The sequence below is a fragment of the Sus scrofa genome, chromosome 6 (assembly GCF_054392235.1).
Source record: "Sus scrofa isolate SSC_HxYL_T2T_F1_AM1 chromosome 6, Sscrofa_HxYL_maternal_Yorkshire_Landrace_v2.0, whole genome shotgun sequence".
Classification (NCBI taxonomy): domain Eukaryota; kingdom Metazoa; phylum Chordata; class Mammalia; order Artiodactyla; family Suidae; genus Sus; species Sus scrofa.
In genome coordinates this window covers 103,420,085-103,668,008 of record NC_139388.1, presented here as the reverse complement: position 1 = coordinate 103,668,008, position 247,924 = coordinate 103,420,085, and the positions used below count along the sequence as shown (strand labels likewise).

Genomic DNA, 247,924 nt, shown 5'->3' with positions numbered 1-247,924 from the left:
TGTTTGGCAAAAATTTTTTTTTGTCTTTTTGTCCTTTTTAGGGCCGTACCCATGGCACATGAAGGTTCCCAGGCTAGGGGTCTAATTGGAGCTGTGGCCACCAGCCTACACCACAGCTCACAGCAATGCCGGCTCCTTAACCCACTGAGCAAGGCCAGGGATCGAACCCACAACCTCATGGTTCCTAGTCGGATTCATTTCCGCTGTGCCATGATAGGAACTCCAAGTGATGGCAAAATTGATTTGCTGGATGAATGTGCCTTAACTAGGGCTGATTCACATGTCTGGCTGGAAACATGGAGTCAACCGGCAGGTCCCAAGACCTGTTCCAGCAAAGCGTCCTGACTACACAGATTCCTGTTGCAATAAGCACACGTGTGTACATATGCACACACCCACGTCCACTTTTTTCCTTTTTTTTTATGGAAGTATGGTTGATTTATAATGTTCTGTTAGCTTCAAGTATACAGCAAAGTGATTCATGTGTATTCTTTTTCAGATCTTCTCTATTGTATTGAAGAGACTGTGCTATACAGTAGGTCCTTGTTATCTAATATATAGTGGTATCTACATTAATCTCATGTTCCTAATTTATCCCTCCTTCGCCTTCCCCAGTGGTAACCATATGTTTGTTTTCTATGTCTGTGAGTCTGTTGCTGTTTTGTAAATACGTTCATTTGTATCCTTTTTTTAGATACATAAGTGGTATTATATGGTATTCATCTTTCTGTCTCTGATTTACTTCACTTACTATAATAATCTCTAGGTCCATCCATGTTGCTGCAAATGACATCATTTCATTCTTTATGTGGCTGAGTAGTATTCCACTGTGTATATGTTCCACATCTTCTTTTTCCATGCATCTGCTGGTGGACACTTAAGTTGCTTCTATGTCTTGGCTATTGTGAATAGTGCTGCAGTGAACCCTGGGATGCATGTATCTTTTTGAATTCGTTTTTGCCTTTTCAGGATATATGCCCAGGAGTGGGATTGATGGATCATATGGCAACTCTGTTTTTAGTTTTTTAAGGAACCTCCATATTTTTCTCCTTAGTGCCTGCACCACCTTACATTCCTACCAACAAGCATACACATCTTTTTTTTTTTTTTTTTTTTTTTTTTTTTTTTTCTGTTAGGGCTGCACCCGCAGCATATGGGCATATGGAGGTCCCCAGGCTAGGGGTTGAATCTGAGCTGTAGCCACAGTCACAGCCACAGCAACGAAGGATCTGAGCCGTGTCTGCGACCTACACCACCACTCACAGCAACACCAGATCCTTAACCCCTTAACCCACTGAGCGAGGCCAGGGACTGAACATGTGTCCTCATGGATGCTAGTCAGATTTGTTTCCACTGAGCCAAGACAGAAACTCCACAACATGCAAACCTTGATGGTAATTTCAGGTCAGTTAAAAGCTTCCAGAGGCCGACATTGCAAATTGCTACACACTGCATCTGAGCACCCTTAGCCTCACCACCTTCCCTCCCGCCACAGATGGATACTGTTCACATGTGGGGTCATTTCTGTTCCCATCACTGAACCAAAGAGAAATATGGAGAACTCAGATTGCATTTTGGCAATCTGGTTAGTTCCTTAGGGGCTGGTCAGACGTGGCCTGTTGCATTCCCAGTGAAGCGGGCTTGCTAAGGAAGGGAGGATAGTCAAGAAGATGGGCCACTCCCTCCTGGGTTTGAGTCCCTCAGGCAAGACCCCGGGACTGGCAGTGCCATTTATATATAAGCAGTGTAATTGCAGCCAGAGCAGCAGCAGATTTAGGCTGGTGTGGATATGCTAATTACAATTCTCTCTAATCTCTGCAGACTAAGTTTGCAAAGAGAATTTAGAATTGGCGAGAATAGAAGCTGGGTGAGGTTGACTTGCCCCGAAGGTCACAGGGCTAATGAATTGGAAATTTTCTGTGTTTCGGATGTGCCAAAGGTCTTAGCTATAATATCTCATTTAATCCTTGCAGTGACTCTTGGCCGAGTATTTCATGACTATTAGCATCATGCTCTTGGTGGAGAAAGGAAGCCCAGGAGTGAGTGGGGATCCCCTGGGGGCAGCCAGAATTTCAGCTGAGGTCAGTCTGGTCCCAAAGCCAGGCCTTTGCAGGTCATTCTTTGCTTGCAGGGCAGAGCTAGGCCTGGGTGTCCCAATCGTTAAACCAGCAAAGAGTGTATGCTGCCTAGTTCTCTTATTTGTATGCATTCAAGCTGACTTCTTCAGTCAGAAGAAAAAAAAATCTATAAATTTTCTATCCATTCCAGTTAGCCTTCTAGTTAGTTCCTGACCAAATTTACTACTACCGAGATATTTGTTTTTTAAAAGAATTTCTATTTCCTTCTATTCATAACCTAACAAAGGTTTTATTAATATTGCAAATCAGGACCAGAAAATGTATAAGTACGTTTGTTCCATTTCCCTTCTCATTTGAGATTTGCAGGGTATGCAGCAGCGATTGATGGGCTATATTTTCTGTCCTTTCTTTTTTTTTTTTTGGCCTTTTTAGGGCCACACCCTTGGCATATGGAAGTTCCCAGGCTGGGGGTCAAATTGGAGCTACAGCCGCCAGCCTACACCACAGCTACAGCAACACAGGATACAATCCACATCTGCAACCTACACCACAGCTCATGGCAATGCCAGATCCTTAATCCACTGAGCAAGGCCAGAGATAGAAACCACATCCTCATGGATACTAGTCGGATTCGTTTCTGCTGAGTCACAACAGGAACTTTCTGTCCTTACTTTTTTTTTTTTTTTTTTTAATGCATATGGAAGTTCCCTGGGCCAGAGATCAAATCTGAGCTTCAGTTGCAAACCTACACCACAGCTGTGGCAAAGTGGATCCTTAACCCACTGCACCACAGTGGGAACTCCCTCTATCTTACTTTTAAAAATTAAAAAAGCAAACATTGGAGTTCCCGTTGTGGCGCAGTGGTTAACGAATCCGACTAGGAACCATGAGGTTGCAGGTTCGGTCCCTGCCCTTGCTCAGTGGGTTAATGATCCGACGTTGCCGTGAGCTGTGGTGTAGGTTGCAGACGCAGCTTGGATCCCGCGTTGCTGTGGCTCTGGCGTAGGCCAGTGGCTACAGCTCCGATTGGACCCCTAGCCTGGGAACCTCCATATGCCGTGGGAGCGGCCCAAGAAATAGCAAAAAGACAAAAAAAAAAAAAAAAAAGCAAATATTTACATCTTCATGTTTGGAGAGAAGTATGTATACCTTTGGACAGCAAAAGTAATAAATAAATAAATAAATGCATGAATAAACATATTTCCTTTTTTTTTTTTTTTTGTCTTTTTGCCTTTTCTAGGGCTGCTCCCGTGGCATATGGAGGTTCCCAGGCTAGGGGTCTAATCGGAGCTGTAGCCGCCAGCCTATGCCAGAGCCACAGCAACGCGGGATCTGAGCCGCATCTGCAACCTACACCACAGCTCACAGCAACGCCGGATGGTTAACCCGCTGAGCAAGGCCAGGGATGGAACCCGAAACCTCATTGTTCCTAGTTGGATCCATTTCCGTTGTTTCATGACGGGAACTCCAACACATTTCTCCTTTAATCAAGACATTTTTTGGGAGTTCCCATTGTGGCTCAGCAGGTTAAGGACCCAACTAGTATCCATGAGGATACAGGTTCGATCCTGGCCTCGCTCAGTAGGTTAAGGATCCAGTGTTGCTGCGAGCTGCAGTGTAGATCACAGATGCAGCTCGGATCCTGCATTGCTGTGGCTGTGGCATAGGCCAGAAGCTGCAGCTCTGATTCGACCCCTAGCCTGGGAACTTCCATATGCTGCAGGTGCGGCCCTAAAAGACAATAAAAAAAAGAGACATTTTTTAGCAACTAGCAGGGCATCTCTCAGACTCATCCTGAAACTGGTACACATGCTGGTCCTGGTTGTTCATGCAGGATAAATATGGGAATAAAGTCTGGTCGGGCACTCCCCCTGACCAGCTGGTGGACTTTCTAAGGACTTAAACCTGGTCACAGCATCTCAGACAACTCTGAAGTGCTGCTCTGAAGAGGTAAGCGGGGAGCCAGGATGTACAGGAGTTTTTGCAACAAAGACATAGTGGGAACATCAAAAGATTACTGGTAATTAAAGAAAACCAGATATCTCAAGGAATTTAGTGCTTTTCTATATATGGAAAGATTCAAAGTCTGGGCTCACTGAAATCGTTTCTGTGATGTGCACCTTAACTCTCCGGGGCCAGCGTCCTGTGTGTTCCCATCCTGAGTTCCCTGGGGCTCCCCATCAGGGCAGCTGTCCTGGAGTGGCTTGATGGCTGCAGCATCCTTTGTTTCCTGATATGGCAGCAACACTTCTCATTCATAGGGTGCAGGTTGCAGCCGAGGGGCTGACAGAAGAGAGGTGTTATCTGTGCCTGGCACACAAAAAACCCTCATTGACATTTTGGAGGAGCAGAAAGGTGAACCCTGGGGACCCGTACCAGCTTGAGGCAGGAAGGTGGCTCCAGAAAGGGCTTTTCTCTCCAGCATCTGCCCGCCGCTCTGATTTCTGGAAGGGTCTTCCTACCAGATTTGTGGGGTCACGTGCCTGGATATCTTTTTCCTTCCTCCTTCGATCAATCCTCAGTGAGCCTCAGTGTTCCCAAATCAGAAAGAGGAAGAATGGGATTGTGGCAGATCCCTCCCTAACCTTTTTTGGGGGTTTACATGCTTTTAAATTTTTATTGGACGTTTCCTGGTGGCTTAGTGGTTAAGGATCTGGTGTTGTCATTTCTGTGGTGTGGGTTCAATCCTCCCTGGCCTGGGTACTTCTGCATGCTGTGGGTTCGGGCAATGAATAAATAAATACATAAATAAAATTTTATTTAAGTAGAGTTGATTTGCCTCTCCCTAATCTTTATTTTTATTATTTATTTATTTATTTTTGCTTTTTACGGCCGCACCCACGGCATGTGGAGATTCCCAGGCTAGGGGTCGAATCAGAGCTACAGCTGCTGGCCTACGCCACAGCCACAGCAACTCTGGATCCAAGCAGAGTCCGCAACCTACACCACAGCTCATGGCAATGCTAGATCAGATCCTTAACCCACTGAGCGAGGCCAGGGGTCGAACCCACAACCTCATGGTTCCTAGTCGGATTCGTTTCTGCTGCACCACGACGGGAAGTCCATGCATCTCCCTAATCTTCAAATGCAGAAAAACTGCTGGGAGACATGTCACACCTGTGACCTAATCAGCTACATCAGTTACACACACACACACACACACACACACAAGCATCAATAATATCATGCACCCTAACGGCAGGATTTTTGCGTCTGTGATGCTGTTACTATTCTCAAGGGCTTTCCTGAAACATCTGCCTAAATCAGCATTTGATCCGAGCTCACCATCTCTGTGCTCAGGTAACATCTGGGATTGAGAAACTCAGCTTTTGAAGGCGTGGGTCAGAGTCCTGCTTCTTCTCACCCTACAGCATGTTGTGAAACCTAAGAGCACCCACTGTCCATTTCATCCTGCAGCACAAAGGGAAACTGGTCCAAACATGGCAGTGTCCTTGAACGGATAACCTACGGAAAGTAGGTTCCCTTGTGCCTTAATGGTCTGTTTCAAAGTCTCAAAGATTCTAATCAAGTCTTCTTTTGACCTCTCAAATGACATTCTCCAGGAACATGTAAAATTCTGGAGGGATCTGAAGACCAAGAGTTATTCCACAGCTTGAGGCCCAGCTTCCTTGGATCACATGGGGGGTTGAGATGCCCCATAGTGAACAAGCACATTCAAATTAAAAAGAAAAAATTTTTTTTTTCTTTTTACAGCCGCACCTGTGGCATATCAAAGTTCCCAAGCTAGGGATCGAATCAGAGCTGCAGCTGCTGGCCTACACCACCGCCACAGCAACACGGGATCTGAGCTGCATCTGCAACCTACACAGCAGCTTGCTGGAATTCCAGATCTTTAACTCAATGAATGAGGCCAGGGATCACACCTGCATCCTCACAGACACTAGTTGGGTTCTTAACCTGATGAGCCACAATGGGAACACCTTAAATTTTTTTTTTTTTTTGTCTTTTTAGGGCTGCATCTACGTCCTATGTGTCATATGGAAGTTCTCAGGCTAGGGGTCTAATTGGAGCTGCAGCTGCCAGTCTACACCACAGCCACAGCAACTCAGATCCCTAACCCAACTGAGCAGAGCCAGGGATCGAACCTGAGTCCTCATGGATACTAATCAGGTTCATTACCACTGAGCCACAATGAGAACTCCTCTTCTTACCTTTCTTAATTATACTATTCTTATGTGAAAATTAGTCCATATTCTTTGAATATATTTTGTCAAGAATGAACAGAGGAGACCTAGAGTTTACTATGGATAATCCCGTGCTGATAATTTAAGTAGCACTGACACATTTACCTCAACCCTCAGCTACATTAAGATGAGACATAACGGAGTTCCCGTCGTGGCGCAGTGGTTAACGAATCTGACTAGGAACCATGAGCTTGCGGGTTCGGTCCCTGCCCTTGCTCAGTGGGTTAATGATCCGGCGTTGCCGTGAGCTGTGGTGTAGGTTGCAGACGCGGCTCGGATCCCTCGTTGCTGTGGCTCTGGCGTAGGCCAGTGGCTACAGCTCCGATTCAACCCCTAGCCTGGGAACCTCCATATGCCGCGGGAGCGGCCCAAGAAATAGCAACAACAACAACAACAACAACAACAAAAAGACCAAAAAAAAAGATGAGACATAACATTAAAGCTTAAGTTCACCTCCCTCATTTTATAGATTTGGCCTCAAAGGCCCCGAAGACTGACTATTTTGTCCGAGGTAACTGAACAAATCCCTGTAACCAGGCACAGAACCCACATTGTTCTGGCTCCTCATTCCTAAGGTTTGCTTGGCTGTAATTCTACGTAGAGTTAATTAAAAGGTATTGTGTGTGTGATCTTAGACTGTGTCCCATCTTCTGAGTCAATCAGGAAACGTGTTTCATTAAGTCCTATCTGCATCGAAGCCTCTAAGTGCCTGTTCCATTGCCACTTTCCATGTAAACCTCATCTTATTTTGTATGTAAGGTTGATCAGGGAAGCCAGAGTCAGTGGGAGGAAGCAGTTACTGGCATCATATCTCCATTTCTGTTCTGAAGAGTCAGAACTCTGTAGGTAGAGACATAAATCCCGGGGGTGTTCCCGTTGTGACACATGGAAACAAATCTGACTAGGAACCATGAGGTGGTGGGTTTGATCCCTGGCCTCACTCAGTGGGTTAAGGATCCAGCGTTGCTGTGAGCTGTGGTGTAGGTCACAGATGTGGCTTGGATCTGGTGTTGCTGTGGCTCTGGGGTAGGCTGGCGGCTACAGCTCCGATTTGATCCCTAGCCTGGGAACCTACATATGCTGTGGGTGTAGCCCTAAATAGACAAAAAGACCAAAAAAAGAGAGAAATAAATCATGGTGAATCACCGTAAGACATGCCACACCCTTCAGAATCTGCATGAAGAAATGAGTAACGTTCTAAATTAAAGGGATGCCAAAAAGAGCCTATTAATTTCCCTCATTTTTTTCGGAGTCCACATGCTGCCAACCGGGAAAGATAGAGGACTCTGATGGTTTTCTCTCTCTCTCTCTCTCTCTCTCTCTTTTTTTTTTTTTTTAGTTTTATGGCCACATCCGAGGCATATGAAAGTTCCTTGGCCAAGAATTGAATCCCGAATGTTGCAGTTCAGCCGGATCCTTTAACCTACTGCACTGGTGGGGAATCCAACCCATACCTCTGCAGCAACCTGAGCTGCTGCAGTTGGAGTCTTGACGCACTGCACCACGATGGGAACTCCATGTTTATCTTTTCGTTTGGTCTTTTTTAGGGCTGTGCCCTCAGCACGTGGAGATTCCCAGGCCAGGAAGTGGAATAGGAACTGCAGCTGCCGGCCTACAGCACAACCACAGCAACACCAGATCCAAGCGGTGTCTGCAACTTATGCTACAGCTCACTGCAACACCAGATCCTTAACCCACTGAGCGAGGCCGGGGATCGAACCTGCATCCTCATGGATGCTAGTCGGATTTGTTTCTGCTGCGCCAAGACGGGAAAGCCAAGTTTTCCTTTTTTTTAACAAGATATTTTCCAGTGCCTCTAGCTGAGAATCCCACAAATCTTTTTAAAAATAATTTAAAAAATTTTAGCAGTTCTCTTGTGGCACAGTGAGTTTAAGGATCTGATGGTGTCACTGCAGCAGCTTGGGTCACTGCTGTGGCTTGGGTTCTACCCTGGCTGGGGAACTTCTGCATTCGGTGGGCATGGCCAAAGAAATTTTTTTTTTTTTTTTTTTTTTTTTGTCTTTTTAGGGCTGTACCCACGGCATATGGAAGTTCCCAGGGTAGGCGTCAAATTGAGGCTGTAGCTGCCGGCCTACGCCACAGCCACTGCAGGATCCACTCACATCTGCAAACAACACCACGGTTTACGGCAACACTGGATCCTTAACCCACTGAGCAAGGCCAGGGATCAAACCTGCCTCCTCATGGATGCCAGGCAGATTCATTTCCGTTGAGCCAGGACTGGACTCCTAGTAGTTCTGTTGTAAGAAGAAAGGAGCCAGAATTTTTAATTTCAAGTTTAGCAAACATCCCAAATGCTTGAATCAGGGAACACTGCTTCCTTTAATGAAAGAACATATCTGAGAATCACCACCCTCCAGTGTCCCACCGACCCCCAGATTCTGCTGTTTTCTTAAGTGGGGGAAAGGGATACCATCCCAAAACACACCACTAGAGGGCACCCTCCACAACAGCTCAGCTCTTTCTCCACAGGAGCCGGGCGGGGTGGGGGTGGGGTGTTTCCCAGCAAGTGCAGAGCCACGCCTTTTTTCTTTTTACAAATGCCCTTTCCTTTCCTGAAATGAGAATCAGTGTGTGAATCTCTCACCAACACATGTGCTTCTTTTTTTTTTTTTTGGTCTTAAAACATGTATTTTTAAAAATCATTACAATTCTCTAATAGTAACATAAAAGAGAAGTAATAAGGAAGTAATTTATAACAAAGTAATATGTATTTCAACATATAAAGCTTAGGTACAGATATACTAGAAAATACATATAGTGAAGTGCTCCGAGCCTATTCATAGAGACAACTGCTAAAATGCGACAAATGCAGGTGTGTGTGGTTTTGTTTTTTTTTTTTTTTTTTTTTTTTTTGGCTTTTTGGCTTTTTGGCTTTTCTAGGGCTGCTCCCGCGGCATATGGAGGTTCCCAGGCTAGGGGTCGAATCGGAGCTGTAGCCACCAGCCTATGCCAGAGCCACAGCAACTCTGGATCCGAGCGGCGTCTGCCACCTACACCACAGCTCACGGATCCTCAACCCACTGAGCAAGGGCAGGGGCTGAACCCGAAACCTCATGGTTCCTAGTCGGATTTGTTAACCACTGAACCACAACGGGAACTCCACAGGTGTGTTATGTTGATGACAAATACTTTTACTGACACTGCCATCTGATTAAAGATGACATTGTAAATCTCTATGCAAAATAAGTCCAGTCGATTTCTATTGCAGCTGCATTCCTTTAAAAAAAAAAAAAAGGACTGAAAATACTGCTTTATATGTGAAAGTGTTGTGTTTATGTGTGAAACTACGCTATGGACTGAATGTTAAAATTTGTGTTAAATCCTAATGCCCCATGTGATGGCATTAGGGGCTTTTGGGGAGTGATTAACTCCTGACGGGGAAGCTTTATGGCTGGGATTAGGCTCTACAGAGATCCCTTGTCCCTTTCCCCATCCCCCAGAACTTGACCTTGCTGGCACCTTGAGCTCAGACTTCTGGCTTCCAGGACTGTGAGAAATAAATGTCTATTTTTTTGGCCACGCCCACCGCATGAGGAAGTTCCTGGGGCTGGGATCCAACCTATGCATCTGCAGTAACAACAGGGCTTAAGGGCTAAGGCCAGCAGGGAACTCCAAGATCTCTGCATTTCTTACCATCCAGAATCTCACAACAGCATTGGAAGGACTTTCACAGACCCAGGACAAAATGCAAATGACAAGCTTGTGACACTTGGAGCTGTGTTAGAAGACTATCTCAGGGCTTCTTAGGGTCTGGTCGAGGGTTGTAGGCATCACAAGTCTTTGTTACAACCTCAGATTCGGGGCTGCATGCCACGCCTTGGAAATCAGGTCTCTGGGGCACGTGGTGGTAGCGTCTGCATCTTTAATAAGCTCACCAGGGATTCTGATGCGCTCAAGGTTTAAGAGTCTCTGAAGCCAGCATCATTTTCACTACCGTGCTACCCCTGAGAAGGGGTCTGTAGGTCCTTGTGAGACGGGTTTGCGTCAGGCCCACGTGGCATTTGGCAGTAACCGTGCAGGGCATCTCAGAGGCACTTTCCCCCAGGAGGGCCCCCTGATGTCACGTCGTCCCTCTTCAACCCCACCTTTCCACCAAAAAATAGTCCACTCTGTTAAAAAAATCTCTTCTTCCCACTCTTCTCGAAGAGGATGACTTCTGTCTCAGAGCAGGAATGAGTTCATATTCTAAATGTGCCTTTGTGTTAAAATAACGGGAAAACACTGGCAGGTAGTTAAGCGCTTGCGGACAAGGTTTTGCGGGTGCGGGGTTTCTGCAGACAACTCTACCTGAATCCAGGGGACCAGGGGAAGTGCCGCCCTCAGGCAGTCATATTTTTCCCCTGATGAGTCAAAGAAAAATACTCATTTCTCTTTATGTAACTGTAGGAGTTCCCATTGTGGCTCAGTGGTTAACGAATCCAACTAGGAACCATGAGGTTGACGGTTCGATCCCTGGCCTCCCTCAGTGGGTTAAGGATCCAGCGTTGCCGTGAGCTGTGGTGTAGGTCGCCGATGCGGCTTGGATCCCATGTTGCTGTGGCTCTGGCGTAGGCCGGCGGCTACAACTCCGATTGGACCCCTAGCCTGGGAACCTCCATATGCCGCGGGAGCGGCCCAAAGAAATAGCAAAAAGACAAAAAAAAAACAAAAAACAAAACAAAACTGTAAAGACCTGATAGGGATGGTGTAGACACAGGTGATTGTAGAAGTCCCAATAAAGGACCACAGATAATGAGGGAATAAGTAATAATAAAGTAATAATAAGTAAATAAGTAGCTCAAAAAAGCCATCAGAACAAGGCAGGCTTGCTGGACTGCTGGAAGTGCGAGAATTGCCTCAAGGCGTTAGGGGATGGGATGAGGTCCGCATTCAGATTCAGACCAAGGGCAGAAGTTTGAGGACCCACCTTTTGCTGATTTGAATACACACCATACCAGATACCTAGGCGGAGCTGCTACTCCCAGAAAGGAAGAGGTGGGCCCTTCTGACCCCCACTCCCCTTGGAGGATAAAACCTTGGCCCACTGGATCCTTGGAGTAGTACTTCTGTGCCTGCCCACCTGCGTCTCTCACAAGCATCCTATCTTAAATCTATTTCTTGCCTATCACTTTGTCTCTCACTGAATTCCTTCTTAGTGAATCCAGACACAGGGTGAGTGACTCTAATTTAAAACCATGGGTTTAAGTCCCAATCTGGGTTTAGGCTGGGTTTGAGTCCCAGCACATGAGTTCAAGTCCCAGTCTGGGTTCTGGATAGGTTTAGGCCGCCGTTAGTGCTGTCAGTTTCAGACCCAGACTAGATTTCTTTTTTTCTTTTCTCTTTTTTCCTTTGTATGGCCGCACTCATGACATGTGGAAGTTCCCAGGCCAGGGACTGAATCCTAGCCACAGATGCGACCTACACCACAACTGTGACAAAGCTAGATCCTTCGACCCACTGTGCCAGGCCAGGATCAAACCCAGCCTGTGCATTGACCCGAGCCGTTGCAGTCAGCTCTTAACCCACTGTGCCACAGCAGGAACTCTGACCCAGACTAGATTTCTAACTCAATCCAAGTTTGCTTTGCTCACATTCTAAAGTAATAGAGATGATTCCACTGGTGTTAAATAGTAGTGATGAAGATAACATTGATAACAATACTTTACCCAAGGCCACGCAGAGTGTAAGTGACTTGGGCAGCATTTGCCCCAGATCTACTTGGTGCCAAAGCCTCAGCTCTTGTCAGCATAGTGGGGCTGGTCGTCGACAAGGCCATGGATGCAGTCATAGGAAACTCCCCTACACCAGTGCTGCATGCAGGCCCTAGACCTGTGCTTCGCCCCTGCAGGAGGAGGGGGAAATCAGAACCTTGGAGCCCAGTGCAGGCAGCTGCCACACAGGTATTACAGTGCTTGCAGGGACTGTGAGTTAAGGGCCAAACAGGGGCAGTGAAACCACCCACAGACTTGCAACCCCAGGAAGCCACCACCATCCTTGACTGAGAGGCTTGGGAGGAGGTGACATTACCGGTGGGAGCAGTCATCTGGGGAAAGCCACACCCCAACAGGTCAGCCCACAGAGGAGACCAAGCTAATGAGAAGCCACTAGAGGGTAAGAGAGTCTCCCTTGCTCCTTAGAGCGCCTCCTGATGGCCAAACACAGTCAGCACACCCAGGAGCCCAGCAAGCCAATCCTTGTGGGTTGCTCCCCTTCTGCGCAGAGTAGAAGCAGGGAAGGGCAGGGAACCAGACCTAAACAGGCACCCCCCTCCACAGCAGTCTGTTGTTTTCCAGAACAAAACACTTTGTCTCCTTTAAATAGTAAATCCCTAATGCCTTTAGACTAATTCAATTTTTTTTTTTCAGCTGTCTTTTGTTTGTTTGTTTTTTCACTTTTGGTTGCCCTGAGGCACATGGAGTACCTGGGCCAGGGATCAGAACCAAGCCGAAGTTGAGACCTAAGGCACAGCTGAGGCAACACCAGATCCTTAACCCGCTATGCCAGGTGGGGGAATCGAACCTGCATCCCAGCACTCCCATGATGCCGCTGATCCTGTTGTGCCACAGTGGGAACTTCCATCATTTTTTTAAAAACAAATTTTATTGAAATATAGTTGACTTACAATGTTGTGTTAGTTTCAGGTGTACAGCAAAGTGAATCAGTTTTATAAATATAAATATAAATATAAATAAATATTCTACATCCATTGTTTTTCAGGTTCTTTACTCGTATAGGCTATCAGAGTACTGAATAGATTTCCCCGGGCTATGTGGTCAGGTCCTTATCAATTCTGTGTACAGGAGTGTGTATATGCCAATCCCAACCTCCCAATTTATCCCTCCTCCCAGACTAACTTGATTTAACAAGAGCGAAACATTATTTTAAACTCACCTGTGACTGTACAAACATCTATGGTGCAAGCAGTTATCTGTGTATTAATTCACAGACTTCCAGGAACAAAGCAGGGCTGAACAAACGCCTCCTTGCCTGGGGCCACGGGAAACAATTGCCGGGCTAATCATTCAGGGCACTGGCTTTGACTTTGACCTGAGGGAAAGGAAGCTGCCTATAAGTTATGGTCACTTGGCTAATATTGTAGGGAGACTAGCTTACTGAAACATTTGAGCTGGTCTTTTGCATGATTATATGTGGTGTGAGGAGCTTGTTCTGGACATAATTCTTGAAAAATGTGAGCGTGTTGAAGACGTCTGGGTCCCTGGAGGTATGTGGAGGAGAGGGTCCTAGAGTTTGCAGGCAGCACAACGCCGCTTTCTGATCAATCTGCTGCTGGACAGGAGCGTCCGAGCGCCCTCTAGGGGCAGATGGCTGGACGGGGCTGGGGGCAGGGCACCTGTCAGCCTTTCTGCAGGGTTGTCACCACCAATGCCATTTTCCTCCAAATACCCCATGAGAAATGGCTGTGGTCTTATTAAATGTTGTGTCAATGATGACTTTATCCTGCATTTTTTGAAGGAGGTGGGCAAGTAAGGTGATTTAAGGTTAAGATCCCAGAATTTGGAGTCTATTTTTCCATGTTTTATATTTTATTTTAATGTGTATATTTATTGATTGACAGTCTTGTGTTGGTTTCAGGTATACAGCACAGGGATTCTGTTACACATATATATTCTTTTTCAGATTTTTTTTCCCCTTATAGGTTCTATTTTTCTTTTATCTTCAAAAGTTTGTCCCCTTTTCCCTACTACTACCACTGCTCTCATCTTTGTGTATGGCCCCAACCACTAACTGCCCCCTGTCACCAGCTCCGTCTTCTTAGGGATCTTTCTAAGCAGGAAAGATCAGTCTTGCTTAGCATTCCCCAAAGGCTCCCCCAGCCTCTAGGACAGTGTCCAAATTACCCTCAGGATTTGGAGTCCTCTCACCTGTAGCCTCTGTCCTAGCAGGTCCTGGGCATGGACCCAAAAGACCAGTCTGTCCTTCTGGGCTCAGGGTCCGAGCCCACTCCAGCAACTTATAAGCACAGCCTGCCTCTGCCTCCCAGCAAAGCCAAGTCTAGAAGGCAGCCTGGCCCTTCTCCTCTGAGTATTGCCCACCATCCTGTTAAGAGGTCCAAGCTCATAATGCTTAAGCACGGCAGGCCCATGAAACAAGACGTTCGTTATTGGGGCAGGGAACAGCGACTTTACTGGGAAAACTGGCAGACCGAGAAGACAGTGGCCTAATGCCCCCAAGAACAATCTTCCCCAAGGAGCATTCAGGCTTCTTTTACACCGAAGGGGGGAGGGGTAGAGTCCTGGTTCAGGAGGGGATGTGTTAACTTCTTCCTTCCCGAGGCCATTCACAGGTGGGCCTGGTCAGGATGTGCCTTTGCAGTGTTTTAGCTTAAAGCACATCCCCTGGGAAGCAGTGTTCCCAGGATGGGCCATTAGGTATAATTTAAGCTTTTAGACAACCTCTCTTTAGTGATTACTATACAAAGGTTCTTCCCTGTTATACTCCAACACCTGGGACAAAAACTGCACTCAATGATATTGAAAAGCACTTTACAGTTTATAGCGTTTTCTCATACTACTGAGGCCGCACAAAACTCAGGTGGAAGTATTTTCTAATTATACAGGGCGGGAACAGAGGCTTGAAAAGCCCGTGGCTCATATTATAGCCTCTCCGGCAGCAGGATGGGCATTCAAGCTCCGGTTTCTCAGCGTGTGGGGATGGGGCCTGTGACGCCGCCAGCACACAGGGCTACAACCACTGTCTTCACCTCCCTCACCCACATCCTCATCCTCAAAGAAGACAGTAGTAATTCCGAGTTGGACTTGTTACGCTGATTAAATGAAACCGGGCCTGGGGAGTGTCTAAGAGGGCCTGACTCGCAGCCCACGCTGTAAACGTGAGTTCCCTTTCTGACCCTAAGCTTACACTATTCCGACAGCAGCTCCTCCTCTGAGCTCCAGAGGCCACTGGGGGTGCCAACTGTGGAGCACTGTGAGTCTTTGCACGCGACAGACAGCTGCGCTGGGAACCAGCAGTCCTTAAAGGAGTGTGGCTACCACTGCACAGCTGGAGAGGCCGGCAGGACAAAACTAAGGGGGCCCTGGAGGCAGGGCTGGAACAAGGCCCATGTGGGTCCTTGTTCAACCCAGCGAACGCGGGCGCCCCAAGGCGCGCCCCGCCGAGGGGCCCGCCCAGCCTTGCGGTCTATTCCCACCCCAGAGGGCAGTGCCCGCCCCCGGGCCCCACTTTACCTCAGCCCCTCCCCCTCCCTCCCCTGGGTCCTGCACTGTCTCCTTGGGCCTCCGAAAGGAAGAGGGTCCCGGGGCGGAGAGAGCTGGAGCCGCAACCCCGCCCCCACCGCGGCGCCGGCTGACGGGAGGCGGAACATGCGCACCCGGCGGCGGGCCGGAGCGAGAAGGGGGGGCGCAGGCCCGAGCGGGCGGCGCTGCGGGGAGCCGGCCGGCCGTGGGCGGGGAGCCGGGCGCAGGAGCTGGGAGCGCGCCGCCAGCGCCGCCGCCGGACGGGAGAGGGTGTGCGAGCCCGGCGCGCCGCGCGCAGGGGATGCGAGCGGCAGGGAGCCGCCGCGCCGCCGCGCCGGGAGAACGCGAGCGGCAGTGACCTCAGCCGGGGGAGACAGCCAGGCGACGGCGGCTGCGAGCCCGTGGGGATCCTCGGGGCCCGGGTGCGGGGGACGGCGGCGGCGCGGGAGCGCCGGGCGCAGACCGGGCGGGGCTGGCGGACAGTGATGAGCGGGCGCGCGGGGAGGCTGCACGCCGCTGCCGCCGCCGCCGCCTGGAGCATCAGCCGCCCGAGCTGCTGCTCGCCGCCGGGGCCCCGGCCATGGAGACGCTGAACGGCCCCGCGGGCGGCGGCGCCCCAGACGCTAAGCCGCAGCCGCCCAGCCAGCACCACCGCCACCACCACCTCCACCCGCTGGCCGAGCGGAGGCGGCTGCACCGCGCGCCCTCGCCTGCCAGACCCTTTCTCAAGGACCTGCACGGGCGGCCTGCGGCCCCCAGCCCGGTCGCCCCCTCTTCGGGCCGAGCCGCGGCGCCCGCCGCCCCGCGCTCGCCCAGCCTCGCGGGCAAGGCGCCGCCCTCGCCGGGGCCCTTGGCCGCGCCCGGCCGCCTCTCCCGGCGCAGCGGCGGCGCCCCTAGCGCGAAGGACAAGCCGCCGCCGGGCGCCGGGGCCAGGGCAGCGGGCGGCGCCAAGGCCGCTCCGGGCCCCAGGAGGGCGGCGCGCGCGGTGCCCGCCGAGCCGCTGCCCCGGGTAGGGAAGCCGCCTCCCGGGGCCGAGCCGCCGTCCGCCGCTGCCAAGAGCCGAAAAGCCAAACGCGGCTCCGGGGCGGCTCCCGCCCGCACCACCGGGCCCCTGGTCCCCGCCGTCCCGGTCCCGGCCGTGATCCTCGCCGTGACCTCCGTGGCCGGCTCGCCGGCCCCCGGCTCGCGCATCAGCCACACCGACAGCAGCTCCGACCTCTCCGACTGCCCATCCGACCCCCTGTCAGACGAGCAGCGCCTACTCCCTGCCGCCAGCAGCGACGCCGAGTCCGGCACAGGCTCCAGCGACCGGGAACCCCTGCGAGGAGCTCCCGCAACAAGCCGCGCAGCTCGGGGGGCGCCGCCGGGCAGCCCGGAGCCCCCTGCCCTTCTCGCCGCGCCCACCGCCGCCAGCGCCTGCCTTGCGGGACGGAGCAGCCCGAGTGGGGTCCTTGTGGAGGATGCCGGGGGGCGCGCGCCGCTGGAGCGAATGGTCCCTGGGACCCCCAAGGAGCGCGGCCAGGGCGAGCAGCCCCGGCTGGTGCAGGCGGCGGAGGAGGAGGAGCTGCTGCGGGAGATGGAGGAGCTGCGCTCGGAGAACGACTATCTCAAGGTGCGCAGTTCGCCCGCCGCAGGTGTCCCGGAGGCGACCCCGGGGTCGGGTGCGGGCGGGGACTCACGCTCGCCTCCTTCCGGGTCCCTAAAGCGCTTTTTTTCCTACTGCTTTTCACTTTCCTGTCCCTGCACACCCCAGGTCTTGGGAACTTGAGCCAAAACTTCTGGAAGGAGCAGCGAGACTCGTGGGTCCGGGCAGCTTCTCAACCCACTTAGCTTGTTTCTACAAGTCTCGCTTCTTTCCTCTGGTCTATTTGCCCCGTTGATGGGCCGCGTGGATTAGAGAGGCGGCTATAGTCCTTTGGGATTCACAGTGGACCTCCCCACCCCACCCTCACCTGTGGGAGCGGGTTGTCCCGGGCAGAAGAGCTTTGGTCCCGGCCCGATGGGCTGACTGTGGGTTCCGGAGGGTGCGGGGGGCCCAGGCCGCAGACCTGCAGGCCACTTCTCCCGCAGTTGCAGAAAGCCAGGCCCCTGCGTGTCTTCCCTGGGACCTCAGACCTCACAGCACAGACAGCGAGGCCTCGCCCTTTTCAGGGGTAACCTACGGTTCAGAAGCCCCTAGAGTACGGCCTGGGCGGAGGGACCACGGTGTTGTGCTGGCCAGTCCTTTGTGAGCGTCCATCAGCCTGTTTTTCCATGTTAGAAGAGGCCACTTGGTTCCCTCCTCACGCCGGCACTTTCGAGGGAATCGCAGCCTCTGCGTCCTATCTGCGTGCTTCCTGGGGCCTGCTCTAAGTGGCTTCTTGGTCCTGTTAGCTTTGGGGCACAAGGCTGGCTGGCTCCATCTTTTCTCCCAGGAAAAGGCAGCGCTGCAGAAGGAAGGATTTGGACAGTGTTGGGGGGAGGTTGGGGCAAGCCTGGTAACTAGGAAGTGAGGGTAGTGCTGAAAGCAGCTGTTTTAATTTACTGTGATACTCAGGTTAGGTACTAGCTAATAGTGTATGTCTACCCCCATTTCTATTATGGCTAGATAGCTGTCTCCTCCCGAACCTCCTCCCTCAGTGGCTTTTTGTTTTCTCTGCAAATGCTGACCCTCTCTGATGGAGGCCCATTGGGCCAAAGGGACTAAAGATGTGGGTTTTTTTTTTTTTTTTTTTGGATGCACCTCGGCAGAGCTTCCGAGACCAGAGATTGAGCCTGAGGCACACCTGGGTCAACACCAGGTCCTTAACCTGCTAGGCCATCAGGGAACTCCCAAGAGGTGGGCTTTAAAGGGGCATGATGGTGAAGTCTGCAGTTCAGACTAGGATCAGAGCTGTGAACTGCCGAGTATTCCTAAACCCAGGCCACAGAAACTACTCTCACTGAGCCCAGTAGTTATCTTATCCTGATCAAAGAGGCAGCGAAGGAGAGAGATGGGAAGAGAGCAGATGGGGACTTGGCGTGAGATATTTCAAGTAGTACATTTACTTTTGTCACTGACTCTTATGTAATAGACTACAGAGTAAATTCAAAGGTGTCGAAGAGAAAGGGCCACTGTGCTGTGTGTGTGTATTGTGAAATCAGCCCTTTTGTAAATCCTGCATGGTCAGAAGCTCCCCGAGGGTGAGAAAGATCATCTTGTTGAGCCACGGAGCTTCAGCTCTTAGCCTAACCTCTGACTTTTGGCACTTCTCTGATTGAATGATGCTTACCCAGATCATGACAGCCGACCAACAGAAAATTGAGGTGTTTTATTTATTTTTTTAAAGCAAAGCTGTATCTCATTACATCTTTGATCTTCAGGTAGGCAGTCTGATGTTTCAGGGGCCATTCCTAGGTTGCTGGTCGATGGCTTTACTTTTTTTCTGTAGTTATCTTCTCAGTCAGGGAAACAGTGGCTGAGCCTGGAGTCTCGTCTGGTGTTACTTGATATTTCGGTGAATCTCACAACCATGTAGGGGATGATTGATTGTTGCTGTAGTTTCCACAACCCCAGTTTTCCAGATAAGAATGCTGGGAACCAAGAAGATGTAATGACTTGCCCAAGGTCATCCAGCTAGTAAGCCCTGCAGCGTGCACCCCCCCACCCCCTCCGCCCCAGGCAGACTCCCTGCTTCCATCAAGCCTGCTTTTCTCGGAGCCCACGCTTGCCTTAGAGTTGTTTTATTAGCTCAAAATGTTCCCAGTGTTTAGCTTTCCTAGGGGACCTCTTTTTAGGTGAAAGAGCCGCGACGAACACCCCTCCACCAGTCTGTGGACAAACAGTCCCATAAACCCCACTGGCAGTGTTTAATTTGTGGGAAATGTCAGCTGCCATTTCCTGTGGAGAAAGCCTCGTGGCCTAGGGCTTAGCACGCCTGGATCCACCTCCTAGCCTTTCCTCTGGAAGCAGGAGAGCGAAGTGAAGGCTAGGAAGTCAAAAGAATGGGTAGTTCCCATGGTGGCTCAGTAGTTAATGAATCTGACTGGGAACCATGAGGTTGCAGGTTTGATCCCTGCCCTTGCTCAGTGGGTTAACGATCCGGTGTTGCCGTGAGCTATGGATGCGGCTCAGATCCTGCACTGCTGTGGTTCTGGTGTAGGCTAGCGGCTGTAGCTGCGATTTGACTCCTAGCCTGGGAACCTCCATATGCCGCAGGAGCGGCCCAAGAAAAGGCAAAAAGACAAAAAAAAAAAAAAAAAAAAAAAAAGAATGATCACAAGTACATGTGTGGGAGTTCCCGTTGTGGCGCAGTGAAAACGAATCCGACTGGGAACCATGAGGTTGCAGGTTTGATCCCTGGCCTGGATCAGCGTTGCTGTGAGCTGTGTGTAGGTCGCAGACACGGCTCAGATCTGGTGTGGCTTTGGTGTAGGCTGGGGGCTACAGCTTGGATTCAGCCCCTAGCCTGGGAACTTCCATATGCCACAGGTGCGGCCCTAAAAAGCAGACCCCCCCCCCCCCGCAAAAAAAAAACCAAGTACATGTGTGACTTTTGGCTCTTCAAAAGCTTCAGTGACTGTAGTTGGATTTGGGAAAGACAAGAATCCTGGCAGACCTCTCTAAGAGTCAGTGAGCCTGCCCGCTTGTGCAGAATCCAGGGTTGAGGGCACTGGTGATCTGGGGGGGCAGGGGCAGTGACTTTTGCTGAAGGCCTGCCTTTGCACGTGGGGTTTAGAGCGTGCACGTTAAAAGCCAAAAGTTCTCTTTGTTGCTTCTGTTCTCAGTAGTACTTTTATTTTTTCTTTCTTTTTTTTTTTTTTCTAGTGGTACTTTTTTAGCCGGTAGCTAGAAGGGAGTCCTTGACCCATGGCTTTTTAAAGGAACGTTGCACAGAACTCTAGCAATTAGAAAGCATTCCTTGATTCACATGGTACCTGACAAGAGGAGACTCTATGCAGAAATTCTAGTTTCATCTCTTCTGGAGGCTAGTGAGCATATTACGTGTGACAAGCTTTTCCTGAGTCAGTTCTGTCACCGTTATGGTACAAGTCTCACAGTTTCAGAGCTCGAATGGCCTAGGAGTAACCACCTCCTCAAAACCTTAGGAGGTATTATCGAATGGGAAATTCAAGTGAAATTTTCTTGGGTTTTAGCCAGACTGCTGTATTAAAAAAAAAAAAAAAAATCAACTGTCAACAGAAGTGCCCCACCCCCCTCCCCATTCTCTTGTGCAGTGTGGAGCTGTACGGGGCCACCCTGACCCTGCTCCCTACTGTGTCACAGGCACCAAGGTGACCAGATGAAAAATGCATAAGTACTTGATCCAGGTAGCTGGCCCTTTGCATGAAAGCACACTCAGGAGAGTGCTCTTGACCCTTGACCTCGAGGAACGCACATGTAAGGGGAAGTTTTCAGGAACTAGGGCTCGAGATTGAGGTCAGTCATCCACAGGCCTTTGCTTCTTTCCCAGACCAAATCCTGTATGTTCTGAGTGATGAGTGCGTCCCCCTCCCCGCCCGCTCGCCCCCTTGGTGTTTTGCTCCAAGACAATCAGACCAGCCCTCGTGCTCTTTGTGAACAGTCAAATTACGTTCTGTTTCCATAGGCTTTTCAGGAGGGTTTCAGCACTTCGAGTTTATTGGCCTCTTTTGAAAATGCTTTTCTCCTTGTTGGGGATGCCACCCCCAAATAGTGCACTCCCAAGTGCTCATATTAGCGTGGGAACAGCTGCCTAGTTTGCGCTGCCTTTTCAGTTATTTCATGAGACTTCTTAAAGAAGTCGGTACTAGCTAAAGAGCAGGTACTGTTGGAGTTCCCGTCATGGCTCAGTGGCTAACGAATCCAACTAGGAACCATGAGGTTGTGGGTTCGATCCCTGGCCTTGCTCAGTGGGTTAAGGATCTGGTGTTGCCTTGAGCTGTGGTTTAGGTTGCAGACATGGCTCGGATCACGCGTTGCTGTGGCTCTGATTAGACTCTTAGCCTGGGAACCTCCCTATGCCTTGGGAGCGGCCCTAGAAAAGGCAAAAAGACCAAAAAAAAAAAAAAAAAAAAAAAAAAGCAGGTACTGTTGGGTTCCTGGGGAGGAATCACTGGTGAGGCCCTCTGGGGATTAGAAGCCATCCTGCTTCTCACTTGGAGAGGCTGAGCTTCAGGGTCTGAGATGATTTGGTTAAACTTGGTGGCCTGGATTCCAGGAGCTCAGCGTGGCCTGGAAGGGGGAGGGGGACAGTCCCAAGCAAGGCTAAACAGTTCTGAGCCTGAAGTGCTTCAGCCCCCGCCCCGCCCCCTGGCACCTCCTCCCTGCTTGGGGGGCTGGGGTTAAAAGTAGACAGGGTCCCTCTTCTTTCCTGATGGTCTGCTTTCCACACCCCTGTATCCAGTCTGTGAGAAAAAGCGGTTGTAACAATCTTAGGTGACAAGATGATGTCGACCAGTGCCCAGGGGACCATCAGCTGCTGGAGGCACTGTCACTTGGTAAACAATGGGAGCCGTTCCAGGGCCTGCTTAGCCTCAGCTGGGACCCTGTGGAGAACATTTCCATTGTCCAGAGGGAAATGAGGTGGATTATTTGTATATTACAGCGGACAATAGTTTCTGTCTGTAACTCCCAGAAGATGGAATTATCGCAGCAGAGGCAGATGCCTGCTCCCACTGTCCAAATTTGGTCTATTTAAAGAGAGGTTATTAAAATAGGACTAGTTATTGATTTCAGGTTGTTTAAGAGAGATTAAGATTTGATAAGGTTATCGGTACCATCAAGGGTTTTCCTCACTTTCACTGTATAAAACCGTGCATTTTAGATTTGTGGATAAAACTATCTTCACAGGTTTTCATTGATGTTTTAATCTTGTTTTATTCTAGTGCGCACATGGTACCTCATTGTTTCTCTAATTTGATTTTATTTATCTATCTATATTTATATGAATATATATATATAGCCCATTTTGTTATCTGCAGGAAAAGGGGAATAGTTGAGATTTACTCTAAGATTTCATTTTATATACAAAATTTGAAAAGTATATTTATTAAAACTAAGTTAGCTTTTCAATGAGATCATGATCTAACATTTGAGTATCTGACAGACCTGATGTTAATTCAATATAAAGCTTGATAAGGGCGGTTTTTTCTTGTTAATATCTGTGTATTAAAAAGCAACAACAGGAGTTCCTGTTGTGCCTCAGCGGAAACGATTCTGACTAGCATCCATGAAGACAAGTTCGATCTCTGGCCTCGTTCAGTGAGTTAAGGATCTGGGTTGCCATGAGCTGTGGTGTAGGCCAGCAGGAACAGCTTCGATTTGACCCCTATCCTGGGAACCTCCATATGCCGCTGATGTGGCCCTAAACATACAAAAAAAAAAAAAAAAAAAAAGGGAGCAACAGGAGTTCATGGGTGGTTCGGCCAGTTTAGGATCTGGTGTTGTCACTGGCCATGGCTCAGGTTGCTGTGGTGTCAAGGGTTCAATTCCTGGCCTGGGAACTTGAAAAAGAAAAAACACTGTAAACCAATAATGGAGAAAAATAAAAATCATTTAAAAAAAAGGCAACAACAATTTTCCGCTTTTACTTACTGTGTCTAAATTATGCCTACCAGAAACATTGTATGTTCTGCTTGATTTGGTTTTCTTAAACATTTAACTGGCAGACATCTTTAAGGTTCTCTAATGTTTTCTAAATTAGAGCATGCTGTCAGAAAATTAATGTAATGTTAGTTTGAAAATCACTCTCCCGTCATGACCCTAATCTGAATAATCACAGTTTTTGCTTTTCAAACATCTGCTGCCAGCTTACATGGTTTATAATTTGCTGTTCTTGTAACTTCTTTTCACTGAACCTGAAAATTGCTTTTTTCAAGTCTCCATGAAAAGAGTTGAAACACTGCCTTCGTCCCATCTCTGGGACAGACTAGTCTTGGGAAGCCCTTTCAACATTCATTCTTGCAACATCTTCGTTTTAAAAATGGGACTATTGAGAGCTTTTCTGCACATTGCAGTGCCTTTGCGAGAACAGGTACATTTGTACATTGACAGCGTCAAGTTCTAAACATTAGCCTGCTTTTATTATTTTACACAGGTGGTGGGCTTTTAAAAGTATGATTTAAGGCTTCTTATTGTTTCATTTGTCCTGGTGGTGGCAGATAATTTCTAGCATTTACGGGAAAGAGCCTGTGTTTATAGTTGGGCTGGGTTACAGTTGGGCTTCCATTTATTGGCTGCGGGGCCCTGGGCATGTTCAGTGTGGGTTTGGCCTCCCTGTCCATCAGATAGGGATAGTGTTATTGGAGGCTTAGTAATGAAGGCAAAGTGCTTAATCAAGGATGTCGCCTACAAATTTAGATAAAATATGAATTATAAAAGCAGTGATTTGAAGACTTGCAATTATGGTCTCCCTAATTTTCTTTTCAGTGCAGCTAATGTTAGTGATTATTTATACTAAAAAACTCGAGCTGTTTACATCTGGCCTGCTCAGTGATCTGGCTGTGTGGGTTCATCTAGCCCTTGAACAGGGCTTTTTTTTAAGCCAGCAGTGGGGTAGGCGTCTGCATAAGGTACCCCACCTTTAATGTTGGGGTCCATGAGGGGCTCCCTGTTACAACAAAGTCTGAAAACCAGAGAACATTTTTTACCTGGAAGTCATATCGTATGTCTTTTCATGGCTGTGTCACATTTTGAAACTCATGTTTGAGTGATAGGTAATTTCAGGCATCAATGACTTGATAGGCTTTCTAGAAGGAAGAGCAATCACAAACAGTTCCTTCCATAAATAGAATGCCTGACGCCCCTGTGTATCTGTATCTATGCATATGCATACAGTGATTATTGCTTGTATTGAACTATTTTTTATTAGTCACTCAATGACTTATTAGTTACCCAATTGCTTATTAGTTACCCAGTTAACGCATTCAGGCATAAATGCAGAGATTGTTAGGCTTTTTCTCAAAGTCAGATCAGATTCACAGGTGGGACCTGGGTGAATCTTGACCTTGATTTTAAAGGTTCAGGACTAACTCTCTGGGAAGCTGGCACACACAGGAGCATTTTAAAGCTTGCAGTATGTGCTTGGTCTCCTCCAGGGTGGGTGGGGCCCGGGGCACAGCTCCTGGGTTGCAGGGTCAATGGCTCAGTGCAGGGATCTGGCCTCAGTAACGACTTATGTGCTGCAAGTTGGCAAGGACTTTGCAGAAAGAGCTGTGTTATCCAGGCTCCTGAAGAGCCCAGCCTGTCCATTCCGTTCATGTGTGTTCAACTGACCAGCTTCTGTGCTCCGACCAGCAAGTTTTTCTCCCAGGAGCAAGATTTATAGGAAGAGATCTCTGTAAAGAAAAAAAGAAAGCAATGAAACTTGCTTATACTTCACAACATTTTCAATGTTAAGATTTATCTTTCTTGGAGTTTCCTGGTGGCTCAGTGGTTTAGGGATCTGGCATTGTCACTGCTGTGGCATGGATCCCATACCTGGTCTGGGAACTTCTACATGCCATGGGCATGGCCAAAAAAAAAAAAAAAAAAAAAGATTTAGTTTCCTTAAGACAAATTAGAACTTCTTATTTATTTATTTATTTTTGCTTTTTAGAGCTGCACCTGCGGCATATGGAGGTTCCCAGGCTAGGGGTCTAATTGGAGCTGTAGCTGCTGGCCTACACCACAGCCACAGCAGCGCCAGATCCGAGCCGCATCTGCGACCTACACCACAGCTCACGGCAGTGCCAGATCCTTAACCCCTCATCGTTCCTAGTCGGATTTGTTTCCCCTGTGCCACGACGGCAACTCCCAGAACTTCTTATATTTTTAATGAGGTTGTCATTGCTGGTACAGAAGTTCTGTGAGAACACTTAGCAGAAGAAAAAAAACCATTTTAGTTCTTTGACCACCAGGAAGGTGGTACAGCTTTCCTCTTTGTCATCTGTTCTCCTTGGTGGTCCACTGAAACAGGCTCCAGTTGGAGTCATGGTCAACAGCTTGGGTAATTCTCTTGGTCGGGTGGTGTGGATAGAGTGGGAGAACCCCTAGGCCAGGGTTTGGGGGAATGAGATACCTCAGCTATGCTCTTTTTCATATAGGTGATTGCCACGTATAGGCGGGGATGACTGGACAATTGTCTTCACCTTGTTTGTGTCATAAGGATTTTCATTTGTTATACTTCTTGCGGGTAATGTTACCCAGGATAAAATACTCTTTGGTAGATTTCCTGTTTTTTTTTTTTCCCTTGTTGGGGCTGCAGCATATGGATGTTCCCAGGATAAGGGTTGAATCGGAGCTGCAGCTGCCAGCCTGACACCACAGCCACAGCAGCTCGGGATCCTAGCCACATCTGCTTGGCCTACACCAGACTTCATGGCAACACCGGGTCCTGACTCCACTGATCGAGGCCAGGGCTCTAACTGTTATCCTCATAGATGCTAGTTGAGTTGTTACTGCTGAGCCACAAAGGGAACTCCCTCGGTAGATTTCTTTCTAGTCAGTTTCTTGCCTGAGGCGCTGAGGTTGGGAAACTCTTGTTCTTTATGGTAACTAAATCCCTGGTTTTAGGAATAAATTTAGGATTAGTGAGAATGGTGAGACTTGAGGAACAAACTGAACAGGCCAGGAGGGGACAGGTTGGGATTTCCACATTTGGGAGAGTTTTTTTCCTTGAGCCTCAGTACTAATTGAATGAAACAAATGAGAGTGACCGAGCGTATCCTAGTCTGGAGGCATTTATACCATCAGTTATTAAACTAATACAGAAAATTCTTTTTTTTTTTTTTTTTTTTTTTTTTGCCATTTTCTTGGGCCACTCCCGCGGCATATGGAGGTTCCCAGGCTAGGGGTCGAATCTGAGCAGTGTCTGCAACCTACACCACAGCTCACAGCAACGCCGGCTCCTTAACCCACTGAGCAAGGCCAGGGATCGAACCCGCAACCTCATGGTTCCTAGTTGGATTCGTTAACCACTGAGCCGCAACGGGAACTCTTAATGCAGAAAATTCTTAGAATGCCTTCTTTAATCTTCTGTGTGCCACACTGCTCCTAGTTAACACCTTTACAATAGAATAATATCCGCATGCTGTAGCCCTGTCTGGGTTTAGGGGGAACGTTTCATGATGAGGCCACAAAGCTGGAAGGAGGCACAGTGTGGTGAAGTACAGGTCGGGCCATGTTCACGATTTGGTCTCTAGGTATTGAGCGATGTTCATGTGTATTCATTCCACAGGTGTTTATTGGGGGCCTGACACTGCCCTGGGCGCTGGAAGATGCCAGGTGCCTTCCCTTCTGGAGCTTTCCTTTCCGTGTGGGCCACAGACCATGAGTGGGAAAAAACAGATGACATTAGATAGCAGTGGGAGGTGGCAGGGAGACAGCAGGATGTGGGACTAGTGACAGTGGGGTTGAGGTGCAGGGAGGTATTGGGTGCCTTCCATACTGTGTGACCAGGGGCTCTGAGAGGAGCTGGGGAGGAGAGGCCATAGCAGGTGGCAGGCCTCCAGCAGCCTGGGACCCTGTGAGACCCCAGGGGGAGGACTTGGAAGGGCTTTCTCTGTGTGATGGGAAGCCCCTGGAAGATTGGGCTTATCTGTGTTTGCTGCTCCCTGGAGGGTGGATGGAGGAGGCAGGGACTGGTGGGGCTTGTGGAGCTGCTGGGGGGAGAGCCCCTCAGATGTTTGATGCTGAGCTGACAGCACTGCAGTGACTGTGCCAGGAGGAGAGGAGGAGCCGGGAATGACCCCGAGGTTTCTCCCATATCCCAGTACCTCCATGTTGACGCCAGAGTTGAATGGAGATGGGATTGAAGGGCTGGTAAATGGAAAAAACCAAACCCGATGTGTATCTGAAATAGCGCACAAGGTTTTATCTTTAGAATCATGAGTCACGTAGCGCTGAGATTGGTAACGCGCTAGGGAATTTTAGGGACATTGGCAGGTATGTGATAATTCCTGGGCAATTCACAATTATGAGCCCACTGAGGTTTATGTTCTTTGAAGGTACTGTCTGTCTGACTCATCCTGCTGCTTAGATTGTGTCTTAAGAGATACAGGTTTAGGTCCATGTTTGAATCTAAAGGTTTAATTATCTGCAGATCTGACATCATTTATGATTATGGAAGGATATAGCGGGACTGGGGTAAATGCTGAGAGGTTGCAATGAATAATCCATGCTAGTTTCTGGCTTCCGGATGCATCAGATATGAACAGACACCTGGTGATACTGTCCTGGGTGAGAATTGCCAGAGGTGCTGCATAGCACAGGTGTGGCCGGAAACGCACAGGTGACAGTGCAGAAACTCAAGGTGTTGCAAGGCAAGGCTGGGCGCGGGATACCGGGCTTTCTGATGGACTGGGCTTAGCAGTGTCCTCTGTCTGGCTTGTGTAGGATGAGTTGGATGAACTCCGTGCTGAAATGGAAGAGATGAGGGACAGTTACTTGGAAGAAGATGTTTACCAGCTGCAGGAGCTGCGGCGGGAGTTGGACCGTGCCAATAAAAACTGCCGAATCCTGCAGTACCGCCTCAGGAAAGCAGAGCAGAAGAGTCTGAAAGTGGCTGAGACTGGGCAGGTGGATGGCGAGCTCATCCGAAGTCTGGAGCAGGACTTAAAGGTGAGTGAGTGGGCTGATGGGATGTGCCTTCCCAAGAAGAGATGCTGGAGCAGGATGATTGCAGACCCGGGATGCAGCCCTTGGGACCCATGTGGATGAGGAGTTCCCTGGTGGCCTAGCAGTTAAGGATCCGACATTGTCCCCACTGTGGCTCAGGTTACTGCTGTGGCTCAGGGTTCTACCTCCAGCCCAGGAACTTCTGCCTGTGGTGGGTATGGCCATGAGTAAATAAGTAAACAAATCCGTCATATGAACTGGGCTCTTAAAACCCCCTAAAAAAGAAAGAAAAGAAATCATAGTAATGGATCCTCAATAAAGAATTTTTTTTTTTTTTTTTTTTTTTTTTTAGTACAAAACCCTTGGCATGTGGAAGTTCTCAGTCTATGGGTTGAATTGGAGCTACAGCTGCCAGTCTGCATCACAGCCACAGCAATGCCACATCCGAGCCATGTCTGTAACCTATACCATAGGTCACCGCAACACCAGATCCTTAACCCACTGAGCGAGGTCAGGGATCGAACCTGCAATCTCATAGTTCCTAGTCAGATTCATTTCTGCTGTGCCATGACGGGAACTCCCTGCAATAAAGGATTACTGCCCGTGCATTGGTCTGACACTGTGTAGAAATTGTACAGAAACTCCCAAAGAGCTAAAATCTTTAAAAAAATCAATTGATTATTAATTCCAGGAGTTTCCATCGTGGTACAGCAGAAACAAATCCGACTAGGAACTATGAGGTTGTGGGTTCGATCCCTGGCTTCGCTCAGTGGGTTGTGGATCTGGCGTTGCTGTAGCTATAGTGTAGGCTGGCAGCTGTGGCTCGGATTCCACCCCTAGCCTGGGAATTACCATATGCCACAGGTTCGGCCCTAAAAAGCAAAAAAGAAAACAAACCAATTGATTATTAATTCCATGATAGTCAAAGACCACTTTTAAAAGTTGGTCCTAATCACTTAACATTTTTTTAGTTTCTGGGATGCAGAAAATCTGAAATGATCATGACCCAAGTAAAACTTGTCATGGTGATCTAACTGAAAGAGAAATAGGATCGTACCTAACTGTCTACAGTGTCTTTGAGAATCGTTGGCAGAAGTGGAAAAAGGGTCACGCCACCCCAGACTTTATTCCATTTGTTCTCTCCGCCATAGCTGCTCTTGTGCCCCAATTATCAAATCATTTATCTAGAGATGAATTATGTATGATGTCCTTGTGGCAGTCCCTGTGAAATCTCACTTGGCCTTTCATCACGATAGCAGGGAAAGAATCGCTGTGATGCTAGCATTCCATGGCAGATATCGTTCAGTGCAGCGTGCAGGTGGTTTACGTTTCTCACAAAATCCCCTTCCTCATTTCCTTTTAGAAAGTGAAAAATGTTGACCGGTCTTTAACATTCGACTATTTTACCACGGTAGACAATTGAAAGTTTGACTACATTAAACATCTGCTGCATTTAGAATTATTTTCTCTTTTGTGGGTTTTTTTTTTGTTTGTTTGTTTGTTTTTTTGTTTTTTTTTTTTTGCCTTTTAGGGCCGCACCTGCAGCATATGGACATTCCCAGGCTAGGGGTTGAATCAGAGCTACAACTGCCAGCCTGCGCCACAGCCACTCAGGTTCCAAGCTGCATCTGTGACCTGTGCCACAGCTGACAGCAATGCCAGATCCTTAACTCACTGAGCAAGGCCAGGGACGGAACCTGTAACCTCATGGTTCTTGGTCAGATTCGTTTCCGCTGCACCACGACAGGAATTCCTATTTTGTTTTTTCTTAAGCAGGTAGGTTTAGTATTATTTGGGGAAACAGAAATGCTTATTTGATGATGATGATGGTTTTTAATTTATCATTTAAAGCACGTGCGCCTGGGCAGAGTGGCATCCTTAGTGAAATTCTAGGAGGAGTAGGGCTGTGCAAAGTGGCCTTTGACCCAGATGGAAGCCATGACTTCCCTTAATGTGGATTTTATGGTGCTGTGTTTTGTGCCCCTGTCGACAGGGGCTCGACAGGGGCACAGGCTCTACCCATGGCATATGGAAGTTCCCAGCTGGGGGTCCAATCCGAGCTGCAGCTGCCGGCCTACACCACAGCCACAGCAACAAGGGATCCAAGCTGCATCTGCGATTTATACCACAGCTCATGGCAACACTGGGTCCGTAACCCATTGAGCAAGGCTAGGGATCGAACCCACATCCTCATGGATACGAGTCAGGTTTGTTACCGCAAAGCTACGACGGGAACTCCTGCTGGAGCTGCAGCCGTCAGCCTGCGCCAGAGCCACAGCAATGTGGGACCCGAGCCGCATCTGCGACCTACACCACAGCCCATGGCAATGCCAGATCCTTAACCCTTTGAGCAAGACCGGGGATCAAACCTGCATCCCCATGGTTCCTAGTTGAATTCACTAGCCACTGAGCCACGACGGGAACTCCTGGATTTCATGTTTGAAACAAACACCCTCCTCCTTTAACACTGGACTTGTGATATAGCCAGAGTCTGTGCTCTTTGATGTAATGGTTCCGCCTCTGCTGTTGATGGAAGGCACCTTAGCACACGGAAGGCTTCCCTTCTGATGGCTGTCTCTCCGGGTCGGTGCAGGTCGCCAAAGATGTGTCCGTCAGACTGCACCATGAGCTTGAAACTGTGGAGGAAAAGAGAGCGAAAGTGGAAGATGAGAATGAAACTCTCCGACAGCAGATGATTGAAGTGGAAATCTCCAAACAGGCCCTTCAGAACGAGCTGGAGAGGCTGAAGGAGGTAATCTGGAAAGGCTCGGGAACTTGCGCCTTGGGCTAAATCGTAAGGACTTGGAATTCCAAGTGTTTCCTTCTTATCGGTGTCTAACGCTCGGTTGGCAGCTCAGGTTTGTATGGCCTGGGCACTAAAAATGGTTTTTATAGCATTGTTTTTTTTTTTTTTTTTTTTGAAAAAAAACAAACTCATACAACATAAACCTAAAAAGAGCAAAGAAGAGAATGTAATAGAAACGTGTGTGTTGTTTGCAAAGCCTGAAATACTTGCTCTCCTTCACAGAAAGGTCTGGTCAAACCTTGTTCTAAAGCTATTTTTAATAATTTCCATTCCGATGAGCTGGCCATTAATTCCCTTTATGGGCCCCAATGGAGTACATGATCACCAGAAAACAATTAGGCAGTGGCTGTTTGCTCAAGAGTCTTCCAGCAGTGAGCTGGAAGGTGTGTTAGGATTGTCCAGGACCTGTGTCAACAGACGGTGTGTGTGTGTGTCCAGCCTCTATCTGTTAGGCAGCCCATATAATTTAAATATAGATTGCTTTTAAATTTTAGGGAGCAAATGGGTTCTAGCAAAGTGGTCCAGACACGGCATATGTATTTTTTTTTCATTTGCACCAGTAATACAGAACCTGTTTTGTTGTTGGCTTCCATCCCAAGATGAAAGCTGAATGTTTTCTTGGAAAATTTCCTGCACATTGATGAAGCTGAAAACTGGTGGTGAGGGTGTAAGCTGAGGGTGATAGCCAGCTCTGACCGCCAGCAGCCTCATTTGGGGGTTTGTGTTTCTTTGGGATTCCTTTCCTGAGGAGTTTCTGATCTGTGGTCCTTCTTCCCCTGGCCCTCCACCCCCACTTCTTCCAGGCCCTGGCTGGCCCCTGAGGAGGCTGATGCGATAGGGCAGCAGGACCATGCCCTTGAGGTGCTAACCCATCAGAGGTGTGGATTTGGGTAAATTCTGTGTCACCACTTCCACGAAGATGCTGTGTATCCTCCCTTGTCTCTGGTCAATGCCCCCCCTTCTTGAATACCCCCTAGGACTCAGCCCCGAGGAGCAGGGCTCTGTCTGTCCAGGTCACTGTTGGGGGTGTCTGCAGCAGTGCCTGGCCCTTGAGGGGGGTCACTGGGACTCACAGGGTGTGTGTGTAGTGGGGGGAACGAAGGTGAGAGCATGGGGCAGGGATGGACCTCCATGGGGGAGGAGGGGAGCCTGGGAATGTGCTGTTCTCGCGGGTGACCCTGGTCGTGACCCCTCACCTCTACACTTAAGTGTCCTGTTTATTTACAACCAAGCCCCTGCGCCCCCACTCTGGTCTGAGCTTGCTGGAAGGTGGGCCGTAATGGTTTCTTTTCTCAAAATTCGAGCCTGACCTTGAGGGCACAGAAAACAATTTTGAAGAATAACTTTGAAGTATGGTTTATCAATTTTGTCTGTGTGTGTATTTGTATATAAGTGTCTCAGTTATACATACATAGCAGGACTCTTGTGCACATACTTAAATGGATCTGTGAGGGACCTGGCTTTGGGTCAGCAACAGCTCTTTGGGGAGAGAAGTGATCACTGACGTCGAGGCTGTGATGTGGGCTCAGGCTGGAGGAGGGGCCTGGGCCCGGCACCTCCCTTTTACACTCCGTGGGATTGCTTGGTTGGGATGCAGTCGTCGTCTTTGCACCTCTAGAGTTGCAGTCAGACTGGTGAGGCTGCATATTCACACCAGGCTTCCCAAGCAGTCATGAAACAAGAGCCTGAGGAGGGCTGCTCGCTGGTGGAATGTTCTGGAGGCAGAGGAGGATGAATGAGCCATGCGTGGTTCAGAGGTGGCAGAGGAGATGCTTAATGGCGTTTTTTTTTACCAAAGCCCGAGGAGCCTCGCTTATGGGTTTCACTCTAGGGCGAGGATGGTGTTCTGTCTGTCCTGAGCCAGGCTGGCTATCAGAGCTCTCTCAGGGGACCAGGCCACATCCTGAGAGGTCAGGGCAGTTGTCGTCCTGCGTCTCCACGACAGGCATGGTTCCCCTCCGCCTTGAGCCTCGGATGACACTGAGACGGGGCAGCTCTGTTGCCGCGCCTGGGCTTCTCTCCGAGGCTGCAGACTGTGTTTTCAGCTGCCTTCTCCAGGCTGGATTTCTCCTCCCTCTTCACACTCAGTCTCTCCCGGGACAGACTTGTCACCTTGGTCCCCACCTGCACCTCTGCTGTCTTTTCTGGTTGTGTTAATGGTGCCACTGTCCCTTTTAGTGCCCCAGGCATAAGTGATGGCCACTCTCTGTACCCTTCCTGCTCCCCACCCTCAACACCTGCTGTGCTGCTTTCTCTCAGGAATTCCTTCTCACCGGTTCGTGCTACAATGTGGATGAACCTTGAAAATGTACCATGTGAAAGAGCCCAGACATACTGTATGAGTCTATTTATAGAAAATGTTCAAATAGGTAAATCCAGGAGTTCCCTGATGGCTCAGCAGGTTAAGGATCAGGCATTGCTGCTGCTGTGGCGCTGGTTACAGCTGTGCCGGTCGAGTTTGATCCCTGGCCCAGGAACTTCCTCAGAAAAGAGATGAGTGGTTTCCAGGGGCTGAGGAGAAGGGAGACTGCTGGGGGTTTCCTTTTGGGGTAATAACTGTTTTGGAACTGAATGGAGGTGATGGTTGCATGTGTTGTAGATGTGCTTAATGCCACTGAATTGTATGCTTGTAAAGGGTTCATTTTAACCTCAACTAAATTTTTCGACTTTCTCTGTTCTATCCTTACTTTTCTCATCTCCTCTCAACTGAATATTTGTCGGCTGACACCAGGCGGTCACCACATTAAAGGCAGGCACTACTTCTAGTCTCTCCCTTGTCTTTGTTATCTTCCAAAGCTGATGGTGTTGCTCTCTGCTGAAACAGATTTGTATGGGCCCTGGATTGTCCAGCTCTTTAGTGTGACAGAAAGGTCCTTTCCTGCCTCACCTATGTTCCATCTCCCAGCTGGGATCCCCCCGCCCCCCCTGGGCCGCGGCATTAAACCCTGCAGTAACCTCAAGGCAGTTGAGAAGGATGACAAGGGCTTGTGCCCTCTGGTCCTCCTTAGCTCACAGAGCTGTGTCTTGGAAAAGTCACCTTCTCCATCTATAGATGGTTAAAGAGGGCTGGCGAGATTAACCCTCTGGAATGGTCCCTCCTGGCTAGTCAGCTTGCTTGCTTCCTGTACCTGTTCATGCCATGTCCACACACCCAAACACCCAGATACCCCTTCACTTATGCAAAGCTCACTTGTGCAAGGAGGCAAACATTTTTTGCCCCCTTTTTCTTTTTGGTATGTTTCTTCTAGTCCTCTCTGGTGGACTGTCTCAAAAGGTTAAAAATGGTTAACCCTGGTTTAGTTTCCACTTCAACTTATGAAAGAGTGGCCAAGCACTTTGGCTCCACGGCATTTCATTCTACCGAAAAGCTTTTTGAGTACATGCTAGACACAAATAATAACTCACCAAGTTAGTTGGCACTTGCAAGGGACAGAGGCATGTTTTAGATCACTCCAGGTAGTTAGGGTTGGTGAATGGAGCCACAGGGAGCCAACTAGCTGTCACATAGCTATTGTGAGACATTTTTCATCACCATTCAGGGTATCCTGTTGACTCTGGGTTTGATTGAGACTTCTTTTGGGCCAAGTAAATGGTCAGGTTTAGTAACTATTCCTTGAGTGCTTGAGACAAATGTGTATGCTCCAGTTTCGAGGTGAAGACTTTAAATCCATTAGCTTGGAGACTTCCAAACTTGAACTATAACCCACAGCAGGAAGAACATTTTATATCATGACTCAAAATACAAATGTAAAGGTTTCACAAAATAATGCTTATTTTTGGCCATATGGGATACATTTTAATATTTTTGATTGTATCAGTTCTATTTTTTTGATAGTGTTTATAGATTTGATTAGTCCTTTGGTGGATTACCACAATTTGTATCAGATCATTTAATTGTGTTGTTCAAATTTTCTGTGTCCTTTATAGTTTTGTCTGCTAAATATCTCTTTTTTCTTCTTGTAGTCTGTCAGACTTTGCTTTATAGATTTTGAATATGAATGCATAAAGATTTAGAGCTTTTTTAGTGATAAATTGTTTCTTTTTTTTTTTTTTTTTTTTTTTTTTTTTTGTCTTTTGTTGTTGTTGTTGTTGCTATCTCTTGGGCCGCTCCCGCGGCATATGGAGGTTCCCAGGCTAGGGGTTGAATCGGAGCTGTAGCCACCGGCCTACGCCAGAGCCACAGCAACGCGGGATCCGAGCCGCGTCTGCAACCTACACCACAGCTCACAGCAACGCCGGATCATTAACCCACTGAGCAAGGGCAGGGACCGAACCCGCGACCTCATGGTTCCTAGTCGGATTCGTTAACCACTGCGCCACGACGGGAACTCCAAATTGTTTCTTTTATCATTTAATAATGGCCTCTGTATTCTAATGTCTTGCTTTTTTGCTGTAAAGCTACTGTTTGCTTTTATAATCTATGCCATGTTTCTTTTAGCTTTATGTTAAGTTAGTATGTGACTAGTATAACACTTTATGTGATTCTATTCTATGTTTTTTCCACACTACTATGTTTTAGGGGTATTTTTATGAATGGACCATAGCTACATTTTATTTTTTATCTTTTATTTTTTTTTGTCTTTTTTGCCATTTCTTGGGCTGCTCCCTCAGCATATGGAGGTTCCCAGGCTAGGGGTCTAATTGGAGCTATAGCCACCAGCCTACACCACAGCCACAGCCACGCCAGATCCGAACTGCGTCTGTGACCTACACCACAGCTCACAGCAATGCCGGATCCTTAACGCACTGAGCAAGGCCAGGGATTGAACCTGTAACCTCATGGTTCCTAGTCAGATTCATTAACCACTGAGCCACGATGGGAACTCCTATAGCTACATTTTAAAAAATGGAATCCAAGAAGCCCTTTTGTAAACTTGTGAATTTAGTCTGTTTATATTTATTATGGTTATTAGTGTGTTTGAATTTATTTATGTCCTTGTATTTTATGCTCTCTGTGTTCCATGCCTTTGCATTGTTTCTTTTTAATTTCTTTTGTTTGTTTTTTTAGGGCCACACCCACAGCATCTGGAAGTTCCCAGGCTAGGGGTCGAATCAGAGCTGCAGCTGCCATCCTGCAACTGCAGCTCACAGCAACACCAGACCTTGAATTCACTGAGGGAGTCCTGGGATTGAACACATCCTTATGGATCCTGGTTGGGTTCCTTGCCACTGAGCCACAATGGAAACTCCTTAAATTTTTTAGTGTTGATTTCTCTGAGTTTTTATTTTTATTTATTTATTTTTTTGTCTTTTTGCCTTTTCCAGGGCCACTCCCACGGCATATGGAGTTTCCCAGGCTAGGGGTCGAATTGGAGCTGTAGCCACTGGCCTACGTCAGAGCCACAGCAATGTGGGATCTGAGCCTCGTCTGCAACCTATATCACAGCTCACGGCAACGCTGGATCCTTAACCCAATGAGCAAGGCCAGGGATCGAATCCGCAACCTCATGGTTCCTAGTGGATTTGTTAACTACTGTGCCACGGCGGGAACTCCTCTGAGTTTTTAATTGTTATGTTTTCTCTCTTGATTTGGATGTTATACATTCTATTGCTATTATTTTAATCATTACTCTTACATTTTTAACATGCCTGTTTCCCTTAATGTCTAGAACTAATTGCTCTTTATGTTCTTATCCTTAATAATACAGGCATCTTAGAAAGCTTCAACGCCAGTGAACTCCTGTCTTTCATACTGTTGTTATTTGGTGTCATTTCAGTTTGATCTTTTTATTTATTTATTTATTTTGTCTTTTTGCTATTTCTTGGGCCGCTCCCATGGCATATGGAGGTTCCCAGGCTAGGGGTTGAATGGGAGCTGTAGCCGCCAGTCTACGCCAGAGCCACAGCAACGCGGGATCCTAGCCGAGTCTGCAACCTACACCACAGCTCACGGCAACGCCGGATCATTAACCCACTGAGCAAGGGCAGGGATCGAACCCGCAACCTCATGGTTCCCAGTCGGATTCGTTAACCACTGTGCCACGACGGGAACTCCCAGTTTGATCTTTTTAAAATCACCCCCTACCCAGTTGGCAAATTTAATCGCTAATGCTTATTTAGGTTCATTTGCACATTTTCCAACCTGTCGTCATTGCTTCTTTAGTGCTCTTCCATCCTTTAGAGTTCAGTTTCCTTCTCACTGATCTATTAATATGTTTTAGTAGTTTTTTTCAGTAAATGGTACTGTCTAAAATGCTTTTATTTCATATTTGTTCTTTTTTTTTTTTTTTTTTTGTCTTTTTGCCACTTCTTGGGCCACTCCAGCGGCAATGGAGGTTCCCAGGCTAGGGGTCTAATCGGAGCTGTAGCCGCCGGCCTACGCCAGAGCCACAGCAACGCAGGATCGTTAACCCACTGAGCAAGGGCAGGGATCGAACCCGCAACCTCATGGTTCCTAGTCGGATTCGTTAACCACTCTGCCACGACGGGAACTCCTCATATTCTTGAAAGATATTTAGTTGGTCATAGAATTCTAACATTGTAAAGATATTTTATTTCCCTTTGGCTCTATTTTGTGATCAAGAAATCTGTCATCAGATAATTCTCATTTTTGTAGAATCTGTTTTTACTTCCTGGTTATTTTTATGCTTTTCTCTTTATGTTTGGTATTCTGTAGTATCTGGGTTTATTTTTATTTGGCTCAACAGTCATTGTCAATCTGGAATGTCTCTGTCTTTCATAAAATATGGAAAATTCTCACTCTTTGAATAGTGTTTTCTATTCTCTGTATTTCTTCTGGAATTCCCATTAGTCTTATGTGAAACTTTCTCATGTTGGCCATTCTTTAGGCCATCTTCCATCTTACCTACCTTTTTTTTTTTTTTTAAAGATATTTTTATCTCTTTCTGCTACAATTCCCTTTTTTCTTTTTTTTAAATTAAATTATAGTTGATTACTAATTCTTTTCTTTACGAAAGAATTACAGTTTTATTCATCCACTAACTTTTCAATGAGTTTAACCTTCATTTCTAGAAATTTTTTTACTCCTTTCATAATTCTTATTTTAAACCTTTAAACACTTGAAAGTCATAATCAGTTTGTTACCTTGAGTTCGTGGTGTTACTAAGACTTTTGTTGGTCAGCTCTGACTCTTCCTCAGTGGATTTATCATGAGCCCTTCTTAGTGGGGAGCCCATGAGGTTTGTTGAGCTTGTGCGTTTGTTGGTCTTTCTGGAGACCTTGGTGGTATTGTTGGTCCAAATACAATTCTTTTTTTTTTTGTTTATTTGTTTGTCTTTCTAGGGCTGCACTTGCAGCATATGGAGGTTCCCAGGCTAGCAGTCCAGTCGGAGCTGTAGCTGCTGGCCTATGCCACAGCCACAGCAACACCAGATCCAAGCCACATCTTCGACCTACACCACAGCTCACGGCCACTCTGGATCCTTAACCCAGTGGGTGAGTCCAGGAATCGAACCTGCAACCTCATGGTTCCTAGTCAGATTCGTTTCCACTGTGCCATGACAGGAACTCCCCAAATGTAATTCTTAATTTTGGGCTAGTGGAATTGTGTACCAAGCGGGCATGTCAGTTGGACATTGAACTTGCATGTGGCATAAGCCTAGGACATTTTCATATTTCAAAGGCGATTTTTTTCCACCACCCACTGGCCTGAGCAGAAGCGCTCTCTCCCCTCCCAAGTGACATTTGTTTACCATCAGTGGGGGTGCGTCTCTTCAGTGGGCAGCCTGGGTGTGCTCATCAAAGCCTCTCCCCAGACTCCTGGCTGCCAGCCTATTTCTGGTAACTCCCTCTGTTCCCTCTGCGCCCGTAGCACAGACCCGTGTGCTCATGCCTCTGGTTTCCAATCCCTTAGGCGTGTTGGATGCTAGGTAAGTTTCCTTCTTTGTGCGTGTGAGTTCAGCTGTGTGTAAACTTTCACTTGTTATATTTTCTCTAGCATTCCTGGCTGTTGATGGAGGGCAGGACTCTTGATAGCTCGGGGTGCTGTGTTGCCCAAACAGGACGTGACTCTTCAGGGTTCCGCGGAAGCCCCAGGGCCCAGGGTAACCCTGTGTCTTGCATCTCCTGACCCGCTCTTGCACCCCTGCCTCTTTCTGCTGCTCCTGGCCCCACTGGTCCTGGAGTCTTTCCTTCTGCTGGCTTGTCCACACTGTGCCTCCTCCTCACTGCCCTCTCTTGGGGTGTCTGCTGGGGGCCAAAGGGCTGTGCCTCCCCCCCCCCCCCAGATTCATGTGAAATCCTAATTCCCAATTAAATGCTATGAGGCGGCGAGTCCTGTGGGGGATGACGAGGTCATAAGGGTGGAGTTGCACCCACTTTACAAGGATTAGTGTCCTTATCAGAAGGACCCCAGACAAGCCCTCCTGTCCTGCCCATCACATGAGGACACAGGGAGATGGCCGTCTGTGAACTAGGAAAGGCAGATCTTTGCCAGACACCAAATCTGCTGGCACCTTGATGTTATGTTTCCCAGCTTCCGGGGCAATAAGGACAAAGAATGTCTGTTCTTTGAGTTCCCAGCCTGTGGTATGTCGTTAAGGCAGCCGGAATGGGCACGGACAGTCTTCTTTCTTACCCAGTGGGCGAGGACTTTTCTCTGTGTGTCATATTTCAAACTCTCAGGCAGCTGCGGAGTCTGGAAACAAAGGTGTACAAACATAATACATGGGTTTTATTGCTCTTACGCTACACTTTGAGAAGATAGCATTGTCCGGGGTTTCAGAGTCGATGGTCCCCCTCATAAGAAAAAGATTTGCGTGGGAGCCTCTGTGCAGCATCTCTGGGCAGAGTCCTGATGCCAGGGCGCCTCCCGGGTACTGACCTGGTGGGTTGTCATCGGCCACCGTTGGGTCAGGGCCTCATCCCTGGCCGTTCAGCAGTGGATGGAAGGACTGGCAGACCGTGTGGACGAGTGTGCCATCCTGAGTGACAGCCAATGGGCTCTGGGCGCCTTGGGGACCGTGCAGCACCTGCTCTCTTTTGTTGTCCTGAGTTTTAGGAGTGAAGAGTGACACGCTGGAGAGCAGGACAGGGAGAGAAAGCTGTGTCCTAAATGACATGCCAGTTAGGGGCCTCCTGACTTAATAATGAGGTGACGTGGGACAAGCATGGGAGCAGGAAGAGTCAAGGGTGTCCCTTAAAGTCTTTGTCAAGTGCTGACACGTGAGGAGAGTCTGGGGTGTGTGCGTGTGTGTACATGTGTGTGCAGTGTCTGCGCAGGGATCTGGAGGGAAACGGCCTTTGTGCGTCCTGCCCGTACCCTGGGGGAGAGAGGAGAATTAGACTAGAGCCACATCAACCAAGGGCATGAACCCCGGGCTGGGAAGTGCAGAGGTCAGGGCTGGGGGCCAGGAGGCCTGGGCAGGCCTAGTCAAAGTGCTTCAGCTGGAAGGGCACCGTTTTGGTGTTTGGGAAAAAACACAACCATAAAGAGCGCTAATGGCTCATTCACTCTTGCTGGGAGGGATGGGAGAGAGCCTGGCACAGTCTAGTCTGGTCCCCAAAAGCCAGCCTGGGAGCCATTTCTTGAGAAAATCAAGAATCACATCAAAGTTTTCTACGAGGCTAGTCAAGGTCGGATGGTCTCCTCACCCCCAGTGCTGGCTGAGCTGGTCTGACCGGGGCTCTGACCTTGGACCTTATCCTGAGCCCTGCCTCCTCCTCCTCGTCAAACCTGGAAGGAGGCCGGTGGTCGGGGGGACCCAGAGGGGGCCTCTGTGCAGCCCTCTGGACGAAGAGGAAGCTGCCAGGGAGCCAGAGCTCTGTGAGGAAGGGCATCTGCATCTTTCTTTGACCTATTAATCTTCTCTATAAAGTTAATTTCTACTTTGAGAAGTATTTATTAAGCTGCTTCTTTCATGTCTACTGAGACAATTATAGGAAGAAGGAGGGCAGACTTACTTTGAAGGGTGAGCCTGGCCCTGCCAGCCTGCCTCACCCCTGCTCGCAGGATTGTACCTAGAGTCCCACCCCTGCCTCATGGCTATTGCCCATCCTTGAAGATTCTCCTGGAAAGGCCACCTCCCCCTGGAAGCCCTTGCCAGTGCTCTTTGAGCTCTTTCATGAGACATGTGTAGGTTCTCAGGCAGTTATAAGAAGTAATACAGGAAGGTCCCATGTACCTTTTACCCAGTTTTATAAGATGTTACCTTACAAGACTCTGGTATCCTATAACCAGAATATCCCATTGATTCAGTCAAGCTACAGAGTGGCTCCATCACCAGAAGGTTTCTTCCAGTGGACCTTTTATGGCTGCAGCCACTCCCCCTCCTGTCCCCACCCCCATCTACACCCCTGGCACCCACCCCTGAGGTCTTCCTTTCCATAAATGTGTCATTTCAAGAATGTGATGTAGGAGTTCCCACTGTGGCTCAGCAGGTTAAGAACCTGACATAGTCTCTGTGAGGATGCGGGTTCATTCCCTGGCCTAGCTCAGTGGGTTAGGGATCCAGTGTTGCTGCAAGTTGTGGTGTAGATCTCAGATGCGGCTCGGATCCCATGTTGCTGTGGCTGTGGGGTAGGCCTGCGGTTGCAGTTTCAGTTTGACCCCTAGCCTGGGAATTTCCTTATGCTGCAGGTGTGGCCGTAAAAAGAAAAAAATAAAAAGGGTATGACATAAGTGGCATCACAGAGATGTGTAAGCTTTGGGGACTGGCTTTTTCACTCAGCATCACCCCCTGCAGGTTCGCCTAGGTGGTTGCACACGTCCACGGTTTGCGCATTTTTATTGCTGAGGAGTGGTTTGCAGGGACGGAGCAGCACAGAGCCTTAACCAGTTGCTGGTTAAAGGACACCTGGGTCATTTCCAGGTTGGAGCTGTTAGAAATCAAGTTCCAATGAACTTTTGGGTGAAGGCTTTTGTGAAAATGTCAGCCTCCGTGTCTCTGGGATAAATGCGCAGCTCCTGGGTCATGCAGTAGTTGCAAATTTCATTATTTTAAGAAAGTGACCAACTGTTTTCCAGAGTGGCTGTACCATGTAACGCGCACACCGGATGTATGTGAATGCTCTGTTGCTCTGCATCCTCACTGCATTTTGGATTGTCACTGTTTTTTATTTCAGCCATTCCCATAGGTGACATTTACTGTGTTTGGGTTTTTTGGCCACACCCACAGCGTGTGGGAATTCCTAGGCCAGGGGTTGAATCTGAGCCACAGTAGTGACCCAAGCAGCTGCAGTGACAACACCAGATCCTTAACCCAGGAACTCCCTCACTGTGGTTTTAATGGGTGCTTCCTTGATGGCTAACGATGTTGGACATCTCTTCATGTGATATTTGCCATCTGTATGTTCCCTCTGGTCTCTTCATGTCTTTTGCCCATTTTCTTTTTCTTTCTTTCTTTTTTTTTTTTTTTTGTCTTTTTGCTATTTCTTGGGCCGCTCCCTCGGCATATGGAGGTTCCCAGGCTAGGGGTCGAATCAGAGCTGTAGCCACCAGCCTATGCCAGAGCCACAGCAATGCGGGATCCAAGCTGTGTCTGCGACCTACACCACAGCTCACGGCAACGCCGGATCGTTAACCCACTGAGCAAGGCCAGGGACCGAACCCGCAACCTCATGGTTCCTAGTCAGATTCGTTAACCACTGTGCTACTATGGGAACTCCCTCTTTTGCCCATTTTCTGATTAGATTGCTAGCTTCTTTTTCTGTGTGTGTGTAACTGGAGCGTTGAGAGCTCTGTATTCTAGATACCAGCTCTTGGTTGGATGTATGGTTCGCACATATTTTCTCCCACTCTGTTTGTTTTGTCTTTCATCCTTTCAGCAGGGTCTTTCTCAGGGCAAATGTTTTTAATTTTTATGAACATCAGTTTATAAATATTTCCTTTTACGGTATTGATTCTCAGAGCTCTTTGCCTTGCCTTTGATTGTATTTTCTCCTGGGGTTTATTTTTTGTTGTTGTTTTTTTGGGGTTTTTTGGAAAGTTCTACCATTTTACGCTTTTCATTTCAATCCATGGTGTTCATTTTAAGTTCATTTTTGTATAAGGCATGAGGCTCAGGTCAAGGTTATTATTATTTTTTTTCTTTTATGGCCACACCTATGGCATATGGAAGTTCCTGGGCCAGGGATCTAATCCTAGCTATGGCAATGCCAGGTCCTTAACTCATCATGCCACAGTGGGAACTCCAAGGTTCATTTCTGGCCTGTGATGTCCAGTTGTTTCAGCACCACTTTTTTTTTTTTTTTTTTTTTGGTCTTTTTGAAGGCCACATGTGGAGGTTCCCAGGCTAGGGGTCCAGACTGTGGCCTACGCCACAGTCATAGCAATGCTGAATCCTTAACCCACTGAGCAAGGCCAGGGATCAAACCCACAACCTCATGGTTCCTCGTCAGATTCGTTAACCACTGAGCCACAATGGGAACTCCAGCACCACTTCTTTATTTCTTTACTTATTTGCGTTTTAGGGCCACATCTGCAACCTACACTGCAGCTTACAGCAACACCAAATCCTTAACCTACTGAGCGAGGCCAGGGACTGAATCCAGATCCTCATGGATACTAGTTGGGTTTGTTAGTGCTGAGTCATGACGGGAATCCCCAGCACCACTCTTTGAAAAGGCCGTCTTTTCTCTTAACTTACTTGTGTACCTTTGTCAGGAGTCAGGTGGTCACATGTGTGCAGGTCTCTTTCTGGGTTTGGTTCTGCCCTGTTGATCTCTGCCTACACAGCCCTGATCACTCAGCTCTGTACATCTTGAAGGGACGGCAGTTGAGAGCCTCATAGGATCCCTCGGTGACGTTTCGGAACTCAGTCTCTGACCTAGAGAATGTGTATATGCATCTGCACATCCCTGCCCTTGTCAAGCGCTCAGTAAATAATTGTTGAATGAGTGTAGGTTTTATCATCTTTCTTTTTTCTTGAGAAACAGTGGTAACATTATCCTAAAATCTCTTGGTGAGGAATTTCTAACTGTAAAATGATCCCCTCAGGACAGTTCATTACAGACCCAAGATTCCACTCAAGGTCAAGTGTTTTTTGACGATGACTGTGGGCAACTCACCCTGTGTGTTTAGCGATGGGGAGGGAACCTTCGGCCAGGCTCAGGGATTCTCCTTCTACCTGGGGTGGCCTTTTAGGCAGAGGTGGTTCAGGGGCAGTGATACTGTGTGAGCGGCCATCAGCTGCTGGCCACACTCACTCCCCCAGAGAATCAAGATTCATCTCTTGGAGTTCCCGTCGTGGCGCAGTGGTTAATGAATCCAACTAGGAACCATGAGGTTGCGGGTTCGGTCCCTGCCCTTGCTCAGTGGGTTAATGATCCGGCGTTGCCGTGAGCTGTGGTGTAGGTTGCAGACGTGGCTTGGATCCCTCGTTGCTGTGGCTCTGGCGTAGGCTGGCAGCTACAGCTCCGATTCGACCCCTAGCCTGGGAACCTCCATATGCCGCGGGAGCAGCCCAAAGAAATAGCAAAAAAAAAAAAAAAAAAAAAAAAAAAGATTCATCTCTTCCTCTTCTGCCCTCAGCACAGCTTTCCTGGCACATGGTCACCTTTCCTAAGGTGGACGGCAGCCCCTCATCCTGTGATCTGCTGTTGAAGTCTTAGGAGGAGCTGGTGAATTTCATTGAAACTGACAAAAGTCACATTGCTTTCATTTAAAAAATAATTAAGGACTTCCTTTTGTGGCTCAAACCCAACTAAGGTCCATGGGGTTGTGGGTTTGATCCCTGGCCTCCTTCAGTGGGTTAAGGATATGGTGTTGCTGTGAGCTCTGGTGTAGGCTGGCAGCTGCAGCTCCAATTTGACCTCTAGCCTGGGAACCTCCATATGCCGTGGGTGCAGCCCTAAAAAGCTTAAAAAAAAAAAAAGATTAAAATGAGGCCAGAACATGTATTTATGGATAATTTTGACTCCACTGGACAGTTAACTGCATCCCAGTTTGTGCTGAGGGAATTAAAAAAAAAGGTCTTCTCTTTTCAAAATTTACATTTGATGTCAGATTTATATGCCCTCCGTGGTATTGGTGAGGTTGTATGCTTTAGGTGGCTTTTATCCAAGTGCGGAATCAAGAGTCAGAGGAATAGAAATGCTTAGAACTTGCTACTTGGTGTGACTGTTTCCTGGGTGCACTTTCTGGATATTTCTGACTCCAGTGAGAACCATCAAACATTGAGTGGTGTGATTATGAACCACATAAGCATTTTCATTTTTTCCCTTTAGTAGCAAAAATTATTCAGCACTGAAAAGGCGCCCAGTTTTATACACACACACACACGTGTCTGTGCAGAGCGTTTTACTGTTGAGCAGTTCATCATCGCCAGTGTTTGAATCCCTGACTTCAGGCTGAGCCTCAAAGAAAGGCTGGAGACACTGAGCCGCAGGTGCCCTCCCGCAGATTGGTCAGTTCTTGGGCTAAAAGGAGGCTTGTGTGGGAGGGTCGTGTTCCCTGTCCCCCAGGATTGCAGAGGCTTTTCTTTGTGACCCACAGCAGTTTGACTGGGACAAGGGAACGTCCAAAACGTGGGAGCACTCATTGGATGCTTGGCACTGGAGTATAGACACTGTTCATCTTTGGCTGCTGGGAGCTGGTCGCCCAGGCAAAGCCATATTTGTTTATCAGGCTCGTCCTTGTGTTGATGATTTCATTCTGAAGAGTTGGAGTAGTGCCCTGTCAGTTGTTTTCCTGGCACACATGGCTTTGCCTCTTCCGGCTAGAGGGCTGGCTGGGGTCTGAGTAGGGCTGGGAGCTGCAGGGCTGTTTCGGGGAGCAGGGGTGTGTTGTCAGGGTACCTGGGCACCCCATGCAGGACTATGGGATGATGTGCTGGAGTGGGGCTGCAAAGAGGCTTGCGAATGTTTGATCATCTGTGTTTATTCACAGGTTTTAGCAACAATTTTTTTCATGCATGAAACAAAATCACTTCTGAAAAATTCTCCACTTATTTATTTATTATTATTTTTTATTTGTAGTTACATTTCTTTTTTTTTTTTTGGCTTTTTTTGCTATTTCTTTGGGCCGCTCCCACGGCATATGGAGGTTCCCAGGCTAGGGGTCTAATCAGAGCTGTAGCCGCCAACCTACGCCAGAGCCACAGCAACGCGGGATCCGAGCCGCGTCTGCAACCTACACCACAGCTCACGGCAACGCCGGATGGTTAACCCACTGAGCAAGGGCAGGGACCGAACCCGCAACCTCATGGTTCCTAGTCGGATTTGTTAACCACTGCGCCACGACAGGAGCTCCTCCACTTATTATTTTTGTGAATCCCAGGAAACGGTTTCAAGATGATATGATTTTATGCAACATGTGCCTGTCTGTTTTGGTCTAACGCGTGTGTTTAAGATGCTTTAGATGATGGAGAGCTTTCCACGTTGCTCCTAGTGGCGAGCTGTATGAACTTTACTGGGTGAAACCAAGACACCCTCCAGGCAGCTAAGTCTGTGTCGGGCGTGGCCAGGCCGCCCTCTTCCTTTCCAACTTTGAAGGGTTACTGGGAATTTCTTGCTTCCAAGGGTTTTCTTGTGTACAGTTTGGATTTATTTATTAATTTTTGTCTTTTTGTCTTTTTAGGGCCACACCCATGGCATATGGAGGTTCCCAGGCTAGGGGTCCAATCAGAGCTGTAGCCGCTGGCCTACACCACAGCCACAGCAATGCAGGATCCTAGCCGTGTCTGCGACCTACACCACAGCTCACAGCAACACTGGATCCTTAACCCACTGAGTGAGGCCAGGGATCAAACCTGCATCCTCATGGATGTTAGTCAGGTTCGTTAACTGCTGAGCCAGGATGGGAACTCCCTGGATTTATTACTTATTTATTTATTTTTAAATTTTAAAAATTAAAGTGTAGTGATTTACAGTGTTGTGACTCTTCCTAGCCTTTCCTTTTTTTTTTTTTTTTTTTTTGCTTTTTAGGGCTGTACCTGCAGCATAGGAGCTATGGCTGCTGGCCTATGCCACAGGCACACTGGATTTGAGCCATGTCTGTGACCTATACCGTCGGTCACGGGGCCAGGGCTCAAACCCACAGCCTCATGGTTCCTAGTCAGATTCTTTTCCGCTGCGCCATGATGGGAACGCTTGGATTTATTTTTAAACAAAGTTACTCCCAGGGTCACTAAGTGATGGGGTCCACATGTCGTGTACCCTTCATGGGAACATCTCGAGTTGGGGTTGCCTGACAGGCGCTGTTGTGTAACCTGCTCAGAGAGGGTTTCCCAGCCTCAGCTCTGGACGTGTCCTGGACTGGGTAGCTCTTTGCGGCAGGGGCTGCCCTGTTCACTGAGGATGCCTAGCAGCATCCCTGGCCTCCACCCACTGAATCGAGGCACAACCCCCCACTTGTGACAGCGTCTGTGAGCAATGCCAAGTGTCTCTGAGGAGGGCCAAGTCACACCATTTGAGCACCACCAGCCTGGAGAGACACCAGCAGTGTAAGCTGGCCAGACGTTTCTCCGTCCAGCCCCCCCTGGAGCTTCAGAAGGAAGCGTCCAGGCTGCTCAGATGGCCGTGTGGTGTTGGGCTGTGTACCTATCTGACGGCAGTGGAGTCTGGCTCTTCCTCCTGAGGGAGAGGTGGTTTGGCATGATCGTGAGGGGCTGCCCAGGTTGTTCTGCTGCCTTAGGACCCCCACCCATCTCCCTTCTCACACCCCACTCGTGTGCCACCCCAACCACATCTGGAACTTGGCTCGCTGTTTGATTTTTCCCAGACGTGGGCTGGCTGTCACTCACTGCACAGTCGCCTCTGCTCTCAATCTCGTTGCAGCACGTCCTTGGAGGTGCCCTTTGAACTAGGGGAGCAGATGGCTGGGTCTGTCTTTGCAGGATTAGAGACTAGCGGTGCTCAGAGCAGGGCTGGCAAGGCGCGTCCTGCCTCGGCTTCTATTAGGCAGAGAAAGGGCTCGTATAAACGCGTGCCAAGGAACCAGCCTTTTACCCTGTGATGCTCCACCCTGCTGACTGCCCGGGGAGCTTTCCTGAACCCTGATGCCCAGGCCACACCCTGGCCGGTGACATCAGAACCTTTGGGTGTGGGACCCAGGCCTGGTGGGGGGTGGTGCAGGGGAGTTGTTCTGTTTTGATTCTCAGGCATTTGTGTTTTGTAAAACTTCTGGTGCTTTTAGACCAGCTTCGGCCACTGTTCTGAGATGACAGTGTGTCTGGAGCAGTAATTGTAGCTAAATAGTTCATGCACCCAGGGGTGGTGCTGCGGGTTGCTGAGGTTAACGAAGGGTGAAAGAAGAGTTTGCAGGCCGGGCGTTTGGGGAAGATGAGGCCTCGGAGTGACCTTTTTCCAGCAAAGCAGAGGCCCCAGACTGAGTGGCAGCATGTAATTACCCCGTGAGCAGTCGGCTCCCAGCCTCAGGTCATCTGTTTATGACCACAGCCATCGTAAAGGGTGGTGGCTTTGGCTTCCTGTCCATTAATTAGCGTTTTCCTAAAGCCCATCCGAGGCGGGATGCTAGCGTGCCCATGCCAGTGGCGTTCATCTGCCTCAGGTTCATCGGGACCTGCCACTCATCAAACCCCCCGCCCAACCCCTCTGCCCCAGTAGTCTTCTCTCTCCTCCTCACTCCTTTGCCTCTTGGGGTCACCTGCAGAGCGTATGCTTCTGGCCACTGTGGATTGTGCTGTTTGCCTGTGACTCCTGTATTCCAGGGACCAGCGGGACAGGAACCTGCGTTAAGAGAGCCTGTTTGTCCTGTCCTCCCGTCGGCCTGTGATGGGCCTTTGAAACCACCCCCTCAGGTGCTGGGTTTTGTTTTATTCAAATGAACACATTGGCAGTGGAAGGCGGGAAGGGCAGAGGGTGGTGTGCTGGCCTGCAGAGGGTAGGCCAGAAGGGGCAGTGGGTGACAGGAGAAATGGGAAGGGAGCCCCCTACACAGAGGAAGCGAGGGTCCCCCCCAGCCTTGACTCAGATCCCTCGAGGACCAGTCACGGTGCTCAGTGCCAGGAGGTGGCGGGGGCAGCCCCATTTACAGTGGAGCCTCAGTGACGGAAAGTGACGTGCCCCAGGTCACACACCTTGAACATGGCAGTGGGTAACACTGACTCTGAGGGACTCTGAGGGACCAAGCAGACGCTTGATTCTTTTCAAATCCAAATGTTCCCTTTCCTCAAGAGACGTTGAAGGAGAGAAGTTTGGGGCCTTATGTGAAATGTATAAGCGTGTCTCCTGTTATCTGTGGAGGCAGCGTGCATGCACAGGTGTGCTGCATGCATCCTGGCTGTGGTGGCTGTGGTGGGCATTTGCAGAATGCTCTTTACAACCTTATGACCACAGTGAAAGGAGCTGAAACCACTGGCGACACCAGGCAGGTGACTAGGTGAGGCCAGGGCTTCTGGGGAGAAGACCTCGGCCTCTTCAGAGCTGGGAGGACCAGGGGATTCTCACACTTACACATGATTCGGGTTAAACACTGGGCATTGGATTTGAGCTCTGGGACACATGTGGAGGAGGAAGCAGCCTTTGCCTATGAATGGGGACCAGGTCCTTTACCAGCTGTAGGACAGAAACGGCCACTCCACTCAAGACCATGTTATGTCCCTCCAGTGGGCCTGTCTGATAGGTGGCTGGCTCTCTTGTCTGTTGCTTTTGGGGGCTGTTTCAGCAAAATAAAGAAAGTGAATTTGGTTTGGGGAAAGTGTTTGCTGCCTTATTACTGGGTGCATAGAAATTCCTGATTGTCATATCTTGGTAGGTAGTTTTTCTATTAAGTGAACTGTCCCTGTTAGTGCTTCTGCCTGGTATTCCAACGTGTCTGATGCTTTGTTCACTATATATATATGATATATATGTCACTATATCATACCGATAACTGCTACATCACTTTCGCTGCAATATTTTTTGCTGGAATAATTTTTCTGCTTTTTGTTTTCGGCTTTTCTATGTCACGTTGTAAGCAGTTTAAGGCTGAGTGTGCTAGAGAGATAATCCATATTTTATCGTAATTAGTGAGTTTGTTCCATTTAGCGTTATTATGATTGCACTTAGAGTTGAACTTGTTCTGCTATCTTATTTGGCTTTTCCCACTACCATGTTTTGGTTTTGTTTTGCTTTTAAATTTCCTGCCTTCCATGAAAAATACTAGGCCTGTTTTTAAATCCCTCTATGGGTTTAGGATTTATATCTCTGTTCTTTCATGGATTGCCTTTGCTAATTTTGACCAACATACTTAAAAGTGTATTTACCATTCTGCTAAAGAACTTGAGCTCCTTCTGACACCTTGACTTGCTGACAGTCTTTTAGGGTCAAATCACCCCCCGTCCCTCTGCTGCCACTCCACTTTAAGCTTCCATGTTATTTCTTTTTTTTTTTTAATTGTAAGTACTTATGCTGATCCACCATTTAGGTCTGAATTTACCAACTTTGGTTAACTGCTTTTCTTCCTGGATTCTGTTTCTTCTTGCTGGGGTGCATTTAGTGTTATTTCAGTAAGCATAGCTAGAACATCTCTGCACAGAGGCTTTGCATATATGAAAAATGACACTCTCAAATGGTAATTTAATTGGATGGAGAATTTTAGGTTAACAGTTGTTTTCCTCAGTACTTCTCAAGATACAATTCCAGGAGTTCCCATCGTGGCTCAGTGGTTAACAAATCGGACTAGGAACCATGAGGTTGCGGGTTTGATCCCTGGCCTTGCTCGTGGGTTAAGGATCCAGCATTGCCGTGAGCTGTGATGTAGGTTGCAGACGTGGCTTGGATCCTGTGTTGTTGTGGCTCTGGTGTAGGCCGGTGGTTACAGCTCCGATTAGACCCCTAGCCTGGGAACCTCCATATGCTGCGGGTGCGGCCCTAAAAAAAAAAAAAAAAAAAAAAAAAAGATACAATTCCATTATTTTTTTGGTATCTGTTATCATTATAGCATTTGTCAGCCTAATTATTCTTTTTTAGTAATCTGATTTTCTCTGTGGTTCATTTTTTTTTTTTTTTTTTTTTTGGTCTTTTTGTCTTTACAGGGCCGCACCCAGGGCATATGGAGGTTCCCAGGCTAGGGGTCAAATCAGAGCTGCAGCTTCTGGCCTACACCACAGCCACAGCAACACTAGATCCGAGCCGTGTCTGTGACTTACACCACAGCTCACGGCAACACCAAATCCTTAACCCACTGAACGAGGCCAGGGATCGAACCTGCAACCTCATGGGTCCTAGTCAGATTCAGTTAACCACTGTGCCACGATGGGAACTCCCAATTATTCTTTTCCAGTAATCTGATTTTCTCTGTGGTTCATTTTAAGATTTTCTTGTTACCATTGCAGTTTCATTATAATTTGTCTTGATGTATTATTTTTTTTTGGGGGGGGGGAGGGTAACTCATTTCAGTTTGTGTGGGATGTAATTGACATATTGCACTAAGGTGTACAGCATAATGATTTGACTTACCTGTATCATTAAATGATTTTGTTACAGTAAGTTAAATAAACATCCATAACCTCATATAGTTACAAAATTAAAGAAATTGAAAAACTATTTTTTCCCCGTGATGGGAACTCTTGACAAATTTCATGAGATTTGGATTTATTTTTATTTATCCCCGCTTGGGATAAATAAAAGACTTTTGAAGTGCGTTTTCCTCATCTCTTACGGAGACCCAGCCTGTCTAGCTCAGGGAAGTTTGCTGATGTCTGGGTCCAGTTGCCGGGCAGTGTCTGGCAGGCTTAGCTGATGATGCAGAGGCTGGTAGCAAAGATCTCAGAGCTTCTAGAAGTTAAGCTTTGTGTCTGTGAAATATAGGCTCTCTGAGGTGGCTGCCTCATAAATCTTAACAGGTGTGTACTGGTCTAAAAGAATAAACATTTTTCGCTTTTCTTATTTCACCTTTAATGCTCTTCAAGAAATAACAGTTTAATCAATAATTTCGTCGTCAACAACCTTTTCCTCCACCGTTTTGCTTAGTCTCCCATTTTCATATTGAAGGACTTTCCTTTCTCTCTGTAGCTATTCAGCAGAGTCACAGCCCTATCACCGAAAAGCTCGGGAATCCATTTTCCACCTCTTCTTTGAGTTTACCATTGTGGTTTTTTTAAAAAAAATTTTTTTTGTCTTTTTAGGGCTGCACCCACGGCATATGGAGGTTCCCAGGCTAGGGATCTAATCGGCCTGGGGACACCACAGCCACAGTAACGCCAGAACTGAGCCACTCACGTCTGTGATCTACACCACAGCTCATGGCAATGCCAGATCCTTAATCCACTGATCGAGGCCAGGGATAGAATCCACAGCCTCATGGTTCCTAGTCAGATTTGTTTCCGCCGAGCCACAAGGGGATCTCCTGCAAAATTAATTTTTACAGGCACTTTTACCATGAAACCCTTGAATTTACAGAGTGGTTTTTGGATTTACAGAGTCTTTTATGTTTTGAGATGTATTTGCCAATAAACATAGATAACTAGAAAACTACCTCGAGGGAGATTCTGGAAATCAAGTTGACCCTGTGTCATTTGCAGAAAAGGAAGGCATGGCTTTTTGTCTGCTTTCAGGATGGGAAACAGAGCTGTCTCTGTTGGTTTTGCCCTCCTCCCACCACATGGGGCGCAGTTTTGCCCCATAGCTGCCTTTTCAAGTCTGGTTGGACTGACCTGGCCTGTGTGACAGCTGTGTGGCCTGTCCTTTGAGAGTCAGGAGAAAGGCTCCCAGAGTCCTTCTTAGCCACCTTCCCCCTTGAGTGGCCCTGTAGCAGTTGCAGCGCATCCACAGGCCAGGCTGGGGTGGGGGGTGCAGGGGGAGACTCACAGATACAATCTCAGCAGCGGCCCTGTGTTGGAAGAGAGTCCCCTTAACTCGTTGAAGACACCACAGAAACCTGGGACTGGTGGGATTTAGTGCATGTCATGCTCCTCTAAAAGCCCATCCCTGGAAAGTGGGCACTAAGGGGAAGGCCAGGGCTGCTCCCCCCGCCCCCCGGAAGCAGACCCTCTGGCAGGACTGGGGCATGTCCAAAGTGCGAAGAAGCAGTGACAGAGCTGATCTGCCAGAAGTGAGAGTGCCCCTGCCCGTATCCACGCACTTAGAAGAGATCTTACGCTGCCTGGGATGTTTTTTCCCTTGTTATTAAGGATACATTTTCCACCGATCAACGCCAGCATCTGTCAGAGATCAGAGTAATTCAGGAGCGGACAAGGTCAGGAGAATGTCAGCTTGGTGCGGCAGCACCGTCTGGTCCCCGTCTCTGGTCGGGAAGGGCTGTATGTGTGTGTGCTGGACAGGTCGCCTTGAAGCTGGTGATGATAAAGAGGAGGGGAGTCATGGGGCTTGTCTGGGGGTCATGAAAGTAACTGCTCTCTCCTCGGAAAACATTCGAGTGTCTCCCGAAGCCCTCTTCTGATAAGCAGGCTTGGAGGAGAATGTGTCCTAGTAATTGCTTCCGTAAAGGAATAGTCTGTCGTTCTTTGGACTCATTTTCCTTCGTCTGGCTTGTCCTTCCATTAACCAAGATCCAGTTGCTAGAGCTCTGTCATTGCCTTCAGGGAAGGAGAATCCTGCTCAAGTTCGAGAGATGCTTGAGAAGCAAGCTAATGGCCCTTGGAGAGGGTGCTTCGTGCTTTGGGTTTACGCCAACCTTGACCTTTGGTATCTTCCTACAGATCGTTGTTGGTATCAACCTACAGAACGTTGTTCTCGTGGGTTGGTAAGGGTTAGGCGAGTTGTAAGATGGTAAATCCACATGCAAATACGTAACATATGTAAACGAAGTGATAGATGGAATCGCGTGTTATGTCACCGGTGTGTTGGTGTTTCAGAGTGATTTTTCTTCTCCTTTTTTGCTGGGTTTTCCCTCCCCAGCGCAGTGTAAGTCCATCCTAAGCATAGAGCTCTCAGCACTGCGGAAGGGGTACATTAGTTCCCTAGTGCTGCTGTAGCAAATGACCACAGGCTTAGGGGCTTAAAACAATGCAGACTTACCATCTCACAGAGCAGTAGTTCAGAAGTCTGAGCTGGGCCTCACTGGCCAACATGAAGGTTCTGCAGGGCTGTGTTTCTTTCTAGGGGCTCTCAGGGAGGGTCTGTTTCTTTGCCCTTTCCAGGCTCTAGATGCGCCCACATTTCTGGGCTCAAGCCCTCTTCTTCCATCTTTAAATCCAACCATGGCAGGCTGGGGTCATCTGATACTTTCTCCTGCCTCCTGCTTCCATTTCCAAGGACCTCGATTACATGGGACCTGCTGGCCAACTCAGGGAGATCTCCCTATTTTTTTTTTTTTTTGGTCTTTTGTCTTTTTAGGGCCTCACGTGTGGCATATGGAGGTTCCCAGGCTAGGGGTCTAATCGGAGTTGTAGCTGCCGACCTACTCCAGAGCCACAGCAACACCAGATCCAAGCTGTGTCTGTGGCCTACACCATAGCTCATGGCAACGCCGGATCCTGAACCCACTGAGCGAGGCCAGGGATCAAACCCGCAACCTCATGGTTCCTAGTCAGATTAGTTTCCTGTGCACCACAGTGGGAACTCCCAATGTTCCCATTTTAATGATAAGAAAACTGAAGCTTGCAGCTCACCAGCCTGCCCTGTGTCATGTGGCTGGTAAGCAGCAGAGCTGAGAATCTCAGCCTGAGGTGTCAGAGGCCATAGCCCGTCTGTCCGTTTGCCACCATGTCCTGGTGGGTGTGTGGTTACCTAACAGAACTCCAGTTTCCTGTCTGGTGTTCTTTTTCCATTATACCATTCTGCCAGCTCACATTTTCCTCCAGCGACGTGAGCAATAACACATTTTCCAGAATTTCCTTTTCGAAGGATGGTTTCAGAATCATCTGTATTTTCAAGCCTTTTAAACTTGTAACTCCCAATTGCCTTCTCTAAGGACACCAGGTTTTTTGCCCCTTGGAGCATGTTTTTTTTTATTGTAAACTGCCCAGTTCAAACACAGTGCAAGATTGATGTGGAAATTCTAAGATGAAATCTTCACCTGCTCCCCACCCCTCTCTCCCTGCTTCCTGCTGCTGCTTAGGACTCAATTCTGTATTTTTCTTCTTTTTTTTAGGGCTGCGCTTGTGGCATATGGAGGTTCCCAGGCTAGGGGTGTAATCAGAGCTGTAGCCGCTGGCCAACACCACAGCCACAGCAACACCAGAGCCAAGCCACATCTGCGACCTACACCACAGCTCATGGCAACGCCAGATCCTTAACCAACTGAGTGAGGCCAGGGATCGAACCCGCAACCTCATGGTTCCTAGTCGGATTCATTTCCACTGCGCCAAAGCAGGAACTCTGTGAATCCTATATTTCACAGAGGATGGGACGAGAGGGACAAAGTCACCTCCTGCTTCCTGACATTTGAGAGGGTTTGAGCTTTGGAGCTTCTAAGTAACGAGCCAAGCTCATTATTTTTTTAAAAGCTATTAAAAATTTTTTTTATCAACTATATTCTATATAAAAATAATGTATTTAAAGTGTATACATATATGTATACATATACATACGTGTGTGTGTGTATAAAGATATACTTTAAAGAAAAATAGTAAAAGAACACCCATCTTAGGAAGTAGACTGTTACCAGTTGATCTGAAACATCCATGGAGGAGTTTCTGTTGTGACTCAGTGGATGAAGAACTGACATTGTGACTGTGAAGATGCAGGTTCAATCCTTGGCCTCACTCAGTGGGTGAAGGACCCTGTGTTGTCACAAGCTGTGGTGTAGGCCGGCAGCTGCAGCTCTAATTCCACCCCTAGCCCAGGAACTTCCATATGCTGCAGGTGCAGCTGTAGAAAGAAAAAAGAAAAATCCATGTATGACTGTCTCCCACCCTCAAATCAACATTATGTCGAATTCTATTAATTTTTCTTTCTTTTTTTTTTGGCCACGCCCATGGTATGCAGAAGTTCCTGAGTCAGGAATCAAATCCTTGCTACAGCAGCAACCCAAGCTGCTACAAATGACAATACTAGATCTTTAATCTGCTGTACCACTACAGAACTCCATTCTGACCCTTTTTTTGGTGTACAGTTTAGTGGCATTTAGTATATTCACACTGTTGGGCTGCCATCGCCACCATCCATCTCCAGAACATTTTTTTTCCATCTTAAAAACAAACTCTATCTATTAGACAATAATTCGCTCTTCTCCCTCCTTTTAGCCCCTGGCAGCCACCATTCTACCCTCTGTCTCTATGAATTCGATTATTCTAGGTCTCTCATGTATATGGCATCATACAATACTTTGTCATTATGTGATTGGCTTACTTAGCATAATACCTTCAAGGTCGATGCGTGTTGTAACTCTGTGTGTCAGAATTCCCTTCCTTGTTAAAGCTGAATAGTGTTCCATTGCGTTTGTTGCAGCGTTCACCCAGATGCTTGGGTTGCATTTACTTCTTGGCTCTTATGAATAATGCTGTGAACATAGGTGTACAAATATCTCTTCAAGTTCCATTTTCATTTCTTTTGGGGTATATTCCCAGAAGTAGAATTGCTGGATCATATGGTAATTCTCTTTTTTTATGGTTTGGTTTTTTTTTTTTTTTTTTGGCTTTTTAGGGCCTCACCTGCAGCATAAAGCAGTTCCTAGGCTAGGGGTCAGATCAGAGCTGCAGCTGCTGGCCTATGCCACAGCAACAAGGGATCTGAACCGTTCTGCAACCTACACCACAGCCCACAACAATACCAGATCCTTAACCCACTGAGTAAGGCCGGGGATCGAACCTCCATCCTCATGGATATTAGTCAGGTAGTTTCTGCTGAGCCACAGCAGGAATTCCAGTAATTCTATTTTGAATGTTTTGAGGAACCTGTGTTCTTTCCCACAATGGCTGTACTCTTACATTCTAGCAACTATGCACTAGGAGTTCCAGTTTCTCCACAGCCTTACCAACACTTGTTGTTTTCTAATTTTTCACAGCATCCTTCCTGATGGATGAGAAAAGATAGCTCACAGTGATTTTGACATGCATCTGCCTAGTGACTAGTGATGTTGAGCATCTTTTCATGTGCCTATTGGTCATCTCTATGTCTTCTTAGGACAGAGGTCTATTTAAGTCCTTTGTATATGTTCTGTTTTACTAAATAATGCCAAACGGTTTATCAAACTAGTTTTAAGAGCATATATGTAACCAGCAATTTATGAAAATTTCATTCATTTCATATCTGTGCCAACTCTTGTGTGATCAAACTGTGAATTTTTTGCCAACCTGCTGAATGAAGTGCTATATCCTTATGGTTATAGTTTGCAGATGCAGTAAAGTATCATCTCTGGTTTGTGATGTAACTTTCTCATTTGTTTTGGTAATATCTTTTGATGAATAGAAATTTAAATTTTGGAGATCCAGTTGTGGTTCATCAGTTAATAAACCCGACTAGTATCCACAAGGACTCGAGTTTGATCCCTGGCCTTGCTCAGTGGGTTAAGGATCCCACATTGCCGTGAGCTGTGGTGTAGGTTACAGACATGGCATGGATCCTGCATTGCTGTGGCTGTGGCATAGGCCAATGGCTTCAGCTCTGATTGGACCCTTAGACTGGGAACCTCCATATGTCATGGGTGTAGCCCTAAAAAAAAAAAAGACGAAAAAATAAATTTTATTGTGGTTGTACTTACCAGTCTTTTCCTTTTGGTACATGTCCCAAGCTCATGAACATATTTTCCTAGTTTTATAAGTTTGCCAACTTTGACAACTAGGTTCTCAATCCCAGTGGGGTTTATCTGTGAGGTAGGGTGTGAGTAGAGCTTTATTCATTTCCACATGTGGACGACCCAGCGAATCGTTTCTTAGAGTGGTTCCCCTCAGCTTGATCGGGATGTGTCTCCAAATTATCAGGGTGCTTTTGCAAACTGCACATCCCTGTCTCCTTGTTCCGACAAGTAAATCCTGAATTGTGTGTGTGCGCGCGCACGTGTGTGTGTGCATGTGTGTTCTTCTCTGAGAACCACTGCATAAGGGAACTATTTCACCTGCTTAGGGCTGCAGAGTATTAGTATATGGTTCCATGCGTCAAGTGTCTTCAGTTCTGTTGAGAGCTAACCAGCCCCCCTCTCTGGGTGTGACTTACAGCCTTGTCTGGAACTATATACTTTGACATGTCTGTGTTCTGAAGATCTGAGAGTTGGTTGGCAAGTTTATCACAGGTAATATGAGCTGGGTGTGAGGAAGCTGCACACTGTGCATAATTAAGGGGGTAATGCGCACTGGTTTTCCCACTTGGCAGGTGTTTTCTTGACCTGTTCTCCTGCTCCCCTGTCCTCTCTTGAGACGATGTTTTCTGGGGCGGGGGCAGCATTTTCTTTTCTAATTGGGGTCATTCCTGCCTCCCTCCCTGGGGTGGTGGTTATGATGACTTGGGAGGCATGTCTCGGTCGCCTAGCGTACAGCCACAGCTGTCACTCCTGTTATCAGTGCCATTATTCTGGGCAGGAGGTGAGGGGCATGATGGAGGTTCCGATGCAATTCCAATCCGGAAAACTTGGAGATGTTTAAGTGGGTGCTTAGCCATCTGATTCCTTGTCCTCTTTGGAGGAAGAATAAGGTAGGGGGTGAATCAGTGGGCTTTATTTTCATGAGGAAGCCTCTCTCCCCAGGTATGTTCAGGGGCTGCAGACACCAATGGCAGCCAACCTGCACTGGCTTACTCCCCTGAGAGTTGAGTCAGGCTGTGGCTGAACCTGGAGCCCCTGGAAAGTTGGGCGTGCGTTTTTGATGCGCAATGATTAAACAGATAATTGCCACATTATATTTAGCAGTGATGAAATACCCGAGAATCAGGTGTACCTACAGTGGAATTTTTTTTTTTTTCTTTTTGTCTTCTGTCTTTTTAGGGCCGCACCTGCGGCATATGGAAGTTCCCAGGCTAGGGGTCTAATCAGAGCTACAGCTGCCGGTCTTTGCCAGAGCCACAGCAATGCCAGATCCAAGCCACCTCTGAGACCTACACTACAGCTCATGGCAATGTTGGATCCTTAACGCACCTAGTGAGGCCAGGGATCGAACCCACAACCTCATCGATCCTAGTCGGATTCGTTTCCGCTGCGCCATGGCAGGAACTCCATTTTTTTTTTTTTTTTTGGTTTTTTTTAATTGGGCTGACTTTTCTGGGCTTCCCATGGGAAGACTCTGCCCTTAAGAGACTTAAAATACCATGTTCACTGTAAATGCAAAAAGTCGTGGGTTTTGTTTTTGTTTTTGTTTTGTGGTTGTTCTCAGAGAAAGTGGACCAGCTGAATGGACAGGGAGCCAGCTGCAGGTTTAGCTTGGGAATCTGGACTTGCTGGTTCCACCTTCTCTCCATGCACAACTGGGCCTTGTTTCCTGGGGTCTGTTGATAATCACAGTGGTCATTCTTCCCGAGTGTCCTGCATTGGCCTGGTTCTTTGCAGTGGAAATCTGAGAGGATGGTCAGCTTTGTGGAGTGACTAGGGCCACAGCCCTAGATCTCCCCTGGTGAGATTCCCCAGTGCTGCCATCACAAAGTGCCACAGACTGGGTGTTGGCTTAAAAACCAGACATTTGTTTTCTCACAGCTCTGAAGTCTAGGATCAAGGTGTCACAGGGCTGTCAGGCTCTGGGGGGTTCAGGTGCCTCTCCCCACTTCAGGTGTTCCCCGGGCTGCCAGGCTGCAGCTGCCTAACTGCAGTCTCTCCCTCCGTCCTCACAGAGAATCCTCCCCTGTGCATGCGTGTGTCCCACACCCTGTCTCTGTCCTCTGAGGAGGACACGGGTCCCCCACCCTCCTCTGGATGACACATCTTACCTCAGTGATATGGACAGAACTCTATTTACAAATAAGAGCACGTACACAGGTATAGGGTTTGGGTCAGAAAGATCTTTCTGTGGACACAATTGAGCCCACAGCACTGGGGCACCCACGAAGCTGAAGAAAAAGCCCCAGGAAAGTCTTGGAGGGATGTGACAGCCTGCACAGGGTCGGGGGCTTGCATGGTCTATTTCTTTTCTTGGTAATTCATTTTTTTGTGCTTCTCTTAAACTGGAGGGGTGGTATGGGCAGTGCTGCCTGGGCCCGGTCCTCTAGGCTGCCTGCCCCCAGGTGCCTCGTGCTGGGGCGGTGCCGAGAGGCCTCCCATGGGGACCAGGGAAGCTGGCTGGGCGTCATTCCAGCTCCCATTCCTCGCTTCCATGTGCGTGCGTCCACAGGTCTTCAGTTCCCAAAGCAAAACCCAGAGCACTGCCCTTGCTGCTCCCTCTGTGGGTCTGCACGGCCCATTGGCTTCCACCGCAGGGTCTCTTGGCCCCATGGCTTCTGATCCAGCCTCTGAGACTTGCGCAGGTGGGACTGTTATCAGGACCCCGGCCCCGCCCTTCGTTGCCCCGCCTCCTGGCCAGGTCCGCACAGAGAGGCCTAAGGACTCAGCCATCACTGAGGACTGGCCTTCTGGTGGATGAAGTAAACTTCTTAACCTGGCATTAGGCCGCCTCTGCCCAAGCCCCCTCCACCCAGTCCTGAGGAGCCCTGGTGACCACCTTGGGTCCTGTGCCACACCCCCTCCTGCTCCTGCCTCAGGGCTGCGGCTCCCTGATCGGCTGCCTCTGAGAGCTCTCTCCCCTCCAGTCCCTATGAGCTGAGGCTCCCAGATCCCCCGAAGAACCCCCTGGAAGTGAGTGCTCCACCCCCACCCCCCTTAGCCCCAGCAGCATCGCACCCTACCCTGTTTTGCCCTTACTTGCATATGGGTCTCAGCATCTCTGCCTAAACTCCTTGGAGGTGGGCACTGTCTTACTCATTTTGATCTCTATCCCAGTGGAGTTTTATTTATTTATCATATAAAACTAATGACTGCTTTGCTGAGTGAGTCAGTGAAAGAATATCTGCACTCACCGAAGGTGAACAGCTGAGGCCACTCAGCAGGAAGGGGAGGGCCCTTGGCAGGCAGGCCTGTCAGGGACCCTCCCTCCCCCACTGAGAATGCAGGGCCCTCATGCCACTACCACTACATTAGCTGTTGGCTCCAACACACTAAGTTAATAAAAAGTAATTTTTTTAAACTAGACATCTCTACTCGAGTCTTTTAAAACGCTTTTTTATTGATAGTGAAATGTTTTATGACTTTGGTGCAGTCCATATAATGAGCAAGGTAAATTCCCATTTGGAGAAAATGTTAAAAATTTCAACAAGCTTAATGAAACCAAACATTTTTTTTTTTCTTTTGTCCTTTCAGGGCTGCACCAGCGGCATACGGAGATTCCCAGGCTAGGGGTCTAATTGGAGCTGTAGCCACCAGCCTACACCACAGCTCACAGCAACGCCGGATCCTTAATCCACTGAGCAAGACCAGGGATTGAACCCACAACCTCATGGTTCCTAGTCAGATTTGTTTCGGCTGGGCCACAACGGAAACTCCGAAACATTTATAACCAAGAGAAAGTAAACTAAAATAGTCGATGGAAACTTTTTATTTCTTTTTAGATGTATAGGTGGTTATATTAGTTTCAGGTGTATAAGCAAAGTGATTCAATCATACATATATATGTATTTTACATATATATTATCTTTCAGATTCTTTTCTATTATAGGTTATTACAAAATATTGAATATAATTCCGTGCTATACAGTAAGTCCCTGTTTATCTATTTTATATATAATAGTGTGTGTATGTTAATCTCAAACGCCCATTTTATTCCTCCCCTGCCCCATGGAAACTTATAACTAGAGATGAAGGAAAATTCAGAGCTACAGGCATTGCTGTGGCTATGAGGCGTTGCTATGGCATAGGCCGGCGGCTACATCTCCTATTAGACCCCTAGCCTGGAACGTCCATATGCTGTGGGAGCGGCCCTAGAAAAGACAAAAAGACAAAAAAAAAAAAAAAAAAAAAATTCAGAGCTACAGAAAAACGCACTGATTCACATTTTCAGATGTTAGGGTATGAGATATAAGTTATACATATTATATCTTATGTATGTGGATATGTCTCTGTTAGAACTATGGAAATCGATGTCTTAGCAAAGCTTCTTCAGAATTATTTTATATTAGTTGAGGGTCAGCCACTTCCGTCTCGGGATGGAAGCACTGGATTGAGTGTGAGACTTTGGTGAGGGAACCGCATGGTTTGTAAACCAGGACCAACACCAGATCTTGCATCTTACGGCAAAGGTCATAGGAGATCATACCTGCTTCTGAGAGGCTGTCAGTCACCTAAGAGGTTCTGTCCCTTCGAAGCGCTTTCTCGTGCACAAGAACAAATGAAGTATGCTCTGGTACATCAGTAGCATGTTACGTCACCCTCACAATGTCATGTCAGGCTTCGTCTCTACTTTTAGTTCCGTTATAAATGGAGACCTGGGCTTGCCTTGGGTGACCTTAAGAGATATTTGGCCACTTATTTGGCAGCAGTAAAAGGTGGGGCTTTTGATCAACCAGCTGCATTTTCACTTTGTGGTACTGTTCCCTGTGCTATATGTCCAAATTCATTTCATAAAGGCATCAAAGAGCCATTAGAAAATGACAACTGCTCAGGGCACGCCCAGCTGCTGTTGTCCAGCCTTGGGCTGTGGCAGTAAGGGATTGTTCAGAATGGGATGCTCTCGAGTGAGAGGAGGATCAGACTGCTTGGGTGGGACCTCAGGCCATGCAACGTGACTGCCACAAGGGGCCCAGGGAGTGGTCGGTCAAGCTGACCAAGGACAGGCCACATGAATCGCGTGCCTGGGCTCGGAGGGTTGGATGTTGTTCAGGAGGCAGTGGGGCACCACGGGAGGGCTTTAAAGGGGGATGACATGATCAGTGTTGCATCTCTGGAGGATAACTGGCAGGAGAGCAAGCTGATGGGGATGTGCCCGTCCCAAGGCTGGTGCAACAATCTAAATGGGAAGCCACAACCTGGACCAAGGCAGGTGTGGCTGCGATGTGTGTGAGCTGAGCTTGTAAAGGGTGTGCCATCCACTAAAACCCGTGAGAAGAATACCTCCCACCTAGTAGCGGCTCCAGGTCTAGGGTACAGTGCTGTGGAGCCAAAGTTGGGTGCTGTCCCTCTGTCACTTCCTAATGATGTGTGTGTCTCTGGCAGGTTGCTTAATTGTTAGAACAGCAGGTGCAGCTGTAAAATAGACATAGTACCTGCCTCATAAATTTGTTCTGACAGGGAGGTACAGGCTAACATAAAATTATATTTTGAATTTGTTAATTCGTAGGAATATTAAAGTTGTTGGTCAGCAGCTTGGCCATGTGTGACTGCTAAGGCCAAGCCAGCCCAGACCCAGAGGGTGCTCTCCTCGGGGACAGGGCCACACCAGTTGTGCCCACAGGGGCGGGCACCAGGACTGAGGGCAGCATGTGCTGTGGCCTGGCTGGCTGGAAGAGGAAGAAATTTCTTCTGATGGGGTAGAAGGCTGCGGGGGGTGGAGAGGGGGGGAACTATGGAATGCCACCAGCTCTAACTTGGAGTTATGAACTTGAGCTTCAGATGCATATATCCAGAGGAACACTGCTTTGCCAAAGGCTTGAGAACAACTTTTCTCAGAGCGGGAGGACTTGCAACAAGATGATTAATGTGCGTTTTTAATGCACTGCAATTATGATCAGATTATCTTTCTGACTTGAGGGGGTTCTTGGTTTATTAGAGTGCTTTTCCTTCATTACAGTGAAGCAACTTGCCATTAAAACTTAATTTAGTTCAGAGAGTCACCAGATAGGCACCTTTGGCTTTGCAGGGGTGGAGGCCCGCGGAGCTGCCTTCTGTTTGCCTGTTGATGTATTAGATGGGCAGCGGGAGGGAGGTCTCTGGGAGGGTGCGGGAGCAGCTGCCGGGAGGGGAGCAGCTGCCGGGAGGGGCGCTGCATCACCACGCATGCGCAAGGCACTTTGGTGCAGGACAAATATGTATGGACACGTGACTGCATGTTCATCCTCCCTGTGCGCCCTTCTCGGACCTAGAATTGTGTGTGTCTGGACTCTGTTGAGAAAGAAATATTTGTGCAAAGGAGAGATTTGTAAGGCTCGCACTGCCGCTGACTTTGTACTTTGACTTGAATGTTTATAAGAGATTTTGAACATGTTTGGGCATAGCTTGTGTGTGTTCTGTCAAAAGAAGCCTCCAGAGGAACATTCTACCAGGCTGCTTGGTTCTCTCTTTTAGGTTTCGTGTGCAGAGACATTAAACACGTCTCTTTCAGCGACCACCCAGGAGTGCAATGTGATATGTCATTTGTGCTCCTGGGGGGTTTGAGCGATGCCAATACTACTGTTCTGGGCTGTGGCTCTGTCCTTCCAGAGTGGGTTGGTTGGTGGTGTTTTGGAAGAAGATCGTTTAAATTTAGTGCAGTGATTTCTCACGGGGGTGCTATTTTTGACACGCATTTCCTGTATATGGACACTGACGAGTGCTTTTAGTTGCTGAGGGATTTTGCTCCATGACCTTGAAGAGAGAGGCAGCAAATTTTCTCATTGTTCTGAATCCCACAGACCCAGTGCATGAAGGGCAGGTGTTGTGGGGGGGCATACATGGTGGGGGGCTGCTCCAAGAGAGACACTGCTGCTACTGCCTTTTTTTGGCTTTGCCCAGGGCATGAAGTTCCCGGTCCAGTGATCAAACCTGTGCTGCAGCAGTGACCTGAGCCACTGCAGTGACAATGCCTGATCCTTAACCCACTATGCCAAAGGGAACTCTCGAGACACTGCTTTTTGAGAGGGGCCATTGCAATAAAAAATAGTCCTTTTTTGGTTGTTATGTTGAAGACTAGATTGGGCAGACAGAGTCGATGCTATTATCTTTGGAAAGTTGTTCCGTTAATCTGGGCATAAGGTGTTGACTTAGGGTAGTGAGGCTGGAAATGAGGGGCAATGAAGGTGTCTTGAAGGAGGTTTATTGATGAATTGATAAGACGGGAAGGAATGGAAGAGATTGTGAGCACTCCTGTGCTTGGAATCTGGGCCTCTTGGTGACGGAAGGGGAGAGGGCGGATTTGGGGAGAAGAGGTTGAGGTCAGGCTTGACTTACAGAATGAGAAAAGCAAACAGCATCTGATGTGTTAAGTGAGAACATCCACATGATGTGAGTAAGGTGTGTAAATGTCATGGCTCTGTAGGAATCAGCTGCGTATTAGAAGTACTGAGTACGAGTTCTGTAGATTTTGTTAAACTTCACTTTTTGGCTGCACCTGCGGCAGGCAGAGGTTCCCGGGCCAGGTATCGAACCTGTGCCACAGCAGTGGCAATGCCAGATCCTTAACCGGCTGAGTCACCAGGGAACCCCCATACTTTTGAAATACTTCAGCTTCACATGCTAGTTGCATAATAACTGAAAGAGAGCTGACCATTGATAAACAGAAAAAACAAATTTTGAAAAAGTTTTAGGGAGCTGTGACCTGTTTTTCCAGGCTTATTTGGAAGAAAGTTTAAGAAAGGCCTGGTCTAGCTCTTTGACTCAGAGAAAACCACATGGCAGGGCAGATGAAATAAAGAGTGAGAATATGTCCAGTCTCACGTGCGCTGGAGGGTTTATGCCAGACGCAGAGTGCTTCTAAGGTTCTTGGGGTAACTTTTAAAAATCTTAATGGCAACTTTCCCACTTTTTTTTTTAAATGGCTGCATAGTTTCCTGGCCTGGGATTGAATCTGAGCCACAGCTACTGCAGTGCCTTTAACCCACTGCCCCTGCTGGGAATCCAACCCGCACCTCCCAAGTGACTGGAGTCGCTGCAGTCAGGTTCTTAATTCACTGTGCAACAGTGGGAACTCCATACTTTCCCACTTTCCAGACTCAATAGGTCACTGAAAAATGTAGTCACAGATAGGTTCTAGAAGTGATGACAATTGCTTGAGACACTGATCAGGTATTCTGGAGCCACTTCTGGGTGCAGGAGCCCTCTGACCAGGCACACAGGCTATTCCAGGAACTACCTGGCCCCTGTCCTCCAGGAGGGATGAGTCAGGACCTCTGGGCTTTGCACAAAGCACAGTTTGCTGTCGGAGAGGCAGAAGCACTGGGCTGTAGACAGCTGGGGCGTGAGAAGCCTCAGAGGGTGGGCAGGGCCTGCAGCCATACTCAGGCACCACTGCCGTATTTAACACGGCCCTTCTGACCTATTTCTGCAGGCAGAGGGGGTGGAGCTGAGCCAAGGCAGAGGCTGGCTGCACTTGGCGTTTTTATTCTTGGGCCCTAGGCCAGAATCCCGCGGCTTGCAGCAGAGTGAGTAGGAACAACGAGGCCGATGGTTATAGACGGGAGCCCTTGTGCCCACCCTGAGCTGCAGGTGGAAGAGCCCAGGGTGGGCAAGGCAGTTTTTGCAGTAGTTCAAATCACTTTTTAAAGTATCAAATGTTCAATTCTGTTGTTGTAGGTGTGACCTTTGAATTGAGTTGGTTTCCTTTCACTCCAGTATAAAGTCCATTAGAGACACTCAGCCCTTCATTATTTGAAGTAAAGATATTGACAGATGCAGAGCTTGGTTTTTACCCACTTACAAGCTGGGGAGCTAGCCGATTACTGGCCAGGGATGGCAACGTAGACCCCAGGGTCAGAGGACTTCATTTCTCAGGGCACAGCAGGCTCTCTCAGAGGTCAGCTCCCTTGTCCCCAGGTCCTGGAGCAGGAACTGGTGGGTTTGAGTGGGGCACCCCCTTTTTCCTAGCATGTGGGAGGCAGACCTGCTCTTTGTTGCAGAGGGAGATGTTCACTCATCCCTCAGGCTGCTCCCTGCAGACACAGGCCTGAGAAGTGGTCCAGGTAAAGACCATGGTCCCAGCCTTGCATCCTTGGCACACCCAGCAAGAGAGACAGGTGTGAGAGACCCACGGGGATGGTCTCCTAGTGATCTAAAAATACCAAAATCATGATGTTACAGGTGAAAATCTAGGAGGAGTGTTGAAATGTGTGTCTTATAAAGGAACATTTCATAGCACATCATTTAGTTGTATATTTCAAAATTTTTAACATGTACTCTTATTTCAAACTATTGTTTTTCCGGAGTTCCCGTCGTGGAGCAGTGGTTAACGAATCCGACCAGGAACCTTGAGGTTGCGGGTTCGCTCCCTGCCCTTGCTCAGTGGGTTAACGATCCGGCGTTGCCGTGAGCTGTGGTGTAGGTTGCAGACGCGGCTCGGATCCCGCGTTGCTGTGGCTCTGGCGTAGGCCAGTGGCTGCGGCTCCGATTCGACCCCTAGCCTGGGAACCTCCATATGCCGCGGGAGCGGCCCAAAGAAATAGCAAAAAGACAAAAAAAAAAAAAAAAAAAAATCAAACTATTGTTTTTCCTACAGACTGATAAACAGCGGCTTGAAAAATGTTCTCCTCTCCTTACTCTCACCCTTATTTTTTTTTTTTTTGTCTTTTGTCTTTTGTTGTTGTTGTTGTTGCTATTTCTTGGGCCGCTCCCGCGGCATATGGAGGTTCCCAGGCTAGGGGTTGAATCGGAGCTGTAGCCACCGGCCTACGCCAGAGCCACAGCAACGCGGGATCCGAGCCGCGTCTGCAACCTACACCACAGCTCACGGCAACGCCGGATCGTTAACCCACTGAGCAAGGGCAGGGACCGAACCCGCAACCTCGTGGTTCCTAGTCGGATTCGTTAACCACTGCGCCACGACGGGAACTCCTCTCACCCTTATTTTTAAACAACTGTGTATGAAACATCGCCTGGAGTTCCCATTGTGGTGCAGCAGAAACAAATCCATCTAGTATCCCCAAGGATGTGGGTTTGATTCCTGGCCTCGCTCACTTGCCATGAGCTATGGTATAGGTTGCAGATGCGGCTCAGATCTTGCGTGGCTGTGGTCTAAGCTGGCAGCTGTAGCTCCAATTTGACCCCTAGCCTGGGAACTGCCTATGCCTCGGGTATGGCCCTAAAAAGCAAAATAAAGAAACATCCCCTGTGTGCCCAGCATTCTACAGGGACTGTTTGACATGTGGAGGAAGGAGGTGATTCAGTCCTAGCCCTGGGTTTTCTAACACTATTAGGATAACGAGACAGGCTTCCATGATGCAACCAAAGTAAAGCTGCTTAAGAACAAATACCAGTGATGTCAGGGGGAAAAGTAAATCAAATCATTTTGTAAGATTTCTAGCAATAGTGGTTCCAGAAGTTCCCTGGTGGCTCAGTGGGTTAAGGATGTGGCACTGTTACTGCTACGGTTCAGGTTCAATCCCTGGCCCAGGAATTTCAAAATGCTGTGGGCATGGCCCCCCAAAAAAGGTGTGGTTCTGTACATTTTGATTGGTCTCTGTTCCCCCAGCTGTAGCCACCCTGGTTCTTAATAGCCCTAATGCAGGTGCATGCCGTTCTGCAAGATGTCCGCCACCTCCTGTCTCTGTCTGGTATGCCCTCTGTCCTCCATCTGTCTCTCTGATGCATGCAGCCTCCGGGTACTATGGGAAGGGGGTTTCATTCCTCAGGCTTTCTGGTGGAAGGACAACTGCTTGCCGGTAGGGCTCACACATTGGAAAGTCTCTCCTAGGCTATACTAGCTCTTAGGTCCTTTCCACACAACAAGTGTCAGAGCTCCCTGCTGTGAGCTGCTGGCTTGACCAGCTCCTATCCCTTCCAGGAGGGTGTTGGAGGGCACTAAAGCCCAAATCACTGAAAGCATTACTTCAGAGTCTCTGGGTAACTGACTTCGACAAGGCTGTGTGATGACGTAGCACGTTTGAGTCGTGCCCGGGGCATCTGTGCCACAGTCTCACTCCTTGCTTCCGCGCTGGAGTGAAGAGGTAACTGGTCTACCCACAAAGAAGGTGTGGCCCAGAGACTTGCCTGAGTGGGACATGGTCTAGGACTCAGGCCAGCTAATGGTAAAGTCCCAAGTGCCTTGGGGGTTTTGGGTTATTGTTGTTTGCAGACCAGGATTTATCTGAGATGAAAACTGCCATCTCAACACAAAAAACTGGTCTTAGTCCTTGACTGTCTCCCTGCACTAGTTGGTGGTGGGGGACAGTGGGGACATGCACAGCATGCGTGGCCATTGTGCTCTGTGAGGACGTGCCAACCCAGCAAGGCCTCTTTCTGCCAGGGACACTCCAAGGGTGACACAAGCTGTCTCCTCACCTTCCCGGGACCGCTCAGTCCCAGAAAATCCCCCTGAAGCCAGTGCAGCTTCCTGGGACTCCAGGACATCGCTCCAGGGCCCCAAGATAACCTGCCCTATTTTGTGGTGGTCACGACTATGTTTAGCCTCCCAGCCCCCTCTGAAGGACACACACGGTCCCATGAGGTCACAGGGAGCTGTGTGTGGAGCAGGCTGGTAGGGGCTGGCACAGCAAGCTGTGACACATGGCACAGGTATGATTGTCCTCATCTGTGTTATGGGCTTGCGGTCAGAGTTAGAACTCACAGGCATGGAGTGAGGGTGGTGGGCTCTGTCCTGGGAATGGGCCGCCTCAGCTGCAGGACGCAAGCGCTGGAATCTCTTTTGTAGGGTCCCATACCTTGCTAGAGGGCATGAGGCAGTTTGGTGGCTCGGACCTCAAAGTGTTTCCTTTATAGAACAAGGTGAGAATTTGCACCTGTGCCAGCCACGGAGCTGAGCTGAATACCGCGAAGGCAAGAGGTTCAGGTTCTCACCTGGACAGAGTTTCAGGAATGTTGAAGGTTAGAGGCAAACTTTGTGGAGAAAAGAGAAATTTAGAGACTTTCCAAGGGAGAGAGAAAGAGAGGATGGAGTGGGGAGGAGTAGAGAGCATCGGTGACTGGAATTCAGGTGTCGTCAGCTCTAAGCATCTAGAATGTGGTCACCCACCCAAGTGCTTAAAAAAAATTTCTGAAGCCCCAAAGGCACTGCTGTGAGTGCCAAGTGACATTTTGCAGGCGAGGTCCCCTCCTAGTGCCCTTTCTCCCTGATATTAGCAGGATTTCACCTGCTCATTCCCATCTAGTCCTCTAGCCTCTAATTAATGGATACCAGCCTGGCAGAGGTCCCCTGATGTTCTGACGACCAGTGAGGGGTCAATGCTGGTCCCAGAGTCTGAGGCAGAGCCCCTGAAGGCTAGTAATGGAGCCCCAGATAGGAGGGCAGGTTGAACCCTGTTTAACAAGGCTGGGAGCAGGGGCAGCTGTGTCCAGGTGAAGTTCAAGTGTTCCTGCCACTGGGGATCAGTCAGAAGCCATAAGGAGGGTCTGGAAGGTCACAGTGGCTCCATAACAGGTAGGGTTATGCCTCCCCATCCTAACCCACATCCCCCAGAAGCACCTCTGTGGCGAATACAAAGGTGTGTTTGGAGATGGGCATATAGAAAAAGGAGGTCAGAGTTCCCATCGTGGCTCAGGGGGTTAAGAACCTGACATAGTATCCATGAGGATGCGGGTTCAATCCCTGGCCTTGCCTGTGGGTTAAAGATCCAGTGTTGCCATGAGTTATAGTGTAGGTCAAAGACTTGGCTTGGATCTCACGTGGCTGTGGCTGTGGTGTAGGCCAGCACTTGCAGCTCTGATTTGACCCCTAGCTTGGGAACCTCCATATGCTGCAGGTGTGGCCCTGAAAAACAAACAAACAACAACAACAACAAAAAAAGGAGGTCATTGGCATTTTCGAAATGGTTTATGAGGATCTGGTTCTGACACCAGTTCCAGCGTGTGATTTTCCCCACACCACTAGCAGTTATCTCAGTTCTGGCTGCTTGGAGGTGGGGTCAGATCTCATAGGTTAGGGCTCAGTCCTCCAAAACTGCACCCCCCTGCCCCCATTTCAGATGCCAGTCACATAGCCAGGTTGTCCCCTGTGCTTCTGACCCACCTGCAGTACATGGAGGTCCCCATGACCTTTGCCTTTGGTTTGATTAATTTGCTAGAGAGGCTCACGGAACTCAGGGAAACATCTAACTCGCTAGATCGGCAGTTTACGATGATGCACAAGGTGGTGCATGGGAAAGGGAGTCGGGGCTCCCTCACTCTGTCCACACGCCCTGGATCTCCAGGGGTTCACCAACCCGGAAGCTTCCCAAATGCCATCGTTTTGGGCTTTTTATGGAGGCTTCATTGCACAGGCGCGAATGAGTAAATCACTGGCATTTGACACAGGCATGGTTGATTAAATTATTGACATGGGTGGTGGTTCATTGTCCAGCCTCTCTCCTCTCCCCAGAGGTCAGAGAATTGGGACTGAGAGTTCCAACCCTCTAATCACAGAAATGATTCCTCTGGTAGCCAGGCCCCATCCTCAGGTGATGTCCGGAAGTCACCGCATTAGCATAAACTCAGGTGGGGTTGACAGGAGTTTATTATGACGCCCAAGACACCTTTATTGCCATCATCACTTAGGAAGTTCCAAGGGTTTGTGGAGCTTTGTGCCAGAAAGAGAAGACCAAATATATATATTCTTTATTATACATCACAGTATCACAGTGGACTCTTTTCTTCTACTGAAGGTGCTTTGGTGAAGTGTCATAGTTATTTAAAATCAATATATTTTTGGTGTTCCCTGGGGGCATAGTGGTTAAGATTGGCATTGTCACTGCCGTGGCTTGGGTTTGGTCCTTGGCCCCAGAACCTGCATGTGCTATGGGTACAGCCAAAAAAAACCCAAACAATGTCGGTTTTTTTTGTTGTTGTCTTTTTGCCATTTCTTGGGCTGCTCCCGAGGCATATGGAGGTTCCCAGGCTAGAGGTCGAATCGGAGCTGTAGCCAGAGCCACAGCAACGCTGGATCCGAGCCGCGTCTGCGTCCTACACCACAGCTCACGGCAACGCCGGATCCTTAACCCACTGAGCAAGGCCAGGGTCAAACCCACAACCTCATGGTTCCTAGTTGGATTCGTTAAGCACTGAGCCATGATGGGAACTCCAGCAATGTGTTTTTATTGTATTAGGAACCATGGTTGTCTTTACTGTTACTGGTATCATGAATAAAAAGTCCATGTTCTTTTGACAAAGACTTTCTTCCTTCAGCTATGGATTTGGTTAAGCAAGGTTTTCAAAGACTGGTTTGTCAGCTTTTTATCCAAGAAAGAAAAAAAGCATTTTCAAAAATGACTCATAGGGAGTTCCCATTGTGGCTCAGTGGGAACAAATGCAGCTAGTATCTTTGAGAATGTGGGTTCGATCCCTAGCCTTGCTCAGTGGGTTAAGGATTGGGCATTGCTGTGAACTGTGGGTGTGGGTCGCAGAGTCGCCTCACATCTGGTCTTGCTGTGGCTGTGGTGTAGGTCAGCAGCTGTAGCTCTGACTCAGCCCCTAGCCTGCGAACTTTCACATGCCACTGGTGTGGCCCTAAAAAGCAGAAGAAGAAAAAAAGACTCAAACTAGATGGTAGTCTTCACTCTGCTCATCCTCCCTCTAGAATTAGGACCGACAACTCGGAAAGATTTACCGTTTCTCTAACGGTGGCTCACTTTACATTTCCTAGGTAGAGCTGGTTTCGTGTGACCCTCTTCTGCTAGAGATCACAGCGGGGCTGTCACCTGGGTTTTCCTAAATCCTTAGGATTTGGGGCCAAAGACTGTGGATACATTTTTCAGGGTGATTAATCTCATCTGTGATAAGCTTGGCATTTCTGCCTCAGGTACTAGTTAGGCAGGCTCATAGCACTTGATGCATCTATAAAAGTCTGGTCTTGCATGAGCTATGTCTGGACACTTTATCTCTCAGGAGCCAGGCTCCTCAGCAAATGGTACGTTCTTGGTGTCAGGTGTCCGCAGTCAGATAGTAGATGATCGTAAGTGGCATGGGAAACAAAACCCTATTGCTGCAAATACCTGTGATGAAGCTGGGGGAGCCAATGCAGGACTTTCAGAGTAGGGATGGGAGGGGAGCTGAATACACCAGCATTGTGGGTTTCTCTCACAGATGATTCCTTTTTCTCCTCTCACTGCAGTTGGTGAAATATGGTAAAATACCAGGAGTGATTGGGATTGTGTTGAGGGGGTTAGTGGTGTTTATTCTGCATTTTTTTTTTTTGGTCTTTTTAGGGCTGAACCTGCGGTATATGGAGGTTCCCAGGCTAGGGGTCTAATTGGAGCTGTTGGCTGCTGGCCTACACCAGAGCCGCAGCAACACCAGATCCGAGCCACATCTGCAGACTACACCATACCTCACGGCAACGCTAGATCCTTAACCCACTGTGCGAGGCCAGGGATCGAACCCACAACCTCATGATTCCTAGTCAGATTTGTTTCCTCTGCACCATGACAGGAACTCCCGATTTTTTTTTTTTTTTTTTTGTCATGCCCATAGCAAATGGAAGTACTGGGGCCAGGAATTGAACCTGGGCCATGGCAGTGACCCAAGCCGCTGCAGTGACAATGCCCAGGTCTTAGCCTGCTGCACCACGAGAGAATTAAAAAAAAAAAAAAAAGATTTTTTTTTCTAAAACTAAAGTATAATTGATTTAGAGTGTTGTGTTAATTTTTTCTGTAAAGTAACTGAGTTATATATGTATGTATTCTTTTTCATATTCTTTCCCACTATGGTTTATCCTAGGATATTGAATATAGTTCCCTGAGCTATAAATAGGACTTTGTCATTTTTCTATTCTTTATGTAATAGTTTGGGTCGGCTAATCCCAAACTCCCAGTCCATCCCTCCCCTACTCACCTTCCCCCTTGGCAGCTGCAAGTCTGTTCTCTATGTCAGTGAGTCAGTTTCTGTTTCATAGATAAGTGCATTTATGTCATAGTTAGATTCCACATATAAGTGATATCATATGGTATTTATCTTTCTGACTTCACTTATGTATGATAATCTCTAGGTCCATCCATGTTGCTGTAAATGGCATTATTTCATCCTTTTTTATGGCTGAGTGGTATTCCATGGTGTATATGTACCACATCTTCTTAATCCATTCATCTCTAGTTGGACACTTAGGTTGTCTTCATGTCTCGACTATTGGGAATAGTGCTACTGTGAACACAGTGGTGCAGATACTTTTTCAGATTATATTTCTGTCTGGATATATGCCCAGGAGTGGGATTGCTGCATTGCTTCTACTGAGTTTTAAAATTTTTAGCTCCTTTTTAGGAAAAAAGTCAAAATTTCTCCCATTAGTGTTTTCCAGTAAAATTTAGATATATTTTTCTATAAATAATCACTGAGAGAAAGTATTTTCTTATGAAAAAAAAAAGACATGTAATAGTAACAGTTGATTTAAATGTGGTGACTTGAAACATCCATAGAGGAGAAACTATCTTTTGAGGTATAATAAAATGAAAAGAATTGTAACGTATGTCCTTGTTTAAAGAAAAAAAAAGTAAGACCCTTGGAGAAAAAACTTATGAAGGCTTTGGTCATAGTTTAAAAGCTGCCTTTAAAACATTTATAAACAGTTTGAATGTATATTTTTATAGGTTGAAACCAGTACTGGCTAATCTTAGCTTCTTGGCCATAAAAGGAGAGAAAGCATGTATTGAATTGGACACATGGAAAGTGAAATCAATCAAGGGATCTTGCAGGACACTCAAAAGGGAGGCTATAGTGCCCCACAGCGTTTTGTTTGGGGTGCTTTGTCATAACTCTTCAAATAGACTGATGGACATAAGAAGTATTTTTTTATTGTGGTAAATACACGTAACATCAGATTTATAGATTTAATCCTTTTTAAGTGTATAATCAGTGTCATTAGATACAGTCACAGTGTTGTACAACCATCACCACTGTCTCCAGAACTTTTTCATCACCCCAGCAGAAGCTCTGTACCCATTAAATGATAACTGCCCAGCCCCTGGCCCCATACACGAGTCTTGTGGTCCATCCTGGCACAATGCTATACACCTGTGCAGGCCCCAGCCCAGTCTGCTTTGGGAGGGAATGGTTTTGCTGAACAGTCGAATCAGAGGGTCGAGAGTCTGGGAGGACCTGGCACACCTGCTCTCATCCTTGGACAGATGATGGTGCAGGTCAGGTGTGAGACTGGTCGGGGACAGGCGGCCTGCCCTGGCAGGAACTGCCACTGGAGCTGCGTCCGGGAGGAGGCAGGATGAAGCTTCCAGGCAGACAGTGCTCCTTGATGAAACCCTTTCCTCTGTCAACTCAGAAACCACTAGAATGGTGGGTTTCCACACAGCCCAGGGAGGGGCGCCCCAATTTTGATAGCTTGCACAGAAGCATCCAAACCCATCTGGATTTTCTCAGACTGGCATTACACGGCAGAAGCCAGGTATAGATTCGGTGTCGTTTAGCAGATAGACAACTAGACTGCAGTGGTTATCACAGCAGGAAGCAGGCCCTATACACATGATCGGTGCAAAGCACAAGCACAGCAGCCCTGCTTGTCCTCAGGGCCGCCCGACTGGCCACTTCCATCGTTCTTCACATGGTTCTGTCTCAGCAAGGGCTGAGCTGTTGGAGCTCTTTGGAGGGAGGGGCAGCTCCCAGGCTCTGTGACGTTGTCACTGTCTGAGTCAGAGCCTGGGGCCTGGCGGGCTGAGTGGGGACCTGCCGACGATGGTGGCTCTGACCATGGCCACCCTGCTCTGGCTGCTAGGGGAGCCATGGAAACCCCTGGTCTGGCAGCTGGTTGTGCTTATAAAAACTGTCTGGGAAGTTCTGTCCTGTGATCTGCCAGCAGAAATATGTGTGGTTTGGGGCAGCCAGCTTCTTAGCCCTGTGTTCACAAAAGACATACCACATAGACAGTAAAACTGGCTTATTTGCTTCTAATCACCTGGACTGAGATGTTTTCATTCTTCCACAGAAGGCGGACTCCCAGCCCCAGCCCGGCCCAGGGCCTTCCAGGGGCCAGGCTGGGTGGGGAGGAGCAGGGCTACCTCACCCTCTGCTGCTCCTGCCCATCCTGAGCCCAGGGCTATGTTCTGCTGGAAGCACCTTGCTCCCCCACCCCCTGCTGCTCACAGCTGGCCGCCCTCAGCCGGCAGCTCCTGGGCTTTCAGGGCTGGGTCTCACTTTGTAGGAGCAAGTAGCATCCTGCCCATCCTCTGGCAGCTCAGCCACTGGTCCTGGCTGATGGAATCATCTGCGTTCCCGAAGGCACTGGAAGCCAAAGGAGAAGACAGAGATTTTGCTTTATGAGAATCATGAACCAGGACTCAGGCCCTGCCCTTAAATCGCTTGGAGGGTAGGGTGTGCCTTAGTGTGGGGGGGGATCCAAGTAGCTTTGGCTTGGAGGTGAGAACTTATCCAAGGTGTGCTGGCAGGTTTCAGACCTTTGGGTGGGCAATGCACGGAGCTGAGAGGTGGAGGGCTTCCAGGCACTTGGGAAGGTGTGGTCAGCTTGTCAGCCTCCGCCTGCCAAGGAGCCCCTAGGAGAGGGAGCTATCAGCCCAGGAGGGTGGTTAGGATCTCAGAGCCATTTGCTGTCCCCAGATGTCCATTAGGCCCGTCCTTATCCTCTGTCGGAAGATGTTTGATAATCCACAGCAGCACAGAGTGATCCCTGCCTGGAGGCTAATCCTCCTGTGTCATTTCCTGTTCATTTCTCTCTCTCTGGCTCCAGGGCCCTCCATCCATCAGCCTGTCCACTGTACTAGGTGGGGTTGTCGGCACTGTGAGTCAGTTCTGTTGTTGTCAAAATATAACATCTTTTCTGATTTGAAAAACTAATGTATGTATATGAATTGACTCAGAAATTTTTTAAGTCTATAAAGCAAAACATGAAGTCGCCCATAATTCCACCGCCTATTGATAAGACCTGTCAGCATTTTATTTGCTTCCAAACATTTCAAAGACAAAGAATATTTAATCTTATTGAGATTATATTACATTTATGTTTTTCATCCTGCATTTCAAACATTGGCATTTTGGGGAAAATTTCGCATGTCATTAAAAAATTTTTTTTTTTTTTTGTATTTTTGTCCTTTTAGGGCTGCACCTGTGGCATATGGAGGTTCCCAGGCTAGGGTCTACCGGCCTATGCCAGATCTGAGCCGTGTCTGCGACCTGCACCACAGCTCACGGCAACGCCAGATCCTTAACCCACTGACTGAGGCCATGGATTGACTGTCAACCTCATGGTTCCTAGTCAGATTCATTTCTGCTGCGCCATGACAGGAACTTCTAAAATTTTAGTAATCTTTTTTTTTTTTTTTTTTGGTCTTTTTGCTTTTTTTAGGGCCATTCCCTTGGCATATAGATGTTCCCAGGCTAGGGGTCTAATCAGAGCTGTAGCCACCGGCCTATGTCAGAGCCACAGCAATGTGGGATCTGAGCCGTGTCTGTGACCTACACCACAGCTCACAGCAACGCCGGATCCTTAACCCACTGAACAAGGCCAGGGATTGAACCCGCAACCTCATGGTTCCTAGTCGGATTCGTTAACCACTGAGCACATGCACAACAGGAACTCCCAGTAATCATTTTTAATAGTGATAAAAGATTAATTATTTTCAGTGCAGTTGAAAATACGTACAGTTTTACTTCTGAACATGATGAAAAATTTCAAACATAAGCAAAGCTTAAAGAATTTTCTAGTGAGAACCTGTAGAGTTGCCTACAGTCTATGTAAACATTTCTATATATGTGTGTGTGTGTGTGTATATATATACATATAAATTTTTTTTTTGGTCTTTTTTAGGGCCGCGCCTGTGGCATATGGAGGTTCCCAGACTAGGGGTCGAATCGGAGCTATAGCTGCCAGCCTACGCCACAGCCACAGCAATGGCAGATCTGAGCCGCATCTTCAGCTTACACCACAGCTCATGGCAATGTTGGATCCTTAACCAGCTGAATGAGGCCGGGGATCAAACCTTCATCCTCATGGATGCTAGTCAGGTTTGTTAACCACTGAGCCACAACTGGAACTCCTTACTATATTTTATTTGTTTATCACACTTGGCTTGATCTATTCATCCATTAATTCATCTTAGTTTTTGAAACATTTGAAAATAAATTGTAGACACCAATTCACTTTTGCCTAAATATACATTGCTACCTACAGCTTAATTTTTGTTGACACTTTTTTGAGTTAATTTACATGTACTGAAATGCACAGATTTTACGTTTATATTACCTGAGTTTTGACAAATGTGTTCACAAATTTTAATAGTGTAACAGTGAAGTCTATTATTTAGTACAACACTCAAGGCACATTAGAAGGTTCAAAGGGTATGATGACAGATTATTATGAAATAGTGTCACGAGTAAATCAGAACTGTTCCGTATGCACTTTGTTTGAATGTAAGTATTTTCTCGTGTTACACGCACCTGAAAAAAAAAAAAGTGATGAACTTTCTCTGAAAAGGAGGCAATGTTTTAATATATCATTTGTATTTTTGTGTTTTGTTTTTCAGAGTACTTCTAACTCTTCTATATTATTTCTCTCTCTCTCTCTTTTTTTTTTTTTTTTGGTCTTTTGTCTTTTTAGGGTTGCACCTGTGGCATATGGAGGTTCCCAGGCTAAGATGTTGCTGCCAGTCTACACCAGAGCCACAGGAATGCCAGATCCGAGCTGTGTCTGTGACCTACACTACAGCTCATGGCAATACCGATCCGTAACTTACTGATTGAGGCCAGGGATTGAACCCGCAACCTCATGGTTCCTAGTTGGATTTGTTTCCACTGCGCCAAGACAGGAACTCCAATATTATTTCATTTGAGTATGGAATCATTTGCTTCTCTTGAAGGATGAACAGATAAATTTCTTTCCAGTAGACCAGTGAGAGCCAGGAATAGGGGTTGGTTTTTGTTTTTGTTTTTTTGTCTTTTAGGGCTGTGTCCATGGCATATGGAGGCTCCCAGGCTAGGGGTCTAATCGGAGCTACAGCTGCCAGCCTACGTCACAGCCACGGCGATGCCAGATCCGAGCTGCCTCTGTGAGCTACTCCACAGCTCATGGCAACCCCAGATCCTTAACCCACTGAGCAAGGCCAGGAATCGAACCCACATCCTCATGGTTACTGGTTGGGTTCGTTACCACTGAGCCACAAGGGGAACTCCATTTTTTTATTTTTTTAATTAAAAAAATAATAATTTTTTTTGGCTGCATCTGCAGCATGCAGAAGTTCCCAGGCCAGGAATCAAACCTGTGCCGTAGCAGTGACAAAGCTGTATGTTTAACCCTCTGATCCACTAGGGAACTCCAGGAATGGATTATTTTTTTAAAGACCTGCTTTCTCTTTAGTTCTGACAGGCAAATGGCATACATTTCTATAGCTTTTCAACCTTCGGGTATGCCCAAGGGCATTATCGATCACCCACTAGGTCAGTAAAGGCTTCTGAAATGTGGACTCTAATTCAGTATTTCCTGTAGTGCTCCGTGTGTGAGTGGGGGCCTACATGTGCACACTGAGAATGAGGATGCCTGCGGTTTGAGGAATAGACACATTGTTTTTGGCGTATTCATCACTTTGCTCTTGCAGTGGTTAGGATTTTTCATTTTTCTCTTTGCACATTAATGAGACTTCACAGTCTTACTTAATCATCTTTATTTTGTAACAACTGTGCTCTGACGTGTTTTAACTAGCAAATTTCTGATTCCTAGGTCTCAAGACACGTGTCTCCAAGGTGTAAAATGAATCCACCAGCCCCTATTGCAAAGCACGTGTGGGCCCCAGTCCCCAAATTTGCACACGCAGCAACCTGCCATTTTTATCATCGTGTTCTTTTCCCGGAAGACAACAGCATCTGCCAGGCTCGGTGTGCTGGGGTCCCTGTCCGTCCCAGAAGGGCCTGGTGGCCCTGGACGATTTGCCATGTGGCCGGGCTTTTTCTCTGCCCCCAGCCCTGACTTTGACGGCTGTACCTTTCTTCTGCCAAAGTGTCTCAATATAACTTTCCTCCTCTCCTCCTCATTTTCTTTGTGGTATTTTGTCCTCTGATAATAGTTTTCTCGTCTTTTCCAAATAAGGGCTTTTGCTGTCTGCAGCCTCAGATCCTTCGGAAAGCATCAGAGCCCCCACAAACATTTTCACTGCTGTGAGCTACCTCGTGAGTGTGGCAGTGCACAACCATTCCTGCGACAGTTCTTTGTCCTCTTTGGCTAAAGAAAGGAAAGACTCTTTGGTTGAAAAAACAAAATAAAACAAAACCCAGCAACCTGGGGCTCAGAAACCTCGAGAAAAACAAAAAGAAAACCAGCCCCACTCGGGAGATGGGGCTGCCGGGGCTTGGCAGGCAGCTCTGGGTTGAGAGGCCTGTGACTGTGAGTGAGGGCTTGGCATCAGGGTCACGTTGGTGCCCCACCTCCAAGATTGGGGGACCCTGAAGCATGACCTGACCCTTTTCTTGTCTGTTACCCAGTGATTAGAATATATCATCTATGTCCTCTGTCTCAGGCTCCCTGGAGAAGTTAGGTTAGATGTGTCATGAAGGTTTAACACTGTGCCTGGACCAGGAAGTGTCCAACCAAAGGCAGGGTTTTTTTGTTTCTTTGTTCTTGTGGCCACACCTGTAGTATATGGAAGCTCTTGGGTTAGGGGTCAAATTGGAGCTGCGGCTGAGGCCTACGTCACAGCCACACCAAATCTGAGCTGCCTCTGCGTGCTGTGTCGCAGCTTGCGGCAACACAGCAACCTTAACTCACTGAATGAGGCCAGGGATCGCACCTCCATCCTCATGGACACTATGTAGGGTTCTTAACCGTCTGAGCCACAGTGGGAACTCCCAAATGGGCGTTAACGTCATCGTGGTCTTTCCAGGCTGGCCCAGGAAAAAGGAGCCCTTCCCTTTTTGGCCGTGGAGGGTTTTCCACCAAGTCCCAGGGGCCAAGTGCGTTGGACCCAGCAGTGTATTGGTGGTGCAGCTGACTTCAGAATGGAGGGAACCCGTCTCCCTGGGAGACCTTTAGGGGTAAGTGGAGGGGAGGCATCGTCCCGCCATAACCTGGTGCTTCTGGCTGAAGAAGCTGATCATTCCCATTCTTCACATCTGGTCACACTGAAAAGAGAACCACAGTGTGGGTCAGAGAAGCTCGACATCATCCTGCTAACCGGACAGAGACCTGGGCCCCTTCGTTGTCTCATTCTGATGGTATAACTGCGTGCTACCAGTCAGCCCCAAAGTCCAAATGACTTTCTAAATAATAGGAATCTGTAAGAATTCAGAAACTCTTTTGCCTACATCTGTACCCACTTTCCCTCAGGACTCACAGTGTGAGAGCATCCTAATTTTCATTTGCCTCCTTTTATTCCCAATCTAAATTTTAAGCCCAACGTCTGTCTCTGAACCTTTTTAGCAATTGAGAGCTTGATAGTTTCTCTGAAATTGCTTGGAGGACACTGGCTCATTTAAATTAAGAAACATCAAGAATTGATGTGAAAGTCCAAATAATTGCCTAACTTCAGATTGTATTGAATCATATTCATTCATTACTCAGCAAATGCGTCAGCCTTAGGTGGATTCAGTTGGGATTCAAGCTGAATTCTTTTCCTTTTCAATAGGACTTGAGAGTTGATGTGCTGGCAGTTGGCCAGATTTGAAAAGGAAGTGGGCTTGAGTCACAGGCCAGTCCCCCTTCTGGGTTCTTGACATTGACCCCTTTCCTTACTGTTTCTTGGAAGAGACTGTCCGCTGGCTCTGAGTCATCAGACGGGTGAACAGGCATGATGCTCGTAAAATATCCCTGTACGCAGGGTGGCTGGCAGGTACAGCCAGGGGAGGGGGGGGAGTATGCAGGGGCCCCGCCATGCTGAGGGAGTGTGTGCAGAGGACCTGTGGTGCTGTGGGGAACCCTCGGGGGCTCCCTGGTCTTCTTCACCAAGGGTATCTGGATCAGTTACCCTTCAAGGACCAGACCTAGAAAAACAACATCGCCTTGTGGGAGGAGACCCAGAAGTTGGCGTGGATAACTTCCGGTGAAGTGCGCTGTGATTCTGCATGGGGTGTCGGTGACAGCCTCTTGTCTCTGACCTCTTTACAGATTTTAGTTTCCTGTTTTTGTGTTAATTGCAAAGGAAATTGTATTCACTATAGATAATTTAGAAACTTGGAAAAGCCACAGATAAGAAAATTAGAATCACCCATAATTCCATCATCTGAACAGGATCACTATTAACTTTTTTTTTTTTTTTTGGCTTTTTAGGGCCGCAAGTGCGGCACATGGAAGTTTCCAGCGTAGGGGTCTAATCGGAGCTACAGTTGCCGGCCTACACCACAGCCACAGCAACGCCAGATCCTCAACCCACTGAGCAAGGCCAGGGATGGAACCCACAACCTCATGGTTCCTCGTTGGATTCATTTCTGCTGCGCTATGATGGGAACTCCCCACTATTAACATTTTAATGCACATTTCTCTAGTCCTGCTTTTCTCACATACACATGTAATACATATGTATACTGGTAATTTTTTAGATATAAATTGAAATTACAAAATGCATGCTGTGGAGTTCCCGTCGTGGCGCAGTGGTTAACGAATCCGACTAGGAACCATGAGGTTTCGGGTTCGGTCCCTGGCCTTGCTCAGTGGGTTAACGATCCGGCGTTGCCGTGAGCTGTGGTGTGGGTTGCAGACGCGGCTCGGATCCCACGTTGCTGTGGCTCTGGCGTAGGCCGGTGGCTACAGCTCCGATTCAACCCCTAGGCTGGGAATCTCCATATGCCACAGGAGCGGACCTAGAGAAAGGCAAAAAAAAAAAAAGGGAAGAAATAGCAACAACAACAACAACAACAAAAAGACAAAAGACAAAAAAAAAAAAAAAAATGCATGCTGTTTGTCACCTTCACTTTCCTTTCCATTTCCTGAATCTTAACGTATTCTTCAGAAACATCATTTTAATAACCCTGTGCAGTATTCACTTACTGTTATAAAAGGTACTGTGATCAGCATTCTTGATTCATTCATAAATCTTCAAACATTGCTGTGTTTATCCATAGGGGACATTCCCAGGTGTGGGATTCCTGTGTGTACTTGTCTGAAGTTCAGTGGGACCCCTTACTGTTACTGATCAGTGCAGGGGGGGGTGCTGCCTCTGTGGCAGACACTTGCTAATGCTGTGTCAAACTTCTTTTAGTCCAAAAATCTCTAAGTGAGAACTGATACCTTGTTGTTTTAATTACTAGTTATCGTGTTCATGGCCATTTGTTTATTCTCTTAGTAAAATGATTTTCCTGTTACCTGCAAAATATTATAATTTTTTTGTCTGTCTTGTGTTCAAAAAACCTTTTTATCTCCCATTTTATACTTTGCTTTTTTAATACTATAAGTGGTTTATTTATTATTATTTTTAATGGTCATACCTGCAGCACATGAAAGTTCCCAAGCCAAGGGTTGAATCTGAACTGCAGCTGTTGCAATGCTGGATCCTTTAACCCACTGCTCTGGACCGGGGATTGAACCCTTGCCTCCACAGCAACTAAAGCCGGTGTAATCCAATTCTTAACCCACTGTGCTCCACAAGTGGTTTAGTTTGATAATATAAAGATTTAAAATCTTACCAATCCACTCTGTCTTTTCCTTGTTGGATGTTTCAGCTTTTGTTTTTTGTGTTTATAAAATTCATGCCCCAGAGATATTTAAAGTGCTAAAAGGAAAAAATATGCAACCTAGGAGTTCCCGTCGTGGCGCAGTGGTTAATGAATCTGACTAGGAACCATGAGGTTGCGGGTTCGATCCCTGTCCTTGCTCAGTGGGTTAAGGACCCGGCGTTACCGTGACCTGTGGTGTAGGTTGCAGACGCGGCTCGGATCCTGCGTTGCTGTGGCTCTGGCGTAGGATGGTGGCTACAGCTCCGATTCGACCCCTAGCCTGGGAACCTCCATATGCCGCGGGAGCGGCCCAAGAAATGGCAAAAAGACAAAAAAAAAAAAAAAAATGCAACCTAGAATACTCTATCCAGCAAGAATATCATTTAAAATAGAAGGGGAAATAAAAATTTTTTCCAACAAACAAAAACTTAAAGAATACAGCAACACAAAACCCAGGTTAAAGGAAATATTGAAAGGGCTTCTCCAAACCAAAAAGAAAGGAAGGAAAGGGAAGAAAAAAGAAAAGAAAAAAAAAATTCATGCCCCAAGAACAAACAGAAATTCATCTCTTTCTTTCTAAAGTGTTTGGGTTTGTGTGTGTGTGTGATTTCTACTTTTAGACCTTTAATTTATCTGAAAAAAAAATTTTGGGGGGAGGCCATGGCGTGCAAACAGCTTAACATGGGATCTCAGTTCCCAGACTGAGGATTGAACCCTGGCCACAGTGATGAAAGCACTGAGTCCCAACCACTAGACACCAGGGAACTCCCTCTGAAATTGTTTTAATTTGTGGTGTGGATCTATTTTTTTTTTTTTTTTCTGATCCACAGACAAGGATGCTCTCAGTAAAACTTACTCACAAAACAGGCTGTGGGTTGGTTGGACCTGACTGTCATAATTTGCCAATCTCTGCCTTAGCTGAATTTTTGAATCATTTTGTCAAGTCATTCCATCCTCTTACTTCTGTTTACAAATACACAAAAAGCCTTGTTTGATATGTACATATACTCACACACACACTTTTTGTGTTTATTTGTATGTGTAATACACTATGTATATTACACTATATGGAAATAGAGAGGAATTTGGCTAAAATGACATCATGCTTATGAAGTGATTTGGGAGACATGACGTCTTTATGACATAGGGTCTTCCCGTCAGACAGCACCCAGCATGCATGTCCATCGCCAGAGTTTTATGTCTCCTATTGCTGGTTAATTTCAATCCTTTCAATGATTTTCATCGTCGTTGCCATCAGGCATGGGATCTGAGTCAGGGATCCCACAGCCCCCCGCCTGTCCTGTGATTCGCTAGGAGGATCGCAGGGCTCAGTTCTGTTCAGGGCTGGGCAAGGCGGAAAGCGCCCAGGGCAGGTCAGAGGCATCTGTGCCTGGCCCCCTCCCCGCAGAGGGGCCTCCCCCAGGAAGTGTCCCATGACTCTGCCTAGATTTCCAGAAACTTCTGTCTCTGTTTCTAGTTTACTCTGGCTTCTAGAGAGATGGCTTTTGGCAAGTGCAGAGACTGTTTTCTGTTCCTTGGAGAGTGTGTGCGGGGCTGGCGGCTGGCGGCTTGTGGAAGGCAGGCTCTGCACATGCCTTGCTCTCATGCAGGTGCTGGTGGCCACCCCGTTCCAGAGCTCAGTTGCTCAGGGTAAAGCCTGGGGCACAGTCTCTCTCCATCCCTTTTGCTTCCTGGTAACTCCTCTATGCAGGGAACCCTCAGACGTGTTCATCTCACTGGCTCACTCAAATCAAAGCCCTTCACTGCCGCATGAAGAATCCTGGAAAACCCAGGCTCTTGAGACAGCCTCACCTTCCCCTGTTGGAGGAGGCGGTGCTTCTCTTTGTAGTTTGATCTTGCTTTTTTTTTTTTTTTGCCAAGTCTGTGGCAGATGGAAGTTCCAGGACCAGGGATCGAACCTGCACCATAGCAGTGACCCAAGCCACTGCAGTGACAATCCAGGTCTGTAACCTGCTGAGCTAAAGGAAAGAGAATCACTTCTGCACCTGGGGTTTAGCAATAAGCTTCCACCCCTCGGCTGGCCAGGGAGCGCCCACACCCATGCTGACTGCGTAACTTCTGTTCCTCTCTCAATTTCCTTTCTCCCCAGGCCTCCAGCCTCCTTGAAGCTTGGGCAGCTAGAATTGTAATTGTTTCTGGGAGCTCCCTTGTGGTTCAGTGGGTTAAGGCTCAGTGGGTTCAGGAACCTGCTGCTTTGCAAGCTGCAGTGTAGGTTACAGATATGGCTTGGATGCCACGTTGCTGTGGCTGCAGTTCCAATTCAACCCCTAGTCTGGGAACTTCCGTATGCTCCAGGTACAGCCCTTTAAAAAAAAAAAAAAATCAGGATTTGAAGATCTCCCCTAGCTTATGCAGCTGCCTTTACATCTTGACTCAAGTTTCTTTCTTGAATCCAGTGACAAAAAGAGCCACTGTCCACTGTGTACATCCCCTCCTAGAGGGGATGTGCCATCTACTGCTGGCTCCCAGGTGTCACCCCTCTGTAACAGAATGTCACTTGGCTCTATTTCAGAGTTCCCTGAAGAGAAGAGGTAGCCGGGAAACATACAAAGAAAAGAAGGCCTTCACCCAGGTAAGCAGTGCTCCATTCTTATGTCACATTCCCGCAAGACGCAGTTTGGAATTTTCTCCAAAGGTATTAGCATCACCTTTAACATAGTCAAGGGAGCATGACCTGCCCAAACATCTGGACTCATTTGAAGCCTTGTGGAGTGAAAATTGTCTTCCCAGACTAAGAGCTCTTTTCTGCATCCGTCTGCTGGTGACGTCTTTAAGAATTCAATGTACAGGAGTTCCAATCGTGGCACAGTGGTTAACGAATCCGACTAGTAACCATGAGGTTGCGGGTTCGATCCCTGCCCTTGCTCAGTGGGTTAAGGATCCGGCATTGCCGTGAGCTGTGGTGTTGGTCACAGATGCGGCTCGGATCCCGAGTTGCTGTGGCTGTGGTATAGGCTGGTGGCTACAGATCTGATTCGACCCCTAGCCAGGGAACCTCTATATGCCACAGGAGTGGCCCTAGGAAAGGCAAAAAGAAAAAAAAGATATCAACGAATGCAATGGCTTCCTAGGTGGCATAGTTTGTTGCTGCCCAGGGCTCTGCTGTGCTCACAACTGGTGACAGGCATTTTGGCCTTTGAGGTCATTCACGACAACAGCTGTTGTCATGTCCATAAAGCATGGTGTTGGGTTTTAAAAAATGCACAAGCTTGGGAGTTCCCTAGTGGCCTAGTGGTTAAGCATTTAGCATTGTCACTGTGGTGGCTCGGGTTCGATCCCTGGCCCAAGAACTTCTGCATGTCCTGGGCAAGGCCCCCCAAAAAAGGGCGCAAGCTGACCAGTATCTTAAACTGTCCTCACTGAAAGTGAGATGTTCTCTCCAATGACGGTAAGAGTGTAGCATGTGTCCTTCAGGCCTTCCTTAGCTTTTCTGAACACTTGCTTTTCTGGATTCCTTTATTCTGTTTTTTTGTTTGTTTGTTTTGTTTTTTATTTTTTAATTAATTAATTTATTTATTTTTTCGCTTTTTAGGGCCACATCCACGGCATATGAAAGTTCCCAGGCCAGGGATCCAGTTGGAGCTATAGCTGCCGGCCTATGCCACAGCCACAGCAGCTCAGGATCTGAGCCGCACCTGTGACCTACACCTCGGCTCATGGCAACGCTGGATCTTTAACCCACTGAGCGAGGCCAGGGATCGAACCCGCATCCTCATGGTTCCTAGTGGGATTTGTTTCCGCTGCGCCACGATGGGAACTCCTGGATTCCTTTATTCTTAATATTTCAAATTGCTGCTAGTATGAGGTGTTGGAGAGACCAAGGCACCACTGGGGGGTCAGCACCCTGAGCTCTCAGCAAGCAGTAATCATAGGCAGCAAGTCCCATGCCTGACTCCCTTGGCTTTGTCCCTTCTCCAGAGTCCCTGCCCCCAGAGCATCGTTCAAGGGGGGTCCAGGCTACATGAGCAGCACGAGGGCTGACGGTTGACTGTTCTCTGTGCCCCCCACATCTCACTTTGGAATCCACTGATGGGGCACCAGAATCTCCCCACTGCTGGGTGCTTCCACCCCCCTGGGCTTCGAGCCTGTTTCAGGTCCCGGGTCCTGAAGAGGGTCTCTCGTGTCTGCCCCGGGGCGGGGCGGAGAGCCCGAGGTGCGCTCGCCTGGGGGAATCAGGCTTGGAGGGTGGCCGCTGCCCCACAGGAGAGGGGAGAGACCCTGAGCAAGGAGTTTCTGTCCAGCAGAGCGGTGGATCGGAGCGCCTTGGGAACTGCAGGTCTGCAACCAAAACTCAAAGGAAACTGGCGCCCCGGCGCAAGGTAGGAGCACGAGCTGCCAGCGTGTGGGTGCTGGCTTACCGCAGGCTTGCAAGCCCAAGAATATATACCCGCCGCGATATATTTCTGTTGCTTGACAAGGCCTTTCCTCTGGTGGCGGTGGCAGTGGCCCTGTGTGTGTCCCCCTCCGTGGTGCGCTTGCCTTCTCTGCCTGCAGCGGAAAGTGTCACGGGGGAAGGTTACTGGACTTGCTTTTGTTCTGTGTTTCTGGAGCCATCTGACCATCTCCTGAAACCAGAACCTGACGTTGGCTTGGACCCCTCCCCCGGAGTCTTGGCAGAGTTCTAGAAAGTCTACGGTTACCACATAAGATGGCTTTCCAGCCCCCTCTGCCTCAGCCGAGGCTGTGATTCCTCATCTTATTAGGAGTCAGCTTCCCACCCCCAAAATGGGCTGAGCCAGCCCCGCTCCCCCAGAAGGCTGGCTCCAGCAACCTCTACCGAGTGATGAAGTCTGGGCCCTTGGTTAAACCCACATGCCCCCTTGGCTCAAGGATTGCCTTTCTTGCAAAAGTTGCCCTAGCGTTGGTGGCAGGACTTGGGGTGCATGGGTGTGGAGTGGAAGTGAAGCATGCTTTCATCAGTCACACAATAGAATTCCTGGTGTGGGGATAGTTTCTTTCTTGTTTTTTAAGTTTTATTGATGTACGATTTACAAGGTTGTGATGATTTCTGCTGTACAAGGAAGGGAGTCAGTTATGCATATGCAGGTAGTTTCTTTCTTTAAGGAGCAGGAAGGATTGGGGGATATTTGATCTGCCCCCAAGTAAGCTACGGATTGGACACTCCATAGGGCATCACGGCCTCCTGCCGCTGTAGCTGACTTGGGAGACGGGAGGATGGTCTGGTTTGTCACCAGACTCAGATCCGTGGGAGACGGCAGCGGGGGGTGCAGGGTTTCCAGAAGTCAAAGCAATTCGAGGGCTCCTGGGGAATTTCTTCCTGTAGAAGGTAGTGCAGATAAATACTTAAAGCTCAGGCTGTGGATGGAGGGGCAGGACCAGTTGGTCCTCTGCTGAGAGGTGCCGGTGAGAGCCTGTCCCTCAGAGGGTGCACAGGCAGCACCATGGCCACCATCAGTGTGGCTCTGACCTTAGGTTTTTCCTTGGATCTTCCCTGTCGCTCCATTTTTCCTTCCTTCCGTGGGTTCGTGGTGTGGGCAGGGGGTCTTTGGGTGGGGTGGACGGAGGGAAGTTGGGGGCATCCAGGAGGCCTCTGTGTCTTTCTGTTCTGTGGGGAGCACACGCCAGAAGCACATGGAAACCATGGTAGAGGATGAGCCATGATCTCTAGGGGTGAGCACCGCTGGCGCACCAGGGTGATCTGGCAGGGTCTCCCCGCGGCTGACCTGCTGGGGAGATCGGTTTGATGACTCCCTTCCCCTGGGCTGATGGGGCCTGACCACTACCCGCCTGGTGCTGAGTCTGTGTGATGGGGGAGCTTTTGCCAAAGTCTTTGTCCCCATGACAGCCTGTTAAGCTTGATAGCCAATCACAGAGCAAGGAATCGTGAAATTTCAACAGTGGTCACTGTCGCCAGCCACTGAAGGTGACTAGTAAGACACTGGTGCCAGCCCTAGTCCAGAGTTCATGTGGTGTCAGGGTGTCAAGACCAACCCTGGGACAGCTGAGTCCTCTTGACAGTTGGTCCAGAAAGTGCCTTCCTGACCTCAGCCAGGCAGTGTGAGCTTTTAGGAGCAGAGAACCTGCTCCAGTGGCCCTCAAGGGTCCTCCCCTGTCCGTGAGCACCGTGTCTCACATTTTAACTATTTAACACCTTGCCTGGGGTTTCTGAATTTAATTTCCTTGTGTGTTACAGCCATTAAAGGGAGTGCAGGTAACAAAGGCTCTGAAGGCACGTTTGCACGGGGAGAGGGTATGAGTCGCCCGGGTCTTAGGTTTGCAGTAACCAGTTCATAGTAACCAGTGGAGCCTGGTACTCACTCTGCAACTCGGCTTCCCAAGTACCCCATGCTGACCCTCTCCTGATCTGCCCTCATGTCATCACTGTGATATGCAGGGGGAAGGATGGCCACTGTGTGCAGCTTCTCAGCAAGTCCGCAGAAAGCCAGGCTCTGACTGGGGGTCACCTGGCCTCCCCATGCTGGTAATTCCTGTGTGATGCTGGCCCCTCTGATGAGGGAGGAAGTGAGTGGCCCAAGGAGACGTGGCCACAGAGGCCTGTCGACCTGCCCTGGCCTTGGAGAGGGGTCTGGGGCGTCTTACCAGTTGGGTTGGCCCCACAGAGTAAGGGGGTGTCGCCGGGTTGCTGATGGTGATGGGTTTCATTGCATTTATTCATCACCTGGGTGATGGTTTTCACGTGCACGCTTTTCCAAACTAATGGTTTGGTTTCCCTTGTTTCTGTGACAAAGCCACAGACGGCAGGCCTTTGTCCCCCAGTGAAGGCCACTGGCTGGGTCTTGGCCCCTCTCTGCGTGACTCCTTGCACTAATGGAGAGATCGGTGTTTTGTGTTTGCGTGTGTTGGGGACGAGGCGCAAGGAAACGTGTCGAAAACAGGAACATTTGGTATTTTCAAATAACCCTTCTCCCGGCACTCTCTCCTGGCAGGATGACAGTGCCGACCTGAAATGCCAGCTCCAGTTTGCCAAGGAGGAGGGCTCGCTGATGCTCAGGAAGATGGCTAGGCTGGGACGGGAGAAGGACGGGCTGGAGCAGGAGCTGCAGAGGTACAAGGCCCTCTACGGGGAGGTGGACAGCCCCCTCCCCACAGGGGAGGCCGGTGGGCCACCCAGCACCCGGGAGGCGGAGCTGAAGCTGCGGCTGAAGCTGGTGGAGGAGGAGGCCAACATCTTGGGCCGCAAGATCGTGGAGCTGGAGGTGGAGAACCGGGGCCTCAAAGCGGAGATGGAAGACCTGCGGGGCCAGCACGAGCGTGAGGCTGTGGGCCGGGACCCCCTCCCCGGCCTTCCTACCTCCCCCTTCGGTGACTCCCTGGAGTCTTGCACTGAGCTGCGCAGACACCTGCAGTTCGTGGAGGAGGAGGCGGAACTGCTGCGGAGGTCCATCTCCGAGATCGAGGACCACAACCGGCAGCTGACGCACGAGCTGAGCAAGTTCAAGTTCGACCCGCGGCCAGAGCCTGGCTGGCTGGCTGAGGGCGCCAGGGGGTTGCCCCTGCAGGACGAGCTGCAGGCGGCGCGGCTGCAGATCAGTGAGCTGAGCGGGAAGGTGCTGACGCTGCAGCATGAGAACCGTGTGCTGCTGTCCGCCCAGCGCTGCGCCCCAAGCCCCCGTGACAGCGATGCTGACAGCGATGCGGGCAAGAAGGAGAGCGATGGGGAGGATGGCCGGCCACCTCAGCCCCGGCGGGAGGGCCCCATTGGCGGTGAGAGCGACTCGGAAGAGACCTTTGAGAAAACATCGGGCTTCAGCAGTGGGAAGCCATCGGAGGCCAGTGAGTGCCCGGCAGAGCTGCTGAGGGCCCGAGAGGACTCAGAACGCCTGGCGAGCATCAGGCATGAGGCCGAGCGGCTGGAGCGGACGGTGGAGCGCATCATCGCTGACACCGATGGCTTCGAGGACACGGTGCTGCAGGGCAGCGAGACCTCGCCCGGGGCCGGGGAGAGGGGAGCGGGGGCGGACAAGGCGCCCCAGCTGCTGGGGACCCTGAACACGAGGATGAAGGCTTTCAGGACAGAGCTCCAGGCCTTCCTGGAGCAGGTGGAACGGCTGGGGGATGGCCTGAGGGAGCGGCTGGAGGGCCTGTCCCCGCTGCCCCACCTCACCGAGTCGTCCAGCTTCCTGTCCACTGTGACCTCCGTATCCCGGGACTCCCCAGTCGGGAACCTGGGGAAGGAGCTGGGCCCGGACCTGCAGGTAAGGGGGCTTCAGGCTCGGCCTCCCTGCTCCCTCCTGCTCCTCCTCCTCCTGGCTGGCCTTGCTCTCCAGCTCATCCTGCTCACGGCTGCTTGGTTATGATTGCAAACCTGCATTGTACTCAAGCCTCAAGTTTCAACCAAAACCTTTCTCTTGGTTGGGTTTCTCCTTTGGTTTGGTTTGGTTTGGTTTGGTTTGGTTAGTTCTCTTTTGTTTCCTTGTTTCTCTCCCCCTCCCCTCTTACTTTTAACTGCGCCGATGCTTTTGGCTCAGAGGGCCTCCCTCTTGACACAAGGCTAATCCCGCTGGAAGCGCTAGGGCTCGGCACAGCCCATCCCTGCTCCTTTTCTGGGCATCCCAATCGACCAGCCATCCTGATGAAGAAGCAAAGAGGAGTTTAAAACAGTTCAAACAACAATTAGCAGACTTGCCAGGAGCGCGTCCCTCCCTGGGTTTGCCGGCCCGGGACGGTTCAGCCCTGATGGCCTAGGCTGCCCACCGCTCCCTCTGCGATGCAGCCCGGCTGGCGAGGAGGGCAGCGGAGAGAAGGATGGTTTGGATGGCATCTCCGGAGCCCAGGGCGCGAGTGGAGTAGCCCCGGGACTGCGCTCCCCTGCGCTGCCCTTGGCCGTGACCCAGCTGCCACCCTGGACTGTGGTTTCTGCTGCCTGACCACTGCGAGGAAGCAGCAGCCTTGTTTCTGTATCCTTCGTGGGTGGCGCTTACGGGCCAGCCCTATCCCGCATCCCCAGTGCATGCACCCCATCACCAGCGTGTCGCATTCTTCCCCCTCTTTCTCTTTTTGCTTTTCAGATCTTTCAGCCCGCAGTTTTGCTCATCTTCATCTTGGCTCTGTTCTCTTCTCTCTCTCATGCCACTGTGTTTCCGTTGGTTTCTCTGGTCATGCTTTTCTTCGTCCCGTAGTTTTCCAGCCGTCTACCCACCCCCCCCACCCTCTTGTCCTTTGTGTTTTGTTTAAAATTTTAAAAGACAAAACAAAAGACAAAACAAATCCCTCCCATGCACCTAACAGTCCAAACTGAGAGATCAGATGGAGTGGCAGGAACGAGGGGAGGAGCGAGGGCGCCCGCATCTCCGAGCCGCACGGGAACTGCACCGCCGAGCCGACGGGGACGCTGGGAGCTGCCGGCCTGGAGCCCAGAGCTGCTTCAACCTGGAGGTCAGCAGGGGCCAGTCACGCCCTCCCACCCTTCCTTGGTTGTGGGTCTGACTGTGATGCTTCCTCCCTGAGAACAGGGAGGAGGGTGGTAGTGGGGTGATGTGGAACCAGGAATCAGAATCCATTGCCTGCAGTTGGACTGGAGGGTCCACCCAGGGTGAGGGCAGGGGGACTGGAAATGGTGCAAAGCACATGAGATCGATGCGTGAGCGCTCTGTGGCTTCTTGTCAGACACTAAGGAGCAGGACTGAAAGCCACGTATATCCCCCTGTGTCATGAGCCGGCCCTATATTTTGTCTTGATGGTCCTCCAGCTGTCAGGCAGATTCCGGTTGCTGCCCTGACCCGGGGCTCTTCAGGCGACTCTGTTTCCATAGCAACCCATGTCCACAAAGCCTGCGGCCACCACAGATCCTCCATTGTATGAAATAGTTGTCCCATCAGGGAAGGCTCTTTCATGCAAGTAATTCCACCCAGGACTGGACAGGTGGCTGAGGATGAGTCCCTGCCTCTCTCCGGTCCTGCCAGTCAGGCAGGTTCCTCCAGGGTTGGAGCAGCCTGTTCTGCACTGGGGAAGGTTGGGTCCTCGTTCATCAACTCCTGAGGGGGTGTTATCTTCAGCTCTGAGGCGTCACAGCAGATCCCAGAAGTCAGGGGAGAGGAAGCACGGGGAGGCTCTCACACCTGAAAGTCGACGAAAGCTCACTTGGCAAAAAGTCAGGCGTTTGACCACAAAACGTGGTGCACAGAGGGCCTTGGGCTCAGCTTGCAGCCAGCACCCTGATGAGGCCATGGGTCCCCAGTCAGGACACGCACCCTGGTGTGGGCCTCGGAGCCCGGACTCCAGCCAGCTGAGCCCATTTCTAGCTCTGTTTCTCAGGCAAGTCTCTGAGCCTCTGCTTTCTCGGCTGTAAAATGGGAGTCAAAGTACTGCCCTGCTGGCCTCACTTGGTTGTATGCAGTTGATTTTCTAGTGAGTTGTTGACTGAGAAAGTACCTAAAACAGCTAAGTGCTGTGTAAACATAAAGTACAACTGAAATAAGGAGCGGGAAATAGGTCCTGCCAGCAGAGACGCCAGGCCGCAAGGGGTATCACAGCCCCTGTCGTTAGGCTCTTATAGGGGTCTGGGTCTCAGGGGAGACCCACAGATTTCTCAAGGTCCGTATATGAAACGGAACGTCTGTGTTTGCCTTACAGATGTGCATGTTTAGGGAAAGGGGAAAGAAGATAAGCACTTATTTGGGAAGATTTGGGTGTTTGGCCGGGTTTAACTGAGGTCAGGTGTTGACCAGTATTAGTAATACTGGCGGCAGCAGTGATGATAACAACAAGGTGAAAAATTATACTACTTTCTTACACTGAAGCGTGTTAGCAGGTGACGGATCTGTGCGGTGGCTCACACTGAGCCTGGGAGGGGATGGTATCTCCATGCCCCGCCTGGCAGAGCTGTCACAGCCCCCGGGCTCTCACTAACCCATGCATGCAACCACACACCAGTTAGTCGCTCAAAGACAGCAGCCAGACTTAAGAAGGACCCGTGTTCCTGTTGCCTGCTCATCTCCGTAGATGCTCTCCGGTGGCACCGGCCCCCTCCCTGCCTTTGTTCCCCGTGGCTCCCGGCAGATCTGCCCAGAGAGTCCCACTTGTTAAGAGAGCAGGGTGTGGCATATGTGGTTTGGAATGTGTAGGGTGCCTTAAAAATAGTTCTGAATGAGGAGCAGCCGAGCCTGGGCACCGGTCAGATTTCACACGTAAGTGATGCCGAGCCTGTGCCCGGAGGATGGGTCAGAAATCTCAGCGTTCTTCCCTTGAGCTCCTCCTCTCATCCTTCAGTCAGCGAGCACAGGAAGCTGGTGCAGTCCCTGCCGCCTCAGCTGTGACATACCAGCCTCGATCAAATGATGTGGGCTCGATGCCAAGTATGTGTGCACAGGTGTTGACCCGATAAACCGCTTTTGAAAGAAGTGGTGGCCAAGCTGGCCAGGCAAAATGAACTCACGGGACGTGAGGTCACGGGGATGGCAGTAGGATGGAGTCGTAGCAAGTAAGCAGTGTGGCTGCTCTCTAGGCAGGGGCTGCAGTGAAAAGCCTTGTTTATTTTTGTTTATTTTTTTATTTTTTGGTTATGTGGAGATAGTGATGTTGTCTTAAAGTGTGGAATGTAATTTATAAGCCACCTTCACTGCAGAGGTCCAAGAAATTAGCAGAGTAAATGGACGTGGGACACGCCCCTCCGGGGAAGGGTGGGCTGTGGGTCCCCAGCAAAAACACAGGGAAGGTGGTTGTGTTGACAGGATGAACAGGTGTCCACAGCCTGGGAGCCACGGAGGGGGTGTGTTTACATAAACCGCCTTCATGGACAGGATGCGATGAGTGTGTTTGATGCATCATTGAAACTTAGGCGAGTGGGCCAAGGATGCTTTATTGTCTGATCTTTTGGGAACTTGGTGATGAAGGGAAGTATTTGTTTTCCAGAGGAAGTCTGTGTGCTGTGTGACAACTTTCTGCAGATGTGCGTGAGTGGATGCACTTGTGTGGCAGTGGACTGACTCTGGATAGAAACTTCTGCTGAAGCCTCTCTGTGTTTTTGTGACACTGGAGGGAGTACAGCATCCTAACTAGGAGCCACTAGTTGTCCATATAAGTTTTAGTGTTCCGTTAGCGAAAATGGACGGGAAAAGAATAAACTTCTTGTAGATCAAGAGGATCCAGAAGGTTCTGTTATTGACTAGCCCCCACAGATGACATGGGAGCCACTATAGAGCAATCAAACGCCACCAATGGGTATCCTCATAGGATTTCAGGGTCCTTTTCTCTGGCCCTTCACTAATGAGATTCAAATAGAGGGATTGTTTTTTTGATTGAAGTATAGTTGATTTACAGTATTGTGTGTTTCGGGTGTATAGCACACCAATTCAGTAATGCATATATATATGTATGTGACATACATATAAATATATATGTACTACTGAAACATACAACACTGTAAATATGCACATACATATAAGTATATATGTATATGCTTTTTCAGATTCTTTCCCGTTATAGGTTATTACAAAATGTTGAGTATAGTTCCTGTGCTATATAATAGGTCCTTGTTGGTTATCTATTTTATTTTATTTTTTATTTTATTTTATTTTATTGTAACTTAATTTTGTTTTATTGTTTTTTAGGGCCTCACCTGCAGCGTATGGAGGTTCCCAGGCTAGGGGTTGAGTTGGAGCTGTAGCCACTGGCCTGTGCCACAGCCACAGCAATGTCAGATCCGAGCCGTGTCTGCAACCTACACCACAGCTCATGGCAACACCGGGTCCTTAACCCACTGAGTGAGGCCAGGAATCAAACCTGTGTCCTCATGGATCCTAGTCAGATTCATTTCTGCTCAGCCACGTTGGGAACTCCCTCTGTTTTATATATAGTAGGTGTATCTATTATTCAGAGAAACACATTTTTAATCAAATAATGCAAAAGTAAGGAAGCTCTTACATTTGTTAAAGTAAAAATTGTTTAGGAGTTCCTGTTGTGGCTCAGTGGTTTAAGAATCTGGTTAGTATCCATGAGGATTTGGGTTTGATCCCTGGCCCTGCTAAGTGGGTTAACGATCCAGCATTGCCATGAGCCGTGATGCAGTTCGAAGACGTAGCTTGGATCTGATGTGGCTGTGGTGTAGGCCAGCAGCTGCAGCTCTGATTCGACCCCTAGCCTGGGAACTTCCCTATGCCACACCTGCAACCCTGGAAAAAACAACAAAAAAGACCTTTAAGAAATGAGTCATTGGGAGTTCTCGTCGTGGTGCAGTGGTTAACGAATCCGACTAGGAACCATGAGGTTGCGGGTTCGGTCCCTGGCCTTGCTCAGTGGGTTAACGATCCGGCGTTGCCGTGAGCTGTGGTGTAGGTTGCAGATGTGGATCGGATCCCGCGTTGCTGTGGCTCTGGCGTAGGCCAGTGGCTACAGCTCCGATTCGACCCCTAGCCTGGGAACCTCCATATGCCGAGGGAGCGGCCCAAGAAATGGCAAAAAGACACACACACACAAAAGAAATGAGTCATTGGAGTAAAGTTGATGTGTGGCTGAGTGCCCTTCTTCAAGGAGAACCCCAGGCTCTGCCTCGCGGATACTAAAGGCTGCGGCCGTCTTCTGCAGAACCAGCAGAGTGAGGAGAGTTCATGTTCTCATTGGTTCTTGAGAATAGGATGAGCTGAAATCGCTAGCTTTCAAAACTTTTATCCTGAAGTGGAGGCTCCCTGGCGTCTCTGATTTTCCATCTCTATCCCATGTCCCTCTCAGTCTCCCCTCCCCCCATGCTAAGGCTAGTGCTCTTTTCTCGTATTTTCTGTGTTTCCTGCCCTTGGGATATGATTCTCACTCATGACACTCCAGGTAACATCAGATGTCATCAGAGGAAAACGGGTGTTCTCAGTGAGAACTAACAAATGAAGGTAATCAGAATGAACTGGTGAAATGATAGCTGTTCTTATTGCAGCAACCCATTCAAATGCCCAGCTTTATAAGTCATGTAACTTCAGGGAGCACAAACCATTGGGTAGCAGTCACGTTTCAATTTTAATGATGCCTGAGTTTTGGTGGTGGTGGTTTGGCTGCGCCTGTGGTACATGAAAGTTCCCGGGCCAGGGATTGGACCTGAGAAACAGGAGCAGCCTATGCCACAGCAGTGACAATGCTGGATCGTGAACGCCCAGGCCACCAGGGAAGTCCGATGCCCAAGATTTTTAATCTGACAGTGTTGCCATCTCTAAAAACTATTTCAGAGACAGCTCAGCCTCCTCTGTCATTGTCATTTGGACATAAAAGGCCTACAAGATGAATTTCAGCAATAAAATTTTTAAGATTCCTTAAAGTATTTGAACCTAAACTGTAATTAGCAGATCGTGGCAGGGTCTCCGAGGCACCATGCGCAGGGGAGAGACTCCAAACCAGGTGTCTGTTAACTGAAGGAGCTCAGGCTGGTTACCCTGAGCATCCCGTCCTGGCTGGGACTGTGCAGGCGGGAGAGGGGAGGCCCCCCAGTGGGGCAGGAGAAACTCTAATAAGAAAGCATAGGGACTTTTGGAATTCCCATCATGGCTCAGTGGTTAATGAATACGACTAGGAACCATAGGGTTGCAGGTTCTATCCCTGGCCTTGCTCAGTGGGTTAAGGACCCAGCGTTGCCATAAGCTGCGGTGTAGGTTACAGATGTGCCTCAGATCCCAAGTTGCTGTGGCTCTGGTGTAGGCCAGTGGCTACGGCTCTGATTAGACCCTTAGCCTGTGAACCTCCATATGCTGCAGGAGTGGCCCTAGAAAAGGCAAAAAGACCAAAAAAAGAAAAAAAAAAGAAAGCATAGGGACTTTAGCAACTGAGGGAGACATATTTGGACTTGCACCGTGAATCTAAGAGGCTGACTGTGTGCGGTGGTGATCCTTGACCGTCATGATTGCCAGCTCGGGCCACCCCTGGCGTTCGAAAAGCCGTCTGGGGAGTTCCCACCATGGCTCAGAGGAAACGAACCTGACTAGTATCCACAAGGATGCAGATTCGATCCCTGGCCTCGTTCAGTGGGTTAAGGATCAGCGTTGCCATGAGCTGTGGTGTAGGTCACAGATGCGGCTTGGATCTGGCGTTCCTTGGCTGTGGTGTAGGCCGGCAGCTATAGCTCCAATTAGGCCCCTAGCCTGGGAATTTCCATATACTGCAGGTGAGGCCCTAAAAAGACAAAAAAAGAAAAAAGAAAAAAACCGTCTGGAGGCTGCTACTGGGGCTCCCTCCTGGTTTGTGGTTACTCTGGTGGCCAGAGCTCAGGTGATGGGTACCACTCATCCCTGTCTGCTGGGTAAGAGGTGGGGTGGGGGTCTGGGGCAGCTGCCACCACAGCTCCATGTGTGTCACTGCCTCGTGCATGTGTCTGTCTTCAGCTCAGGCAAAGTTCTCTTGTCCCACCCATCCGCTCAGGGGCTCCCCCGTTTTACCTGAACAGAGTGTACAGGTAAAGCTGTGGGTCCACTTGCACAGGTGACCAGACCACATCAAGCGGAGACAGATTTACAAAGATGATCCAGAAGGAAAACATGGACTGTATTTCAGCACAGCCTTCTCTGTCTGCAGGGCAGAGAGACACAGAGGGAGAGAGGACAGGGGGTATTTTAAAAGGACACTGTCGGAGTTCCCTGGTGACTCAGTGGCTTAAGGATCCTGTGTTGTTGCTGCTGTGGCGTGGGTTTGATCCGTGGCCTGGGAATTAATGCATGCTGCAGGTGCAGTAGAAAAAAATAAAAGAACCCTCTTACGCACAGGCTGGGCAGCTGCAGGGTGTGTGGAAAGTCATCCAGTCGAGCTGCCCCTCCCCTCGGGTGTCTCAGAAACATAACTGTCCCCTTTCCTGCTCGAAAACCTGTGTTTCCATACTTAAATTGTGGCCTCAGGAAGGTCTTCCTAATAAATAATCTGAATTTTCCTGCAGCCAGAACCAGTGGAGTGAAAGAAAATAAGGGCCCTAAATGCCTCTGGGCATGAAAGTAAGTCCGTGACTTTCATTGTCTGGCAGATGTGTACGTTTTGTCAGTACTAGGTCAATTTTCTGACAGAAGCATCAGCAGTTCACCGTCTTGAGCAGACCGCCGTTCATCTCGCTGTGGCCTTACCAGCCCTTAACTCCTGCAGAATAATGGGTTTCTGCACAATGGCCCCTCATCCACATCACCTTCCCCAGAGTCTCCAAGACATGGGGTCCTGCCAGCCTCCCTGGACTGTCCCATCCCTGCCACCAGCTTCTAATGAAGTTGTAAGCATCAGAACTGCCACTTCAGCTTTCCCCTTTTGTGTTTGTTCTCGAAAGATAACCTGTATCTTTACAAACAAAAACTAGGAGTTCCCTGGTGGCCTAGAGGTTAAGGACCCAGTGTTGTCACTGCAGCAGCTTGGGTCACTGCTGTGGCGCGGGTTCCATCCCTGGCCTGGGAAATTTTTTGTGCTGCAGGCGTCGCCGAAGTAATAATAATAGTAATAAAACAAAAAACAGAAATGCATTAACCTTAAATAGGGCACCACAGTGTTTTCTATGCATGTCTTGTGGAGAATGAGATGCCTGTTACACCTCAGCCCCGTGCTGTCCATGGTCACGCTCATCTAAATGGGTCAAAAACGGATGAAGGGCGTGGCTTTTGCACAACACCACTTGGGGAGACCACAGCTGTGTGCCATCCTTTACCCCTGGATGTGCACCCCCTTTTAAAACTTACCTTTATAGGTCAAGTTTCACTTTGTTACAAAAGGGGAACAATTTCATGTTACCTAAAGGGTAAATCGCTGGGTGATTTTTGCTTTTTAGGGCCGCATCTACAGCATATGGAGGTTCTCAGGCTAGGGGTACAATTGGAGCTACAGCTGCCAGCCTACACCACAGACAGCAATGCAGGAGCTGAGCCGCATCTGCAACCTAGACCACAGCTCACGGCCATGCTGGATCCTTAACCCACTGAGCAAGGCCAGGGATCGAATCCCCAACCTCCTGGTTCCTAGTCAGATTCACTTCTGCTGCGCCACGATGAGAACTCCATAGGTAATTTAACTTTATATATTTTTGTATTACACCAAAAATCATGTTTGAATGTGAGTTTACCCCTGTGGCTGCTGAGAGCAAAACGGCAAGGTCCTGGGCATGTGTTGAAAAGTCTCCCCAGCCTTGGTTGGAGGCAGGGAGGTGTTCCCTGGGCTTGTTCAGAGGGCACAGGATGCTGTGCCCTCACCTTCCCTGAGGGCCGGGGACCAGGACTTCGAGATGTGGGCAGTACTGCCCAGCATGCGTTATCTTCACTCCGCCGCTGGAACTTTACCAGGTCACCCCACAGCTCAAGGTCACACACAGAAAGGTTGGAAACACTGCGTTTGCAGCAGCTGGGCCGCCCCCTTCCCTGCCCTGTCCTGTTCTGCATCCACAGGGGAGAGAGCGTGGGCCCCAGCACTGCTGAGTAAAATCGCACTATCGTGCTGTTCCCAGAGTGAAGTGCAAACGCCTGGCATCACAACAGTAGCCAATCGAGTGCCCGAGGCAGTCACTGCCTTTAGCAGGGCAGTCGGATGCGTGTCAGCCTCTGGCAGCCACAGTCATGGTCCCATCCGTGGTTCCTAGGCTGTAATCTAGCACTTTCGGAAAACCAAACCAAACCCCCCTACTGGTTTTTGGCACAAGAGGGGGTGTAGGGGAGGGGAGAAGAGAGCCGATAACTGTAAGACTGAATTCTAACCCTTTGCAAACAGAAACTTTCATCCCACCTAGCGCCTTAGCTACTGTGATATTATTCCCATGCCTTATCTGTAAGTTTTTATCTACACCTTTCAATTAGTCATCGACATGCAACACTTGTTTCTCGCTTGGATGAGCGCCCGTGTGAGTGTTGAAAGGCAGGAACTTAGCGGAGTGATGGAGAGCGTTTCCTTTTCAGCAATGCTTTTATTTCCCTGAGAGCCTCACCCCGCCTCCCGCACCTCAGAGGATGCCGAGGTCTGGGGTGTGGAAGTGGGTGGTAGGTCTTCTCTCCTGGTGCTCACCCTGGGGGCAGGCTAGCTCGTCCTCTTGCTGTTGGGGTGGTGGTGGCCCAGAAAGTCAAGGGGAAGGAGTCCCCCTTATTCTGCCCACACCATTGCCATGCAGAGGGCAAGCCGGGTCTGCGTCAAAGACGGCTGTAAGCCCTGTATCCCACAGACAGCTTTCCTGGTCCTGAAGGAGTCTGGGAACCTCTGAGAACACCACGAGAGACCCCGTAATGAAAAATGATGCTGGCAGACACTCTCCCTTGAACTAGCACTTGCTTCTGAATCAGAAGCAACCCCCTCAAGGAGGTCACTAAACTGTGCGGGGGCTTTTAAGTTTCCTGGGCTGGGTGCAGAGTGGCACGGGTAACCGGTGGTTTGCTGAGATTGCTTGGTTTGGCCTGGGTGGCAGGTGGGGACAGCTGCTCATCACACTATCTCTTGTTCCAGATGGCAGAGGAGCACCTCTGTGCCCTGAGGTGGAAGGAGCGAGAGATGCAGGAGCGAACCTGGGCCGACGAGAGGCCTCTGGTACAGCAGGAGCTGCGGGCCCTGAAGCAGCATGTCTTCCTCTTCTACGTCAAGCTCAGGTGGCTGCTGAGACGCTGGCGGCAGGGGAAGCAGCTGGAGGAGGAGGCGGACGACTCCACCGAGGTAGCGCCGCCTGGAGTCCATTTCTTGACAGTTTTGTTGTCCACCCCTGGCCCCTGCCAGCCCCCTCCCCTTATACACAAAGTCAAGTTCTGACATTTCAGATGACTTCGTCAAGTCCAGCCCAGGCAGCAGAAATGCAGTGCTGCCCTCTAACCTCGTTTTAAGAGCTTCCTGGTGTGTAGCTCCATCCCGCAGCCAGGGGTTGGTGCCAGGCCTTTTGCTGCTGATCAGTGCATTTGATACAGTTATCAGACCAAGGCCCTTCACCCCTCACTCCACCTTCCTGATTTGTAAAACCTAGTTCTAAATTGTCTTCTCTGTCGATTTCAGCTTCTGTTCCTAAATCTCAGAGCCCATTCTGCCAAAGCAATTCTAGCAGGGTCTCTCCTGAGTCCCCCAGGGGCACTTTCTTGCCACCTCTGAACTTTGTATTCCTCTCCTTGTTGGGCCTTGATTCTCAGCTTCAGAACAGATCTGGGTCAGTTATTGGCTTTCTGATTGATTTTGATTGATTAAAGCTGTGTGACCTCCAGCTCTGCAGGCTCCTTCCTGACCTTGCTCTCTGGTGAGGGCAGGGCTGGAGCTGCCCGTGTCTGCCTGTTCTGGACACCCACGGCCTTGGCGACCTTGTCCAATGCTTCCAGGCACTGGGACTGTTGGTTCCTTTTAGCCCTCAAAGACTATTGGTGTGTTTCCCACTCTCACGAGCAGTGTACGTAACGTTAAGTCATCCTAGGAGTGGAAAGATCCAGTGATTCTCTCCTCGGGGTGAAGAAAGTCTCCAAAACTTAATTCAATCTGCTTCCAGCTATCCATGACCTAGAAAACCATCGTTAAGCACACAAAGCTCAGAGATACTGGTCAAGTTTTCTGTTGATCAGGACTTTGGCGTTCGTCTTTCTCTGATTTCTAAAACCATATCTGTGAGCAGTGATAACTTATAAAGGGTAAAAATTTTCATTATCAAAATAGTTGATAAGTAGTAAAACTTCTAATCTTTTCTAATAAATTTCCATGCAATTTAAATGGAGAAAGGGGCCAGTAAGTGAAATGACCACAGTGAGCCTGTGAGGGGAAAGGGCTGGGAAGCGAAGACTTGACCTCTGAAATGGGTAATTTCCCCATCGCTGAAAATCCAGCTGCAGGGTAACAGGATTGGGGTGGAGCTGTGATCATCCTCTCTTTCAGTTTCAGAGCGAGCTTCCAGAGACCTTTCCCAGGCTCGGGGAGCTTGGGGTCCAGGGGGACCCCAAGCTGGATGGTCCAGACCAAGATGATGACGGGCCAGGCTGTGGCTTCTCGCTGGGGGAGCAGATTGCTGAGCATGGATCATGGCTGCAGCCCACAGACGGGGGACAGCCACACAGGCAGGTGGGTATCGAGGTCACGGCCCCTTGACTGGCCCCCACCCTGGAGAGGAGACCCCTGGTCTGCTTATGTCACCAGGTCACCTGCTGGTATCCCAGGGAGCAGGAGATTGGTTTGCTTGGCTATACACATAACTAAGGACACAGTAAGATCACATCAAGAGGGTCCCCTCAAGGCCAGTGAGTGTCCCTCTAAAGGAGGAAAAAAAAGGTGTTGAAGAGAGTGGCCTGTGCCTTATGAAGTTTGACCATCCTTCTGAGAAGGCAGCGCCGTGACCACGGCCTGGGAAAGAACTTAGGGCTTTTTTTTGTGGTTTACTGAGTGGACATTAGCAGCCTCTCTAAATTGGCAAAATGCAGAGCACAGGAGGGAAGACCCAGCATTGTATTTATTCCCCAAAAGTACATATAGAGCATTCCAAGCTTTTTTTTTTTTTCTCTTGCTTTGTAGGGCCGCACCCACGGCATATGGAGGTTCCTAGGCTAGGGGTCAAAACTGGAGCTACAGCTGCCGGCCTACACCACAGCCACAGCAATGTGGGATCCAAGCTGCGTCTGCAACCTACACCACAGCTCATGGCAACGCTGGATCCCCAGCCCACTGAGGGAGGCCAGGGATTGAACTCAAATCCTCATGGATTCCGGCCAGATTGTTTCCGCTGTGCCACAGTGGGAACTCCATGTTCCAGGTTCTTTTTAAGCCACATAACACATAATGTCCCAACCAAAAGTATTTAACGACACTTCAGAAAACCTTAAAGCGCATATAGAGAGAGATGGGGTTTCAGTGTAGAAACCAGTAATTGTTCGTGTTGTCGAAGGTCTCATTTATTATAGGCAGGCAGGCCCTGCCGAGTGATGATGCCACTCGGATCTTTTGCGCTGCTGCACAAAATGGCAGCTGGGTTTGGGGCGTGGAGACCCCGAGAGGCTAGAGCTTTGCTGCTTCTGAACTTCCCGGTCTGAGTCCCTACACACCCTCTCTGCTTCTCTGTGGGTCCCTCGGCAGAGCCTAGCCCTGGGGCGAGGCGCGGGCGGGGTGGACCCCGGGCGCAGCTGCAGCCCCTCAGCCAGCAGCACCCTGGGGCCTCCCCCCACACTGGCCTCCACAGCTGCGGCCCCTCCCTCGGCCCGGAGCCTCAGAGCGCCGCCAGCAGACGAGTGTCAGCAGGACCCAGGCTCAGGTCCAAGTGACGAAAGTGGCGCCGCCTGAGCTCAGGGCTTTGGGAAGTGTGTGTCTGCTCCAGGGCTTCTCTCTGTGTGCACCCAGGTCTTCATGGGCACAGACCCATTTTCTCCTCATATGCACCCACGCGTCACTTTCCCCAAGTCATAGGACTCCAGAAAGAGGTTACTTTCAAGGGGCCTTTTAATGACAGTGATTAGGATGTTTGTGGTGATGCCAGTGTCCAAGGGGAGATTTTAGCTCATGGGACGAGTTTCCAGCGCAAATCAAGTTAGAAAATAAAGTGCAACTTTGCAAACAATCCTTTCAAATCTACCAGTTTTTTAATTAATTATTTACTTATTTATTTTGCTTTTTAGGGCTGCACCTGCGGCATATGGAGGTTCCCAGGCTAGTAGGGATCCAATCGGAGCTGAAGCCACCGGCCTACACCACAGCCACAGCAACACCAGATCTGAGCCGTGTCTGCGACCTACACCACAGCTCACGGCCACATGGGATCCTTAACCCACTGAGCAAAGCCAGGGATTGAACTCGCAACCTCATGGCTCCTAGTCGTATTGGTTTCCACTGAGCCACGACGGGAACTCCCAGTTTTTTTATTTTTAAAAGAGACGTTGTCAATCAGTCCTACTAAGTGTCTGTGATTAACTCAGACAGTATCCCTTAGTTGCCACTGTGCCAAGAACCCACTGTCCCTGAGACCGTGTGCTGGGTGTTTCCCACGCATGCATCCAAATCATTTGGAAAAGAGGGAAAAAATGTAACACATCTGGTTTCTCAAACAATAGTCATGGAAAATTTTACCCCGTGAGATGAAAAATAATGTGAAGTCACTCAGCTGGACTCTCACGTGCCGCGTACTTTAATGTCATCTCTCTTTTCTGCCTCCTCCTGCCATTGCTAACTTCTCAGCTCTTCCCCTTGAAGGCGCAGATGGACCCGCGAGTTTCTACTTTGTGCCATATGAGCGGGAGGCACGTGGATGGGCCAACAGGGTTAGAATCCAGACAAGCAGAATCAGATGTGCCTTTACTGGCCCCCTCTCTCCATGGCAGTCAGGAGCCACCCGTCCGAGGACAAGATTAATGAGCTCTACTGTACTCGACAGCTGGCTCCTGGGAGAGCTCTTCTGGGGGAGGAGGTCTCTGCCCTGAGGCCGTGTGGGTGCCAGCCAGTGGCCTGGACGAAAGAGCCGAGCACGTGTCTTGGGGGCTGCCCAGCAGAGCCGCACCTTCTCGGAAACTCCCGAGAACCTCCCGCGAACCTCCCAAGATGATAAACAGAATGGGAAACGTGGCCTGACTTCTTTCCCAAGGATAAATTCACAAGTAACAAAATTTCCCAGGCCTTCTTTGTGTCACATGGAACAGTTTCACAGTTGAACACAGTGGATGGCAACATTTATCACATCAAAAGAGGTTAGAAAAAAAATTACACCTGGCTAGGTTTTTTTTTTTTTCTTTTTAGGGTCACACCTGCAGCCTATGGAGGTTCCCAGGCGAGAGGTCGAATCAGAGCCGCAGTTGCAGGCCTACGCCACAGCCATACCAACGCCAGATCCTTTAACCCACGGAGCAAGGCCAGGGCTCAAACCCACATCCTCATGGATACTGGTGGGGTTCTTAGCTTGCCGAGCCACAACAGGAACTCTCTGGTTAGTGGTTTTGATCACCAGTGATTGGCACCTAGACCAGGTTTAGCATCACGTAGGAGTTTAATATTTGCTAAATTAAAAAAGTTATATATATCAGGTTGACCATGGAAGTAGTTCAGAAGAAAACCTCAGGTTAGAAAATGTTTGGTTCTGTGAATGTACTTCATTGGCTGACGGGCGGCAGGGAGCGACTGTCCTGGGAATCGAAAGTGCTTTCAGCTCACGCAGCCGCCTCGAAGAGCCCGCCACAGTGCGAAGGTGAGGCCAGCATTCCTGTGGCCATGGACGTGTTTTCTACTCATTCCAATTCCTGAAATCAGGTTTTTAAACACAGATGGCTATAGTGCCGAAAGTATGACCCTGTGGTTCCATCAGCCAGTCTTCCCAGAATTGGACTACTTTATTAAAAGAGAAGCAACTTTCCACTCAGGGATGTGATGCAATACTTTTTATTAAAGTATGTAAATGCGAAGAACCAAATATAATTTCCAGAGTGAGATCCTTGCAGTTACATTTCATGTTTGTCTGCCACGGCCACCGGTCACCGAGGAATCCCTCAGGATGCAGCCCCAGGACCAGTAGACTCTGCTCCCTCAACCTCTGTGGCTAACTCAGGGCCCATCAAAGTCAAAGTCAGCCTTTCCCCTATGGACAGAGTGCCTTGGCTCCTTGGACTTGCCTGGTACCGAGCAGCCCCTCTATTCTGCTCTGCCCAAAATGCAGAAACTTCTAGAAGGGGCACTTCTCACATCAGAGCTGTGATGTGCCCTCCTCCTGCTCCTCCTGAGCCTAGGTGGCGTTGACATACGTCACACTTTCATATGTTGCACTTTTGTATGTCGTACCATGATTTATCCTTCAGACTCTGCAGCTTTACAGCCTGCCTGGGAGACGTGCAGCTCTGTATGAAAGGAACCAGACCAGAGCTCATGATTAGGAAACGTTTGATTTCTGCTGTGTATTTTTGTTTGTTTCTGTTACTGTGAAAATAGCACGTGTAGAAGGTGGAAAGTCACAGGTACTGAAAGGAACCTGAGGAAATATTCTCGCAGCCCCGAGCTAACAGTTTGCACCATACCTTTCAGAGTGTGGCGTGTGATCTAAATAAGCTGATAAATTTGCTAATAAGCTCACTCTTCCCATCCAGTTACTGTCATCAGACCTGCTCTAACTTTCCTGGAAGCCTTTGGCTGACGACTCTGGGTTTGTACTTCACTCAACATACATCATTTGCCCTTTAACACACCCACACCTCCTGGTCTTGGGAGCTCTCGGTGAAAGTTGTGGTGACCTGCAGGCCCTGAGCCTATGGGGCCCAGGTCACCTGACGTATTCCCAGACAGGGACAGATGAATCCTCTGCATAGTGTCTATCATCTCTGTAAACTTTCACACTGGGTATGTTTTCAGGGCCAGCCCTCACTGGCTCCTCTTTTATCTGTGAGGGGATAACGGTTTTAGAAAAGAAATCTCTAAATTGATCTGAATGTAACAATGAAGCTAAGAGGGACAGATGGCTTATTTATGAAAATGTTGCTGGATGTGCAAATGTATCCTTTCTGGCTAATCTCAGTAAAGTCTTAGGGCTTCTGCTGGTGGAGGAGTTACTTTTATTGAGCTTACAGGAGGCCCCCTCTTTGTCAACTCGGAACTCTACATGCTGGGGGTAGCTACCCCAGCATTCTAGAACTCTCTGCCTAAGTGACAAGGCAGTGGAGGCCACATCACCTCTATTCTGTGACTGCTTTTTGTGAGTCACCCCGTAGCAGCAGGTCAGTGCATCTGTTTCAACTTTAGATTAAACCCATCTCCAAGATAAATGGCTCTGATGCAAGCAAAGTAGTTGATGGTAGTTTAGCTCTGATGCGCATGTCAGAAATTTTTGATTTTGTAAAATAGCTGATGTTGCATCACAAAGAGGTACCTCTCTATAAGTTTCCTTTTCTCTATTAATATTTGTCCTATACTTGGATAGCAGTCCTGTTGGCTGAAGCCCAACCTTGAACCTGTTATAAGTTTAACACTTTATAGCACAGTCAAACTTCTGATGTCAATTGTGGGATCATTTTAAGCCTTGCCCAAGAGAGATGAGCTTGGAAGAGCTAAAATGCCCTTAAAAGGAGGAAAAGGAGGCGTTCCCGCCATGGCACAGTAGGTTAAGAATCGGACTACAGGAGCTTTGGCCACTGTGGAGGCTTGTGTTTGATCCCAGACCCAGTGCAGTGGGTTAAAGGATTTGGTGTTGCTGCAGCTTGGCCTGGGAACTTCCACATGCCGAAAGTGTGGTCACAACATTAAAAAAAAAAGAGAGAGAGAGAAAGAGAAATAGTGGAACCATTTCACTCTGCTCCTTTGCAAGAAAACTAACCAGCTGATCCTAAAGAGATTGAAAAGTTGGATTTTTTTTAATTGAAATTGATCATACTTAGCAGATACATGAGCTAAAAGGTTGCAGGGCTAGGCCCTGGCACAGAAGGTTCAAAAAGCTCTGTATCCAAGAAGACTTTGACCTGAAGGCCTCTAAATGGAAGAGAGTCCTGATTCCATTCTTGAGTTGATTTGGGCCTTTTTACCCAGAACATAGCCGAGCAAGGGCCACACCGGCAAGGAAAAGCCTGGGAAGGCTATGATGCCAGGATTCTCGAGTGCTGGCACACAGTTTGTCCAGCCTTAGGTGGCACAGACCTGGCTTGCAATCGGGCTCTGCACTTGCTCTCAACCTGAGCTCAGCAGGTCCCATCACCGCATGCCGTGGTTCCTCCCCAGTCATGCGGAGATGTGCCAATGTGCCCTCAGGACCGATGTGAGATGCAAGCGATATCCTGAAGGTGAATGAATATCACTCCCCACCCACTGGAAACTGAGTGTCCATTACCATTACTGGGTTTTTATATGTGTCACAATCATTTGGAAGGTTTGTGCCCATCTGTAGTTCATTCTGGGTCTTGAGAAAATCTCCCTTGGCTGTCAGTTGTTGCTGCTGTTCTCCAGCGGCAGGGCTCAGCTGGCTGCCTGCCCTGTTCTGTTCTTGGGTGACTGTGGTAACGGGCACCAATAGCATCAATAGTCTGGGCTCTTGCTTCTTTTGGCCACCTTCACATTGAAGCAATTTTGAGCTCATTCCATGATGATTAAATATAATACCAGCACAGTACGACATTATGTTGATTATTCTGACCCAAATGTGCACGAAAACATAAAAGCTTTTATTTAATCTGATATCTGCTAATGCCAAAAGGTACTTATTTCCAGAGGAACCGAGTTTTCAATCTGCAAAGGGACTGTCCTGTGAACCCTGCTTTCAAAGACCACAAAGTTATGGTACTGATGTTGTTGTTGTGGTGGTTTGTTATTCAGCTGAGAATCCCACAGCTGATCACATATATGACTTGGGGTTCATATGGAGGTTTTGATCACAGATCAGAATTTATCACTGGGTTTTCTGCTTTTTCTTCAATGAAAATGAAATGACTGCTCCAAAGACTGGATCAAAATTAGTACTGTTATTTTATGCTAAAATACTTTGACTTAAAAAGTAGTGATTTTTAAAAGTTTTAAAGCCAAAGATGAAAATACCAAACAAATCTACCACAACATATATATTATTTTTCAGCAAATTCTATACCTAGGAAGATGTGTATGTGTGAAAAGATTGTTGATTACCGCTTCTCACTCACTTGCACATGTATGATGTTTAAATACTTTCGGTGTGGGGTTTAAAGAAACGTATGCGTTTATAACAATTTCACACATTTTTATGAGCATCTTGTTGAGAATGATGGTAGTTCATTTACATTCAGATGGTTGGAAAGAACGCCTAAGATTTTTAGATGGCTCTCTATCTTCTGAATTTTGCCAGTGTTAACTGAGTTGTACTCCTAGTACCTTTCATCTCAGAGCTATTGAAGTAAAAGGAGGTATTCAAACTCAAGGAACAGTAAAAGCCAGCAGACATTTCCACTCAATTGAAAGTCTACTGTGTGTAATATTACAACTCTTCAGACGAATGATGGGAAAACTATGGAGTTTTCAGTGACATATCTGTTCATGTTAAGGAATTTCTCTTCTCTTTTCTTTCTTTGGCCTCAGTGTGCAGTTGCATGACGTGGGGGTCTCAGTTCCCAGATCAGGGATTGACCCCAGGCTGCTATAGCAAGAGTGCTGAGTCCTGACCACTAGGCCACTGGTGAACTCCCCTCTTTTCTAATTCACTTGTCTTTAAATCCAAACATATATTCAGAGTATCGTAAATTCTTCCCAAAAGCAGTTAAGCATTTTTGTGTATGTGCATATGTGTTTCGAGGATTGATTCAGAGGTGACCATCCATAGCCATGTTTGTCATATATATGACCTCTTAGTAACTACAAATCAAGGGTCTGCCCACTGTGTTGATAAGAGGCATGAGCCCTTTATTAATTTCCTTCTGGTTCAACAGCTGGCACTGAGCTGACAGCATACATAGGTAAGAATGTATATGTCCTTACATTTGCTGGCAACTCTGGCAGTGCTCCTGAGCCAGAGAGATCTCAGCTCCAGGGGCCCCCAGGAGCCCACCTCCTAAAACACCAGCCCTTAGCAGCGTTGGCCCCCTGAGTCTGGGGGTCGCCAAGGGCACCAGCCCTCCCATTGGCTGTGTAGACTCCCATTCATCCGAGAGACCGCCTGGTACCCTCCCCGCCTTGACTGCCAGGCTCCTGTCCCCTTCCTTACTTACATGCGATGTCCCCGCAGATGGCGGAGAACCAGCCGCTGTTCTGTGCGCTCAAGGCGCTGCTGGAGGACCTGCGCTCAGAGCTGCGGGAGGATGTGCGTGCGCGGCGGCGGCTGCAGCAGCAATACGCCGGCGACAAGGCTGCCTGGGACGTGGAGTGGGCCGCGCTCACGTGCCGCCTGGAGCAGGTACCACTGCGGGGCCTCCCGCTCAGTAGGGAGGGGCCCAGGTCACAAGGCCCAGCCTGTGGGAGACAGGGCCAGGGCCCGAGGAGAGACCAAAAGCCCCCCCTTCCTGTAGGGCCGCGTTTTCCCTCCTGTTCCCTCTCCCAGGGGTGCGGCCCACGCCCCCCTCCACACCCACCCAGCAGCATTTCAGAAGTAGCGTTTATTTTCTCATTCTGCCTTGGGTGAGGTGGTCTCTTGATTATTAGTTTACTCAAGCTAAAAACAGAGCTCATCCATCCCCCACCCCTTTTCCCTAGCAACTACTAATCTATCTGAGCTTGGTTTCATCTATTTATTTTTCCACATGTTCATCAAATCATACAGTATTTGACTTTCTCTGACTTCACCTAGCATAATGCCATTGACATTCATCCTCATTGTCACAAATGGCGAGATTTCAGTCTTTTTTATAGCTGAGTAATATTGGGTGTGTGTGTATACACACCACATCTTTATCTGTTCATCTGTTGATGGACACTTACTGTTGCTTCTCTTTCTTGGCTTGACTGTTGTAAATAACGTTGCTGACAACATGGGAGTGCAGATATGTTTTCAAGTAGTGTTTTCATTTTTTCAGATAACAGGTACTTGAAAAGATCCTCTGTTAATCAGGGAAATGCAAATCAAAACCACAATGAGATGTCACCTCACACTGTTGGAATGGCTCTTATCAGAAAGACTAGAAATGGCAAGTGTTGGGGAGGTTGTGGGGAGGCGGGGGACAAGGCTGTCTTTAGCTCCACTGAAGCTTGGTCAGTGTGAGTAGTGATCAGAGAGCATGATGACATAATTCAGACCAAAGCCAAGGAAAAGCAGATTGTGGTTCCCTATCTCTGAAAAAAGTAAACAAATGCTTCCCACTGTATTTCTTCCAGTACTGGAAAGAGCTTGTAGACCTCCCACTACAGCGCCTTGGAGTCTATAATCAATTGTGAGGTCCTTTACACGGAAGGAAACCGAGGCCCTGAGGAAATGTGTTGTCTCTGATCACAGAGCCTTTAGTGTGAGTGGAGATGAGAACAGGCTCCTGCCTCCACCACCTGCAACAGAGCAGAGCCTCTCAGACATTCTAGACCATAGCTCTGTCGTTAAGATCAGGCTGAGCCAGAAATGCTCTTGTCTAAGTGCTTTCTCCCTGCAAAACTTTGAAAGTGGTGTTACTTCCTGCCTAGCATCCACTCACTCAGATTGCTTCTCCAGGTTTCTTCCAGTCCCATGATCATAATGAGCCAGGGACAGTCTGTGCATCTTTGATAATCTATTTTCTAGGCCCTGTTTTGAGGCAAAGCATAAAGTAATTAAAATTTTATATGCATTAGCTTGGTCATAAAAAAAAAAAAACAAAAACTTGCCTGGAAAGGAGATTATCTCCCAAATGCCATTGATAAAAGATGAAAGGGCCAGTAATGTCAAAAGAAGACAGGTGTTTCCGTTGTGGTTCAGCGGTAGCAAACCCAACTAGTATCCATGAGGATGCAGGTTCCATCCCTGGCCTTGCTCAGTGGGTTAAGGATCCAGCATTGCCGTGAGCTGTGGTATAGGTCACAGACTCAGCTCGCATCCTTGCTCAGTTGGTTAAGGATCCCACATGCTGTGGCTGTGGTGTAGGCCAAATGCTGCAGCTCCAGTTCACCCACTGGCCTGGGAACTTCTCTATACTTCAGGTGCGGCCCTAAAAAGCAAAAAAGAAAAAAGACAGCTTCCCAGTGCCCACAGGTTCTCCTACATTGCCACCCAGTCTCAGAGGGCAGTGGTGTCAGACTCACAGCCCTGAGCCAAGCAGAGGCAGCAGATGATGCAGTCGCTGAGTCCTCATTCTGCCAGCCTCCTGGCAGGAGGGTCTTGCTAAATGCTCTGTTTATCTTCGTTCACAGCCCAAGGAGCCAGCAGTGGAGGAAAAATGAGTAAGGACTCTCTAACTAAAAAATATGTTTATGGGGGGAAAGCAAAATATTTTCAGAGATGTAAGCATAGCTAAAGAAAAGAAGCATAATCTTTGACACAAGCCGGTTTCAAAACATTTCATTTTTGTTTTAGAGGAACCTGGTATCATCCACCCACACATTTGCTACAAATAAAGCCTCGGGGAGAATTGCTAAACATCAGGAAATGAAGCTAGGACTTAAAACCCAGAAGCCAGGTAGTAATAGGTAAAGAGTTCATCTTCCCAAATTGTTTAAGAGTCTCTCAAACATTTGCAGCTCCAGAAACAATGGATGTGGGCTGCTGCTAGTTCATTTGGAATAGTCCCATCTTTACTCTTTTCTCCTTAGATGCAAAACAGTTGAATTCTGTCAAAGGTGAAGTGTGTTCTCTTGGTGAAGACCATGCTGTGTCAGTTCCCAAATCTGTGATTCCTTCAGCTGACTCCTGAATCAGACCTTGTTCTAACCACCAGGGATCCCCCAGCAAAAGAGATGGATCGTGAAGGGGTGCAGTGTAGTGGGTGACCAGGCAAGGGCAACCATTTGTAATAGTGTGATAAGTGCCCACCAGGCTCATACATGGGCTCTTGGGGATGGAGACCTGCAGGGCACACACCTCAGCTTGAGGGTTCAGGGAAGGGTTGTTTGTGAATGTCCTGCTTAGAGTGAATCTCAGAGGACTAGGAGTGGGAAGATGGAAATGGAGAGAAAGGGTGTTTCAGACAGTAAAGGACTATCATGAAGAAAGGAGCACCACTCGTCTGAGGAGCTGCACCTTGTCACTGATGAGGAGGAAGAACATCCAAAGAATTGAAACATTAATCCTGATTTTATCATGGAGTAAAGCATTTTGATTTGTGTGTTTAAGTTATTCTGGCATCACGGCAGAGAATGGATTAGCATTAGAAGGGAATGGATTAACACGGGCCCATGGGTAGACTTTGAGCATCTGCTGAACTATAATAGGAAAAAAAGATACATCTTTATGTTCACAAATCTTTCACTAAAATTTGTTTGCCAACAGCAGTATACTCCCAGTTCCCTCCTCCTGTTCTCTGTGCTGTCATACTTCTCCGTGTTCTAAAAACTATTTTTACTCTAAAGACACTCGGTAATATTTTAAAGCAATTAAAAATGGGAGAAAATGAGTTTTATATTTGCATTTATTTATTCAGGCCGTTTCCAGTATTCTTCTTTGTTTGTCAGATCACAGTGTTTGTTGGTATCATATTCCTTCTGCCTGACAACTTCCCCTATCATTTCTTGAAGTGCAAGTCCTCTGGCAATTTTTTTCTTAAGTTTCTATTTGTTGGGAAGTATTTTTCCCTTTATTTTTGAAAGATGTTGCTGAGCATAGCATAGAGTTCTGTTGACATTTTCCCCTTTCAAGATGTCACTCCATTGTGCCCTGACTTACATGGTTTCTGAGGAGACGTCTGCCGTCATTCTCACCTGTGTGCCTTGGTGTGTGCTCTTCTGTGCCATATATTTTTTTCTCTGTCTGCTTCTAAGGTTTCTAGTTTGATTTTCATCACTTTGCATGTGATGTCTAGGTAGGAGAGGTGTTGTGCTTGTTTTTGTTTTTGTTTTGCTCTTTAACCTCCTGGAGGTTTGACATGTGTGTCATAGACTGTTAGGCTCCATATGGGGGCTAAAGATACAGGGACAGACATACGCCTGCCCTCAAGGAGCTATTCAGCAGGACAGGGGAGAGATGGTGGTGACTTAATAGTAGGGGAGGGAGTGAGGAGCAGACTGGGAAGCAGGGCGGATTCACTGCTTTACCTTTTGGATGACTCTGTCAGATGATTAGAATTAGGACTTTGAAGATGAAAACTGTTTCTTCCATGAGATTGCTCAAATCTTGGTTTAAACATGTGTCCAGGGATAATACATGAATATGCTGAGGTTTTCTTCACTTAGAAATGCCACAATGTGAGGGACTCAGTCCTTAGGTCTGTTCTCCTTGACAGCTGGAAGCAAAGACGGAGAAGAGCTTGGGAGACATGGGCTCCAACGCCGACAGCAAAGGGGCGTTCAGGAAGGAGAGGGAGGCACACCAGAAGCTCCTGGCAGATAGTCACGGGCTGGTCATGGACCTGCGCTGGCAGATCCACCACAATGAGAAGAACTGGAACCGGGAGAAGGTGGAGCTCCTGGACCGCCTAGACCGGGAGCGGCGGGAGTGGGGGCGGCAGGAGAAGGAACTGCTGTGGAGGATCGAACAGGTGAGGATGGCCCGGGAGGAGGGGACACCTCACCTGACCTGGAAACCACTTGGCAGGAAAAATGGAGGGCTTTGCCACATCAGGCTGATCTGGGAGCGTCCACAGGAAGGACAAGAAATCCTCGGACTTCTAGCTTCAGAGACAGGCTCAGCCCTTCCATGACACAGCACTTTTCTTTACAAATTCTGTAGGCAACTTCCCTGTGTGTGTGGTGTGTGTAAGGGTGGGGGCGGGGGATAACTTTTTAAAGGTACTTAAAGACTAAACATGAAAGGTGAGGTTATTTCCAGTCTCTGAAAGTGATTTCTGCTAAAAAGCAAACTAACTTGTAAGTTTGCCACTAAAGATGTGGTCACAGTGACTGCTCCAACTTCAATGGAATTGTTCACTAGTAAAGAAATTGCTGAATTAAGTTGGAAGTCAGGCTGTTCGCACCTGCTCTGGGTCTTGCTGAGCTGTGACTGGAGAGGACACAGCCAGGGGAGGTAACTGGTGGTTCATCATCTCCAGCGAAACAAACAATTCAAAAATGCAGATGCGTTCAGGGGAGAGGGGAGTTGTTCTTCTATGAAGGATCATTCTCGGCATTGCGCCAGACTCAGGGCGGCTTGCGTAGCTGTGGTCTTGCCTGAGAGCTGCACGAGTTACACTTCCACATTAAATTGATGAAGGAGTGGGATTCCTCCCTAGCTGGGTTTTTGCATAGCATGTGTTTGATGTATTTCAGCCTGTTACACTTGTCAATTCACACGGCCTCTAGGAAGTATCTTAATAAGAAAGTGCAATCAGGAAGGATACCCTCATTCCTCTATCGCAAACACCCATACTTCCTGCAGTTCCCTGGGAGCCTTTTGGAAAATGTGCTGCATTAGACCCAGACATGGTCCCTGGGTTCTGCAGGTGCCGTGGCAAAGGTTAGTTTCTCTGTCTGTTTTCGGGGGGCGGGTGGGGGGAGAAAACTGAAAAGACCAGGAGCCCTTTGGCTCTGAAACTCCTGAGAAGCAGCAAGCACAGCACAGATGAAAAGGCGCTGATGTCTTTCCTGGGTTCAGTTACTCACACAGCTGAGTCACTGGACTGTAGGTGACAGGGCTCCTTTCAGAATTCCTCAAATTCTATGGAAGGAGCAGTTAGCCACTTCCTGTTTGGCCTAGAAGCGTGGCACTTGAGAGGAATTGTCTGTCTTAAATCCTCTGGGATCAGTTGTCGAGTGGAAATCACAGGGACTGAAGCAACACGTTCGCTGACAAAATGGTCAGGTTGAGCCAGCCTTAGCTAACCAGAGTCGTGGTTACTCCAGGCACCCCTTATCAGGGAGGTCCCCTCCTGGCCTCCCCCAGGACCACTGGCTGTCCCTCCCACAGGACATCCTCACCCACCCCTTCGCTTGTTCACTGTTGGCTTGTTGGTCTGGGCATGGCTTCATTCTGGAAGTCACACCTTGGGTGTAAGTTAAGCAAGTCTTTTAGGATTTTATTTTACTTTGGGGAATGAGGTATTTCTAGTGAAGGAAAATTGAGTAAGACATTGATGAACAATTTTCTAGGAGTTAATGCCCTGGGGACAGCAGCCACCTCCTTTGAAGACTGTATTTGAAAGATAAGAGTAGGCAGGCACGGAAGCCCATTTCTAGGTTGTCATTACTGCCTTGGTCCTACCATGGTGACAGCTGCAGAACCTCAGTCCTAAAGGTTAACAGCTTTGAGCAAAATGTACTTGAGACATGTGGGTTCTGGGCGTCCATCTGTTCCCGAAGTCTGTGTGGCAGATCCCACAGGCTTTGCACAGTGATTTCACGACTGTTTTTAGAAGAGGGTTTGTGCCAGTGATGCACCAGATATGCAATTGTGGCTTTCAAAAATAATCAGCCTTTTCCCCAAGTAGTTGACATTTTAGAAATCACAGTATCCAATCCTGAAAATTAGAAAAAGTGGTTATAGGCAGTCTGTAAAAGAGGAAATTGGCTAAAGTGTGTATGTGGTGTATATTTTACCAGTTTTTGAGTTCATTCATTTAACTGTTAGCTGCACGTTCTATAGATAAACAGGAAACATGGGCAGACATTCTTCATGATGTATGGCGTTGATATTTGACTACGTGGTGGGCTTGTAACCTTGTGTGTGATAACCTAATACAGATGGTGAAAGAAGTAACAGTAAATCCATTTTCCATTCTCAGGACACATGCCTCACACTTGTCCAGTGTCATTAAATTCCTGCATAATTTCTGTGCTGTTTTATGTGATGAATGACTGTGGGAATGTGGTTACGGTCCTGTAACACACACCATCTATCTTATCACCGTGTCTTGTCTCAGCCCAGATCTGATGGATGAGAGTTAACTTTCTTGGAGTCGCACTGTGTTTTCCTTTGAGTCGTTAGGTTCCCCAGTAACCTGCAGAGGCTCCAGGACTTGGTATTAAAGAATTAAAGGGAAGCTCTGCTATCATTCCATTCTTCTTCCAGTGACTTCCTCAAATCAGTTACCTCTACAACATGACAGGCTGTTCTTTTAAAACCTGTGTACAAAGTAACCTTCTTTTCTCATGACCAATTCAAGTAAGGCATACTCTGAGTTGTTTATCGTCTCCTGTGTTATCTGAAATGCAAATCTTTTAAATTAGGTATTTGCATTAAAAGTTGTTCTGCTGCAGGGTTTTCAGTGCTGTAGGTGCTGATGCCTGGTTTGAAATGACCCTCCTGAGAAACCCTATCCTTTTAGGGGCCCCATATTCTATTACTCACTGTAGAGGCATCTTAGCAGCAGATACCTCCAGCTAAACCACTCGGGTTCGTTCTTAGGGCGCCTGCCAAGTGCCAGCTTTGGCACGCATTGCTCAGGCTGCCCGGGTTTATTTTTTCAGCCCTGCCTTGCTGAGTGAGAATGTGCTTGCTCACCGCTCTCCTCTGCTCTCATTCCTCCCCTCTTCACACGCACCCTCCCTGCACATCTCCAAATGTGATTCTTGCATTTTAATTCTGTGCCCAGAATAGCTCAGAGATGATCATATGGTGAAACTAAATTGCACTAACATGCATTAGATGAACATAATAAAAAGCTTTCCTTTTTTTAAAATTTTATTGGAGTATAGATGATTTACAATATTGTGTTCATTTCTGCTGTACAACAGAGTGACTCAGTTTTACACATATATATTCTTTTGCATTATGGTTTATCACAGGATATTGAATAGAGTGCCCTGTGCTATCCAGTAGGATTTTTTTTTTTTTTTTTTTTTTTTTTTTAAAGAGCTCAGATCCCGCATTGCTATGGCTGTGGCATAGGCCGGTAGCTGTAGCTCTGATTTAACCCCTAGCTTGGGAACTTCCATATGCCACAGGTGTGGCCCTAAAAAGCAAAAAAAGAAACAAACAAACAAACAAAAAGAAAGTATTTTGCATCTGTAAGAGAACTCGAAAAACCGTATCACCAGGGTTGGGGGGCGGTGGTGAAGAGCCAAAGGGGGCTAAGCTGAAACCCAGGGTGATGCTTGTTCGATGATTCAACTGTGATCCTGCCTCAGACTCAAACATTTAAGCTCTGGCTGCTTGAATCACCATCTTTCTTCTAGAATGATGACAATATTCTGGGACTTTGGTTCCACCACCTCAGAAATTAATAGAAATGAGTAAAAATCTGTTGTCCCCATCACTCCACATGGCTTTGTTCTCGATGACACACAGGCCTCACTTATCCAGCCTGTGGGTGAAGGCTCCAGTTGGGACAGAAAGGTGTAGCTTGTGAAAGATGCTTTGTTAAAACACAAATTGGCATGCTTCCAAGGGAGGCTTAGAGCTTCCTGGCACCATCTCAGCATTCCCGCCACCCCTTCAGACAAGTGCAAAGGTCCCTTGAGTCACTCAGAGATTCACTTACTCCAAAGAGTGGCCAGCGTGGTGCAGCTGTGAGCATGGCACCAGAACAGACCATTAACCATCCAGCTCTCAGCTCTGCCTCTGTGCCCATTTTGGAGGGAGGTGGGAGGGGAGCCCAGGAGGGGGTGAAAGCACACATATGTCCCTGTGGTTCCCCATGGCTCCCTCCTAAAGCCCCCGACCCTGTGCTGTGAAGGGAGAGGCGTCTATCAGGGCACCTCAGGCCCAAGGAATCATGCAGACCTGAGCAGAGTCAACAGTGGCCCCACTGACACACCCTGAGCTCCACAGGGCACCCCTACAGCCTCAGGAGGAGGTGCACCCATTTTACAGGTGGCGAAATTGAGCAAAGAGTTGGGTACCTGAAACCTCCCAGCAGAGCAGCCACATGCAGTGCTTTGCACTCAGGACCCTGAAATTCGGGTGGCCTGGGGTTCCCCACTGCTGTTCCTCGAGTTTACTGAGTCAGGGGAAAGATGACTGATGAACTACGTAGTTTATGTCTTTTTCCAGTCATCCCACATCTTGAATTATCTCTGTAGCTAAATTTTTATCCTCTGGAGCCATGTGTAAGTTATTGTCAACATCCAGTAGTTATAACCCAGGATCTGTACAGGACCCTTTCGAAATGACTGGAAACCCTGCTCATAAGGAAAACCTAATTCACCCTCAGCAGTCTGCTATCACTGATAGTTTTCCAGAGTGTGCCTTGAGTTCTGAAGGTAATTATAAAAAGGGAGTTCTGAATACATCATTTGGCAGTCTTAGATTTTAAAAGATAAATGTGTAGTTTCCTGGGAGCACAGTTCTGGATTATATGCAATCACATATGTCCTCATGAGAAGGACGTGGCTTGCGTGTAGTTAACGCAGACATTTCTAGCCCAGAAAAAAAATGTGACTTTTAAAAAAACATTCGCACCATGTTATTTTTGAAATTAAGGTCAGAACTTGAAGAACACCAACTTCTCACCGTCTTTCAGATGGACCACAGTTGTGAAGAAACCATGATGAAGGAGGCACAGAAAACGAGGCTTAATTGTTTTTTGTTTTTTGGGGTTTTTTTTGTTTTTTTTTTTTTGTCTTTTGTCTTTTAGGTCCACGCTCATGGCATATGGAAGTTCCCAGGCTAGGGGTTGAATCAGAGCTGCAGCTGCTGACCTACACCACAGCCATAGCAATGTCAGATCCGAGCCACATCTGTGACCTATACCACAGCTATGGCAATGCCAGATCCTCAACCCACCAAGCAAGGCCAGGGATCAAACCTTCATCCTCATGGATACTATTCAGATTCGTTTCCACTAAGCCACGACAGGAACTCCTAATTGTTTTCGTTTTTAAAACCCTCAAGCTGCAGAAAGAACACAGTCCCCGGAGAGGTGGCAGCTTCCTCCGTGATCAAAACGAAGGTGACGACCACTCCTGTGCCCACGCAGGGATGTGGCCATGCTCGGATGCCGACTCCACTGCCTTTGAGGACCGGCCGCTGTCCAAGCTGAAGGAGTCCGACAGGTGCTCGGCCCGGGAGAACCTCTACTTGGATGCCCTGTCTCTGGATGATGAGCCCGAGGAGCCCCTGGCCCATGGGCCACAGAGGGAGTTCAGGAACTGCTTCCCTGAGGTTGGCCTGGGTTTGGGGGCCAGTTTCTTGCTGTGGGGCTGAGGGTGGGGCTCTGGAAGCTGGTCAGGGGGCTGGCACACCTGGGTTTTGCATACCGTGGCCTCTGGGGTCAGTAAAAACCAACCCTTCATGACACAGGAGCCTAGCTTGAGGGTCCTGACCCCAGAGTTCTGCTTTACTTTGCCACTTGTCTTGGGTTTGGAAATTTAGCAGCTGTGTCCTGTGTGAATGGGGGTGTTTGGTGAAACACAGGAGGAAGTAGGTCATTCCGGGAAGTAGAGAGCTTCAACTTTTCCTTCAATGAAAGCACAGTCTTTTGATTCCAGAATATGTATGGATAATGTAAAAAGGCCTGTTTTAAAGGAAACTCATCTCTTTGTGGCTCAGTGAGTTAAGGATCCAGCTTTGTCATTGCAGCAGCTCAGGTTGCCACCATGGCCCAGGTTCCCTGGCCCAAGATTCCAGAATATGTATGGATAATGTAAAAAGGCCTGTTTTAAAAGAAACTCATCTCTTTGTGGCTCAGTGAGTTAAGGATCTAGCGTTGTCATTGCAGCAGCTCAGGTTGCCACCTTGGCCCAAGTTCCCTGGCCTGGGCATGGCCACACAAAAAAAGAAAGTGCCTCACACTGGAAGTAGCAGGTGTCACTAACCAATGTGATGCAATAAATATCTTAGTACAAAAGGAAAAAAAAATCCAACACTAGAAACCTATATAACTTAGATCAGCAAACGGGAAAGCTTATCCCTGTGCAGAAATCTCCATGGCACAACATTGGATTTTTCTGGTTAGGAGTTTTTAAAAACCAGCTTTTAAAAACTGATTTTGGGAATCTTTACCTGTGAGCCAACTTCACGGTGGCTACACCTGTCATGTGACCTGCTCCATGCGCTTAGCAGACAGGAGTGCCCATCAGGCAGCGCTGTTGGAAGCAGGGACCCCTCAGTCAGGGGGTCAGCGAGGTCTGGTGCCCTCTCCTCCTGCACCTGTACCCAGCAGAGGTGACATCACCAGTGTGCCACCCCAGATAGCCACTGGCAACCTCCCAGGTGCCACCCACAGAGACGAACTGTCTGGGTGGGGACAGCCAGGCCCCAAAGTGGTGGGACCACGCTGACCTGCAGGTAGGGGCCAGGGCTCCCTGAGGTTTGCTGTGCAGCAGTCAGTCCCGCCACCCCGGAGGCTCACTGGGGCCTTCAGTCCCCGGGACTGGGTCCCCAGAGAGGTTTCCTTAGGAGAACTGTGTGCACGCTTTACACTAGACCTTCCTGGATTCCAAATGGTGGCACTTCAGACCAAGTGCTCTGACTCTAATATGTCATACCGCCTTCTTTTCTGTATTGAAGTACAGTCCCTGGACCTTGTCAGTTACAGGTGTACAGTACATGATCCACAATGTTTAAAGATTATGGTCTACTTATAGTTATTATAAAATACTCACGTTATCCACTGTGCTATACAGTATGTCCTTGTAGCTTATTTATTTTATACATAGTGGGCTGTACCTCTCACAGCCACGTCTGTGGCCAGGCTGAGGCCAAGGGATGTCTGTCCCCTAACTTACTTTGGCCTCATCTTCCTCTTCGCTCTTCCCCCTCCCTCCCTCTCTCTCTCTCTCTCTCTCTCTCTCTCTCTCTCTCTCTCTCTCTCTCTCTCTCTCTCTCTCTCTCTCTCACACACACACACACACACACACACACACTGATGTATTCCTTCAGTCATTTCAAGAGCCAACTTTGAAGTACTTAGCAACGCCCTTTGAGGAAGATCATACTTTTTTTAAAAATTCTTTTTATAGTCCACACCAGTGGCATATGGGAATTCAACAGGCTAGGGGTCGAATTGGAGCTGCAGCTGCCAGCCTATGCCACAGCCATTTCTGAGAAACAGGATCAAAGTCCAGCTTCCCCAGTGTGCTGGATCCAAGCCTCATCTGCCACCTACACCACAGCTCACAGCAATGCTGGATCCTTAACCCACTGAGTGAGGCCAGGGATGGAACGTGTGTCCTCATGGATACTAGTTGGGTTCCTTACTGCTGCACCATAATGGGAACTCCATGACACCCTTTGAGGAGCACAGGACAAACACCTCCGAGACAAAATTCACAGACCATTTTTTTCCCACTCATGTGCGCCCTCCTGGACTCAAACTCCTCATTACCCCATGGATTCTGGTTTCATCTCTGTACTTTAAAGGGCTGAGGGGCAGAGGCACTCCTGACCCAAACTTGGCTTCCATGTACATTTTAAATGGTATTTTCCTAAGAGCAAAACAAATCACTTAGAAACCCAAAGGCTCTGGGGCCACCAATATTAACTGATTCAGACAAATTTACTTCTTTATAGGAAGAAGAAAATCACAAGGGAAATCTTCAAAGGTAAGTAAGATTGGTGAGAACCACAGTAGGCTACTACTGTGAGAAACCTCCTGGTCTTAAAATTCCCTCTTGACGCTGCAATCTACTGTGACACTCTCTTCAAAAATGACTTAGACTAAGACTTCTGGATAAGTAGTTGCTTTATTATCAATTTGATAAATACAGTGTTTTAAATTACTAGCAGTGAAAAGGCCAGCATTTTGCCACCTTCATGTGTATAAGTGTCGTGGTAAGAGCCTTGTGTTTACAGTTGTGTGTTGTGAATATAGATGGATGATTGTGTTACCTGGTTTTTTGAAATCCCTTCTAGTTTAAAGTCTGGAGAAACTCCCTCTTGACCTGATGTGAGACACTGTATACACTAACTATTTAAAAGCTCTCCCAGGAGAACTTGGTACAGTAGTTCTCTGGCAGTCATCCCTGAAGGAAATACAAAGTAGCTGCTGTGAGTAATCATCTGTTCTAATAACCCATATATGTAAGGTGGGACTCCTCTGAAAAGGCACATGTACACTAACTCCTTTAATTTGAAACATTAAAATGATACAACCCAGGGGAAAGCAGAGTTTTCCCATAACCCCCCTCCCTGCCCTGACCACGCACATACATGCCCACAACTTTTCTTTACAGATCTTTATGTACTATTTTATTTTCAGATCACCCTGTCCCTGATTTTCCTGTGAACCACTGTCTCCTTCCCATTTTGCTTTTTGCTGGATCCATCTAAACGCTAGAGTTGCCACTGCATGTCTGTCCCCAGGCTATGTCTTGTTTGGTCTCAGGCAGTGCCTGGGACAGAATCATCAGCACACCACATTTAGTCATCATTTCATTGCCTACTGTTCTTCCTCCCTACACTATAGCTAGTTGTTTTTATCTGAATTGCTTCTATTAATTTCAAAAGGATGCCATGCCTGTAAAATCTGAACATTATCAGTGTCCTGAGAATGTGTCCGCGTCCCCATGTCCCCTAAAACTCTTGCTTCCTGCAGTTTTGCTTGTTCCTCTTTCTCCTGTGCATATTCCTATGCCTGCACGTGTTTCGCATGCATCCTGGTTTTTGCCATTCGTTTTGTTTGGCCTCCACTCCTCTGAGCTTGATGAGTCTCCTTTCTTCACCCACAATATTCAACACAAGCTCTAGAGGCAGAAAATCTCTGCACAGATGCCACTGACTTAACTCAGAAGTTCCTCTGAGGACAGACACAAGGGCCAGATGAGTGAGCTACATGCAGGAAATGTGGGAAGGGTCAGGGTTTCGGTTTCTGAAGAGCATCGTGGACCCCAGGGAACAGTGTTCTGAGGCTCACTGCGGATTCAGCATCTCCTGGGCTGGACCAGAGGCAAGAAGAGGACAGTCCTGCTTACCCAGAAAGTTTAAGACCTTGTGGCAGACTTCCCCCCTCTCCATTTCGTTATTTTTGGTGCTGGTTACAGCCAGCTTCGTTATTCACAGACCCATGGGACAGGGTGTACAGTGTTTCTAAAAATTGCAAAAACCTGTACTTGCCTCTGGTAAGAAATAACAAGATGCACTGCCTAAGGATATCAGAGGTAGCTGCTTTTTACTCTGTAGTGACGACCACAGAGCGTTTGCCCCGAGGATGCCAAAGCCACCCAGAGCTTGGCCAGCTCTGCAGGCCAGCCTGTGTGGCACCCCCCACCCCAGTCCTGCCTCCCCTCAGTAATGGCACTCCGTCCGAGAGCCTTCAGCAAGGCCTGGGCTGCCTAGAACTGCAGGTATTTAAACCTCTGCTCTGGAGATGGGTGGATATGAGTGTGTCCTGTGAGAGTGCGGTCAAGTTCAGAAAGTGAGTCTGCAGACACCTCCCATCCCACCACCCCATCAGGAGGGATTCCAGGCCAGAGGGCCCAGAGCTTCAGTGACAGGCATGGCCCCAACCCCAGCCACCTTCCCAGCCACCACTGAGACTCTGCAACTCCCCCCACCCTTGAGATGTTAGAATCCCCAGGACATCATGCAGCGCCTCCGGGCCCTATAGGAGGCAGCCAGTAAATTCATGTCAAATAGAAATATAAGGACAAAAGTGCTAAAATGTTGAGGAATCTTCCTCCCCCTCCACGTCTGTCAGCAGCAGCTCGCCCATCTGCATCCCGCCCTTGTTTGGCTGGCCAGCTGATCTCTTCCCCGTCTCCCCTCCCCAGGGCTGTGTCCGTGTCGTCCATGTCAGAGTTCCAGCGCCTGATGGATGGCTCGCCCTTCCTGCCAGAGAAGGGCCTGCCAGCGGCCAGCAACAAGGAGGATATCACCCCACCCCTCTCCCCTGACGACCTCAAGTACATCGAGGAGTTCAACACCAAGAGCTGGGACGATGGGCCCCCAGACCCCTGGGCAGACAGGACTGAGGGGGTGCGAGAGGGGCCCGAGTTTGGTGCCGAGCCTTTCCCTGAATCTTCTTGGTACCTCACCACGAGTGTCACCCTGACCACGGACACCATGACCAGCCCGGAGCACTGCCAGAAGCAGCCCCTGAGGAGCCTGGTCTGCACCGAGCAGGCCGGGGTGAGGGTGCTGCACAGCCCACCTGCCGTGCGCAGGCTGGATGGGATCATGGCGGCAGGTGGCGAGGGCAGGGTCCGCGGGAGCCCAGGGGACACCAAGGGGGGCCTCTCAGAACAAGTGCTTAGCAGGTGGCCTTGTGCCGCCTCCAGGCACCCCCGGGACTACACGGAGGGGGGGCTTCAGCCCCTTGACAGTGCCCTGGGCAACCCCCTAGGTTTCTCCTCCTCTCTGCACAGCCTGGAGATGTCCAAGAACATGAGTGACGACATGAAGGAGGTGGCCTTCTCCGTCAGGAACACCGTCTGCTCTGGCCCAGGTGAGCCTCCAGTCAAGGACATAGCCTGTCAGACCAACGGGTCCCGGACGACGGGGACACAGACTGTTCAGACCATCAGCATCGGCCTGCAGACCGAGGCCCTGCGGGGCAGCGCCATCACCAGCAGCCCCCACAAGTGTCTCACGCCCAAGGCAGGCAGTGGTGCCACCCCCGCATCCTCTCCATCACGCGGCCTCAGGAGCAGGCAGGTGGCCCCAGCCATCGAGAAGGTGCAGGCCAAGTTTGAACGCACGTGCTGCTCCCCCAAGTATGGGTCTCCCAAGCTGCAGAGGAAGCCCCTCCCTAAAGCTGAGCAGCCAAATAGGACTTCCCCAGGGCTGGGGCAGAAGGGGTGCAGTGAGTCAGCCTGGGCCCGCTCCACCACCACGCGGGAGAGCCCTGTGCACACCGCCATCAACGATGGCCTCTCCAGCCTCTTCAACATCATCGACCACAGCCCTGTGGTGCAGGACCCCTTCCAGAAGGGGCTGCGGGCTGCCAGTCGGTCTCGCTCAGCAGAGCCCCGGCCAGAACTGGGCCCAGGCCAGGAAACCAGCCCCAGCTCCCGGGGACGGTCACCCAGCCCCATCGGGGGCGGCTCTGAGACGTGCAGGGAGGAAGGGGGCGAGAGCACGCCTGTGAGGCAGGACCTGTCTGCTCCCCCCGGCTATACACTCACTGAGAACGTCGCCCGGATCCTCAACAGGAAGCTGTTGGAACACGCCTTAAAGGAGGAGCGGAGGCAGGCTGCCCACGGCACCCCCAGTCTCAGCGGAGACAGCCATGGGGGAGAAGCGGTCAGAGCCGAGCCAGTGTCCATCGAGGTAATGGATGCTAGTGCCCCCTACCTGCCCCACTGCTGTCCTTTTCAATGTCGGGCACAGCCAAACCTGGGCTGCTTCAGGTCGTTGGATTTCAGGAAGCCTTGTCCACTAAGGGGTTCCTGTGAGCTGGGAAGATGCGGGGTTTATGGGAGCCTGGGGTGAGCAGAAACTTGAGCCCTGAGCTGCTCTTAAAGAGAACTGCTGAGCAAGGTAGGTAGGGGTGGTTTGAAGTAACTCAGGAGTCAACTCAGGTCGTCTGCTTGGGCCTCAGTGATGGAAGCTCATTTGCTTATCTGGCCTTTTCACTTGGGGTCACATCTACCCTCTTCCTGGGGGAGTCTGTGTCCTGGGAGCGTGTGTGTGATGCTAGGCTTTCTGCTCCAGCTCTTTGTGTGACGACATGAGAAGGCTTTGACAAGGTAGATGGAGACACCTTGGACAGGGTGGACAGAATGTCCAAGTGGATATCTGGAGTCCAGTGCTGGCTTCTGTGCAGACAGCAGTTTCCATCTCTCGAGTCCCAAACCTCTGAGTCCTCAGCAGTAAAACCAGGTCAGACAAATGCACTGGTCAAAGTCCTGCCTTCATACAGGGAGATTCGATCCCTGTACACATGACCCATTACGAGCACATTACCTGTGACCACACATGTTATCACATGAGATTATATCTCCCTTAAGGTTTCTTGCTATTCAGTCGACCTTGACTTCTGCTCTGAGTATATTCACATGTGGTATAATTGTACCGCTTTATAAAAAAAACAATTCCCATTTTCACTTCAGGTATGAGCAGAATAAACTACAGCCAAATGCTAATGCACTGTGTAAACACAGTGATGTTGGCCTCACAGTATGCAGTGCTGGGAGTCACACACCCCCATGTGCAGACCTGGGGTTGAGGCCTGACCACCCACCCCAGGAACCCAGATGCACAACCCACAGAAGTGGAATCCATACCCTGGTAAGCATTCTCCAGGCAGGGCAGACAGCAGAGGTCTGAGAAGTAAAGAGCGGGGGCGCAGGAGAGAGGGAGACACCCATTCCCTGGACTGCAGTGCCCCCTGCACAGGTGAGGTGGTGTTTCCAGTGTCACCTGACCCACCCTCTGCTCCAAGTTTCCCACAGTGGAAAAAGGAATGTTCAGCTTCCTGGTACCAGCCAGCATTTAACTCAGAATACATATTCTAAGCATGAAAAGGACTGAACCATGTGAAACTGCCAGAGACCTACAGAAAGGGCGGTGCCATGTGCTTTAACCTCACTCATAGTGACGGGTCTGTGGCATGCGCCTGCCAAAGCTTGGCGTGTCTGTGATAAAGCTGTTTACATACTCTTAAGAAGGCGCTTGTATTCTCATGTGACACCCAGTGCCCTCTGTGGACTTGTCACCTCATCCCTCCGGACCCCTCAGGTAAGTGGTTTGCTGTTGCGGGTGTGTGTGTGTGTGTGTTGCGGGGGTGCCCCCACCTTCTTAGGGACCTGGAGTTGGAATGAGAGCTTTATCCCCAAGCATTAACTGACCTGTCTGTGGCGTCTGTTTGTATTAGAGACTAAATAGAAGTTAATTTTAGGGACTAAAAAATGCTTTGAGTCACTAGCAGTGAATGCTGCGGGCAATCTGTGATAATATAAAGGAAATGGTTTCATGACTGAATCATATAGCACTAAGGCATGAAAATACTATCTGTACAAAGTTGTGTGCTACCCCTCTGGTCCTCTGTAAAGTGTTCAGATTTTCTTCTCACTTGGTGTGTTTGCTACCAGAAGAGGTGATGGCCAGTTTAAAGGGGTTCAGAACCTCATGGAGCTCTCACGCAGTGTTAAAGTGTCATGGGCTCTTTTTTCTCCTTTCTCTTGGAATTGTGCTTATTCTAGATTCCAGTGGAATTGGCCCTGACCTGAATTCCCATCACTCCATAAGTTAAGTGCTAGTTCTGGGTTTTCATTTCAAAGTCACCAGGATGAATTCTGATGTCCACCCTCCTATGAGCCCCTGCTGGGGACTCTTTCCTAGAGTGTTCACAGGGGCATCTAGACACAGGTGACCAAGGTGCCCCCTTTCTCCCCTCACCCAACAAACTACTACTTCCTCTTTCTCTTGAAATTGTAGCACTGATAGCACCAATGCATGATATGGAGAGAAGCTATGAGCAGGAGGGCTGGTGTGGAGGGGGTATAATTTGGAAAATGCAGTGCTTCCTTCCCCCCATATCTTGGTGGAAAATGCAAAGGCAAAGTTTTATTCTGGGCAGCAGCCACTTGATCATTGTCTCTGAAACAATCTGGCTTTTTCATGGGCTGTTTCAGAAAGAGCAGTCGTAGGTGTTAGAAATGTTAAATGCCAATGCTCGGGAAGGGAGAATGGCCAGGGGAAGGGAGTTGCTGCGGTTCTGTGCTAAGGGTTCCACCTGCTCTGGCCTGTGTGCCCGCTTCTGCCAGACCTCGCATCTCCGAAGGGCTGACCCTGAACCTGTTGATTTTAAACCTTTACTGTTCTTCTCTTTTAAAAAGTGCCTTCCAACCTACTTGCTTTTCTTTTGTCTGTCTGTTCTGTCCAGAACCAAACTGTCTTACTAACTGCCCCCTGGGGACTCTAGCCCTGCTGCCTCAAGCCGTAAGTGCTTTCTTCCTTCTTTCCACACTGTCTGTAGCTCAGGGCTGGCATCTGACTCACAGGATGAGGCCCAGCCACCTGGGGAGATCTGTAGGGAGAGGACGGCAGGTCTGGCCATGCCCACTTGCTCCCCCCCGACTGCTGACTGCTCAGTGCAGAGGTCCTACCCAGATTTCTCCTCTTGGGTGCAGTTTGCAGCTCAGATGCTCCCAGATCAGTACAGGAACATTGGCCGGAGAGGGGACTGTCCAGCCTGCGGAGTCTCTGCTCCACTCAGTATTTGGTGACGGTGTACACAGCCATGCGCTGTAATGAGGTGTGACCATGATGCACGAGGCTTTTTTTTTCCAACAACTACACTAGAGAGAACAACTGCAAATGTCTTGTCCTTCCTCTTGGTCACCATAGGTGACATAGTAAGTGCTCAGTGAATATGCATTAATTGAATAAACAAAATTATCCCTGCTCCAAAAATTGCAGATTTGCCTTCAGGGCCAGAATCGAGGCTTGTGAGAAAACACCAACCTTGTCTCTGATCAAAGATACAGTCACCAACCCACCTTATGTAGCTTTCAAAGGCTAAGCTTGTGCCCCATGAAAAATGACAATGAATGGATCCAGAGGCCATTTCCATGCGAGGTGCTGTTAGGAGAGGATGCCTGCAGGGGGCTACTGAGGAAAAGACAGCAGCATTTGCTCTTGTATGCGGTGTGTTAGTAGAGAACTTCGTCCCCTTGAACTCATGGTCTCACATTTCTTCCTGTAGGAGTGCAACAGATGCCAGTAAAGAAGTGGCACAAACTAACAGAAGCCCATGTCACTCAGCCTCGGTGACATGGAAACAGGCTGCAGTGGTGCAGTAAAGCTCCCAGCCACACAAACTGCACACAGCAGATCCTGCACACACTGATACACAACAGACCGCACTCTTACATACACAACACACACACCTACCTCTCTTGCAACACCCAGAGACACAAAGCAGCACCAGGTTCCGCAGCCACCATCCCATGCTCTGGGCTGGGGTGAGGAGAGGACTTGTAGTTTAATTTTGGCTGTTTCAGGGCTGACTTGTTTTCACAGACGAGGTGTCTCTGGTTGTCATGGTTTCCGTTAGCATAAGTGCTTTACTGAGGCGGCCTCCCTGGAGTCACCTAGAATGCCACCAGCAGAGGCAGAGATGTCTGCGTCATCATGTGTCAGTGCTCCTTTGCTGCTGCCCTGGTGGCAGCCCCTCCCCCATCTGTCCTGTGCTCTACATCATCTTCACCCAGCTCGTCTCTTCCTGTCGCTCCCCTTCTCTGCTGACCACCCGCCCCTCATTCTGGGTTGCCTGCGGCTGTAAGGGCTCTGAGGGGCCTCACTCCATGTTCTTCAGTGCAGTGGGCCCCATCACAGCTTCTCAGGGTCTTCTGGGCAGACAGCTCGACCCTGCAGCGCTCACCGTCTCCTCATGCTGCAGCTTCCCACATCTCTCTGCCCACCAATTCCACATCTTGGTGTCCTCTCTCCTGTCCAGACTAAGGACAGGTAGCTCGACAGTCCCTAGAATGAAAAGGGGACAGGCCATGGGCTGGAGAGGAAGTGCGTTGGTGCTTTGCACGGGGCTGCACTTGACTTGCATCATTTTTCCTCAGAATGTGCTAGAAGCCTGCGGCTCAAGCACACTCGGTCTCCAGTTTTTAAATATGCCGCTGGCAGGCGTCGTGCAATGAAACCACCTAAATTACAGTTTCTGCCTGCAGCACTACTTCCATGATTTGGGAGTTTGTTTAACCCAGTGCCAGTCAGGCTGGAGTAAACAGCAGCAGCGTTGGCTTTAGGGTGAGTCTCTGTGGATGCAGCTGGATGCAATCATAGAGCCCTTCGCAGACCTGCGCAGACCCAGGCAGGGTGGCCTCTTAAGACCCGGCCACCAGAGCAAGATGGATGTTCAGGAGGGTCGGAACACGCCCAGGTGGCCATGCAGACCTCTCATGCCTCTGCTCCCCTGTCCATTTGCTTCAGCCCAATTCAAAGCCGCTTCCTCTACACCCATCTCATACCACGTTTTGATCATGATTTGTCATCTTCCCATTATCGCTATCGCTGCTGTCACTGGTCATTTGTGTCGAATTCTTTACTTCCCATTTTTACTCTCCCTGAGCAACATGTAAGTGAGTATTCAAAAGGTGCAGATGTCCTGTCTTTTGCACTTGAGCCAGCTGAAACATATGTTTGGGGACAACCCTCCCTGGGGACCTGTCTGAGTAACTGTGTCTCCTCTTCGGCTTTGAAGGAACTACCTTGTTCTGCACTAGCTCCATCCCTAGAACCCTGCTTCTCCAGGCCCGAGAGACCAGCAAACCGTCGCCCTCCGTCCCGTTGGGCCCCACATTCCCCCACTGCCTCACCAGTTCCGTCACCCGGGGACCCGACCTCCTTGGAGGAGCTAGGCGATGAGGAGCCACCCGGGGAGAAGCCACACCTGTGATGCAGGTTCTCATGGATAATCCGGAATAATTCACTGTAATTTGCAACACCATGCCGTCATCAACCGAACTCTGCCCCCAAAAGGAGAGATCTGGTTTTCTCAAGGTCAAAGAATGTTTTTTTTAAAAAATTACACAGCTGCTGAATGTTCAACCTGTGAACCTGAGATGTTTCTAGAATGAAACAGTCAATGTGCCTGTAAGAACTTAATTTTTTTCATAGCTCAGAAAACTATTTTTGTCTCCATCTTTTTTTACACACAGTATATTAAAGGTAAATAAGATATAAATAAATTTAAAAAAGGAGTAAGTTTTAAAGATGTACATTTTACGAGATTCTGAATACCCTCACTCTCGGTACCGACTGCCTCTCTGTTAAATTTGCACTGTTAACATTCTGGTTTGGTTTATTTCCACATTGTTTTAAGTTAATTTCATTTTGTCAATTGTTCTTGTTTAAGAATTTCTGAAATGCTTCAGACTGTCTGATTCAGTGGACTTTTTGTAATGAAAAAACCGTCTGACACCGGCAGACAGGGCAGATCTCCTGTAGCCTGAAGGATGGAAGGCAGCATCCTGGAAGAGGCACTGAGGCCTCTGCTGGGCTCCCACACTCGCTGTGCAATCCACATGTTCTTCTCTGCCTGCACGTCTTGGGGCTCAAAGCACTGGGTGCATGTACATACCGCCACGGGGTCCCCCCACCGCCTCCGTGAGTCCTGTCCCACGTGACACGCCGTCAGCTCCCTTCTGCACTGTCACTGTTGTCCTCGTGCACCAATGATACAACAGCAAGGCATTTTTTTACTTATTGTTAAAAGATTAACTGGCATTATACAGTGTTTACTCAAAATTTTTCTTGTTTAAGGAAAAACACTACAAAAAGTCATGAGGAAGCCAAATGGAAAGAGAGGGTGGTGCCTCAGAGTCTGTATGAGACAATGATGAAGAAATAAAGCCTTTCCAAGTCGGTGCCTGTAGGACCTTTTGTCTCACTTTGCAGTTTCTTGTAAGAGCATCCTGGGATAGATTAAAAGGCAACTCATTTTTGCCAAAAAAAGCCAAAATGAGTGGGTGAGGAAACCAGCTACCCACAGTCAGCACATGCCCGGCCTCCTCCTCCCATCTTCTGAAGGTAGAGAGGCCATTTCCATCCCTGGACTGGGACGCAGCCCAGGCGGTCAGTGCGGATGGAGTAGGAGCTTGAGGAAGTGTTGCTGACAAAAGAACAGGAGCTGAAGGCTGAAGCTGCCAGCCTGAATGTTTCAGGAGCAAACAGGCTGGTGGAGTAAGTTCTCTTCCCAGCAGTACCATGGTTTCATCTTTAAATCTTTTCAAAAACAACAAGTACCAACTCTTGGGCACTGGAACCTGCTTTAGCTGCTGAGGGAGACAGCATGACAGTTCCTTAAGATTAAGCAGTTACGAGATGATGCTGTAAATCACTTGTGGGGTAAGCCCAGAAGAATGGAAAGCTGAGGTTTGAACAGATATTTACACACCTGTGTTAAGTAGCAGCTTTAGTCACAGTAGCCAAAAGGTGGACACTGCCAAAGTGTCCCTCAATGGAACGAACATGTGGTCTTCAATAGAACCTACTCAGCCTTAGGAAAGAGGGCAATTCTGGCACCTGCTGTAGCAGGGATGAGCCATGAGGATGTCACCATAAGTGAAATAAGCCAACCACAAAATATAACATGCTGTGTAATTCCAATTCACACGAGGGACCTAGAATACCTCCAAATTCGTAGATACAAAATAATGGTTAGCAGAAGCTGGGGAAAGGAAAGACTGAGGATAGTGTTTAATGAGTACAGTTTGGGAAGATGAAGTTCCGGAAATGGATGGTGGTGATGGCTGCACAATATGAATGTACTTATTGCCATTGAACTCTACGCTTAAACATGAGTAAAAGGGTGAATATTATGTCTGTTTTACCATGATAAAAATGTTTCATGCAAAAAGTAAATATTCTACTTAACTCCCTGACACAGCTTCAAACAAGCTATCAGCAAGCTGACAGATACTTCCATGCCCAGCCTCTGCCTACAGTGGCAGGAGGTGCATTAGCACCCCTTCTGTTGGAAGCAAGCAGGGAGGTCATTGGTGGTCATAACTGGAGAAGCACCAGCATCCAGCCCAGTGACAGCCTGGACTCACATCACCATGCCCTCAGGACCTGCCCTGACTGCTGGCCCAGCTCTGGCTCTGTGTGGCTTCATTCTCAGACAAGCATCCCCAGAGTCAGCAATGCTGGTTCCATGTTGGGGCTCTTACTAGTTTAGCAACTCCCAGGGGAAGAGGACCTCTTAGAAGTAGCATGAGCAAAAGCCCCAGGACTGTGGAATCTCAAGGCTCTGCTTTCATTCATAGGTCCCACCTGGAGCCCATCTCTGCCAGACAGGCCAGATGGTTTCCCATCAAAGGAAAACCACCAGAGCTGTTCGAACAGAGGGCAAAGGGTGCCTGGAAAGCAGGGAAGCTGAATGTGGTGGTGGGGCGCCCCTGAATTTACATGGAGAGGTTCTGGTCATCACGGAGAACCTGCTTTCTGGCTGTAGGAGATGAATCCCAGGCACAAAAGCAAAAGGCAGGAATGGAATGGGCTAAATCCTGAATCAGGCAGGGCTTGAACTAAACTTGGAGGAAGAGCAGGATTGAACTGTGAAGGCAGGAGGGGTGGTCAGGTTGAGGGGAGTAGGAGCAGAGACATGAGGGTGGTGGTGACAAAGACCTCCAACCAGGGCAGTGGTGTGGTCACTGTGGTGGCAGAGCCTGCAGAGACAGGGTCACATGGACGACACCAGTGCCTTGAAAGTGGTTTGGAACCTCTCCCACCATCCAGTCCTCTACACGTTGGGCATATGCATTCTCGAGTCCACTTATTGGGGAATCACTCCAGCTTTTGCAGAGGCAAGACTGGAGGATGAAATCACTTTCTGAACTCCTATCCAAATGGACAGCAAGGCACTAAGTGAGTAGAGCAGCTGCTTGTCTGTTCATGTCTCCACCCGCCATCCTTAATGTGCAATTTGCTTTTAAGACCTAAAGAAGGAGCAGGAGCAGATTCCTGACACTCAGCTAACAGCCCTCACATGCAGCCTGCCTGCCCTGCCCAGTGGTCACAGCCAGCCCCAGCCTGACATTTCCCATCAAACTGCAGCCAGTCTGGGTGGGAGTGGCCACAGGGCACCTTTCCTTTTCTCACCCGATGAAAAAGTAAATTATTACATTAAGGTCTTCAGTATTATGTCTTTTTAAAAAAATATGTCTCTGCGTATCATAATTCTATTTCTCTTTGGTATATCTGTGTTTCACTCACTTTTTAAATTAAGCTTGCCAGAGTTATGAATATTTATTTTGTTCCAAAAATAGCCGAGATGTACAACTGTCATTTTCTAATTCATTGATTTAAATTGTAGTAAAATACATGTAAAACTTAGCATTTTAACCATCTTAAAGGACACAGTTCAGCGGCATTTAGAGCATTCAGACTGTTGTGCAATCACCATCATGTCTAGTCCCAGAACACTTTCATCACCCTACAAGGAAATGCACATTAAGCAGCCCCACCCCACTGCCCCTGGCACCCACAGCATCTGCTTTCTGTCTCTCTGTTTGCCTATTCAGGACTTTTCATATAAATGGAATCACACAAGACCTGGCCTTCTGTGTCTGGCGTTTCACCTAACATGAGGTTTTCAAGGTTCACTCATGTCACAGTCTGGGTCAGTACTTCCCTTTCAGAGCTGAGTAATAGTCCATTGTATGGATGACTACATTTTGTTTATCCATTTTCCAAACAAAAGAAAATGGTCTGTTTACTTTAAACAGCCTTCACCATTCCCCCAAAGGAAGCAAGTCATAATGAATAGTCAGAACACTACTCAGCAATTAGTTTGCAAAATTTAAGCACTTTGGTGTCTAACTCAAACACAGACATCTTGAGGGGCCATCAGGATAGATTATACTTAAACTTTCCTTTGCATTTAATACTTTCAGCCTTGTTCTTTGATGCAGTGTGCACTGGAAACCAGTACAGCAGGAAATCAGGCTGAGTCATAAGCAAGTTGGCTGTGTGAGCGAACTTGAGGACATGGGGTTGCTAGCACACCCTGGATCACCCAGAATGAAGAAATCTGGATTTGAATCCCAGTCTGAACACTTAAAGAGATGGCCCCAGGTTGCATTACTTTATCTAATTTGAAAACAACAATGATAGCTACTTCTGAGGCACATAAGGATTAAGCAACACCAACCAGACATGAACAGAAAAGACAGGCGCCTGCTCTCCCACAGCTTCTGCTGTGCTGATGAGAAACGCATAGTGAACAGGTGGAGTAACTCACTCAAAGGCTTCCCTGGGGAGAGAGCCTCATGCTGAGGCCTGGACACCAAGCAGCTGTCAACCGGACAGAGGGTATAGCTGGTGCAAAGTTGAGATGAGGAGGTAGGTCTGTGGAGGGGGAGGGAGAGGACCTGGAAGCTTGGGAGAGGCCCTATGATGCAGAAGAAAGAGTTTGAATTTTATGCTAGGTGGGTTGCAGGAAGATAAGGACTTCTTAGAGGACCACTTAGAGGACTCCTGTGATGTAAGGATAAAGAAGAGCAGGAACAGAGAGCTCCCCAATGAAAGGCTGTTGTGTTGACCCAGAGAAGCCTGGCTGGGGATTCCTACCATTTCTGCTCCTGTTATTATTAGCATCTCACCACCAGGCTTACTGTGTGCTGCTCATTGAGAACTGGGCTTTAAGATCTGCTGCCGAGGATTCCTTGGGCCCCACTGTCAGAACCCATGCAGTTGTTCAGATAAAAGCTGAACAAAACCCTTGCTTATTCTTCTGCTGCCTCTCAGGCAGAGGCAGCATCCTTGTCAGTGGCCCTGGGCCAAGAACCCCCTTCCCTTTAGGACACAAGATCACACAGTAAGCTGCTCATTCCTGCTTTGTTTTTAAGGTCTGATCCTTCTGCAAAAGGAGAATAACTTCTATTTTCAGTCATTTGTGCTTTAGTGAAAGTGGGTTCCCACTCTTTAAAGTGGTCGTTATAAGGGGAGCAGCTGAGGGCTCTGTGTGTGGGGTGGGGGAGCACTGTCTCAGGTACTATACAACATACTAAAGGAGAGGAACACAGAGGTAGCTGACTTTGTTTATTCAAGCTTTGTATTACCAGATTAAGTGAACCCAGTCCAAAGACAAAAGCTTCTGTACCTTCCCAGTGAGCTCTAGGAATCCAAACCTCCTAATCCCCATGGTAATCCTGGAATCAATTCATCACTCAGTACTCACCAACCCCAGGCTCCCCTGTACATGTGACTTTAACTGATTAAAAACAAAGCACTGGAAACACTGTAAATCCACTATACTTCAATAAAACTTTTAAAAATTAAAAAAAAAAAAAGGACTGAAGAAACTGATGAAATAGGTGCACCTAAAAATAGCTGGTGGAATTATACATTCTAAATTCCAAATTTCTAGAGATTGGCTAAGCAATAAGCAATTAACTATAAGAGTGTTCATACTAATTGAGTCATTTCACTTAGGGGAATTTACCTCAAATAACTCCAATAAAATCAATATAATTAGTAGATTCATAACAGCAAAAATCATAGATCAAGATTTGAAAACAGACTAAACAAGTTCTGGTCTATCCACAGGTTCAAATACTGTGATCCACTTAGAAAACCAAGTGACCAGGGACTGGGTATCCCAGGGGGACACAAATAGATGTGAGGCACCTGCCCCCATGAGGCTCCTCACCTGGTAAAGGACATCCAACCACCTCTGCTCAAATCCTGCTCCACCACTTTCTGCCCAAACAACCTTGGGATAGTTACCTCTGTCCTCTGGATTTCAGTTTTTTGCTAAGCAAAAGAATTTACCTGTTAGCAATCACCTGTTTGGTAAGTGAGGAGGATGAGATAAGCTAATAATACTTGTTAAGCAGTCAGAATAGTTATCTGGCACTAACTTTTGTTAAATAAAATGATTATATAAATGTCCCATTATAAAATGATATTATATGTGCCATAACTGTATGTATAAGTGCAGAGTAAGCACAGAAATGTTACTGATTCCGCCTGAGGTTGAGGCATAGCGGGTGGGAGGGTAGGGGAGAGGATGGTATAGGAAAACCTCATGCTGATCTCTGTGGTAAGAGTCTAGGAGGAAATGAAAGGAAGAATGAGAAAGAACTTCCAGTACTGTCTAGGTTATGCATGGGATACTTCTTTGGGTTTTGTTTTGTTGTTGTTGGTATTTTTTGTCTTTTTAGGGCCGCATCCGCAGCACATGGAGGTTCCCAGGCTAGGGGTCGAATCGGAGCTACAGCTGCCAGCCTATGCCACAGCCATGCCAGATCCAAGCCACATCTGCGACCTACACCACAAGTCTTGGCAACGCCAGATCCTTAACCCACTGAGTGAGGCCAGGGATTGAACCCACAACCTCATGGTTCCTAGTCAGATTCGCTTCCACTGCGCCACGATGGGAACTCCCCTTTGGGATTTTTGAAGAGATTCGAATACTGGACTGGTTTTTTGTTTGTTTGTTTGTTTTTTAACAAATGTGACACCAAGCTGAGCTTTATTGGAAAGAAAACCACAGGGGAAAAGCAGCTAGTCCATCCTGACCCCAGGACCCAGCCATCCATCCCAATATAGTAATCCCATAATCAGGGCTGCCCAGGCCAGAACGTCAGTTACTCCTTCATGGGCAACCCATCTGCTGTGGCAGTTCATAGGGAAAGTTACTGTTATCTGCTAAAAGACTCACTGCTTAAGTGTTCCTAGTGACACTGGCAGCCACATCTGCACTATCTTCTTGTGGTTCACGACTGTTTGTTAGACTCTAGTCAGGTGCCGGCATTCTCAAGGTACTGCTGGTAAATGAGATACATGTGGATTTTGTTGTGAAGGCATTAGAGCTGTTCAGGATGTTCTATCTACTCCTGGACATATTATAAAATCACACTTTCCTACTGCCCCTTGAAGTTGGGTGTAGCTCCTTGCCAATGGAGTGTGAACAAGAGTCACACTTCCAGCAAGACGTGACATACGTAAGAGCCAATATGCCACTTGCCATGTTCCTTTTTAGCCTCAGCCATCCAGGGAGCATATGTTGTTCCATCTGGGCCCTAAGTGGCATCATACACAGAGCCCCTTTAAATAAGTACTATGAGGGACAAATAGGTCTGTGTGTGTTAAGCCACTGAGAGTTGGGAACCGTTAATTAAAGCAGCACAACTTAGCACATGCTGGAATAACTGTCAAAAAATGGAAATGCATATATAGATAACATGAAAAAACAAAACCCCATGATCACCTCAATAGACGCAGAAAAAGCATTTGATAAAATTCGACATCTATTTATGACAAAAACTCTCACCAAAGTGGGTATAGCGGGACCATCTCAACATAATAAAAGCTATTTATGACAAACCCATAGCCAACACAATACACAATGGTGAAAAGATGAAAGCCTTCCTGATAAATTCTGGAATAAGACAAGAATGCCCACTCACCATTTTTATTCAGCATAGTATTGGAAGTCCTAGCCACAGCAATCAGAGAAGAAATAATAAAAAAAGGTACCCAAATCAAGGGAAAGGTAAAACTGTCATTATATGCAGATGACTAGGTATTCTAAAGTTATGTAGAAAATCCTAAAGACTCCACACAAAGATATTGGAACCCATAAATTCAGCAAGATAGCAGCAGGATATAAGGTATAATATAGATTTTTTTTTTTTTTTTTGGTCTTTTGTCTTTTTGTTGTTGTTGTTGTTGCTATTTCTTGGGCCGCTCCCGCGGCATATGGAGGTTCCCAGGCTAGGGGTTGAATCGGAGCGGTAGCCACCAGCCTACACCAGAGCCACAGCAACGCGGGATCCGAGCCACATCTGCAACCTACACCACAGCTCACGGCAACGCTGGATCGTTAACCCACTGAGCAAGTGCAGGGACCGAACCCGTAACCTCATGGTTCCTAGTCGGATTCATAACCACTGCGCCACGACGGGAACTCCTAATATAGATATTGATTGCATTTCTTTTCTTTTTTTTTTTTTTTTTGGTCTTTTTAGGGCCATACCTGTGACACATGGAAGTTCCCAGGCTAGGGGTCAAATCAGAGCTGCAGCTGCCAGCTTACACCACAGTATCAGCAACACCAGATTCGAACTGCATCTACAGCCTGCACCACAGTAGGCCAAAAGATGTAGCTCTGATTCAACCCCTAGCCTGGGAATTTCATATCCCATGGGTGCAGCCCTAAAAAAGCAAATAAATAAATAAATAAATAAAAGTGAAAGACTTGTATGTTGGGATCTATAAAACATTGGTAAAGGATACTGAAGAAGATTCAAAGAAATGAGAGCTACCCATGCTCTTGGGTTGGAAAAATATTGTTAAAATGCCCATAATACCCAAAGCAATGTGTAGATTTCATGTGATCCCTATCAAATTATGATATTTTTCAGAGAACTAAAATAATCCTAAAATTTACAATGGAACCATCAGATTGGCAATTCAAGCCCTGAGAAAAAAGAACAAAACTAGAGGTATAACCCTCCCAGACTTCAAACAATTCTACAAAGCTACAATAATGAAAACAGTGTGGTGCTGGCATAAAAATAAACATATAGATCAATGGAACAGAGAGCCCAGAAATAAACCCACATACCTATTGTAATTAATCTTTGACATAAAAGGCAAAAATATACAATGGAGAAAAAAACAGTCCTTTCAGCAGGTGGTGCTGGGAAAGCTGAACAGCTACAAACAAATCAATGAAATTAGAACACTCCCTCATACCATGCACAAATAAAATCAAAATGCCTTAAAGACTTAAGACATGACACCATAAAACTCCTAGAAGAGAACATAGGCAAAACATTCTCTGACATAAATCATAGGAATGTTTCATTAGGAAACAGAAACAGAAATGACAACCTACTGAACGTGAGAAAATATTTGGAAACAATGCATCCGAGTGCTTAATTTACAAAATGCGCAAACAGCTTATATAACTCAATATCAAAAAAAAAGACAAACCAATCAAAAAAAAAAAAAAAATGAGCAGACCTAAATAGACATTTCTCCGAAGACAAGACAAAAGGCCAACAGGCACATGAAAAGATGCTCATTATCACTAATAATTAGAGAAATGCAAATCAAAACTACAATGAGGTACCACCCCACACTGGTCAGAATGGCCATAATTAACAAGTCAAATAACAAATGCCAGAGAGGGTGTTGAAAAAAGGATACCCTCCTTCACTGTTGGTGGGAATGTGAATTGGTGCAACCACTGTGGAGAACAGTATGGAACTTCCTTTAAAAACTACAATTAGAACTACCTCCAGCAATCTCACTCCTGGGCATATATCCAGAAAAGAGGAAAACTCATTCAAAAAGAAACATGCACCCCAGTGTTCACTGCAGCACTGTTTACAAGAACCAAGACATGGAAGCAACCAAAATGTCCATCAACAGGAATGGATAAAGAAGATGTACATATACACAACAGAATATTACCCATAAAAAAGAATGAAATAATGCCATTTGCAGCAACATAAATGAACCTAGAAATTATACTAAGTGAAGTAAATCAAAGACAGATATATGATGTCACTTATATGTGGAATCTTTTTTAAAAAAATGATACAAATGAACTTATTTACAAAACAGAAACAGAGCTGGAGTTCCCGTCGTGGCGCAGTGGTTAACGAATCCGACTAGGAACCATGAGGTTGTGGGTTCGGTCCCTGCCCTTGCTCAGTGGGTTAATGATCCGGCGTTGCCATGAGCTGTGGTGTAGGTCGTAGATGTGGCTCAGATCCCGCGTTGCTGTGGCTCTGGTGTAGGCCGGTGGCTACAGCTCCGATTCGACCCCTAGCCTGGGAACCTCCATATGCCGCAGGAGCGGCCCAAGACAACAACAACAACAAAAAAAACAGAAACAGACCCACAGACATAAGACAAACTTATGGTTACCAAAGGGGAAAATTGGGGAGGGATAAATTAGGAGTTCCAATTAACAGGTACACACTACTGTATATAATGTGTATACACACACACACACACACACTACTTGGATGTGGCAACATCACCATACCGCCGTGAGCACAGTCCTCACCCTGTTTGGAGTTCCATTTTCTCATCCTATAAAGTGGGAATCACAGCAGCTACCTTGCATGGTGACTCAAGGACTGGGGGAAAACAGTGAATTGGCACAGGGTCTGTTAGGTGACATTTGCTTAGGAAACTCAGCATCATCTCATATAGGTCCCTTAACAGTCCTGGAAACCAAGATGATTGTCCTAGTCTGATAGCTAAAGATCAGAAAGGTCACTGGCTGCCTCAGGATTACCTAATAATTAGAAAGCAGGACTCAGCCCAGGGCTTCACTGAGCAGAGGCTGCAGGGCCCCATGCCTTGCCCAGTACCAAACTGGTCCCACTGTGGGACACGCTTAGGCTCTCAGGAGGACCCTGCCCATCTCAGCTGACCCGCTTTTGTCCTGGAGCTTAATAGACTAAATCATGTCTTGAATTTCATTGATTTCATGCTTTCTGAAGATTGTAAAATAGCCTCAACTGACTTATTGGACCAAAATCCTTTTCTCAATGTGTTCTCGAAAAGCAGTGGTTACTACCACTGTTTCTTCTGTTCTCATGCTGCCCTTACTAATGTAGCTGACACAGAAAGGTGGACTTAGGCACATCTGCGGCATGGATCATGGAGAAGGTGTGGAAGCTGCCTGACGGAAGCACTGCTCCAAATTGAAAGGTAATGAATACCTTGATCCAAGCAAAGAAAAACAGAACTTCAGGATTGGAAGGGACACACAGCCACCACAGGAGTGACCACCAGGGCACTTTCTTTACTTAAAATGTACGTTCATGCCTAAGGAGGGGTTGTCCTAGCACTGTCCCAGTCCCCTACTCCCATAAGCAAGAGCAGAAACTCAGCTTTGTTGGAGGCAGCACTGGGCTTGGCTGGAGGGGATGGGGTAGGAGGGAAACAGGCATGTACTACCTCCCCTCACACTTGACTTAGATGTGAATAACTAACTCCTCACTGCTACATGGAAAGTGTTTCAGGGACATTCCACTGCTTTGTCCCCTAAATAGCTCCTATATGGGAATCCTGGAACAGCCACGCCCTGGCTAAGACTGAAGGCTGTGGGCTACAGGGTGTGGGATGACCTGTGCTAGTGATTTTCACACCCCTGGAAAGCAGAAGGGATTTTTTTGGTGTGAAAAGCCACCATCCTCTGGCCACAGAGGGGACTTCTCCAGTCATCTCTTGCCCTGTTGGCTCAACCTCAGTCCTGAAGGCGTTGAAGGAGGTCACACCCAGACCATACTGGGTAAAGCAGAGGCTCAAATAAGGCAGGAACATCTCCCCCCTCCCCACCCCCGAGAACTCTGTGTCCTCAAAAGTCAAGCCCAAATTGAATTGAAATCTCAGAGCTATTAAAGATCTTGTCTAAATTTACCCTGACCCACTTAGGGGAGGAGCCAGAACAAAGACGACCTTTTTAAAACAACATTTGGGACACTGAACTCAAGGCATAGCTCAATAAAGCAGCCAGTGACCAGTTTGGAGGTTCAATCCAGTATTAAGTCACCACCAGGGAGATGGGCCATGAATTACTTCTATGACATCAGGCCTGGCTGGGTCAGCACCCATGTGTAGCCCCGCCCAAGGGTAGGGGTTGGAGGGGCTGCAGCTTGTTGCCTAGCAACATCACACAGCCATCACTCAGGAACATCAGCATCATATCTGGTAAGCACATCTCTCTGGCACTAAAACGAAACATACAGTGGGTTGAATCACTACTCCAAGTGGGAAATATAGCTGATGGGGCCTAGGCATTGGAGGTGGGAACCCTATCTCTTCCTCTGAATTTAGAATGGCCTGACCTCCCCTCCCATAGACAGGAGCACATGTTCCAGCAGGAGGCAGGCCTGCCAGGTTGCTGTGCACTTGCCCAGGAAGAGTGGTTTTTATTTCTAACTTCCTCCATCCCACATCTGCTCTGCCACCTGCAGTGAGATGAAAGCTAACAGGACTTCTTCCTGGCCTTGATGGAACCCTGAATTAATGCTTTATGACTTCCTAGGTACAGTGGGTTGTCAGCCCCATACATGCAGAGTTCTCTTCCTCACAACCTCACAGTGCCCTGCACAGCTAAGTAGACCCCCCCAAAAAATGCTTGTGGGATTTAAACCCTTATTTCCAATTTTATTTAGAAGAAGTGCATTAAAATTTAAGGAATATAGCCAACCCGCAACAAATATGATGTTTAATGGAGAAAAGCTGAAGGCCTTTCCAATAAAATCTGGAACAAGATAATGATGCCCACTCTCTTTTATTCAACATAGTATTGGAAGTCCTAGCCACAGCAATCAGACAAACAAGAGAAATAAAAGCCGTCCATGGGAGGAGAAAAGGCAAAACTGTCATTATATGCAGATGACATGATACTACATATAGAAAACCCTAAGGACTCCACACAAAAACTACTAGATCTGATAAATGAATTCAGCAAAGTAGCAGGATACAAGATTTACACTCAGAAATTGGTTGCATTTCTATATACTAACAATGAAATATCAGGGAATGTAGAAAAACAATACCTTTTACGATCACTTAAAAAAAGCACTTAGGAATAAACCTCACCAAAGGGGTGAAAAACTTATATGCTGAGAACTATCAAACACTAATAAAGGAAATTAAAGAGGATTCAAAGAAATGGAAAGATATCCCATTCTCTTGGATTAGAAGAATATTGTTAAAATGTCCACATTACCCAAAGGAATCTATAGATTTCATGTGATCCTTATCAAATTACCCATGACATTTTTCACAGAACTAGAATAATCCAGAAATTTATATTGAACCATAAAGGCCCAGAGGGAATAGAAGGACTAGAGCTCAATTTCTCCCCTAAAATCAACAAAATTCACAACTAAAGGCTGAGCAATCTTCAACCAAATGGACCGGAAACCTTAAAAAAGATATCCTACTCCAGAAGACAAAGAGGAGGCCACATCAAGAGGTAGGAGGGGTGATTATGCCATATAAGCAACCCCATACCTCCCAGGTAAGAAGCCCCACAGACTGGAAATTAACTGGTTCACAGAGACTCACCTACAGGAGTAAGAGTTCTGAGCCCCACATCAAACTCCCATGTGTGGGGATCTGGCACTGGGAGAAAGAGGCCCTGGAGCATCTCCCATTGAAGGCCAGTGGGGCTTGGGCACAGGAGCTCCACGGAATTGGGGGAAACGGAGACACCATTCTTAAAAGGTGCACACAGACTTTCACGTGCACTGGGTCCCAGGGCAAAGCAAAGTCTCCATAGGAATCTGGCTCAAACCTGACTGCAGTTCTTGGAGGACCTCCTGGGAAAACAGGGGTGAAATGTGGCTTGTTGTGAAGGAAGGACATTGGAAGCAAAGCTCTTGGGAATATTCAGCAGTGTGCATTTCTCTGGAGGTGGCCATTTTGGGAAAAATCTGGCCCCACCCATCAGTGCTGAGAAGCCCCAGGGCAAACAACAATCCAGGTGGCACCTCTAATCCCATCCAGAGACAAAGCCCCACCCACCAGAGGATAAGAATCAGCTCCACCTACCAGTGGGCGGGATCAGTCCCTCCCATCAGGAAGCCTACAGCAAGCCCCCCTACCAACTTCAGCCACAAGGGGGGCAAACACCAGAAGTAAGAGAGGCTACAACTCTATTATCTGTAAAAAGATCACCACACCAAAAACCTATAAAAGTGAAAAGACAGAGAACTATAACTCAGATGAGGGAAAAAGAAAACCCCCCAGAAAATCAGCTAAGTGATCAGGAGATTCTCAGCCTCCAGGAAAAAGACTTTAGATTGTTGGTGCTGATGATGATGCAAGACATTGGAAATACACTGGAGGCAAAGATGGATAACTTACAGGAAACACTGAGCAAAGAGATACAAGATATAAAACTTAAACAAGAAGAGATGCAAAATACAATAACAAATAAAAAATTCATAAAGGCCCAGAATTGCCAAAGCAATCTTAAGGAAAAATAAAAATAAAAAAGCAGGAGACATAACTCTCCCAGGCTTCAGACAATACGACAAAGCTACAAAAATCAAAACAGTCTGAAAATGGTACAAAAACAGACACACAGATCAAGAAAACGAGAGCGAGCCCAAAAATAAAACCTGCACCCCATGTTCAACCTTCAACAATGAAAGCAAGACTATAAAATGAGAAAAACATTCTCTTCAGCAAGTGGCGCTGGGAAAATTAGACAGCTGCATGTAAATCAATGAAACTAAAATACGACCTCACACCATGCACAAAAATAAACTCAAGATAGCTTAAAGACTTAAGACATGACACCATAAAATGCCTAGAAGAGAATATAAGCAAAATATTTTATGCCATAAATTGTACAAATGTTCCCTTAGGTCAGTCTCCCAAGGCAATAGAAATAAAAATAAACAAATAGGACCTAATCAAACTTACAGAAAAGGAAACCATAAAAAAAAAAAAAAAAGCAAAAACCACCTACAGAACGGGAGAAAATATCTGCAAATGATGCAACCAACAAGGATTTAATCTCCAATTTTGGAGATTACAAAGGTTTTGGAGATTCCAAGGTACAAACAACTTGTACAATTCAACAACAACAAAACAAACATGCCAATTGAAAAATGGGCAAACAGACACTTCTCCAAAGAAGACATATGGATGGCCAGGATATACATGAAAAGATGCTCAACAACACTAATTATTAGGGAAACACAAATCGAAACTACAATGAGGTACCATCTTATACTGGTCAGAATGGCCATTAAAAAGTCTACAAATAACAAATACTAGAGAGGGTATGGAGAAAAGGGAGCCCTCCTACACTGTTGGTGGGAATGTAAATTGGTACAACCACTATGGAAAGCAGTATGGAGGTTCCTCAGAAAACTAGATGTAAAACTACCATGTGATCCAGCAATCCCATTCCTGGGCATATATCCAGACAAAACTATAATTCAAAAAGATACATGCAGAGTTCCCACTGGGTATCAAGGGGTTAAGAACCCAAAAGTGTCCATGAGGATGCAGATTTGATTCCTGGCCTGCCTCAGTGGGTTAAAGATCCAGCATTGCTTCAAGCTGTGGCATAGGTCTCAGATGCAGCTCCAGTTTGACCCCAAGCACAGCAACTTCCATGTGCCATAAGAGCAGTGGTAAAAAGCAAAAGGAAAAAAAAAAGATACATTCACCCCCATGTTCAAAGCAACACTATTCACAATAGCCAAGACATGGAAACAACCTAAATGTCCATCAACAGATGAATGGATTAAGATACCGTACATATATACAATGGAATACTACTTAGACATTAAAAAGAATAAATAATGCCATTTGCAGCAACATGAATGCAACTAGATTATCATACTGAATGAAGTCAGTAAGAAAGAGAAAGTCAAATACCGTATGATATCACTTATATGTAGAATCTAAAATATGGCAGAAATGAACCTATCTACAGAATAGAAATAGAATCCCAGATATAGAGAACAGACTTGCAGTTGCCAAGGAAGACGAGGGGAAAAGGAGGGAGTGGGATAGACTGGGAGTTTGGAGTTAGTAGATGCAAATTACTACATTTAGAATGGATAAACAACAAGGTCCTACTGTATAGCACAGGGAACTATATCCAGTTTCCTGGGATAGGCCATAATGGAAGGTAATATGAGAAAGGGAATGTATATATATGCATAACTGAGTCACTTTTCTGTACAGTAGAAATAGGCACGAAATTGTAAACCAGCTATACTTTAATAAAAAAATTTTTTAATTAAAAAAAAAAGAAAAGAAAGTTAGCCAAACCTAAAAGACTGGATACCTAACCTCAACACCCACCTAGCATAAAGGCCCCTAACAGGAGGATAAGCACATTGTAATGCTGATGGCTAGTCTGCATACACATTCACAGTTTCACAAAGTGCTTTCTCACACTCTTTAGTGCAGTCACAGTCTGGGCGCCTTGTCAGTGCTTGCTGCCTTCAGTCACTTCCCCAGCCCTTTCTACACCTCCCTTGCTCAGGTCACGTGGCCGCCTCCCAGCCATGATCTGCTCTCCTGGGGAGCCTGAGGCCCAGCCCACCTGTCCCCAGAGATGCAGAAGCCGACCCTGAGCTACTTCAGGGGAAGAAAAGCCCAGAAAAGGGAGGTGTCAGAAATCTCAGGTCTCCCCTCTGTCTCAATTTGTAATCCCCCTCCACCTTGACCCCACGATTACAGCTGGACCTCTTATGCCCAGGAATTTTATTGAATAAACATGATAACAATCACTTACTGAGGCCTTAACTGTGTCCCAGGTACTGTCTCCTTTAATACAGCAACCCCAGGCATTTTGGGTGAGGAAACAAGCTGAGAGTTTAGGTCATCCACAGAGAATAAGAGCAGAACCAGCTCCTAGATCACCTGGCCCAAGGCCACGCTCACAGCACACTCACTTCCAGCACTGTCCGTCCCCGGCCCTGGCTCAGTGCAAACTATCTCCAGAAACACACCAGTGGTAAACTCTTCCCTATTCAGGCACCATCTGGGGGTCATGGTGAGGCTTTGCGTCTGTCCATTCACTCAGCAAACACACGTGGAGTCTCACCCTTACAGGCCCTTCTGCTCAGGACTTAGGACAGGAGTCACATAAGATCTGGTGCCTGCCCCCGGGAGGAGACCCAGACACAAGAAAATTTGTTCAGAACAGCATCTAGACAGGACAGAATAGGCTGAGTGCCACAGGGCCTAAGAAAGGCATAGCTGCTTGGCTGGTGGTCAGCAGTGATGTCACAGAGCTGAGATTGACCCTCTGATGAAGCCACACAGATGGGATGCAAGGGGCTCATACCCAAAGACTCCACGGCAGACAGCTCCCCCCCCTTTTTTTTTTGTCTTTTTGCCATTTCTTGGGCCGCTCCCTCAGCATATGGAGGTTCCCAGGCAAGGAGTCTAATCGGAGCTGCAGCTGCCAGCCTAAGCCAAAGCCACAGCAACGCGGGATCCGAGCCGCGTCTGTGACCTACACCACAGCTCACAGCAATGCCGGATCGTTAACCCACTGAGCAAGGGCAGGGATTGAACCTGTAACCTCGTGGTTCCTAGTTGGATTCGTTAACCACTGCGCCACAACGGGAATTCCCCTTTGTCTTGAATAGACAAGAACATCCCCTTGGTCTCCCCACAGTGGTCCCTTTCATTTAGCCCTTCAGCAAACAGTTGACCTCTCCCACATGCTGGGCATGCTACTAGGGGCTGGCCTATGGCAGGAGAACAGACCCGGCTCTTGCCCTCACAGAGTGGACAGCTCTGTCACCAGACTCATCACAGAGAAGCTGCCCAGGCAGCACTTGCTAAGGCATCAACACACATGGAGATCCATTGCAGTACAGTCTGCAAATGCTGGCCCATGTAAGCAGACAAAGCTGCTTCAAACCAGAGCTGCTGCACGGGATGCCAAGGATGACTGAGGACAGAGATGCCAGTGTCTGTAATGGCCTGGGGCCAAGAGCACTAATGTGCTGACATTTGTCAAGTAGTGTGCTTCTGGTAAGGTGACATTCTGTCAAAAATAGGTGATCCAGGAGTTCCCATCGTGACTCAGCAGTAATGAACCTGATTAGTATCCATGATGTTTCCGGTTTGATCCCTGGCCATGTTGCTGTGGCTGTGGTGTAGGCTGGCAGCTGTAGCTCTGATTCGCGCCCTAGTCTGAGAACTTCCATATGCCACACCTGCGGCCCTAAAAAGAAAAAAAAAAAAAAAAAAAAAAAAAGGTGATCCACTCAAATAAGCCCTTTTCTCAGAATCTTCCAGGAAACATATATTTCTTCCTGTCTTGATCACTGCCCTGCAACGTCCATTCTTCTACTAATTATGTGGGTTAGGCCACACTGAAGAGCTTGTAATTACTGTATAACAAGTGAGAAGGGCTTGGACTAGGCCATGCTTCAAATCTGACTGTGTTTTAAGCTGCTGCTGGGCTCTGATAACTCGGTGCCTGTCCTGCCAACCAGGCCACATGATGAGGAGATGGAGATGTCTTTGCCGCAATTCCTGATTTAACGATCGTTGTCATCATCTCCTCCTGTTTATCCATTCTCTACCAGTCCATCTGCCCATCCTCTGTGCATTTCACCCTCTGGTTCACACCAGGCCTCTGGCTGGAGGCTCCCCAGTGCATCCTCCCAGCTCAGAGTAAGAGAAGGAGGGTTGTAGCGGAGAAGCTTGTACAAGTTAGTAAACGATCTTGGACATGGCTTGTGAGAAAATGTTTTCTGGAAAACCCTAATGATGGATCCATGGCCACTATAAGGAAGACCCACCCGGATGCCTTCCAGAGACCATGCCACCCCAAAGCCACACCTTCCTCTTCAGTGGGCTGTCCCCTTTCTCAGGGGGTCATGGTTCTGAACCAGGTAACCCCCTCGCACTGAGCAGCTGGGGCAAACCTTTCCCCTCCCCTCCCAGGCATCCCCTGTTTCTGGGCTTTACCCCAGGGTCTTCTGGGGCCAGGAGCTGTGCTGTTTGTACCACATGCTCTTTCTCACACACACACACGCAGTACAGAGGAGAGAGCCGTGAATACTGCTCACATGGGCCCCTCATCTACTCTCCATCGTAACACCATTTGACAGGGAACACCAGTCCAACAGTAATCCCACTTTCCTCCCAACTTCTGATCACGTGCTCTTCCTAAATTACCCAGGAATTGCACTCTGCATCCACCTGACAGTGCGTGTGTGGAGTCCCCGTTCAGTCAATCCAGTCAGCTAAATTATTATTACGTGATTATGTTTTTAGTGTAAAGTCTAATTACATATCCATACTGTTGCCAAGATTCTGTCAGTCAGTCAGTCAGTCAACGAACATTTACTAACCATACCTCAGTCTTGGTTCCAGGGTCATGGAGATGAGTCAATGGAGACCCTGATCCAAGGAGGCCCCTGAGTCCAGGGGAAGAGAAAGGCATGAGTGCACCTCACTAAACCGTAGGTAGCACAGAGGAGGTGGGCATAGTTCTACCTCAGGGGCAGCAAATTTGGACAAAGTAAAGCCTGCTAAGGCATCACGTCTCAGTTTAGTCCACTATGGGGCTGAGACTCTTGGCTCAGTGGGGGCCCTTCTAATTCATTTTTTTTTTCTAGATACTGTTAGAAATGTCCAGCTAGATTCTTTATTTCAGAACTTTATGAAGACGGCACCAAGACTGAGACTGACTGAAATCATACCTAAGTTATGAAGTGTTACAGCATAGCATCCACATTAGAGACCATGAGTGAGTCAGAACACCACTAAGGGTCGTGGCCTCCTCCTTCCTCATCCAGGAGGTGGTGACATGCCCAGTGTGGGGGCAAGGCTGAGGCCACCTGGATTCTGCAATGTCCTCTGCCTGGGCTGCCAGTTCTGATTCCTCAGGACCTTCTGCTGAGGCCACTGCTTAAGGAACATCTTTATCCACTGGTCTCCTTGATCCAGTTTATGTCCCTTCATAAGGGCTCTCTTTCATGCTATCAATGCAGCTGCACAACTATCCCCCCACCCCACCACCCCCTGGCTGCTTGGTGTTACTGCTCCCTCAGCAGGGCCAGTGGTCCTGGTGAAACTGCTGTCCTCTGGGCTGGAGATGCAGCCATAGGAGAAGCAGTGTTTCCCTTTAGAATCTGCTCTGCAGACAGATCCTCTATTGCACAGACACAAGGACAGCAAAACATTGTCTGTGCCCCTGCAGTCATAGGTCACCGTGCAACTCTGAGTCACCTCCTGATGTATGTTGCACGGGCTACAGAGGCTAGGAAGAAATAATACTGAGGGAGAATCTGGAAGAAGCAAGACTGAGGTCTTGATAAGGTTGAGATATAAACATACTGAAGAAAAGAGAGCTCTCAAAAACAGCAATAAGAAAACCCAATCAAAAAAGGGCAGAAGACCTAAATAGACATTTCTACCAAGAAGACAAGTGGATGGCCAGGAGGTACATGAAAAGATGCTCAACAACACTAATTATTAGGGAAACACAAATTGAAACTACAATGAGGTACCACCTCACACTGGTCAGAATGGCCATCATTAATAAGTTTACAAATAACAAACGCTGTAGAGGGTGTGGAGAAAAGGGAACCCTCTAACACTGTTGGTGGGACTGTAAGTTGGTATGACCACTATGGAAAACTGTATGGAGGTTCCTCAGAAAACTAAAAATAGAATTACCATATGATCCAGCAGTCCACTCCTGGGCATATATCCAGAAAAAACTATAATTCAAAAAGATAGATGCAGCCCTACATTCACTGCAGCATTATTCACAATAGCCAAGACATGGAAACAATCTAAATGTCCACTGACAGATGAATGGATTAAGATGTGGTACATATACACAATGGAATACTATTCAGCCATAAAAAGAAGGGAATAATGCCATTTGCAGCAACATGGATGCAACTAGAGCATATCATACTATGTGAAGTCAGAAACAGAAGGACAAATACCATATATCATCATGCATATATAGAATCTAAAGTATGGTACAAATGAACGTATCTACAGAACAAACAGACTTACAGACATGGAGAATTAGATTTGTGGTTGCCAAGGGAGAGGAGGGAGGGAGTGGGATGGACTGGGAAATTGGGGTTAGTAGATGCAAACTATTACATTTAGAATGGATAAACAATGAGGTCCTACTATATACAGCACAGAGAACTCTATTCAAACTCCTTGGATAGACATGATGAAAAGAATACTAAAAAATGAATGTATATATGTATAAGTGAGTCACTTTGCTATACAGCAGAGAATGGCACACTGTAAATCTACTGCACTTTAATAAATTTTTAAAAGAAAAAAGAGCTCTAAATATTAGGATGAAGCTGGTTGTGAGGGATAGAAAATCCATAAAATAGTGCCTTAAACAAGATAGAGGCTTATTTTTCCCCCACAGAAACATAGGCAATGCAGGGCTGGTATGGGGCATACAATCACCAGGAACCCAGGTTCCTTCCATAGTGTAGTTCTGTCATCCTCAACATGCTCTAACTCATGCTCCAAAATAGCTTCTCAGGCCCCAGTCATCATAGCCTTATTCCATCCAGCAGGCAGGAGGAAGGAGTAAAGAATGGATTGCCCCTTTTGTACAAGGACAGTTTTCAGAAGTTGCATCTACTGCTTCTGCCAACATCCCATTCAGGTAGTACATAACCACAGTGCCACACCTAGATGGGAGGGAGACCAGAACACACAGGCTTTCTTCCGAACAGCTTGTGCCTTCTGTGTTAAGTTAGGGCTTTCTAGCAGTCTCCACAATTGGCCTCAAACATTCAAGTTTAAGATCTCAGAGATGGAACACTTCTGGGTACTAACACAAAGAAAAATATGACCCTAGAAGTAGGCAGCTGATAGGCAGTCATAGTGAAAGTCATGGACATACTGAATGAAGTTCCAGACAGTGATGCTGATTTGCTGGGTGGATCATCAACAGTGTAGAAGATGAAGCCACATGAGCTGGCTGAAATAATCAGGGTAGAGAGGATGACTCTGAGGCCACTGATGAAATCCTGGCTGCAAGGCAGACCTCGCAACCATGTGACCACGGGTTATGTTGATCCTAGAATTACCTCATCTAATTGTGCCACTCGATGCAGATGCACCTGAAAGGACCTTCTCTGCTGTCTCCCCTTTGATCCTGCATCCTCAAGCTGTGACACACAGTACACACAGCTGAGCTGATGAACCCCACACACTCCTGGGTCCCAGCAGATACCTTCCATGTCCTCTTTCCTACAACACTCTAAACTCAGCATTTGAAACATGACCAACTCTTTCTGTGTGATGCCAGCAATTTGGTAAACTGCCCAGCTTAACAGACTATCCATTTGTTCTTTAAAGACTGAAAATAGTCTAGAGGAAAAGAAAGAAAACAAGGAAAAAATAAGGAAGTTTTCTGAATGTTGTGTTGCTATAATGGACTGAGAACAGGCCCATGAGTCACAGGGCAGCATCTGTTGCCAAAACGGCCAAACAGAAGGGGATTCACTTCCTATATTCTTTACAAAATAATAGAGCCACTGATTTGGGAAGAGAAAGAGCAACTTCTTCCGAAGATGATAAGCAAATCTATTGGCTTCTGTGACTCAAAAGGTAGCCATCTAAGCAGCTCAGAGGCAGAGGGACCAGTTTCCAGGACTGGCCACCCCTGACCTCACAGACCTCACCCTGGACGGTGCCCAGGCTAGGCCTCCTCTGACTGGCTTCTCTCTTTCCCCTCCTCTGGCAAGTGAACACCTTCACCTTCAGGCCAACAGGCTCCATCTGTTCCTGAAACATCCTCATGCAAGTGGGGTCCAAGTCTAATTTGAGATTCACACGGAGAGTGAAGAGCCTTTTGTGGTCTCTGTGCTGAAGATCTCCATAGCAGCCTTGTCCCTGGAAACCCCCAATTAGGAATTAGGAAGACCCCATCCCTCCCTCTCCTTTTTTTTTTTTTTTAAGTGTGAGAATTCTAAGGGTATTTGTCAAGCTAATATTGGGAATAGGGAAGAAAAAAAATTCCTTCATCATTCTGTACTTACACTCCAAAGCAGACTGTTTCTCTTTTTTTGAGCAACAAAACAGAGATAACAAAGAATGACATAACAATATTCCTGTATCCACTATTCAAAATGAATAGCTAACTTTGTTAACATTTACATATTACACAAATTACAGTTGATTCTTGTTTTCCACAGGAGGAATGCTCTACAAACTTACTGGGAACCCCTAATTAACAAGTACTAAACTACTTTTAGGGGGGATAAGGTTTTCCTAGAAAAAACACAGGCTCCTGGGAGCCGCTGGTATATGTACCCATAAACAGGATGTGGTATGGTTTTGTAGGTTAATACATTTTTTACATAAATGATATATTGTTCCAATGTTCTGCAACTTGCTTTATCCAATAACTTGTCTTTTCAAGATCTATCTATATGGACACATGTAGGTCTAATCTATTAACTGAAACTTCAGTATAGTAATTCTAGACTTAGTAATTAGATGATGTCAGATATCAATGGTTTCAGGCACTTCCAACATAAAGTGATTATTCACCTTCCTCTAACAGAGTTGTCTTACAAAACAGATCTGGTCATTTTATTTATTTATTTATTTTTGTCTTTTTAAGGCCACACCTGTGACATTTGGAGGTTTCCAGGATAGGGGCTGAATCAGAGCTGTAGCTTCTGGCCTACACCACAGCCACTACAATGCAGGATCCGAGCCGCATCTTCAACCTGCACCACAGTTTATGGCAACACCAGATCCTTAACCCACTGAGCGAGGCCAGGGATCGAACCTGCATCCTCATGGATGCTAGTCAGATTCATTTCTGCTGAGTCATGATGGGAACATCTTTTTTTAATTAAAAAAAATTTTTTTTAGGGCCACACCTGAAGCACGTGTAAGTTCCCAGGCTGGGGGCTGAATCAGAGCTGCAGCTTTTGGCAACAAAGATAGAGATCCTTAACCCTCCGAGTGAGGCCAGGGATCAAACCCACATCCTCATGGATACTAATCAGGTTCGCAACCCACTGAGCCACAAAGGGAAGTTCTGGTCATATTATTACTGTGTGTAAAACTCACTAAGCATGTGACACAGGCTGTAAACAAAGCTCCTCGGTACATCAAGGTCATGGTCAATCTGACCCCAGGACGTTTGATGTCATTTCCCATCACTCAATCCCATGCAGTCAACACAGATACACGTCATTTTCACTTCTTTGGCCCTTGCAAATACTAATAGTTTGCCGTTGGCGGGGGGTGGTGGTGGTGGTTATTCCCTCGTCTGGCAAACTCCTAGACAACCTTCAAAATCCAACTGTCATCTCCAGAGGCAGATTTACTATGAAGCCAAGGAAATTTAAGACCCAGGACTTCCATTTCCAATGGCCTCTACTGAGACCAAGGGAGGGGTTCTAACCATGTGTTCACATGGGCATTTGTTTATGTAAAATTAAAGGATTATAATTTTTTTAATGTATATGTATTTTATTGAAGTATACTTGACTTACAATATTGCCTTGGTTTCTGGTGTAGAGCAAGTGATTAAGCTATTTTTTGTTGTAGGGCCTGAGCCTGGATCTGCTCTGATCACTATTTATGAAGTTTTTCATGACCCCCCTGGGGCACCCAAGCACTTTATTCTTATGTCCACTAGCTCAAATGTTGTGATGAGGCTTATCAGTTCACCTCTGATTTGATAAGACAAACAAGGAACTCTATTTTTACCTCAGTCTCAATAGCAGCTATTCAACAAACATTTGTTAACTGTATGTTAGGAAAAGAAATATAGACAGGTCTGTGCATTTGTTTGCTGAGTGTTCCACCATTATCAGCTTTGGCTACTTTCAACTTCAGAAGGAGCTCCAACTGCGGGCTCCCAGCACCAGCAGATGGGGGCCCCAAAGCAGCAGAAAGGCAAAGAGGATTTCAGGGGCATATGGGGCCATGTGAAAGTCAATCCCAACAGGAATGGGAGTCAAACAGAAAGGAGGTGGGGAGTTTAGACAGGGAAGGAGACAATAACGTGCAACTATAATCAGGAAAGAGTTCGTGTTGTAGGTGGTGGGGGTGGTTTCATTTAAAAACAGGGGACATAAAATGGGAAATATAAAGAAAATGGGCATTTAGCTACAATTGAGTGGATTAAATTTGGAAGATTGTATGAAGGAAAAGAATGTATATATATGTGTGACTAGGTCACTTTGCTATATAGCAGAAATTGAAGGAACATTGTAAATCGACTATATTCCAATAAAAAATTTTTAAAAATTTATCCCATAAGGCCAAAAAAAAAAAAAGATCATTCATCATGATCTTGTTGGAATTATTCCAAGGTCATGGGGATGGTATGTAAATCTTATCTCAATAAAGCAGGAAAAAAATTTAGAAAAGTAAAAAAAAATTTTTTTGAGACAGTTGCTGATGCGACATCCTTAGCACCTGCTGTTTAGAAGGCCACTCAGTTCTCACTCTGCCTCCAAAAAAGGACTCAGCCTGTCGTGTCTCTGGAGCCATTTCTGGGTGTTCCTATCCTACTGGCCCAGATTTCCTTTCTCCTTCAGCTCTGCAACCAAAACTATGGATATAAGTATCACTATAAACGTGTGTTGTCAAATATATTTTAAACATCTGAAGAATTACTAAGCTGTGCATATATAAGCTATTCTTTATATTTTATTTGATAACCTAAACTTTTCCATAATTTACTGCTAGAAAATTGTAGTGTTTTCTATTTCAAGTTATCCTTTTCTCCCATGTACCCAAGAGTGGGCTACATTCTGGAAAAATACGACATTGTTCTGCTGGTAAGAGGCAAGGAGGCAAGAGAAAGAGAAAAGCAGAAACAAACACATTTGAGAACATTTCCCATGGGAAAGAATGTCACATTTGAAAACAGATGCCTCTGTTGTTTCTTGGGTTTAAGTGTAAGTTACTTGCTCTGTAAAATCACAGCTGAAATCCATGCTGCAGAGCCAGCAACTTCTTAGCCTCCTATGTCGAGACGCAAACAGAATCTGAGATCATTCCGGATTTACCCAGTGAGTGATGGCACTGGGCTAGGGGAATGAATGAATAATTTAGCTCACTAACAGTTAACATTTATCAAAGACCAGACCTCACCTTCCAGGAGGGCAGGAGAGCCTGGAATAAGATGATCCCCTCTTCAATTAAAAACAAACTGACCCCAGAATCTGTATGTTAATTCACTTTTTCAGCAGAAGCACCGTTCAGACCAGAGAGATGGAAAGAACATGTACCCTGACAGCATGTACAGGAAGGTTTTTGATTTCAGTTCATCCAGCAATTTCTGGGCTCATATCAAGGCAGGTACTAGCTGGGTGCTGTGGATGCAGAGATAGGAAAACCCTCACTGCCCGTGAGGGGCACATGGTGTGGTGGAGTTGATGAGAAGGACAGGGGAGTGTGACCAGGGCTATGATGAGGACAGTGCGAGCCTGAGCTTGTGTGTGTGTTTCAGGGGGAGGTGTTTGGTAGAAAAAAGAGGTAGCTGGCTGGTATCTAAGAGAGGCCTGTGCTCTGAGGCAGTGACTGTCAGGAAGGTCCAGCAGCAAACCTGGGGGTCAGGGCCAGGACCTCACAAGGACAGCCATGCTCCTACAGCCTCCAGTGACTGCAGGTGTGGTGCTTCTCTGCCCAGGATGTGCTCACCCCCTTTGCCCTCCTGGAAACCACAGCTCCTGCAGGAGATAAGACACTGACATGGCACCCCCACACCATGCTGTTTCCTTTCCAGGGATGATATGCACACCACCAGTGAGCACATCCTGCTGTGACTGCCACTGGCCCTATGCACCAGATGCTCAGGGAGCAGACAGCAAAAACCATGTTTTTTCTCCTCTGCCTGTGCACAGCCCAGCAAACAAGGCTCTCAACAAGTATCTGTTAGAATGAGTGAGGCGGGGCTCCACTTTGCTCAATGAGAGCTCAGCTTCCACCCTAACAACAGGAAAAAGCCAGATACTCGAAAATATGATAGCTTTTCTTGAGCCCATCAGGGAGGTGAACATAATTCCAGGGTGACAAGCCCCTGAGGAAAGACAGAGTGCTGACTCACCTTTGGCGGAGGCAGAGGGAGGCACAGCTGCCACCGGAAGTAGTGTGGGGAGAAAACAGCTAAATGTGGACAATTCTCAAGTGTGGCCTCATTATGACAACTTAGAATAACTAGGTACCCGGCACAAGGATGGTGATCTGTACTTGCAAAAAAACCTCTTTTCTGTAGCCTCCGCCAAGCATCGTGAGAAAGATGGGAGCCATGAGGACACCCTGCCCAAGGCTGAAGAAGGACCAGAGGGATGGAGAGCCCCCTGCCCCACAAGCCTCACAGAGCGAGGAGCTGCCACAGGCTCAGAGAGAGGCCTCAAGATGGGTGTGTGGGGCCAGATAGGACCAGTGGGGGAGGGGCACCGAGGAAACCCCTGACACCCTGGACCCCAGACCCCACAGAAGGTACACTCCCCAGCAGCCCAGCGCTGGAGGGAAGGACAAAGCAGCAGTGCCCTGAGGGCAGCTAGGGAACTGGAAACCCAAACCCAACCATGCTGACTGCGTGGACTGGCCCTTCCTCACACACAGCCCCACCTCTGGGTCCACTGAGCTCTCCAGAGCCCCTCTCCCCCTCTCCCTTCCATGGCTCTGCCTCAGAAATGCTACCTGCCTTCCCCTCCCCTCTGCTTCCCTGGCTCCTCAACTCAAGGGGCCTACCAGGCCCCATTGGCCCTCCCTGGGCCGCAGCTTGGAGACCCTCCAGGTGGTCAATGGAAGCCACCCTGGGCTCCCATCACTCACCTCCCCTCATTCAGGGCCGACGTTCCTGTGCTGCCGCTTTTTTTTTTTTTTTTTTTTTTTTTTTGTCTTTTTGCCATTTCTTGGGCCACACCCGCAGCATATGGAGGTTCCCAGGCTAGGGGTCCAATCAGAGCTGCAACCCCTGGCCTACACCAGAGCCACAGCAACTCGGGATCTGAGCCGAGTCTGTGACCTACACCACAGCTCACAGCAACGCCAGATCCTTAAGCCACTGAGCGATGCCATGGATCGGACCCACAACCTCATGGTTCCCAGTCAGATTCGTTAACCATTGCGCCATGACGGGAACTCCTCTGTGCTGCCTCTTGTCCAATGTCCAAATTGCATGGATTTGTCCAGGTGTCTGGGTTTTACGTCCCAGTGGTAAAGCTGGTGCCTGTTACACTTCTTGGGCAGAAGCAAGAGTTCATTTGATTTTTGACAAAGGTACCAAATCAATGCAATAGAGAAAGGAAAGCCTTTGCCACAAATGGTGAAGAAACAACTGGATACTCACTGGAAAAAAACAAACTTCAAAACCTGCCTTGCACTATACAGAAATGTCCACATAAACGTAATAAAGGAAGAACATATGTCTTTAGAGTAGGGAAACATTTTTAAGGGAGAATATGTGTCTTTAGACTAGGGAAGCTTTTTTAAAAAACATTTCTTAGGAAACAGAAAATAGTTATCTTAAAAAGAAAAAAAGGATAAATTTGACTTCATCAAAATTAAAAAAACTTGCTCATCAAGTGACTGTTATGAAAACAAATAGGCCAGCCACGGACTCAGATAAAACGGTCATGAAACTGAAAACTAGAACCTAGGATAAATAAGAAATCCTATAACTTGATAATAAAAAGACAATCCAATTTAAAATGGTCAAAGAATTGATCAGCTACAAGGAAGGCAATAAGCACATTAAAAAAACTGCTCAATACCACTGGTTGTCAGGGAGGTGCAAATAATTTTTTTGGTTTGTTTTGTTTTTTGTTTTTGCTATTTCTAGGGACGTTCCTGGGGCATATGGAGGTTCCCAGGCTAGGGGTCAAATCGGAGCTGTAGCGGCTGGCCTACGCCTGAGCCACAGCAATGCCAGATCCAAGCCACGTCTGCAACCTACACCACAGCTCATGGCAACACCGGATCCTTAACCCAACGAGCGAGGCCAGGGATCAAACCCAAAACCTCATGGTTCCTAGTTGGATTCGTTAACCACTGAGCCATGACGGGAACTCCAGGGAGGTGCAAATAATTAAAACCACAAGAGATACTACTACACAGACATCGGAATGGCTAAAATCAAAATCACCAACACCAAACAGTGAGGAAATGAAACAACTACATCTCATATATTGTTAGTGAGTGTATACCAGTAGCTGGCATTTTCTTGTCAGACTAAACACACACCTACCCTAAGGCCCAGCAATTCCATTCTAGGCATTTATCCAAGTGAATTGCAACATATGTCCACAAAAGACTTAGGAAAGACTGCTCATATTTATAACATCCCAAACTGGAAACTCCCAGGTGTCCATCAACAGGAAAAAGGATACACAAACTGCAATATGTTCATACAATGTGACAGTTGTCAGCAAGGAAAAAAAAACAAATTAGTGATACACAAAACCACATGGATGACTCTCAAAAATATCATGGTGAGTGAAAGAAGCCAGACTAAAAAGAGCATGTGCTACCACTCCACATACAGTTTGATTCCATTTATTTTAAATTCTAGAAGACACAAAACTCCTGCATGAAAAGAAAAGTGTCTATCAAAAAAAAAAAAAAAGAAAAGAAAGAAGAAAACTATTGTATGAGAGCAATAGATCAGTGGTTCCTCTGGGGAGGGAGGAGCTAGGAATGGTGGGAAAGGATGTGAGGGGACTTTCTGGGGTATGTGACTGTCCTATACCTTGATAGGCTGGAGTCTGGGTTACACAGACTTAGGCAGTTATCAAACTCAACAAAGAAAAACCTCAAAGATAAGAATATCATCTTTACTATAATTTTACCTCAAAAGAAAAAACATAAATGCATCCAAATATGTAAATGTATTGCAGAAGATAAAGGACGCTATTTAAGATAAAAGGATCAATTCAAAAAGAGGCTATTATACTCACCAATATATATGCCCCTGATATAGGAGCACCCAAATACATACAACAAATACTAACAGACATAAAAGGAGAAATAGATGGTAATGCAATAATAGTAGCTTTTAGCCCTCCACTCATATCAATGGACAAATCTTCTAGATAGAAAATCAATAAGGCAACAGAGATCCCAAATGACACAACAGAACAGTTAGACTTGATATTTTCAGGATATTACATTAAAAAAAATCCCATAATATACATTCTTTGCAAGTGCTCATGGAGTATTCTCTAGGACTGACAACATACTAGAGCACAAGACTAATCAAATTTAAGAGCATAGAAATTATTTCAAGCATCTTCTCTGACCACAACTATAAAACTAGAAAGCAACCACAGGAAAAGCAATGAGGAAAAAAAAACTGAATACATGGAGACTAAACAGCATGCTCCCAAAAAAACCAATGGGACAATGAGGAAATCAAAAGGAAAATTAAAAAATACCTTGAGACAAATGACAATGAAAAACAACCATACAAAATCTATGCAATGCCACAAAAGCAGTTCTTAGAGGGAAGTTCATAGCAATCCAGGCCTCAAAAAAACAAGAAAAATCTCAAATAAACAAACTAACCTATTGCCTAAAAGAATTAGAAAAGGAAAAAGAGAACCTAAAGTCAAAAGGAAATAATAAAGATCAGAGAAGAAATAAATAAAACAGAGATTTAAAAAAATAGAAAAAAATCAATACTACCAAGAGCTAGTTCTTTGAAAGGGTAGACAAAATTGACAAGCCTCTAGCCAGGCTCATCAAGAAGAGATCGAACCCAAATAAAATAAATGAAAAAGGAAAAATCACAACTGATGATGCAGAAACAACCCCTGGTAAGAGGATAATAAGAACAATTATATGCCAACAATTGACAACCTAGAAGAAATGGACAACTTTCTAGAAACATACAACCCGCCAAAACTGAATAAAGAAGAAATAGATAATTTGAACAGACCAGTTACTAAAAGTGAAACAGAATGTGTAATAAAAACACTCCTACAAACGAAAGTCCAGGACCAGATGGCTTCACAGGTAAATTCTACCAAACATATAAAAAAGAACTTGTACCCATCCTTCTTACAATTGTCAGAGAGGTTAAAGAAGTATTATACTCCCAAAGACATTCTATGAAGCCACTACCAACCTAATACCAAAACCGGACAAAGACACTACCGAAAAAGACAATTACTGGTCAATATCTTTGATGAACACAGATGCAAACATTCTCAGCAAAATTTTAGCCAATTGTATCCATTAACACATAAAAAAAAAATTATACCATGAACAAGTAGGATTTATCCTAAGTTCACAAGGATGGTTCAACATACACAGATCAAGCAACCTCATACACATTAACAAAACCACATGATCATCTCAATAGATGCAGAAAAAGGATTTGACAAAATCCAACACCATTCATGATACAAACTCTTACCAAAGCGGGTATAGAGGGAACATATCTTAACACAATAAAAGCCATTCATGACAAACAGCCAATATAATACACAACGGAGGAAAGCTGAAAGCCATCCTGCTAAAATCTGGAACAAGATAAGGATGAGCACTCTCACCACTTTTATTCAACACAGTACTGGAAGTCCTAGCCACAGCAGTCAAAGAAGGAGGAGGAGGAGGAATAAAAGTTATCCAAATTGGAAGAGGTAAAACTGTCACTATATGCAGATGACATGATACCATATATAGAAAACCCTAAAGACTACACAAAAACTATTAGATCTGATAAACAAATTCAGCAAAGTAGCAGGAGACAAGACTAACATGCAGAATTAGTTGTATTCCTGAATACTAACAATGAAATATCAGAAAGGGAATGTAAAAAAACAATACTTTTTAAAACCAAACAACAACAAAAAAACCCAAGGAGGTGAAAAACTTAAATGCTGAGAACTATAAAACATTAATAAAGGAAATTAAAGAGGATTCAAAGAAATGGAAAGAATATCCCATGCTCTTGGATTTTACCCAAAGTAATCTATAGATTTAATGTCATCCCTGTCAAATTACCCATATTCTTCACAGAACTAGAATAATCCAAAAACTTATATGGAACCCCAAAGATCCAGAATTGCCAAAGCAATCCCGGGGCGGGGTGGGGGGGGGGAACCAAAGTAGGAGGCATAACTCTCTCACACTTCAAACAATACTACTAAGCTACAGTAACCAAAACAGTGGAACTGGCACAAAAACAGACATATAGATCAATGGAACAGAATAGGGAGCCCAGAAATAAACTGACACACCTATAGTCAGTTAATCTTTGACAAAGGAGGCAAGAATATAAAATGGGAAAAAGAGAGTTTCTTTAGCAAGTGGTGCTGGGAAAACTGGACAGCTACGTGTAAATCAATGAAACTACAACATACTCTCACACCATGTACAAAGATAAACCCAAAATGGCTTAAATACTTAAACATAAGCCATGACACCATAAACTCCTAGAAGAGAACATAGGAGTCTTCTTTATGTGACTAAATAGCAGCCATCTTTTCTTAGGTGTCTCCCAAGGCAATATAAATTAAAATAAAAATAAGTCAATGGAACCCATCAAACTTACAAGCTTTTGCACAGAAAAGGAAACTATATATATACATATATATATACATATATATATATACATATATATGTATACATATATATATACATATATATATACATATATATGTATACATATATATATATACACACACACACACACACACACACACACACACACATATATGAAAAAAGGCAACCTACAGAATGGGAGAAAATATTTGCCAACAATGTATCCAATAAGGGTTTAATCTCCAAAATATACAAAAAGCTCATACAAAAACAACAACAACAAATAGCCCAATCAAAAAATGGGCAAAAGACCTAAATAGACATTTATACAAAGAAGACATACAGATAGCCAGGAGGCACATGAAAAGATGCTCAACATCACTAATTATTAGAGAAATGGAAATCAAAACTACAATGAGAAAAATAATATACAGCAGAAATTCTCACATCCTTGTAAATCAACTATACTTCAATAAAACTAAAAAATTTTTTTAAAATGAGGTACCACCTCACACTGGTCAGAATGGCCATCATTAATAAGTCTACAAATAACAAATGCTGGAAAGGGTGAGGAGAAAAGGGAACCTTCCTACATTGTTGGTGGGAATGAAAATTAATACAACCGCTATGGAAAAACAGAAAACTAAAAATAGAATTACCATATGATCCAGCAGTCCATTCCTGGGCATATATCCAGACAAAATTATAACTCCAAAAGATACATGCACCCCTATGTTCATAGCAGCACTATTCACAATAGCCCAGACATGGTAACAACCTAAATGTCTATTGACAGATGAATGGATTAAGAAGATGTGGTACATATACACAATGGAATACTATTCAGCCATAAAAAGAAGGGAACAAAGCCATTTACAGCAACATGGATGCAACTAGAGAGCATCATACTAAGTGAAGTCAGAAACACAAAGACAGGAAGTTCCTGTTGTGGCTCAGTGGTAATGAACCTGACTAGGATCCACGTGGACATGGGTTTGATTTCTGGCCTCACTCAGTGGGTTAAGAATCCGGCATTGGAGTTCCCGTCGTGGCTCAGTGGTTAACGAACCCGACTAGGAACCATGAGGTTGCGGGTTCGATCCCTGGCCTTGCTCAGTGGGTTAACGATCCGGCGTTGCCGTGAGCTGTGGTGTAGGTCGCAGACGCGGCTCGGATCCAGCGTTGCTGTGGCTCTGGCGTAGGCTGGTGGCTATAGCTCCGATTCAACCCCTAGCCTGGGAACCTCCATATGCTGCGAGAGCGGCCCAAGAAAAATGGCAAAAAGACAAAAAAAAAAGAAAAAAGAAGAATCCAGCATTGCTTTGAGCTGTGGTGTAGGTCACAGACCCAGCTCAGATTTGGCATTGCTGTGGCTGTGGCATAGGCCAGCAACTAAAGCTCCAATTCAACCCCTAGCCCAGGAAACTCCGTATATCGCAGGTTTGGCCCTAAAAAGACCAATAAAAAAAAAAAATAGAGAAAGACAAATAAATACCATGATATCACTTATATGTGGAATCTAAAATATGTCACAGAAGAACCTAACTACAGAACAAAAACAGATTCACAGACGTAAAGAACAGACTTGTTGTTGCCAAGGGGGAGAAGGAAGGAAGTGGAATAGACTGGGGGTTTTAGGTTAGTGGATGCAAACTATTACATTTAGAATGGATAAATAACAAGGTCCTATTGTATAGCACAGGGAACTATATCCAGTCTCCTGGGATAGGCCATAATGGAAAATAATATAAAAAGTACATATATGTATAACTGAGTCACTTTGCTGTACAGCAGAAATTAGGACATTGTAAATGAACTTTTTTTTGGCCACACCTGCAGCGTATGAAAATTCCCAGGCCAAGGATCAAATCCCAGCCACAGCTTTGACCTACGCCACATCTGTAGCAATGCCAGATCCTTAACCACTGCTCTGGGCTGGGGATGGAACCCATTCCTCCACAGTGACCTGAGGTGCTGCAGTTGGATCCTTAATGCAGTGCAGCACAACAGAAACTCCATAAACAACTATAATTTAAAAATTTTTTTCAAACTGAAAAAAAAAGTACTGATAGATGGGAAGAGGGATGATTAATAGATGAATATGGGGGAAAATAAGGATGCTAAAATATTAATACCAAAGTCTAGGTGAATGATAGATGAGTGGGCACTAAAATTCCTTTTCCTTGTGTCTAAACATCTCATAAAGTAAATTGATGGGGAAATGTTTGTCAAATGAGTCAGATGAGACGCTCGTCTCAGAGAGGCCAGGATACTAGGGCAGAGAGACTCAAGCACCTGGGTTACAGGATAGGACCAGTTAAATAAACATGGGATAATAGCAATGGTGGCCATTATTTATCAAATACTGCATGAGGCCCTGAACCCAGAGCTTCTCAAAGCTCTGCTCCTGTGAGCCTCCCAACAAGCCCATTTGACAGCCTAGATACTAAAGCTTAGAGGATGTCTGTAACTCATCGAAGTCCGACCCTACAGCTGGTTAGGAGCTGAGCCGTGGCTGGAGCTCTGCCAGTCAGGTCCAAGGGCTCATCCACCACAAAATCCACCTCCTACCTGCAGAGGAAGATGGTACCTGCTTACTGAGGCCAACGTTCAAGGTCAGAGCACAGCTGCCAGCGAAGATGACATGAGAAGACATGAAGTGCTTTTGATTTCTTCTGATTAGGCAAATGATGGCCTCTGGAGGCTAGGAATGGGCTGATGGCCTGAGGTCTCCAAATGGCCCAGGCCTATCTTTTCCTGGCCTCTTGCTTCTTCATTCATAAGACTATAGTGCTGGCCAAGTGGGGTCTGGAGCAGAATTCACAGAGGACAAAATTGCATTTTTTTTTTTTGAAACTGAAATTATCTTCACAAAGTTTGGCAAAGCACACAAGAGAGCTGGCCCAAAATGGCAGCCCGGAAGAGAAAGAAAGCGACCACAACCTTTTAAAACACTCAATAGTTGGCAAGTCTTCAATTTCTAATGCAGGAGGATGATAAATTATTCAAATGAAATCCTGGCTCCCACTCACGTAGACAAGAATATTGATTCTCCCATTACTAACCTACAGAGGCCTTCACTATGTCTGTGAAATGGAGGAGCACAGCATTTCTGCTTCAGATTTTTTACCCCTTCCTTTCCCTGGATGTCATTTGCTCTTCCCCAGGACTCAGTAATGAACTGTTCTGCTAGTCACTGCCAAAAACAATGTAAAGTCCCATTATCTGCATACATTCCCCTATTGTGCTCAGGATTTTAGGTAATGAAGGATTGATTCAGAATTCCCGTCCCCCCATAGGCCCACAATTCCTTTATCCAACATATAGACCAGTGCTTTTTAAACTTTGATGTGCAGAGGAATTCCCAGGATTTTATTAAAATGCAGAGTATGATTCACCAAGTCTGATTCACAGGATGGTGGGCCTTCTTAACAAGCTCCCAGGTGATGCCAGTGCTGCTGGTCATGGATCAGTCTTTAGGTGGAAAGACACCAGAATGGCCATAAAAACCAGGCATCAGTATCCAGAATCCCCCTCATGGAGTCTAACCTGCATTTGACACCAGTATCACATCCCAGCTCAACACACTTCATTGGAAATGCCAGTGGCACATGAAAACATAACCAACATCATTAACCATCAGAGAAATGCAAATCAAAGCTGCAGTGTGCTATCACACCTGTCAGAAGAGCTGTCATCAAAAAGTCTACAAATAACAAATGTTGGTGAGGATAGAGAGAAAAGGGAACCCTGCTACACTGTTGGTGAGAATGTAAATTTGTGCAACCACTGTGGAAAACAGTATGGAACTTTCTCAAAAAACTCGAAACGAAACTATCAAATGACCCAGCAATTCCACTTCTATGTATATATCTGAAAAAAATCTCACTCATTCAAAAAGATATATGCACCCCAGTGTTCACAGCAGCATTATTTGCCACTGCCAAGACCTGGAAACAACCTCAGTGCCCATCAACAGATGTATAAAGAAGAGGTAGTATATATACACAATGGACTATTACTCAGCCATAAAAAGGAACAAAATGTTGCCATTTGTAGCAACATGGACAGGCTTAGAGAACATTATGCTAAGTGAAGTAAATCAGACAGAGGAAGGCAAATACTGTATAATATCACTTATATGTGCTATCTATAAATGCAACAAACGAGTGAATAAAACAAAAAAGCAGCAGACTTACAGGCACAGAGAAGAAATTAATGGTTATGAGGTGGGGCAATCTAGGGGCTAGAGAGTATGAGATACAAAATAATGGGTGTAAGGAATTCCTGCTGTGGCTAAGTGGGTTACGAACCCAAATAGTATCCATGAGGATGTGGGTTCGATCCCTGGCCTCACTCAGTGGGTGAAGGATCTGGCATTGCCATGAGCCATGGTGTAGATCGCAGATGTAGCTCAGATCCCACATTGCTGTGGTTGTGGTGGAGGCTGGCAGCTGCAGCTCTGATTTGACCTCCTAGCCCAGGAATTTCCATATGCTATGCTGTGGGTGCAGCCCTAAAAAGCAAACAAAACAAAAAACTAATGGGTGTAAGATAGGATCAAGGATATCTGTGTTGTACAACATGGGAAATATAGCCAATGTTTTGTAATGACTATAAATGGAAAGTAACCTTTAATATTTTTTTGTTATAGTTGATTTACGGTGTTGCGCCAATTTCTGCTATATAGGAAAGTAACCTTTAAAACTGTATACAAATAAAAGATTTAAAAATAATAAACTACAATTAAAAAACCCTCAGTAGCTCACCAGAAAATCCATACTCTTGCCTGACATTCAAGACCCTCTGCAAATTGATCCTACTTGTGCCTCTGCTTCCTGTCTTTTCCATTGCTCCTTTCTCATTATCTACATCTCAACCAAATGGAACTATTTGCAGCTTCCAAGATATTCTCTCACTCCGACTTTATCCTGCTGTTTCTTCTACACAGAATGTTCCTGCCACACTCCTTCCAAGTCCAGCTCAAATGCTGCCTCCTCCATGAAGCCCAAGACAATTCTTCCAGTGAGAAGTCATCCTCCTTCCTCTGACCTCTGAGGCCACTTTGCACCTACCTCTCTTAGGGAGAGAATTACTAGCTGTCTTGTAGAGTGACTTGTGGGGATCATGTCTTTAAACTGGTCTATACAATTATCTGTTCTCTACTTCTTTAAGGCAAGTTCTTGTTTGCTTTATGCTCATAGCTTATACATGAAATTGAGCAGGGCCCTATGGGGCTCCTAGGCACACAAGCCTTTCTGTGTCCCCCATTTCTTGTTTTTAGGAAATAGGATTCATTCTGCCTCCATTACCTTCCAAAGGGCAGGTTCAAACAGTTGCTCATCAGGGACGGGAGGAAATGCAGAGATAAGGAAGCAGCAGTCAAACAATAGTGCATCCACACAAAACTACTCAATCTGATAAAATAATTCAGTAAAGCAGCAGGAAACAAGATTAACATCTCAGCAATCTGTTGCATTTTTGTATACTAACAATGAAATATCAAACAGGGAATCTAAAAAAACATACCTTTTAAAATCACTTAAGGAGGTCCCTTTGTGGCCCAATGGTTAATGAACCCAACTAGGATCCATGAGGATGTTGGTTCAATCCCTGGCCTCGCTCAGTGGGTTAAGGATCTGGCACTGCTGTGAGATGTAGTGTGGGTCACAGATGCAGCTTGGATCCTGTGTTGCTGTGGCATAGGCCAGCAGCTGCAGCTCCGTCGACCCCTAGCCTGGGAACTTCCATATGCTACAGGTACAGTCCTAAAAAGCAAAAAAAGATAAAAAAAATAAAATCACTTAAAAAATACTCCAGGGATTTCATGTTGTGGCACAAGAGAAATGATTGTGACTAGTATCCATGAGGATTCAGGTTTGATCCTGGCCTCAATCAGTGGGTTAAGGATCTAGCATTGCTGTGAGCTGCAGTGTAGGTCACAGATGCTCCTCGATCCCATGTTGCTATGGCTGTGGTATAGGTGGGCAGCTGTTGCTCCAATTCTACCCCCAGCCCGGGAACTTCCATATGCCACACCTGTTGCCCTAAAAAGCAAAAAACAAAAAAACTCCGAAGCAATCTACAGATTTAATGCCATTCCCATAAAATTACCCATGACATTTTTCACAGAACTAGAATAATCCAAAAGTTTATATGGAGCCATAAAAGATCCAGAATTGCCAGAGCAATCCTGGGTGGAGGTGGGGGGGGGGGAACCAACAAAGCCAGAAGTATAACCCTCCCAGACTTGAGACAATACTACAAAGCTACAGTAATCAAAATAGTGTGGTACTGGCACAAAAACAGAGAACAGAATAGAGAACCCAAAAACAAACCCACATGCCTATGGTCAATTAATCTTCAACAAAAAAGGTAAGCATATAAAATGGGAAGAAGACACTCTCTTCGGCAAGTGGAAAATTGGACAGCTATGCATAAAGCAGTGAAACTAGAACACGCCCTCACACCATGCATAAAAATAAACTCAAAATGACTTAAAGACTTAAATATAAGATATGACACCATAAAACTTCTGGATGAGAACATCTGCAAAACATTCTCTGACATAAATTGCAGCAATGCTACTTAGCTCTCCCAAAACAATAGAAATAAAAATAAACAAATAGGACCTAATCAAACTTACAAGCTATTGCACAGCAAAAGAAACCATTTAAAAACAAAAAACAAAAAACAAAAGAGGAGTTCCCATCATGTTCAGTGGTTAACAAACCCAACTAGTATCCATGAGGATACTGGTTCAATCCCTGGCCTCACTCAGTGGGTTAAGGATCCGGCATTGCCATTAGCTGTCATGTTGGTCACAGATGCAGCTAGGATCTCGAGTTGCTGTAGCTGTGGTGTGGGCCAGCAGCTACAGCTCTGATTCAACCCCTGGCCTAGGAACCTCCATATGCCTCAGGTGAAGACCCAAAAACAACCAAAAAAAAAAAAGACAACCTACAGAATAGAGAAAATATTTGCAAACAATGCAACCAAAATGGGATTAATCTCCAAAATATACAAACAACTCATACAACTCAATAACAAAAACACAAAAAACCCAATCGAAAAATGGGCAAAAGACCTAAATAGATATTTCTACAAAGAAGACATATGCATGGCCAGTAGGTACACAAAAAGATGCTCAACATCACTAATTACTAGAGAAATGCAAATTAAAACTACAATGAGATACCACCTCACACCAGTCAGAATGGCCATTAAAAAGTTTACAGGAGTTCCCGTCGTGGCGCAGTGGTTAACGAATCTGACTAGGAACCATGAGTTATGGGTTCGATCCCTGCCCTTGCTCAGTGGGTTAACAATCTGGCGTTGCCGTGAGCTGTGGGGTAGGTTGCAGACGCGGCTCTGATCCCGCGTTGCTGTGGCTCTGGCATAGGCCGGTGGCTACGGCTCCAATCCAACCCCTAGCCTGGGAACCTCCATATGCCGCGGGAGTGGCCCAAGAAATAGCAAAAAGACAAAAAAAAAACACAAGTTTACAAATAACGAATGCTGGAGAGAGTGTGGAGAAAAGGGAACCTTCTTACATTGCTAGTGGGAGTGTAGGTTGGTACATCCGCTATGGGAAAACAGTATGAAATTTCCTCAGAAAACCAAAGATAGAATTACCATATGATCTAGCAATCCACTCCTAGGCATATATCCAGATAAAACTATAATTCAAAAACATACACGCACCCCTATGTTCACAGCAGCACTATTCACAACAGCCAAGACATGGACACAATCTAAATGTCCATCAACAGATAAATGGATTAAGATGTAGGTATGTGTGTGTGTATATATATATACACATATCCATACAATGGAATACTACTCAGACATAAAAAATGAAATAGTGCCATTTGCAGCAACATGGATGTGACTAGAGATCATACTAAGTGAAGTCAGTCTAAAAGAGAAAGACAAATACCATAGGATGTTCATGTGGAATCTAAAATATGGCACAAATGAACCTATCTATAAAACAGAAACAGACTCACAGACATAGAGAACAGCCTTTGGTTGCCAAGGAGGAGGGAAGAGGGACTGGAGTGGGCTGGAAGCTTGGGATTAGTGGATGTAAACTATTACAATTAGAATGGATAAGCAATGAGGTCCTGCTGTATAGCAGAGGGAACTATATCCAATCTCCTGAGATAGACCATAATGGAAAAGAATTTAAAATATATATATATACATGCATAACTGAGTCACTTTGCTGTACAGCAGAAATTGGCATTGTAAATCAACTATAATTTAAAAATAAAGGTTAAAAAAATAGCGCAGCTTCAAGGAATACACATGATGTAAGTACCCTACACACCTAAAAGATTATATTCCTTATGCTGCTTGTTTTTTGTTTGCTTTGCTTTTTAGGGCCGTACCTGTGGCATATATAGGTTCCCAGGCTAGGGGTGTAATCGGAGCTATAGCTGCTGGCCTATGCCACAGCCACATGGGATCCAAGCTGCATCTTTGACCTACACCACAGCTCACGGCAACACCGGATCCTTAAGCCACTGAGCTAGGCCATGGATCAAACCCACTGTGCCACGACGGGAACTCCATTCCTTATGTTTTTATTTTATTTTATTTTTTTTGTCTTTTTTTTTTGCTATTTCTTTGGGCCGCTCCCGCGGCATATGGAGGTTCCCAGGCTAGGGGTCGAATCGGAGCTGTAGCCACTGGCCTACGCTAGAGCCACAGCAACACGGGATCCGAGCCGCGTCTGCAACCTACCCCACAGCTCACGGCAACGCCGGATCGTTAACCCACTGAGCAAGGGCAGGGACTGAACCCACAACCTCATGGTTCCTAGTCGCATTCATTAATCACTGCGCCACAACGGGAACTCCTCCTTATGTTTTTAAATAAAGCAATAGCTTTAAATTGAATAGCTTGGGGCCCTTCCTTGTGCTTCCCCTCCCTTGATTGCACCTAATACAATCACCTGTGAGCTAAGGGTTATGCATCCTGAGCACAATTGCTTTGAGTTAAAGAGTACACTAAGCACCTGACGTTTTTCAGGAATTTCCTAGTTTGCTCTAATCTCTGTTCAATATGCCCTTTTCAAAAGCACTGTTATTCCAGAAAAGTCAAGATGTGATAATTTAGAAGACCACCACCGGGATCAGCTGAGATCTGACACCAGCTTCAATGACTAACATTCCCCCAAAGAAGAATGCGTGTCTACCCCAACCCTGATTCTTATTTGAAACCCTGTTTTTCTTTTAGCCTATAAAACTCCCCGCAGTTTTTCTCCAATGGAGGGCACAGTTTTTAAGGCATTAGCCTGCTATGACCTCCTTCGCTTTGCAGAGCAATAAAAGCTACTGTTTTCTCTCTGGTCCAAAACTTTGTCTCCGTGTTTCTATTTGGCACTGGTGGACAGAGGCTGAGTTTGGGCAACACAGACATCTAGCACAATGGTCTGTACACTTGGACATAATTGTATCTGTATTTTATTGGGGTATAATTTCATCAGTAAAATGCATATAACTTAAATGTATTTTCATCGAGTTTTACACCCAGGGAACCACCACCAACATTCCCATCAGCCCGCAATGTTCCCCTGTTCCCTTCCCAGTCAATCCCTACCAAAAGCCCACCCCTACTCAGAGTAAAAGTGCTCACATTTCACCACCCTAGATCTGTTCTTTTCTTGAACTTTATTATAAATGAGATCTCAACATATGTACTCTTCCGTCTGCCTTCCTTCATTCAACATAACATTTTTGAGATTCAACCATGTTGCCACACATGAGAAACAGCCCTTTAAAGAATCCACTGATGGTGGGAATGGATGCTTTACTGGGTCACACTAGGTTGGGGACTTACCTGAGCCCATTGCATTCGGACTCTCTGGGCTTGCTCCCTGCCAACTATCAGGTTGGTCACACATCACAGAACTCCCCTGAAGCCCCTCACATTGCCTCTGTGTCTCCCAGCCACCTGAGCAAGGACACAGCTCCAAGGTTCTGTGCTGCCAGGCAGGGCCTCCAACTGATGGGAAGAAATAGCATCTCTACTGTTTCTTTGCATATCTGTTTCTCTGGAAGCTCAGCTAGAGTTATCTGTCCAGTGGCCTTTGGACCCATGTCCTGCTATGAGTTTGGGCAACACAGACATCTAGCACAATGGTCTGTACACTTGGACATAATTGTATGTCCCACCATGGTCTTATTCTCAAGCCTGTATCAACTCTGCCATCATCTATGTCAGAACCGCCAACTCAGGCCTTTATGCAACAAGGTGAGAACAAGGCCCAGCCTGGACAGGCCCTAAACTGCCACTCCAGAAAAGGAGACCTAGCTTGCACCCCCAACACCATGATGTCTGGCTGAAACATGAAGGAGGGAGCAAGCATCACCCCAAGGAATTATCTTTAGGGAAGAACCAGGAAAGGAAGCCTGAGGCTCAGGTGTATCACCTGGACTTTTAAAAATTACGCTAAAACACACCGTCTTTGTCAGCTCAGGCACCATAACAAATATACCACAGACAGGGCCCTTAAACCAGACACTTACTTCTCACAGTTCTGGAGGCTGGACGTCCAGGATCAAGGTGGAGCAGACCCGGTGTCCTGTGAGGCTCTTGTCCTCGTCTTCCTGCTGAGCCTCACCTGGTGAAGAGCAGAGAGGCAGCTCACTCTCCTGCTTCTTTCAAGGGCACTAATCGGATCACCAGCTCCTCACCCTCTTCACTTAATTACCTTCCAAAGCCCCATCCCCAAATACCACCTCATCTCATTAGGAATTAGGGTTTCAACATGTAAACTTGCAGTGGGGGTCCTCAAACATTCACTCCTCAAACATAACATAAAGCTCCATGGCACTTTGCGCTTTCCGAGAGGACTTTGCTGACTGCTCTTCCAGGACACAGACAGCTAATTGTGCAGGGCACTCCTTAGCCCTGCAGACTGTGGAGTAGGTAGGATCTCCAGTCTCCAAGAACTAAGGCCCCGAGAGGGCAAGGGTTGCCCAAGGCATGTGCAAAGCTTGGCTTTAAGCCCTGTCTGCCTGCCCTGGGCTGGTCCCTGCTGCTCTGTCACCCTGCCTTTCTGCTACTCCTTGAAGGTGAATCTAATGCCTCTGATCTCTTATAGCCATCAAAGAGCTTAGGGTCTGACCACAAAGTCCTTGGTCTCATCACAACAGTTAGGGAAAGGGAGCCAGGACGGGGATGCTGGCTTTCCCACTCCTGCCAGGGGGCCTGCCAGCACTGGGGTCCCCACCCATCTGCACTTGCCTATGCTATGTGACTCAAGATCTGCAGGATATGAAGAAGGCCCATGCAAAAATATTTTCCATCCCAGGGTTGTTACGAACCTTGAATGCCTCCCAATCCTCCTTCAAGTGCAAACATTTTAATTAATAAAAGGGAAGACATCTGGAGCCATTATCTCCCATTCACACCACAGCCATTTTGCCTCCTGAATTACCCAGCCCAGCACCAAGCCTGCTGAGATGGCCCCAGGCTGACTATTCAGAAAGAAGAGAAAAAAACGAGGGGGGTGAACTGTAGTTTGGAATTCCACCCAAGAGCAGGGGCCCAAATGAGGCACTGTGGTGTACCGTGGCTTCATGGATGGGGTGGAGAAAGCAGAAAGCAGCAAAGAGAAGATTTACCTGCATGAGATGTCGCTGGGCATTAGTATGGGGGGCGTTAAGAAGACGAGCCTTGGAGTCAGGCAGGACAGAGCTGGCCACCAACTGGGGGCCCCAGGGGAAGTTGCTCAAGTTCTCAGGATCTGTGCTCCCACTGACCCGGAACTGGAGATTTCAGCTCCTCCCCTGCAAACCTCCTCCTGGAGCCGCTGTCTGTCCATCGTGCAGGCAGAGCCTCCAGCAGAGAGAGGGTGCGGACAGCTGGTGGGGGAATAGCCCCTCATGAACTTCCGGAAGGCTCCGTCGGGATGCCTGGTGACTGCGCAAGGAGGACAGACATGTGCCTGGCCTCCCCACCTGCCCCAAAGTGGACGTAGGTAGATGGAAGGGCCCACCTCCCAGCGGAAACAGTCGTGACCTCTCACGTGGAAACTACTCTTAGGATTTGTTGGGTTCGGCTTCTGACCAGAACCGGGGGCAGCAGCCGGTCAGCCCGGGAACCTCAGGACGCTGGCAGCACTAAGGGCCGACCCTCCCTGGGAACAGAGCCCCCTTAGGAGTCAGTTGTGACCATTGACTAGTGGACACCTTGTGCTAAACCAAGACAAAGGGACACAGAATCCAGAAGAGAAGGGGTGACTTCAGGGTCTGCAGTGGCCATTCAGGTTGTCACAGGCAAAGCCTGTTAACAACCCTGGGGGAGAAAAATAGGATCTGGCTCATTAAATAAAATCTAACCTCGTTTTCTCTGTGCTGAGCCTACTTCTGCCAGTTCACAGGGCACCACGAGCGGAGGACTTGCGCCGGACTCCTCAGGCCAGGGTCTTGGTGCAAAACGGCTGCTGATGCGTCAGCTCAGGGCCGTGTGCAGAAGCTCCGCCCACCAGGTCTCAGCTCAAGATGGCTGCGGGCCCTGTGATCTGGTGTGTGAGCGGCAGCTGCTCCTCTGCTGAAGAACCTTCCCCCACCACCCTGACCTTGTGGAGGGTGTGTGCACTAGAGTGATCTCATCACAGATAAAGCTTTCCTGTTTCTGACCTGAACTTAAGCAACACCAGGCAGGAGGACCCTTATTGGGTCCGGAGTGGGGAGGGTCAGTCATAAGATCCCAGGTTGAATTTCAGAAGGGACATGGCTCAGGAGAGACCAGGATGTCCTGGAGAAAGAGTGGCCCAACTCCTGCCTTAGAATCCAAGAGCATCCAGGGCCTGTCTGGCAAGCAGGTTCCAAAGGTCTGGGAACCCTCCAGTGTGGGCTCTGGTAAAGGGGGTAGAAGAAACCCCTGCCAGGCAGTGGTCTGGCACACAGGTGGGGGCAGGGTGGCCCCTTTGGTTGGGAACCTGGGCCCACAGTCCATCAGTCCAAGTCGAGAAGTTAATCTGCAGGGAAACCAGACAACAATCTAAGAACCAAAGGGCTCCAGTCACCCAGAAGCCAGACACAGGGAGTAGAAAGGCCAAAGCCACGCTGAGGTCAGAAGGCCAAAGTTTCCCTGGAGAAGAGCAGGACAGACATAGACCAGGAGCGGTTTTGGAATCCACAAGCCAGGGCCCCCACCTGTGGTTCATAGTGGAGCCACACTAGGTGCCTTTTAACTGGGGCGAGTCAAACCTCTTGCATCTGCAGAGCAAGAAAAAACGTTCTGGGCCAGCACCACACCTGCTCACCTGGGGGGCAGGTGTCTTGGGATGAGCAGTGAGTGGGGGCAAGGGCCCTGCTGTTTCACAGACACCTCTGCATCTGGGCAGCACACATCCTGTGCATCATGCCACAGGGGAAGTGATTTTGTTGATATAGACCTAAATTTTTATTTTAAAATGGCCTGTAAAGGCAGACCAACCACTGCATCTGATGCTCAATACCCTTCCTCACCCCAAAGCAGCCCATTCCAACACAGGAGGGGAAACCAGCTGTGATCTACTCCCTCAGAGGTGTCACTCAATGTAATCTTGGGGTGATACAGGGATTTTTCAGGCTAATTTTTAACTGGGTAAGTTTTACCACATGCACTCACAGACAACCTGAAGTCCACTCTACCTTCGGTTCCTGTGATGCGGATCCCAAAGGTAAAAAAACACAGTCATGCTTGCAACAGGGACACTTAAATCTACCTAGAGCCACAAGGAAAATGCAGGGTTTAGGGGAGCGGAGTCCCAAAGCCAGAGAAAAATGGGCACCACCCTTCAACGAAGGAAGGATATTCTTCTTAACGAATGGTATTGGGAAAGCTGGATATTCACATGCAAAAGGAATGAAGTTGGACCCTTACATTATATCAAATAAAAAAAAATAATAATAACCCCAGGAGTTCCTGTCATGGCTCAGCAGAAACAAATCTGAATACCATCCACGAAGGTGTAGATTTGATCCCTGGCCTTGCTCAGTGGGTTAAGGATCTGGTGTTGCCATGAGCTTCAGTGTAGGCTGCAGACGCGGCTCAGATCCCGAGTTGCTGTGGCTGTGGTGTAGCCCAGTGGCTACAGCTCTGATTTGACCCCTAGCCTGGGAACCACCATATGCCGCGGATGAGGCCCTAAAAATACAAAGGGTCGGGAGGGGGGGGTCAAAGACTTAAACAGAAGAACTAGAAGTATTAAACTTTTAGAAGAAGATGTTGGATTTGGCAATGATTTCTTGGATAGGACACCAAAACACTGGCAACAAAAGAAATAATAAATTGGGAGTTCCCATCATGGCTTGGCAGAAGTGAATCTGAGTATCATCCATGGCCTCACTCAGTGGGTTAAGGGTCTGGTGTTGCTGTGAGCTGTGGTGTAGGTCGCAGATATGGCTCGGATATGCCATTCCTATGTCTGTGGCTACAGCTCTTATTTGACCCCTAGCCTGGGAACCTCCGTATGCCACAGGTGCAGCCCTAAAAAGAAAAAAAAAGAAGTAATAAATTGGACTTCATCAAAATTAACAACTTTGTACAGCACAGGACACTATCAACAGAGTGAAAGAGCTCACAGAATGGGAGAACATGTTTGCAAACCATCTATCTGTTAAAGGAGTAATATCCAGAATATATAAAGACCCCCTGCAACTCAAAGACAAACAACAGCAACAAACAACCTGATAAAAACTGGCCAAAGGACTTGTATGGCCATTTCTCCAAAGATATACAGATGGCCCATAAATACATGAAAAGTTGTTTCACACGATGAATCATCAGGGAAATGCAAATCAAGACCACAAATGAGATGTTCCTTCACACACACCAGGATGACCATCATAAAAAAGCAGATGAGGGGACAGGGAAAAGTAAGTGTGGGCTAGAAGGGGGGGAAGTTGGAACCCTGGTGCTTTCCTGGTGGGAATGTAACATGCAGCCCCTGTGGAAAACAGTGTAGCAGGTCCTACATATATTAAACACATCATTACCATCCGATCCAGTAATTCCACTTCTGGTTTATACTTGAAAGAATTGAAAGCAGGGACTCAAAAAGATATTTGTACACCCACATACACAGCAGCATTGTTCACAATAGCCAAAAGTTGGAAACAACCTAAGTGAGGGGGGATGAATGGATAAACAAAATGTGTGTAAACACACAACGCAGTACCCAGGTGTAAGAGGGCAGGCCATTCTGACACGCACTACAGCAGGGATGAACCGTGAGGACAATGTGCTGAGGAAATCAGCCGGACACAAAAGAACAAATATCATAGGAATCTGCTTAAATGAGGTGCCTAAAGTATCAGAATCGTAGAGACAGAATGTCGGATCGAGGTTACCAGGGGCTGGGGAGGGGGAGCAGGTATTTAAAGGAGACAGAGTTTGGAAAGATAAAGAAGTTGTGGGGGTGGACGGGGGTGATGGTTGTGAAATAATGTGAATGTGTAACTGAATAGGGCCCTGGGGGGCTCCTGGGCACAAGGGCCTTTCTGTGTCCCCCATTTCTTTCTTTTAGGAAAGGGGCCTCCTTCAGCCTCCCTGGCCAGCTCTGAGTCCCTAGGGGCAGGTTCAGACAGTTGCTGATCAGGGAAGGGAGGGGATCCAGAGACAAGGGAGCAAGAGTCAAGCAGCAATAGTGCAACCTTGGGGCAGGATCCTGGTTCCCTCTCAAGGGATACACGTGATGACATAGGCATCTTGCACACCTAAGAGAAGAGTCAAATTCTTCATGCGTCTTTTAGAAATGAATACTTTAATATTAAACAGCTTGGAGCCCTTCCTTGTGCGTCTCCCTCATTTAATTGCACCCTAAACTCAATCACCTGTAAGCTAAAGATTAGGCACCCTGAGCACAGGTGCCTGTGGGTTAAAGATCATTAGCACATGATCTTTTTCAGGAACTTTCCTAGTTTGTCCTCATCTCTAATCAATCTGCCCATTTCACCAAGTACTATTATTCTGGGCAATAACCCAGAAGACCACCACTAGGATCATGCCGAGATCTCCAGCCAGCTTCGATGATGAAGATTCCCCCAAAGAAAGAAAAATGCTTGTCTGCGCCAACCCTGATTCTTATCTGAAACCCTGTTTTTCTCCTTTTATTGTATTATTTTTTGCTTTTTTTTTTGGCTGCAGGTGCAGCATGTGGAGGTTCCCAGGCTAGGGGTCAAATTGGAGCTACAGCTGCCAGCCTATACCACAGCCACAGCCACAGCAACGCCAGATCTAAGCTATGTCCACAACCTACAACACAGCTCATAGCAGTGCCAGATCCTTAACCCACTGAGCAAGGCCAGCAACAGAACCTGAATCCTCATGGATACTAGCCGGGTTTGTTACCACTGAGCCACAGGGGAAACTCCCACTGTTTTTCTCCTTTTTACTATAAAAGTCTCTGCAGTTCTTCCCAATGGAGGGCACAGTCTTGAAGGCATTGGCCTGCTGTGGCCTCCTTTGCCTGGCAAAGCAATAAAAGTGATTTTTTTCTCCTTCATCCAAAACTCTGCCTCTGCATTTCTATTCAGCCCCTGTGGACAGAGGCCAAGTTTCAGCAACAAACGTATTTAATGCCATTGAACTATACACTTAAAAGGGGTTAAAACAGTACACTTTATGTTAATATCTACTTTACCACAATAATTAAAAATAATTTCTAGTCTGTAACCAACAGGCCTCCCCCAGCCCCAGGAACCTCTGACCTCTAATCCCCGGGCCTATAGCAAGGGCTGTGCAGAAGCCCCAGGGCCGGGCCTGGAGGTAACAGGCACACTCTCATCCAATAGGAGCAGGGAGGGCAGAGGCTGCAGAGAAGGTGAGACTTTACTCCTGACTCCGACTTTGCCAGAGATACACCTGCTCCTCCTACAGCTCCCTTTGTACCAGCCTTGTCCTCCCAAAGCCCTCAGCTGCTTGCCCACATCTGCTGATGTCAAATTGTCAGCCCCAATTCTGCCCCACTCTTCGTCCTCCATGCACTTCTGAGGTCTCTGCTCCCGACACAGGCTTGTGCTGCAGGATCCTCACAGCCTGGACCATGACTTGGGAAGGCAGTCAGTCCCTGCTCCTGCCTCAGCTCTGGTCTCATCTGCCACCAGGGAGGGGCTGGGGCTGGATCCAAGCTGTCGGTGGATGGTGCTAATGGCTTCTGGTCTTTTAGGGGCAGAAGGGTTCCATCCTGTCCAAGGTAGCCACAAATTGCTCATCAGCCCCACTAGGTGCAGATTCTGGGAACGCACTTCGCAGTTCACTGAGCACTGCGGACAGGGCACAGTGTAGAGAAAGCTGCTCTCTGGGCCTCTGACTGCTTTGTCCTGGGCCCTGGTCCTCCTCCTCCCTGGTCCAAAGGAGACAATGACTCACAGACAGTTGCCCATGAAGTGGCTTTCTTGCCTATTCCTCCAGCTGAACTGCCTGTCGAAACAGTCATCCCTCTGTACCCAGACCTCTCAGGGCACCCTTTTAGTAGTGACCTCCAGCCTGAGACCACAGTTTCACTCCAGAGCACCTCATATTATCCAGGCAGCAAGATCCTACTGACCGCATTGTGTTTATTTAGACCTATCTTTTCACATCTGTGATGTATGCAAATCTTATCTCTAGTGCTCTCAAAATCCAAGATTCTCAAAGCAAATGTGTGCAAAGCCTGGAATTTCCGTACCCTCTGGGCAGTAACTTTTGGGAACCATAACAGAATAGAAGGAGAGAAAGGCTGGATTCTATCTGCATCTCAAAACTAACAGCTGAATAAACCCTGACTTGCCATTGTGATGTGCTACCAGGTTTGAATCAGGCTGGCACATGCCCCACTCTTAGGTGTAACAATGGGGCTTTGAATGGTTTGATTGTAGTCCCAGGATTAAAGCTGAGCTGAGTTAACTTGGCGTTGAGTTAAGGCATGCCCACAATAAAGACACTGCTCTTCTTCACTGAAACTAAAGCATAAGAGTTCTTTTTGCTCAGGGTGAGTCCTATCTTCAGATCTACAGCTAAAAAGGAAACAAACCCTTCTGTTGGATCTTTTAGCAGCCTCATCTCTATTATAAGTGACGTTCCCACCTCTAGAAAGTCAGCATTAAAATGATATCATTGAAATTTGCCATACGTAGTACAAATATTTTTTCCAAAATGATCTCGACTATGAGCAGAGTAATTAGCAACAACCCCAGTCTTCCTAATACCAACTAAAAACATTTTGAATAGTTTTCTCACTCTTCCTTCCCGGGGTCTTTCACCCGTTGTATCTGAAATGCATTGAATTTTTAAAATCTGAACTCCACGATTCAGGCAAACCTGGATTCATACCCAGTTCTGGAAGTGACTGTGGGTGTGGCAGTTATAACATGTATCATCAGTAATTATTATTTTATTATCTTATTATTATTTTTAATAGTTATTTCCCCAATACAATTTTTTGTACTGTACAGCATGGTGACCCAGTTACACACACATGGACACATTCTATTTTCGCACATTATCATGCTCCATCATAAGTGCCTAGACATAGTTCCCAGTGCTACGCAGCAGGATCTCGATATCATCAGTAATTTATTCTCTTCTGGAGCACTTGTCAATGAGCAGTTCTTGCTTTCCTGGCTGATGGAGAATCCCTCCCGTGCTCAGAGCTTTGACACAGGTGTTTCAGTTACCTGGGAGTTTCAGATGTCTCCAGGTAAGTCTTAGCTATTTCATAAGTAATCAGCTGGAAGTAGACCCCATAGTAAAGCTCTTCCCCTGCCCTGGTCTAATAGGTTCTAACCAATTACATTTACACTTTCAAGGGAATTATTTTTTATTTTAGAAAGTGCCCTTTGACTGATGCCGCCTCCTTCTTCTGCCATTCCTGGTGCTGCTCTGTGCTTGTCTGGTGCCAACCTTTATGTGAAGCGGCCACTGAGGAGACTCCAGGGCCACCATGCCTGATGAAAAGCCCAAGGAGGGACCCAAGACCGAGGACCTTGATTATGTCCATGCGAAGGCAGCAGGATGCTTCCCGGCTGCAGTTTAAGACTCAGAGGCATAACCACTTTTAATGAAAGCCTATTGTGAACAACAGAGGTTGTCAGTGAGGCAGGTCAGATTCTAACTTGGTGGGCAGCTGACCAGTGAGACAGATACACCTGCAGAGTTGAAAATGGAGAAGGAAGATACAGTTGTTACGTCCCAGCTGCAGACAAGAGGGGTGTACTAAAGAGGGGACCTGCTACTTTACTCCGGAACCAAGAAATCTTTCTCAGAAAAGCACAGTTCGGTTCCACCGCATCCTGACTGCTACAGTATAGTTTTCTCTAGTCTCTCATTTTCCCCTTTCCCACTCCTTTGTTGTACATTAAGTAATGGGGGTTTGTGCACAAGCAAATTGATTTTTTTAAAAACTAAATGGCTAAGGGTATGTTTTGATCGATATCAAAGGAGATGGGATGGGAGAAAAATACTGTTCCTGTGAAAAAAGCCCCTTTCTCCATTATTGGCTTATTTAGCTCTTATTGTTATATGCCAGTAAGTCCTTCACTTTCACTAACAAAAAAAAGAACACCGGAAAAATTATTGCATACCTTTTGATTGGAGGTGGGTTTTTGTTGTTCTTTTCTTTTGGCCTTGACAATGGCATGCAGAAGTTTCCAGGTCAGGGACTGAATCCATGCCACAGCAGCCACCCAAGCCACAGCAGTGACAACACTGGATCCTTAACCCACTGAGACACACAGGAATTCCCAATTGGAGAATTTTAATGCTTTTCATTTTCACTGTAAAACCTGGAAAAATTTCATAACTTTTTTGGATGTAGCTGTTACAGGTAGGGCAATGTGTCTTTAAGTAAGGATAAATTACTCTAAAATAAATGAGTCCTAGATAGTTTTCCCCTTCAAGTTAAGCATTATGTCTAAATAAACTTCTCAGGTTTTGTTTTGTTTTTTTTAATGGCCACACCCACGGCATATGAAAATTCCCAGGCCACGGATTGAGTTGGAGCTGCAGCTGTGACCTACACCACAGCTGCAGCAACACCAGATCATTTACCCCATTGCACCAGGCCAGGGATCAAACCTTTGTCTCTGCAGTGACTCAAGACACTGCAGGCAGGTTCTTAATACACTGTGCCACAGTGGGAACTCCTTTTTTTTTTTAATGCTTTTTTATTTCTGTTTCTCGGCTCAAGGGCAATTAACAGGAAAATGAAAAGTTGCTCTCTATGCTTTCTTCAGCTCTCTGTTAAATAACCTTATTTTACAGAAAACCAAGGCAGAAATCCTTCCCCAGATGCTCTTCTTGGGAAGAATTCTACCCCTCGGGCTACTTTTGAACATGCTTTTGGCAAAAAGATTCTCAGTCACAGAATATGTGAATTTCAAGTTTCTTCTTTGTTGGGAATAATTAGAAAAAGCGTGAAATGGAATTCAGAATAGAAAAGAAAGATGATGTGAAAGAAGAGCAGTAGGAACTCTACCCAGAAGCCTTAGGAGGAAGGAAGGGAGCTGGGAAAGCCCTTGTACCCCTGACGAGTGCCTGCTTGGGGAGGAGGTGGCCTTGGGGGGCGGGAGTGGTCTCTGGTGCCCACAGTTTATGCCTGAACTGCATCACAGTCATCAAAATTAGGGTCAAACCAAAGTGGGCTTCTCTCTTCTTTAATAAAAATTTCAAGTGCACTAAATAGAATTAAGTATTTGTCATAATGAACAAATACAATGAAACTGCATGTGACCCCATTACCTGGATTCAAGGATCATCAATCTATGGCCAAGTTTGTATCTTCTAAAAACTTACTAGTCACCCACCCCCAAACCAGATCATTTGGAAGCAAATCTCAGACATAATATAATGTTATGTCATTATAATATGTCAATAATATATCTGTTATTACATTATTTCACCCATAAACCTTTTTTTTTTTTTTTGACTGCATATATGGCATGTAAAAATTCCCCAGGCCAGGGATCAAACCCACCACACGCAGTGACCTGAGCTGCTGCAGTGACAATACCATATCTTTAACCTTCTGTACCACAAAAGACTCCAAAATTGTTTCTTTTTTTTTTTTTTGTCTTTTTGCCATTTCTTGGGCCGCTCCCTCAGCACATGGAGGTTCCCAGGCTAGGGGTCTAATTGGAGCTGTAGCCACTGGCCCAGGCCAGAGACACAGCAACGCGGGATCCAGGCCGCCTCTGCGACCTACACCACAGCTCACGGCAACACGGGATCGGGATCGTTAACCCACTGAGCAAGGGTAGGGATCGAACCCACAACCTCATGGTTCCTAGTTGTATTCATTAACCACTGCGCCACAACGGGAACTCCCAAAACTGTTTCTTTGTTTTTGTTTTTTAATTTTCAATGGCCACACCCGCAGCACATGGAGGTTCCCAGTCTAGGGATCAAATGGGAGCTGCAGCTGCCGGCTTACACTACAGCCACAGCAACACCAGATCCAAGCCACATCTGTGACCTATACAACAGCTGCAGTAATGCCAGATCCTTAAGCCACTAAATGAGGCCAGGGATTGAACCTGCATCTTCATGGAGACGGTCAGGTCTTTAACCCACTAAACCACAATGGGAACTCCAAAAAACTTTTTTTTAATTGAGAAATTTATCAGTATTTCCTCATGAAGTAGTAAGTAGAATTACAGAAAAAAATATACAGCCTAAACCAGTCGAAATGGTCTTAAAATTTTTGTGACAATTATACATTTATAGTCCAATTAAAAATGAGCAGTTTTAATAATTAAATCACTTCAAATTTTTTGTTCAATAATATATCTGAAATTAAACAGATTTGAGGAAAACTAGAATAATGCCACTTTATCCTTCTCAAAAAAATGGTGATTCTAGTAAAGCAGTGCTTTGGTTCTGGAAAATTCCACAAATCTTCTCTACCCAGTGTGAAGGAAAAGTCTGAGGATGAAAATGGCAGCTTTGACAAGCAAAGAATTAAGATTCTGACCTGGAGGGAGGTGACTGGCTGACTCAGACCTTAGTCAGGAGCAGAGGGGGGCCACAGATCCCGCTGGGAGGAAGTGAGATTCAGCCCCAGGTCAAGAGGGCCAGGAGGTGAGGCGCTCTGAGAAAAGCACGTGGCCAGTTCATGCCACCACTGACCGTTAAGAAGGCCACAGCTCCCACTGCGTCAGAGGTGAGCTGGAGCTGCAGTTCTGGGCTGTTTCCAAAGTAGTGAAAATTGCCCATGAGTCTGCACAACTTCTTACAAAAGACCAACATGTGGAGCACAATTGTGGGAGTTCCCCTCCTTGCTGACACATCAAGTGAGCATTTCATTGGAAACAAGTCCTACTCTGAGCTCCTAACTGGCTCACAAGCCAGACCAAGATGATACTGGCTACTCATCTGATGGCTAAGCTGCTGTTTGACCACTAATGGGCATTTGATGGTTTTTTTATTTTTTATTTTTAAAATGTTGGGAGTTCTCGTTGTGGCTCAGTGGTAATGAATGACTAGCATCCATGAGAATGCTGGCTCGATCCCTGGCCTTGCTCAGTGGGCCAAGGATCCAGTGTTGCTGTGAGCTGTGGTGTAGGTCGCAGACAAGGCTCCCAGATCCCGAGTTGCTGTGGCTGTGGCATAGGCTGGCACCTACAGCTCCAATTCGACCCCTAGCCTGGGAACTTCTATATGCCTCAGGTGTGGCCCTAAAAAGACAAAAAAAGAAAAAAAAATCATTGTAGTTGCTTTACAATGCTGGGTTAACTTCGGGTGTACAGCAAAGTGACTCAGTTATACATATACATATATCCATTCTTTTTCAGATTATTTTCCCATATAGATTATTACAAAATATTGAGTAGAGTTCGCTGTGCTATACAGGCCATTTGGTCTTAAATCTGGTTCCAAAAGAATGTTCTATAGAAGTTTAAGAAATTTCCTAGTAATACAATTTGAAGTCTTACCTTATAAAAGTACAATAATTAAAACCATGTACTATGAACACATGAAAAACAACAGTCCAGTGGAACACACTGAGAAGTTTAGATGTAGATCTACATACATACAGGAATTTAGTAAGTGATAAAGTTGGCATTTCAATTCAAAAAGGAAAAATAGTTTTTTCAGTAAGTGGTTTGCAGATAACTTATCTAGGAAAAAAAAACTAAAGTTGAATCTGTATCCTATAAGCTAGAATAAGTTTCAGATGGATCAAAATACATGTTGGAACAACACTGTAATTCAACTATACTTCAATAAAATGTATTTATTTTTTAATTGAAGTATAGTTGATTTATAATGCTGTGCCAGTTTGTGCTGTATGGCAAAATGACCCAGGCATACAATATATATTCTTTTTCTCATATACTTCAATACAATTTTTAAAAATAAAAAATTTTTGATATTGGATGTCAATTACATCTCAAATGGAAAAAAATACATTTGGGGGGGGGGAATAGAATCATTCAGGTACCAGAGGAAATCACGGCAATGTGTTTTTATAATAATATCCCTCAGAAAAGGGAAGAACCTTCTACATACAATACAAAATCTAGAATCTGTACTCTGTGTAAGCAGTGGCCTGTCTCCGGTTCCTGGGAGGTAACCTTTCATACTCGGAACTTCCCAGGTGATAAGACTGTCATTCCGGTGGACCCGAAGAGTTTGTACTGAGGGGTGGACTCACACAGGGGCTGGCTAGGACAGGAGGACCAGCCGGTGATTAGACAGGGGGCTTTGGGTCACAAGGTTTCAGCCCAACCTTGGGGAAGGGAGGGAGAGCTGGAGGCTGAGTTCTGTCCAGTGGCCCATGACTGGGTTACTCGCACCTACACGATGAAGCCCTGTGGGAACTGTGTGAGCGCCCGTGCTGCCAATCTCCTCTCCTTGTGACGTGTCACTGTGCCAGGAGGCTGATGTGTCTTGATCTCACCCAGAAAAGATGCCAGAGGTTTCACATGGGGTTTCCCAGACTTTGCCTCACTGTCTGCTCTTAGCTGGTTCTGCCTTGTACCCTTGTTGCTCTAATAAATCTGAAATTTAAACAAACAAAAATGGGGCATTCCTGTTGTGGCTCAGTGGGTTAAGGATCTGACATAATGTCAGTGGGGATGCGGGTTTGATCCCTGGCCCCTGCCTCAGTGCTGTAAGCTGTGGCAAGGTCACAGATGGGGCTCAAATCCCACATTGCTGTGGCTGTGGTATAGACCAGCAGCTGCAGCTCTGATTAGACCGCTAGCCTGGGAACTTCCATGCCTCAGGTGTGGCTATTAAAAAAAAAAACAAAAAAAAACTGCATAGCACTTTCCTGAGTTCTGTGAGATGTTCTGGCAAATTATTGAACTTGAGTGGGGTGCGGGAACCCCAAATTGTAGCTCATTGGCCAGAAGGATGAAGGGCCTGGGGAGCCCTGAGCCTGAGGCTGGAATCTGAGTGAGGCAGCCTGGAGGAGGACGGTCCCCTCACCTGTGCGGTCTGGCCTAACTCTCTAGTCACTTGGCTTCAGGAGTCACAGCACCATTAATAAGGACACTAATAACGAGTTACGTTAAACTCAAAAATGTCCTACATGGCCCCCTCAGAAGAATGTCAAAAGACCAACACAAACAGGGGAAATGTTTGCCACTCATATTATGGGAAATGACTACATTTTCCAACAAATAAGGAAAGTCTACAGTACCAAAAAAGCCCATTACAGAAAGAAGCATAACCAAAAAATGAAATACAAAAATACTTCACACTTATAAAAGATATTTAACATCACTCACAATAAGAGAAAGGCAAGATGATACTTCCCAAAATGTGATTTTTTTTTTAACCTACCAGATTGGGAAAGATCAAAAGTTTGGATCATGAGGAGTTCCCTTGTGGCTCAGTAGGTTAAGGATTTGGCATTGTCACTGATGTGACTCAGTTTACTGCTGTGGTGCAGGTGGTGAACTTCCTCAGGTTGCCGTGCAGAGGGAAAAAAAAAATCACACACACATACAAAAGTAAATAACAAAAAATAAAAATCTTTAAAAAAATTTTTGGATAATGACCAGCTCATGGGAGAAGCTGAGCTCCTTCTCTCATTCTCTCAGATTCTCACAGATGGATGTGTCCATCCGTGAAAGCTCCAGGAGAGCGATTTGTCAATGACTACAGAAATTTTACTGCACTTGACCTCCACCCCAGTTATACTATTTCTGGAAATTGATTGCATGGATGTATTTTTCCATGCATAAAATTACTTATGCAGGAGCTTATTTATTTATTTATGACTATTACGCCTAATAGCAAAATATTGGAAATGGTCTGTTCATCAATAAGAAAGAGGTCAAATAAATTATGTAACATCCATACCACAAAAATATTCTGGATAGCCATGGAGTTCCTGTCATGGCGCAGCGGAAATGAATCCGACTAGTAACCACGAGGTTGTGGTTCAATCCCTGGCCTCGCTCAGTGGGTTAAGGATCTGGCATTGCCATGAGCTGTGTGTAGGTCACAGATGCAGCTTAGATCTGGCGTTGCTGTGACTGTGGTGTAGACGGTAGCTGTAGCTCCAATTAGACCCCTAGCCTGAGAACCTCCATATGTCACAAGTGCAGCCTAAAAACCAAAAAAAAAAAAAAAAAAAAAAAATTTCTGGATATCCACACAATAAAATAAAGTAGGAAGGCTTTACATGCTTCTCTAAAATACAGTAAGTCAAGTGTTTCCCTGCTAGCCTAGTGGTTAAGGATTTGGCATCTTCACTGCAGTGGCTCAGATTCAGTCCCTGACCCAGGAACTTCCACAGGCCATGGGCTTGGCCAAAAAAAAAAAAAAAAAAAAGTTCTTGAAACTAAACACCACATAATTTTGCAAAAGAGAACTTAAAAAAATAATGAAATACGGTATGTGAAAAAGAGGATGCAGCAAAGCAGGCAGTTTGTGAAAGGAGGGCCTTCCTTCACCAAGTCCAAGGGGCTGGGGGCTTCAACAATGGACACTCATTTCTCACCATCCTGGAGGCTGGGATGCTGGCACAGCACTGTTGACAGGGCTAATCTCCCTGAGCCTCTTTCCTTGGCTTGTCGACCTCCCTCCGTCCTCACCTGGTGGTCCCTCTGTGGGTGTCTGGGTCCTCATCACCTCTCCCTGCAAGGACACCAGTCACTTTGAGTCAGGGCCACACATACCATCTCATTTTACCTCAATCACCTCTTGAAAGGCCTGTTTCCGAATACAGTCCATTCAGACGTGCTGGCTTAGGGTTTTAATATATGAGCGATGTGGAGGTGCAATTCAGCCCCGAACAGAATGAAAAGGGCGGATAGCTACAGACACAGACATGTGTCTGCATGTGAATAAAATACCCATGGAACATATGCAAGAAACCATTAGCACTCTCTGCCTCCTGGAGCAGGGGGGGTGGGAGGGAGATGTCTCATGACATACCCTTTAGAACCTTCTGAATTTTGTATCTACTTATATTACATATCAAAAGCATATACAAATCTTTAAATTTTTATATTTATTTACTTTTTGCTTTTTAGGGCCACACTTGTGGCATATGGAAGTTCCCAGGCTAAGGGTCAAATCCGAGCTGCAACTGCCAGCCTATGCCACAGCCACAGCAATGCCAGATCCAAGCCGCATCTGTGATCCTATACCATAGCTCATGGCAACTCGGAGCCTTAACCCACTGAGTGAGGCCGGGGATCGAACCCGCATCCTCATGGATGCTAGTCATTATCACTTAGCCACAATGGGAACTCCATAAATATTTAAATGTTTAAATCAAGAAGATGAATAAACATGTATGACTTTGGAGACTATATCTAGCATTTAATGGAAAGACCGTTTCTCTGTTGATGAAAGAACTAGTCCTTACATTCTTCAAGGTCAGTCATTGCCTGCCTTCCACTTACATAGTGGAAGTAAAGCTCCTGGAAGCCAATGTTCTCACAAGATGAATGCTTCCTATTTTAAATATAGGCATCCGGGAGTTCCCTGGTAGCACAGCAAGTTAAGGGTCTGGTGTTGTTACTGCTGTGGCACAGGTTTGCTCCCTGGCCTGGGAACTTCTGCATGCCATGGGCACAACCAAAAATAAACAAACAAATATCTGAATATTTGTTCTCAAGAGTCCAATTTTCTGTGACAACAGCATTTTCCCATCACTAATCTTAATGCATTAACATAATGTATTTGAAGCTGAAAGCTGATCACAAATACTATAGTATTTATATATGTTCACGAAGACTTAGATATATATATAATTGAATATTTTTATAAGTTAGCTATAGACAGCTAAATAATACATCTTGTTATTGCCGTGAGATGGGGAAATAAGGCTGTGCTTTAGTGAATCTTCAAAAGAATAAATTCCCCACTATCTCTTGAAAAGTTGAAAATATGTATAGACAATAGGATTGCTAAATACACCCCAGCATATTTTGAGGGATAATAGTAGCAACTAGTAGTGAAATTGGCACGAGATGTCTGTGAAGTGCTTTTACACAGAGCTCATTTATTTCTTATAACTCCTCTTTTCAAGGCATAAATTTTGACTCATATTTTAGAGATGAAAAATGTGAGTCAGTGTAGCAAAAAATGGCCAGCATCAATTCTGAGTCTTCCTGCAATTCAAAGTCTGTTTGTTTGGTATTCGTATCTGGAAATATTGCCAATTTGCATAAATCAGTCCAATTTCAATTTGGCCAGAGGGTCTGCCCAAGAAAATGTGATTCAGGAACCAACACATGAAGTTAAAAAGTACACAAGGGAAGGGAACATCTCCAACAGTACGTGACTGCTTGTTTATTGAGGGGTTATTCATGATAATTGCAGTATGCAAGTATTCCCCATAGTGTCTCATTTAATCCTTACCATGGGAATATGTAGGATAATTCTTATCACAAACCCTCAAAGAAGCATCATATTAATATAAGAAGTTCCCACTGTGGCTCAGCAGTAACGAACCAGACTAGTATCCACAAGGATGTGGGTTTGATCCCTGGCCTCAGTGGGTTAAGGATCTGATGTTGCTGTGAGCTGTGGTGTAGGTCAAAGATGTGGCTCAGATCTGGTGTTGCTGTGGCTGTGGTGTAGGCTGGCAGCTGAAGCTCCAATTTGATTCCGAGCCTGGGAACTTTCGTATGCTGTGGGTGTGTCCCTAAGGAAAATAAAAAATAAAAATAATATGTCTTTAATAATACAAAGCCTATTTTACAGTCTGTCTATGCTACTAAATGCTTCAGTATATATATACACAGATGAACTTAAAACCCTAAAAAGTATAAAACCTAGGTACATGACAGAACTCCAGTGACAGATAGTAACTGAACATGAAAAGGTTCTTATTTCCCCGGGAATTAAATATTCAGCGATTGGTACTGTAGTATTGAAGACACTCATAGCCTCTCTCCAAGGTCCTGAGCACCTGACAGGTCCCAGACCATTCTCCTCTCCACATGACATAATGGACTCTTCAGCTCTGGTTACCAGTGTAAAGATCTGATTGCACTTGTAACTGCAGGGATTCACTTGAGTTGTCTATGGACTGGCCAGAGGTAGGAAGCAGGTTCAGGAAATAATGTAAACTACCCAAAGTGAGGTAGGAGGGAGATGGGCCCCTGGGCTGAGAACAGCCGGGACTTGTTCAGCCAAGTAAACCAGGACTTGTTTCTCTTTGACACTTCAAGGAAAAAGTTAGTTGAAGGGGGGAGCTCCCGTCATGGCTCAGCGGAAACAAATCTGACTAACATCCATGAGGATGCAGGTTCAATCCCTGGCCTCCCTCAGTGGGTTAAGGATCTGGCTTTGCTGTGAGCTATGGTGTAGGTCGTAGATGTGGCTCAGATCCTGAGTTGCTATGGTGTGGTGTAAGCCAGCTGCTGCAGCTCTGATTAGACCCCTAACCTGGGAACTTCATATGCCGTGGGTGTGGCCCTAAAAAAAGTCCAAAAAAAAAAAGTTAGCTGAAGGAGCTGAGCTCTGCTGGAGTAGAAAGATAAGATGACCACTTCAATCACTCCTGGGGTCAAGGAGACCTCCCCAATTACACATGCACAGTAAGACTCATAGGGGTTAGAAAGGGAAGGGGCGCCAGCCCATAATAAGTCCTGATACCATCTGGGCACCCTTTGCTCCAGAATCCATCTTTGCCAAAAGATGTGCACCCATAATGGGGAGGATCCTATGTCCAATCAGGTGTGAGAAACAAAACAAGGTAACTGGCCAAAGGTAAACAAAGACCCAGAAGAACTGTCCTATCTAAATGATTTAAATCACCTCTCTGCTTGCTCCTCAGTCAGGAGGGTGCCCACACCACACTCCTCTTTAGAGTGTATATTACTGCTTTGCTTCTGACTTAAATAAACTATTTCTGTGTGCTCTCCCGCATGTTGTACTATGACCCTAACAATAAACTTTATACCTGTTTTCTCAGTCTTTGCCTCCTTGCAACATTCTTGCTTTCAATGGGTGGGCAAGAATCAGGGCAATTCTGCTTTTAGCCTCTAGTTAGTCAGTGGCCAGGATTCCTGGTTTTCAACCAGGCTGCCCAGGTTCAATTCCTGAGCAGAAAATTAAGATCTCGCTCCAAGCCGTCACTCACTGCTGCCTAAGATCAAACGCAGCTCTGCTTCTGGGCTCAGCTTAGATACAAGTTTAAATAGTAGTTTCTATCTTTCATTCCCTAAAAAAACCTGGGCAGCCTCCAAATCTCAGAGACCCGGCAGAAGGGACCTTAGCATATTTGGATCTCTTAATTTTTTTTACTAGAAAGTCTTGATAAATACCCAGACATCACATCACTTTTCAGAATCCCAGGAGAATGGAGTTTTTAAATATTAAGTGTGTGTTCACTAAGCCTCATTCTGCCTGTCAAAGACAATACAGCACTCTGGTAACATATTTTGGAAATGACACTGATGAACTTACTTGTTGAGAGAAGTATCTGAAGAATTTAATAACATTTATTCAAGTGTTCTCTCTATATCAATAGTCCATGAGAATCACTACATGCATGATCAGGCTGTAAGACAACAGGGAAAGCTGTCTGCAGAGTCACAGGGACTTAGGTTTGAATTCTGACTCTGGTACATACTTCCTGTGTGATCTTGAGCACATGATATCACCACCTGGGCCTCAGTTTCCTCTTCAGCACAATGGCCATATGATGCCACCTACTCCAGCAGGGCTGCTGTAACACTCAATAAGCTCATGCATATAAGGCTCTGGCCAGAGTCTCCCCGTTTCTGTGTGTGTGTGCACATGCACTTACTATGGTCAACGTCATGTATGTGTGCACTACTATGGTCAATGCGTGTGTGTGTACACTACTAACTATGGTCAATGTTGTGTGTGTGTGTGTGTACATTACTAACTGTGGTCAATGTTGTGTGTGTGTACACTACTGTGGTCAATGTGTGTGTGTGTGTACACTAACTATGGTCAAAGTTTTTTTGTGTGTACACTAAGTATGGTCAATATTGTGTGTGTGTGTGTGTACACTGCTAACTATGGTCAATGTGTGTGTGTGTGTGTACATTACTAAGTATGGTCTGTGTGTGTGTGTGTGCACTACTAAATATGGTGTGTGTGTGTACACTACTAAGTATGGTCAGTGTGTGTGTGTACACTACTAAGTATGGTCTGTGTGTGTACACTACTAAGTATGGTGTGTGTGTGTGTACACTACTAAGTATAGTCAGTGTGTGTGTGTACACTACTAAGTATGGTCAGTGTGTGTGTGTACACTACTAAGTATAGTCAGTGTGTGTGTGTACACTACTAAGTATGGTCAGTGTGTGTGTGTGTGTACACTACTAAGTATGGTCAGTGTGTGTGTGTGTACACTACTAAGTATGGTCAGTGTGTGTGTGTGTACACTATTAAGTATGGTCAGTGTGTGTGTGTGTGTGTGTGTGTGTGTGTACATTACTAAGTATGGTCAATGTCAAAGCCCCAATGGATATTTCATGATGTATGTAAGTCAAATCATTATGCTGTACACCTTAAACTTATCTAGTGCGGTGTGTCAATTACAGCTCATTAAAATTAGAAGGAAGAAAAGGAGGCAACGGAAAGGACCAAGAATATGTTGACATATTCGGCACTTTTTATGATTCACTTAATTTCACTGAGCCTGAGTTTTCACATCTCTGAAAGCTTTCCTGCTTTCCTCACAAAGTTGTGAGTTCAAAATGGGATCTCACACACATGGGAGTTCCCTGTTGACAGCACTGTTACAACCCGTTCTGCATTTTCTGGGCATTTCCACAGTAACTGACAGAAGACGACCCCCCACGGACCCACATTTCCCAGTATCCCTGCCTTGAAGAGTCCCCTCTCACACTGGATCTGGGCCGGCTTGTGACTCCCATGAACCAGAAGATATGGGCAGAATACCTGCTGGTTCCAGCCCAGCCTCCAGAGGGCCAGGAGCACCTGCCTCTCAGCTCAGCTCACCCACCATAGGGCCTTGAACTGACTGTGAGGGGCTGGCCACCTTGCTGGAGAGAAGACGGGAGGGACTCCTGGACTTAGCCTGTGCAAAGAGAAGACGCTCTGTGCAGAGAGATGGCCCGGCTGAGCCCCGACGTCAATCATCCCCCCTGAGGCTTCATGGGCATGAACCATCTCTCCAGCCCAGCTGAGCACCAGGGTGACAGCAGCCCAGTGGACATCGCAGAAGCAGAAGCAGTACCTTGAGAGTCAGTCATGGAGTAAGTGTTGGTATATCTTTTTTTTCTTTCTCTTCTTAGGGCGGCACTTGTTGCATATGGAGGTTCCCAGGCTAGGGGTTGAATCAGAGCTGTAGCCTCTGGCCTATGTCACAGCCACAGCAATGCCAGATCCTTGACCCACTGAGTGAGGTCAGGGATCGAACTTACATCCTCATGGATGCTAGTCAGATTCATTTCTGCTGAGCCATGACGGGAACTCCATAATGTGTTGTTTTAAACCACTGGGTAGGGGGCTGGTTTGTACGCCAGCACAAGATGACTGGGACCCAGACCCAGACCAGTTCATTCAGAAACGGCACGTCTGTCTTACTATCCACTAACGGCTCAAACTCATTGTTACAACAGAAGCAATCTTCCCTGAAGCCCTCCACCCCCATGCCCCTCATCGTTAACTCTGCAGCACCATCCACAGGGGTGCCCAGGGGCTACCCCTGAGTGGAGAAACTCATTAGTTTTTCAGCTGTGACATGAGCATCATTTGGTGCCCAGGACCCGGCCCAGGCTGGTGCCGGATGGTGCTGGCTCAAAACCTGCTTGCTGAGGAACAAAGGAGTTCATGTTCTCACCCTGCACCTCCCAGGCTGCCTCGTTTACTCCAACATGACCCAACTCCTAAGTAATTAGCTGGAGTCTTCATCTTCAAGCTGAAAGTCACCTTCTCCCAGGCATCCCTGCACCCCCTGCCCCCAGCCCAGCCCCTCTTCGAGTTCCCCCAACAGCTGCGCGTGTGGTGGCCAGAGAACAGCACATGAGGACAGGATGAGACTCTCACCTGTGCTGCCTGCTGATGGGACGGTTTCTCTGATGTACTCGCTAAGCTTTCCTCCTCTGTCGCCACAAGGCCTGCTCCCCTGCAGCCTTCCCATCAACTCAGTGATCGGCTTGGAGCCACAGGGGACTTTCTGGAGTCCGTGGTAAGATAACGCTCTCTTAGCGAGAGACAGACAGAGACAGTCAAATAGTTGACTGTTAGTTTTGTAAATTCCCCAAACTCCCCTTACAGACCAATAACAAGGCTTAGCCAACTTGAACTAGACAGTTTGTTGCCTAGATAGTCTGAGCTGACCTCTGTGGAAGTCTTGCGGAGGCTATGACCCCCATGGGCCCCCCAGGTGAGGCTGGGCTGACCAGGAGCTGGGGAGATGGATGGTTACTCCCATCATCGAAGCGTCTCGGGGCAGAGATGGGCAAGGTCTGCTGCACCAGCCAAGACTGGGAGCCGCTGCCAATGGCTGGAGGGGAGGAGACGCAGGATTGTGGGAAGGGGGTGGGTTCCAGAGGCCTGAGTTTCAGAAAGCGCTGAGAAACCAGACCTCAACTAGGATCAGCTGCAGCACCAGGGCCTGTGCAGCTACCAAAGAATCAGGCGGGACCTCTGGTACCCACGCCGAGACCCCAGCCCATCAACCAAATGCCAGGGCTGATGGGTCCCTACTCAGTTAGCAGGAGCCAGTGCAGAATAGGCCAGGAGGGAACTCAGGCTCTTCCACAGAGCCTGTGGCTGTGACATAGGCCAGAGGCATCTTAGGAAGGGGAAGAAGGAGGAAGGAAGAGCCCAGGTGCAGAGAACTTTGGTTTTGTTTTTTTTTTAATGGTTTTTATTTTTTCCATTATAGCTGGTTTACTGTGTTCCATCAATTTTCTGCTATACAGCAAAGTGGTCCAGTCATACATACATAGATACATTCTTTTTCTCACATTATCCTCCATCATGCTCCATCACAAGTGACTAGATACAGTTCCCAGTGCTATATAGCAGGATCTCGTTGCTTATCCATTCCAAATGCAACAGTTTGCATCTATTAACCTGACTCTCAGTCCATCACATCCCTCCCCACCCCTCCTGTTTGGCAACCACAAGTCTGTTCTCCAAGTCCATGAGTTTCCTTTCTGTGGAAAAGTTTATTTGTGCCATATATTAGATTAAAGATATAGGTAATATCATATGGTATTTGTCTTTCTCTGATTTACTTCACTCAGTATGAGAGTCCCTAGTTCCATCCATGTTGCTACAAACGGCATTATTTTGTTCTTTTTTATGGCTGAGTAGTATTCCATTGTGTATATATACCACATCTTCTTAATCCATGCATCTGTCAATGGACATTTACGTTGGTTGTCTCAGCTATTGTGAATGGTGCTGTAATGAACATATGGGTGCATGTGTCTTTTTAAAGGAAAGTTTCATCTGGGTATTTGCCCAAGAGTGGGATTGCTGGGTCATATGTAGTTCTATAATTAGTTTTTTGAGGTACCTCCGTACTGTTTTCCATAGTGGTTGTAACAATTTACATTCCCACCAACAGTGAAGGAGGGTTCCCTTTTCTCCACAACCCCTCCAGCATGTGTTATTTGTGGACTTATTAATGGTGGCCATTCTGACTGGTGTGAGGTGGTACCTCATAGTAGTTTTGATTTGCATTTCTCTAATAATCAGTGATGTTGAGCATTTTTTCATGTGCTTGTTGGCCATCCACATGCTTTCTTTGGAGATATGCCTATTCAGGTCTTCAGCCCATTTTTCAATTGGGCTGTTGGTTTTTTTTTGCTATTGAGTTGTATAAGTTGTTCACATGTTTCGGAGATTAAGCGCTTGTCAGTTGTATCATTTGAAATTATTTTGTCCCATTCTGTAGGCTTGGTTTTTTTTTTAAATGGTTTCCTTTGCTGTGCAAAAGCTTGTCAGTTTGATTAGGTCCCACTGGTTTATTTTTGCTTTTATTTCTGTTGCTTTGGGAGACTGACCTGAAAGAACATTAATAAGGTTGATGTCAGAGAATGTTTTGCCTATGTTCTCTTTCAGGAGTCTGATGGTGTCTTGTCTTATGACTCAGTCTTTAAGCCATTTCGAGTTTCTTTCTGTGTAAGGTGTGAGGGTGTGTTCCAGTTTCACTGATTTGCATGGGGCCGTCCAGTTTTCCCAGTACCCATTTCTGGAAAGACTGTCTTTTTCCTATTTTACATTCTTGCCTCCTTTGTCGAAGATTAATCAGCGAACTTTGAATTACTGTTTTCAACTGAAAAGGGCTAGAAGAGGTGGAGGCACAGGTAAGGAACACCTGGAGTCTGGGCCACCATCAGCATCACCTGATGCTTATCACAGAGCAGAGGAGCCTTGCTCCTGATGCTCACCTGGGCAACCTCAGTCAGGGTCAACCTCAGCTTCTCCACCTGTGCCATGAGGACAATGCCTATGTGTCAGAACTGTGCAGAGAGGACAAAGTGACACAGAACCTTGCAGGTGGTGTGGGAGGTGTAGTGGCCCTGAGCTGGGCTGGCTGTCCCTCTCCCTCTGGAGTTGCCATGTAGGCATCCAGCTCACAGACCACAGCCAACTCAATTTATCCCGAAATATAAAGATAAGCCAGTGTATGGCTGGGGCTTCCAGAGGACCAGCGGGCAGTTTGAAGAATGAGGCTCCAGGGACTCACACTGGCTCCCTGCCTCAGTGAACCTGCCCCCCTCCCCAGAGGGTGAGGTTGGACCAGCCCTGTCGTGCCAGAAACTGCCAACAGGAACTGGACGGGCTGGAGCTGTGGGCCATGTTGATCCCTGGCCTGGGAACTTCTACATGCCACAGGCATGGCCAAACAAAAACAAACAAAACATGTCACACTAAGGATGTGTTCTAAAAAATGAACATGTGCAGTGAGCAGCAGTCTGGCTCTCAAACATGGCAATACTGAAATCAACATGGATGCATTGAGGAACGGCAAAACTGGCCACGACCATCACAAAAACTCCACAAGGAAGACACCAAGCTTCCACTTGGCAGACCTGAGGCTGGAATCATACCCACCGGGGCACGTGTGTTCCCGCATCCAGCGTCTCTGATAAGCTCTTCACTCAGCAGCCCAGACACATGGTCTCCAGGCTCCTGGGACATGAACACACCAGCCTACAGGGCAGCACAGCACAGGGAAGATTTATCAAGAGAATAAAACATCCAAAAGCTACTGGTCTTACACCACAGACGAACCACGCCCTTTCCTGAGCATAGCATGCATTTCTTCCGAAGCACCTCCATGCAGCAGCCCCATAACTCCTGGTGGATGATGGAGACGCCGTGTCCTAGGTGGGTCCCCAGGGGCCTCCAGAGAGACCGTGTGGTCAGCAGCACCACGAAATTCTGGGAATCAGACAGAGGCCTTCACACCCAGCTCCAAGGCAAACAAGACCCCAGTGAAAGTAAGCAGCCCAATTTCTCCTTTACACCCTTTATACGCGAGCAAATCTGGCCAAATTCTTAGATTTTTAGCAGAGCCACAAGAATTTTCGACACTTTCCACCTTCTGAAGAACCCATGGAAGTTGCTCAACAGCCCAGAAGTAGAGGGTGGGTGTGGAGGACGGCTGGGTAAGTTCAAGGCCTGGGCGCCACTTTTCTTCCCGGCAGGTCAGGATCCTGCTTCACCCAAGGCCTAACTCACCAACACCAGGCACTACGGGCCTCAGAGAGTTCTTGGCCCTTGGCAACACCTGCCTGGTGGTCTGGGTGATGTGCCAACTGCTCTCCTGTCCCTCTTGCTGAGCACAGGGGACGGCCAGCCCCTAGCCCCTTCCTTCCCAACCATGTCCTCCTCCTCCCCACATCCCAATACACACACAACTCCAGGTGACAAATGAGCAGTCAGTTAACTTCTTTGCTCTCAACAAGAATGCATACCAGATGGAAGGCCATGGGCAGTGCGGAGTGCCCAGAAAGGGAGGGGTGTGCTGTTTGGGGGGCTGTCACCATAGCAACAGGCAGAACACTGCTGTAGTTTCTATTCTGGTGCCTCCACTAACCACTATGAATGTTCCATTCTGCCCTGTGATCGGCCGGCCCCAGAGTGGCCTGTTACCGGCAGATGCTGGTTGTCTTCTAAGAAAGTTGGCCAAAGACCACGGTTGTGTTTGGTTGTCTTTCTTTTCAAAAACACTGAGAGGTTTAAGAATGCTTTGTTGTCACATTGTATTCTAACAGCTCAGATGCCTCAAGATTCTCTCCAAATAAACATTGTTTTGTGGAAATAAAAGCAGGGCCTTAGCATTAAGGACTTAGTGTTTAAACATGCTCGGGGCAAGTGCGGAGGCCACTGGCGCATTCAGCCTCGAGACATAACAGGTGCCTCTACTGAGCCCTCCAACAGCTCCTTCAGTATGAGATTATTATTATTTTATTTTATGGCCATGCCCACAGCCTATGGAAGTTTCTGGGCCAGGGACTGATTCCAGTACTGGATCCTTAACCCACTGAATGGAACTAGGGATCAAACCCAAGCCTGCCTGGACCTGAGCCACAGTCAGATTCTTAACCCACTGTGCCACAGCAGGAACTCATGAGATTATTTCTGGAAGTGAAGTTTTCCCTGTTTATATATTAAATCTTTTACTAAGATTCATCCCAGAAAAGCTTAGGGTTGACCTGTAGTGACCCTTTAAACCAGAACAGGATTGGTGGGTTTGGTGTGGCTCTGGGGGTGAAAGGGAGATCATGTTTCACTGAGAATGACAACTTAATTTGTCTTCAAATCTATTAAGTCTGTTTCATCAAGGTTTGAGGCAGCTTTACCAAAAAATACATACAATATTTAGTTAGCCTTTTTTTAGGGCCACACCCTCAGCATGTGGCAGTTCCCAGGCTAGGGGTCAAATTGAGGCTGCAGCTGCCAGCCTTCACCACAGCTCATGGCAGCACCAGATCCCCAGTGAGCAGGGCCAGGGATCAAACCCACATCCTCAGGGATCCTAGTAGGGTTCATTACCACTGAGCCACAAGGGGAACTCCTACATATAATATTTAAAGACAAATAAATTTATCTAAATATTTTGAGGAAATTGACATGAGAAAAACAAGAGGTAGGACAATTAAAAAAGAAACTAGGATAAAAATAACAGAAAAAGCTGCTCATCACAGAGTTCTGCACACTTGGTAGAAGAAGAAATGCCACACTGTGAGATTCTATTTATTCCAGCCCCTAAAACAAACAAGAAGCACAATTTCTCCAGAGGCTGGAACCTGAGGGAAGTGGGCCGCACTCCTCCCCATGAGAAAAAATTGTCCATGGCACTTGCTAAAGACAACCAGACAGACTTTATCCAGGAACTGTCATGATGGGTGAAGGACCACTGCAATGGGCTTCTGCAACCAGGGAGAGGATTGGGCTCAGCTCCAAATACTAGGCAAAGGGGAACTGACAACCAAGGAGCACAGAGGCAAGGGTGGGAGAGGTGGTCTCTGGGCTGCCCGAACATTTCTTAGAAAGTACCTCATAGCCAGCTCTCATCTCAGGAAGCAAAACACGATGATTCCAATCACAGCCCTAAGAAGGCTGAGGACCATCTCATGGGAATTGCTGTCCCCAGTGGGGTCCCTGCAGGTCAGCAGTTCTAAATGGGGGAGGGGCAGAGAGTCATGGTATCACTGAGTTGGAACCAAGGGGGTTTCACTTAAAAAAGCGTATTCAGGGGTGTTCCCTGGTGGCTCAGCAGATTAAGGATCTGGCATTTTCACTGCTGTGGCTCAGGTCACTGTGGTAGAGCAGGTTCTATCCCTGCTCTTAACCCACTGTGCCACAGCAGGAACTCCTTTTTAAAAAATGCATATTCATTGTTATAATACAGTGTTCTATTTAAAGTTAGGGAGAAAATTTCAAGATAAAAATAGAAGAAATAAGTCAACAACAACTCTCTAGGCTCTAGAGATACAAAGAAGCCGGCAATTCTCAGTTGGGGCCAGGCAGAGGGGCATAATATAATCTTCAGGGTATGTGAAATTTCTCTGTTAAAAAGATGAGGAATTGAAAGAAATGTAAACTCTTGGTCAGATGGTTTAGTAAAGAAAACTCAAAGCATCAAAGGGAAGCTAACACTTTTTGCAGGGGGCCACACCCATGGCATAAAAGTTCCTGGGCCAGGGATCGAACCCAGGCCACAGCAACAACCCAAGCTGCAGCAACAAGGCCGGATCCTTCACCAGCTATACCACATTACTACGACTTTTGCATACCAGAAAGCGCTCTGGGAATTGCGCCGTTAAACTCGTTCTAGAATTTATATGGAACCTCAGGAGACCTCAACTAGCTAAAAGCAGGAGAAGATGGACACTGAAGGAGGCACATGCCTGATTTCCACCCTTACTACAAACGGCAGTAATCTGTGTGGTGCTGGCACAGGGACAGACAAACAGAGCAGAACAGAGAATCTGGAAGTAAACCCTGGCACAACGGAGTGATTTTTGACAAGGACACCATTACCACTCACTCCTGCCTCCTAGCGTTCTTGTGAGTGCACGGAAAAGGGGGTCCACAGTGAGCTCACAGCCCTCAACCAGCAGAGCTACGCTGGCAGCCTGGATGCCCACGTCTCTGTTCTGCTAGTAGATGGACCCCAGCCCCACCCCCCCACCCGGGCCCCAGGAGCGGGAAGGTACCTGGCACCTTGGCCTTTCCCTCACCTGGGACATAGCCCCACCTGTGCTGGAGGCATGAATGGGCAAGTGAGGAAGGACGGAACATCCTGTTGTCCAGGAGGCTCTCCGGGGAGAGGGACAGCCCGGGTAAGTCAGCCAGGGCACCAGCCCGGGTCCCAGGCTCTTTAATCCCTGGTAAGCACCAAGCGAACTCTTGTTTTCTCTGGGCAGCTGGTGGCCTCCCCGCCGGTTCTTGGGACCTTGGGGCACTGAAACCTCTCGGGGGGCCCTTAAAGTAAAGGCCTTCTGCAAAAAGAAAAGAAAATTCTCTTAGCTTCCGTTTTGGATCTCAGTGATGTTTGTTTTTCCCAAAGCTCTCATGACCTTTCATTTCGTCTGAAACATGATACTCCCTGTGGATTTGCTCACCCCTGCTGGAGGCAGAAACCACCAGGAGAATAATGTGACTTCTACACCAACTGTGCTTTCAGTTTAATGGTGATAAGACACGCACCCTTGTTTATTAGCTATAAACCAGTGGGTCACAACCGGGGATGGGGTGGGGGCAAGTTCCCCCCCAGGAAATATTTAACAATGTCAGGAGACATTTCTAGTTGTCACAACGTGGGGAAAAAGGGTGCTGTGTGCATGCACCATGTGCCAAAGCCAGGGATGCTGCTAAACTACACTGGGATGGGGGGGTGTCCCCACCGCAAAGACCCATCCAGCTCAAAACATCCATCATGCAGAGGCTGAGAAACCCGCCTTCCATAAATTAGAACAAGAGAAGAAATGTGGTCCCTGTTAAAAGAGACAGTGTTCAATAAAAGATAAAAGAATGATTCTCAATTTAAAAAAAAAAAAAGGAACCCTGCTGTGGTACAGTGGGTTACGAATCCAACTGCAGCGGCTCCGGTTGCTGTGGAGGTACAGGTTTGATCGCTGGCCCAACGTAACCCATTAAAGGAGCCAGCATGGTCGCAGCTGAAGCTCAGATTCCACCCCTGCACCAGGACTTTCCATGTGCCATGGGTGAGGCCATTAAAAAAAAAAAAAAAAAAAAAAAAAGGAATCTATGATAAAGGTTTTATTTAACTCATGAGGGAAGAAAATGTTATAGCCAATTAAAAAAAATAAGCCTGAAGAACACATTCCAGATCAGGTATATTGAAGCTAACATGCGGAATTCCCTTCACCCGGTGGCTTATCAGGTTAAGGAGTTAATGATCCTGTCTTGTCAAAGCCGTGGCGATGGTTACAGCTGTAGTGTAGGCACAAACCCTGGCCCAGGAACTTTCACATGCTTCGGGTTCGGCAAAAAAAGAAAAGGAAGAAGGAGAAATAGAAGAAGTTAATGTGCAGAGTTACCCGTTGTGGCGCAGTGGGAATGAATCTGACTAGGAACCATGAGGTTGCGGGCTCCATCCCTGGCCTCACTCAGTGGGTTAAGGATCTGGCATTGCTGTGAGCTGTGGTATAGGTGGCAGATGCAGCTTGGATCTGGTATTGCTGTGGCTGCAATGTAGGCCGGCAGCTACAGCTCCAATTCAACCCCTAGCCTGGGAACCCCCATGTGCCCTGGGTGCAGCCCTAAAAAGCAAAAAAGCAAAAAAAAAAAAAAAAAAAAGAGGAAGAAGAGGTTAACATGTAAATCGAGGCAGAACTGGGTTTCCACAGTGGGGGAGGGAAGCAAGCTTGACCTCTACCAAACAGGACCAACTCTGTATCTCCATCAGCCCTGACCCAGCACGAAACTGTGACTAGCTCTCACAGGACCAGGACCCTTAGGAAGGGTGTGCTATAGACAATGTGAGAGCAAGCACTTAATCCAGAGAAGCTTGGGTGTTTGGCCCTCACGCTGTCTATAGCACAGGTTGTGACTGGGAAGGTCTGGGGTAGACTTTGACTCCTGGTGTTTCGAAGGAGCCCCCAGAGGAGACTGGCCTGTCTGCTCACTTAGAATACTTTGGGTGTGGTGACACATGTCACCAGTGGCCCCAGCTGAGGAATAAGCTCAGAAATTCTGCAAAAACCAGGAGCAGCAGAATTTGCAGGTCACAGGACCAGACCAGCTCTGGGAGCCCTCCTGGTGTGTTAGACAGTACACCCCAGGAACCGAGCTGAGAGCCTTGAAGGCAAGGCCTTCAGGAGGAATGGAGGGAGGGAAGGGCTGGCCTGGGAAGCCTGGCCACCTGAGCAAGGGAACCAGAAGCCAAACAAGTATCTGATGTCCTCCAGAGCAGGCAGGCGACGCCCTCTGGGGACCACGCACATCCAAGGTGTGTGGGGCAGTTCAGCCCCTGGGGCAGGAACTTCACCCTGAGTCATCCAGAAGCATATTGTGGGGGCCTGTAGGCATCCAGAAGACTCCACCTACCCACGGGTTCTCTGCGAGAGAAATGGAGGGTCCTCCCTGCAGCTCCTTCTATGGGGAGGGGCCTCTGGAGGCGGTGGGAAGGCTGCCTTCAACCTGGAGAGCGGCTGAGGCCGCCCAGAGCGGGTGTGACTGTGTTCTGTCAGTCACAGTGTTTCATCAGAAGCCAAAGCTGCCAACTGCACCTGGAGGCCAGTGGGCTGCGGCACCTCTCAGCCTGCGTGGGCCTCTGCAAGGGAGCCAACCTAAGCCTGCAAACGCCTCTTGGCTGCAAAATCAAAACCTAAGGATGGGCAGTCACAAACAGCCAGCCAGGCTTTAGGCTGCAGCCGCAAAGACTTCCTTGTTGTGCTGCAGCACCTTGTCTGTCACTCTTTCCCAGCTCCTGTCCGTGGGGCACTGACCACTTCCGGTTTGGCGCTGCCCAGTTCGAATAGACTTTTGCGCAAATAAACTCTTTAAGATTTTCAGCATGCCTTTTTCTGTTTAAAGTTTCATTGCTTTTTTATTTTATTACCCAAAATTGTACTGATCAAGTATACATTTTAAAAAAATTGTATTGGAGTGTAGTTGACTTACAATGTTGTGTTAACATAACAACACAAACTAGAGAATCTGCTTCTTGCAATGTATTTTATTTTGGAGAAACAGCATGAAGTCTTTGCTCCAAACTGTTTTTCTTCTTCTTCCTCTTTTTTAAAGGAAACACAGCTTTATTTTCGAACACAATGACTCGGTCTTGGCTAACAAAATATTGCATAATTGAGGGAACCTGCTTTAATGTGTGGATGAATGGATGGACAGTTGCCACAATGGCTTGTGGATAAAAGAATACTTCCATACTAGACGCAAACAAGTATCTATAGGATGGATAAACAAGGCCCTACTGTGTAGCACAGGGAGCTTTATCAATATCCTGTTATAAACCATAATGGGAAAGAATATGAAAAAGAAAAAAAATATAACTGAATCACTGTGATATGCAGCAGAAATTAACACAGCATTGTAAATCAACTATACTTCAAAAAAATTATTATTTTTTTATTTTTAGTCTTTTTGTCTTTTTAGGACCGCACCCATGGCATATGCAAGTTCCCAGGCTAGGGGTGGAATCAGAGCTACAGCTTCTGGCCCCTACACCACAGCCACAGGAACATCAGATCCAAGCCGCGTCTGCAACCTACACCACAGCTCACGGCAACGCCGGATCCTTAACCCACTGATCGAGACCAGGGATCAAACCTGCAACCTCATGGTTCCTAGTTGGCTTTGTTTCCACTGCGCCACGATGGGAACTCCTTCAACAAAATTTTTAAAAAAAGAATACTTCCACAAAAATATCTTAGGAGGCATCTTGTTCCCCAGTCACTCCATTGCTTAAATCCTACCCATGGAGCTCAAATATAAACTTTTCTTCAGGCTCCAGATCACCACGTGCATCAAATTAGTAAATACAAATTCAGGATTTACCATGTTTCTATATATGTTGGATTGGCGATAGAGACCAGCCTGCGGATTTTCAGTAAGCACACTAAATCTAAATTAGTAAAATATCTGTTCACAATGTGACTATAAAGACAGCAAAAAAACCTGCAATTCTATCATTTCAATTAATAACTTGCTGGGTTTAATTATGCAAAAACACATTTTTATTTGCATTCATTCATTAAGGGTAGAAGCAGCTGGATTTCTTAAGCTGCAGTGAGTAAGTGGATTCTTTACACCGGTCAGGATTGAAGAGGAACTTTAAGCAACTGAACTGTTCTAAGAAGGGCTGGAAAGACTAGAACGCATTGAATCTCAGCAGGAAAACCCCACTTCATACTAAGCCTGGTCAGTCAACCCCATTAGGTTGGTGGTGATTCAAAGACCATCCTATAGTCTGCTTGGAAATTTATTCTGGAAAAAAAAAAATCCACTTTCCTAGAATAGCCATGGGGAAATCAATCAGAAACGCAGCCAAAAATGGCAATTGGCCATATCTACACTGCTTTTCATTTTAATCTGTTGTCAGGATTTCGTTTCCCTTAAGTATATGGATTTCTAGCCTCTCTGGGGCCAGCTCCTGAGGGCAGTGGCTGTGAACACAGCTGTCCCCATCTTAAAAACTCTTTCTTAAACTCAGATGGTCCAAACCCCGCCCCCCGTGGTCTCCCCACACAAGGCAAAAAGGTAATTGTCAACTACCTTATAGTTATTCTGCTTTTTAATTATAAGCAGAGCTATCAGGAAAATGAGATAATTCTTGTACCCACATCTGCATCAAAACCAAAAACAGACCAACGCAGGGAAGGAAAAGTTTTCCTTAACCCTTGTAAGGTCCTGGCTGGGGGACCCCGAACATGAAACTGACAAAGACAGCTTAACAGGAGAAAAGCCTACAGATTGATTGAACAGGTGTTTTAGGTGACATGGGAGCCTAAGATGAGACCACAAGGAGCAGACTGGACTTTTCTGCTGGGTGTGACGAGGAGGAACACGACAGGGGAGGAACACGACAGGGGAGGAACGTGAGTAACGGGGGTGGTGGGGGAGACCTTAGCCGGGCCTGTGACTTAGGATTCTTCCCAGGTACCTTTGGAAGTAAGATGTTGCTTTCCTCTGGGTCCGGGGTCCGGGGTCCGGGGTCCGGGGTGGGGGGACACCTCTCGCATGAGCATTTCAGAGAAGGCTGGAGAGGGTCAGAATGACTAGGAACCAGGAGTTTTCTCAAACTCCTTCAGCTGAAAACTCTCCTTGTGCCAAGGCGCCCTATTCTGGGGTGGTATGAATTGAACCCCCTCCCCAAGCAGGGTGTGGAGGGGGAATGGAGAGTTCGTCTTTGGAAGTGAAGTACATTCCTCGATGTTTAATATGCAAAGTGTGTCTGTTCTGAAAGAATTTTTTTTTAATTTATTTCACACATTTACATTTACTCTCCTGACTCATGGTATTTGAGTTTCTATCCCTAGAGTCGATTAACTGAAAGAAAATGTTTTCCTTAATTCAAAAGGGCCTCCCGACATGTCAAGTCAACGCAACATGTAGGTCTCTTTGGTGCATGATTTAAGCAAACCAACCGGAATGGAACAGTTTGAGACAAGGGCAAGTTCAAACACAGACTGAGGTTTAGATGACAATAGGGAATTGTGGCGGGTTTTAGAGTGCTGAGGGTATGTTTTTTTAAAGTTTTTATCTGTTAAATATACACAATGAAGTATTCACAGGTGAAAAGACATGATTTCTGGTTTGCCCTAAAATATTCCAGGGAATGTGCTTTTTTGAAATTTTCCCATAATGAATGGCTTAAGAAACCTTGTCCCATCCTCACCCCTCCCCCACCCCATAAACCTGTTATCATGCAAAACAGCACTTGGCTGACTTGGTTCTTTTTACCCTTTGTTCTCTTTATTATCCCCCAAAACTGTGGCGACCAACCTTCCAGCAATATTAACTTCTTTCCTTCCTTCCTTTTTTTTTTTTTTTGACCTCACCCTTAGCACACAGAAGTTCCTGGGTCAGGGACTGAATCCACACCACAGCAGCGACCTGAGCTGCTACAGTGACAAGGCTGGATCCTTAACATGCTGCATCACAAGAGAACTCCTGGAAAACTTCTTTTATTTTTATTTTTATTTTTATGTCTTTTTTTAGGGCCATACTTATGGCATATGGAGGTTCCCAGGCTAGGGGTCCAATCAGAGCCATAGCTGCCAGCCTATGTCACAGTCACTCGGGATCTGAGCCACGTCTGTGACCTACGCCACAGCTCACAGCAGTGCCAGATCCTTAACCCACTGGGCAGGGCCAGGGATAGAACACGCATCCTCATGGAGTCTAGTCCAGTTTGTTAACCGCTGAGCCATGACAGGAATTCTTAAATATTTATTTTAGGAGTTAAAAGTTTCAGGAGCTCCAAAAACTTTTAAATAGCACAATTCATCTAAATATATGAGTAGATTAGCTAATAATACACCACACCACAGCTCACAGCAACACCGGATCCTTGACCCACTGATCAAGGCCAGGGATCAAACCCGCAACCGTATGGTTCCTAGTTGGATTTATTTCCTCTGCGCCACGACGGGAACTCCTAAAATATTTACTTTTAAATTCTAATTTTATATGCATGCATCATTTATTTATGACATATTTATACACCATAAATTACATTTTAAAATAAAATTTTAAAGGCTATTTATCTTTTTTTTCCCTTTTTAGGGCCTCACCTGAAGCATATGGAAGTTCCCAGGCTAGGGGTCAAATCAGAGCTGCAACTGCCAACCTACAACACAGCCACAGCAACGGGGGATCCAAGTTGTATCTGCCACCTACAACACAGCTCAGGCAATGTGGATCCTTAGCCCACTCATGGATACTGGCCAGGTTCGTAACCCGCTGAACCAGGACAAGAACTCCATAAGGATATTTATCTTAAAATGAGATTGTTTATGGTTTTGGCAGTGTTTTCTCTCCACTAGGCCCTCTTACAAGCCCAAGCAGGCCCACATTAGCAGGGACTGGATCGTGTGCCTGGCAGTCCCCTGAAGAGGACTCAGTGGGTCCTCAGGGTCCTCCCCCACCCCATGAGCTCACCCACACACATGCTTCTGGGATGCAGTTCCCATGACCCCAGGGGACAGAGATTTTCAATGCGATCATCTTTCAGTCTCCAGCTTGCAGACAAGAGCTTCCTTGAGAAAGTCCCCAAAGCTAAAAAACAATCCTTTTCTAGGTCCACAAACTATAGGTCTATTCGCATGTCTGAAGCCATTACCTTCCTAAGGGGTGCACCCCCATGCCACCCTTCCCCCCACCAGGTCGGGACTTCCATACTTGAAGGGAAATACGTGCTTCAGTCTGACCCCCCTACCCAACCGAAGAAGGAGGCCAGCTCAGGCCTGGGGCAACTGTGGCGGTTTTCATAACAGGAGGACTAAACCCTGTATTACCACCCTCCACGCAAAGCTCTAACTTCATCATCGCCCCTCAGTCTCCTGAAGGATATTGTAAAAGACTCAGCCCTTGGTTGATAAATCAAGGAACAAGCGTTTATCACGTGTGTCACAGGCTGCCTGCCTTCCTTCCTTGTGAGGGGCAAGCTGTGTGAACTCAGGCAAGGCTTGTGTAGAAAAGCATGACAGTCTCGAAGTTCCCGCTATGATGTTCCCATCATGGCTCAGCAGTAACAAACCCAATTAGTATTCATGAGGACTTGGGTTCAATCCCTGGCTTCGCCCAGTGGGTTAAGGATCTGGTGTTGTGGTGAACTGTGATGTAGGCTGGCAGCGATAGCTCCGATTCAACCCTAGCCTGGGAACTTTCATATTCTGCACATGCGGCCCTAAAAAGAAAAAAAAAAAAAAAAAAATAGAGCTCTGACCTGTATCTGCAGCAAGTAGCACAGGAAGCCACCAGCCATCTGTAACAGCCACCCCAGGAAGCCAACACAGCGTCTGTAAGTCAGACTTATAGGAAGTCAGACCACTGTCTCCAGCAAACAGTCCAGGAAGCCAAACACTAACTTCTGTAAGAATTGGTCCCAAACGGCCAGGACTTGATTAATAACTGGCAGCTTCTCTGATTTTTTGTGTCTGCTTCCAACTCAGGACCAATCCTCAGAAGCCAGATATACACCCCTCGCCAACCACATGGGATGCCCAACTTCTACTTAGCCTGGCCACTGCGGCCCCCAGCCCACAGCCTCCCGTCAGTTAGGGCGCACCTGAAACACTCTCCTTTTTCCACTGAGAAGCTTTTGCCCTCCTCTGCCTGCCTTTCAGCCTCTGACAAAATGCAAGTGACCCTGGCCAACTCCCTGGCAAGCTCTGACTAAATAGCCTTCACAGTTCTCCTTTGAGGGCCTCCCTTTATTTCCATGAGAAAGGGGTAGGCTGGGAATCCATCTACCACCCTAGTGTTTCTGGATTCTATGAGAACTTAAACATTTGTTCCACAAATATTTACTGTGTAGCTAGATGCTAGAACTATTTGGTGAGTTTCCAGTCTCATTAGGGAGAATGTCAGAAATCAAGTAATTATCCAAACAAATGTAAAACTGCACTGTTTTTTTTTTTTTGTTTGTTTGTTTTGGGTTTTTTTTTTTTTTGTCTTTTTGCTATTTCTTGGGCCGCTCCCACAGCATGTGGAGGTTCCCAGGCTAGGGGTCTAATCGGAGCTGTAGCCACCGGCCTACACCAGAGCCACAGCAACGCGGGATCCGAGCCGCGTCTGCAACCTACACCACAGCTCACGGCAACGCTGGATCGTTAACCCACTGAGCAAGGGCAGGGACCGAACCCGCAACCTCATGGTTCCCAGTCGGATTCGTTAACCACTGCGCCACGACGGGAACTCTTAAAACTGCACTGTTACATGGAGCCACGCCCCGTGCCACCAGAGCCTGACTCTTTCTCAAGGAGAAAGGGGCATTTATCCTGAGGTTTGACGAGGATGAGAGATTACCAGGTTAACAGAGCAGGGCCCTGTGGGGCTCTGGGGCACAAAAGCCTTTCTGTGTCCCCCATTTCTTTCTTCAGCCTCCCTGGCCAGCTCTGAGTCCCTAGGGGCAGGTTCAGACAGTTGCTGATCAGGGAAGGGAGGGGATCCAGAGACAAGGGAGGAACAGTCAAGCAACCATAGTACAGCCTTGGGGTAGGATACTGGTTCCCTCTTAAGGGATACACATAATGACGTAGGCATCTTATACACCTAAGAAAAAAGCTATATTCCTTATGCTTCTTTTAGAAATGAACACTTTAAAACTGAACAGCTTAGAGTCCTTCCATGTCCTTCTCCCTTGTTTGATTGAACCCTAAACATAATCACCTATAAGCTAAAGATTAGGCACCCTGAGCACAGTTGCCTGCGGGTTAAAGGTTCTTAGCACATGAGTTTTTCAGGAACTTTCCTAGTTTGTTCTAATCGCTGATCCATATGCCCCGTTTTCCAAGTACTATTTGTTGTTCTAGAAAACAACACAGAAGACCACCACCAGGATCACACTGGGATCTCCTGACGCCAGCTTCCCTGACCAAGATTCCCCCAAAGAAAAAGAATGTATGTCTGCCCCAACCCTGATTCTTCTCTGAAACCCTGTTTTTCTCCTTTTAGACTCCCTGCAGTTCTTCCCTAAAGGAGGGCACAGTGTTGAGGGCATTAGCCTGCTGTGGCCTCCTTTGCCTGGCAAAGCAATAAAAGCTATTGTTTTCTCCTTTGTCCAAAACTATGTCTCCGTGTTTCTCTTCAGCACCCGTGGGCAGAGGCTGAGTTTGGGCAACAAGATAAAGAGGAAAGAGAAGTAAGGTATTGGCCAAGGTCACAGGATGGGAGGAAGCACAGAGCATAGGAAAACTTGGAACAAGGGGGTCTGGATTGGAGCAGAGAGCCAGGAGGCCTCTGCCAGATCAAAGCTCAGAGAACGAGGGACCAAGCCACACAGGGTCTCACAGGCACTTTGTCTCTGTCTGAAACAAACAGCAACAGAGATGCAGAAGCTAACACCTTCTGAAAGCTGACTACACACCAGTCACACTTCTGAAGGCTCGAGAGATGTGTTACACTTGTAGTAATATCTGTTATTTACCACAAGTCAAAATACTAGTGAGAGGTGGATAAGATTGGTGGAAGTGGGAGTGGAGAAAGTGGACAGATGTGTGAAATATAGGAAATGAACTCAGAGGATTCGGCAATGAATAACGTGTAGAAAATGGAAAAGGGGGCGATTTCCACTAGGAGGACTATAATAAGAAAAAAAGGGAAAATAGCAAGTGTTGGCAAGGATGTAGAGAAACTAGAACCCTCATATGAAGGCAAAATGGTGCAATTACTGTGGAAAATGGTCTGGCAGTTCCTAAAACATTTAACATGGTGCTACCAATTCAACTTCTAGGCACACACATACCCAAGAGATGTGAAAACATGTTTGACGAAAACTTGTGCATAAATGTTCATAGCCGCATTATTCACAATAGCCGAAGATATAAGCAACTGAAATATCCATCAACTGGTGAATGGCTAAAGTGGGGTACATCCATACGATGGTATATTAGTTGGCCATAAAGAAGAATGGAGTGCTGGTGCACGTTACAACACAGACAGAAAGCAGATTGGCAGTTGCCGGGAATAGGGAGATGGAGGGCTGGGGAGTGACTGTGGACAGGGACCTAGTTCCCTTTTGGGGTGACAGGGATGTTCTGGAAGCAGATAGTGGTGATAGTTGCACAGCATTGTGAGGATGCTAAAGTCCACAGATTTCATAATTTAAACATGGTGAGTTTCATGTCATGTGAGTTTTATCACAATGAAAAATTGCAAGGAGTTCCTGCTGTGGCACAACGGGATCAATGGCATCTCTGGAGCACTGGGATGCAGGTTTGATCCCCAGTCTGGCACAGTGGGTTAAGGACCCTTCATTGCCACAGCTGAAGTGTGGGTTTCAACTGAGGCTCAGGTCAGATCCCTGGCCTGGGAAGTCTGTATGTCATGTGGGGGCCAAAAAAGAAAAAAAAAATTGGAAAAAAAGAGAAAAAGTAGAGTTTTTTTCCATCTGACTGCAATAAGAAAAAAATGAGCCACAAGAAGGATCTGAGGGGCCGAGGGTGGTTTGAGGAGCCACGGATATGGAGAAGGGAGCCAAGTGGAGGGGTAGAGCAGGAAGACAAGGGAGCCAAGGAAGGAGCTAGGGATGCTTCGAGTCGTGGCCTGATGGAAACAGAGGAGGAGCCATGAGGCTCAAGGAAGACAAGATGGCAACTGATGTTCTGCTGGGCAGCCTGATCATGGATATGCTGAGCTGCCGTGTGGAGCCAGCCTCACACAGGGTAGATCTGCTATTTCTGACAATTTTCCAGAAAGATTTGCAGATATTTAAAAGTAGATGATAAAGGTTTGGCTTGCAGATATTTTAAAACTGACAACAGGGGTTCCTGTTGTGCTGCAGTGGAAACAAAAGACTAGGAACCATGAGGTTGTGGGTTCGATCCCTGGCCTCGCTCAGTGGGTTAAGGATCCGGCGTTGCTGTGAACTGTGGTGTAAGTCACTGATGCAGCTCAGATTCCACGTTGTTGTGGCTTGTGGCATAGCCCGGTAGTTGTAACTCCGATTTGACGCCTACCCTGGGAACCTCTATATGCTACCAGTGCGGCCCCAAAAAGCAAAACAAAACAGAACAAAACAAAAAAACTGAGGACAAAGAGCCCTTTGGGAGGAAGGAGTGGAACAGAAAAGATCAAAGGGTTAATGCAAAGGAAAAATAAAAGAATGACCCAGAGTGTGTGGTTTCTGAGAGGGCAGGAGATGGAGGAGGGAGGCAGGTGGCACCCAGAGCACAGATGGGGAGTGGCACCTTGGCATCTCTCTGGAGGGAGATCATAAAGGTGAAGGGAAAGGAGGTGGGCAAAGATGGCAGCAGATTGGCAAGGGCAGGTCCAGCTGCCACCTGGATTTCCTTAGTCACTTGCTGAAGGGAGGAGGAGGAGAGTGGGCATCTGAGACCAGGCCAGGTGAGGTGTGACCCTGTGACCTGGAGAGTGAGAGACAGAGGGCACCAGAGACTCAGCAAGCCACACGGGCAGGTTTGCAGCGCCAGGGGCACGTACCCAGAGCCCCTGGTCCAGCGTACCCTTGGACCAGGGGCTCTGGGCGTAACCCCCAGAGCAGAGAGAACCCAAGTGTATGTGATGCTGTTTTATCTCTTCCACAACTGCGGTTTTGCCAGTAAGTGCAACAAAAAGGACAAAGAATCAGGGAGTTTGTACTGTGGAAGCCCAGCTGGTTGGAGAGGAAGTAGAGGAGAGCTGGCTGATGGATGGGGAGCAGCAGAGCGGCCACTGCGTGGGGGGCCCTGGACGTGGGGTGAGTGAGCAAGCAAATCATGGGAGAAGGGGTTGTGCCCGGGGGTTGGTTCTGCTGACTAGTGATGGGCATTGGTTTAGAATATGAGTGAGAAATGTTGCTGCTATTTCAGTAAACAAAGGATGCTGCAGCCATCCAGCCATCTCATGACAGCTGCCCTGACGCAGGAGGCAGGTCACCTGCCATCAAGCCATTAGCCACTGCAGCCACACCCACCTCCCTCCACAGGGGTACCCATGGAGACCCAGGGTGAGAAGCACAGGATTCTGGCCCCAGAGAACTGAGATGCACATCAAAGGGATGATTCCAGTGAGCCCAGACTTTGCATCCTCCCGTACATAGAAAAGCGCTAAATTCCTTAACTTGAGATGTCTGGTTTTCCTTAATTAACGATAATCATTTGATGTTCCCACTACCTGGTTTTTGTTGCAAAAACTCCTTGATATCCCGGCTCCCCCCTTGCCTCTTCAGAGCAGCCCCTCAGAGTTTTCTGAGATGCTGTGTCACAGGCTAAGTTCTCAGTTTCCTCCACTGAACAAAACATAATTCCCAACTTTAAGGTTGTACGTTTATTTTTTGCTTTTGCTTTTTTTTAATCGACAGGAATGCCTGCTATGGCCCAGGCCTGTAACAGAATAACATTAACAACCCCAGGGAAAGCCTAATGGCTAGACATAGCAACCGGAGGCAGATTTACACAAAGGCAAGGAGCTTCAGCTGCAAAGCCCCTCCTGGCAGGGCTCCTTGTTAGGCCCTGGGAGGGGCTCTAGCAATCTCGTGTCTTTTATTTTGCATTGAGGTAAAGATTCAGGGCCTGCAAGAATTGAATCCAGCCCTGGGCTCTGCCAGGGCCTCAGAAGACTGAAGCACCAGAAGCTGGAGCTTCCACAGAATCCCGGTAGCTCCACCCCTTGGCCCTTCTCTCCGTAATGAGATCAGTGAACACAGTCTCCTGGCAAGAATATGGCTTTGGGGTTCAGTGAGAGTAAGATTAGAACCCTGGCATCCGCCCCTTAGCAGTTAGAACATGACCCAATCTGGCTGAGACTGAACCTCCACCAGTGGGTACAGACAGACCCGGACAGGGGGGTGGGTGGGGGATCCACAGGTGGGGTTCCCCCTGCCCACCCCCTGCTCCCCTCGGACCCCGACTTGCTCTAACCCAAGTGTGTGACAGGGGATGGACTGTGTTAAGTTACACTAGCCTCCACTGGATGGGGCAGGGAGTGGGGAGACTTGCTCTAGAGGCTTTCTCTCCTTGAAAGCTTCCAGAAGGAAACTGCCATGAGATGTACCTCCACAAAGAAACATTTTCCAGGAACTGCGTGAGTTCCGATGCTGATGCTTCTCCGGGGGAGCCTCCTGCTGAGAAGCAGGCCTGGTGGAGAGCCTGCTGTGCCTGGATTCCTGGTTCACTGAGAGAACACACTGTTGTTTTAAGCTGCCAAGTCCATGGTGACTTGTTTTGCAACCCAAGAAACTGAGACGTGTGAACAGAAGGATGATGGCGTGTGCTCTGCTGGGGGACAGGAGTAGTGTGAGTGTGGTCAGCACAGTTCCAGGGGCCGGAGGACCCCCTTCTGTCCTTCCAGGAAATCTTGCAGCCCCGACTCATGCCAACTCAGGGATCAGGAAAGCAAGGGAGAGTTTCATCTGGATCTTGAATACCCAGGGGGTGTTGCTTAGTGGAGTGAAAGGAAAAGGAACTCCAGGAAGAGGGAAGAGCAAAGCAGAGGGAACGTCATCCAAGGGAAGATGGGCCAGCACCCCAGGCCAGGTCAGGCTGCGGGGAGCGGGTTTTCCTTGGAAATCACAAGAAACACATGATGAGGTCAGGGGTGCCTTTTGAAGAGGGAGCTAATATTTTAATATTTTAGTCACACACATTTCTTTCCAAATTGAATTTGAAACTAGATGATTTAGTCAGATTTTTTTTCTTTTTGGGGCCACACCTTCAACATATGGAAATTCCCAGGCTAGTTGAATCAGAGCTGCACCTACAACCTACACCACAGCTCACAGCAATGCCCGATCCTTACCCCACTGAGCAAGGCCAGGGATCGAACCTGCATCCTCATGGATACTAGTCAGGTTTGTTACTGCTGAGCTACAATGGGAACTCCAATTTAGTCAGATTTAAATACCAATTTAGTGGAGTTCCCTGGTGGCTCAGGGTCCAGCCTTGTCACTGCTGTGGCTCAGCTTCGACTCCTGGCCTGGGAATTTCTGCATGCTGCAGGTGCAGCAAAAAACAACCAACCAACCAATCAACCAACAAAAACAGGTGGAAAAATGCCTACAAAACCAGCAGCGTGGGCTGGATGCCACTGAGCTGCCCTGATGCCCAGCAGAAGAATGAGCCACTGAGGCCTGTTAACATTGGGTCTCTATGACAGTTCAAAAGGGTCTTTATCTCCCGCAGAAGAAGGACAGCCAGCCAGGATGTAAGCTGAAGACCACTTTGTTGGAAGCCTTGGGCTCTAGAGAGGTGGCACCGCAGCCAAAGCAGGGCCCCCTGGAGAAACCCTGGGATCCTGAGACGGGGGACAGGGATGTCTGGATGGATGTACCGAAGATGCCCAGGGCCTTTCCCTAGTGCGGCAGGTGCTGCAGAGACCCCTCCCTCCCATGACAGCAGGTGCCCCAGCAGCAGCCCCACCTCCTCTCCTGGCTCCCAGATTGCGTATGAACCTGGAAAAGAAAGCAGAGGAATGAGGGATGACAGTGAAAACTGCCCCTGTGTTGAACAACCCTGGAGTAAGCAAGAATACCTTCGGAAGTGCTCCTGGAAGAGAAAACTATGAAGTCGTACCAGTCTCTTCTTATCAAACTAACAGCTTTGCTCTTCAAGGGTCACTTCAAGACCCTTGTCACTTGCTTCTCAGTTCAAAACTATGAAGTCTTTTTTTTTTTTTTTTTTTTTTTTTGCTATTTCTTGGGCCGCTCCCGCAGCATATGGAGGTTCCCAGGCTAGGGGTTGAATCGGAGCTGCAGCCACCGACCTACGGCCTAGTCCAGAGCCACAGCAACACGGGATCCGAGCCGCGTCTGCAACCTACACCACAGCTCACGGCAACGCTGGATCGTTAACCCACTGAGCAAGGGCAGGGACCGAACCCGCAACCTCATGGTTCCTAGTCGGATTCGTTAACCACTGAGCCACGACGGGAACTCCTGAAGTCTTAAACTTTGCTCAAACGCGTCCCATGCCTGGCCTTCTAAGATACATGTTAAAATCACTCAATTCAGGCACAACATTGTAAATCAACTATATGTTAATAAAAGATTTAAAAAAAACCCCACTCAATCCAGACCATAATGCCCTTTGAATGCCCTTTCTAATCTGTCCTTTGGTGACACAGCTAAGAGGACCCTGGGGTGTTCTCTCTCCTGCTGTAGGTCTAGTCCTCAAGCTTTGCCTGATTAACACGTGTCTCTTCGGGAAGACCAGTGTCAACACATAAAAGACATGAACAAGCGTAATGGAGTATACTTAACACATCAGATATTTCTCACTATGTTGCTAACCTGGTTTTTGTTTTTTTGCTTTTTTTTTTTTTAAACTTTATTCACCTGTGATATGTCTGACCTGAGTCTGTTCCAACCAATCCTTTTTCTAAGCAGAGACAACGTAGGAAACATAAGAAACAAATCAGGAAACATACCACTAAATGTACTTCGCGTTCGAGATTCAAAAAATCAGTGGCTGCCCTTCCCAAGGGAGGAAATAATAACTACTATTATTAATGAAAATCTTGTTCCTGTAAGCATCCTTTGATAACTCTACCCTCTTTTCCTGGAATCCTTTATACTTGGTCTGCATTTATTCAACTGAATGAGATTGATATTGGTTAGTTAATGGCTAACTTTAGGTGGATATTTCCAGGTTCCAAAAACATTGCTAGGAGCTCCCATCGTGGCGCAGCGGAAATGAATCTGACTAGGAACCATGAAGTTGCAGGTTCGATCCCTGGCCTTGCTCAGTGGGTTAAGGATCTGGCGTTGCCACGAGCTGTGGTGTAGGTTGCAGATGAGGCTCAGATCCGGTGTTGCTGTGGCTGTGGTGTAGGCCGGCAGCTGTAGCTCCAATTGGACCCCTAGCCTGGGAGGCTCCATATGCCAGAGGTGTGGCCCTAAAAAGCAAAAAAAAAAACCAAAAAACAAAAAACCCCAAAAAACAAAAATGTTGCCAAATATGCAATACATGTACTGGAAATATGAAAGACAATATCTAGTACAAGGGCCATTAAAAAAAAAAAGAGCCTGGAGGCATTGACAAAGACACCCATGGTGTAATGGATGGGGGAGCTTACACGTCTGAAGCCAGGTCCTGGTGCAACATCCCACTGTGTGTGGCGGACAGTGGGCAGGACAGGGCAGCAGACTTCACTCCAGCAGGGAGGAGAGGTTGCCAGTTGTAGGGGAACTTGACATCAGGTGGGCTCACTAGTTACCAAGGAAACCAGTGAGGGGCACGCCCCTCACTGCCCCTTTGATAAAAACAATCACTAGCTCGGGAGCAGGGGGCAAGTATATGGGAAGGCCAGCCTTATGAGTAGGGTACAGGTGAAGTAGGCACTGGTTGGACAAGCAATGTACAGAGAACAAGAGAACAGCCACCTTGAGTAGTCTGGTCCTGCGGACAGGAATGCCCCTCTTAATGGATGCAGATTTTGACCTCATTGGCACAAGTCTTCATTGACCAGGTTGGTCGTTTGGGCATCATTGTGATTACTCCAGCAAAGAAAAGAGCTAAATGGATCAGAAGATGTATGTATTTGTGGTTATTCATGACCCGAGTCTATATTTTATGAGTTTAGAAATACGCTCTAACAGATGTTAAAAGAAACAAGTGTAAGTTTTCACACATACTGCTTCTGTCTCAAATACAAATTCTACTCCTCACTCCATAGATAATCCCTTAAAACTGAGGACAAATCAAGGGTTCACAAATCTGGCTCTTTCCCCCCTTGGTTTCCATTTTAAATTCCTGTCTCATCATTTCTAAGAAAAAATATGTCCTGAGCATTTATCATGCAATATTCACGGACCCCTCCAGTGGGTTTGTGACCTGGCTACCTGGTTATAGCTCTCAGTACACACGAGATGGTAATATAGTCCAAAGAGCAGGTGACTGATATTACCTGAGCCAATAAAAGTCCTGGTATTGTCAGAACTAAGATTGTGTACCTGATGGACCACAGGCCAAACAAACCCACACACCAGAGTTTGAAGCAGAGGACATTTTACTGCAGGGCCAAGCACAGAGAACCAGCATCTCTTGCTCAAAAGGTCCCAACTCCCCAATGACTTTTGGGGAAGAGTTTTTAAAGGCAACATTGGGGGTGAGGGCCGCAGGGGGTGTGGCTGTCTTCTGATTGGCTGGTGGTGAGGTAATAGAGTGGTGTCTCAAGAATCTTCTGTTTCCAACCTGTCTGGGGTCTATACCTGTGGAGAGCAGGTGGTCACTATCCTCCACCGAGTGGGGGGTCTTAGTTCCTAAAGAACAACTCAAAGATGCACATCAGATTGTAAATCGTGTCCCTTGAAAAGGAACTGGGACTCTGTTTTATCTCTGAAGTACTGGGGTTTTTTTGGTCTTTTTTAGGGCCATACACTCGGCATATGGAAGTTCCCAGGCTAGGAGTCAAATTGGAGTTGCAGCTGCCAGCCTACGCCACAGCCATGCAGGCTTCGGCCACATGTGCAACCAATGCTGCAGCTCACAATACCACATCCCTAACCCACTGAGCAAGGCCAGAGATTGAACCCATGTCCTCATGGATACTAATTGGGTTTGCTACTGTTGAGCCACAGCAAGAACTCCTGAACTACTGTTTCTTGACTGCTTCCCCTTTCTTTTTCCATTCCCTCACTCCCTGAATTAGTAACTGCCTGACTCTCCTCTTTGGAATTCAGGGAAGGTCTAGGAGACCAAAGCTTTTATCTGCAATCTACAAATGGGGGTCACGGAGGGGCATCTGTACCCAGGAGAGCCCTGCAGGATCCTGCCTAGTCTCATAGCAGTAGTTGCTAAGACTCTGGCTTTGAATACCCACCTTGTCCCTGCTGACCCAAGGCTTTCTGCCAAGTAGTTAACCTGCAAATAAACTCTTAAATTTACCCAGCATGTTTCTATTCTTAAAGCACTATTTTGATTGTATTACCCCTTGATCAAAAGTTTCCACTGCCTCTAGACCAAAGTCCAAAGTCTTTAGGCTGAAATTTTAAGTTTTCCAAAATCAGATCCCTTTCTATTCTTCTAGGTTTACTTCTTGCAATTCCCTCCAGCAATTCGGAGACTCCCAAGCAAATAGAACCAGCCCATAGGCCCTGGGCAGTGCTGGTTTTTTAAGCCCCAGGCCTTTGCCAATTTCTTTCATCACATCACCCCCACTCTCCCTTTCCCCAGGGGCTCAGCCAGGTGTAATGTTTAGGAGGAAACAACCTGAGGTGAGGTGACCATAAGAAAGGCAGAGAGTCCTATATCTCAATTTGGATGATTTAGATTAAAATGCATCCCACCCTCTTTTTTTTTTTTTTTTTTTTTTGGCTTTTGCCTTCAGCATGTGGAGGTTCCGAAACCAGGGACCAAGCCTGTGCCACAGCAGTGACCTGAGCCACAGCAGTGACAATGCCAGATCCCAAACTTGCTGAACCACTGGGGAGCTCCTTCACTTATTTTTTTAATTATTGAATTGACTTGAGCAAACAATACCTTGGTATCTCAAAGCAGCTTGAATTGACCAAAGAGAAGGAGTCATGGAAAAACAAGGTAATTTCACATAGCATCTGAGGTTTTAATCTTTGAGCAGGAAGGTTTCCAAAAGCACTGGAAGGCCAAAGCACTGAAGTGTAGGTACAGGAAAGTCAGGAGCAACAAATTCTCATCCTTCTGAAACCAAGCAAGACCTGGCAGAGGCCTCCCAGGTATGAATCCTTTCCATGTCCCTCATTTTCTGTTTGTAGGAAATAGGCTTCATTCAGACTCCTGAGATCTTCCCTGAGTTCCAAAGGATAGATCCAAGCAGCTGCTAATCAGGGAAGTAAGGAAACACACATAAACAGAGGAAAAATAACCAAGAAATAATAGTGCAGGAGTTTCCTGGTGGTGCAGCGGGTTAAGGATCTAGCTGCTAGTTTCTTAGGGTGTGGGTCTAGAAACTGGTACTAGTTGTATTGGTACCTGTATTGGCCAAGCAGTCAAAAGAACTTATATACAAGAGTGGGGGATATAGGAGTTCCCTGGTGGGTCAGTGGTTTAAGGATCTAGTGTTTTCACTGCTGTGGCTCAAGTCCCTGATGTGGCACCTGTTTGAACCCTGGCCCTGGAACTACTACATGCCACAGGCATGCTCCCCCCTCAACAAAAAGAGAAAGAAACAATAGTGCAGCGATTTAAAGCTGGGTCCTGGTTCCTCCTCATGGGAAATATAGACCAACATCTTTGAACTCTTCTGCAGGAACTAAGGCCCCCACCCAGGGGAAGGATGGTAACTTCAGGCTGAGCACAAGTCCTGAGTGGCACCCTGTGACCTCCCCAACAACCAATCAGAAGAAAGTCACACCCCCTGCAGCTCTTGCCTCAAATTTTGCCTATAAAAACTTCTCCCCCAAAAGCATGGGGAATTTGGGTTTTTTGAAACTAAGCCACAAGTTCTCCTTGCTTGACCCTGCAAAAAATCTTCCTCTGCTCCAGACTTTGATGTTTCAGTTTGTTTGGCTTCACTGTGTGTCTGGCACACGAACTTGAGTTCACTAACATATATTTTAATTCTAAAGTTCTTGGACCTTCGTGCAAAAAGTCTTGTTAAGTCTCTTCTCTGAATAGGCAGTTTCTAGCAGGTCACATTTTTGTGATTCCTTTGCCCTCAAACGGATGCCTTAGTAGCCTCATAATGATGATAAGTCCTCCCGAAGAGCAGCCAATGACATTAGGTGCTTTATTTCTTCCTGCACCTGTTTTCATTACCTTCCAAGTCCCTGGAGAACCAAGGGCAGCCTTTTGCTGCTCTGAGAAATTATTCTGTCTGGAATATTTGATCACACACCAGAACAGGTGCCAAATGGAAAATAACACACCAGATGTCCACCCAGGCAGTAGGAGGTTGGCCAGAGCATGGCATCTCCTAATTTAAAGGCCCAGAACCTCAAATAATCCTGAGCTGGTCTTTTCAGCAATCCCATGGTTCACAGATCCTAGCACCCCAGAGCGCTGAGCAAACTTAGAAACCCTACACTTCAGTACACTGATTTTCCAGGCTCAGGTTTAAACTGTCTGAGACCCAGAAAGTTTAAAGAATATCCCCATCCATTAATCCCTAACTAGTGGCAGATCTGATTCTAGAAGGAACCCAGGTGAACCCAGGTGTCTTTACCTGCAAACTTCACAAAAAAAAGTGATCCTTATTCATTATAGTACTCTATTTTTTCAGAACCTAAGATGAAACATTTCAGAAATCATGACCCACTCCCAGAGAGTTTTAATAGGTAACATGGAGCAGATTTGAACCAGCTCAATCTATCCTAGAAAATGCGTGGTATTCATCAAACACACGAGAGGTGACTGAATACTCATTAAGTAACACTCTGAAATTTTTACCCCAAGAAGTTAGTCAGGAATAAAGAGCCCCAAGTTTAACAGTCATATATTACAGAACTATCTATGAAAATAATATCATAAGACAACTTGGCTATCTTTAAGAAGGTTAATTAATGAGCAGGCTTCTAGGATTGGTGGGCTTTTTCTCCCAAATGCTTTTGTAAATGAGCAAACCTGGAGCTCAGTGTCCCTTTCGCCACAGGAAAATATCAACTATAGAAGGGAGATTTCTGAGCTGGCCCATCAAAGCCTACTGGACTTCACTGTCAGAGAATTCTGGTTCTTCCAGGCCTAGTCACCTCTGGACACCAGGAGGCCACCATTGCAGGAATGAGAGAGTGTTACCAAACTAAACCAGTCCACTCACCTGACATTCAGCAACGCTGATCTGCAGACATCAGGCTGTGGTGAAGGACAGTGTAGCATTTATTCACAGGGCACCAAGCAAAGAGAATGGGCAGCTTGTGCTCAAAAGATCTAAATTCCCTGATGGCTTTTAGAAAAGAGTTTTAAACCCAACATTAGGGGTGAGGGTTGTGGGGTGGGTAATCAGCTATGGACATCTTTATGATTGGCTGGTGAGGTAACAGGATGATGTTTTGGGAATCTTACTCATCAACCTTCTGGTTCAACCAGTCTGGGGTCTGTGCACTTGTGGTCAGCTTGTAGTCACCATCCTCCACCAGGTGGGGTTTTGGTTTCTGCAGAACATCTCAAAGATGTGCATCAGATTGCTAAGTGTAATCCTTCAGAAGGAGACAGGAGGCCTGTGATTCTATTGTTTAACCTATTATTATTGTTTTTGCTTGGCTGCTTTCCTATGTTTCTGCATTTTCCACTCCTTTAATCGTTAACTGTTTAAGTCAGCTCTTTGGAACTTGGGGAAGGCCTGGGAGATGAAAGCTTTTTCTATAAATGAGAAGTGGGGACATGTAGGGGCCTGTACCCAGGAGGGCCTTGCAGTGTCCCACTTGGTTTCAAGAGGTCAGTAGCCAGAAGGAAGGTGGCATCAGGGAAAGACCATGGGGCCTTCAATTCCAACTCTGACTCTTGCCATTCCCTTGAACAAATTCCTTATCATCTTGGAACTTCAGTTGCCCTCTTGTAAAATGGTGCTGTTGTGAGGATGTGATGAGCTGAATGTATGTGAAGCTCCTGGCATGGTGCCTGGCACTGAGCAGGGACTCAAAGAACCATCCTCCCTGACCTCCCACCATCCAAGGACTAGTCAGCCCAGTGGGAGTCTGAATAGCTACCTCTTTCCCTGGATTAGTGGGTTTCTTCCCCCAGGCACCCAGTTTACTAGTGGTGCCCCAAGACCTTTACCCCTAATCTTCCTACCCAGCCCTCAATCCAACCCCTCTCCCCCAGCTCAGCTAGGTGGTCAAAGATAAAGATATCTCAGTGAGTGGGTCTACTCTCAATGGTTATCAGCTTCAGAATCATCTGAGCGGTCTCTATATTTTTGAAAGAAGCTACCCAATAACCAAGGCGAATCTCAAATCCGTTGACTTTCAAGCATAATAACAAAATCAAGAGAAATTCTTGAGACAATGCTATGAGAAGCCATCATAATGGCAGATCCAGCCCTGCCTCAAAGCTGACTCTAAATCATCAACCAGGATATTCTTGTTTTCACATCTTAAACATTTCTCTGAACCCTGTCCCTTCCCACCCAGTTTTGGTTGCCAGGCCCAGGCACAGAGCTCTGGCAGATCTGGTGAGATGGTGATTGCTTAGGGCTCAATGGTAAGGGTCACATGTAGTTCCTGCATTTGCAGGTAGGCACTGCTGTCTCATCTGCCTCTAATCTGGGAAAGCATTCTCCACCTTTTATGAAAGAGCAGATTCCAAATGATGTCATTGTGTACAGGCCATCAAGGTCTCCACTCTCATCTTTCCCAGCCTTAGGTACAGCATCTCCTGATTTTGAGGAGGAATAGACTTTACATGTGTCTCCTATGGGGCCTAGAATGGTATTTAGAACAGGCTCTGTAGAAGCATGAATGAGTGAATGAATGCAGTTCTAAAACCTGATAGATATGACTCGTTTTCACCTCCAGTCTCCTCTCCTCCAGATGCATGGAAGACCCCATGTCAACTTCCTTTCCATTCAACAGGGATGTGTGACTGGTCCTGACTAACACAGGAGAGCAGAAGTGATGGGTGTCACTTCTGGTCTGAACCACGGATGTTAACTCCCCTAGGCCCCCAGCCTCTGCAGCCTTGGTTCTCGAGTGACCACAGTGAACAGGTTAGTCCACTATACCTCCTGACCTGCGTTGGGTCTCTACCACAAACAAGAAGTACACCCTTGTTAAAAGATTTTGTTGTTGTTGTTCTGAAGCCTAACTCAGCCCATTCTGAAGAATACACCCAATGGCTACTTAAAGGTGACAACAAAGGCTTGCATATGTTGTAAAATTCACAAATGTTCCACACTGTGGCCATCATGTGGCCTTACTCAGATGTCAGGTCAAAAGCCTCTTGCAGGAGGCTGCCTAACCTTAAGTCCCATTTGTGCTAGAGCTAGAAGCTACGGCAAGTCAGCGCCCTGCTGCACTGCAAGTTAGAACTTGGAAGATTACTAGGAACCTGCCAGCCACACCATAAAAACAGCTTCGTCCTCACATCCTTGAAGCCATGTCCTTGACTGATCTGTGCATAAATGTTTAAAACGCACTCTATTTCATTTTTAGGTTTTGAAAGGACGAGTTGACATTTGCAAGAATGAGCAGCATATGTGGCTTGTCACATCGATGGCATGAAATACAGTGTCACCCGCTGGGCACCACCCAGGATGCCTTGTTTCTCATCTATTGACAGCATTTGGCCGGACATGACAGGCTGTAGGGCAAGGACAGGAAGAGTCCACGTTTTGGCAGTGTCTCCAAATTTACCCTTTCCAAAAATTCCACTTTTTCCTGGCTTCCGTGTTGGCAGTGAATTTTACTAGGAAGGGTACCATATGCTCTAGTGTTTCTGAAACCATCCCAGTTTCTAATTTTTGGTTGCACCCATGGCATGCAGAAGTTCCTGGGCCAGGGATCAAACCTGTACTATAGCAGTGACAATACCATGGGCTTAATCTGCTGTGCCACCAGCCTCAAATACTTTACTTGTCTTTGTAATCCATTAATATGCCCTAGAGGTTGGAGATCCTGCTGTGGTGTAATGGGTTAAGATTCTAACTGCAATGGTTTGGGTCACTATGGAGGTTTGGGTTTGATCCCCAGCTTGGGGTAGTAGGTTAAAGGATCTATGACAGCTGCAGCTGTGGCATGTGTGAATCAGATTCGATCCCTGGCCCACGGGAACTTACATGTGCCACAGGTGTGACCATAAAAAAAAAAAAATGCCCCAGAGGAATTCCCTGGTGGCTCGGCATGTTGAGGATCCAGCATTGTCATGGCTGTGGCTCTGGTTGCTGCTGTGGTATGGGTTTGACCCCTGGCCAGGGGACTTTTGCATGCCCTAGGCATAGCCAAAAAAATTGCCTCAGAAATTCCAATAATTTGGCATATAAACTGTATCTATCAGACAACTTCTCACTTGAAGGAATGATACAAAAATTCATTTTGAGAGCCAGTACTTCGATTTTTGATTGAAACAATTCCCTTGGCCTTCATATACCAGAGAACTATATGAGGAGGAGGTTTCTTTCTGCCCCAGGAAATTCGAGCTGAAAGAGCAGCCCAGAAGTCACTGCAGGCTCTTTTGCATGCATGACCTAACTGAGTCACCAGTGGTACCATCCATCCTTGAGCAGAAAGGTTTCTGCTCTGCTTGCCATTGATTAGCATGTCCTAGGGTCTTATGATATGAACATTTCAAGCATGGAAATGTCACTCTGCCTCTGAGTAGTTTGCTTAGAGAGATGTGCCGCCTGCTTTTCCAGTAGCTGATGGGTCACATCCGGTTTTTCAGGCTAGTCGCTCCCTCTGTTCCCAGTGCAGGAAGAGTGGCCGGTGGGCCACCTGGGAGTCTGGAGGGCATGGTGGAGCCAACCACTCAGGCCTGGCCATCCAGGGTTGGTCCCCCAGTCTGAAGCACCGTCATCAGGGTCCAACCTTAGAGTGAGAGCCTGAGCCCTGTCAGAAACCAGATGCCCCAGGAGCCCCATGCATTAAATTATAAGCCTTGGGAGTTCCTGTCGTGGCTCAGTGGTTAACGAATCCAACTAGGAACCATGAAGTTGCTAGTTCGATCCCTTGCCTTGCTCAGTGGGTTAAAGGATCCAGCGTTGCCGTGAGCTGTGGTGTAGGTTGCAGACGTGGCTCAGATGCCACGTTGCTATGGCTCTGGCGTAGGCCGGCAGCTACAGCTCCAATTGGACCCCTAGCCTGGCAACCTCCATATGCCACTGGTGTGGCCCTAGAAATGGCAAAAACAAAACAAAACAAAACAAAACAAAAAAAAAAACAAAAAATAAACAAAAAATAAATAAATTATAAGCCTTCAGCCCTGGGCGAGATGTGATAGGGTGACTTTCCAAGCGGCACCTGCAGAGAGGGAGGCCAGGAAAGAATGAGGGTGGGGTAGGGAGTGGGTGTTCGCTAGAAGAATGCAGCATGCCAAGGACAAGGGACTTCCGGGTAGAGAGGGTGTGACCGCACAACGCAGAGCCTCTCTTCTGTGCCAGGCACTATACAAAATGCTTTCTGTGTATTTTCTTTTTTCTTTTTTCTTTTTTTTTAGGGCTGCAGGTGCAGCACATGGAGGTTCCCAGGTTAGGGGTTGAATCAGAGCTGCAGCTGCCAGCCTATACCACAGCCACAGCAACATGGATCCAAGCATGGCAGCTCAAGGCAATGCCAGATCCTTAACCCACTGAGCAAGGCCAGGGATCAGACCCACATCCTCATGGATACTAGTCGGGCTATGTCCACTGAGCCACATAGGAACTCCTCTTTTTTTTTCTTTTTAGGGTTGCATCTGCAGCATACAGAACTTCCCAGGTTAGGGGTCAAATTGGAGCTACATCTTCAGACCTACACCACAGCCACAGCAACATGGGATCCAAGCCACATCTGTGACCTATGTTGCAGCTTGCAGCAATGCCAGATCCTGAATCTACTGAGTGGGGCCAGGGATCACACCCACATCCTCAGGGACACTATGCTGGGCTCTCAACTTTGTGAGCCACAATGGGAACTCCCACTTTCTGTGCATTTTCATCTGTTTTAATTTCCTCCATGATCCTGCTCACTTTATAGGGGAGGAGAACTGGCCAAGGTGGCTGGTGATTTCCCCGGGGTCGTGCAACTGGGATGCAACGAACCCAAGACTGCTTCTAAAGCACCCACCATCCCACTCTCCCAATCGGCCTGGGTCACAAAGCCCTTTTTTAAAGAAAAACAATAGACATTTGCCTCTTGCAGTTCTGGAAGCTGAGAAGGCCAAGTTGGAGGCCAGCGGGCCTGGTGTCTGGTGAGGACCCTCTTCCTGGCTTGCAGACACAGCCAGTGCTAACGGTAACCTAACAACTCCCACCATCCCACCTTGTTGGTCCAGACTCTGAGCTGGCAGAGGAAACAAGTAGGAGTTGAGAAAACAGTATGGCAGTGCCTCCAAAAATTAAACATAGCATTACCAAGTGATCCAGCAAGTCCACATCTAGGTAGAGACCTAAAAGGATTGAAAGCAGGGGCTCAAACAGAGTCCACACAGTTCATAGTAGGATTGTTCACAATAGCCAAAAAGCAGAAACAACCCAGTGTGCACCAAAGGATGAATGGCTAAATAAATGTGGTCCACCCGTACAATGGAATATCATTCAGCCTTTAAAAATGAAGGACATGCTGATACCGGCTACAACATGGAAGAACCTCGAGGCCATTATGATCAGTGACATAAGTTAGTCACAAAACAACAAATACTGCATCATTCCGGGGAGCTCCCTGGTGGTCTAGGGCTTAGGACGCAATGCTTTCACCACTGCGGCCTGGGTCCAATCCCTGGTCTGGGAACTGAGATCCTACATCAAGTCACCGCATGCTGTGGTCAAAAAAAAAAGTTATGTATATATGTTATATGATCCCATTTTTTTTTTTTTTGGCTTTTATCTTTTTAGGGCTGCCCTTGCAGTATATGGAGGTTCCCAGGCTATGGGTCGAATCAGAGCCACTGGCCTACAGCACAGCCACAGCAATGCCTGATCCGAGCCGTGTCTGCAACCTGATCATGGCAACTCCAGATCCTTAACCCACTGAACGAGGCCAGAGATCGAACCTGCGTCCTCATGGATACTAGTCAGATTTGTTTCGGCTGAGCCATGACAGGAACTCCCTTATTCCACTTCTATGAAGTGTCCAGACAGTCAAATTTCTAGAGACAGAAAGTAGGATGGTGGTTTCCAGGGGCGGTGAGAGGGAGGAGTGTTGGGGTCACCAATCGATGGGTACTTTCAGTTTGGGAGGGTGAAATGTTGTCAAGATGGAGATGAGGATGGTTGCACAACATTGTGAATGACCTTAGTGACACTGTGCTGAGCACTCACAAGTGATTAAAAGGGTAAACTGTAGGGTATGTATATTTCACACCAAAAGAAAACCTTACAAGGGCAGGACTTTAGACTTTGCCCTTAAGCATCCTCTTTTATCAAGAACAAAAGCATCTCCCCCACATTATGCTATTCTGCCACGTGGTCATGAGATGAGCAAAGCTGGCGGGGGGAGATGCCAGACTGAAGAAATAAATATAAACTGGTGGAAGCAGGCTGTCTCAGCCCCTTGAGAAATTGACTGGTTTTACCGGTTTAGCAGAAGGGGAAATTAAGAGCTGAAATAACCTGACTCAGGCCTCACAACAAGGGAAATCAGCCTTCTGTGGCCGAGGCTCCCAGCCTTGGCTGCCCTGGCAGGATTTACCCTCATCACACACTTACAAACACATGTAAGAAACAGGAAGGATGCAGTGGGGGAGCTGGTGTGCATGTGGACACATACTTGCCCAAAGAGAAAAGCATGGGGATGATTTATACACAAGATTTCTCAATTTATTTGCCCAAAGATTGCAGAACCAGATGCTTGGTTCTTCCCACAGGTGCTGCATGTCAAGCTTTCCTGCCCTCTATGCACCAGAGGTGGACCTGTTTCCCAGCTCCTAACAGAAGGACACATTCCTGCTGAACAAGGGAAAAGATGTGACAGAAATAAAACTCACTCTGTGTTCCTTGAGCCCCTACTAAATGCCAGAGACTGTGTTCACCCAGAAACACAGCTGAGAAGTAGCCACACTTAAGTGCCTGCCCTCAGATGGGGACACAGATGTCATACTAAGGGAAGCCTGAATAGCAGGAAAACACAGGGGATTACAGGGGGCTACAGCCCAGGGTGACAGCGAGTCTGAATAGCTCAGGGAGCAGGTAGGATGGCTCCTCGGGGCTCAGAGCAGCAGAATCCCCAGGAGATGGAGAGGCAGGTGGTGCCATGGGCTGAAGGTTTGCATCCTCCCCAAACTCAAACATTGAAACCCAACCCCACCATGATGTATTAGGAGGTGGGGCCTTAGGGAGGGGGTTAGATGGTGAGCCCTCTGGAATGGGATTAGTGTCCTTCTTAAGGAGACACATCACCCCTCCCACCATGTGAGGACCAGTGAGAAGATGGCCATCAGGGAGGGAGAAGACCCCTGCCAGACACTGGGTCTGGCCGAGCCTTGGTCTTGGACTTCCCAGCCCCAGACTGTGGGAAAGAAAGGTCTGTGGGATTTGTTAGAGCAGTCTGAGCTAGGATAGGCAGGGAGGTACATATATAGATGGATAGCTAGTTAGATGGATGGACAGACGGACAGACAGACAGATGAATAATGATTGATAGACAGATGACAGAAAATGGATATATGGATGATAGATGGATGATAAATAGATGATAGATGAAGTGACAGCTAGGTAGGTAGATAGATGATAGATAATAAATAGATGACAGATGAATAGAATAGGTAGATAAATAGATATAGATGATAGCTAGGTAGGTAGGTAGATAAGATAGATAGATATGTGATAGATAAAGATATATAGATATTAGATAAATGGATAGGTAGGTAGATAAATAGACAACAGCTAGACAGAAGTATGGATGATAGCTTTGTTGGTCGGACGGGCCTCAAGCACTTTTGGGAGCTGCCTAAGGAGCCGCACCTGCTCGTCTGAGGCTGACGCTGAGGCCCACAGGGCAGACACTCAGGGAAGGAAAGACCATGGAAAGAAAGCAGGGGAGAGAGGAAGCCCTCTTGTTGGGTGATGGGCCCAAGCCAGGCCTCTGTCAAGGACCAAAGCCCACAGCTGGGCAGGGGGAGGGGGAGGAGCTGGAGGAGGGTCCAGGGAGGCAGAGCGGTGGGTGCCCAGCCCCAGGGGAGCGGCAGCTGTGGGGCCTCTGCTCCACCCCTACCCGCCTCACCTCCTGAGCCAGAAGGACCAGAAGCCAGAAGAACTGGTCTGCCAGAGACACACAGGAAAAGCGGTTCTGAGAGGTGAGGTTCTGCTGTGCCAAGCGGACAGATTTCAAAGGCACCGCAGATGGGGACCTAACGGAGACGCGGCTCAGGGGATGACATCTGAGCCGAGGCCCACAGGGTGACAGGAGTCAGCCAGGTGCAGGGAAGGGAGCATGGGGACCACGTTATAAAGCAGATGCTGTCTGCAAAAGCGCTGTGTCTTTAAAAGGAAACGGGAATAAAAAGGGAAAGAGGCGTTTCCAGAGAACGAACTTGTTCAAAACCAAGAATATAACACATTGATTTAGCACCTAAAATAGCAAACTGAAATCGGTAAACTGGTTGAGAAGCAACTTTCCAAACTTGTGTGGTTCCTGCGCCCCCACCCCCTGCCGCCTTGTTTCTCTCCTTCCAAGCCCTCCCCCATGCCCCCGCCTCCCCCTGGCTGCCAAGGAAATGGTAGGTGGATTAGCCTGTTTTCCTCGACCTTACCCAGGAGTGAAATCGGTTGTGGAATAAAGATCCCACAGCCTGGGGTTGCAGGGTAGTTCTCACATCATCTTGGTCTGAGTTGCCAAAGTCCCAGGGGTACCTGTACCTCCCTGTCCCTGTGGGTCACAGCCAGGGTTCCAGCCCCAGCAAAGTGGGGGAGGGAATTCCCTGCCTGCAGCCCCAGTCAGGGCTCAACATCAAACAGAGTCTGTCTCCGGATTCAGGGCAGTCCTTTCCTTAATGAAACCCAATACTCTGGAAGGAAGGCAGGCAGGCTTCCTGTCTTTCCAGCCCAGCCCAGCCCCTTTCAGAAAGGTGGCCCTTGGGAGTTCTGTCATGGCTCAGTGGTTAACGAATCTGACTAGGAACCATGAGGTTGCGGGTTCCATCCCTGGCCTTGCTCAGTTGGTTTAAGGATCCGGCATTGCCATGAGCTGTGGTGTAGGTTGCAGATGCAGCTCAGATCTGATGTTGCTGTGGCTCTGATGTAGGCCGGTGGCTATGGCTCCAACTTGACCCCTAGCCTGGGAACCTCCATATGCCGTGGGGGCGGCCCAAGAAATGGCAAAAAGACAGAAAAAAAAAAAAAAAAAAGGTGGCCCTTGGAGGAAAGCCTCTCTAACAGGGACAACAGCAGCCGAGTCCAGCGGGGAGGGAGGGAAGGGGAGGCTGATGGTGCAGAAGGAGGCAAGTGGTTCCAAATACACGTAAGCAGGTACCCGGTCTCTCCTCCCCATCAAGAGGCAGATCCTTGGTCCCCACTGTGTCAGAGGTCCCCCAGGGTCAGCAAGTCACTAGAAGGACTCACGGAACTCAGAAAAACTCTTGGACTCATGGCCATGGCTCACTACAGTGAAAAGATGCAGATTAAAACCAGCAAAGGAGGGAGTTCCCTTTGTGGTTCAGCGGGTTAAGGACCCAACTAGCATTCATGAGGACACAGTTTCCATCCCTAGCCCTGCTCGATGGGTTAAGGATCCGGCACTGCCATGACTTGTGGTGTAGGTCTTAGATATGGCTTGGATCCCACCTTGCTGTGGCTGTGATGTAAGCCAGCCACCACAGCTCCGATTCGACCCCTAGCCTGGGAACCTCCATATGCCATGGGTGCGGCCCTAAAAGAAAAAAAAAATCAGCAAAGGAAACGGGGCAGAGGGCAGGCCCAGGAGAGGCCTAGGAGTGATGTCCCGATGTCCCCTCTCCATGGGGACAGCACCTCCTTCTCCAGGAAAGAGCTGTGATCATCTGAACAAAGCATTGCCCATCAAGGATGCTCAGGAGTCGTGGTGCCCAGGGATTTTTCTGGGGTCAGTCGTGCAGACATGGGGTACCTGACCTTTGCCCCTCAGATTCCAGCCTCTCCAGATGGCCACATCATGGCAAAGGCCCCCTGGTGAATCCCACTGTGAGCACAGGACCTGGCGGGCCTGGTGCCCCAGGTAAACAGTCACCCTTAGGCGGGACATCCATAGGGTTTGAGTGGCTGCCCAGGAACTGGTCAAGGGCTAGACCTGTCTTTAGAACCACCTAAGCCTGACCCGCTCAGCCACACTTTCGTTCTTCAATTTTCCAGCTCCCAGTGTCCAGTTCAGAGTCTGAGCGTGAAGCCTACAGAAACACCAGTTAAGAGGCCTCTCCTGTCACTGACTAGCTGGGACCTCAGGGTAAGCCCGGGGTCTCACTGCCTTGTTTCCCCATCTGTGAGGTGATGGCAGTGGGTCCCGCTCTGGATTTCCTGGAAGGTGTGATGAGAACTCAAGGGCCCAGGTCCCCACCTGGCACAGGTACTTGCTATATCACGGTTGACAGGCACGGAAGTCACACAGCCACTCCAGGAATTTCTGTCCCTTACTGGCCCTTCTTTCATTTTCCCCCAACAGTTATAAAAGGTTGTCAAGTGCTTATGTGGATTAGCTCATTTAATCCCCAAGTAATTATCTGCAGAGAGTACTATTATTATCCTCATTTGAGAGAATTGAGGTTCTGTAAGGTTACCTAAGGTCATATCTCTTGTTCAATAGCCAGGACAGCTTTGAAACTGCACAGAGATGACCAGAGCTGGAGAAGCCACATAAGCTGACGAGGGAATGCTGCCTCCCTCACTGAAGGTGTGATCAGGGAGTCTCCCTAAGTTTAAAGGGACATGGGGTTAAAAGGAAAGGCTTTGCTCCAACAAGGTGGGCTTCTGAAGGGTGTTGTTTGTTTGCTGGGGACCAGATGGTGAAGCCTCTCTTGGAATTGCTCATCAATCTGGTTGTTACCACGGAAGTGCTGTGTTAAGTGGATCCAATTTGGGTTTGCAGTAAAAACTAATGCAGGCTCAGGTCACAGCCACGAATTTGCAGGCACCAAAGCACTGGGTCCTTCTCTGCAGAACAGAGGTGTCTGCCTCCAGGGCTGGAGATGAGCCATCCCCACATCCCCATTACCTGACCTTTTTTTTTTTTTTTTCCCCGCTTTTTTAGGACCGCACTTGCGACTCAGGATCCGAGCTGCGTCTGCGACCTACGCCACAGCTCACGGCAACGCTGGATCCTTAACCCATTGAGTGAGGCCAGGGATTGAACCTGCACCCTCATGGTTCCTAGTCAGATTCATTTCTTCTGCACCACGACAGGAACTCCCCCATTACCTGACCACTTTTGCTTGGGGTCAGCAGTCTCCCCCAACAGCTCCCAGCCCCTCAGGGAAACAACCCACCAAGGAACCCAGACTGGCTTCAAATGCACATGTGTCAGTTTTAACAGTATCATTGTCTTTAAGGAAAACCTCATCTTTATCAGAGAACTGCAGAGTAAATACCACCGTTTGGCAGCGATTTCTTCCCCTGCTACATATGCTCATAAGCTGCTCCTTGTCCTCCATGATAAATCAAGAAGAAACAACCGTTCTGTTGCTACAAATCATAGGAGCACTCTGGCGCAAAAATCTCCATAAAAGTCTTCAGAGAAGATCTATGTCTTGAAGCAGAATTTAGAGCCAAGGCAGAAGACTTGGCAAGAAGCAGCAGAAAGAGGCAGAAAGCAACAGAAAGCAGACTTGAAACCCTGCTGAAAGAGCCCCCACCGAGGGGAGAAAGGCAGGCTTCCCTTCTCGCCTGGCGTTGCACAGGCTGGAAGGACAGAGGCAAGGCTTCCAAAGCAGACATGACTGGAAAATATCCGGCACCAGGAGCTTTCGGTGGAGATCACCATTGGCAAAAGAGTCTGTTTTTGAGGTGAGAGAGCTTAGAAGGACCCCAAGTATCCAGGAAAAATAAGGATTGTTCAGAGTCAGTTTTTAGTAAGCCACTTTGGAGATTATCTGCAATGCTTACTATTATTATTTTCATGCCAGAAAAAAAATGGACGAATTCTCAGAATACGTAGATATTGCAAACAAACAAAAATGGAGAACTGGGATGCAGTGCTGTCAGCTGTGACTTACCCCCCATCTCCCCACACCCCCAATCATGAAAATGTTCATGGAGAGACACCCCCACCTCCCGTCCCCACCCACCCACCCACCTTCACAGACCAAAGAAGACCAAGGACTTGAGTTTCTTTTTTTCTTATTCTTTTTATTCCGCCTTTGTGACTGCACACACAGCATGTGGAAGTTCCCAGGCCAGGGATTGAACCCATGCCACAGCAGCGACCTGAACCACAGTGGTGCTAACGCTGGGTCCTTAACCCACTGCACCAAAGAAAACTCCCAAGGAGTCCCAGAGTTTCTCACTGAACCTGGCCTGTTTTTCCTGCCCCACAACCTAGAACCTGGCCCTCAAGGAGGTGTTTCTTTTTCTGTGACTGACAGCTGGGCAGTGGCTCATCCACTGACCACGTGTGACCATGCAGTTCGATTCTGCCATGACACCTGGGGTCAGCTGGGACCCCACAGGAGAGGGCATGGTCATCAAGCCTCCCTCACTTTAGACACCGGCTGCGCGTCTAACCACCGGCTACAAACTAGGGGTTCCCTCGACCCTCCGCAAGTTCAGTAATTCATTAGAAGGATTCACTGAACCCAGAAAGTGCTGTACTTACAGTTTTACCATAGAAGACCCGAGTCAGGAATGGTCGAATGATGAGACCCATGGGGTGAGGCCTGGGAAGACATCAAGCTAAGCTTCCAGATCCCCCTTTGGAGTCAGGGTCTGCCACCATCCTGACACATGGGCAGGTTCAGCCACCTCCAGGCAGCTTCAGGTTCCAGAGGGCTTTTTTTGTTTTTTTTTAGGGCTGCACCCAAGGCATATGGAGGTTCCCAGACTAGGGGTCCAATGGGAGCTACAGCTGCTGGCCTACACCACCGCCATGGCAGATCTGAGCCATGTCTGTGACTACACCGTAACTCATGGCAACACTGAATCCTTAACCCACTGAGCAAGGGCAGGGATTGAACCTGCGTCCTCATGGATACTAATCAGGTTCACTACCACTGATCCACAATGGGAACTCCAGGTTCCAGAGTTCTTACTGGGGTTGCCTGATACAGACCTGATCGATTGAACCCAATCTCCAGCCCCTCCCCAGAGGCCAGGAGATGGTGCTGATTCCAGAGTTGCCCATCCTGAGTAACCACACTAGCATAAATTCAGGTGCGATCCAAGGCCCACCAGTAAAAACAAAGCTGTGCCTACTATTCAGGAACTTCCAAAGATTCAGAAGTCTGGGCCAGAAACCCGAGCCAAGACCGGACAAATGCTTCATCACAACAGCAGGACATCAACTGATGTTTTATGAGGGTTTCTAGGTGCCAGGCTCGGTGCCGAGTGCTTTATTGTATTTCCCATTTGATCCTAAAAACAATCCTCTGTGCTCGATACCTTATTGTCCCATTCTACAGATGATGAAACTGAGGCACAGACAGAGGAGGTACCTGGCCCAGATTCACAAGCTGGGTAAGCTGGATAAGCAACAAGGACATACTATATAGCACAGGGAATCATAGCTGTTATCTTGTAATAACCTGTAACAGAGTATAATCTGCAAAAATGCTGAATCCTATGCTGTTCACCTGAAACTACTCTAATATTGTGAAGTAGCTGCAATTAAAAAAATTCATATAGCTGGTGCATGGCAGAGCAGGGGTTTGAACACATATTTGCCACAGGTGCTACTGTGTCCCTCTTGAGCTGACTGTGAAAGGGAGAAACCAAGACGGTGGCCGTTTTGGTGATAGAAGAAACGCAGATCTAGCTCAAGGACCCAGACTTACTCTGTATTCTCAGGGGATAAACAATCTAGGTTTGCCCTTGAAGGAACTCTGACTAAAGGCTGCTGCTTTAAATCCCAGCTCCACAATTATACCCGCCTTCCATATCCGGGAGCAGGTTCTGATCCTCTGATTTGACCAAACTCAGAAAATAGTTGGGGGAAAAAATTCCAGAAAGTTCCAAAAAGCAAAATGTGAATTTGCCATGAACTGGTAACTATTTACAAAGCATTTCTGTACCTACAGGTATTTACATACCATTTATTCTTTTTAGGTATTATAAGTAATTTAAAGATGATTTGAAGTACATGAGAGGATGTGCGTAGATTATATGCAAACCCTGCACCATCTCATGTCAGGGACTTGGGCATCTCTGGATTTCGGTCTCCAGGGGGGTTTCTAGACCCACCCCACCCTCCACCCCCAGATACTGAGGGAGGAAAGGAGCTGGTTGAGTGGTGTTGGAGGGAAAAAGCATTCAACTCTCTGATCTGCAGTATCTCCATCTGATGAGTAGGGGTTCTAATGACCCCTACCATACAAGTTTGGTGGAGGAATAAAGATCATTTATTTGAAAGTGAAAAACACCTGTGAAAATGTGAGGCTTTTCTTTTCTTTCCCACTCAGGCTGACCCCGGTCTTTCACCCTCAGAATCTGTCTTCGCTCCACCTCATCTGTTTATTCCTCCCCTCTCAGGTGATGCCTTCAAACCCCTCTGACCACCTTGGATTATTATTTTTCTTTCCTGAAGTCAATTAGTACCTGGTTCACCTGGACTATTACTTCAGAAGCTGCAGAGACCAGCCTCACAAGGCATGTATCAAGCACCTCATTACAGGTGGAATCACACTTGAAACACAGCCAACAGAATTCCAGGCCAGGGGGCACAGCCCAGGAGACCTGGGTCCAGTCCTAGGTCTGCTTCCTCCAAGCTCATGACCTTAGAAAAGACACAGCCTACCTGAGCTGCAGACTACTCGTTTGTAAGATATCAACAAAGAGGGGAGGGATAAATTAGGAATTTGGGATGAATACATACCACTATACATAAAATAGATAACAAGGACCTACTGCACAGCATGGGGAGCACTACTCAATGTTCTGGAATAATCTACATGGGAAAAAAAGAATGGAGATAGATATATAAAACTGATTCGCTTTGCTGTACACCTGAAAGTAATACAACGTTGTAAGTCAACCATACTCCAATAAAGCTTACAAAAAGAACACGAGCATTCGAGTAAAAAAATAAATAAAATATCATTGATAACTACCTGTCTGGCCCACCTCGCAGGCTGGTGGGAGGTTGCATGACAGGCTGTGCGTGGAGTTACTCACCCTCTCTGGGCCTCACTTCCTGTTTCATAAGGTGGAACTCACACCTGCCTCCTGGGCTTACAGCCACCAGGGGAGATGGAGGTAACAAGCCACCTGCCAGCGACAGGTAATGAGTCATTGGCCACACTGTGATTCCTTTGAGTTCCGTACCCTGGACACAGGGAGGATTAGGAACCAGATCGTAAAGGGAAGTTTGTTCTCTTTCCCACAATCACCCCTGAGGTGGGCCTACTTCGAGTGGGAGCAGAGGGTATTTTGATCCTCAGTCACAGAACAGGTTTCAAAGCAAATGCCTGTGAGCTAGAAAACACAGAGACTGACCTCTCAGCTCCTTTCCTGGGGGCAGGGCAGGTGTGCTGGTGGAGGAGGGCAAGGCAGGGGCGGTGAGGAGGGGACTCCAGGGAAGGCCCAGGGCAGGAGGGGGATACCAACGAGGCCCAAAGAGGAGAGAAAAGGCCAAAGAGTTCAACTGGCTTTGTTACTTGCTGTCCAACTGCCCTCCCAGGAGGCACCCAGGCCAAGTCTCCCCTAAAAGCTTAGACTTCAAGGTGCCGGGCAGAACTGAGGGAGGGCCAGGGGCTGCTTAGCCTCGGGCTGTGCAGGGGGCAGGCAGGAGAAACAGCCAGCACTGGAGAAAGGAGCTGCCTTCGGCCTGGGAGCAGACGGAAGGGAGAACTCATCCTTCGCACTCGGTCGAAAACAAACGACTTATCAGTGGTCACAGGTGTCTCCCATCCAGGTTACACCTTAGGACACCTGAGGGCTGCAGGCCGGCCTGGTTTGACTCCAATAGCTTCACAGCTCTGTGCTGACCTGTTTGTGTGCGTGTGTATATATAGTTTTCTCCTGGCTGTTTACACCTCACAAGCCTCACAGGGAGCGCATCTAGAGAGCATTTGCAAAGAAAGATATTTCTATGTGTATAGCAAATATACATCCATTTTATTTGCCTAGGTAACTTCTAGGCCTGGGAGGAGGTGGGTCTGACAAGGGAAAGCCCGTGGTGAGTGGAGACGGCCCTGAGTCTTAAATAAAGGGGAGATTTCAGAAGAGAAATAAATAACACGGGTCTGGAAATGGCCTTGGCGTCAGGATACTGTTTCTCATTCTCCCACTAATTTGCTTTGTAAAATTGAATAAGCCTGCTTCAGATTCAGCTTGGGTTTGGTTTTTTTTTTTTTTCATTTGTAACTGAAGACGTTGGACCAGGTTACATCTAAGTTTTGTTTCTACTCAGGATGTGATTCAATCATGGTTTCTGGTTCTTCTACAAGAAAAGCTACTTGGGAAGCCAGTCAAAAGTGGTTTTAAGGGAAAACTACCCTTAACTGTGTTTACTTGAGAAACACGCCTAATTTTCAACAGGATTAAAGTCATCCCTAGCCCTATTATCCCCACTGTCCCTGCTGTGTACTATTGTGTGCCGGACTCCACCCTGGAGCGAGCGACGATGCATCATTCAAGCCCCTCAACCATTCTTTGCACTTTACAAGAGCCACTCAGAACAGAGATTTATGTTCCTTGGGGGGGGGGGGAGGTGAGACAATTACGGATTATGTGACTAAAAGCTACCATTTAGCAACTTAGCGGTCGTCTCCTACCTGCCAGGTGCTTTATGTACCTTTTTCCTAATCCTTATGACAATCTTGTAAGGGAGGTAGATACATCTTGAGTTCATCTGCTGCTGCTGCTGAACAAACCATGACAAACTTAGTAGCTTAAGTGGACACGTTCCTGTGGGGCAGGAGTCCAGCCCAGTTCTGCTCAGGGCCTCACAGGCTGCAGTCAGGGCATCAGCTGGGCTGTGATCGCCTCTCACGAGCTCATCAACGTCTTCTTCTCAGCCCACTGCCTGGGCCCACCCCCACCAGACGGCCAGCCCCGGAAGTGATGGCCAGAGTTCCTTGTGGCCAAAGCACTGAGGTCCCTGTTGTCCCACTGGCTGTAGGCTGGGGCCATTGTCTGGCTTGTGGTCTTTTGCACAACAGGGTCCTCAGGAGACTCTTCCTGGCTTCTGTCTGACCGCTGGGCCCTCCTTTGCCTGATTAGGTCAGGCCCACCTGGGAACTGATTTGGTACCTCAATGACTGCTGCAGAGGCCCCCACCTCTGCTGTCCACTGTGAGATAACCAGGGGCCTGATCCCACCACACCTGCAGCCCCACCCCACCCCCGAGCTTGGGATTACCCAGGCATGTTCACCAGGGGCGGGAAGCCTCTGGGCCACACTAGAATCTGCCACAAGCCCTGTCCTCCATGTCTGAGGTGTCAGCCCAAGTCCATGGGGAGTAAGGAAGTTGGACTCAGAAGTGCCAGGGTCCTGAGCCCACACCTTTCTTATACATTGCACCACTGTTCTACTAACAAACTTCACATCCCCCAAACATGCCCTTTGCCAAGGTCAAAGGGGACCCACAGTTTATAAAACCCTACATGTAAAATTCACTGTGATTCAATCAAGCTCAACCTTCCCCTGAATGTCAGTCAGCTCCAGGCTGATAAGTCAAACCCAATTACCCAGAAACCGGCTGGCTGACATGGACCATTAATAAAGCCACATGAAACAAGGGGGCGGGGAACCTCACTCCCCATCTTTTCTCTCTTCTCCACCCCCACTGTTCTGGTCCAGGTGCCACACCAGTGCTCATGATGCTTCTGCCCTTGGCCAGTTGTCCTAATTCCTCACTTGCGTGGCGCTGTGCCCTGCACAGACCGAGCACTCCAGAAATATCCTTTGGGTTGAAGACAACACCTGGTGACAAACATGTTTCAGACCATCTTGCTTTTCTTCCCTTAGTCCCAGGTGTCCGGAGGTGTTCCAGGTAGGCAACGTACAGACAGTGCTGTTGGACCATCTCCCCAGCCAAGGCCAGGTATGAGTTTGATGGGCTTTTATCTGAACAGATGGACATTTCTCAGACGTGACAACCGGGCAGGTTAAAGCTGTGTGTAAGATCGGGTGTTTCTACAGAACTTTCCATGCATTTCTGCTCCTTAGTGCCAGTGCGGGCCTGAGGCACATTATTAGTCTTTCAGGAAATATTTGGAGAAAGGCAGGAAGATGGGAGAGGGTGGCCACGTAGGTGTTTGGGGGTGGGGGAGGCTGCTGCAGACAAGCAGACGGCAGAGGAAGGACATTCTCGCTGCTTCTGTGTGCGTCTATTGCCACCTGGCGGTCATGGGGAGAAGTGCTTCTCTGAGTGAACCTCTGTCGCAGCGCACCTAAGTCATTTCCCATCTACAGGTGGGACCTTTAGACCCAGAGTCCACAGGCCTCCCCACAACGTACACCTGTGTGATTTTTCTTTTTCCACTGGAACTTACTTTGATAGTTGTTTTCAAGGCCTATGCATTTGAAGGGAAATAGAAAAAACAGGTATCACGGAGGACTGGCATCTCTTAAGTTGTCTCCACTCAAACGAATAGGCTCTGTCACTTCTTTAGAGGCTCTTTGCTGGCAAGAACTGTGCCTGCCTTAGCTCTGAGTCCCACACACCTGCAGGAACACGCCACATGACGTGTCCATATCCATGTGGTCATAGTCTGGCTCCTCCATGGAACTCTACAATAGCTTCTGTTAATTCCATATTTACCATGTGTCAAGGGCTTGATAAGTTTGTGTAATTCTCATGACAGTCCTGCAAGGCAGGAATGACATTTCCATCTGACAGTCGAGGGAGCTGAGGCAGTAGTGAGGTACTTCGACCTTGAAGCTGGGACTCCAACCCTGTGGGTCCCCCGGGCCCAGGCCCCGCCACTCACACGTTCCTTCACTCCCACCAAAGTGATAGCTCCTCCTCCAAGAACCTCTGTTCCTGTCTCCCTCATGCCATCTTTAGCCCTCTCCTGCCTTTGGATCATATTCCTCTTTCTCTGAACCAGACACTCAAGCTCCATGAGGCCATTGTCCTCACAGAGTCTCAGGCTTTCCGGGGCCGGTGGGGAGGGGTGCTTCAGACACACAGAGTCTCAGGCTTTCAGGGTGGGGCGGGGCCTCAGGGCAGATGTGTGCCCTTATTCACCAAATTGTGAAATCGCAACAGTTCTGTTACTAAAAGGTTATTAATTATCAATCAATCCATCAATCAGTCTGGAGTTTCTGTCTAGGCTCAGCAGGTTAAGGACCCAACATAGTATCCATGAGGATGCAGTTGGATTCCTGGCCTTACTCAGTGGGTTAAGGATTTTAGGGAGCCGTGAGCTGCAGTGTACATTGCAGATGAAGCTTGGATCCTGCAGTGCTGTGGCTGTGGTGTAGGCCAGCAGCAGCAGCTCCCATTAGACCTCTAGCCCAAGAATTTCCACATGCTGCAGGTGTGGCCCTAAAAAGGAAAATAAGTAAATAAATAAAGGTTGTTAGTTCTGGAGGAGGAGCTGCAGAGGGGGTAAGCACAGTGAGTCTGGGTTTATAGATTTGGGGAAACTGATTAGCAGGCAGGAGCAAAGAGGTCAGTCTGGGAGCTTCAGCCTTGAGCAGGCCAAGTAGAGGCATCAAAGAAAACAAGTCTCAGAACCAGAGGAGTCTGTCTTGCAAGGTGTGCAGGGCCTTCCAGGCAGCCGGCCTGCATCTCCAGATCAGAATCCCCCCAGGGAGGTAAGGCTCTCTGACCAGGGGCTGCTGGAGGAGGGGGTGGGGAGAGGCAGCGTCTGTCCCTCAGCGCCGGTGCCGGAAGCAGGGGAATGGACACAGGACTCCGGGCGGAAGGATCCTGGCCTGCAGGTCGTTCAAGGACAGAAGCAGATCGGGGGTGAGCAGATGGGAAATTAAGAGTCAGTGGAAGAAAGGAAAAGAGAGTGGTGACAGGTGTGGGCAGAGGCCAGGTTCACAGCGAAGGACAGCCTTGCGGGTTGTCCGAGTCCGGTCTGTCCGACGGACGGAGGTCCCCAAGGCCCTGCCGAGCCAGGCCTGACCCCTTCACCCCTGGAGGTGCGCCGGGCAGTGTGGGCCTCGGGGCGGCCCTGGCTATTGCTGGGCACAGAGCAGGGCGGGATTTTACCAACCACCATGTCTTCGGGTGTGTGCGGCTTCCATGTCTGCGCCGAGAGTAGGAGACGGAAGAGAAACGTGAATATCTGACCATCAAAGGACAGGGGAGCTGGCCGCCCGTCCTGGGGGTCTGCGGCCCCGTGGTCGCAGCTGCTGACCCTCCCTGCCTGTGGACGCAGGCCTGGCAGGAGGCCCGCCAACTGGCTGAGCGGCAGCTGAGTTTCCAAGGCAGGGTAACCAGCTGGTCAGCGGGGCCAAAGCCTGGATCGCTGCGCCGGGCAAGCTGGTCCTGGCGGCCTCCCAGGTACCCCCTCGGTGCCCAGGCCCGCACAGGTGGCTCTACTCCACAGTTGAGTCGAAAACAAAATCCCTGCCAGCTGTGAAGGAGCAGCCGGGCCCAGCCTCTGGGCTTCCCGAAACGTGCAGTGCTGATCACACTCCCGCCCTAGAGTCTCTGTTGCGTGAAGCCGAGTTTCTGGCTTTCCAGGAAGAAACCCAGCACACAGGGATGGAGAAAAAAATCACACACATCAGTGTTTTCAGAGTCAGTGCCTCCTTGTCTACAAGTTCAAAAAAAAAAAAAAAAAAATCATTGCCCAGAGCCCCGGCATATGTCGGGACCACGTTGTCCCACAGTGTCTTGAGGACAAGGGGGGTGGGGGGGCGGCTGTCTAATTGCTCCCGATTTCACAGTTTCTCTTTCGGCGATTGCAAACTATTTCCGTCTTCCCATATGCGTTTGGCTACCACTAATTGGGGAAAGTTATTTTTAGTATTTCCTCTTCTTTCCATCTTTGCAGATCTGCCCTATTTAGGGGGAAAATCTAGAAAAGAGTAGTGGTTTTTTTAAAGAGGAATACCAGAGATGTTTTAAAGTTCTGCAAGCACCATTTTTATGTTCAGTGGAGAAGCCAGTAAGGGAAGAAGGATCCCAAATCCCGGGTTTTTGGAGTTCCTGCTGTAGCACAGCGGGATCAGCAGCATCTCCGCAGCACTGGGATGCCGGTTCGATCCCCGAGGGGCACAGTGAGTTAAAGGATCCTGCATTGCTATTGCCGTAGCTGTGGTGTAGGTCACAACTGAAGCTCAGATCTGATCCCTGGCCTAGGAGCTCCACATGTGGCAAGGTGGCCAAAAAGAAAACGAACAAGCAAACCAAATCCTGGGTTTTATCCCCGACACCTGTGCTGGCATGGAAAGGGAAACAAGGGTCCTTTCGTCCTTCAAGACCCAGGTCGGGGTCAGCATCTCTCATAAGTCCCCTGTATCCCCCACCCACCTCCTGCTCCTGGCAGACTCACAGCCCTCAAATCCAGCAACCACTCTGGCCCTGTACCTGACTACATCTTCTTATATTTCACATACTCCCTGTACCCCCCAAGAATTCTGCCAAGTTTAGGTATCCTTTTAAAAAATATATATGAAGAATTCAAATCAGATTTAAAATTAGTTTTACTTAATCTGGGCCAAAATCAACTTCTACTAATTTTAACTTGATAAGCAGCTTTAAATTTATTTTAGTATTCAAATTTAAAATAATCCCAGAACACAAATATTTGTTTATTGATGTCAAAATTAAATAGTATTTTTTTTTTCTTTTCTTTTTTTTTTGGGGGGCTACACTGGCGGCATATGGAAGTTCCCAGGCTAGGGACTGAATTAGAGCTGCAGCTGCCGGCCTACACCACAGCTCACGGCAAAGCCAGATCCTTAACCCACTGAGTGAGGCCAGGGATTGAACCTGCATCCTCATGGATGCTAGTCAGATTTGTTTCCACTGCATCATGATGGGAACTCCTAAACAGTATTTTCTTATCACTTGGTTTAATATTTTGTTTTTAACTATCATTTACCAGAACTAATTTTAAAAAAGCAGTTCTTGAACCACATAGAAATATGAAGATTTTACTATTTTGATCAGGGTCATCTTGGTCATAGTACCCAAAAACTGGTTACTGTTGAAACAGCTTAATTTTTTTTAGTTCTTCATTACTCAGATACTTAAAATTAGGAACTCCTTCAAATATGTGAGCACTTCAGAAAAATGTAATTAAAAATAATTAACCCACTACACACTTATTAGAATGGCCAAAATCCAAAACACTGACAATACGAAGTGTTGGCAAGGGTGTGGATTAACAGGAACTCTCATTCATCGCTGTGGGAATGCAAAATGGTACAGATACTTTGGAAGACAATTTGGCAGTTTCTTACAAAACTAAACATACTCTTACCGTATGATCCAAAAGTTGTGTCCCTTGGTATTACCCAGAGGAGCTGGAAACATGTCCACATGGAACCCTGCACACACATGTTTACAGCAGCTTTATTCATAAGCGCCAAACCTTGGAAGCCACTAAGATATCCTTCAGTAGATGAATGGGTAAATGAATATGGTCCATCTGACAATGAAATATTACTCAGCAGTAAAAAAAAAAAAAAAAAAAAAAAAAAGGCTATCAAGCCATAAAGAGACATGGAGGAAACTTAAATGCATATTGCCAAGTTAAAGGAGTCAATCTGAAATGGCCTCATATGATATGATTCCAACCATATGAAAAAGCAAAACTCTGGGGAGAATAAAAGGATCAGTACTTGTCAGAGGCTGAGCAGGAGGGAGGGGTAAATTAGCAGAACACATGGAACCTTATTTTTTCTTTTTTTCTTTTTTTTTTTTTTTTTGTCTTTTTGTCTTTTGTTATTGTTGTTGTTGTTGCTATTTCTTGGGCCGCTACCGAGGCATATGGAGGTTCCCAGGCTAGGGGTTGAATCGGAGCTGTAGCCACCGGCCTACGCCAGAGCCACAGCAATGCAGGATCCGAGCCGCGTCTGCAACCTACACCACAGCTCATGGCAATGCCGGATCGTTAACCCACTGAGCAAGGGCAGGGACTGAACCCGCAACCTCATGGTTCCTAGTCGGATTCGTTAACCACTGCGCCACGACGGGAACTCCCTTATTTTTTCTTTTTAGGCCAGCACTTGCAGCATGTGGAAGTTTCCAGGCTAGGGGTCAAATCGGAGTTGTAGCTGCCAGCCTACACCACAGCCATAGCAACACCAAACTGGAGCTACATCTGTGATCTGTACTGCAGCTTGTGGCAATGCCACTTCCTTAACCCACTGAGTGAGGCCAGGGATCAAACCCACATCCTCACGGATACAACATCAGTTTCCTAACTCACTGAGTCACAATGGGAACGCCTAGGGTGTTTTATTTTTATCATAGGGGAAACGGGTTCTTTTACGTAATGACTATTAGAATGAAAGATTCAAAAGTTGAGGACCAAAAAAAAACCCAGTTCAGTCTCGAAAAACAGTATTTTTAACAGCTATTATGCAAATCTATTACCTATGTTATTCCAAATTTAAACTACTCTTTTACTGGGGAAATAGTCCCTGTTATTCACTACCCTTTATATCTTGCTTTATACTTCTTTACAACATTTTCAATATCTGAATAGTCAAAAGATATTCAAGATATTTGAATATCTTTTATATCTATATCTGCCTCCCCAGCACCTAGAGTAGAGCACGATACACGAGTGTTCAGTAAATACTGACTGACTAGATAAATGGATAGACAAATAAATGAATAAACACCATAGGGCCAAAGACAGAAAAATCATATTCAGACCAATAACATATCTGGCCTCCCTCTTCAGGAAGATGGAGCAAGGTATGAACTTGGCTTGAACAGCATGTTCATTGTCTACACACAGATGTATCCAGACCTTGCTGGAAACCATTTTTCTTTGCTCTTGTTTTTTCTCCCAGCCTCATGGCTTTGCAGGCTGCAGGACTGCGTAACTTCAGGGAAGCTCAGGGGAAGGTTGTGTTCAGGGGATGAGGAAGGGTGACAGATGGCCGGATGCCCTCATTTCGCAGATCCCTCTATATCTGTGCTACCTAAAAGCATTTTAACTAGCATCAGGCCAGACGTGTATTATCTTTTGGTTACAGCACAAGTTTCTAGAATCCCAGCTTAGTGCCCGGTCCCTGATGTCATAGCTGCTAATCCTCTGTGATGGCTCTTATGCACCTGTTGAAGTCGGCTGCTTTCAGGGCTCAGTGAACTCTGCTTCC

General features: G+C 47.3%; 2 protein-coding genes and 1 long non-coding RNA gene across 28 annotated transcripts; 1 reads left to right on the top strand and 2 right to left on the bottom strand.

Annotated features, from left to right (window-relative positions):
* The first annotated feature begins 14,910 nt into the window (after positions 1-14,910).
* Positions 14,911-132,380, top strand: MTCL1 (microtubule crosslinking factor 1). 19 transcript variants are annotated; one of them, XM_084964058.1, is made up of 16 exons: positions 15,961-17,113; positions 27,815-28,039; positions 30,630-30,788; positions 85,442-85,501; positions 87,174-87,248; positions 89,838-91,106; positions 92,140-92,286; positions 101,269-101,472; positions 102,661-102,843; positions 110,414-110,581; positions 114,519-114,773; positions 120,002-120,271; positions 122,621-122,652; positions 124,819-126,316; positions 128,874-128,929; positions 131,208-132,380. In XM_084964058.1, exons 1-15 carry the CDS (start codon positions 16,082-16,084, stop codon positions 128,910-128,912), a joined length of 5,616 nt encoding a protein of 1,871 aa, XP_084820184.1. In that variant the 5' UTR covers positions 15,961-16,081; the 3' UTR covers positions 128,913-128,929; positions 131,208-132,380. The 19 variants fall into 19 exon arrangements, with proteins under 19 accessions (XP_084820192.1, XP_084820191.1, XP_084820184.1 ...); XM_084964057.1 differs by having other exon boundaries at positions 87,171-87,248; XM_084964066.1 differs by lacking the exons at positions 15,961-17,113; positions 128,874-128,929 and adding an exon at positions 14,911-15,137.
* On the bottom strand, positions 122,775-175,972 carry LOC102159707 (uncharacterized). 7 transcript variants are annotated; one of them, XR_014807586.1, is made up of 6 exons: positions 175,870-175,972; positions 174,052-174,146; positions 130,374-130,474; positions 129,884-130,083; positions 129,097-129,689; positions 122,775-126,952 (listed from the first exon to the last, which is right to left on the bottom strand). It is a non-coding gene; the product is annotated as an uncharacterized LOC102159707 (long non-coding RNA). The 7 variants fall into 7 exon arrangements; XR_014807590.1 differs by lacking the exons at positions 174,052-174,146; positions 175,870-175,972 and adding an exon at positions 141,537-141,695; XR_014807585.1 differs by lacking the exon at positions 122,775-126,952 and having other exon boundaries at positions 127,036-129,689; positions 130,294-130,474.
* Positions 175,973-198,038: 22,066 nt separating this feature from the next.
* Positions 198,039-210,371, bottom strand: LOC146402717 (uncharacterized). 2 transcript variants are annotated; one of them, XM_084964162.1, is made up of 3 exons: positions 210,315-210,371; positions 202,624-202,884; positions 198,039-201,557 (listed from the first exon to the last, which is right to left on the bottom strand). In XM_084964162.1, the coding sequence occupies exons 1-3, from the start codon at positions 210,351-210,353 to the stop codon at positions 201,549-201,551; spliced, it is 309 nt and encodes a 102-aa protein (XP_084820288.1). In that variant the 5' UTR covers positions 210,354-210,371; the 3' UTR covers positions 198,039-201,548. The 2 variants fall into 2 exon arrangements, 1 of the variants encoding a protein (XP_084820288.1); XR_014807579.1 differs by lacking the exons at positions 198,039-201,557; positions 210,315-210,371 and adding an exon at positions 209,161-209,462.
* Positions 210,372-247,924: the final 37,553 nt, after the last annotated feature.

What these genes read in the sequence shown, in the direction of transcription:
- MTCL1 (XM_084964052.1), top strand. Translation starts at nt 16,082, where the DNA reads ATGGAGACGCTGAACGGCCCCGCGGGCGGCGGCGCCCCAGACGCTAAG. An exon ending in AACTGGCGCCCCGGCGCAAG is followed by an intron (nt 87,249 to 89,837) that starts GTAGGAGCACGA and finishes CTCTCCTGGCAG; the next exon opens with GATGACAGTGCCGACCTGAA. An exon ending in CACAAGGGAAATCTTCAAAG is followed by an intron (nt 122,653 to 124,818) that starts GTAAGTAAGATT and finishes TCCCCTCCCCAG; the next exon opens with GGCTGTGTCCGTGTCGTCCA.
- LOC146402717 (XM_084964162.1), bottom strand. Translation starts at nt 210,353, where the DNA reads ATGGCTGGTGGCTTCCTGTGCTACTTGCTGCAGATACAG. An exon ending in GCTACTTGCTGCAGATACAG is followed by an intron (nt 202,885 to 210,314) that starts GTCAGAGCTCTA and finishes TTCTTTTTGCAG; the next exon opens with AAGGCCTTTACTTTAAGGGC.